This window comes from Pelodiscus sinensis, chromosome 6, assembly GCF_049634645.1.
Source record: "Pelodiscus sinensis isolate JC-2024 chromosome 6, ASM4963464v1, whole genome shotgun sequence".
Lineage (NCBI taxonomy): Eukaryota > Metazoa > Chordata > Testudines > Trionychidae > Pelodiscus > Pelodiscus sinensis.
This window is the reverse complement of record NC_134716.1, coordinates 112,346,364-112,634,721: the sequence shown is the minus strand read 5'-3', so window position 1 is coordinate 112,634,721 and position 288,358 is coordinate 112,346,364. Positions and strand designations below refer to the sequence as shown.

The 288,358-nt window shown below is 42.3% G+C and overlaps 3 protein-coding genes and 1 long non-coding RNA gene across 11 annotated transcripts; 3 read left to right on the top strand and 1 right to left on the bottom strand.

Annotated features, from left to right (window-relative positions):
- The first annotated feature begins 7,113 nt into the window (after positions 1–7,113).
- DYNAP (dynactin associated protein) lies at positions 7,114–20,054 on the top strand. Its single transcript, XM_075932646.1, has 9 exons — positions 7,114–7,614; positions 10,441–10,680; positions 12,920–13,126; positions 14,976–15,209; positions 15,771–15,924; positions 18,005–18,114; positions 18,250–18,363; positions 18,660–18,809; positions 19,699–20,054. Exons 1-9 carry the CDS (start codon positions 7,531–7,533, stop codon positions 19,831–19,833), a joined length of 1,428 nt encoding a protein of 475 aa, XP_075788761.1. The 5' UTR covers positions 7,114–7,530; the 3' UTR covers positions 19,834–20,054.
- Positions 20,055–42,268: 22,214 nt separating this feature from the next.
- Positions 42,269–50,121, top strand: LOC142829985 (uncharacterized). The gene is made up of 4 exons (XR_012904979.1): positions 42,269–42,465; positions 42,701–42,832; positions 45,378–45,463; positions 49,813–50,121. It is a non-coding gene; the product is annotated as an uncharacterized LOC142829985 (long non-coding RNA).
- A 20,908-nt stretch (positions 50,122–71,029) lies between these two features.
- Positions 71,030–249,688, top strand: RAB27B (RAB27B, member RAS oncogene family). 4 transcript variants are annotated; one of them, XM_075932644.1, is made up of 7 exons: positions 71,030–71,179; positions 71,308–71,390; positions 228,404–228,575; positions 233,272–233,357; positions 235,324–235,427; positions 237,818–237,941; positions 241,060–249,688. In XM_075932644.1, the coding sequence occupies exons 3-7, from the start codon at positions 228,423–228,425 to the stop codon at positions 241,247–241,249; spliced, it is 657 nt and encodes a 218-aa protein (XP_075788759.1). In that variant the 5' UTR covers positions 71,030–71,179; positions 71,308–71,390; positions 228,404–228,422; the 3' UTR covers positions 241,250–249,688. The 4 variants fall into 4 exon arrangements, with proteins under 4 accessions (XP_075788759.1, XP_006116659.1, XP_006116660.1 ...); XM_006116597.4 differs by lacking the exons at positions 71,030–71,179; positions 71,308–71,390 and adding an exon at positions 200,450–200,693; XM_006116598.4 differs by lacking the exons at positions 71,030–71,179; positions 71,308–71,390 and adding an exon at positions 200,731–200,842.
- A 6,338-nt stretch (positions 249,689–256,026) lies between these two features.
- On the bottom strand, positions 256,027–286,085 carry CCDC68 (coiled-coil domain containing 68). Of its 5 annotated transcripts, XM_025181416.2 has the most exons (12): positions 285,601–285,718; positions 281,397–281,582; positions 276,886–277,030; positions 276,119–276,151; positions 274,190–274,333; positions 273,454–273,579; positions 273,158–273,286; positions 267,811–267,893; positions 266,625–266,730; positions 262,302–262,385; positions 257,932–258,008; positions 256,027–256,572 (listed from the first exon to the last, which is right to left on the bottom strand). In XM_025181416.2, exons 3-12 carry the CDS (start codon positions 277,006–277,008, stop codon positions 256,509–256,511), a joined length of 969 nt encoding a protein of 322 aa, XP_025037201.2. In that variant the 5' UTR covers positions 277,009–277,030; positions 281,397–281,582; positions 285,601–285,718; the 3' UTR covers positions 256,027–256,508. The 5 variants fall into 5 exon arrangements, with proteins under 5 accessions (XP_025037201.2, XP_075788758.1, XP_014425715.2 ...); XM_075932643.1 differs by lacking the exons at positions 281,397–281,582; positions 285,601–285,718 and adding an exon at positions 285,977–286,085; XM_014570229.3 differs by lacking the exons at positions 281,397–281,582; positions 285,601–285,718 and adding an exon at positions 285,788–285,929.
- Between the last annotated feature and the right edge of the window lie 2,273 nt (positions 286,086–288,358).

The window sequence follows — 288,358 nt, the reverse complement described above, 5'->3', positions numbered from 1 at the left end:
TATCAGGGTGCGTAGACAATGCACCCTTATCTCAAAACAAGCTACGCAGTTTGAGCTAAGCAAATTGTGTAGCTTATTTTGAGTTAATTTCAAAATAGCTTGTTTCGTAATTTAGCGCTGTCTACACATGCCAAACTTCAAAATAAACTACTATTCTGAGATGTCCCTCAATCCTCGTGGAACGAGGTTTACAGGGATAGTAGAATAGTGAGCCCATTATATTTCAAAATAATGGGCTTGTTTCAAAGATGCAGAATAGCTATTTCAGGATACCGGAAGTAGCTGTCTAGATGCAGCCTCAGAGAATAGAAGTATAGAAAAGTTATAGCCATTCCCTCTACACAGTTGGAATTGCTTAGTAGCTCTTTCAAACTGGTACAATGGTACAGGATATGTAGCAGACTCATGAATTGGCTCCAAACCGTATGACCTGCATCTGCTTGCTTAAATCTGTCTGATGGTAGTAATGCCATCTGTCAGCGATTGGTAAAAAACTTGATCTCATTCAAGTTGTGTGTCCATGTTTGGAAAAAAAAAACATTTATACTTTGAAGACAAGAATTGCATGAGATGCAAACTGAGCAATCACCACATCACTAAATGTGGTTCCTCAAGGTCTGGACTAAAGTATATTGACAAGACATTTGTAGGAAGCCTCTAGAGCAGCTCTATAAGGTATACTGGTTCTGTAACTAGTCCAGTATCCTCAGTGCCTTTTTTTTGGGGGGGGAAGGTGCCGGTACTGCAGGGGAAAAGTTGTTGAGCTTTCACTGGAGGTGCTGGTACTGTATACCGGGCGGTACAGTCACAAAAAAAGCACTGAGTATCCTGGATTATCAAGCCAACATTGTATGCCTTCACAAAATTCACTGTAAATTAAACACCAGTTAAAACGTCTCCAAATGAAAATTATTTTCTAGCAAGTCATTGTCACATGTACATCACTGTGCAACAGTTTTGTGATAAACTCAAAGGTACCAATTTGAAGAACTGAAAGATACTAAAAAAATAGAATTAGTAATAGAAAAGAGATATAATAGTTTCTCCTTCTTGGCTTCCTGCATGTTAAAAATGAGTAGGTAGATGCGGATTGTGATGCTTTAAATAATACTTTATTATATGTGTTACTTTGCAAAAGGAAGTTTGGTAATTGTCATAAAATGGGAACTTCTGGTTCTGTGAATGTGTTACAAAAGTTTGGATTACACAACCGTATTGAGTAAAATGTCTAGATTTAGAATATGGGTCCAGTAAATGAGAGGACTATTCTACTGGGAAAGATTGTTTGCAAAAGTTTTAATGTATAGCAATACATTGTGGCTGTGTCTAGATTGGCAAGTTTTTCCGCAAAATCACATGATTTTGCGGAAAAACTTGCCAGTTGTCTAAACTGGCTGTTTGAATTTCCGCAAGAACACTGACGATCTCATGTAAGATCGTCAGTGTTCTTGCGGAAATACTGTGCTGCTCCCGTTCGGGCAAAAGCCCTCTTGCACAAATCATTTGCGCAAGAGGGCCAGTGTAAACAGCACTGTACTGTTTTCTGCAAAAAAGCTCCGATCGCAAAAATGGCGATGGGGGCTTTTTTGCGGAAAACCGCCTCTAGATGGGCCACGGATGCTTTTCCGCAAAAAGTGCTTTTGCGGAAAAGCATCCGTACCAATCTAGGCGTGCTTTTCCGAAAATGCTTTTAATGGAAAACTTTTCCGTTAAAAGCATTTTCGGAAAATCATGCCAATGTAGACGTAGCCTGTAAGTGCACCAATGGAAAAGCCAGATAACAATGCAGAAGACCCTACCTAGTATCTGCATTAAGACAATTTTTTATTGTTTAAGATTATACTAAAGATCTTGAGACTTAGTAGGCAATATGGTGCTATTTTTCAATAGATTAAGTGAGACAAATTAAAAACAAGGAAACTTTTTTTTACCTGATTGTTCTCAGTTTTGCAAACTCATATCTCTGCAAAGTGGATGTAAAATACTGCCATCTGGCTTTTTTTAGCATTGTAAGCCTACATTACATTTATTTAGTGTGGATATCAATGTTTTCACAAGGGTTAATGCAGGGGAAATAAATATCCTTTGACTCTGAGTTGTTTAGAAATCAGTGTACCTTTAACAGGGCACAGGGTTAGCACATCCAATTGTTACAAATTTGCAAAAAGAGCAGTAATATTTAAAACAACAATGTACAACCACTCTCCATGTGCTTGAATGGAAAATTGAGACCCTCAAAGCATTTGATATCCCAGAAAAGTTACAACAGGAGTCTTCCATAAAAATGTGCCACAGGGTCTTACACGTTCCTACAGTCAGAAATGTTACCCGTTTGGAAGCCAAAATAAACTGAACCAAACAAGTTGTTCACATCTCCACTGGATTAGCAATACATTTTATCTTTGGATAAAGACATTTTTGATCCTCTATGATCAGGGTGACAACTCATATGAACTGACTAGAATATGGGGTTACAACAACCCCTGAGAAAGGAAAGAGCAATATAATTGGCAAAGTACCTCCTTTGCATCTTGATGGGAAATTATCCTAATAAATAACCATGCTTACATAAATAATGACTTAAAAGAGAAGAATTTTTATGAGTAATTATGATGCCTCACTTGTAAAAAATAATTATGAAAAATCATTTCTGCTTCAGTCAACCTGTTTGGTAGCTCAGGATGATTGACTTTTATGGAGAAGGTTGTGTAATGATGTGTTTTCTTTCTGGTAACTAAATCACCTTAAATTAAATTTATTAAAGTAAATTCAGACACACAAGTTAGGTAAGGTAATATTTTTTATCGGGCCAAGTTTTCAAGTTACACAGAGCTTTTCTTCAGAGCTCAAAACCTTGGTTTGATAAAACTCACCTTGTCTCTTTAAAGGGTATGTCTATACTGCAAAGTTAATTCGAAATAACAGCCGTTATTTCGAATTAACTTTAATAGAGTCTATACATGCAAACCACTGTTTCGAAATTAATTTGAAATAGCGGAGCACTTAATTCGAATTTGTTAAACCTCATTCTAAGAGGAGTAATGCCAAATTCGAAATAGCTATTTCGAATTAAGTGCTGTGTAGACACTTAATTCGAAATAGGGGGCCTCCAGCCCTTCCCAGGGAGCCCTGGTGGCCACTCTGGGCACAACCAGGAAAACTTACTCTCCTCTCCCCCAGCCCCGGAGCCATTAAAGGGGTAGACCCTGGCCACAGTGATTGTGCCAGCTCCAAACCTGCCAGCCCAGAGCCAGCAGTGGCCACCGGGGCCCCTGACCCAGTGGCCCCAAAACGTAAGCCAGCAAGTCACTGGCAGCCAGCCCTCCACCACTCCCCAGGAGCAGTTTGCCAGCTCCCAGGAGCCTGACGGGCTGGAGAAGGCTGGTGCCTTCCTGGTCCAGGGTGGAGATCATGGACTTTATTCAGGTTTGGGGGGGATGTCCCCTATGTCCATGATCTCCGCACTAGATGGAGGAATGCAGCCATCTATGGCAGGATAGCTGCCAGCCTGGCCACCAAAGGCCACATGCGAACCCAGGAGCAGGTTTGCATGAAAATCAAGTTGGTCTGGAGAGACCCCCGCAACCCTGGGCCCTGAGCTTCCCCTCACTCTTCTTCCCCTTGCTTCCCACTTCCAGCTCCCTCTTCCCAGGTTTCGTCCTCTCCTCTCCCACCCTCTCTCTTCTCCTCTCCCACCTCCTTTTCCCAGTCTCCCCAGAGGTTCATCCCCCTCTCAGTTTTGTTCAATAAACTCAGTTTCTATTTTTGAAAATGTGTCTTTTGTTTGACATCAGGAAGGGGGGCTAAGGAGGGGTAAGTGGAAGGACGTGAGGGAGGAATGGGGCACGAGCTCCCAGTGGGGAGGACCGGGGTGGCTCTGAGGGGTGGATGATCTCCTGCAGGGCCTCCTGGATCCTGACAGCCCTCTGATGGAGACCCCGGATGGCAGCCTGCAGCAAGTGCAGCCGGGCTGATGGCAATGACCCCACGAGACGCACCGGCGTGCCCAGGGGCAGCTCTGGCTCCATGTGGCCGAGTGCTGTGGTGTCCCGAGTGTGGGCATTCAGGGCACTCCGAGACAGGACTGCTTTGCTGTCCCTCATCGAGGTAGACAAGCAAGCGGAGAACCCTGAGAACTGTCTGTCCGGGGTAGGGGGTAGGGTCCCTTTAAGCATAGAGCTCAGTTAGCCTCAGGCAGCAGCTTCACACACTAAGTCCTAACCTGCTGCCTTGCCGGCACTGGTTCCGGCCAGCCTTAACTTCAGTTCACTCCGTGTGGACTCGCTATTTCAAAATAGGTTTTGTGTGTAGATGTGTTCATTTAAATTAGCTTAATTCAAATTAACTATTTAGAATTACGTTAACTTGAATTAACACTGTAGTATAGAAGTACCCTTTCATATTCTAGGACTGGCTGCAGCTACAACACTGTAAGAAAAAGAAAATTGATGTGTAAAATTCAACTTTTGAAACCGTAGAATGGAATTAATACTTGGTCTATAGAAACAATATCTCTTTGACCTGCCAAAGAGGCATATTATGCATCTGTCATGCTGTTTATAAAAAAATTCCAATAGTCTGTAAGTCTTTGAAGTTGTCTACAGATAATAATGCATAACTTAAGTTTTGCAAATTATACAAAAAGTCCATATATTGAAAAAGCATTCTGAAACCAATCATGTAATTATAAAACTAAGTGAAAATGGTGTGTCAAAGCACAAGACCTAGCTTGCTATGAAACTTTCCAGCAACACCTGTCTGAAAAACAGGTGAAAAATATTGTCTGATAGAATCATTGATAGTCAAGAGTATTGGGATCAATTTAAAAATAACATTTACAGCACATGTGCTGAAACCATAGAATATTGCACTTATCAGCACTAAGACACGTTTGAAAAAAATGAGAAAATCCTAGCATTAATTCAATACAGAAGAAATGTATTGTCACTGGTAAAATGATTCCTCTAATCAGTGAAAACGTGAGGCTTTTCATCTGCTCAAAGCCAAAGTCCAAAGGAGACAATGTGACAACAAAAACAAGTGGTGGCAAGAAAAGGCTTCTGAGATGCAGGGTTTTATAGACCTAGATGATATGAGGAGACGCTTTGAAGCAACAAAAGCTATATATGGGTAAAACTCCAAAGGCCCAACTACTTACATTCGCAGGATGGCTCCACCCTCCTCGAGGACAATGCAGACATCAAACCACTCAAAGGAGTACTTTGGGATCCTACTAAACAGCTAATCCAGTCTCTGAAGACACCATTGAGTTCACTCCACGATGCTCAGCAATGAAACACCTTGCTGAGACTCCATATTTTGAGGAAGTCTGGCTTACCATCACCCAGGTAAAAATCACAAGGCACCAGCTGTGGTTTTAGAAGTTGCCAGAACAATGCTCCAGCACCAACTTTGCCAACTCCTTAATACAATCTGAACCTGGTACAAAATTCCATCTGATTTTAAGAACACTAATATTGTTACAATATCCAAGAAAGGGGACAAATGTTTGTGCAGGAACTACAGAGGTATTGCCCTCTTCTCCATTGCAGGGGAGATCCTTGCCTCTGGATCCTATTAAACTGCATCCTGCCCTTTGCCGAGAAACTTCTCCCAGAATCACAGTGTGGCTTCGGGCCATCTTCAGTCACGTTATTTCGAAATAATAGACTGCTTATTTTGAAATCTGTAATCCTGCTTTCCTTGGGAAATTAGTTATTTTGGGAGTTATTATTTTGAATGTAGACATTTCAAAATAATTTCCTAGTGGAGACATGCCCATAGATGCACTCATGTAAAACTGTGCTGGGTTGATGTGAGTTACTTGTGGAAACTTCCTTTTTTGCAGCCCACCTGTACTATGGATTTGTACACCATCAGTCTGGTTACATTGGTGCAAAAATTTAGACAAGCTTTTAATTTAAGGCTTCAGAGAAGATGCGGACTGCTCATTCATATACTAAAGAGTTAATGTGATTGGATCAGAAGGATAGTTTCTTTGGTGGCGGGGGCGGGGGCTCTAAAAATTGCAATCCATGATTGCCACTTGTTATCCTTTTGTCAGTTTTTGTTTCCCAATTAGCCAAATAGCCCGTCATAAGACGGGATTTTCAGGTCTCTCCTCCAGGTTGGTCTTCTCTCCTGAGCCTCCAGTCTCTCGCTCCATCTCTCTCTCTCTCTCTCTCTCTCCCTCCTCCTACTTCTTCCCCCTCTCTCTCAGCTCTCCTCCGCCTCCTGCCTCTCTCGCCTTCTGCCTCTCTCTCCGTCTCTTTCTTTCTCTTCTCCCTCTCCTGCCTCACTCTCCCTTTCTCTTCTCCTCCTCCTCCTGCCTCTCCCCTGCATCTCTCCCCACCTCCCTACCTCTTCCCCTTCCCCTCCCCCTTCCACCATGGCATTCGGCTGAGTGCTGGCCGCTCAGCCGGGCTGCCACGAGGAAAGGGGGCGGTGGAGTGACATACACGGCCAGGGGACGGGGCCGTGTACGTCACCGCCCCGCCCCCCTTCCCCTCTCACTGTGGCACTTGGCTGAGTGCTGCGCGCTCAGCCGGGCCACTGCGGGGGAGCCCAAACGGCCGCTTGCACCGCTGGCTCCCCCGCGGCAGCCCGGCTGAGGGGCGCAGCACTCAGCCGAGCACCAAAGCAGGAGGGGAATGGGGGCAGGGTAGTGACGTACACGGCCCCACCCCCTGGCTGTGTACGTCACCGCCCTAAACCTTCCCCTCCCGCTGTGGCACTCGGCTGAGTGCTGCGCTGCTCAGCTGGGCGGCGGCGGGGGAGCAAGCGGCGGCAAGCTGCCGTTTGGGGTCCGCGCTCCCCATGCAGCACTGCAGGAGGCAAGAGCAGCCCCCAGAGGCGAGTCTATAACACTACAGCAGCATTACAGACTCACAGACATTGGGCTACTATATATATAATGTAACTAAATAGTAATGATTCAGTAACTTTATTGTTATCAAACAGATGTCTGTTTGAAAACTGAGACAATTTTTCACTTTGCTCTAGTACAGTTGTCCACTGTTTTTCTTTTGTTTTCATTACAGTGTCTTTACCCAAAATATTTCGTCAATCATCATGGGAATGAAGACTTGCAGATAGGGCAGAAGCTTCTCTTCACTGGGAAAAGAGCAGATCATTTGCTGCTTTTGTACTGCTTTCCAGCTCACCATGACCTTGATGTTGCTGTGTGTGAGCTGCCCACTGTCAGTTCCTAGTCATCTTCAATTAACAGAACTAGTGTGTCTTTCTGCCTTGTCATTTCACAAGTTTTGTGTGAAGCAGCAATGAGTTGAATAACGTCCATCCTGAATTTGGAAATAGGCATATCTTGTGTGTGACCATTTATAAAAGGAGACTTCCTGGATTGCAACAATATTTAGTCATAAGTTCATTTTTAAATACTATTACTGTCCCTGTGCAACATAAAAATTAGTTGTTTTTTAGTTGCTCAGTTCTAGCAATATCGCACACAAATTAGAACTAACATTTTTCAGCCAGATTTTCTTTTACAAAAGCCCGTTCCAAATTCTTTGAATGGATAACACAGGATTTGAACTGAATGAAGAGAGAATACAAAGTTCCTCACAGAAAAAGGAATGGACAAAGCAAGAAATACCAGTAAGTTCCTTTTTTGCAATTATTTAGAACATCAAATAAGAATGAGGGTTGAGGCTTAATATCTTGTGTCACGATATAGTAAAATAATGTACACAAATATACCATGAAGTGAAATCTTCCTAATTCTCACTTTGCTAACTGGCAAATATAATAAGAAATTGCGGTAGCTTTGCATCACTTAACAAAGATGTGATAGTAGAAAGCTTAATTACACACACATTCAACTGATTTAACTAAATTCACTTCTAGATTGAAGTGCAAACACCAGAAATGGGTGTTTGGTTGCAGTGTAGACATACTCTAAAACTGTTGCATTTACAGGGAGTTTGTGGTTAGTACTTAGCTGCCTTCCCAGCAGCTCTAGGCTATAAATATACCAGGGTTAGCAACTCCACAGTGACCCAACTGATTTTACACATTAGGCATTTTTAGTGAGACCTAATGTGCTATAACAGTTACCATGATGACAAGTATCAGAGGGGTAGTCTGAATCTGCAAGAACAACAAGAAGTCCTGTGGCACCTTATAGACTAATAGATTTATTGGAGCATAAGCTTTCGTGGGCAAAGACCCACTTCATCAGATGCATTTGACCTGCATCTGACAAAGTGGGTCTTTGCCCACGAAAGCTTATGCTCCAATAAACCAGTTACCATGATGTTGAATATATGGGTATTTTTAATACAAGTTTAGAACTGTGGGATTGACATAGAGATACTATAAGGTAATGTGTGTTCAATGCACTGCAAATCAGAACTTCGGATGCAATATGATCTAATATTTTTTCCTCTATGATGAGGGCTCTCTGAGGATTGTTACTAATCAATATTTGAACCTAAACTATTTAATAACAGAATATGTGAATGTGTCTAAAGGAAGACAGTTGTGTAACGGAATATGGTAATATTTCACACTCTCTTTTTTGTTTTATTTTCAGTGAGAGTTGTTGCCAAACAGATTTAAGGAACATGTTACTGTTATAGGTCTGTCATGAGGTCCACTCCACTAGGGACCTCTTCCTGGCCCCTCTGGAATCAGCTCCTTTCAGGGCCATTATCCCCTTCTTCTGCTTATTGTTTATTCTATTGCCACTTTCCCTCTCTCTACATTTACCAACCCAAACTCCCTCCTTCCAGAGAGTATCTGTAGGTTACTCTCCATAGCCCCAAACACACCACCTTTCTCCCACAGAACCCATGTCTACACTAGGAAACTATTTCAAAATTACTAAATTCGACTTAAGAACTCCCGATTTAACAAATTTGAACTAGCAAATCCACTTTATGGGAAGCCTCAAAATTAGTCTGAGGCAGGTACCATTATTGTGGACACACTACTTTGACTTAGAGTCCCAGGAAGCACCGGGGAGTAATTAGGTCGAATTACTCTGTGGAATAGTTATTTTGAAATAGCAGCACCAGAGCATCCACACTTCTGCTATTTCAAAATAACTATTTCAAAATTAGCATTACTTCTGATGAAAAGCAGAAGTACAGAATTCGAATTCCTTGGCCCATTATTTCAAAATAACAGGCTTGGTAGTATGGACGCACCACTTATGAATTTGAAGTGGCGGGGAGGGTTATTTTGAAAAAAGGTCCTGGTGTAGACCAGGGCCGAGTAAACAGCCACTCCCCGAGTTATGAACACCTCCACTTATGACCATCTGCACTTACAACCAAAGCGGTCGTAAATGCAGATCCGAGTTACGAACCGCGATCCGTGCTTACGAACAGCGCGGTCACCATGTAACTCTATGGGATCCGAGTTACGAACATTTCGAGTCCGTAACCTGTTTATAACTCTGGGAGCGGCTGTATGCAAACAACTCCCCTGCAAACCTATTTTGCCCTTATCGATTCCCTGCTTCCAGCACAATTAATGGGCCTAACTGGTCACTGACTGACTACCTTGACCTTTTTCAGTATTGAGTGGGGGTGCTCGAAAATGTTGTCTATCTTATTTTGTTAAGGGCTGCAGAAGTTTAAGCAGCTGGGGTGTGAAAGATTAAACAATACAGTTTGAAAAGCAATCTGTAGGGATAGATTGCACCCTCAGCAAGTTTGTGGATGAGACACAGTTAGGGGGAGAGGTAGATATGTTGGAGGGTAGATAGGGTCCAGAGTGACCTAGACAAATTGGAGGATTGGGCCAAAAGAAATCTGATGAAGTACAACAAGGACAAGTTCAGAGTCCTGCCTTGGGATGGAAGAATCCCAAGCATTGTTACAGGATGGGGACTGACTGGCTAAGTAGCAGTTCAGCAGAAAAGGACCTGGGGATTACAGTGGATGAAAAGCTGGATATGCTTCTCAGTGTACCCTAGTAGCCAAGAAGGCTAATGTGTTCCTTGCATGCAGCAGTGCTTTTCCGGGATACCTCCGGTGTCCCAGAAAAGCGCTGCAGTCTAGACGTAGCCGGGTAGATCCCGGATCTATTCTGTAAGCCTTGATCACATGAGGAGTGTTTACATTGATAGGCACTAAAGAAAGCTCCTACATAGGAAGGAAAAGGGAGTAGAATGTGTGTAACTCATGAATCAAGTCTGTAGTATTCAGCTCTTGTGTGAAAGGCTTCTAAGATTTATTCATAGTTTCATAAACATCAAGCCTGAAAGGGGAATTAGAGCATCTAGTCTGACCTACTATATGACAGAGGTTATAAAAATGTCATGCAGTTACTCCTGTTAGTTCTGAATCCACTAACTTGTTTGACAAAAGCATATGTTCAGGAAACGTATCCAGTGTCTTGATTACACAGGTAACATTGTATTAATTGTTGTTCTGTTTGTGAACTAACAACATTGGTTTTTCAATTGTCCTGTAGGAAAGAAAGAGTCGCTGGTCGCTAATGAACATCTTTCTAATTTGTCTCTTGGCCTGCATAATCTCCACCATCGTAGGAGTGCTGATTTTCTCCTTGGTCTTCATTAATAACACTAGATTTATGACAGAGCAAAATCTTCAAAAACATGAAATAATCTCTCCAAAACCACCAATAAGAACGTCAGACAAAAAAAAAGTAGACGTCAAATTCCAGTTTCTGAATCATCTGAGTAAATCTAAGGTAGCAGTTGTTCTTCTTACAAAACAGTATTATTGTACTCAATGTAGAAGTTTAGGGCCAAATTTTCAGACTGGCTTTTTTGGGGGCGGGAAGGGTTTCTCTCCTTTTCTTCCCACAGAATTGCAGGCACAAAGAGATTTATGGGTTTTATTGAATGATAAATAATCCAAAATATTTATATCTTTTGGGCGTCTCATTATCTGCACCCACAAATAACGATAACCAGAACTATAGACGCAAAGGGAAGTCAGTTTTTGAAATGTAGCAGTGAAACTGCAAAATGTGAAACCATGTTACACATTTTTGTAAAGCTAGACTATAAATAGAAGCCAGTTAGTTGAAATTGCAAATCTTGAGAACCGAGCTAAAATGTATGGGAAATGATCATCATTTGCAGTGGATGTGTTCCTGACACACCGTGAATGGCGAAATTTGCAAATACTGGAAGCTGCAACTCTGGCCCCTGTGGTGAACTCCCTGTGGCTATTGAACTCACTTCAGGCATTAGCAGCTGCAGAGAAACTCACTACAGCTGCTGGAAGCCCCAACAGCCACGAGGAACTCACCACAGCTCAGGGGAGCCCCAAGGCACCAGAGGCCAGGAGCTTCAGTGAGTTTCCTATGGCTCCTGGCTCCCCGTCGCCCTATTAGACCAGGACAGGAGACCCCCATGAATAAGCAGAATCGTGAACCGTAGAATAAACATGAATGTAATGATCTCATTTCAGTCTCAGGCATTTTGCTGGATTTACAGCCTTGTAGTTTATGTACAAAAGAAACAGATTACTTCATAGTTTATTCTCTTCATTACTTCAGAGTTTAATTTTTCAAAATTTATTGAACTTTTTTTTTTTTTTAAGAAATTGACCCATTTTAAAAGGACTCCCTTTTTCACAGAGCCAGGTGTTAAAGGCTTTCTCTACACTGCAGGGTTTTTGTGCAAGAAACTTTTTGTGGAAGAGATCTGCAAAAACTTCTTGTGCAAAAGTGCACCCACACCTCAAAAGTGCATCGCAAAAGCAACGTGCTTTTATACAAGAGAGTGTCCACACTGCATGGACGCTCTTGCACAAGAAAGTTCTGATGGCCATTCTGCGAATGGCCATCAGAGCACCTGTGCTTTTTGTGATAGGCTCTTTTTGCGCAGGAATTCTTGTTATTCCTTGTAGAAAGAGGTATACCTACACCACAAAAAGCCCACTTTTCTGCCATTTTATTGTCCATTTTCTTGCGCAAAAACACACTTGAGGTGTGGACGCTCCTCCGGTTTTTGTGCAGAAACCCTATAGTGTAGACATAGCCAAAGTGTATAGTCTGACTCTCTTTACAAATTCTTTAAAAGTATATTTATAAGGATATTTCTGATCTTTTGCTCATGTTTATAAGGGTTTTACCTGCAAAAGAGAAAATGATTGCTGAGTCAGTGGAGAGTTAAACTGATATACAGTGCTGTCAGATACATAAATTAAAAGAACAAAAAAAAATTCTAATTTCTTTTAATTCTGATATTCCTAGGCATTAGCTGTAACTTTAGGCACTGTAAACCATATGTCCTTTTCAAGATTACAGTGTCCCTTTAATATGCTTTCCCAATGTATGGTGACTTTTTAAACTTATTTGATTTATTCTAGATGGAGTTCAAATAAATGGGAAGAAACAGTTCCTGGCACAAAGGGTTTACACTCTAAGACCCTGATCCAGGAAAACATTCTCCTCAGGAGGGCTGCTTAAAAATCTGCTTAATTTTAAGCATATACTTAAGTGCTTTCCTAAATCAGTGTTTAAAAAGACAAAACAAAGAGAAGAGGGAATAGAGGAATTGCTTAGTTTTTGAAAGCTGATACTCACTAACTGATTCTGGTGAAATCCTGGTTCTACTGAAGTCATCTTGTGTTTCTCCATTGTTTTTGTTTTTGTTTGATGCACCTAACCTAATTGTTAGCCATTAATTTTGCTTAGAATTTTGTCTTAGAACCACTGCTCATCAGTCATCGTAAACAAATGGTTTTGTAGCAATTTGATTTATGAAGGTATATGTGGACTCATCAAAATTGTACTAAAATGCACAAAGAGAGAAGCCTCACCAAGGGTGGAAGATTTCCCCAAGTTTTCCACAAATTTAATGTTTTCATAAAAAGTAATGTTCTGAAATCTTCCCTCCATATTTTTTCTTTATTTCCCCGCTGGCCATGCCTTTTTTCGATACTTGTAAAGAATAATTTATGTCTCTAATTGCCAGGTATTTCAGTTTCCTGGGGGTGATATTCAGTGGGCCAGATTTAGGTCTGATGCAAATGATTATCACAGTGAGGAGGAAATGGAATTTGGAACAAGCATCAACAATCAGAGGTCTAAGATGACGTTTGGAACATTACGGATCAAGAGCAAAGGTCTCCGAGCCCCCCACTGGCATTTTAATGCCAATGAACAGGGCTTTCTCCTAAAGGTACAACCTGATTATTCTAAAACACCTGTTGTAAATTTTTGAGGGAAGCATGATGCCAGTCTGTGGTCCTATATACAAATGTTAATAAATAATGACAGCACTATCAGTGGTTAATGTGTGTTATATTTTTATACCTTAGTGTATGAAATTATTAGGGCTATCAATTGACCTGCATTAACACCTGTGATTAACGCAGGACAGGATTAACACGTTAAAAAAATTAATGCATTAATCACATGCATTAATGCTGCACTGCCTCTAATGCGCTGCCCCTTTAAAGTGTCAAAACGGCACTTCAAAGGGGCAGCACAAGCGGAGATGGGGATCAGCTGGAGTCCCCAGCTGATCCCTGTCTCCGCTGTTGCAAAGTCCCTTTGAAGTGCTGAAGCGGACTCCATCTGATCCCTGTCTCTGCTTGCACTGCTCCTTTGAAGTGCCATGCTTGGTGCCTTAAAGGGGCAGCTTTGCATGCCTGGGGTCAACTGGGGACTCCAGCTGATCCTGGGCTCCATGCAGCACTGCCCCATTGAAATGCATCCGTGGCATTTCAAAGGGGAGTTGCACGCGATTAATTGCGGTTAAAATTTGTAATCACTTGACAGCCCTAGAAATTATAGTCTTATATGGCCTGATTTGCAGACATTCTGAATACTCCCAGCTCTGGCCAAAGTGTAACAGTTGCATTCAGTGGAAATTGTGCACATTCTGCACTTCTAAAAACTCGGTCACTTATCAGGGTGCCTGTGCATGACTTAGGTGCTTAATATTAGGCACCTAAATTTGAAAACATTTGTCTTATATCCTCTGGCTATCCATTTCTCCATCTGTAAAATAGAGATAGTAAAAGTTACATGAGATACAATACAGGTTGTGCCTCCTTGAACCAGGACTCTCTGGTCCGGCAACATCCGTTGTCTGGCAGGACCAGGGATGTTCTGGACCACAGAGCTCAGGTATAGGGAGGCAAGGCCGTGGTTGCAGGAGTGCAGTGGAGAGGGTGGCAACTCACCTGGGAGCCCCATGTGGGGTGGGAGACGCAGAGAGACGAGTGGCTCAGCAGAAAGTTCTGCACCCTATAGCCAGGAGGTAGCAGGGGTTGGCAGCAGCTGCAGAGCTCTGGCCCCAACTGCATCCAGGGAGCATCAGACCCAGCCGCAGAGCTTGGGGTCCAGCAGCAGCTGTGAAGCTTTGGCCATGGAGCTCAGTGTCCGGCAGTGGCTGCAGAGCTCCAGCCACAGATCTCAGGGGCTGACTGTGGAGCTCTGGCTATGAATCCCGGGGTCTTGCAGGGACTGCAGCTGCTAGGGAGCTCCAGCCTGGGGATCCACAGCCAGGCAGGCAGCAGCAGTGTTGGACTGGAGCCCTAGCAGGGGGCAGGAGTTCAGCACAGGCCATGTTGGGGAACCTCCCCTGGTATGGCAAATCCCCTTATTCGAGACTGGTCAGGTCCTGAGGGTGCCAGATGAGAGAGGTCCAACTTGTACAGGGGGTAGTGTGAAAATAATTAGAAACTATATCTAATTTTGAAAACAAATTCATATGTACTTTGAAGAATTGACTCTTGAATATACTTAGAATAATAACATTTTTATTATTAAATATTTAATATTTATGTCACATTCAAACTCAAAGGCGCCTTCCAACAATTTATTGCTGAATGCACTGTTCTTGATTTGGTCTCTCAAAAGCAGAGTAAGAGTGGGACTATCACCAGAGTGGCTGCCACAAGTCACATGTATACTTGAATTATTAGAATGTAACCAATATCGTTTATGAGCTGACTATGGAAAAAACTAATGTTTGCTTCTTTCTTTCATGACTAAGTTCTACTACTCTGCCTGTATTTCAGGGTAGTGCCTGGATTGGCATTGTTGATGCTGGTGGTAGCATAGTAACCACATACAATGTTACAGCAGGCCAAGTGATTTTCTTCCCTAAAAACACATTGCATTGGGTAAAGAATGTGGGAGAAGATGACTGTTTGTTCCTTTTGTTTTTCACAACACATGAAGAACTTCAAACCTTGGATGTTGATGATGTATTTTTCTCTACACCAGAAGACATAGCAGCAAGATCATTAAAGGTTTGAACAGTAGCTTACACAACCCTGTCTTGCTGAAAATAATCCCCAGAGGGTCCAACCTTGCCCCTTATCAATTTCTGGTGGATTCCCTCTTTTCCTGGGTCCCCTGTCTCCCACCTGCAAGGATGTGTATGCCCCCAGTGTAGCAGTGTCCTCTCATCCTTAGAACAAGTCCTTGTCACAGTGGGGCAAGGGTCAATGGAGACAGCATATAGGCTCACAGTATCTTCTGGATCCATGGGAATCTTAAGGTTATCCTGGTGGAAACTGCATTCCATAGGGAGGAGGCAAAACCTCCCTCCTTCATGGAACAATTTGTAACATCTACCCAGGAAAGAGAGAACTTGCATTTTGTTTTAGTTTCCAGTCTCTTTAGGATTGGAGTGAAGTATACAATCCACTTACAATATGTATAGAGCTAGGAAGTATAAGGGATAATGCATGACAGATCAGACCTTCAATATGTCTTAAAGTCAGAAGCACATTACTTGATCTAGCAGCTCTACTTTTCCTGTTTGCTTCCTGCATTTGCTAACATAACATTTATTGCATGTGTTTTAGCCTCAAGATGGAGTGCATTTCATTAGAACATTCAAGAAACAAACTGAAGATCAGGCCATTAACCTTCCACCAAACTTAGTAGAGCTCGTTCAGAATGCCAGCTATGTGCAGTCTCCAGCCAACCTAGTGTGGCAATACTTCTATAACCTCAAAGGTACAGACCTAAGAGCTTGGTGTATAAGGGTGGGGGGATGTCTCTCTGTTTTGAAGGAAGTACTTCTTCACAAAATGCACAGCCAGTCTGTGGAACTCATTGTCAGGTATGTTGTGAAAGCCAAAACTATCACTAGGGTTCAAAAAAGAATTAGATAAGTTTGTTGAGGATAGGCCCACAAATTGGTTTTAGCCAAGATGATCAGAGATGCAACCCTATGCTCCTAGTATCCCTACCCTTCTGACTGCCAGATGCTGGGACAGGACAACAGGAGGGGTCACTTCATGATTGCCCTGTTTTGTTCATTTCCTTTGAATCCCCTGGCATTTGCCAGTGTTGGAAGACTGAATACTGGGCTAGGGGGATAATTTGTCTAACTTGGTATAGCCATTCGTATGTTCTCATGCTGATAAAATGTAATAAAAATTAAATATGATAGAAAGGAGAAGTAGTAATATAATAGTCTAGAAACAATCTGTACCTTAATAAAAGAGACAGTATTGAGCCGGAATTACTAACATCGTCTTATACATAAATGATGATATACTCTCTGTAATTGCTGCTGTCTGAAGCTGTTTTACTCCATTGATTTTAGTGGTTTACTGCGAAAGGAGAATCAGTGCACCAACTTAGGTACTGTATCCATATAAGACCAGGCAGAAATTTCAAACATAAAGTTCTGTGGGGTTGTCTTTATCCTGAAGTATAACATGCCCAGTGCTACAGTGGAACCTAAGAAATAGCTAACATTTAACCCACCTGTATTTTTCATACAAGAGATAATAAATTCTCATTAAAGGGTCTGTGGCCTTTGAAATACAGGATAGGGTTGTTGAGAGGGAAGGGTATTGTGACTCCGATTTTTAGAATTTTTTGCATAGTTTGCATGTGAATTTGCAGTGAATAAGCACTATACAAACAAATACCTGATAACTCTCTTCATACTCATGAACAAATAGCACAACCTATCCAATGACTATAAACAGAGTTTAGTTGGCTGTCACAAAAATGTTAGCAAGTCACTTTTTTGTGTTAAACAATCAGCGCTATTGCCCAGGCCTATTAATGTCAAAGAGCTAATTGACATAAATGCAAGACTTGAGAAAGTAGATTTCCAGACACAACCTGTTGAGGTGGCCATGGATATTAGAAAGAAGAAGATGTAAGCCCAAATTCTCAGCTACAGGCAATGCAACTCAGAATATTTGTATGTATTGGTGATCTTGGCACTCTCTTGATTCTGAGCCATCTGTTCTTTACTCTAATTCTCTACCATAATTTAGAGCAGCCTAAATTACACCATGTCAACTTCTATGTAATATCTCAAGGGTCTATTATTTCAACTAAGAATTGGCCAGATTTCACAGACACCCCAGACATGAGTATGCACCTTCCATCGACATGGCCTTAGGATTGGCACTCACTGTGAGCTCAAATGAAAAGTAATTGTTCTGGTGGCAATGATTCCAGCTGTCCTGAATTCTGCCAGGTGTTTAATCATCAGGAGTGAAGGGTGCTCAGCATCTCCCAGGAAATGCTCTAGTATTCTACCTTGAGCATACTAAGGGTATGTCTACACTACAGGACAAGGTCGAATTAAGACACGCAACTTCAGCTACATTAATTGTGTAGCTGGAGTTAAAATACCCTAGCTCAAATTTTGACACTGTCCACACTGCAGTAAGTCAAAAGGAGCACAGTTGTCAGTAATATCAATGAATATATTGCTAGTTATTAATCTTAATCTAAAATAAAGTCTGATTTCAAATTTCTTATTATTTGTACAACTGCTGCTTGCATGTGTGAGAGTGGGGTACTATGCAAGTATAAACCACTGGTCAGTCTGTGTTATACATCCCCTACTGGTAACTGTTTCACAAAGGATAGGAGTCTGTTACTGGCTAAAGGTAGATGCTCACACTCATGCTTTTAGCATCAGATGTCACAAATTCAGTTCCTAATGAGGATCCATGATCTCAATCAACTATCAGAGTAGCTTTAGTACATCTTCAGGCAATTAATTACTAATCATATATGGGAATATTTTCTAGTAATTTGCATTTAACTGCCATTCATTCAGATTCAACAGAATTCAAACTTCCAGGAGGAGTAATTCAATGGGCTCGCTATCGCAAAAATGGAGCTGGTCTAAATGACAATGAGAAAATCTTCAGTGACTCACTGCAAAGGGTATGTATATTCAGTAGGGCATTCTAGTTGCTGAGACAAAGTAACATGCAAAGCATGTGAGTTCATCATCACTGTCAAACACAGCTAAGATGTTGCCATACGGGAGGTTGTCTGAATGTTGTGCTTACTTTCCAGCATGAAAATACTCTTACCTTAGCAACTATCAGGATATACAGCAATGGACTACGGCAACCTCATTTCCATTTCAATGCTAACGAGATGGGCTATGTCATTAGTGGCTGTGGAAAGGTAATTTGCTAACTCACATATTTCCAAAATGTATTATGTTAATCCTTTCACCAAGGCAAAGAAGTTGAAACTTTTGATGAATCCCTTTTCCCTATAAGGCGAGTTGAATAATAGTAGCTACAGTCCTCCCTTGTGGATTCCTGTCTGGTGCTCCACTGAAGCCAGTGGTTTTGTGCTAGCAGATCTTAGTGTAGAACAAGGGCCGAAATTCTTATTAATCTGATGATGACTGGGCATGTACTGTTCAGTATTTGAACATTTTCCAGCAAGGAATAACTGATGCATCTCTTGTTTAGGTGGGAATTATTGTTTCATCTAAAATTACCACTGACTTTGACATTGGCATTGGTGATGTTGTATTTTTCCCCATTGGCACACAACATTACATTAAGAGCACATGTGATGAGGATTTGCTTATGATTCTAGCATTCAGCACAGGCAACCAGGTAAGAATTCATAATGGTAAGTACTGTATAAGTAGCGGGAAAAAGAATAAATTGGGCTTATTCCCTGATTGTATAAGCATAAGATAATCACTTACCTTACACATACTAACTTTACATACTCAGTTGCTCTGATTCAGTAATCTACTTGTTGTTTTAGAATTAAAAATAATTGTTTTTTAAAGAACACAATCATTCTTAAACAGAATTTTGTCTTTGCCCAGTCCACAAAAAAAGGTGTATCTGTAAAAAGAGTTAAGACTTTAATAGCTTTGATGAAAAGTACTATGCAAATGCTAAGTTTTTTATTGTTTATGATATTTTTATGATGTGTGTGCTCATTAATCACGTGGGCTTTGTCTAGACTGGCAAGTTTTTCCGCAAAAGAAAGTGCTTTTGCGGAAAAACTTGCCAGCTGTCTACATTGGCCACTTGAATTTGCACAAGAACACTGACAATCTAGTGTAAGATTGTCAGTGTTCTTGTGCAAATACTATGCTGCTCCCATTCGGGAAAAAGCCCTCTTGCACAAATGTATTTGTGCAAGAGAGCCAGTGTAGACAGCTAAAAAGTGTTTTGCGCAAAAAAGCCCCGATGGCGAAAATGGCGATTGGGGCTTTCTTGCGCAAAACTGTGTCTAGATTGTCACGGACACTTTTCTGCAAAAAGTGCTTTTGTGCAAAAGCGTCCATGCCAATCTAGATGCTCTTTTCCGCAAATGCTTTTAATGGAAAAACTTTTCCATTAAAAGCATTTGCGGAAAATCATGCCAGTCTGGACATAGCCACGGTGTTTTACTCAATTTATTTTAATGTTCTGGACTGTTAATAGGCTTACAAAATGATCATTTAATAATTAATTATTTTTATTTGAAATACGTTATTTCCTATAGCTGCAAACCCTTGATATGGATGACTACTTCCATGCCACAGCAGATCATATTCTCGCCCAGCTATTCGTCAAGAAACAACAGGAATTTAAGAAGATCCCAAAGTTTAGTGAGGATCAGGCAATTAACCTGCCATAGCCACTAATATTGTCAAAGATAATTACATTTCACTGCCTTTTTTAAAAAAAGTATCTTACCTTTCTTGCTGTTTATCTGGGAGTGCAGTTCAGAAAAAAAAAGTAATCTCATTTTAATATTTGTATGTAGTTATTTTAGTTGGTATTTGAGACACAGTATTGTTTAAAGTATTTTGCAAGTAAAGGTGAGGCCTGCCCTTCAGATTAAATTTTTAAAATTTGCTTTGTTCCATTTATTAATTCATATACTTTGTCTCACTTTACTTTTCCCATCAAAGTACTTTAATTTACATTGCTGCACACATTCACTGTGTTTAAACTCCACACCATTCATATACAGTGTGGACATCATTCTTTGATCTCTTGATTGAAATTACTCCACAAACGCTAGTCAAACAAACAGGGCACTGGATATGGACTCAGGAGACCTGGCTTTTAATCCTGGTGCTGCCCGCAAACTGCTGTGTGACCTTCATCAAGACACTACATCTTTTTGTGCTTCTATTTCCCCTTTTTCTTCTCTGTCAGTTTAAACTATGGCTCTAAGGCACTGACTGTTTCTTACCATGTGCAGCGCCTAGCACAATGCAGTCCATTTCTCAGTTAGATGTTCTCACCTGCTACTAAAATAGAAATAGTCATCTCTGTCTGAATGCAAGTTCATTTGTTCAAGAATTCCTCTTAAATGGTAAGTGCTAGGCCTACAAAATTTGGTATGCAGCTAACCCTTCTCCTTACTTAAAGCAAGGTCAGGGTTTGGTTGTGCCAGGAGAACCGGAAGCCCCAGGAAAGGGACAGTTTTCCATAACATACAGTGGGGGGGACTGCTGTTTGGAGGAACGTGATACAACAGTGGCCACTAGAGGCAGCAAGCCCACATGGGAGACCAACCTGGGGGCAGCTGTAGCACCAAGGGAGTGGCCAGCAGGGTTGGGACTCTGCCATTTTGCCTGCCAGTAGTTCAGGTAAGAGAGGCCCCTCTGCCTGAAAAACAGCTCCCGACAGCTCCCCTGTACCAGGTCGAGCTACTGAGGGGTGGAGAATGAGAGAGCCCCATTGGCCGGCACCAAGCCAAGAAGGGGAAGAGAAAGAGGCCCTGCTGGCTCCCCGGGACAAGCCGGTGGGCGGGCTATGCAGTCCCCATGTCCTGGGCTGCCCCTGGGGGAAGCCGATGGCTACTCCCACCCCCTGCCCTGAGCCCCTCCTCATCCCCTCCTCACTCCTGCAGCCTCCCATGCCTCCTGTCCTGAGCCCCCCCCCCACATCCTCAAGGCTATGCCCTGACTCCTGCACCCCACCAATGCCAGCCCCCTGCTCTGAAAGACCTGGGTAATGCCAGGTAAGTCTCCTAAGTGATGTCTACATTACAGAGAAGATCAAAGCAGCTGCAGTCAATCTTCTGGGGTTCAAATCAGTGGGTTTAGTGAAGACACACTAATTCAAACTGAGAGGGCACTCCCGCCGATGCCGGTGGTCCTGTTCCTACGAGGTGTAGAGGAAGTCGAAGGGAGAATGTGCTCCCTTGATTTCCTGCAGTGTGGACAGCACCAAAATTCGATTTAATATACTTTGATACAAGCTATGCAATTTACATAGCTCAAGTTGTGTATCTTAATTCGAACTTATCCCCTAGCGTAGACTTAGCCCTAGTAATTAATAGTGATAGATGGCTGCTATGATATTTTTTAGAACAATTTGAAAGCTCAAACCACAAATTGATTTTGCAGGACCCCAAATTTTGAGAGGCTACAAAATTTTGCAACATTTACTGTAAATTTTCACTTGATTTTTTCCACGAGTTTTCTGTGGCCTTACTAACTACCCTATGGAGACATATAATGATGGGGTTTATATACACAATTTTTTTTGGGATGTGGATATTTCCATTCTACTTCCTTTGCCTTAGAGTCAGCCTGGCTTAAAATAGTCTCTTTTCGAAGGTATTGTGAACATATTTTGGTGTTAATCCTGTAATGACTATAAATTGAACTGTACTGTTGCCATTTACTGCATTGTAATGAAGTGATCATTGCCTTACATTATGGAGTAAGTGGAATTAACAGCCTGTGAAATGCATTTGTAGGGAAAAAAACGTGATTATCCAGTCAGCTACAGTTGTGTATAGGCAGATGAGTCTTACATGACCTTTTTTTGACTAAATAATTAGCTTATTTCCTGACTTATAGTTTTGAATCTGAGTTTAAACAAACTAATATACACAGAGCAAGTCCCCAGTTCAGCAAAAACAAACAACCAAACCCACCCCCAGGAACAATGTATGCATGTGTTCACCTTAAAGTGCATTTGTAGGTCCACTGAAAATAGCAGAATAAAGACAATGGCAAGAAAACAGGGTAGCAAACTGAGATAATTGTTAGGTAAGATCCACTAAGGGGAAAAAACTGTTCAGGACAGTTGGCAATTTTTTAAAGAGACATTATTAAAGGCAGAACAACAAACTATCCTAATAAATAGGAAAAATAGGAAGCATGATAGGAGTCCACCTGGCTTAACCAGGAAATCTTCAATGATCTGAAATTCAAAAGAGGCATGCAAGAAGCAGAAATTGGTCAAATTACAAAGGATAAATATTTTAAAAATAAAACAATCATATAGGGAGAAAATTATAAAGACTAAGGCACAAAAAATTAAACTACCTAGTGAGACAAAGGGTAACAAGAAAGCACTTTATAAATACACTAAAAACAAGAGGAAGACAAAAAACAAGGTAGGTATATTAGTGAGGAGGGAAGATAACAACAGGAAACAGCAATGGCAAAAGTGTTAAATGCCTTTTTTGTTTTGGTTTTCCCCCAAATGTTAGTAGTGATCAGACATTAATACAGTGAACATCAGCATAAAGCATAAAACAGGCCAACCTGTTACAGATGAAGAGCCAAAATAGTGGTAGATACAGCACAAAGAGCCGAGAGATAAAAGTTGTTGAGCAAAAAAAAAACCACCGCAACTTTGTCTGTCTCTTTCAGACAAACACACTGCCCCTTTAAGAACTGCGGGTGCGGGAACCACAATTTTTTCTTTGAAGAGCCGCATGTGGCTCGCGAGTCACAGGTTGGCTACCCCAGCATAAAGCATAACAATGCGAGTGTCTACACAGCCATTCCGTTATTGTGAAATAATTTTGAAATAATGGATGGCTTATTCCGAAATCTGTAAACCTCATTCTATGAGGAATAATGCCTATTCAAAAAATAGCTATTTCGAAATAAGGCATATGTAGACGTTCCACTGCTGATATTTCGAAATAGCTCCTCACGAGGGCCATTCTAAGTTATTCCTCCCCTGTGCCTCCTTGGGCTCTAAATCGAGATAGCATGTCTGCATTAAGGAAGCCTGCCTCCAACTAATTTTGAGGCTTCCCTGCAGTGTAGATGTGCTCTTTCGAATTAAGCTATTTCGGAATAACTATTCTGGAATAGCTTATTTCATAAGAACATAAAAACGGACATACTGGGTTAGACCAACTGTCCATTCAGCCCAGTATCCTGTCTACCAACAGTGGCCAATATCAGATGCCCCATAGGGAGGGAACACAACAAGTAATCCTCATGTGATCCTTCCCCTGACACACACCTCCAAGAGAAACAGTCTAGGGACACCATTTCTACACATCCTGGCTAATAGATTCATGGAGGTTAGGTCCATCAATGGCTAGCTTTCTCTTTTTTGAACCCTGTTAAAGTCCTAGCCTTCACCACATTCTCTGGCAAGGAGTTCCAGAGGCTGACTGTGCACTGAGTGAAGAAAAACGTCTTTTGTTTGTTTTAAACCTGCTGCCTATTATTTTCATTAGTTCTTATATTGTGGGAATAAGTAAATAATTTTTCCTTATTCACTTTTTTCCACACCAGTCATGATTTTATAGACCTCTATCATATCCTCCCTTAGTCTCCTCTTTTCTATGCTGAAAAGCCCATCTTTTTAATCTCTCTTCATATGGGACCCATTCCAAACCCCTAATAATTTTGGTTGCCCTTTTCTGAACCTTTTCCAATGGTAATATATGTATTTTTTGAGATGAGGTGACCACATCTGTACGCCGTATTCAACATGTGGGGGTACCATGGTTTTACAGAGAGGCAATAAGATATTTTCTGTCTTATTCTCAATCCCTTTTTTAATGATTCCTAACGTTCTGTTTGCTTTATGACTGCTGCTGCACACTGACTAGATGTTTTTGAAATAAACGTGCAGTGTAGATGTACCTCAGACAAGGTAGGTGTCTTCAAGGTGGCAAAGCCTGACAAAAACCACACTCTAGAACTCTTAAGGAACTAGTTGAAGAGATCCGCACCATTAACAATTACCTTTAAGGAATTATGGTTTATGGAAGAGATACCCAAGGACTTTGAAATGCTGACCCATCCAGGGGCATCAGCAATGGGGACCTTTTGGGCCATGTTAAACTTAATGCATGATCCTCCCCATCTGAGTGAAAAGACACATCTCTCTTCGTCAAAGCTGTAACACACTCATCATCTCTAGTGCCACAGACAGCAGGCATGGGTTACACCTAGAAAAGGGCAAACATATTAGCTATCTATGAAAAGGGGAATAAGAACAACTCAGGGAATTATAGGCCAGCCATCTTAGCTTTGGTACCTAGAAAGATAATGGAATAATTTAATAATTATGGGCATTTTCAGTTTTGGCTTTGTATCATCTGAAGTGCACATATATTGAAATAAAAAATAATTAATGCCTGTTTTCATGCCTTTTACAAATCATACAGGTATTTTTGTTTGATTTGTGTCATCAGTGTGCTGTCCCTAGGCCTATATAAAAATGAAATAGTTCTAATTACATCTAATCAAATTTTATGACAACACTTAAAAGGCACTTCTGCTTATTGAGGGCTGTTTTCAAGCCAGTTTTTTTATTCTTATTCCTAGCTGTTTCAGAAAAGCATTTCTTTCTATTCCTCTTGTACATTTTTTAGAAAAAAAAACACCTTTTAGCTCCGACTTTCAAAGAAAAATTCTTTTTTGACAGACACTGCTGGAGATACAATTAGTTCCCTGTCCTGTCATTACACAGTCTTATTTTTTGCTTGAAAGTATTCCCTTCATGGAAAAAAATCCTTGCTTGTGAGTTGCAGAAGCAACACTCTTCCTATTTAGCTCCTCAGTACAATGTTGCATGTTTTACCTGGATGAGTACTGCATCATACTCTCATACCACAAAAATAATATTCTTACGTTAGATAAAAAAATCAATCTGAGAGTTTGTCTACACTGCAGGGAAAAAGTCAAATTAAGATATGCAACTTCAGTTACGTCAATTGCATAGCTGAAGTGGAAATAGCTTAACTCGGCTTTAGGCGCTGTCTACACAAGCAGGAAGTTGAAGAAAGAACACTCTTCTTTCAACTTCCCTTACTCCTTGTGAAATGAGGGTTACAGGAGTCAGAGTAAGAAGTCCTCCAGCTTGACATATTCTGAAATAACAGCTTGCTGTGCAGACACATACTATGTTATTTCAAAATAACGCTGCTGTGTAGGCTTAACCTGAGATACTGGAGTCTCTAATCAAACCCCTACCTCCTAGAGGCAAATAGAGTAGAGCTAGCCATATTGCTATCCAAAGATTCCCATGTGCAAAGAGCTTTAGTGCAGCTTTCTGAGTGCTTTGCACTGAAGTAAATGGAACAACACCTATTTACTCCTCTAGTCAGATCTTTGGCTGTGCGTGTGTGTTCTCTCTCTGCACCATCCCAGCTCTGTGAAGACACCCGGCACAGCAGATCTTGAGTGACTCGCCCAATGACCACAAGATCCATTAAGGTAAGACAGCATCTGGACAGGTTTATTGTTGACAAAGCGTAGTAATAGCACCCAGTGGATTTTATGAGGATACTAAGAGATAGGACAATGGACACAAATCAGTGAATGGCAGGACTTTCCATTCCCCCTAAGCTGGCCAAACACACTTCCTTTGAAATTCCATTTTATACGCTGGGTCCTGTGCTTCCTGGCAGTTCTTAAGAAGCCTTAGGGGCTCACAGAGACCCTCCCACTGCCTCTCAGTGTGAGGGTTCCTCAGTTAACAAGCCCTTTTCATCATTGACCAGTCATTAGCTGGGAGGGAAAAGCCTCTTCCATGGTCCAAAAGTTCCCCTTTTCTCCCAGTGGCAGTCCACCAGACATGGGGGAGGGTTGGGCAGAACCTGGGCCCACCCACTTACTCTGGGTTCTGGCCCAGGGACCTTAGGTAGCAGCTACCAATGGGGCTCTTGCCCCATACCCACCATAGGGGAGCCTTTTCCATGAGCCACTTTCCCCAACCCTTCCCACAATACCTTCTCCCTAATGCCTTGGGAGAAACCTCTCCTGTTTTTGTCTGTCTGTCTTCCTCACCTGCAGTCCATCTCCTCTTTCACCGTCCTCACTCCTGTTTGAGAGTAAGCCTTTTATAAGGGACCAGCAGTCTCTAAGGGTACGTCTACACTACATGCCTCTGTCGGCAGAGGCATGTAGATTTGTTTATTCAGCAAAGGTAAATGAAGCCGCGATTTAAATGATCGCGGCTTCATTTACATTTACATGGCTGCCGCGCTGAGCCGACAAACAGCTGATTAGCTGTTTGTCGGCTCGCCGCTAGTCTGGACGTTCCCCCTGTCGACATCAAAGCCCTTTGTCAGCAGCCCCGGTAAACCTCATTCCACAAGGAATAACGGGGCTGCCGACAAAGGGCTTTGATATCGACAGGGGGAACGTCCAGACTAGCGGCGAGCCGACAAACAGCTAATCAGCTGTTTGTCAGCTCAGCGCGGCAGCCATGTAAATTTAAATGAAGCCGCGATCATTTAAATCGCGGCTTCATTTACCTTTGCCTACAACCCTAATCTACATGCCTCTGCCGACAGAGGCATGTAGTGTAGACACAGCCTAACTGGCTGCAGGTATTCCCATGGTCTGCTGCAGGCCAGCCCAAATGAGCTCCAGGGGCCTGCCTGACTTAATTGCTGGGGCAGCCGTCTCCAGAAGTCTATTCCAGGAACAAAAACTTGTTCACCCAACTGCCTGTAAACCTTTCCTCTATCAAACCCCTGTAACCTACAATCTTTGAACTGCCACAATGCCAGTACAAACAAGTTACCTATTGCCCTTCAGATGTGGCTAGGTGCAACCCTCTTACATGGCTAGGTGCCACCTATTACCTTGTGCATGTTGGTTGAATTAAAACATCTCTATCCATCATACTGTCATTGTAACCTTATCTTTAAGATGGGTCAGCGTGTTCCTCTTCTCTTTGGGGAATGCCTTGGTCGTGAGGTGTGCTGGTACCACTCTTCTGGACAGTGTTTCTATGTGTTCAGTGCTGAGCACTTCTTAGGAATGTGTATTTCTGCTATTTCAGCCCTGTTCATGCCAGATTCTGTGAGCAGGGCCTGCCTCTAGTTCACTGTCTGACTTTGCTTTATGTTAGTAAAGCTTTGACCACTGCTTTAGCTCAGGTCGCACACCAGGCCTCTGGCCTCACAGAAGACTTCTGCTTCAAGGCCTTAAGTCTCAGGCTTTCTTGCTACTACAACACCAGCTGAGACCAGAGTCCTCCATCTATAGGAGAGTTTGGTATGGTTGCCCCAGGTCTCGTGCTTTGGGCTGCCTCAACCATCCAATAGATGGGATGGGCCCCCATGTTAGCTGTGGTCTCCACAATGCATGCCAATTCATGGTATTTGGATTCCAAAATAGCTGCTCAAGACATGCACACCAATAATCTGTCAGCTCAGTATATGAATCCTCATAATGTAAAACACATTGACGGAGGGATTAAATTAGAACACGTCAGAACAGTTTGTTTCTCTAGGTACATATGCAGGTGTGATTTTCATTTCAGTGAGAAGTTTTTTTGCTTATCAGCGCATGAAGGATATACACCATCAAGGTATGCACACAGGTTATTTCAAATTGTTAGCAGAAGGGCAATTGGAGAACATTCTAGGGAAATGTTCAAAGTGAAATGGCGAGAGAGAGAGAGAGAGAGAGAAATTGTCACTGTTCAGTCTCAGGTCAGATTGTATTTTCCTTGAGTATCAGTTAACTAAGAAGATTATACCCTGTCTTTGTTCAGAGCTGAAAGGAGGACCTGGTGAGCTGGACTATACAGGCAGTCCCCGGGTTACGTACAAGATAGTGACTGTAGGTTTGTTCTTAAGTTGAATTTGTATGTAAGTCGGAACTGGTACATATTGTAGGGGAAACTCTAGCCAAACATTTCTCCAGAGCTCAGTTTTATTCTCCCACACCTCACTTCCCTCAGTCCTTTATTCTCAAGCTGAGGTGTCTGCTGAGAAAAGCCGCTCCACGTCTCCCTGGTCTGCGTGGAGGGGGGGGCGGGGGGGCGCTAGCTTCGCGTCTCCCTGGTCTGCTCGGGGGAAGCAGCTAGTGCGGGGTTGCCTCACCCCGTTTGTAAGTAGGGATCCGATGTAAGTCGGATCCATGTAACCCGGGGACTGCCTGTAAAGTCAAACTTTATGTGCATAGGTGCTAAAAGTTACTGCTCTGGGTTTTCTAGCCATAAAAGCTCATCAAAGAGCCACAGATAGTACCACAGGTATCAGCCATCTCTTATTGCATTAATCTGTTCTTTATAAATACTTCAGGGGACTAGGGGACTGGACAGTACTTTTTGCAGGCTGAGGTGTGCTGGAGAGGTGTGAAAGGACTGCACTGTACCTGGTTAACTCACTTCTTGTGAGTATCTTGGCAGAAGCTGGGTTTAAAGATGCATTTAGGTTAATTTAGAATGGTGGCCTGGTGAACCAGTCTGGAGAGGTCATTATAGTGTGTAGGGGCATTCTGGAAGATGGTGTGAAGACGGTTGTGGGTGAGGCAGACAAATATAGCATCAAGGCTGGCGGGATGAACTATGTTGGAACTCTCTGGTAAGGGAGGTGTGAAGTAGTAGGCAGGGAATAGAGTTAAGATGTAAGAATGTAAGGACAAGAAGACTGAGATTGATGCAGTGAAGTACAGGGAGCTAGTGAGAGGGATTCAAAGAAAGAATAGGTCATTGAATCATATCAACAGACTAAGAGGAGGACCCTGGCCAGTTGCAGGAGATGTGTTTTGTGCAAGTTATAGTCTGATAGGAGAAAGTTGCATATATCAAAATAGGAGATATGTAATTGGAAGAGAGTTTTGCTGTTGGGACAGTGAGAAAAGGACTTTGAGATATTGCACAGGAAGAAGTAAATGATTTTGAATTCTGTGAGGTTTTAGTAGTATTTAGGAGAGGGAAAAGTTAAAGATAATTAGGGCCTGATTAAAAAAGGGACTTCAGAGGCTGCATACCAGGGCCCCAGACTAGAGAGGCCCTGCAAAAAGATCTCTGGGCTGGCGAAGGTGCAGATCTTTTTGCAGAGCTCCCTTAGCCTGGAGCTGTAGTCACTAAACCTACTGTGTTCCCATTCCCACCTGAATCTCCCCCTGTGCACTTCCCTCGCACATAGGCTCCCCCCTACAGCTCCCATTGGCTGAGAATCAGAGGGCATGCACAACCTATGCTACCAAAGGAGAATTGTTCCAGGGAATCACCCCACATTCCAACTCATAACCCAGCCCTGAGCCCTTCATGCACCCTAATGCCCACCCAGACCTCCTGTACTTTGATTCCCTTATTTTTGGCTATATACCAAATCCAGGCACCCCCACAAAATCTAATCCAGAAGATTTAATCCAACCCTGAAGGTAACCACTGGATTTTTGGACTTACATGTCATGGGGTTTGATAATGACATCAACAGTGACAAGGAAAGGGGAAAAGAGAAGAAATTCTGGAGAAAAAATAGGGAGCTCAGTTTTGGTCTTGTTCAGTTTACGTTTTCCATGAGCCATCAAGGAAGAAATGTCAGCGACACACTATGAGCTCAGGATTTAGTGCAGGACTGGTTTTGTGCCTATTATTTCAAGAAGAATGATGAAACTAGAATAAATAAAAATATTCTGTCTGTGGACAATGACAGATCAAAACCACAAAGATCCATATGTGTAAGCTATTATTGCCTGATTTTGCAGTTATACTAAGGTTGATTTATACCACTCTGGTAGTGAAGTGTCAAAGTGGGTATATATGTAATGTACATCCACATTAAGACCCTTTTACACTGACAAAGCAAAACTCCCATTTAAATAATGGGAGAATGCAAAATCAGATGGTTACTGTACAGTGGCTTTAATTTCCAAACCCTGTAGTACAGTAATATAATTAATTAAAAATAGGAAATATTTTAAACAGAGAGGCAATAAGACCAACCCTTGACTTCCTTAAAAAATTATTGCATTAAAATAGTGATTGAAAAAGGAAACAGGAAATTTAGCTAAAGAGAAAGTCAGCAATGCCCCCCTCTGGTGAATGTAAATTATGGCAGAAAATATGTTTTTAAAATGTAAGTTTATTAAATATTATATAGAATATTAAATAGAAAAGACCCCAGCAGCTACAGTTAATTGTAACTAGAAGCAATAATGAGTTATTGAAATGCTAACTTCATTCAGGGTGTGTGTCATGGGATTTACTGGAAATGTATGATTCATTAAAGGTTTCAAGCCACATGAGAAGAGGAACACTGTTCCCCAATGAGTGAAAGTCACTCTCACAGAAGGGACATGTGCAGATGTTATGTGACACTTAAGGGACTGGTGATTCATGGGGCCAGTGTATAGAGGTGACATTCACCCAAAATAAATTATCTCAGGTCTTATATTAAAGAGATAAATCCTACCCTTGGTAATGTCACCATAAGACCAGGGTAACTCTGGGTGCACAATCTGACCATGTAATGGCATGAGGAAAGTCTCTACTGCAGACATTTAGAAAAGCAGTGTTGTTTGGACTTGATTAGGAGGTCTTTTAAAATAACCAACCAACCAAACTCCAGCTACTTCTGATCTAGCACTACACCAGCACCAGGGCAAGAAAGAGAGGTGTGGCATGAACCTGAACTTATGCTCAGTGTTGCAATGTCTAGATTTTGGGCACCTAGAAAATTACTGAAACAATAAAGGAATGAGCAACCCTTAGCTGGGCACCTACGCATCCTATACAACGCATGGAGAAAGATGGGTGCCTAAAAATAGAATTCACACAAGTCGGCATGCTCAGCCGCCTAAGCTAGCCAATGGGAGATGCTGAGGAAAGGGTTTTGACCTAAGCCCCACCCCTCCCAAAGAATAAGTGCCTAAGTCTAGACATGATCTAGAGCAGTGTTTCTCAACCAATGGTACGAGTACCTTTAGGGGTACTCGAGAGAAGTCTGGGGAGTACGTCAACATAACTGACATTTGGAGAAAACTGAATTTTTACAATGGTTTATTATTTTTGTACTTTTTATACCCAAAAATGTCATCGCCCGTCCGGCTACAATTAAGTTGTTTAAACAAATGTGTTGCAATGGTAGAAAAAAATTGTGTGTGTCTGAAAACTGTAGGTACTGGGGGTACTTTAATTTTTTTTTTAAAAAAATGGGTATTTTATTTTTAAAAAGGTTGAAAAACACTCTTCTAGACCAGTTTTTTGGTGTAAAAAGTACAAAAATAATAAAGCACTGTAAAACTTAAAACAAAAATTCAGTTCTCCAAATTTCAGTTGTGTTGACGTATCCCCCCCAGACTTCTCTCAAGTACCCCTGGTTGAGAAACACTGATCTAGACAATGCTTGGTACTGCCATGAGGGCAAGGAACTGGACTCGATGACTTCTCGAGGTCCCTTCCAGTTCTAGTGTTCTATGATTCTATAAGTCTGGCTGGACAAAGGTGCCCATCTTGCTAAGGACTCTCTTTCTTGCATCAGATGGCTTAGGTGCCTAAGGCATTTCTTGTGAGAATGAATTGGGTACCTGTCTCATTTCATATAAAATGGCTTGAGGGAGGAGACCAAAGCCTTTAGCCCTGTTATTAGAGTGCTCACTCAAGATGTGGAAGAGCACAATTCAGTTCTCTCACTTTCTGATGGGGAGAAAGTATTTCAGCCAGAATTCGCCACCACTCACTTGAGTGCTTTAACCACTGGGCGGAAGAGTCTCATTCTCATTCTCTCTGCCCTGGTATGTAGATTGCTCTGGGTCTTAGGTCTGTGGGGATGCAGCAGTGCACACACCTCAAGACAGAAACAGAAAGAGCCTAAGGAACTTTTACAGCACTAACTGAGCGGAGGTTTAGTGGAACCCTTTGTGGTCTGGCCCACAGAGTTAGGCCATGAAAGAATTTACTAGAGCATAGCTGTAGGAGAGAATCTGAGCACCAGCTGCAACAGCCCATCTATGATAACTCTGTCTCCAACTCTCATTCTGACAAGGGGTCAGTCTTTGATGGCAGCCTACTACCTATTTTGCCCTTCTCCCCTTTTGTAGATAGGCCAATTCCCTCTTCTTTCCATTGTGTGGGGCACTGTTGTAGATGGCAGGTGAGACCTTTTCTCTTTCCTTCCTTAGGAGGCGAAAGATGGCCCATTGGTTTGGTTGCTAGTCTGGGAATCTGGAGACACAGTTCAATAGCCTGCTCTGTCACAAGCTTCCTCCATGACCTTGGATAAGTCACTTGGTCAGTCTGTAGCTCCTTCCTTGGGTAGGTCATTGTGGCAAAAGTGGTAAGAGTCTGCCCCACCGTCTAAAAGTACTATAAGTACTAAGAAAATTCCCCCTGCTCCAGCTGTGACATCAGTAGTGGTCAGGGAGTAGAGAACAGTTATACAAGTCTCTGGAGTAGACCAGTGGTGGGAAACCTATGGTCCTAGACCCAGTGATAGGTGGGGGGCAGCACAGGGCTGGTCAATAACTCCGTTACACCCAGTGAACGAAATTCTACAGGAATGAGTTATCACAGAGCTATTATTTAGGCATTGTGTGAGTTTAGGAGCATACAGGATTTAGCAGGAGTTTTGTGGGTTGTAGTGGAGCCTAAATCTGAGATGTAGGCACCTAAACCCCAGAGTTAGATACCTATTCACAATGGTACATATGCCTCTCAGGGGTTTACACAATTAGGGCTGGGCATCAACAGGTGCCTAAAGTTATGCACATGATTAAGACCTTTTGCTGAGTTGTGGCCTTTAAGAGATGAACCCATGAGATATTAAATCAATGCCTATGAGCCTTGCTAAAGAAAAAAAAGCAACTCTACAAACTCTTAAGAACATTAGACATATAAAATTAAAGTTAATATTTAAGTATTCTGCATCAGAAAGACAGGAAGTGAGCATTTAAATATATTTTTCAACAAAAGTCCAAAAGGACTCAATTATGAGGAACTGAAGAAACTCACCTAGAAAGAATTTAGCAGGAGCAACTAACAGGCAGGCTCAAATCAAAAGGAGCATTGATTAGGTTCCCTGGAATCAGATAACTTAGCAGGATTTCCTCCAGCAGGTGGCATCAGACATCAATGAATTTAACTGATCAGTCTTGTCAGTAAAATTGCTCATAAAGGAATTGGGTTGAAACAGCCTGAAGAAGTCAAGACTGCAAAAAGTCATAGAAATAATATGAATATATTACCTCCCAGGACAGATCAAAGAGAAAAAATAGTTGGGAACACTCAAATGTTATATAGAAAATCACAGGAACCAATTTGAATCGGTGCCTCAAAGTGCTTTAGAATTCACTCTTTGAACAAAAGCCATGAGATTGGAGCTTGAAAACCACTAGAGGCTGGCAGAAAGGACTTTCACTTAATTTCTTTTCCCAATAGACAGCACTTCAGACAAGGTAGCTCCTTCCCAATCATCAGCAATAGTTCCTAGTGCCGGGATGGGCAATAATTTTTGAGGGAGGACCACACCAAGATTTTGGTAAGTGGTCAACATCTGCACTTTTCTAGGGGGGATGTGCAGGTTCTGGGACAGAGATTGGGTGCAGAAGGGAGCTCAGGGTAGGGGGTTGAGGCGCAGAAGAGAGTGTGAGCTCTGAAAGGGAGTTTGGGTGGAGGAGAGGCATCCTGTACCCAATCCCCTGCTCAAGGTGAAGCTGTGTAGTATAGACATACCCACAGTATTTCAGAATTTTGTGGAAATGCCTTCTCTGTAATTTTAACTATGGTGAAAACTTTCATTTGTATCGCCCCCCCCCCCCCCCCCCGCCGCCCCCAAAGTAAAAGTTAGAACTTGCTTTTTGGCTGCATGCATTCCCACCATTCAAGATAGTTGTACTTGTATAGAGTTCCCCTAGTTGGGAGTTGAAGACTCAGTCCTTCAAGGGTCATGCATTTTGCAAGTTCAGATTATTGTCAACAGAACTCAAAGGTTTTTAATGTGAGAAATTTGTTCGGGGTGTGGGGGGGGAGGGGCGGGGAGCGATCCAGCACCACTGAAGACACAGGGAATTTTCCTATGAAATGTCTTGGGAACAGGAATGGGGTCCATTAATTACTGGTTACACATTTATGTCAATCTGTCACCTAGCCAAACCCAACAAAACTTCCTTTTGTGCATGCTCACTATACAGTTTGCAAGCTGTTGCATTTTATACAAAGCTACTGTAGTTCTTTCAAGCCAAATAACTACACTAGTCCTCAGGAACCGCTGTGTCCATGTCCAGTTTCAAACGTCAGCTAGCTTTGCCTAATGGCCATGCGAAAACAGTGTCCTGAGAAAAAGTATGTATCTGTGTCAATATATATAGTTATGAGAAGGTTATATATTTTCCCTGCCCTCTCATAACTCAAAAGCAGTAAAAAGGAATGTGCTCATATTTAAAAAATTACAAAGAACCTTATTTTATGATCAATGTTAAAGCAGAAATTAGAGAAAATTCGTCCTAAAAATCAAGGACATAGTTTGAGTCAATATATAGAGAACTTAAAACCAAAAGATGGAAGCATGTGATGGAATGGGTGTAACTGAAACTGCGTTGCAATCTTAATCATAGTAGTTACTATGATTACTCACTGTAATGTGATGCCATTGTAATGTAAAATACCTGCAATTATGCCAAAGTTTGTCACCCCTTTTTCATAGACCTGTTATAGTCTCACATGCCTCCAGTGTAGATGTAACTAAAGATATTTAAAGTTACTGTGCTTTCAGAGTTAGCTTAAAAAAATCAGAGTTTAGCTACGGTTAGCTTAAAAAAATCAGACTAATGCTTTTTAAGATATTTCCAAAATGACTTGTCCTGAAAAGAGTAAGTTATTTTATTGGTCTCACTAAGAGAAGTGTCAGTTTTGCTTTGATAACACATTTAAAATTAAACATCCTTTGCTATGTTGTGTAAGACCAGCTGTCTAGTAATGTGTACAAAGTGCATTGAAATCTCATTCAAACACTGCTGCAATATACACTTAGCACATTAGGTACATAAGCAGCCCTTAGTAGTTCTTGCTGATTTTGCTTTAGCTGATTAGTAGGTGAATGGATAATGGCAGGTTTGCAATTTGTCAAAGAAAACAATAAAATGATTACTTTTGCACAGAAATGTCATTGAGGCTACATCTACACTGGCAGCTTCTTGTGCAAGAACTCTTTTGCGGAAGAGTTCTTGTCCAAAAACTCTTCCAGAAGAGAGCGTTTACACTGGCATGTGCTTTTGCGCAAGAGAGGTGCTTTTGCGCAAGAGCATCCATGACAGTGTAGACGTTCTCTTGCGCAAGAAAGCTCTGATGGCCATTTTAACCATACGGCTTTCTTGCGCAAGAAATTCATGTTGCCTGTCTACACTACTGGCCTCTTCTGGAAGAGCTCTTGCGCAAGAGGGCTTATTCCTGAGCAGGAGCTTCATAGTTCTTGTGCAAGAAGCACTGATTTTATACAGTAGAACGTCAGTTTACTTGCGCAAGAACACACAGCCAGTGTTGACAGGCATCAAGTTTTTGTGCAAGAGTGACCGCTTTGGCGCAAGATCGCGCCTGTGTAGACACAGCTTGACTGTTTCATGTAGCCTCAGGTGTCCTTGGCTCAGATATTATGGAGATAAGAGGCAGAATAAAACTCTGAGGGTACATCTACACAGCAGCTTTATTTCGAAATAACTTAGTCTGCGTCTACACAGCAGACAGTTATTTCGAAATAATGTTGAAATATTGTCAAGCTGGAGGACTTCTTCCTCCGACTCCTGTAACCCTCATTGTATGGGGAGTAAGGGAAGTCAGAGGAAGAGTGCTCTATTTCAAAATAAGTGCTCTATAGATATTCCATATTTCGAAATAAGGTATTTCAAAATAAGATACACAATTGACATAGCTCAGTTTGCATAGCTTATTTCGAGTTGAGCCCTGCTGTGTAGACATACCCTTTAAGATACAGTCCATGCTCCATATAATGAGCCAAGCAGTATCTGCTGGCTATAAAGCAAAACATGTAATTAGTGACTCTCTCTTTTATTTCTGCTAGGTATTTGGATAAGAATGAGATAGGCACAAGCTCACACAAAACCATTAATGCCAGTAGCATCTCCCAGCATAGGAATACTTAAAATAGGATTTTCAGATGCACTCAGCATTGGTTTACCTCTGGTCCCACTGAAGTCAAAGTAATCAGAGTTAGGCTAATGCTGAGCACTTTTGAAAGTCCCAGTCTTGGTTCACTACATAATCCTCTTTTTCCTCAAATCAAGAAAAAGGGCAAACCCTTGTTCTAAGTTGACAACAGTAATCCACTGATTCACTGGGATGAAGTGTATATTTGGACAGAAGAGGGCCTAGATTAACTAAAATTCCCATCTCAGTATGTCTACATTACAGAGTTTTTTCATAAAAATGGCCGCTTTTCTGAAAAAACTTCAATTATGTCCACATTGCAATCATGTTCTTCTGAAAGAAAATCGAAAGAACAGAGGGTTTTTTCCGACATTGGTAATCCTCTTTCGGAAAACAGCATGTGTGGATGGGGAAGAGAGTGTTCTTTTGAAAGAAGAGGAAAGAGGAAAAAGCACAGGTGCTCTGGTCCATAGTAATTACAGCTGAAATATGAGAGAGTGTCCATTCAGTGTGGACACTATCTTTTGAAAAAGCAGACTGCTTTTTCGATGACTTTGGCTGTGTAGACACTCTCTTTTGGAAGAAGTTTTTTCAGAAGATCTCTTCCGGAAAAGCTTCTTCCGAAAGAAGCCTGCAATCTAGACATAGCCTCAGAGCTTTCATATGGAAAGCAAAACCCAGAAAATCTGGGCTTCTTTCCAGTTCCCAAACTGAAAGCCTCTTCACCAAGTTACTTTTCATCTGATGCATTTCTGCTAATTTTCCCTTCAGTGAAATTTAGTTTTTGTGTATGGAGAGCAGATTTTGAATCATACAGCAGGTCAGAAAGGACATGAATATTAGGAAGTAAATTCTGCTCTTACCACTTGTTTCCAGAACTGAATTTTTACTGCTTGATATGCACTGTCAACAATCACACAATGCAGGACTAGGTGCAACCCCCCCGATAAATCCTCAGAATAAACTGCGAACAGCTGCTTAAAATCGCCCACATTCATATTTCTTCCATTTTAATTATACTTTTAAAATATAATTTATAGTGGTCCGAAGGGCAGTTAAGTCCTTGGAACACAGAGGTTATATTCTGTAAGTTGATGTGGTTGATGTACAGCACCTATAATCAGGTATTACAGTGATAAGAGCCATATTATTTCCTGAACAGTTATACTTAAATTCTGCCATGATGTGAAACTGGTATCACTATTTTAAATAACTTGATTATAAAGTTCGTATTGTGAACTGCAGATATCTAGTGAGTAGAGAATGTTGAGCAGTGTTCTATGCTGATAGCATCCCTAGTTATTGTTAGCCCTGCTCAGCATGCCTGCAACAAGAACAGAACATATTCCGCTACAGCCTATTCTATTCCCCTCTACTCTGCTATGTCTCATAGGCAGGTCACAGATCAGAAGTGACAATAACATATCCATCCGGTCATTGTCATGCTCACTGGTCTGAGATGATATTGGCAAATGAAGGTTCCTGACTGTGAGTGGGCCTTGGCCCCACAGTGGCCTCTAAAGGGTTAATAGATGGGAGGCAGCCAATTAGAGAGAGGCTGATAGAAGCAGCCAATCAGGACCTGGCACTGGCTCATATAAAAGAGCCCGGGCAGACCAGGGTCAGCTACTTCTTTGAGAATGGAGTTCCTGACAGGTAGAAGGAGCTATCACTCTGGACAGAGCAGTGCTGCTAGCTGGGATGAGGTGGATCTAGAAGGAGCTCCTGGATATCTAGTGGGATTTGCAGGCTGAGGCCCTGGAGGGAAGAGGGTGCTAGTGCCAAGAGGAAATGGCCAGACAATTGGCTGCAGTCACCACTGGGAAAGTGGCAGGACAGTTAGACTGCAATGCTTGCCCTTGGAAGAGGGAAGCATGGATCATGACATGGATGACGGGCTGCATAAGGAAGAGGAGACTGGTCCATGGAGGAATGTGATTCTAGGAGCATAAGTGACGGTGGGTGAGGCACCACCAGGATAGGGCATAATGACTGTAGCATTAATCCTCAAGGTGGCCAGCAGGAGGCACCTGCATGATGAGTGGAGCCCTGTTGCTGACACAGACTTGTGTTTTTATTGCATTGTGTGCTAAATGGTAGCCCTTTATCTGGTGTACAGTCCTGTTCCATAACATTTTTTTTTTGTACCAGGCATAATGTGAGGGATGTGATTCATTTCCTCTCTTCACTAACGTAGTGCTAGCGCAGTTATATCTTTGTTTCTTGAGTCTGTGTGGGTGCTTTTTGTTACACAGTAAACACCATATTGATTTGGTTGGCTTTTCTGTTCAGTACTTGAGGACCAAAGCAGGGTACGGACAATCTGCATTTAGCAACATGTGAGCACAACAGTATGTTCTGTGACAGCTGCCTTTTGCAGATGCTGGTGGTTAGTGCTCAGCTGGAATGTGTGTCCATACAGCTTGAATGTCAAGATCAGGGGCTACATTTTCAGAACTTCTGTACCCAGGCCAGCCAATGTGGGAGGCAGAGGGGGCAGTTGCCCTAGGGTCCAGCGATGCAACGGCCAGAGGCCTGAGCTCTTAAAATTGGGCTCTGAGGGGTGGGGGGCGGGGGCGTGACAACCACAAGGCAGTGTGGAGACCACCAGGCTGACCCAGTCCTGCCCCTTCTACCCAAAGCACCACCTCTCCTGGGAGCGTGGAGCTACTGCTCCCTCACACCTTGCCCAGGGGCTTGTGCAGGCTCTTAGCTCCCCTGTCTGTAGCAGTAACCCTTGGCTTTGAAAATCCCAATGAAGTTTTGAGCACTCAGGACTGAATGCTCATGCTCTCTGCTACATAGCCAGTTACCCCCTCTGAAAATTCCTCCCTCCTGTTATATTCTTTTTTGAAAAGTGCCATTTGGTCTTTACTTCCCATCTAAGCACTCACCATCCACAGAGATAGTGGACATTAAATTAACATCTCATCTTAAGGACAATGCTTCTGGCAATACTATATGGTCCTAATACTACCCCATCAGCATGGTTTATTTAGTCAAGTGCAAGTATGGAACTTGAATGTGTGACCTTTGAGTGCTGCCATGACAAAAACATCATTATGTACTTTCTGTATCTGCTGTGATTCATATGTAACATCACTCTAAAAACCACTTTCCATAGAGAAGGATACAATACTATTGTAACCAATTGTCAAAAAGTATCAGTTTTATGATCTCAATAAGCAGTGTATGGTTTTAGTTAGTGCGTAATAAAGACTTGCATACTTCCAGTCATTTAGTTTCGAACCTTTTGCCAGGGAGTGTGTCTAGGTATGCCATTATTAAACAATAACACATCCTCTTTTATTGCTTAAGGAAGTGAAGGTCCCAGGGGAATTTGGGCACAATTCCTTTATGCACCAAATAGCATACCATAGAAAACTGAAGGCTGCAACAAGATTAATACATATTATTATTGAAAATTTTCAAGGCATTTAATAAGTTTCTTCCATCCAGATATCATTGCTCATGCTCTATGGACAGACCGTTAAACTAGCGATGAGAGAAACACAAAGTTTAAAGGTTCCATTTTGTTTAAATATGCAACCAAAAATGGAGATGCAGTGTGTCCAAATTATGTAAGCCCCTTTTGAAAAGGAAGGAAATCTTATGTCCAATCTTGCAACACTCTATTAATGGGAATATTTTTTTTCCTTATGCAAGTAAGGGTTAGTAGGAGTGTGCCAAAGAGGGAGAGGCAGTCACGAGCTTTCTATTGCATTCTGATCCCAGTTGAGGTAGGAATTACCAGCAATATTTTAATTCTGTATTTTACCCAGGAAGAGCAAATTCCCACACAGGTTAGTAATAATAATTTTTTATTATCTAGTCAATTTAAACTCTTTTGAATCCCTAACACGTTTATTTGATTTGTCTTTAGTTTGTTTTGGTTGATGGTTCTTGTTAGTTTGCTCTTTATAATGTTCTTAAAAGTGTAAAAACTACTCATATTCCTATTTATCCATACCTTTTCAAGGAAGTTTCTTAGCTTCTCTTGGGAAGGCACATACCAATCAATGTCTAACAATTAGGACGGGGTAGAGAACTTTTTTTGGGTTGAGGACTGCTGATCCACAAAAAATCAGTTGGGGGCTTCACACAGGTGAGAAACAACTCCTCCCCCCCCCAAAAAAAATCAACCCTTCCCCCACCCCGATTAACATGGCCCCTGAATGAGGAGAAAGACACTCCTGATATTCCCCTCACACACCAGAGTTTGAGGGGGTGGGGGAGCAGGTTAGTAGACAGGGAGGTGCCAGGAGGGCTGGAGCACCAGCATGGGCTCCTATGCTGTGGGGGTTGTGTGGGGGGGAGGGCAGCTTGAGGCTGGGAGGCCTGAGATTTCCCATCCCTGAATTAGGAGATGTATTAGTCCTCATTACCTGGGCTAATCAAGAAAGTGTTTCATTCACAACTGCAGGGCTGCAAGGCACTCTTTGCTTTGGTTTTAAGATAAGCCAAGGAATCATATTGCTAATACAAGCACTTTAGAATCCATCTGGACATCAGTAATTAGCCACAATAGGTTATATTTTGGAATCACTAAATTGGAATGACAAGCTATCACTTTAAGAGGGGTTTTCCTGGTCCTGCTTTCATGCTGTGGGGATTTGTAGGCCAGCATGCCATTCTGGAGTCAGACAGTCTGGAAAAAGTAGTCCAGACTACTAAGAGCTGCATTGCACGCCTCTGCCTCAGGAAACAGCTTGCCTTGTTTTCAGGTTCTTCTTCATGTTTTTGCTCTTCATTCTAAGGAATAAAAGAGGGTTATGTTGCAACTTTCTAGCTAAAGCATTTATGTGTTTTATCTAACTTTCTTTGTGTGTATGCCTTGAACATAACATAGCTCAAAGGGGAGCATTGCACAGACATGAGATTGAGCCAGCTGAGAAATGTGTTATCCATACAATATGCTGTCACAGACACCAAATACCTCTAGAGACTTAAGTGCATACAGCTAGTAGGATGAAAGCTGGCAAGAATGGGAATGTGGCACTAAGTAGAAAACCCAGATGCAGGAACAATCATAAGACTGTAGTGTCATAGGGTATGTCTACACTACCACCCTAGTTCGAACTAGGGTGGTTAATGTAGTCATATGGAGTTGCAAATGAAGCCCGGGATTTGCACATAGTCCGCACTAGCGGACATTTAAAAATGGCGGCGCACGGCTTTATGCAAATGAAGCCCGGGAAATTCAAATCCCGGGCTTCATTTGCAACTCCGTATGACTACATTAACCACCCTAGTTTGAACTAGGGTGGTAGTGTAGACATACCCTAAGCTATTAAAGACCCGCTTGCTGCAAATAGTGTTGTGTGATATAAATAGTGTTTAGGATGGAAGGTGATTAGGGAAACCACCTTCTACTACGTTAATGGGGAAGATATTAATGAACTACCAGTTGAACCTCTCTAGTCTGGCACCATTGGAAGCTGACCAGTGCTGAACCAGAGAATTTGCTGGACCGCAGGAGGTCAATATCATCTAGCAGCATTACCAACACTTCCACTGCTTACTAGATTCTTAGAAGACATTTAGCGGTATATTACAGCTAAATAACACTAGAGCAAGGACTGGTGGCTGTAAACAAATTTTATGGAACCACAGGAAACTTGCCCACTCCCACTGTAAGTAGACATCTGGTTAACTAAAATCATGCCGGACCAGAGAGTGCCACAGTAGAGAAATTCAAACTGTAGAAGTTCATGCATAGTGCTAATTAGGCCACATACCTAACAGAGAGATTGTTTTAGAGATCTAGAGAGAAGACAATGGGCCACAGGAATGAGTTGCGCTGAGTCACTGTTGCTCTGTAGATGCAGAATTAGGATTCCATGCCCAGAAGTTTCTGGATTGTGTGTGGTAGTTTTGGGCATGCTTGATAGGCTCCTTGTAGCTGGAGTAAGACTCCACTGAGGTCTAATAGTCAGGAATGATACTTTGAGGACATGCTCAATGTTCCCTCTAACTTTTTCCATCTGTGTGTGGAATACATTTTGTCATGTGCACAAAGGCATGTGCAGATGTGCACCACAAATAGACACACATACTGCCAGCTGTGAGTGCTCTGCTAATCATCTGGGTGGCTTTGAATCTCTCATGGATGATCACCGAAGTGCTTAGCTTACAGGGAACACAGGCCACATTTCTAGCAACGGGTTGGGAAAAGCTCAGCTATAGGAGTAAAAAGCAGGTTGGTTCTGACTGCCCCTGAATCTTTTGTGGCAGGTTAATGATATTATTAACTTTCCCTGAGGGAAGCCCGGGCAGTGTTAGTTTATAGAAAGGCGAATTCTATTCCTTGAAAGTTTGACTTTAATGAAATTGTCTTAGTCTGGTGTATGAGCTCTTTTCTCATTTAAATGTGGTGATGAGGAAAGAGTCATTTGTGTTGTGCTTGTCTCAGTTTTATATTTTTCTTGTTACAGAGTTATTTATTTATACAGTTAATTAATTAGCTGAGTGATTTCCACAGTCCAGCAAAGGAGAAAGATTTGTGTGGGTTCCACTTGCAGCATAGAAGATGGAGCTGATAAACAAAGATTCTAAATGAGACCCAGGTGAACTTCATCTAAGCTTTCAAGTTATTTCTCACTGGGTTTTCTGTGGGGACTGACCTGTTTAGATCTACTTCATTTATACTTCTATATAACTCTGAAGGTAACATGTATGCATTACCAATCTAGTCATATTGTGTCTTTATAATTATAGGACTTTACAAAGTTGATAATTAAGAATTTAGTTAATTCATTTTGGTTTTTTTTTACTTGATCTTGGGGAGGTTCACCCTGTGGAATAGATACTGAAAATCCTTAATCACTGAATGCTGACTCTCTGGTGGTGTTCTATAGGAGTAGTGTTGAAATGCTAGGAAAGAGGTTTCAGTGCTTAAGTTCTAAGGGATATGCATGTCATCCCTGATCTGGTCCAACATACTTTTCAAGGAAAAAGATAAAGCCCAGAGCTATATTATCTCTTCTGGAAAGCACTATCTCCTCCTTCACAAGGAGTCCTAGAGGCAACTGTAATCAGAGCATGAGATCTACCATGGGACAGAGCAGCTGCAGAAAAATGCATCCTCCTAATGAAATTGTTTGGGAGGAATGATGCAATGGGGCTCTCCAGCAGAATACTTCCAGGGCATGATCCTAGCTCATTGAGTCACTGGCAGTAACAAGGCTAAAATCCCACTGTCATATTTGGAAATGTAGTGTTAAATACAGCAAAGATCTGGGGAGGCCATTGATATTTGGCTTCCCTATAGCCAGAAAAGTGACCTAGTCAGTATTGCAGGAATCTAGAATGCACCCCATAGATTATAAATTTCCAAGACATGTGCATTTAAATCCTCAGTGAAAAATTGAAAATGATACATTATTAATTGGGAACCTTAAACTGTGATTATTTTAAAATGGAAACAAATATTCTTCCTCTCTGCTTTCAAAACTACAGCTTATTAAGAGTCAATTTTTAGTGCAACTATTTGTTATTTGCATAACTGGATTATATTTAGTAGCAAATGCAGCATTGTGTGAAAATGTTTCTTTCATTGTTTCACCCCAGATGTCCAGTGTTTTGCTGCATACATATCACACATGTGCAGTGAGGCTGCCAGTGGAAATCAGTGGAATGCTCATGATCACAATAGGTTGTTATAATGTCCAGAGAATGATAATTGGTGGATAAATCATTTAAGTATTTTCCAGTGCTTTCCTCCCTGGTCACTTTCTGACAATTGCTTTAGCTATCTTCAGCTATGACCTTTTCAAATAAAGACATCTGATTTGTCTTTGCAAGTCTAAAATCTATGTCTTACGATTCTTTAGTTATACTTTAGTGGATGGTTTGAATAGCAGTGGGTTATCTATTCATTGGACTATAATACAATTGTTAGCTATCCTGGTACTTTTCACAAAAATGCCAGTCAAATGTAGGTCAAGAAATGTGGTTAAGAAAATGAGCACATAAAACAAGATTCATCATCTGAACCAGATTAAAGAGTCATGATTTGTTTGCATTCAATCAGAAACCCAATAAACAGACTAGCAATATTGGATTTTAAAATCTATCAGCATTCATCTTTAAAAAATGTTTTTGCTTCTTTTCAATACATTCACCATGGGAAATTCTTACAGAGTTTAATAGGTATTAAACCAATAATGTTATACAGAAATGTATAATGTTCTATTAACTTTATGCCAATGTGTTATGGAGTCCTGCAGCAGAGATGCCATTCTTAAATTCTGTAAGACCTAAATGTCCTGTAGAATAGCTATTCTTCCTCTTTAAGTTTATGTGACTGTCCCAAAAAGTGAGGCTTTTTGAGCAGTGTCCCTTTAAGATACTGTTTTAAAATTAAATCTAAGTCTAGTGAAGAAAAAAAATATTGATACTTAAATACTTAGCCCAGGTGTTCATGACATTGTACATAGAAATGCAGTGGAGATTTTGTTTCGTTTCAGTGGTGTAGATAGTTGTGATTTGTTTTCGGTGAAGTGCATATTTAAGAGTAAGAAGTCTTCCTGCTGTGGGACAGGACCATAAGTGGATTAAAGATGTCTGTTTAACAGAAGGAGAGACGTATTGAAACCATAATGGAGATTTTGCCATTCATTTCAAATGGGCCAATGATTTCACCCTAGTTTTTCTCATGGAGAATTTTTATTTATTTATCCTTTATTAAAGAGATTTGTTTTGCTCTTTGTGCATGGAAAACCATCCCTAATATACTTCATTTATTTTGTGAGGTGTGGGGGGAGGGGTGTTCATTACCTCGTGATGAAGGACAGCTTGTTCTATGCAGCCACATGTCCCTTCAGTCTGATTTTGCTTTATGTGGTACCGAATCTAGTGAGAAATTTCTCTCTCCATATTACAAGCATTTCATGGCTAGTGTTATGCTGTTGCTAAATACATCCAGATATTCATAAAGCCCTCTTTTTGCTTAGTGATAACATGGAGAAGAGATTTGCTCCATCTGCAGCAAGCCTCACCTTACTAAGAAGAACTGAATTTCTCTTTCAGCTGTGCTGGCCTCATGTCATCTACACTGGTTTTCATTGCAGCAGACATACACTAAAAGTTCCCTCATTTTTTTTCCCCAAGTGATATAGAGAAGAAATGTACTGCATAGAGAAGAAGCAGGCATTACTAAGGTCTGGGTGAGAGGGTGTGAGAAGAATACCTAAATGGTGAGTTTTGTTCAATGGTTGAACAATGTGCTCAGTCAAGGAAGATCAGTAATGGAAATTCATGTAGGACCTTTCCAAGAAGCTGATTGAAAGGGAGAATACTTACTAGATAGGTGCATATAAATTTAATAGCTAGTTATGCATATGTGTTATATTTATATATGCAGCATTTCACTTGCTGTGTGGGTCTTAGGATATTTATTAAAGAGAAAAAGTGAGGGAGATAATAGCTTGAAAGCTTGTCTCTCTCATGGTCCAATAAAAGAATAACTTCACCCACCTTGTCTCTTTTATTTATGTGGGATTCTCTTTAATTTGTAACAAAATACAGGAGATCCTTCAGTCTCTTTGCTTAGAGCACAGGATGGCATTAAGCATCAAATGTTTTATAACTGTGCTTCACCATAGAAAAAGATGCTTAATAGTTTCTCTCCCACTTTCCCTAATGCTAGAGTTAGTACCAGGAGACTTGCTTGTGGTGGCATGGAGCAGAAGGCTATAATGCAGCTGCACTCATGTACTTTTGCTATTTGTGCCTGTGATAGCTATTCTAGGCTGGAACTGCATAGAACTTTTCTTTCCTGCTGGGAAGGGCTGAGTGTTCTTGCATCTTTAGGAGAGGGGCATTATCAAAAAATCTGAGAACACAGAGATGTGGGCAGATACACATTTAAGTAGAGATCCAAAAAAACACTAAACCATGTGCTTAAAGTTGTGTTTCTAAACTGGTGCCTGGGGGAGGCATAGCTCAGCGGTTTGAGCATTGGCCTGCTAAACCCAGGGTTGTGAGTTTAATCCTTGAGGGGGCCATTTAGGGATCTGGGGCAAGTCTGTCAGGGATTGTGCTTGGTCCTGCTGTGAGGGTAGAGGGCTGGACTTGATGACCTCTCAAGGTTCCTTCCACTTTATTAGGTAGTTATATCTCCATAGAATAACTGATTTTCATAAGAAAATATGTTTATGAAATTTCACTGTATGATTATGTAAAAATATGTTTCCAAAGACTTTAGGCATAACAAAGGATTTTATATATTAGTAAGGTACTGATTTTGGTGGAGGGTTCTCTGTAAACTAGATAATCAAATAGTCAGAAGTAAAAGGGAAACTCAATTGGCCAGCTATCTGGAAGAAAAGGAATGTTGTCTTGTTAAGAGCGCTCTTCAGCATAGGGGTGAAAGGAAAATAGGGATGGAAAGAAAGGACAGGAAGACTTTAGAAGCAAGTTTTTGTCTATAGCCATGGTTTATCCACTTGCTTCTGAAGCAGTAGCCACTATAGGAGCTACTGCTAAAGCGAACTAGCCACACTCAATGGGCCAAATAGCCAATGGTTTCTTTACAGCCTAATGGTTCTTTCACAGGTTCAGTATTATGTTAATAGATCTGGCAAGCTAGGGGGCTTTCACTTGTAAGTTAACACATCCACTTGAGGGGAAGAGTCACCAGTCTGCCACCAGCAGCAGCCTATTGTGGGAGCCTTCTGGAATGGTCAGAATAGATATAGGAAGAGGGAAGTAGTTGAGTACTAAGACCCAGGGAAGACATTACCTCCTCATGCCTCTTATACCCATCACCCATGACTTAGTCCTACTTAAAAATACTTTTCTTGAGGGAGGAGAAGGTCAGTTTTTATAGGATCTCAATAGTATCAAATAGGAATCAATGCATGTAGGAAGCCCCTTACAGAGAAGTGGTGAATTTTCAGTTGAAAGTAACCGTAAGTACAAATACATTATTTCAAACTCTTAATCTCTTTGGAATTCTGACTGTGGCAGGATCAAAAAACTTTTGCCCATCTGTATTCATTATTGAACCTGCTTATTACTGTTACATGTCAATCAGATTCTTTTCCAAGTAACTGATTGCAGTCACTTTTCACTTCTTTAAAAATAGCTCTGAGTAGTAGTAATATGATGTCAAGGTAGTCATGGTACCCAGTATAGTCAAAGACAACCTCAATGGATGAAGTATATACAAAATGCATGACTCATATTAATCTGAGACTGGAGAGCCAATTCTCATTAAAGGTTAGTGGGAATATTTCAATTGCTATGAATGGGAGCTGGGCCAGATCCCCTAAGGCAGCAATCCACAATCCTTTTCATATACTCTAACTGGGTATTTGTAACAAGTTACTTTTTTTGTAACCACTTCAACCTATGTTTTAATCCATCATTGTACAAAATGGCATTACATGTGAGGGTATTACATGCTGTTCATTTTAACACAAATCCAACAAGGAGGCACCTTAAAGATTAACAAATTTAATTGGGCATAAGCTTTCATGGGCGAGAACTCACTTTGTCAATTGCAGGAAGTTGCAACTGCACTTTAGTGGATATATATATACATGTAACCCCTCCTGTTGGCTAGCCCAGTGTGAGGTTATTCAGCATAGGAGAAGCCTTGTGAGGTCTTACACCACTGTGGGAGGGTAGGCCTGAGTGAGTGTGTGTGTGTGTGTGTGTGTGTGCGCGCGCGCGCACGCGCACCTCAGACCAGACCCACTCACACAAGCCATCAGGAACAGGCTTTATTCTGTAAAAAACATAGAACAGGAAAACAGTTCAGCAGCCCCTCCTCTCAGCATGCAGCCTGTGTGCTGCTTCTAGCACAGTCCTTGCTGAGACCCTTCTGGGGGCCGAGGGCACATCCTGGCAGGAACCAGGAAGTTCTCCCAACATGCCGCAGTTTGTAGTCCACAACTTGTTGTTCCCAGGGCTGCTGCTGAAACACACTGGACCTTGGGCTACACCCACATGCACACATGAGTATGTTATGTCACTATGAGGCGGACTAGTGCTAACAAGGTCAATTCAGTCATGGTGGATGTGGCCCACTCCCAACGTTTGATAAGTGTGAAGACCAAAAAAAGGATAACTATTTTGTTTTGAGCTAGCCACTTTCACTCCCTATTCAGACCCAGTCCAATACTAGCAACTACACACCACACAACAGAAACACTAACCCAGAAATCAATCCCTGCAACAAGCCCTGTTGCCAACTCAGTCCACGTATTTGCTCAAGTGACACCATCATAGACTTAATCACAGCAGTCACATCATCAGAGGATCATTCACCTGCACATCTACTAATGTAATGTATGCTATCATGTGTCAGCAATGCCCCTCTGCCATGTATAATGTCCAAACCAGCCTGTCGCTATGCAAAAGAATAAATGGACACAAATCAGACATCAAGAATGGTAGCATTCAAAAACCAGTAGGAGGGTACTTCAGCCTCCCTGGACACTCAATAACAGACTTGAAAGTTGCTATACTTCAGCAAAAACACCTAACTTCAGCATTAAACTGCAGACCTGGAATTCATATGCAAACTTTTATATATAAAATATGTACTGTCTTGAGGGTTAGGTTAAACCCCTGACGCAAAGTGTAACAACTACCTACATTTGTAAGATGCCATTAAGCTCCTTCATGTAGTTAAAACAAAGAATCCTTCTATTTCAAAAAGGGATTAACTGGCTACAGTTTTGTGAATGTCTGTGACAGAAATAGCAGAAAGATCAGAGACTCTGAGAGAAAGCAGAAAGGAAGCTTTCAGCACATGATAGCATAAATTATATTTCTGGATGCGCAGAAATATGTTTTCTTGATCTTATAACTCACTTGGTTAGGTCCAATAATGGTATCGGCAGAGTGAATATGTGGACAAAGCTGGCAACGAGGTTTGTTGCAAGGGAAGGTACCAGAGACAGACCCATAGTCTCCTGTAGACAACCACCTAACCTCAAGATGATTCTTACCCACAACCACAGGACATACCACACTAATACCAACTCTGGTACCTGGTGTCCGTCTGCTATGTACATTGGACAAACGTCTCAGACACTTCACCAAAGGATCAATGCCCACAAAACAGATATTAGACAGGATCACAAAGAAAAAACAGTTTCTTGCTATTTCAACCAGAAAGGACATTATCTCAACGACTTGATTACCTGCATCCTGCTTCAAAGGCCTTTTAAGACTACACTTGAAAGAGAATCCTCTGAACTGTCATTCATGCTTAAGTTCAACACTTTACACTTAAGTTTGAATAAAGACTCTATCTTACCCATTACAAAGATAGCTTCCCCAATTATCACCTCTAATATCATTAGCTCACAGACAACTACCTCCCCTCCTCCCCCCACCTTCTGTTCTGAAATTTGATTTGTCCTTTTCATATGTATTCATTTTTTTAATTGTATCCTTTGGTATATATGGTTGTGACAATTTTCTTCCACTATTTGATCCAAGGAAGTGGGTCTGGCCCACGAAAGCTCATCACCTAATAAACCATCTTGTTAATCTTTAAAGTGCTGCATAGTCCTGTTTTTTGTTTCAGCTTCTTCTCAGGGCCACACTGTCAGTGCTGCTCTGGCTAAGAGATACTGGACTGAGTGCAGGTTGAAGAAGGCTTGGAACTATGAGCAAAGATTCTGTCTCCTGCTGTTGGATTTCTTCTGTGTTCAGGGAAGCAGGACATTGTACATTCTTTTTAAAATGTCATCAATTTCTCCTCTTGGTGAAAACAACCTGCCAGACCTGTACTTTGACTAACTACTTGGGTAAAATGGGTACAATACTGTAAGATTGTATGGGTATGTGGCACTTCAAGGCCTACTGTAAAGCACCTTTATAGATGAACATGAAAATAAAGCAATCAGTAATAAATAACTTCTGTGTGAACATGATGACTCCTCCAGAAGTTTGTAGGAGGGAATATATATGTATTATGTAGCCATTTGTGCCTGGGAGTAACAAGGCCTAAGGCTATCCATACGACAGGGAGCAGCCCTGGAAGAGCATCAAGCTGTGCACAGCCACTATGCCTCCTTCATTCATTGCTTACCTGGGTGGGCAGGAGGGATAAGAAGGGTGTACATAGTGGCTTTGTGCCTCCAAAACGCAATGCTCCAGCTAGGAGAGCTGTGCTGAACACAGGGGTAACGTGCTCCACCCAGCACAGATTTGACTAATCATCATCCCTCTTGGGATTCTCTAGAGCCAGCATAACAGCACATTGCCCCAAGCCCGGGGAAGATTGTAGTTCCACAGTAGCACTACATGAGGTGGCTGAAGGTCTTTTGAAGAAAATAACCGGAGCCATTTTGGCTGAGTTGAAAAGGCAGCCTTACTAATACAGCCTATAGGTGTCTTTGTTATGCTTTTCCATTGCTTTAGTCCTTCCAGGGTAAAGAGGTTGTGTTCAGGACTGTCCCAGTGCACAGTGAATGTTAATGCTGAAGAGTCAAAGTGTAACTGGAGAAAACGCCAGGAAGTGTCCTAGGTGTGCAAGCCTTTCTTGTTTCTTTAAAGATGTCTGAGAAAGGGAACAAGTGTTAGACAAAGGGCTGGGCTTGACCAGCTGAGTTTGTGCCACTAAGGCTAGGTCTACACTACAGAGTTTTTGTGCCAAAACAGCTGTTTTGGTGCAAAAACTCATGGAATGTCCACACCTCAAGCGCATTTTTGTGCAAGTGAAACAAAAGAACGGAGGGTTTTTTTTCCGGTGTAGGTATTCCTCCTTCTATGAGGAATAACTCCTTTTTGCACAAGAACTCTTGCACAAAAAGGTGAGTGTGGATGGGGAACAGGTTTTTTTTTTAACAAAAAGAGGCAATCGAAAAAACACAGGTGCCCTGGTGGCCATTCTGTAAATAGCAATCAGAGTTTCCTTTCAAGAGAACGTCCATGCAGTCTGGATGCTCTCTTTCGCAAAAGCACATCATTTTTTCTATGCGCTTTTGCAGTATGGATGCGCTCTTGTGCAAGAAGTTTTTGCAGAAGATCTCTTCCACAAAAAGCTTCTTGAGCAAGAAGCCTATAGTGTAGATGTAGCTAGAATGTGTGATGAACTGAACCCAGCTGTTTAATTCTGAGGTGTTGGAGGCAAATCAACACTTGGACTATTAGGTTTGATTTAGATAAATTTGAGCTACTAAAACTGCACCTAGCAATTTTTGGGATGTTTTACATTCTTATTCTGCTATCAGTTTAGTCGGTGGTAGCAACTTCAGGATTACCTACTCTCTCAGTGTGTGTTGAATTCTGCCATCTTTGATTAAAGCAATTGGAGCCATCCTTTAGTAGATCTAAATGTTGTAAACTGTAGGTTGAGTGAAGAAACTTAACAAAGAAAACCAATCCTTATTTTATGTTCTCCCTCTTCTCCCCCCCCCCCCAAAAAAAATTCAAGAGGTCTTAATTTCAAACTAACCCATTTTCTTTATACTAAGAGGCTGTTACTCGTTTGTGTTACGGGAGCACTTGGAGGCTTCATTCAGGGTTAGTGCTACCTCCCATGTGTTACATGCTGTCAAAACATAGAGGAAAATGTCATTCCTTATACTGAGTGCTTTACAAAATAATCTTCGGTTTTCTTCTTCCTTAGCTCTCACTGAAACCTACCAAATAAACTAAGGTTGACTGAAATTTAGTTCTTTTGCTCGTACCAGGATTGCTATCCTTCCCATTGCACAAAACCAAATGCCTTTGTCCTGTCCCTTCTTCAAGGCCCCATTCCTGATTGCTGTCTCACATTCTCAGGGAAAACAACAGCTTCTGCGCCTCACTGGACAAGATGTGGGGGGGATCCAGCCCAATGCTCCTGAAAGGGACTGGGGCCTCAGATGGAAGGTGTGGGACTAGGAGAAGCCAGGCCTCTGCACCACCTGGACTTCAGCCTTCAGAGCTGCTTGGTATAGTAGTACGGTGCTCATATGGCAATTTAAAGGTCTTGGAGCTCCCGGCCACCACAGCTGTGGCTGGGAACTCTGGGCCCCTTTGAATCACTTTTAACATGCTGGAGCAGAGGGTTGGGGTGTGGGAAAGAGGTTTGGCTCCGACTGGGGGTGCAGGCTCTGGGGCCGAGTTGTTAGGAGTGCAGAAAGGGCTCAGGACTGGGATAGGATGTGTGTGTGCTGGGCTGGCTGAGACAATGGGCTCTGGGGTGGGGCCAGGCAGAGGGATTTGGAGTGCAGCAGGGGTCTCGTGTTGTAACATGGGGCAATGAGGGGTGCAAGCTCTAAGGGAGTTTGGGTGTAGAAGGGGCTTCTGGATTGGTGCCGGGTGTGGGGTGCCATACACTGGAAGTGTGAAGTCCTGGCAGTGTTTAATGTAGCTTCCAGGGAGCATCCACCAGATCCTGGCAGTCCATAGGTACAGGGAGGCTCCATCAAAGGTGCCATTTATGGGGAGCTGGGGGTGGGCAGTAGCCCTTCTTCCTGAGTTTGAATCCCTGGATTTCATTCTTGAGGTCTGCTTAAAGCCCATGTCCTGGCTGGAGAGGCAGGTCTTAAATGCAATAAAGTTTGAGCTGCTTGTGGCTTTGCCTTTGGGGCATGGAGTTTGTTTTTGAAAGGAGGAGTCAGGGTGGTTAAGAATAAGAAAAGGCTGGGCATTCAAGCAATTGAAGGCTCATTAGATCAGCATGAAAACAATGCCGGGTACTCCACTTAAAAGATAGGGGGAAAAGAGTAGGAGTGAGTGTTGTGCTGCAGGGATATGAATTTGGGTCACGGTGTTAAAATTCTCATAAATGTTCTTGAAAAAGGGGTAAACAGTGACTAATCCAAAGCTGACAGCAAAGAGTTACAAAGGGATCTCACAAAACTGGGTGACTGGGCAACACAAGGACAGATGGAATTCGGTGTTGATAAGTGCAAAGTAATGCACATGAACAGGGGCAGATTTACAATGAAACATACTGTGCCCAGGCATGGGTCCCCCCAACGACATGGGCTCCCCAGGGCTGGTCAGTCCAGCACTGGGTCTGGCAACTCCCCCAATCCTGTGCAGGGGATGGCCGTTCTGTGGGGTGAAGCAGTCCCTCAACAGAGAGGGCTGTGGGAGGAGCAAGAGAGCCGGGAGGAACATTTGACAGATTCAGCAATATTGACAACTGAAAGTGCCTCTCTACAAAATATTATTTAAATGTCTTAATTGATTTTGTAAAGAAAAAATGTGGAAAGAAAGCTAGCTGAATTTTTTTTTCTAAATTGAATAACTTCCACTGAAGAAACTTAACTGTTGTTTTTTCCATTCATGTGTTATCTATACATTTTATTTTTACACATTTTTCATGTTGGCTTAATGCAAATACAAGATTTCATCTAGACCAGAAGTTCTCAAACTGTGCTCTGAGAATTCCATTATGGTGGACTGAGGAAAGGTTATGTTTTTTTTATAAAGCACTCTTATCCAAATCACTTTACAATAGTTAGCTAATGGTGTAAACAATATTTGGAAAGATCATTAAGAGGTCCATTGAGACCATCAGCAATTTTCAATTGGTCTGTGAAAAAAGTTAGACAACAAAACAATCAAGGAACCTCACTTTATTTTCATTTATTTCTTATTACTTATTATATAGCAGGAGGATGAAGAAAAAAGAATGAAATATGGGAGGGACAGGACGAGTCCAAGCGGGGGGCAGGACAGCAAAAATGAAGCTGACCACCGGGCCCCATTATCTCTAGATCTGCCACTGCACATGAGAAAATATAATCCTAATGATGGATAAAAAAATGATGGGGTCTAAAATAGCTATTACCACTCAAGAAAGAGTTCTTGGAATTCTTATGGATTTCCCTGAAAACATCTGTTCAATGTGCAGTGGCAGTCTAAAAACTAAAAAGCTAATAGAATATTGGGAATCGCTGGGAAAGGAATAGAGAATAAGACAAAATACTGTATTGCCTCTATGTAAAGTCATTGTATACCCACATCTTGAATACAGGATGAAGATATGGTCACCTCATCTAAAAAAAGATAGATTGTATTTGGAAAAGGTATAGAAAGGGCAACAGAAATAATTAGGGAGTTAAGGAGCAGCTTCCATATGAGGAGAGATTAACAAGACTGGGACTTTTCAGCTTGGAAAAAAAAATTACTAACGACTTGGGGGGAGATGTTAGAGGTCTAGAAAATCATGAATGGTGTGGGGAAATAGAATAAGGAAATGTTATTCATTCCTTCATTAACATAACTCAAGAAACTGACCCAATTATATTTATAGGCAACAGATTTAAAACAAACAAAATAGGTGACAGAGGATGAATCTTGATGATTGCCTCTTCTGTTTATTCTTTCTGCCACTATTGGAAGACAGGATACTGGCCTAGATGGACCTTTGGTATGGACATTCTGATGTTCTTATATAGAGCTAAAATGTTTCTGCACCCTGCTGTAACCCACTAGATCACACTCCCCTCCCAAAGATGAGAGAGAGCCCAGAAGTCCTGACAGGGTGTATTCTCCACAGAGTTAGTAACAAAGTAAGAATATACATTAACATTTTAAGACTAACCAGTGTGCCTTAAGTGACTTGCCACAAGATGTCAAAATATATCAGTGTAGAAATCTGATGAGGTTCAACAAGGATAAGTGTAGAGTCCTGCACTTGGGACAGAAGAATCCCAAGCATTGTTACAGGCTGGGGACTGACTGGCTAAGTAGCAGTTCTGGAGAAAAGGACCTGGGGATTACAGTGGATGAGAAGTTGGATATGAGTCAACTGCGTGCCCTTGTAACCAAGAAGGCTAATGGCATATTAAGTTTCATTAGGAGGAACATTGCCAGCAGATCTAGAGAAGTGATTATTCCCCTTTATTTGGCTCTGGTGAGGCCACATCTGGAGTATTGTGTCCAGTTCTGGGCCCCCATTATAGAAAGGATGTTGAGGCATTGGAGAGGGTCTAGCAGAGGGCAACCAAAATGATTAGGGGGCTGGAGCACATGACCTATGAGGAGAGGCTGAGGGATTTGGGTTTGTTTAGTCTGCAGAAGAGAAAAGTGAGGGGGGATTTGATAGCAGTCTTCAACTTCCTGAAGGGAGGTTCCAAAGAGGACAGAGAAAGGCTGTTCATTGTAGTAACGGATGGCAGAACAAGGAGCAATGGTCTCAAGTTACAGTGGGGGAGGTCTAGGTTGGATATTAGGAAAAACTATTTCACTAGAAGGGTGGTGAAGCACTGGAATAGGTTACCTAGGGAAGTGGTGGAATCTCCATCCCTAGAGGTTTTAAGTCTCAGCTTGACAAAGTCCTGGATGGGTTGATTTAGTTGGATTGGTCCTGCCTTGGGCAGGGGGCTGGACTTGATGACCTCCTGAGGGCTCTTCCAGTTCTATGATTCTCTGAGTGGGTCTAATGTGTATTTAATTTTCTTTCTGATAGGAATTAGATACAGTGCTCCTGTCAGCTAACTACTAAGCTGTCTGCCAAAAACATTGAGTTTTCCAATGCCTTACTAGCCCTTGGATAGAGGTGGTGTGTGGGAGGGCAAATGGGGTTAGGACTGCCCCCCTCCCATCTGGTGTTTGGCTTGTACTTAGCATGCTCAGTAACATTGATTAAGCCTATGTCTTGGTTTGCCCTTCTCATGCTCTCACTTTCCTTCCCTCATCACAGCATACACAAGTTGTCCCCACACCAAAATCTGAAATGGCACCCCTAGGCTCCATCCATGTGCTGTCCTTTTACCTGCAGGCACTGCCCTGCAGCTCCCATTGATCATGATTCTTGGCAAATGGGAGCTGCAGAGCTGGCACTCAGTACACTGTTTCCACCCCTAAGTGACAGTTCCAGAGTTTCCATTGGCCAGGAAGTATAACAAATGGGTGCAGTGGGGGCAGGGCCTGTAGTCTAGATGACAGTGCCCAAATGGAGCTTCCCTGTGCGTAGGGACCACAAAGTTCTTGGCAGCCATTTCCAGGAGCTGTGTGCAGCCAAGGAAGGTAGGGAACCTGCATTAGCCTTGGACCCCTACTGTGCCACCAACCAGACTTTCAGGGTGTGTCTAAACTACACCCCTCTGTCGGCAGAGGGATGTAAATTAGACACATCAAAAGTGCAAAGAAGCGGGGGTTTAAATATCCCACGCTTCATTTGCATACTGGTGGCTGCCGCTTTTTTTCAAAATGAGGAGTACAGGATCTTTTGAAACGGGGCATTTCTGTCAAAAATGCCCTGTCTAAACTGCTGGGTTTTTTTTAAAAAGCCTGTAGCCAGACAGGAACCCCCTTGTAACATCCATTTTTGCTTGCCTGGAGCATACAGGGCACACAGAGCAGAAGGCCCAGGCTGCTGTGACCGTGAATGGCTGTAAACAGAGATACTCCAATTGTTGACCAAGAGGCTGCCAAGGAGTGCCCTTGACTCAAACCCATATTGATACGAACACACATCCATCCGCGGGGGGAGGAATCTCTCGCCCAGTAAAAAATGTCTAGTGCTCACAATTTAGTTGTCTCTCTTGCAAGTGTAAATTAACTTGAAACTTGCTTGTAAGAACTGACGCCACAAAACGGACCAGTACAATTCGGCATTTTAGATAAGAAAGAGAATACGGGCCCCCAGGGGTATAAAGATAGGTTCAGCAGCGCATTTTCTCTGAGTGTCAATCTACCATCTATCTGCTGGTCGGGTTTGGTGTTTGATCTCCCGAGGTTCCAAGGGGACGCCCACCTCGTATTCGTCTTTCCTAGGAATTGAGAGACCGGCCCTGGCCTGACGCGCTGGAGTCGAGAGGCACAGAAAGGGGTAAAAATTGTACCTGGATGTGGTCCTTTGTTTAAGTATATATATACATAGACTTAGAGCTCTTTAAAGATTAAGCTGTCACTTGGTACCATTATTTCTATTTTCTATCTTTATTTTCTTTGTAACCATTTTTAAAATCTGTATTTGTTAGCATTTAAGAAATAGAGCAATAGCCATTGTAACCATATGCTTTTATAAGTCTTTTAATAAACCTGTAACTGTTTAAGTTTTAACCTGACTCCTTCAGTTGCTGTAACAGAACCAAGCACAATTTAAAAGAACTTCAGCCAGTCATAAAAGGGACAGACATAGGGAGAGCTTGGGCGTTTGGATCTGTGTCACTCCCAGGTGACAAGATCAGTTGGGGCACCTTTCCAGCCTTTCCCAGGCTGCCCGCTGCGAAGGAACTTTGTGTTCTAGCAGTTAAAATCTAAGGTGTAATAAGCTCTTCCTATATAACGGGGCGTCTGTTGGCCTGCTGGCCACCCTCTGCGGCGGGACCCCGGTCCTGGCAGTGGAGACGCAGACGTTAGACCTTTTCTCAGAAGCATACACACACACACTGCCCTGACCGTTGGCTGACAAAGCCCCATTTAAAAAAAAAAAAGCGGCGGCCGCCATTATGCAAATGAAGTGCAGGATATTTAAATCCCCGCTTCATTTGCACTTTCAATGTGTCTAATTTACATCCCTCTGACAACAGAGGGGTGTAGTTTAGACGTAGTCTCAATGGCTTGGTTGGCAGTACCAACCAGAGCTATCAAGAGTGCTTTTCAACCTGGAGTTCCTGGGCACCTGGCAACTGGGCAACTGGCAACCCTAAATTGTATGTGCATGGCGCTTCTGACCAACATTTGGAATTCACACCTTTCTTTTTCTTCTTAGAATTCAAAAATAACTGAGCTAATTTTGCCAAACCTTTTTTTAAAAAAAAAAAAAAAAAGCTCTGATGGGAGATTTAGCATAGACCAGTTCTGTCCTGAAAAAATTTGATCAGAAAACTACTATACTAAATAAGAAATAAGGTAGAATTACAGGGAATGGTGCATTTTACATTAAACTCTTGGAATTGCTGCTGTAACTTTTGCAGTACTATTGCTACTATCAATTCTAACCAACCCACCTTTATTTACAGTATATAGGTCAAATTTTCCTCAGTCCCAAGATCCACTAAATGCTTCTGTAATTTATATCACCTAGTGTAGCTAGCTCCAAAGGGACCTTATGACATCTGAGAATTGGCAAGGCAGAGCAAAACTCTTCCCGACCTCAATAGTCCCCTTCTGACCCTCAACATAACCTCCCATCACAGGCTGAGAGGCATTTGGCATAACAGCCAGATCCACTGGCTTTGTGCCAGCTGAAAACCCTGCAGACATATTGAAGGAAATTTTAGCTGAACAGCTGTGGTTAGATGCCAGCGCCACTGCACCACTGAGGCAGAAAGAGCCTTGTCTTCTGTATAAACAAATACATCACGAGTCAAATTGATCATTTGACTGTTCAAAATCTGTATCTGAAACAAAGGACAAAGGGGTTTTTTTCTCCATCAAGAGGAAAAGGATAATCTGAGTGGGGAAAAGAAATGTCTATATTTTTAGGCTAGTGACAGCAGAGGGCTGGAAAAAAATAGGAATGGTTATAAAATACTTGGCAATGTCATTCTGAAAACAAATGAGTAAGGACAAAAATCTCAGGGCCGGATTCTGTGACCCCCCCACACCTACCCTCAGTCTGTCAGTAAGAGAAATCACACATTAATTAAATTAGGTGTCTGTTTCTTTTTGGTTAATTACATGAGTCAAGTAAATGATACATATATCTGTTGTTGGGTAACAAGCATGTGACTGTAACTCATCATTATAAACTGGAATTTGAAGATCATAGCTCAAAAATTTCTGTTAGAGGCAATACTACTGCAATACTTAACACCTTGTTGTAATGACTGGGCTGGATTAATTTAACCTACTTGTAGTCTACTGATGCATGCTGAATTAGTTATGAATTCTTAGGAAAAAAAGACTAAGGTATCATGATAGATGTCCAGGGGTAATGTCTGCTCAATGTGCAATAGCATTAAGAAATGACGAGGAAAAACCAAGGAAAATACAACTGAATTTTATTTTGGTCACCTGTGCAATCCCAATGAAAGCTTTTCATGCATTGTAATTGTAACCCGAAACTTGCACTGAACAACTGCTCTTGTACTGGGCAGCCTGTGCACTCCTCATATGTGTGTGTTCATGTAATTAAATACTGTTATGATGCATATGCACAAGGGGGAAAATTAGATTGCACAACAAAACCTTAATCCTGGCATTTTCCCAACTTCTAAGTGCTTGAATTTATTGAGACAGCAATGTTCTTTTTATTTCGCATTTTTTGTATAACATTGTCATAGCCTCCAGGCAAATGTTTGGACTTCAGGTAAGGGATCCTGGCACCAGTGAGGTTTAATGGTAAAGCTCTCAGGGTATGTCTACACTACCCTCCTAGTTCGAACTAGGAGGGTAATGTATGCATACCGCACTTGCAAATGAAGCCCGGGATTTGAATTTCCCGGGCTTCATTTGCATAAGCGGGGAGCCGCCATTTTTAAAACCCCGCTGGTTCGAACCCCGTGCAGCGCGGCTACACGGGGCTCGAACTAGGTAGTTCGGACTAGGATTCTTATTCCGAACTACCGGTACACCTCGTTCCACTTGCAGAGCGGCCACACTACAAGCCCGTTTTTGTGCAAGAAAAGGTATAGCAGATCGTCAGAAGACAGAGCGTTTTGTGCAAGAGTTATTCCTCTTTCTATGATGAATAAGCCTTTTTGCGCAAGAGCTCTGGCACAAAGAGGCATGTGTCCACGGATAACAGGGGTTTCCTGTGCAAGAAACCCCTATCAGAAAAAGCACAGGTGCTCTGATGGCCATTCTGTGAATTCTGTGGATGTTCTCTTGTACAAGAACCTTTTGGGGAAGATCTCTTCCACAAAAAGTTCTTACACAAGAAGCCTGCAGTGTAGATGTAGCCTTAGAGAGGGTTAGTTTCTCACTTGGAGAGAAGTGAGTAGAGCTAGTTCAAGCATATCTTTTCCTGAATTATTCCTATTTACAGTCAGCATATAGGCTCTGTTATTGACCTATGCAAAAACGGATTATCAACCAAAGCATAAGACAGCAATTCTCAGGCAGAGATGTAGATTTAGAACTTAGGTTACGTCTACACTGCAGGCTTCTTGCGCAAGAACTGTTTTGCGCAAGAGTTCTTGTGCAAAAGGTCTTGCGCAAGAGCATGTCCACGCTGCCATGTGCTTTTGTGCAAGAGATGTGCTTTTGCGCAAGAGCATCCATGGCAGTGTGGACGCTTTCTTGAGTAAGAAAGCTCTGAAATCCCTGTTGCCTGTCCACACTGCCTTCTTGCACAAGAGCTCTTGCGCAAGAGGGCTTATTCCTCGTGGATAAAGGAATAACTCTTGTGCAAGAAGCCCTCTTTTCTGATGCCTTACTGTAAATTTACTTGTGCAAGAATGCATGTGCGGTGTAGACGCTCCGCGAGTTTTTGTGCAAGAACAGCTGTTCTTGAGCAAAAAGCCTGCAGTGTAGATGTAGCCCTGAAGTGTGGGGAAGGAAGAAAGAAGGGAGAATCCAATTGCAATCAGTGAGCCAACTATATCATACAAATACACTATGGCTACGTCCACACTGAAGGCTTTTTGCGCAAGAATGGCTGTTCTTGTGCAAAAACTTGTGAAACATCTACACTGCATGCACAAGTAAAGTTCTTGTGCAAGTAAATTTACAGTTTAGTGTCAGAAAAGAGAGCTTCTTGCACAGGAGTTACTCCTCTACCCATGAGAAATAAGCCCTCTTGTGCAAGAAGGCAGTGTGAACAAGCAACAAGGGTTTCTTGTGCAAGAAACCCCTATGGCTAAATGGCCATCAGAGCTTTCTTGTGCAAGAGAGAATCCACACTGCCATGGACACTCTTGCACAAAAGCACATCTCTTGAGCAAAAGCACATGGCCGTGTGGACACGCTCTTGTGCAAGAATTTTTGCACAAGAACTCTTGCACAAAACAGTTCTTGAGCAAGAAGCCTGCAGTATAGACATAGCATATAGATTTTGTGCTTCAGTACATGTATCTATCTATTTCTCTCTGTGTATACAAACAGCCTCGCAGGAGTAAATACCAAAGTGGGCATTCAGAATTTACAACATACCAACATTTCTCTAATACTTAAATATTTTTGCTGTTTGTTTATTTGTATGGTAAGAGAAGGGTTAACTACCTAGTTAGATCATAGAGTTCTGAAGCTAACAGAGGCATTCCATGATGTGATGCAAGAATTAGGTCAAGTTAATTGTTGATAGGATTCTAGCTTTTCTGTGCTTTCTTTATGTCATTTCATAAGTTGCACTAGCTCTGTATCTATAACAATAAACCAAATAAACCCAGATAATTTTTCTGTCTTTGAAAGCTGTACCAGATTGTCAGATGGCTGGGTGATTCAGGGACAGACTATTTGTGATCTACTCTACAATGAAAGTGCAGTAGAAAGCTAATTAGAAAAAAATAGGACAAATTCCTCCCCATGGGATTGTCTGAGAAATGGAAGTCAAGTGTACCCTTAGACAGATCCAAGCTGTGGGAGAGATGGATGCCAATTGTAAAAAGAAGAAAAAAACAAAATGAATGGCCAAGTTAAGGGAATGTTCATGCAAATGCTGCTCCGAATTGGTTGCATGGCAACTAAAAGTGGAGGAACATCTCCACAGCAACAAGGAGTAGCAACAGCTCTAGAGGTAGATGAATTGTGAGACTGACAAAGTTTTAAAGGGGAAAGAACCAATGATTGAAAACCAAATGAAACCTCCCCCAAATCCAGCCATTACCCAATAGGAACACCATTTCCAGCAACACTAGAATTGTTGCCAAAACAAATTCAGCTTGGACGGGTTAAAAGAGTGATCGCTTATGGATAGCCTCACGTCTTTGACCAGGAAACTCATGAATGAAAGGTAATGCTTTAATTTTGGCAAAACAATGACTGACAACCCTATTGATGTTACAAACAACTATCCTCCACAAAAATGACCAAGTGTATATAAGTTATATAGTAGCTTGTCGGCCTACAAGAGTGGATTATATAAGGGATCCTGAATCTCAATGACGAACCAGTGAGGTTTCTCTCCATAGACCTAATCTGGTCCCTTGCTCTACAGTTCACTTCTGGTTCTGTGCTCCTTTCCCTCCTCTTCATAGGAGAAGTCAAAGCACCTCTCAGCTCAACCCTTAGCACAGCTCCAAGAATCCTCCCACTGTTACTCCTAGCTCATTATCCAGCTTTAGATACTATTCCACCTTTCTAGCTTCCCCAGTGGGAGAGCTCCGTATGCCCAATCTTCCTCCAAAACCTCCCCAGTTCTTTCTGCACAGCCAAATATTTTTCTTCCCATGAATACTGATGAATTTATCTACACAGAGCTGTTGTGTATTATTGCCATTTTTCAGCCGAGGACCTAGAACAAATTCAGACCAAAGTTAGTAGCAATCTCCAAAAGTTCTGGCTTCAGTCACTTGTCCAAGATCTTAGAAACAGCCTCTGGCAGATGCAGAGATAGCAGCTTTTGAGGATACCACTTTGTTGCCTGAAACTTTGGATCCGGCTATTTCTTCTTATAGCTGCCTGCCTCATTCACTGCACAGACGTTCCACTTTATGGAACTATTTGCTAGGCAAATTCATTGATGCACCTCCCATTGCTTTGGAAGAAAACGCTCATTGCACAGAAAGTATGGCACTATGTGGAGATTTCACCTAACCTCTGAGAATTGGTTTTGCTCTATATACAGTAGTACCTTTGTTCTATTCCTGGCTTTTCCGGGAATGCACTGGTGGCCTTTCTCTCAGGCTCCTGATCGATCAATTTCTCAAAAATTGTTGGTTGTTTTTTCCTCCTAGATTTTTAAAGAATATGGCATATTAGAGTTTAAAGTTAACTACAACTTTATTTAAATTCTTTCTTTTGAGCCATAGTGACCTCTGCATTAGCACCTCAGCAGTGTTTGTGAATGAAGAACCTTCAGATTCTCTCCACCTCCTCCATCCTTATAACTAGAAACACAGTTTGTCAAGAGGATATAACAGCTGTATAGACAGCAGTCCACTAGTGGAAATTGGGAATCTGTGTTCTGTTTGGCCTTGGGTTTGGGGATCAGCATCTATTAGTCAATAATGGTAACAGGTTAGCCAAGTCCTTAACTCTGGCATTTTGATTGCCAAAGATAATGTGGTTAAGTGGATAAGAATAGGTTCCTTCATATTAAAACAGTAGTGTTCTATTTCTAGCTCTCAAAGTCATCTTGTGCAACCTCCTCATTTTGTTTTACAGATAAATAATGAGGTGCAGAGAAGGTTGCCTACCCCTGATTTGAGTATGAGGTTTTGGGCAATAATAAAGATTGTAAAGCATTCAGAAATATGAGCAGGAGTTATTTGAAGATGAGTCAGGTGAGCCTAGAACTCATGAGCTTGTGGACTGTAATTCAGTGCATCTTCCTTTATGAAAAAAGGTATTTACTAGGGGAAGGAAAAGGTGGGACAGTCTGGGAAGGTGCTGTATCTTGGGCACATCTTTAGCTATATAGAGGTGATAGCTACTCCATAATGCCTGCACTCCCATTACAGATTAGAACAGAGGAACACAGAGGTTGTGACTTGTTTCAGGACATTCCGGATGCTTGTGGCAAACCAAGGAATAAGAGCAACATCCCTTTATTTTCAGACCACTACTTCAATCACTTCAGTTGTTTTGAGGTTAAATTATTTTAGAGAATATTCTGCACTAGAATATTAGCCCCTTATTATGGTGATCTGTTCATTAACTGATTCTGTGTTGTTGTTTTTTCAAATATTTACTGAACAGTTTAGGCAAACCTTTTTTTAGATTACTGGTCGGTTGTGACTGCTTCACTACAGCTATTGGTTATGCAGTATGTATTTGGTCACATGACAAGGATTTTGTTTCCTGACTGGATGACTGAAATATTTTAAACAGGACAGTAATGAACATGTTTACTCATATGAACATTTGTATAAGAAAAAGATCATCGTACTAGCCATGACGACATTGGTATTTACAAATTCCTTCCCAGCAATTGTTTATAGAGCAAAGCAGCAGGACCTGAACACCAGTGATTTTATTTCTGAAAATATTCATGAGTACATTTGTTTTGAAGCTATTTGACTAACAGCAATTGGAACCCTTTCAAGCAAATCAGATATTGCACATCTCCAGCAAATCCTCTTATGGGTGTTTTCAAGTCTAAGAACTTCTGAGGCTACAATTATGTCTGCTGCTGCTGAAGGCATAGAAAAGAAAGAACCTCGCTGTAGATAAGACATACTCGTGGTAATTTTTGATTTGCTTACAAGACAATAGGCTGTATTCTGTCAGTTACACTAAAATAGTTTCATTGGACATCACTGACTTCCTGTTCTTAATTAAGAAGAAAGAAAATTCTTGAGAAGTGGGTTGGAAGGCTGAAAGGGTTAACAATAAGTAAAAAGCCAGGTAGTTTTCTGGGTCCCTGGCTCAAAAGTGTTCTGGGATGTGGTCTAAAAGTTAGAAATACTAATCCCTACTTTCAGTTACCCTCAGACTATTCTCATATGATCTTGTTCTCCTCATATTTTAGAAACTAGGTGGCTAAGGTAATGTCTATTATTGGTCCAGCTTCTACTAGTGAGGGAGATGAGCTTATGAGCTTCTTCAGGTCTGGGAAATGTACTTAAAGGGCAAGGCAGAACAGATTTTTTAGCATTACTAGTTAACACAGTCCAGGGGAATACTGATGAAAGAACCAGTTGACACATCTCTAGTCATAGATGGAAAGGAGAGAAATACATACACATTTATAATTTGTAGTTCTGACAAATATATTGATGAGAGTCTGGGGGCTTTTATACATTCAACTACTCTTGTGTTTTATTTTAATATTTTGAAAGATTTCTTGTGTATTTTATGTAGTGAGCTATCTATCTCTGGAATGGATTGTCATATTGATTGGAACAGGAGTAGAAGTGGTCAAACTTTATTTACAAATTTTAATGGAAGATAGCTTTAATGAAAACATGAAAATTTTCAAAGAAAATATGACAAAAATGAAAATTTCTTTCATAAAAATTTTCATGAGGGCCAAAGGATAGGAAGAAATAACTGTTCATCTAGAGAGACAGGAGCCATGTGTTTGTACAGTGCTGGGCGTACTGGGGATGCTTAATAAAGAAAAAACAATAATAAGAATTAACAGTAGCCCTATTCATGTCTACATTTAGGGGAAAAAATCTACAGAAATTTCTACTGCCTCTGTTTGTTTAAAAATTTCACTTACTATTCCATTTAACATGTTCTTTTTTTGGAGTAATTCAGTGTTGTTTGTGATACTGAATTCTGCCATTACAATAGTGGCTGAGTAAAGTGGGTAAAATAAAATACAGAAGCCATAAAAATTCCAGTGAGTTTAAATTGAACTCCATAGACTTTAGAGAATCAACATATCTGCGAGGGAGGAAAAAAACAATATATATTTGGGCTTGAATTCCTATGTAGATATTTGTTATCCCTGATCCCCATTTTAAAAAAACAACAGCAAACCATGGCTGGTCTTCTGATTCATTTGCAATTATTTATTTCTGTTGGTTTGTTCTAAATCACATTAGAATAAATAACACAGAGTAAAGTTTTAATGAAGGCCTTCTGGCACGCCTGTATCCACCATCTAACAGTTTACCTCCTCAGATCATCCCTGGCAGAAAGGATTTATCCTTGAGACTCATAAAATGAGTTCTGAAAATCTTAAGAGTGCACTAACTTAAATCAAAAGTCAGGTATTTTAAAATGTTTTCCTCAGAGGGACTTGCCATTTTCCCATTACACAAGCCAAACACTGTGCTCTATCATCAACATATTCTAGTACATTTTTTCAGGAACAAATTCACGCAGAGTGCTCTTAATTTAAATGATGTCAGAACATTCACTATAAGTAGTGGTGTCTCCCTTCTTGCTCAGGGTTATAAGAAAGTGTATTTGTTTGCAGAGTCAATTCAGATCCAAGCCATGAAGGCTCTATCGCATCAGAGCCAAGTGAAAAGATGGTGGAATATTTACTGCACCTCCTTCAGTGCCATGTGGATAGGAGCATGAGGGTATGTCTACACAGCAAAGTTATTTCGAAATAACAGCCATTATTTCAAAATAACTTTACTAGCATCTACACAGCCAAACCCTATTTCAAGATTAAATTGAAATAGCAGAGGTCTTATTTTGAAATTGGTAAACCTCATTCCATGAGGAATAGCGCCAATTTTGAAATGGTTACTTCGACGCACTGCTGGCCACTCTGGCCCCAACCAGGAAAACTCCTCTCCTCCCCCTCCTCCCCAGAGCCCTTAAAGGGGCAGACTCTGGCCACAGTGCCCGTGCTAGCTCTAAGCCTGCCAGCCCAGAGCCAGCAGTAGATGCACCTGACCCAGTCAGTGGCCCCAGCATGAGCTAGGCAGCCAGTGCAAGCCAGCCCGCCACCACTCCCCAGGACCAGTCTGCCAGCTCCCAGGAGTCTGCCAGGGGACGGAAAAGCAGTGAAGTAGTAAAGCTTGTGGATGATACTAAACTGTTCAAGATAGTCAAGATAGAAGCAGACTGAAGAACTTCAAAAAGATCGCACAAAACTAAGTGATTGAGCAACAAAATGGCAAATGAAGTTTAATGTGGATAAGTGTAAAGTAACGCGTTGGAAAAATAACTCCAATTATACATGTAGTATGATGGGGGCTAATTTGGCTATGACAAATCAGGAAAGAGATCTTGGAGTTATCGTGGATAGTTCTCTGAAAACGTCCACACAGTGTGCAGCGGCGGTCAAAAAGGCAAATAGGATGTTAGGAATTATTAAGAAAGGGATAGAAAATAAGACAGAGAATATCTTACTGTCCCTGTATAAAACTGTGGTACGCCCACAACTTGAATACTGTGTACAGATGTGGTTTCCTCACCTCAAAAAGATATTTTGGCCTTGGAAAGGGTTCAGAAAAGGGCAACTAAAATGATCAGGGGTTTGGAACAGGTCCCATATGAAGAGAGGCTAAAGTGACTGGGACTTTTCAGTATGGAAAAGAGGAGACTGAGGGCAGGGCTGGCCCGAGGCATGCATGCACTCTGGGAGTGTGGCACCGCCCACGGGTGTGCGGCGCCACCGGGCGCCTGATGCATGCACGGCCCTATCCCCGGGCACCTGGTGTATGCCCCTGCCTGGTCTGGCAGCCTTGTGCTGCGCCCACTTACAATGGGGCGCCCCGGGCAATAGCCCGGTCAACCCCTGATGTGGTGGTTGGGGAGGAAAGTCCCGGCGTGCAGCCTTTGGCACACGGAGGAGTTGTGGTAAATCCGCGCATCATGTGCTTTGGGCCAGCTCTGACTGAGGGTGGAATATGATAGAAGTATATAAAATCATGCGTGGTGTGGAGAGGGTGAATAAAGAAAAGTTATACATTAGTTCCCATAATATAAGGACTAGAGGACACCAAATGAAATTAATGGGTAGCAGGTTGAAAACTAATAAGCGAAAGTTCTTCACATAGCGCATAGTCAACCTGTGGAACTCCTTGCCAGAGGAGGCTGTGAAGGCTAGAACTATAACAGAGTTTAAAGAGAAGCTAGATAATTTCATGGAGGTTAGGTCCATAAAAGGCTATTACCCAGGGGGTAGGAATGGTGTCCCTGGCCTCTGTTTGTCAGAGGCTGGAGATGAATGGCATAAGACAAATCACTCGATCATAGTCTTTAGTCCACTTGGCGCTGGCCACCGTTGGCAGACAGGATACTGGGCTAGATGGACCTTTGGTCTGACCCAGTATGGCCATTCTTATGTTCACTAAATGGAGGAACGCAACCGTCTACAGGCAGATGGCTTTCAGCCTGGCCACCAAAGGCCACATGAGAACCCAGGAGCAGGTGAGAATGAAAATAAAGGAGCTGTGGTAGGCCTATGCCAAGACCACAGGGGCAGCTCCAAACCAGGGGCAGACCCAGACCTCTGCCCCTATTTTGATGCCCTGGACCGCATCCTGGGAGGCAGGACGGTCCGTGCCCCCCAGGTGGTCATTGACCCTGGGGCAGAGGGCCCTGACCAGGAAATGGAGGAGGGGCGCCAGGAGCCACAGGAGCCTGGAGGGACTGTGCAGCACACCCAGGACCCCCTTAGGCATTGCAGCGGGCCTGTCACCGATGTCATCTGAGGCTGGGGAGGCAATGACATGTGAGTGCCATCACTGTCCCATTTTGCGGGGGGAGGGTCGGAGGAGAGGGAGACCACGAACCGCACACATGGCTCTTTCTGACCATGGATCATGCAGCAACCTGTGCATGTGCTGTGCCACCCCTGAGTACGTGGCTCCAGCTGGCTGCCACACAGGGGCCTTGGCCTGTTACCCACACACGTGTATGTATCAAGGCACATGCCTCCTGACCCCGGGGTGGGACACTGCACAATACCCTCCCTCCAGAAGCCCCCTCTACACAGAGGTAGCACACATCTCCCGCCCCCTCCACCCTCACACCATATACAGCATAAGGGCATGGGTGCAGTCCCGACCAGCTCCCATTCCGAGGGATAGCAGGACATGCTGAACGTGGCCTGTGGTCAAGCAGATCAACTCCGATGCTGTGGAGACCTACCATCCTTGCCTTGAAGAGGGGGGCTGGGCTTCACCCACTGTGTCCCCAGGGATAACGGACCACTTCTCTTGTTTTTCCACAGCCGCAGCAGCTTGGAGTGCAGGGTGCACCACCCCACCCAGGATATCCTCCCGCACCCGGGCCAGCAGGCTGACCTGTAACCAGGAGGAGTACTAGCAGCAGCACCTGGGAATCCTGCAAGGCCAGCACCACACCCTGGACTACTGGGTGCATGAAGACCTGCAGCTGACGGGAGCTGCTTGCCCAGAGCCATGCCATGTGCAACCACCTGCAGATCCCGGTGCACAGATTGGTGTCTCCTGCTGCTCCAGCCCCTGCTGCCTCCCCAGCTACCTTTGTTTGTCACTGGGGAAAGTATTTTGGCTCCTTCTCCCACTCCTGCTCCCCCTCCCGCTTCTTCCTCCCCACTCTCTCAATCCTCTAGGAGCAACCCCTTCTGTAATCCTGGCCACCACGGGCAATCCTTAGTGTGGGCGGGACAGAACAAACCCTCCCAGGGAGGGGACTTTCACCACCTCCCCTCCTTTTCCTTAAGATGTAGCCCATCCCCTTCTTACACCCGCCCCTCCACCCCCGCCTCAGCACAGTTGCCGGTGAGTGGTGTACCTGCATGAGCACTGTACTGAGAGTGGATCTCCCCATGCCAAACTGGTTCACCATGGATCGGTAGCTATTTGGTGTGGAGAGCTTCTGGAGGGCGATGGCCACATGCTTGTGGAGGGGAATGGCGGGTCTCATGTTCATGTCCCATCACTGCAGAGCAGGGGCAAGCCACTCACAGAGCTCCATGAAAGTGCCCTTCTTCATCCTAAAGTTCTAGGTCCATTGTTGGTCTCCCCAGCACTCCAGGACAACATGATCCCACCAGTCGCTGCTGGTGTCCAGATGCTGGATGCGGCGGGGCACGCTGGCATCCAGGAGCTGCAGCTGCTCCTCCACATACCCCAGGGGGGTCCGGATGATGGCCTGGGGGTTGGGCTGCAGCTGGTGCTGCGAGGCAGCCTGCAGAAACTACTGCCAGGCTTGCAGAAACTGCTGCCAGGCTTGGAGCAGCACATCTAAAAGAAATACCAGAGTGCCCAGGGTCAGCTCCGGCTCCATGGTGAAGAGTGCTGTGGTGTCCCGAGTGAGGGCAATGAGAGCACACAGAGAAAAAAATGCTTTGCTGTCCTTCAGCGAGGTAGGCAAGCAAACATGGAAACCTGAGAACCGGCTGCCCAGGGAGGTCCCTTTAAGTGACAGGCCTCAGATAGCCTCAGGCAGCAGCTACACAAAGTAACTCCTGACCTGATGCCCTGCCAGAAGTGGTTTCAGCTGCCCTTAAATGCGATTCAGCATCCAATCAGCATGGATGCACTATTTCAAAATAGCAAAATGCTATTTTGAAATGCATTTTGTGTGTAGACGCCTTATTTCAAAATATCTTATTTCGAATTAACTATTTTGAAATTAGATATTTTGAAATATCACTGTAGTGTAGACGTACCTTCAGCTATTTCCTATGGAGTGAGGGATCCCAGGTGATGAGTGGTGATCCATAAGGAGTCAGGGCACCTTTCATATTATATATGAGCTTGGAGCACTTAACAGGTTCTTTTGTCCTCCTGTTTAACAAGAGCCCCAAATCCACCAGTTCTCTAGTGCGATCACAAACGCATGGAGTAGTTCTGGACACATTCCCTTTTAAGTTATGTCTAGACTGCAAGCTTCTTTCAGAAGAATCCTTTTTACATAAAAGATCCTCCCAAAAAACTTCTTCCGAAAGATAGCGTCCACACACAAAAGCGCACTGAAAAAGTGATCTGCTTTTTTTGAAAGATAGCATCCACACTGAATGGACACTGTCTCGCATTTAAGCTGTGATTACTATGGATGGCACGGCCACCAGGGCACCTGTACTTTTTCCTCTTTCCTCTTCTTCTGAAAGAACTCCCCTTTCCCTATCTACACACACCTTTTTCAGAAAAAGCTCTTTTGGAAAAAGGCTTCTTCTTTGTAGAAAGAGGATTACCAATGCCGGAAAAACCCCTCTGTTCTCTTGATTTACTTTTGGAAGAACGCAATTGTAGTGTGGACGTTTTTCCGACAATGTGGACAGCTGTTTTTCCAACAAAACTCTGTATTGTAGACATACCCTTACTCTCCTGTATCTCTCCCACTCCCTCACAGCTTGTGTAGCAGAACAGTTTGGAGCAGGCTGATGTATGGAAGATTCTCATGTACAATACTAGCACCGGGGCTGTGAAACATGAACCTATTTGAATATTACATGGAATAGAAATATCTTGGGTAGGCACTAGGACCCCACGAATGCCTATATGAAATGCTGCCTGGCAGCATGTCAGTGGCACAGAGCTTCCTTAGCTGTTACACAAGACAAGGAGCAGCATTTGGAGCATCATTTTCCTCCTGAAACCTGCAAGGTATTTGTCTACCAGTCATCATTAAGATTCTTAGATTATGAAGGCCTTCGAGCTGCTTAATTCATCCTTAATTACTGCCAGCATCTCAGTCAGTTATGTTCTTGTTACATGTTTTTATGTTTCTGTAGATCAAATGAGAGCAACAGTGCCATAAAGAAATGGGCTAGTTATTTCCAGCTAGCGAGACCTGGGAGTATTGTACACCAGAAGTGTAAGTATGTGTTTTACATCTTTATTAGGCTGCTTTATCATTGCTTATTTCTTTGGTTTACATTGCATTCCCCCTTCAGAGAGGGGAGGGAAGCCGTTGATAGGCTGATCTAGGAAGAGAGAACCTGGATCTTCTGTTTACCCATTGTGGAAAATGTACAGCAAAGACTTGAAAAATCCTAAGTACTGCGGATTTGTGCATCTTCTTCTAGCTTGTGAGATGGTCGATTTTAAGGGGCATAGCCAATTTTTTCCCCATTGTGACTTTCTTCCCTGCCTCGGTTGGAAAATAGATTTTGCTGAATGCTGTGAGCAAAGCTCACAACTGTTTTGTGTGCTCCATCCTCAGGATTGAACTATTATTGTTTTCTTAGCAATTGCTGGCGCGATACAGCATATTTTATTAACATCTTTCTTGTTTTCCAGTTTTAAATAGTCCTGTTAGATATGTCATTTATTCATTGCTAGAAGGGTATAGAAATATTCATGAATCGTAACTATGAAGCTAATGGAAGCTTCCTGCTTATGAGCTTCACACTCAAAGCTAACAATATTCAAATGTAATATTGGAAACAGATCATAGATAGTTATTCCTTTTTTGTTACAGTCAGCAAGCTATATTTGGTCTATATGTCCACTTTTTTTGGCCATTAAAAGGTTTATGATAATCTTACAGATTAAATTGCAATTTCCCTTTAACTACACTGTCTGTATACATATTACTATCACACACCTGAGATTACTCAAGGGCATACAGAGTATTGGATTCTAGTTGGAATAAAGTTTCATGAAAGAAGTTTTGACTGCAGCAGTTTGATTGGATGTGACTACTCTTTGTCAAGACACTATGCATATAAGTAAGGAGAGTAAGATTTGGTCCAATCCCAATCTATGCTAGAAACATTAACTTTGTTAAGAGCAAAAATAATTTTATTGGACTTTAGAGAAATGCAAACTGCCAATATGACTTCTAAATAGCATTGCACGCCAAAGGAGAATCAAGTTTTATAACTTTAAATTGATTGATTTATAAAAAGTTTTTAATTGTAATGGGCCAAATTCATATGTAAGACCAAGGATGTGAAAAGGCTGTAATTTATAACAACTGCTCATCATTGCTAAATTTGGGCCCAAATTTAAACAATATAAAATATATGTTTGCAGAAAGGGGTCAATTAAAGCATTCTCTGCAGAGTGAGGGGAGTGGTGGAATGTTCCATTCCATGGTAATTTCTCTAAGAGTTAGAGCACAATTTAGATGTAACCCACATAGATATGTCATCTTTTTCCAAGCAAAATTCCCATAGATCTAAGAGTAAGATGTCACAATGAGAACTGAAGATTTCTGGTTTTTTATAGTGTTACTGAGAGCCATTTTAAATACAGTGAATAGTTTCCACATGATTTGATTTAATGGCTAGATACAATTCAGATTATGTGCCATTTGGTAATAAAAGTCCATGAGCTAATATTTTCTGCAGAGAGGATGTAGTAAAGTCAGAATGAATGCTCTAGTGTAATACAGTGGAGATGCAATGAAATAATAACCTGTTCAACCTTTCATGTTTGAAATATCTGAACTCCTTGATGCTAGATAATGGATTTCACAGATTAACAAACAGGAAGAAAAAACAGACCTAGAATACTCGTTGACTATACATCATCTATATATTTCTATATTTGATAGTATATTCACTCGGAATTTCTTTATGTGCAAACACGATACACAAATGCACATTGAAGCAGCAGAAAACACCTGGCACTGATGCACAGAACCAAGACTGTTTTGGCTTCTGCACTATTATTCCATCCCCACTTTACTTAGAAAGTGTAGGTATTGCAATTAGAATTGTGCAAATAATGAATTGTTTGGTTCATTGGCAATTCTGAAAAATACAAAAGAAAATAATTGTGGGAAAAGCTGATGACAAAGTTGTTTTGTTTTTTTGCCAAGTAAACTATTTCAGGTCAAACAAGATTTATTTTAAACAAAGTGTTTCATTTCAGTGTTGATCATTTTAAAACTTTTGATTCATGTTAACATTTCTTTTCATTTTCTTAAATCATTTTAAAAATCAAACATTTTGAAGGGTTTTTTTCAAAGGATTGTTTTGAGCAAAACTATTTGGTGAAAATGACACAAATTTGCTAAATGTTTTGGTGTCATGGAATCTTTGTTTGTCACTGGGGAAAGTATTTTGGCTGAAAAATATTGCCAAGCATATTTAGGTTAGGCATTGATTAGAACCGTATAGTTTAATCTGGATCTAGATCTCCATTTCAACCCTTGGACTCCAAAAATCCAGGAATGCATGAATCCCAAGATTTGGCTTTATCTTGTTATAGCCAACACCCTAATGTAAAATTTGGATCTGGGTTCAGATTCTTACCCACTTGCCCCAGCTGCATCAAGAGTCAAGGCCTTGAGTTTTCACTTCAGCCTATGTGTATCTCATCCTATACTTACACTCACATACACACAAACTATGTTCAAAAGAACATTATTAAGGGTGCACTATCACACATTCAAAAGTTAGCACCTTCCGTGTAACTTTAATTCAACCCCTTGTGCATTATCATAATGTCTTATATTATACGTTGCCTCATTGAAAACACAGGATGGAGCTGCTCCGGAGGGAGGAGGGGCATGTCTCAGGGTTGTGCAGTGAAAGAAGCCATTGTCTAGAGCAGGAGTTCTCAACCAAGGGTCAGAGTCCCCGGGGAGGAGGGGGGAGCACAAGCAGGTTTCAGGGGGTCCCGCCAACAGGGCCAGCAATAGATTCTCTGGGACCAGGACAGAAAACTGAAGCCTTGCTGAAGTCAAAACCTGAGTAGCTTCACTTGATGGAGCCCCCTGTGGCATTTGGCTCTGGGCAACTGTGCTTCTTGCTAACCCCGACCCTGACTTTCATATGTGGAAAAACAGTTTTTATATCGGGGTGGGCAAAAAGTGGCTTGTGGGTCAGACACCCAGGGTTTGCCACTGGCGGGCCACCGGATGCTTTTTACCTGTGGACATACTGGCAAACAAAGCGTCTGGTGGCCTACCAGTGGCAAACCCTGGCGAACTATGTTTGGGCTACTGATTGCCCACCCCTGTTTTATAGCATGTTTTGAGGGAGTCTCATAAAAAGTTTGAGAATCCCCTAATATGTAGGACCCTTGTTTCGTTTACTGCAGAGGTTGAAATGTGAGCAGCGATAAGGCAGGGGACTGCACGAAGAGAAAGGATAGCCTCCTGGCTGTTTGAATGCTGACCTGGAGAACTGGATTCTATTGCTGCCTCTGCTATGGAGTTCTTGCGTGGTGCTGGGCAAATCACTTAAGCCACATTTTTTAAAGATGCTCACTATCAGTGTGTCCTTTATTTTCTGGGTGCCCAGCTTGAGACCCTGGCATCTGATGTGTGGCAGTGCTAAGTACTCACTGCTACAACTGGACTCAGTGGAAGCTGTCTTTTGGATATATAAAGTGCTATAAAAGTGCTCTAAAAATTCAGGTCCTAATGTGTCCAATGAGGTGCCCAAAGTTAGGGGATACTTTTGACCCTGATCTTTCATTGCCTCAGCACCTCATATATGAAGTAAGTTAATGCCTTCCCACACCCCATCTCTCAGGAGTGTTGTGAAAATAAATGAATGTTTGTGAACCACTCATTTGAATCGCTTGAGAGATAGTAGGGTTTTTTTATGTGAATTTATTACTCTGAAATATGCCAGATTAATACTCCCAAAGAGCCTCACTACAAATTACCCATTCCAATAACACTCACATTGCAAAATGTCATAACTTTACATACAGTGATAGCACATACAACCCAACAGAATATTATTGTTCTAAAGATCAAGAGTTTTATAATGATACCTTCCAAAGTATCCTTTTTACAAAACGTATCATAATTATATCACTGTGGTATGTATGGGGTTACCAAAGTATTTCTGTGAGGTACAATGTTTCACAATCAGGCCTCCAAAACAGAGATGTCAACATCTAGCTACAACTAAATCCTCTAGAACAGTAAGGTAGTATTCATCTGCCATTTATTTCTAGTCCTTCATGTTTTCCTTCGCTGATGATGACAAACACAATTTCCAGAGTACTTTTCTTTGTATATGAGATTAGAATCTGAGTGCCAGCTCAGGAAAACATGTAAACATGGTCTTAACTTTTGTCATGTACTGAAATCTCAAAGGATATATGCAGATGCTTAAAATTAAGCACGTGCTTAAATGCTGTCCTTAATAGAGATTTCCTCCTGACAATGGGTGAAAATTTCAGATCAAACTATGTCAATTTATATGAAACTAGAGAACTTTGCTACAAATATCACTGACAATGTGTTTGGGAAATTAGTCAGGATAAGCACTAGATGTTTTAGTGTTCAAGCAAAAGTGGGGAGCAGTATTAAAAAAACCTTCAACAACAAGGAGGAAGAGAGTGATAACACTCTTGTCACCCTTATATTTGCAAGATGTTCTGATGTTGTGATTGTGGGGTCTAAGGACCTAGGTAGGCAAAAGGGGAAAGCATGTTCCCATTGAAATCAATGGGATTTTTTGCCTTCGAGGAGGCCAGGATTTTACCTACTGCCTGAACTTCCTCAATTAATGTTCCCATCACTTATTTATAGGCTCTGATAATAAGATACTACTATTGTTTTGAAAGGAAACACACTCTAAGCAATTTAAACATATCCATTTTTTCCCATAAGATTCACAAAAATAGTACTGCCTTTCCCTTAGGAACAAAAAACAAGTCAAACCTATAACTGGGAGCCATGAAACTGCCCTTTAGTAGTAACAGTTCTTTAGTGGGTTTTATGGATAAGATCTCATTTTTAATGGAAATGATGATTGTTTTTAATGGTAACTTTTATCATTAAGTACAGTTTGCAGGAGGGAAGATTTATTTAAAAAAAAATATATATGTAATAACGAAAGTTATCTTCCTGCAAAATGTATTTAATGAGAAAAATTATCATATAAAATACCACTAAGCTAAAAGCACATGAGTATGAGAAATCATACTTTACAATCTAGCTCCTTAACAAAAAAATATCCATGTGTTTGGTTACATAAATCCCTTTAGTTTCAGGGGGACTACATAACAGGCTTGTGAATTGAGTTAGGACTATTCCCCCATGTCTGCATTCTTAAATTAGTATTCAGGCATAGAGACCCACAGTGCAATAACTTAGCTGATGTTAATTTTAGTTTATTCTCCCATTCCCCAGAATAAAATAATTACCACTGAGATGGCTTTATCACTTAACACCAGAGTTCATTTTTGCTGGAGACACAAAGCTGCTTTAATAATCCACATTCGTCTGTGTTTTTTTTCTCGGACACTTGACAGAGATAGCTAACAGATATACCTAGGCTATGTCTAGACTTCCCCCTCTTGTTCAAGAAAATATGCAAATGAGGCAAAGTGGTGAATATCTCCATGCCTCATTTGCATACTTAATGAACTGCTATTTTTGCACAAGGGGCTTTTGTGCAAGAGCCATTGTGCCTAAAAAAGCGGCAGAATGGCTCTCGAACAAGAGGGGTTTTGTGCAAAAAGGAGCTGTATAGACAGCTCCTTTTTGCACAAAAGCCCCTTGCGCAAAATGGCGGCTCATTAAGTATGCAAATGAGGTGCGGCGATATTCACTGCTTCGCCTCATTTGCATATATTCTTGCACAAGAGGGGGAAGTTTAGGCATAGCCCTAGTGTATAACTAGTATTAGATGCTCCAGGGGGTAGCTGAGTTAGTCTGTACAGGATAAACTTAAAAAAGCAACAAATAGTCTGGTAGCACTTTATAGACTAACAGGACATGTAGATGGTATCATGAGCTTTCGTGGGCACAGCCCACGAAAGCTCATACCACCATCTACATGTCCTGTTAGTCTATAAAGTGCTACCAGACTATTTGTTGCTTTTTAAAGTTTATTTAATATTAGATGGTATGGGCCAGATTCTGATCTTACGTAAATTGGATACATCCAAAGTACTTTCAGTTTGACCATCACACCCTGCTACACAGTCTTAAACATTTTTTAGAATTTGTCCTGAGCTTATTCTGCCCATTTCATATGGATTTAGATTCTCAAACTGTTTACAAGCTCTCATGTGCTTGTGTTTATGCACACACATTCTTGAAACCATTTTTGACAGAATGTGGCTACCCTTTGACAGGAAATAGAATTTATAATTTAGCTGGACAGATTAAACTTAATGAGAAGGCTGTCACTTGAATGGGGTGCTCAGAGTTGCTGTAGTTGCTTGGTAAAAATATAGTTTGGCATTAATTGTCTTGTCTATCACAATGAAAGGTGATACAAATTGCTTTCAGAATGCTGCTCTGTGCCATGTCTCATCTGTGCACACACTGTAGCATCCAGGAGTTACCAATCCCTCTTGGCTGAGAGTGTTTGCTATTCTGCTGATTTTCCTTTGCCAAGCCATTCTGGAAACACAGAAGTTCAAGCTGTTCAGATCGGAACTTAAATATGAGTGGCTTTCTGAATGAATGTTATTATGACCGGTGTGGCAATTATGGGGCCAGCCAAGGTTGTTCCTGGCTCAGTGCTTGTACATATACATACTGATGTGCTCATGGTTTATATGGTCACATGGACAGTGAAGCCACAATCTTGCATGTTGCTAATACTCTGAATTTTATTTTAAGGTTGGGTTAGAGGTGATGATGGGTCAGCTGAAAATGTTCAGTCATGGTCACCACATGTGAACTCAGAACTGTAGCATCTAAATGTATACAGTTAGAAACTCCTTCCCTCACTTAAGGCTGAGATACAGAAATCAACTTTCTTGACAGTGTGGCTGCCGACTCTCATCAAATTGGGTTCAGTGATGTTTTCTTGCTGGCTGGGGGCAGGTGGGAGAAATTCACAGACATCAAAGTCATATCTTCCTTGGAGAAGGCTGTTTATTAGTGAACACAACTAATTCAGAACATCTGGCTTGTTCTGGAAGCTATTATTAAAGGCACTTGCACTGTCTACATCTTTGGGTTTTCCTTTCTGAAAGGAAGGCAGACCTCAGACATCGGTTATGTATTGTGACAGGGTCAAGCTGGAGGAATACAGCAGATAGAGAGAAAGGCAGCTCTAAGGCAGCAACAGCCCTGGACAATCAGGAGCAAAGGAGATAGGGCTGCTGTAAATCAATCAGAGCAAGCTGATATCACCTGAGGCTGCTGGTGCAGCCTTTAAAAGGAAGCCCTCCTTGCAGGGAGGGAGGGGAGAGAGAAAGACTGGCCTGAGAGATAGAAAGTGGGGGGTGAGGAGCCCCAAACAGGGTGTTTAAGACTTTCCTTCTCCTTGCAGCCTGAGAGCCCAGCTGGGAGCGGGAAAGGATGATTTTTGCTGCCCAGGCTAACCCTGGGCCCCAATGCCTTTGTGGCTGAGAGGCTAGAGCTTGAACCCTGGTACAGGTTAATAACATAGGATTGAAACTTTTAGAGGAAGGACTGGGCAGGGTACTGGGACCCAGGAGGGGGGGTTACCCTGCCACAGTATTTAAAAGATGTTAATATTTTTGATAATACAGTTTGAGTCTTAGGTTAGTTTGGGTCACTAATCGTCCATTTTCACTGGAAGGCCCCAACTGTTCTACCCAGTTCCAGTGATGCATAATAACAATAAATCTGTTTTTAACAGGGTAATTAACTTGGGTTTTTGGCTGCTTTGAATGACTGGAGCAGCACAATCAGCCAGAAAAGTACTGGTGAATCTCATCCATATAGGTCTGTAATTTAAAAACCACATAATTAGGAAACTCGGGTACACTTACCTTTGTACAAAATATGCAATCATCTCACATAAAAGGGTTCTTCAAAATGGAACCAAGGGCTACGTGTTCCCCAGTTAGCTAATTTTGAGGAGTCGTTTATGTGACATGCTCAATAATAGATTCTCTATATTTAAGGGAAAAACTGCTATTCATGCTATTTATAAAACATGGCCTCATACTCAACTCTCACAAATACTCTAGTCATTACATTAAGGAAACCCAATCATTCTGCTCCGTGTTAATTCAGAAATGGCTATTTTGTAAAACTGTAATCTCGCCAGTATACCAAGCAGGTCTTTGTCATTCACCCACATTACTGGCGCTTCATTGTTGTGGACAAGCAGTAAATTGCTTCAGCTGCGTGCTTGGAGCATTAAGTCTCCATGTCATTTTCATCCATCTCTTGTCTTCTATCCTCTGGAATCTCTCCTTGCTGCCACTAGCACTCTTCATCTGTCAAATCCTCCACTGAGGGCTTGCTGGCATCCATGCTACCAAAATCTGTTAAGTTGTTCTTACTCACAAAGAAGGCTTATGCAGTTAAAATCCACCATTTAGCTGTGCAGTTGTTCAGTTGCTTTGTAGAGTAAAAAAGAGGTGGCTAGATGGCAAGGGAGATTGGCAGAGAGATGAGATGGTGAGAGATAATGGAGGGAAGAATCTCCTTCTTTTCACATGAAAACTAATATTCCTTCCCTGCTGTTGCTGTTTCTCACTGGGTTGCAGTTGAGGATACCGAATTCAGTACAAACTGCTGAGAAATAGGGCAGACTCACCCCAAACTTCCGGCTATTCTATCATTAGCTTATACCAAACCAGTAAACTTCTGTCTCACCACTAGATAACAAGAAGCCAAAAAATGCATATTCAGTAGGGATTTCTCCCCTCTTCCTTATTTGTATTTCCTTCCCTTACTAATGTTAAGGAGTCCATTTATAGGTTAGTACTGGGGATGTAAAATCCCATTTAAAAAACTAACCATTTCAAAAGTTAACTGTTTCACCCCAGCTGGGCCCATGTAGTTACTAAAGTATTCCTCCTTAGATCTCCGGTGCTTCCATTTTCTTTTCAAGACTCTAACATGTTAACATACCTTTAATTGGTCTTTCACATAGTGAATTTCTCCAGCAGGAAGTCAGTATCTGTGTGATCTAAAAAGCAGAAGGCCAAATGATATGACAGGTGGGCCAAATCAAAATGTTTAGGGCTTTGGTGGGGGGTCAAAATTCAAACATGAATCCAGGTCCAGATTTTGCAAATAGCTCTTGTTTTTATAATGAACTGAACTGAAAGTGCTGTTCTGTCTAACTTCACATTGGGGTGTTCAAAATTCAGATCTAGACCTTCTTTCAGTGGGAACATGTAACAGTTCAAGTTCATCTTTAATATACAGCATATCAAAATCAAAAGGCCTACTTGCATGATATGAAACTGGTTATGTCACTCTTCTCTCATCCCAGTGGAGCTCTGTGACAGCCTCATTGAAATTCTCAAAGTCCATCAGCAACTTGAGGAATAATGTCCTGAAATAGGTCTGAACGCTTATGTAAAATTATCATTTTTATTGGGTTGATTCTGCCAGCATGAAAAAAAGAGAGGAGATGAGTAATCCAGGTCTCCAATTCTAAAGGAAATTGGGTCAACAGCAGCTCAAAATGAAAGTCCTACTCTGCCTATTAAATCAGGAATAATAAGAATCACAACGTAATAAAAGAAGTTGACCAACCATGAAGCACCCTAGAAAAATGCTATGTGTGACTGAATTGTTTGTGGGCAATAATCCAAGCTATTGTGGTCATGAGAACCATTTTTTGTTCTTGTTGGATTGTGAGCTGGAATGCAAGACCTGCATTATCCTAGAATCTAGGACCTAGGTGCTTGGGGCAGACCTGCATTCCAAAGATCTCCTCTATCCTGCAGGAAAGGAATGTAACCATTGCAGTAACTCAGTGGCATACACCTGGCAAGCAAGAAAATCCTCTACAAGAGCAGTGGAATTTTAACACTCCAGGTTCCTTAAGGATTTATGTTGTTTTGTATTCAGAGCAGGGAGGAAGCCCCTAATGGTTAAGACAATCCCTTCAAATTGTCAGCATTTTATTCAGCAGCACAGATATTTCTTTCCTATTTTGTTCTGCCAGTAAAGGCCAAATTATTATTTTCCTATTGCTAAGCAGAAGGAATTTTTGTGAACAGCTTAATGTTTTTGTGGGCTCCTGTAACTAGTACAGATTTTTAACTGAAGAGCAGAAAAGCAATGCTAAGAAACCAAGCAATACGATTGGTAAGCTTGAAACCAACCCTATACAGAGCATTTGACATTGGTTACTTTTAAAGTGGTAAGAAGTTCTTTACCAAAACTCCTTGCTTCTGTATAACAGGATCACTACCACCATTCTGATTCCTTCTGTTACGATGCCAGCCTTACTCTTGCTACAGCTCCTTGTCTCCCCTCCCTGGACAATGATACAGATTTTAGCAACTTGGTCTCCTTCCAAGCTTGTTCCTCTTTAATGCTGCTCCAGCTCCCCACTGACTCCTCACTGCACAAATCTTTTCTGCACAAATCTCAAGTCCATTCCTGGCCTCCCACTGTCACCCTCCCGGCGACTTGTTGCTTGCTAACCCTTCTGGCTGCAATCCTCTCAGGTCCTTGTGTAGTGCCCAGCAGCAGAATATAAAATGAGTGGAAGCAAGAAAGGAATGACATTATGCGTGGTTATAGAAGTTCTGCTTGACTGATTGTAGAGGTAGTTAGATCCTGGAGAAATGCTTTTTGTTATTGGTGATGTAATTCTTTTGGGAAATTGTGCATACAGTAAAGTCTGTGTCCCATCTTGGAGCCAAGCCAATTCCACTGAAATCAGTTTTGTCTCAGGTTCCTGCTGGGCTGCTGGCTGGGAGCCATTTACTTAAACGCCTCCCAGCCACAGCCTGCCTTTGGCACCCCCTCCCTGCCCAATTACCTGCCCCATGTCACCACCCAAAGCCTCCATATCTCCTCTCCCCCCCCCCTCCAGGTCACAACTTCCTCCCAGATCCTGCATCCCCTCTTAGAGTCCCTTCCCCAGGCCAGAATCTTCTCCTACATCCATACCCCCTCTTAGGCCCTCCCCCTCCCCCAGGTAACAACCCCCTCCTTCACTCAAACTCCTCAGACTCCACACCCCTTTCTGCATCCCAGTCCTCTATCCAAAACTCCCTTCTGCACCCCATGCACAATCCCAGACTCTGTGCCCCCTTCATAGAAGTGCGGCCCTTGACTACTTATGAAAATCTTGGAGTAGCTCCCCATCAAAAACTATTGCCCACCCTTAGTCTAGCCCCAAACATTGAGTGGTCCATTTATCAATATGTAACTCATACTGAGGCCAATTCTCAGCTAGTGCAAATGGACACATCTTTAAAGTTGTCTCAATGAAATTAGTGGAAATACATTGGCTTACACCATCTGAGAATCTGTCTGTATGAGATAAAAAAATCAAGCTGTTACTTGAGCACTTGTGGAGGATTGCAGGAAGTTTGGAAGGTCCACACATGAGTGTTGCACCTGGTCTTATGGATTTCAGGTAATTGAACATATTTTACTGGTGTCTGATATCATACTAGAGCAGGGTTACTCAACACGTGGGCTGCATGCAGCCCACAGCCTGTTTGTTTGCGACCCATAGTGCAGTTTGGGTTTACGCGGGGCTCAACATATGGCCCATAGGTGGGATACTTTGAACATGGCCTCCACTGGGAACATACTGGTGTGGTATCTCCCAGGCAGGGTGAGCACTGAAAGACGTACGTGGATGGGCTGGCTGGAACAGACGGGTGCAGGGTGTTGGCATTTCTAGTCCCCTGGGAAGGAGGTGCCGAGAGCACTGGGGCATTGTGGGAAGTGCTGGCTGCTTAGCCTTATGGGCAGAGCCTGAGAGGTGCTGACTGGCCACGTTTGGGTCCAGCGCCGCAGCTTAAGGCTTAATCTTTGTATTCATGCCCATCAGTGTGAAAGAAGCTATTTGCGTATATTTGCATATATATTTACATGTATATGCAACCATACTTAAGTTGTGACCCTCGGCATGCGCTGTGAGTATCATTGTGGCACCAAGTATCATTGTGGCTACTCAACTTCCAAAGTTGAGCATATGGGCACTGCATATTCATTTTGGTTAACAAAAAGAAAGCATCTTAGCTTACTGAAGTTTGCTGGGATTTTGCAAGTACTGTGATGTCTGAGGTTTACGGGGCTTTTATAAGGAGATGATTATGACACACATTCTACCCTACTGAGGTAATGATGGTTATTAAATGGAACTGAAATCACAGTGGAACTGTGGCACTACTGAGGTCATAACCACTGAGGCTACTGAAGGACATCCATAGAGAATGATCACTTTATAGTAAACTAATAGTGTGCCTCAAAGTCCATAGTTCTGCAGCTTCCATACATCTTAAGTCTTCTCCTCCCTCCCCCCCCAAAAAAGTAGCTAAAGTGACTATCGGCTTATTTTTATAAGGTTCATCATCTATCCTTAATGCTTCTAGATTTGGATTTCAATAGAAAGGGATATGAATAGGCAATCAATTCAAATTGTATAAAATGTGAACCATTAGTTATTCCTGACTGTCTGTCCCCTTACTTTTCCTTTTTAAGAAAGATACTACAGCCAATCTTCTATAGCAATGTTCCAAATGTAATAGTAGCATTTTTTTTTCAAAATATAAGATTTTGAGACAATTCTATAGTACTTTCCAACAAGCATCAAGGTTGTGCTATTTATTGCCAGTTTTATGCTTTGAATTCTTTAATTTAGGAAATCCCACTGATGTCCCAATGAGTTTTTAATTTGTATTGGGACTGAGCCTGAAGACTTGCAGACCTGAAATAATAATATAATGTGTTGAGCCTTTTTGTTTCTCTAAATGTTGGTTAGCTTGCCCCTAAACTTGTTGACAGAGTGTGATAATATTTTTTTTAAAGAAAGCTTAAATGCCACAATAACACCTATGGGGATTTTTTTTAACATGGCATGTGTTTTAAATTGCAGTGTTTAGACTTAAACTCAAGTTTACTATAATTTCTGAGGAACAGAAGGTGGAAATTGTGAATTGTGGTGGAGGACAATATGTTATTGTTCCTATTTGTGTTATTAGCACATTTTCTATTGCTCTGAGTTCCTGCTCAGTTCCAATTTAAACAAACTCGTTTTGTAACTCACCTGTGCAAGAGATTAGATAATTAGATATTTTACAGTTTGCTGAGTTTATACATCTAAAACACCACATGAAAGTCTCTTGATTAAGCCATTTCTTTTAAAGGGATAGCAGTTGGTAAGAACCATATTTAAATCAAACATTTCCTTTTCTGATTAGGAATTAGATTATTAGCATTCCTTTTAGGAATATATTTTGAATATTGAGCATTTCTTTTGGTTTAGATTTAAAAAAACATGCAATTTACTTTTCATCATTCGTCTTATTTGTTTAACTGAGCATCAGTAATTTCCAGTGCCTTTTTCTATGCTGTTTCCATGGTTGAAAGAATCTCCTTTTCACATGAAAACTAATATTCCTTCCTTCCTGTTGATGTTGCTCAGTAGGTCACAGCTGAAGATACTGAATTCAGGGCAAACTGCTGAGAAATAGGGCAGACTCATCCTGGCTATTCTGTCAGTAGCTTATATCAAGCCAGTAAACTTCTGTCTCACCACTGGATAACAAGAAGCCAACAAATGCAATCTCTATAGACATCCAGCCTTTGGCTCACCACCCAGACACTGGGCTCTATGATGAATAGTTACTGAAAATCAATTTAGTCAAAGAGAGCATCCTTCTAATCTCAAGCAACCAGCAACCAGGTCATATACATACAAATATTGTAGTGTTGGAGTAGGCTATAGTCTGTAAACTCTCTCCTGTAACTTCCAAAAGATAAAAGGTCCTTAGTCCATCATTCAAAATCCTCCCTATAGTTGTAAACTTACAGGCCAGAAAATTAGGGCAGGAGAGACAAAACAGAGATCATCCGCCACTCCTGGAAATAGCCTTGCTTCATCCTCTTTGAACCTCCTCTCCTCCCCCATCCCCTTACACACTTCAGCAAGAAGCATGTAGTGTAGACTTAGCCTAAGTGAGGCCTCACCGGTGCCAAACAGAGGGGACTAATCCCTTCCCTTCTGCTGGTAGGGCTCCTAGTAACAGCAGCCCAATATGCTGTTAGCCTTCTTGGCAACAAGGGTATATTGTTGTCTCCTATCCAGTTTTTCATCTACTGTATTTCTCAGGTCCTTTTCAGAAGAACTGCAACTTATCCAGCCAGCCCCCAGCTGTATCAGTGCATTGGATTCTTCTGTCCGAAGTGCAGGGCTCTGCTCTTGTCCTTGTTGAACCTCATCAGATTTCTTTTGGCCCAATCCTCCAATTTTCTAGGTTACTCTGGGCCCTATCCCTTCCAGCGTTCTTTATCTCTCTCTCCCCGCTCCCTCCAGCTTAGTGGCATCCGCAAACTTGGTGAGATGCAATCCATCCCATCAGCCACATCATCAATGAAGAATTTGAACAAAACTGGCCCAGCACTGACCTATGGGGCATTCTGCTTGATACCAGCTGCCAGCTACACATTGAGCCACTTATCACTATTGACTGAGCCTGACAATCTAGCCAGCTTTCTATCTATTCTATAATGCATTCATCCAAGCCATACTTCTTTAACTTGCTGGCAATAATACTGTGGGAGACCATATCAACATCTTTGCTAAAGTCAAGGTATCTAAAAGGGTGTCACAAGGAGAAGGGAGAAAAATTATTCTTCCTGGCCTCTGAGGATAGAACAAGAAGCAATGGGCTTAAACTGCAGCAAGAGAGGTTTAGGTTGGATATTAGGAAAAAGTTCCTAACTGTCAGGGTGGTTAAACACTGGAATAAATTGCCTAGGGGGGTTGTGGAATCCCCATCTCTGGAGATATTTAAGAGTAGGTTAGATAAATGTCTATCAGGAATGATCTGGACACTACTGGGTCTTGCCATGAGGCCAGGGGACTGGACCCGATGACCTCTCGAGGTCCCTTCCACTCCTAGTATTCTATGATTCTAAGGCAATGGTCTCCAACCTTTTTACACCCAAGATCACTTTTTAAGTCTCAGAACAGGCAAAGATCTACTGCCCCGCCCCTTCCTTGAAGCCCTGCCTACATTACATGAGGCAATCTAATGCACTGCACTGGTGCGCAGTTCAGAGAGGGCTCAAGAGCTACTCTTGGAGCCCCTGAGATCTACCGGTAGATCGCGATCTACTGGTTGGTGACCACGGTTCTAAGGTATAGCACATCAACTGGCTCCCTGGATATGGGGAAAGTGGTGATCTCATAATAGAATGCAATTAGGTTGGTCAGGCATGATTTGCCCTTGGTGAATCCCAGTCACCTTCTTGATCACTTTTCTCTCCTTCAAATGTTTCAAAACGGGTTCCTTGGGAATATCTACCATGATTTTTCCAGGGACCGAGGTGAAGCTGACCAATCTGTGGCGAGGAGTCCTGTGGCACCCTGTAGACTAACTGAAGTGTGGGAGCATAAGCTTTCGTGGGCAAAGACCCACTTCGTCAGATGCAATCTGTACTGACCAATCTGTAGTTCCCTGGATCCTCCTTTTTTCCTTTTTTTAAAGATGGGCCCTACATTTGCTTTTTTTTCCAATCATGCAGGACGTCCCGTCCCCCCCCAGTTGCCATGAATTTTCAAGGATAATAGCCAATGACTCTGCAATCGCATTAGCTAACTCTCCCAGAATCTTCAGATTCATTAAATCTGGCCCCATGGACCTGCTTTTCTAAATAGTTCTTACCCTGTTCTTACACTACTGAAGGTTGCTAATCAACTTCCTATCCTGAGTGTATTAGTCTGGAAACTGACCTTGTCTGTGAAGATGGAGGCAAAAAAGCATTTTTCCACATCATCTGTCACTAGGTTGCTTTCCCGGTTCAGGAAGGGCCCCACACTGTCCCTGACCACCACCTTCTTGCTACCATACCTGTAGAAACCCTTCTTGTTATCCTTCACAGCGCTTGCTAGCTACAACTCCAATTGTGCATTGGCCTTCCTGATCACACTTGTGTATGCTCAAGTTATGTTTTTATACTCCTATCTAAGTCATCTGTTCACATTTCCACTTCTTGTAGGCTTCCTTTTTGTGTTTAAGCTCACCAAAGATTTATCTGTTAAGCCAAGCAGATCTCCTTCCATATTTGCTATTCTTTCTGCACATTTGGATGGTTTGTTTCTGCACCCTCAAAAAGGCTTCTCTAAAATACAATCTATTCAGCAAGATCTCCTTAAAGCTGAGTTTCTTCTATGGCCTATTGTTAAAGAGAAGTGTCCTTAATGGGCCAGTAACATGTAACTGTCTAGCCTTAACGTAAATCTTATCTGGTGAGTATTGCCTCAGAATACAACATGGCTGCATCTAGACTGGCATGATTTTGCGGAAATACTTTTAACGAAAAAGTTTTTCCGTTAAAAGTATTTCCGCAAAAGCGCGTCTAGATTGGCAAGGCTGCTTTTGCGCAAAAAGTGCTTTTGCGCAAAAGCATCCGTGGCCAGTCTAGATGCAATGTTGTGCAAGAAAGCCCCGATCGCCATTTTAGCCATCAGGGCTTTTTTGCGCAAAACAATTCTTCCCTGCCTCTAAATCGAATTAGGTGGTAAACCTCATTCCACGAGGAATACCACCTAATTCGATTTAGAGCTTTATTCCGGAATCCCGTTTCACTGCCACATGTAGACGCGGGCAGTTACTTCGGGCTAGTCAATTTGTTAAATGGCCAACAGCCAGGAACATGCAAATCAAGTACAGGATATTTAAATCCTGGGCTTGATTTGCAATTCCGGTCGCCCTCATTCGTCTCCCTAGATCTATCTAGGGGGCAAGTGTAGACGTACCCTATGTGTGCCATATGAGTAAGATCAAAAGGGAGACTGTCCCTTGTGTTACTAATCAGATGCTAGGCAGTCACACTTCCTGGCTGTCATGCACAAACACACTGCTCAACAGTGTGCGTTTCAAATCCTGCAGGGATCAAGCCAAAAAAAAAGATGACTTTTTCAGTTTCAGTTTACAGCTTGAATCTTGGAGTTAAAGTACCTTGCATTCTCTCTTTATTTATTTTTTTAAACTCTGTTGTGTTTATTGCCTCAGACACTTTAAAATACAGTTTTTATTTCTCTATCAGTTTTATTTCATTCTGTTTTAGAATTAGAGAGATGGATGATAACCTATTGAGTCATACTGTAAATCCTCCTCTTCCTTCCCCCACCGGTGCTCAACTGTTCTTTAACAGTACATTTGCCAATATTTCATTTAGTCTAATTTTTAAATGACCTCCACAATGAGGCTTTCATTGTTTTGCTCTTGTCTTTACCCAGATTCCTCTGTCTCCTTGGAGTCCTATCCCCCTGCAGTTCCTTTCCTGGGTGTAGTATAATTCTAATATGGGTACTTGTACATGATTACCATATTCTATCACTCACCCCATGCAGGCTGCAGCTGCACTTGCCCAGTTGACAGGAAACTGAAAGCATAGCTAGGTCAAAGCGGAACCACTAGATTGATTAACATCAGAGGTGGCTTGCTTGTTAGCCCAGCAGCTGCAGAGGATCAGCGACTGTGCAGTGCATATGTCTGTGGATTCTCTGTTTCTCTAGGCTTGCCCCATGTCAGCCTTGACCCTGCCTTCCCTGATTCCGTGTCACCTGGTTCTTCCCGAGGTTCCTGGTTCTGCTTCTATCTCAACAATTGGCTCTGGCATTTGGATGCTTCAGTTTCTGACCTTTGGCTCAGACCCCCAGCTCAGACTCTTTTTTAACCTTGAGCTCTGCTATTTGAACTGTGACCAGTAGACCTGATTCATGCTGACTCCCAGGCCTGACAGCACACAGCCTGGTTTCCTGATAGTTATTCTTCAGAATGGTGGGATTTGTAACTGACGTCTTCACGTAGATATGTATCTGGTACTGGAGTGCCCGAAAGAAAGGACTTGATACAAAGTTCATCATAATCAGCAGGAGTTTCTTCAGTTATATTCCAGGATTGTCCTCATTAGTGACTCTCAGTAAGAAAAAACATTAGCTTGTTTGTCAGTGAAGTAAAGCCAAACACTGTATAGGCCATTATAAGCCATAGTGATTTTTTGTGTCGGTGGTTTGTGTCTTTCCATATCACATTTAAAGGTTGAACCTTTCTAATCTGGCACTCTCTGGACCTGACTGGTGCCGAACCAGAGAAGTTGCTAGATCACGGGGAGCCTGCCTCCAAAAGTTTCCTATGGGAACTTTCCACATAGTTCCTCCAACATGAGGATGTGTTGTGAAAAGAGCTCCTTTAGCGTTATTAGAACTTAGTGATTCTTTTACATTGTATGAAATAATGGTCTTTGGATGTTAATAAACCCAAAATATTTCTTCTGTTGACCATGAACGTGTGATTTTCAATATAAGACATGTGAATCAGTGAAGACAAGTGAGTGATATATAGTTGTTTGACTGCCAAAAAATTCCCTTTTGGCAACCTAGGAAAAAAGCAATAATGTATTAACTCATAAAGGATCTTTTCTAATGATGGTAGGGATTTCATCTCTGTGCCTATTAGTTCTCTCTCCTGTGCATAAAATATAATTAAAGGTGGTGGGTGGATGTTTAAAATATCTTCAATGTCTATTTTAACACTTAAGAAAATGCCCCCCCCTAGTAAAAATTATCTCCTGCAATAATCAATATATACTGTCTGCTGGTTTAGTCCTGTAGTTAATACATTCTGGGTTTTGATTAATATTTGAACAATACACATCCCCTGTTTGGTTCTAGGAAGCTACATTTCACAGTGCCATATCAGTACTCATTCTGTGTTCTTCTAGGTATTGGACTTAAAATCAACCAAGAATGTGCATGTGGACATATATTATGACCATCATGAAATTTAAAAAATTGTGATTAATTGCACTGTTAAATTAAAATGGTATTTTATTATTAATATTTTGGAATGTTTTCTATATTTTCAAATATATAGATTTCAATTATAACAGAATACAATGTGCTCACTTTATATTTTTATTATAATTTTATTATAAATATTCGCACTGTAAAAAACAAAAAATATATTTTTCAGTTTATCTCAAACAAGAACTGTAGTGCAATCTCTTTATTGTGAAAGTTGAACTTACAAATATAGAATTGTGCAACAAAAACCCTACTTGCATTCAAACATAAAACAATGTAAAATTTTAGACCTTACTAGTCCACTCAATCCTACTTCTTGTTCAACCAGTCACTCAGACAAACATGTCTGGTTACAATTTGCAGAAGATAATGCTGCCTACTTGCCAGAAAGTGAAATTAGGCATTCACATGGTACTGTTGTAGCTGGCATTGCAAGCTATTTATATGACAGATGAGCTAAAGATTCATATGTTCCTTCATGTTTCACCACCATTCCAGAAGATGTGTCTATACTGATAATGGGTTGGACTTGAATAACAATCCAAATGCATATTCATTTTAATCACCTGAATCAGAAGCTACCAGTAGAAGGTAGATTTTTTTGGGAGTGATTCAGGTTCTGTAGTTTCCACATCAGAGTGTTGCTCTTTAAAGACTTCTGAAAGCACATTCCATACCTTGTCCCTCTTAGATTTTGCATAGCACTTCAGATTCTTAAATCTTGGTCCAATGCTGTAGCTATTTTTAGACAGCTCACATTGGTACCTTCTTTGCATTTTGTCAAATCTGCTGTGAAAGTGTTCTTAAGTCATCACCAAGAATGCTATAACATGAAATATATGGCAAAAGGTGGGTGCAACAGAGCCGGAGACATACAATTCTCTGTCACAAAGTTAAGTAATGCACTATTTTTTTAAAGAGCATCATCCACAGGGAAGTATATCCTCCTGAATGGGGGCCAAAAGCAGGAAGGCGCATACAAATGTTTCCTATCTGGAAGTAAATACCTTGCAATGCTGGTTAGGGTTACCAGATGGCTTAATAAAACCCACTGGACACACTTGATCTCAGATGGGGAAGGGACAGGGGGACCAGCCGGGAGGGGAACGGGGCTGTACAGGAGGAGGTCGGGGCGAGCGGGGCTGGCCAGGAGAGATCGGAGCAGGGAGAAGAGGGAGAACCGGCTGGTGGGAAGCAGGGCTGGACATGAGGGGATCAGGGGGAGCGGGGCTGGCCGGGAGAGATGGGGTACGGGGAGAGAACCAGCCAGCGGGAAGCAGGTCTGGCCCGGAGGTGGTCGGGGGGACCGGGGCTGGCCAGGGAAGAACTGGCTGGCGGGGAGCGGGGCTGGCCAGGGGAGAACCTGTTGGCGGGGAGCGGGGCTGGCCGAGGGGGAGTGAGGGGAGAGAATTGGCCGGCGGGGAGTGGGACTGGCCCGGGTAGATGCAGATCCCAGGGTGCTGCCTGTCCCACACACAGTCCCAGCGAAGCACGAGTGAGTCCGGCCCTGGAGATTCCATCCCGCCACTGCTCCCTCCCCCGTCCCTCCCCCCTTCTCTCTACTGCGTAATTGCGTACTGTCTGCCTGGTAGACACGCTCACACTGCGTGAGCATGTGTACCAGCCAGGCAGTACGCAACTACATACTGATACTCATAATAACTAAAACTTACTTAAATAGAAAATACCGAACATTTATATGTCCAGTGTTTTCTCAATTTATTTCCCAGACAGAAACCTCAAATACCAGACTGTCCAATCAAAACTGGACACCTGGCAACCCTAATGCTGGTTACAAAAGTGCCTTGTGAAAATGTGTTCTCGCTTTCTGGTGACATTGTAAATAAGAAGCAAGTTGCACTAACTCTAGTAAATTTAAACAAACTTGTTTGTCTTAGGCATTGACAGAACAAGAAGTAGGACTGAATAGACTTGTAGACTGTATAAAGTTTTACATTGTTTTCATGTTGAGTGCAGTTAGGTAATAAAAAAAATCTATATTTGTAAATGAATTTTTTATGATGAAGAGATTGCTCTTCAGCACTTGTATGATGTGAACTGAAAAATACTATTGCTTTTGTTCATAATGTCACAGTGCATAAATTTGTAAGCACTGTACATGTTGTATTTTGAGTTGTAATTGAAATCAATATTGAAAATGTAGGAAAAAATCCATAGCTTTAAATGTCAATTGGTATTCTATTGTATAACATTGTGATTAACTGACTAATTTTTTGAGAGAGTTAATTGATTAATCCACAGCCCTGAGATATATGTACACACATACTATACACACCAAATGGGGAGGAGTTGCATACCCTTTGGAAGACAGGATTAGAGTTCAAAATCTCAAGATCTTGACAAGCTGACAAGCTTCTACATATTCTGAAATAACTGGGATGAAATTCAGTAAGGACAAATGCAAAGTGCTATAATGAGGACAAAATAATCAATTGAACAAGTACAAAATGAGAAATAACAGCCCAGGAAAGAGTACTACAGAAAAGGATCTGGGAGGGTTAGTTGATCACAAACTAAACATAAGTCAAAAGTATAATACTGTTCAAAACAACAACAACAACAGATGAAAGACAACATTCCGGGATGTATTAGCTATAGTGTTGTAAGCAAGTGACAAGAAAAAATTTCTGCACTCTGCTCAGTACTAATATGGCTTCAGCTGGCACATTGTATACAGTTCTGGATACCACACTTTGTGAAGATGTTAACAAGTTGAAGAAAGCCCAAAAGAGAGCAACAAAAATGATTGAAGATCTAAAAAACATTACCTACAAGGGAAGATTGAAAAATTGTTTGTCTGGATTGAGGGGAAGGGAGAACATGATGTCAGGTTTCAAGTACATGAAAGATTATTACAAGAAGCAGCGTGAAAACTAGTTCTCTGTATCATTTGAGGTCAAGAGGATGTAAAGGGTTTAAATTGCAGCAAGGGAGATTTAGATTAAACTTTTGGAAAAATGTTAACTGTACAGGCAGTGAAGCACTCAGATAACCCAGGGAACATGAACAGGTGAGACCTCCCAGATCTAGCACCCTTGGGACATTACCAGTCCTGAACGAGGGAGTTTGCCAGACTAGGGGAAGTCAATTCTTGCTCTTTGCTGGCAGCCTCCAGGCTCTCCCAAGAGGCCATCAGGTTCCCCTCCTAGCTGCTGGCCCTGGTCACCAGTCCCGGCAACACTCCTGACATTGGTCCCAGCTGCTGGTCCTAGCCTCAGTTCCAGCTGCACTCCTGGCCCTGGTCACCAGTCTTGGCTAACTCCCAGCCCTACTCCCGATCCCAACTGTGCTCCTGGCCCTGGCCACTGGCCACTCTGCCACTGGACTCCTGGTTGGCTGCCAGCCATTGGGCCTCTCTGGTCCAGTAATATCCATGGTCCTGCTGGATTACGGATGTTGCCAGACCACAGAGTCCTGGATAAGAGAGGTCCTACTTGTAGAATCGCTATATCTGGAGGTTTTTAAAGAGCAGATTCAACAAATACCTTTCATGCAGAGGTCTTAACTAGATCTTTCAAGGTCCCTTCCAGTCATACAATTCTATGATATAGAGATGTGTATGTATACACACACATTATAAAGTGCTGTGAAATCTTATAAATATTTAATTTCAATTAACTGGTGAATATGTATATAAAGAACATCATGTGGTTACAATGCCATATGTATAAATGATATATAGCGGGAAGGAGTTACTGATATCTCTTGTGGAGTTTTTATAGACTACTCAAAGTTCCTGAAGGAGATGATTCATATAATTCCTGCTAATTTAGGATTATAGGGTTTGTTGCAAAGTCCATCAGCATGTATCAAATATTTTAATGGGTTGAACAACTACAAATTAATATAACCTCCTGAATAGGCTTCATTACAAACCTTATAAAGTCTGTGAAACCTGCGCATAGTTTAACAATTCTTTCTGGAATGTGGAGAGATTTCAGAGCTGTTTGCAAAACTAATGTAGGAGCGTGTGCAGGTGTACAATTCTATAGTCCATCTCAGGCTTGACTGTCTAGGGCAGGCTTGGGCAAAACAGCCTCTGCTGGCTGAATCTGTCCTACCAAGCTATTGGATCTGGCTTGCAGACACAACAGGGAACCTTAGGCAGACTCCCTGCCTGCCCAGCCTCCTGCAAGCCACTCAGAAAAGTATCTGCTGGGCCGTTTGTGTTTCATAAACTGTGAGCAGGGGGAAAGGGAGAGTGGTGCTTCACATGCTACTCCTGCCTCCAGCACAATCCCATTGGCCAGTTTCTGGCCAATGGGAGTTGCTTGTTTCAAGAATAAGCAGTGCGCAAAGCACTACTTTCCCCTTCCCTCAGGCAGGCCCAGACTTAGGGCAAGGGAAGCAAGGCCAGCTGTTCGCTTGCTGCCCTGGCTGGGAGCCATCCGGCATGCGGTGCAACCAATCACAACATGCTGCTTTGGGCCCTGCAAACTCTTTGGCTGGGCCTGCCCTCAGGCTCTTATTCACAGACCCACATGGCCCCTGCAGCCTGTTCAGAGGCAGGGCTGGCTCCTGCCTGGGAAACATGCTGGGCTGCTGGCTGGAAGTCTCACAGGTAAATCTCCCAGCTAGAGTCTGCCTCTGGCATTCTAGCCCTCCCCCTTTACTCCACATAACCCAAACCCTCTGCCTCCTGAGCCCATACCCCCTCCCAGACTCTGCCCCCCAGTTCCCTGTCCCAGATCACAATTTCCTCTTCCCCTAGGTAACAACCCAAATCCCTGTGTACCAGTCCCCTGCCCTAGGTAACAACCACCTCCTTCCCTAAGTCACAAGCCAGACCCCTGCACCCCAATCCTGTGTCCCAGATCACAACTGTCTCCTTCACCCAAACTCCCATACCTCACAGGCCCTCCTGCATGACAATCCTTCACCCCAATCTCCCTTCTGCACCCAACCTCCATCCCAGACGTAGTACCTCCTCCATTAATACCATGGAAGAGTGTGGCCCTCAACCACTTTCCAAAATCTTGGTGTGGCCTCCCGTCAAAAATTATTGCCCACCTCTGATCTAGGGTGTGTAAAATCCTTAGTGCAGTTTTGTCAGTCTTTTTAAAGTTCTTGAAAACAAAATACAGATTTCCCCCACCACCACCTCCAATTTAACTGTGTTAGAGCTATTGCTAGCTCATACTTTATTAATAGCATAATGTCTGACAAACTTCATAAAGTATGAAGAAGATACTATAGGAGATTAACAATTGTAAATAAAAATTAAAGTTTACTAAATTCTCACAGACTTTGCAAAGTTCTAGAAAGCATTAATGATCTATATTTAGTTGCTTCTGATGTAGCAAGTATTTAAAATATGTTTCACAGTGATTGACACTGAATAGGAAACATTTATTACACCCATTATAGTATCCCATATACCACAATGAGATCCTACTCTAGGTTAAGTACAAACTGTGGTATCTCAGATATACCATTAACTGCCAGTCATTTATTTTATTATTGATATGTTGTTGGCAAAAATGTCTTATGCTGTGATCTAAATTCTATATAATTTTTTAACAGTGCTGGTGATAGGATATTAGGGTGCAGACATGCTGTGAAACTGAGTGGATATTCCTAAGTTCCTTCACATATTAAAAAGTTTATGACAATGGGGAGTAAGACCCTAGGCTGATGGAGGCAAATGGGGTGGAGACAGAACACAGGGGCAGGAGAGCTAGGGCAGAAGGCAGATGGGGGGCAGAAGGTGCAGTTTATCTGCTTTCTACCTATAGGGCAACCTCTTGGGCTTACCCAGCGGCTGCTGGGTTGCCACTGCCAGGACAGAACAGGCATTCCAGTCTCTTGGCCCAGGTTGAGGCCTATGTGCTTGGGTGGTGGGGTGAAAGTAGGGCCTCTAGCCCTGCCCCTTCTACCCATACAGGAGCTAAGCCACTCCTCCCCCCAGAACCATGGGGAGGTGGAGGTGGAGGCCCCCACCTCCTTGGGCCCGGAGCACGAGAATGGAGGAGGGTGCATGGCCTCCACCTCCTCCGTCCCAGAGCATGGGGAGGGCAGGAGCTCAGGAGCAGCAATACTCTGCCCTAGTACACTTCCACATTCTGGCGCAGAGTGTGAGCAAGGCCAGGCTGGCGCTCTGGAAAGCCTGTGCCTTCACCCTCCTAGCATATCAGCCGCCCATGCCTGTGTCAATGTTGTTATTGTGGTGTTACACTCAGTGTATGCCACATGCATCCTCCTGACACACATTAATAATTTCTTAGTTTCAATTTAGTGCTGTTTCAAAAAGGACTAGATCAAAACACATGAAGGAACTGTTAATGCATGTCAGGGTACACATAGACAGTCTGCACGGTGGCAGGCTAATGTTCATCACACCCCACCTTGTTAGGAATCTGCTACCTTAGCCAGTTTCCCCACCCCAAGCAGTTGCTTCACTTGCTTAGGGTGACCTCTGTGTACAATATGCTTGAAAAAGCACCACACAAATGCTCCAAGACTGTTGGGGAAGGGGTTATTGCTTCCTGTTCCCCATTTTGCTCCCCAGAGTGCCAGACTTAGGCACAAGCTAAGTATGCTACAGTTGAGGGCCTCTATGTACAGCATGTCTGAATCCAGCCCTGCTGCCGAGCTTGTGTGAAATGGTCTCTGTCAAGTTGGTAGAGGAAAGGTGTACACCTTGCAAAATTACCGTTCTTGTGGGCAATGGGCACTAATTTGCCCCCTTGTTGGCAGACTCAGCACGGTGTCCCAAATCTGAAGGCTTAATTCTTCAGGCTTTTACCTCTCACTGCACCTCATTTGCTGGAAAATAAAAGAACAGGTGATAGGTCCTAACCGGGTTTACAGCATTCTGCTGTCACAGAGTAAATATTTAGAGGGTAGAAAAAATTAGACCAGTGTAATTTCTTTGACCTCTAATAGCCAGTCTATGATGAAACACATGTTTGAGTTCTAAGAGATGTTATTCTTTGGATGGTCAGACTTGCTATGGGATAAGTTAGCCAGACACATTTTTATTTCAGAAAAATTGTAAAAGCCTTTGTTGGAAGAAAAGGCATGTTAGCCAATAAATAGTTATCCACCGGCATTTGTGTATGATTTGTGTTTACTTAAATGTATTACTAAATTAAACACAATAACTAACGCTTGTTGAATGACATTTTTTGTTTTGTTTTGTTTAATTGGCAATTCTGAAAAATGAAAAAAATATTTTAGGTCAAACCCGAAACAAATTTTTGACCAGAACTAAAACATTTAGGTTCAATTTGAATTACTTTTTTAATGTTTAAAATACTATTAAAGGACATTTAGAAGTGAGTTTTAAAAAATCAAAATATTTTGATTTTTGGAATATTTTTAGGGATTTTTCAACTAATACAATTTGGCAAAATTGAGATAAATTTGTGAAATGTTTTGGTGTTGCTGAATCTGCAATTTTCAAAGAAAAGAATTAAGCTACTATTATTTCCAGCTTTAGTTGTCACCTAGTTTAGATTTCATTTGCATAGCCAGAATATTACAGTGGAGAGTGTTACATCAATTAAGTTACCCTATAAAGGAATTCTTCATGGTGATAGAGCTGGATGGGGGTGTCAAATTCTCATAATTTATTGGCATTAAACACTTAGATTGACAGATTAAAATATAGAGTGTTATGGCAGTTTGTATATTGAGGATAGATTCTTGGTCATTGAGTTTTGTGTCTTGCTGAAATCTGTGATAACTGTGACCTTTGTTTTTCAAACACATGCCTTTTCCTAGTTATATCGTGATAGTTGATCTTTGCCATAATTTAATATACCAGGTTGTTTGGGGGCACTCCTGAGAGGGTCAAATCAAGGCGAATTGCTTAGAACCAGGGCTACTTACAGTCCAAGACTGGGGTCCTCGCTACAAGGCACCAAACCAGTCACACAAGGCACTTCAGCTGCCTCCCTAACCATCAAGAAATCCCACAAGCAACTGCCTTAGGTAATGTCTATACTGCACTGCTCTTTCGGGATACTGGAGGTATCCCAAAATAGCTACTCCACATCTACTCAAGCGGCCCGTTATTTCAAAATATTTTTTGAAATAACGGGCATGCTATTTCACCATCCTGGTAAACCTCATTGCACAAGAGATAAGAGATTTTATTTCAAAACACACCAAATTTCAAAATAAGTTATTTCGAAATAGATTCAAAATAAGATACGCAATTTGCATAGCACAAATTGCATATCTAATTTTGAATTTAAGGTGCTGTCTAGACACACCCTTAGACACTCCAGCTTTACCTGTGCCACAGTCAGCACCACACTTTACACAGGTGAGAGACTATAAAACCAATCTTACCTACTCTGAACAGGTTCTCCCGGTCCCAAAGGATCAGCCACAATCCCAGGTCAATTTATACCTTGGATCTTACTCAAAAGAGTACACTGTGCCAATTCTTCAAAAATGAAAATCTAAAGCTTTATTATTTAAAAAAAAAGAAAAGGTTGAGAGTAGGATTGTTAAAGAAAGCACATTACATACATCAGTCACCAAGTTCTCGATGCAGGCTCTTAGCAGAGATGTAACAAATGGCCAGCTTAAGTCTCTGGTGTACATCCTATGTTGAGATGGGTCAATGAATTGTTCCCTCTGTCCATAGCAAGGATGCTTCTGAAGTCAAGAGCAGGATTGAAGGCAAAATGAAGGCACCCTCAGGATACTTTTATAAACTTGCCCATTGGAAAGGAAATCCATTGTTCTCCTGGGTGCTGGTGCCTCCCAAAATGGAGCTGATGTCCTTTTTTGGCAAGAAGCCATGGGGTATCCAGATGTAACCTCAGGCAAGGGGCCATTGCATGCTCCTCAGGTATGAATTGGCAACTCTTAAGAGCCATTGTCCATACAGCTTTAAGCATCCGTCCCTCACAGTAGAAAACATTTAAAATATACATATAAAGCCCATATTCATAACTTTACACACCCAGATCACACAAGTACATGAGTAACGCAGACAGAAGTGCCATAGCATAAGCTTTCATCTGACACCTCACATGGCACATCTTACACAGAATTTGGGGCAAACACACACTGGTGGGAGCAAGCAGACCACTGCTGAACACACTAAAATCCAATAATGAGAGTCAGTGTTAGGATCTACATTACTGTTTGCTTACTTTCAACTACTATAAAATATGGTTGGTTTATAGATAGATATTTATAGATGTGATTCATAGCAAGTTTTCATTGAACTAAAATGAGTCCAGTCTTTCTAGCAGAGCCACACCCACTTATTTAAAGAAAGAAAAAAAAAACCGATTCTGCACCATTAGACTGTATAGCGGCTTGCCGTTGCATTTCCTCTGGAGAACTGCCAATTCCTTGTTTTATGTAAGTTGATAAGAGTACAGTAGGTTTTCCACGAATCATTGAATCAGTGTGTGTTTTTTAAATCTTGTAAATGCCCCTAAATGCTATTGGCCTTCTTTTAACAGTTTAGTTTGTAATACAGAGAAACGAATTAAGTGGATGGCTGCATTTTTGTTTCATTTATGACACAGAGGCATTACAGAATACACTCAGATTATTCTAAAATATGACTTCATGTTCTGTTTTCTCAATTATACACTATTTTATATAAATAAAAAGGTGGGGGGAAAAAGGGTAGTCCAAGCATTATGGGAGTTTTTTGTGTGGACCATTCTATAGCATAGCAGCTACACCCTGATAAACATACATGGGAACATGCCTGGTATTTTCAGCAGCCCAGCATTTGCATGCACAGCAAATGAACATGCCTGGCATGTTTATTTCTGAACATGCATGCAGGGAACTCAAGCACGGCAGGTGTATGCTCCATTGATACACCTGCTTGATACAATTGGAAATAGACAAGAATTAAAACGGGGCGGGAAGGCCTTGTTTGGACACAGACTGGCTAACCTTGTGAGGAGGGCTTTAAACTAGGTTTGTCGGGGGCAGGTGAGCAAAGCCCACAGGTAAGTGCTGAATGTGCGGGACTGGGAGATGGGTTGGAAATGGGGGGGACTACGGCCTATAATGGCAAGGAGAAAGGAGGGTCAGGGCACAACAGGGAGGCAAGATCAAATCAGTATCTTAGATGCCTATATACAAATGCGAGAAGTATGGGTAATAAGCAGGAAGAACTGGAATTGCTAACCAATAAATACAACTATGATATCATTGGTATTACAGAAACCTGGTGGGATGGGACGCATGATTGGAATATTGGTATGGAAGGGTACGGCTTGCTCAGGAAGGACAGACAGGGAAAAAAGGGAGGAGGGGTTGCCTTGTATATTAAAAATGTACACACTTGGACTGAAGTGGAGATGAATGTAGGAGATAGCTGTGTAGAGAGTCTCTGGGTTAAGCTAAAAGGGGTAAAAAACGAAGGTGATATCATGCTAGGAGTCTACTACAGGCCACCTAGCCAGGTGGAAGAGGTGGATGAGGCCTTTTTTAAACAATTAACAAAACTATCCAAAGCCCAAGATTTGGTGGTGATGGGAGACTTCAACTATCCAGACATATGTTGGGAAACTAACACAGCGAGGCACAGGCTATCCAATAAGTTTCTGGACTGCATTGGAGACAACTTTCTGTTTCAGAAGGTTGAAAAAGCTACCAGAGGAGAAGCTGTTCTGGATTTGGTTTTAACAAATAGGGAGGAACTAGTTGAGAACTTGAAAGTGGAAGACAGTATAGGGGACAGTGATCACGAAATAAAAGAGTTCATGATCTTAAGGAAAGGTAGAAGGGAGACCAGCACAATTGAGGTTATGGATTTCAGGAAGGCAGATTTTGATAAGCTCAGAGAACTTGTAGGTAAGGTCCCATGGGAAGCAAGACTGAAGGGAAAAACAACTGAGGAGAGTTGGAAGTATTTCAAAGGGACGTTGTTAAGGGCCCAAAAGCAAACAATTCCGCTGTGTAGGAAAGATAGAAAATATGGCAAAAGACCAGCTTGGCTTAACAAGGAGATCTTGCATGATCTCAAAATAAAAAAGGAGTCATATAAAAAATGGAAACTAGGACAACTAACAAAGGATGAATATAGGCAAGCAACACGGGAATGCAGGGGCAAGATTAGAAAGGCAAAGGCACAAAATGAGATCAAACTAGCTACAGGCATAAAGGGAAACAAGAAGACCTTTTATAAATACATTAAAAGCAAGAGGAAGACCAAGGACAGGGTAGGCCCACTGCTTAGCGAGGAGGGAGAAGCAGTAACAGGGAACTTGGAAATGGCGGAGATGCTCAATGACTTCTTTGTTTCGGTCTTCACCGAGAAGTCTGGAGGTGTGCCTAACGTAGTGAATACAAGCAGAGAGAGGGTAAGTTTAGAAGATAGGATACACAAAGAACAAGTTAAAAATCACTTAGGAAAGTTAGATGTCAGCAAGTCACCAGGTCCTGATGAAATGCATCCCAGGATACTCAAGGAGCTGATAGAGGAGGTATCTGAGCCTTTAGCTATGATCTTTGAAAAATCATGGCAGACAGGGGAGATTCCAGAAGACTGGAAAAGGGCAAATATTGTGCCCATCTATAAAAAGGGGAATAAGAACAACCCAGGAAATTATAGACCAGTCAGTTTAACGTCTGCCCCAGGGAAGATAATGGAGCAGATAATTAAGGAAATCATATGCAAACACTTGGAAAGTAATAAAGTGATAGGGAATAGCCAGCATGGGTTTGTGAAGAACAAGTCATGCCAAACTAATCTGATAGCTTTCTTTGATAAGATAACGAGCCTTGTGGATAAGGGAGAAGCGGTGGATGTCATATACCTAGACTTTAGTAAGGCATTTGATACGGTCTCGCATGATATTCTTATTGATAAACTAGGCAAATATAACTTAGATAGGGCCACGATAAGGTGGGTGCATAATTGGCTGGATAACCGTAGTCAGAGAGTTGTTGTTAACGGTTCTAAATCCTGCTGGAAAGGGATAACAAGTGGAGTTCCTCAAGGGTCTGTTTTGGGACCCGTACTATTCAATATCTTCATCAATGATGTAGATATTGGGATAGAGAGTACTCTTATTAAGTTTGCAGATGATACCAAACTGGGTGGGGTTGCGACTTCTTTGGAGGATAGGGACATAATTCAAAATGACCTTAGCAAGTTAGAGAAATGGTCAGAGGTAAACAGGATGAGGTTTAATAAAGAGAAATGCAAAGTGCTCCACTTAGGAAGGAACAATCAGTTCCATACATACAAGATGGGAAGCGACTGTCTAGGAAGGAGCATGGCGGAAAGGGATCTAGGGGTCATAGTGGACCACAAGTTGAATATGAGTCAGCAGTGTGATGCTGTTGCAAAAAAAGCAAATATGATTCTAGGTTGTATCAACAGGTGTGTTGTAAGCAAAACTCGTGAAGTCATTCTGCCACTCTACTCTGCACTAGTTAGGCCTCAGCTGGAGTACTGTGTCCAGTTCTGGGCGCCACATTTCAAGAAAGATGTGGAGAAATTGGAAAGGGTACAGAGAAGAGCGACAAGAATGATTAAAGGTCTAGAGAACATGACCTATGAAGCCAGGCTTCATGAACTGGGCTTGTTTAGTTTGGAAAAAAGAAGATTAAGGGGGGACATGATAGCGGTTTTCAAATATCTAAAAGGGTGTCACAAGGAGGAAGGCGAAAATTTGTTCCTCTTGGTTTCTGAGGACAGGACAAGGAGTAATGGGCTTAAAGTGCAGCAGGGGAGGTTTAGATTGGACATTAGGAAAAAATTCCTAACTGTCAGGGTGGTCAAATATTGGAATAAATTGCCAAGGGAGGTGGTGGAATCTCCCTCTCTGGAGATATTTAAGAACAGGTTAGATAGACATCTGTCAGGGATGGTGTAGACGGAGCTTGATCCTGCCTAGAGGGCGGGGGGCTGGACTCGATGACCTCTCAAGGTCCCTTCCAGTCCTATTATTCTATGATTCTATGAAAACCTAAAATTTTCTGGTCATTTAACTTAGGAGCTCTCTTTCTCTTCCCAGTGCAGCTGCTGGCTGCAACTTAGGAACTTTTCACTCCTACATTGTTCATTTTGTGCTACACTCCCCAGGAGATGACTGGAGACAGAAATCTCTATTTCCCCTCAGGCTGAGTCTTTATCTTCATGAGTCTTTGGAGCAATGATGTGATTTGGTTGCTGACTAGGCTGTTGCAATAGATGGGGATCCAAAATGAAATAAAAGCCAATACTATTTCTACCAGCCTGAGAACGATATTTTATTCACTAGGGAATGCATTTTTCCCTTCAGTTTTTGACCAACCTATTTCCATATCTGAGTATCTCTAGTGGGTGTATAAAGAATCATATTGAAGATTCAGTATGGAAGATATAGTGCACATGTTTCTGTTTTAGAGCAGAATGTGTTTGTTTTATGTGAGGGTACTTCTGTGGTTGGAAGAAGGAGGCTGTTTGATACTGTTCATCTCAGTTCTTTCAAAGATATTTTCCCCAGAGCATTCAGTGCTCCTATGGGGCCAGTCAGGGCCCCTGGGTCCTGTTAATTGCCTGGACTCCTGCGCAAGTGTCTTCTACCCTCACCCCTCCGTTGGCCGGCCAGGAGGGATCTAACCATTGCTCTCAGTATGTCAGCTAAACACTTAAGAGATGGCAAGGAAATTCATATTACTAGCAGAGTAGAGGCAGGCTAAGATTTGCCCAGGCAAAGCAGTATAGGCAGTCCCCGAGTTACGCGGATCCGACTTATGTCGGATCCGCAGTTACGAACGGGGCCCGTCTCCCTGGTCTCCAGCAGACCAGGGAGAGGAAGCAAAGCGGCAGAGCACGCGGGCAGCTGTCCGCGTGCTTCTTGGCTTTGCTCTGCTTTGCTCCCCGTCTCCCTGGTCTGCAGACCAGGGGGACGGGGAGCAAAGCGGCGGAACACGCAGGCAGCGGACAGCCCAGACACGTCTCAGCTGTCCGCTGCCCGCGTGCTCCGCGGCTTTGCTCTGCTTTGCTCCCCGTCTCCCTGGTCTGCAGACCAGGGGGACGGGGAGCAAAGCCGCGGAGCACGCGAGTAGCGGACAGCCCAGACACGTCTGGGCTGTCCACTGCCCGCATGTGCCGTGGCTTTGCTCTGCTTTGCTCCCCGTCTACCTAGTCTACAGACCAGGGGGACGGGGAGCAAAGCCACAGAACACGCGGGCAGCGGACAGCCCAGACACATCTGGGCTGTCCGCTGCCCGCGTGCTCCGCGGCTTTGCTCTGCTTTGCTCCCCGTCTCCCTGGTCTGCAGACCAGGGGGATGGGGAGCAAAGCGGTGGAACATGCGGGCAGTGGACAGCCCAGACGTGTCTCGGCTGTCCGCTGCCCGCGTGCTCCGCGGCTTTGCTCTGCTTTGCTCCCCATCTCCCTGGTCTGCAGACCAGGGGGATGGGGAGCAAAGCAGAGCAAAGCCATGGAGCCTGAGGGCAGCAGGACAGCCATGGCGCGTGTGGGCTGTCCCGCTACCCCCGTGCTCCACGGCTTTGCTCTGGACGCCTGTGGTACAGCAGCTGGGGCGCTGCCTGTTGGTCCCGTAGCGCCGCTCTGGATGCTACTGGACCAACCCGGCAGCACCCCAGCTGCTCTTCCCCAGGCATCCTGATTCAGCCACTGCTGGTCAGTTTCAGCACCGGCTGAATCAGGACGCCTGGGGCAGAGCAGCTTGGGTGCTGCTGGGTTGGTCCAGTAGTGCCGAGGAGCGGCGGCACTACTGGACCAACCCAGCAGCACCCCAGCTGCTCTGCTCCAGGCGTCCCCAAGTCAGCCGCTGCTGAAACTGACCAGTGGCTGACTACAGGAAGCCTCTGCCCGGGGCTTCCTGGAATCAGCCGCTGATCAGTTTCAGCAGCAGCTGACTTGGGGATGCCTGGGGTTCTTAAGTTGAATCTGTATGTAAGTCAGAACTGGCGTCCAGATTCAGCCACTGTTGAAACTGATCAGTTTCAGCAGCGGCTGAATCTGGACGCCAGTTCCGACTTACATACAGATTCAATTTAAGAACAAACCTACAGTTCCTATCTTGTACATAACCCGGGGACTGCCTGTACAGACTTGCTTAGAGTAGGTATCACTGTTTACAGGACAAGGAGTTATCTTGGAGAAGGAAATTTCTGCTTGTGGCAATACCAAAGAATGCTTATTGTTGAGGTGCCTCTGGTGAATTTGTTCAGGATTGTATGGGTTACATCTGCAGCAGAGCTTGGAGTGGCAGGCCAGCACATTAAACGTGTCTGTGTTGCATCCAAATGCATACAAAGTTAGAGCTCCCTGTAAAGGAGGATAATTCAGTGTCCTATGTGTCAAATTCTCTGTGTTTATTCCTTTGTTCAGGATCACATGTATGGGCACAGAAGGTCACTATTAGCGAATAATATTGGCATTTGGCTCACAGGTTTGCTTCTGACCCTCAGCAGATGGATGGAGAGGCATATCAGGGCTGGGCTTTGGGAATCTTGTATTTGTTTTGGTCAGTTACTTATTTCCAGTCAGAAGACGGGTAGCAGGATTGAAGACAAGCTGTGTTGGGGTACCAGGGAGTCAGGGCCAGGCACCAGGTTATAGTCAACAGGCAAATAGTGGCATCGAGGACAAACAAATGTCAGCAGCTGGAATTAGGTCTGAAGGCAGGCAGTCTGCATCATTGCTCAGACAACTCCCCGTGCACTAGATTGTATGCCCCCTGCAGAACTTGTTTAGAGAAGATCCTGGCAGTCCAATTCTGGAATAAAAAGCGGGGGTACCCGTTACAAATACTCCCTTGATTAATCATGTGATAGTCTACACAGGGGCATAATGCTCTGTCCTTTTCCCCACATGTACCAAAGGACCAATGTCCCTGCTTTTTTTGAGATTTTCCTGGATATACACTCATAATGCCTTTAGCTCTGTTTCAGCCCTAGTGTATATCTGTCCATGGGGCACTTTTGTCCTGAGTTCTAGGTCTATTGTACAGTTGTCCCTGCATGGGAGGTAACAAATCTGCATTTTTTTCTTTTGAAACACATTTAGCTAACCTCAGCCCCTCCAACAAGTCCTGAGACTCTCGTCTGTCCTTGCTCCTTCTGGTTAGTTCCCACCATCTGACTTGTGAGTGGATATGAAGGAATGAATTGGTAAATATCTAGAAATGCAGCGGGGAATGGAGGTAAGCAGCCAAGTGAATTGCTGGCGCCTCCTAGGAGGTTCTTGTTACAAAAGGGAAGCGGTAATTGTATAAAATGGATTGGAAAAGGATTTCAAGTGTAGCATCCCTTAGGGGGCCTGAGGAAGTGGGGGTTGAGTCTTCTACATCAGGTGAAGTGGAGAGCCAACCCCTCTTTCTTTCCTAACCCCTTTCCTTAATCCTCATGAAAGGGATGGGTGTCAGGGTCCCAGAAAGGGGATGCCTGGGACTACGTGGGGAATTATGTAGGAATGATTAAGGAAATGATAATGACCTGCACTGCACAATTTATTGCCAGGTAAAGTTGCTGCCTATAGAAACCACACACATTTCCTGCTTTCTGTCTTCTAGCATGACTGGGCAATAGTCCCTACAGTAAAGCTCCTCGTTCATATCCTGGTCTAGAAAAATAGTTAAGCAAATGCCCTATGCCCATTGCTATTGAAGGCATCACTTAAGCATATGCTTAACTATAAGGACATATGTAAATCCCATTGCCTTCAGAAACAATGGGCTTAAACTTGAGGGATGTGCTTATGTGCTATCCTGAATAGGGATGTCTTCTTCTATTGGGATTCCAATTACAGTACTTCCTTTTTAATCAACTTTGTGTAATCAGAATTGCTCACTGAGAGGTTTTGTTTAGTTGCAAGGCCTTTTGGTCTGAAATAGTTAAAAATCTACACAAAAATGATTTCTTGTTTTGGCTACAATAAACCTTTTCCTAAATTATAAATCAAATACAAATCTTAAATTCAGTTATTTCATACTACTAAAAACTGTTAGTTCCCTTTAAAATTCTAGGCATTCAGATGACAGACCAAAATATTTTGCAGATAATTAAATACATGCATGGACTAGTGCAATTTAACCATATTTATATTGTGCTGAACTGACACTGTATTATGTTTTAACTGCATGTTACTGTTGGTTATTACCAGGCAGCTACTTCATAGGACATGTTAATTATGCCCAATAATGAGTTAATTGCATCCTTTCATGGTTAAATTGGGGAGCAGTGAATAGGAGAAAGAAGGCAATTTTACATCTGTATATTGCATTGGTAAGAACAATACTGCAATACTGCAACCAGTTCTGATGTTGGTAGTTTTTAAAGGACATTGAAAAAGTAGAGAGGATGCAGAAGAGATCCATAAAAATGATTTGAGGGTTGGAGAAAATGCTGTCTAGTGAGAGAATTAAAGAGATCAATCTATTTAGCTTGTCGAAAAGAAGATCAAAAGGGTGTGTAAGTACCTGTATGGGAAGAAAATACTGACTACCACTGATCTAGCAGAGAAAGGCATAAAAAGAACCAATGGTTGGAAATCAAAACCAGACAAGTTCAAATTGGAAAGAGAGCACAGATTTTTAACAGTAACTGTGTAACCACTGCAACAGACTACCAAGGGAAGTGATAGATTCTTCATCCCTTCATGTCAAACGAAGTCTGGGTGTTTTTTGGAAGATATGCTTTAGACAAACTCAAATACAGTAATTGAATTCAGTGCAAGGGGAATTGGGTTACATTCTATAATCTATGCTATATAGGAAGTCAGATGATATGCTCCAATGGTAGCTTCTGTCTTTGTAATCTATTAATGTTGAGCAACAAGGGCTCATTCAATTTAATGACATATCAGAAATCTAGCACTTGATTCTCATTTATTAAGACCCTTTTAGTCTTCTCGGATGGTGTAAATTGATCTCAAGGTGGAAGGAAAGGATCCCTGGATGAAAATCAGGCCCATAAACTATGGGCACATCTTCACTTGCTGCATCAGAGATCGACATTCTGGTGTTTGATTTAGTGGGTGTAGAATAGACCTGTAAATCGAACCTTGAGGACAGACAGCTCCAGCCAGCACTTGTACTCACAGTCACAAGGAGTAAAGGAAGTCAATGGGAGCATTTGCTTCTGTCAGCCTCCTGTTGTGAGGACATTTCCAAGCTCAGGTTAAGATAAGCAGACTCCAGTTATATATTCTACATAGCTGGAGTTGCGTACCTTAAGTTGACCTTCCAGGTTTAGTGTAGACCTGGCTTATATGTCAGTCAGTGATTACGTTAAAATACTGTGAGCCAAATTCTGCCATCCTTGCTGAGGAAAAAACTGCCAATGGTGATAGTTGTTTTCCCTTTGTGATTACTCAATAGAGACAGCAGGGTTACACTTAGTACAGTGGTTTTCAAACTTTTTTCTCGTGACCCAGCTGAAGAAAATTTTTGATGCCTGTGACAACATAATTTGCTTAGAGTGTGGGCTCCTGAGCGGAACTGAGGATGAGAGCTTTGGGATGTAGAAGGGGGCTCTGGCTTTGGGGTGTCAGAGGTGTGGCAGGAGGGGATTACCTTGAGCGGTTCCCGGTCAGCGGGACAGCGGTACTAAGGTGGGCTTCCTGCCTCTCCTGCACTGTGGACCATGCTGTGCCCCAGAAGCAACCAGAAGCAGGTTCCCCGCCAATGGAGTGTGTAGCTAGTGCTCAGGGCAGGGGCATGCATGCCCATCCTCTCCCACCTAGGAGCAAGGCCTGTTGCTGGCTACTTCTGGGGTATAGGTCAGTCTGTGGTACCAGCCAGGCAGGTATCTAGATAACTGGCTGGTCACCCTTCAGCAATGAGACCCAGTGCCCGACATTCCATGACCCAGTACTGGGTTGTGACTTGTAATCTGAAAACCACTGGCATAGTATAGGGACATAGTTTTACATTTTAATTGAACAGAAGCAAAGACCTACAGTGCTCTACTTTCCATCAAGTATCACAGCGCACTATAAAGTGGTTTAGGAAAAAAAGGAGCTATCTGAATATTTAATAAGGATTCCAATCTGCTTTCATATCATATAGCAGGATAACTTCCCTGTTACCCTTCCAGCTGAAACATATAACTTCATACACTCTAGGTCTCAGGCACTGCAGTAGTACCCTCTCTCAGGCCTGGGTGGCTATTTATTTAATTAAACTTTGGGCTTGTTCATGCTCCCATTAAAGTTCTTGATAGGATTTCCATTTCTTTCTGTGGGATCAGGCTCCATAGCCCCCATTGGTCAGGAACCATGTGGCACAGGGGCAGCACAAGGAGCTTCCTTGCACCTATGGGCCTCAGGGCTCTGGAGCTGCTTCCAGGAATGATGCAGAGCCACACAACTAGGGAGTCTACCTTAGCCTTGGCGTTCCTCTATACCGCCAAATGGACATTTAATGGCCTGGTCAGTGGTGCTGACCTGAGCCATCACGGTCCCTTTTTGGCCACATGCTCCACCCAGAAACTGGATGCCTGTGTAACCCATGCACTTAATAGGGCTGTCCCTTCAAGAGACCCTTATGGGGGGAGGTAGAAGTGAGTTAAGTGTTACTGTTGCTGGGCAGATTTAGCACTCTACTCAGAAGCTTCTGGAGGTGGGTCCAATAGTTGGGGTCAGACTTCATGAGCAAGCAGGCAGGGCAGATCCTTTGGTAAGGGCTGTGTGAGCTGGAGGAAGCTAAGCCAGGATCAGAGAACTGCTGCTCCTCACTCTGCAGCACTTAGCAGCGGGTAGTGGTGGTGTTAACCTTCTACTGGGGATCACGGGCAATGCTCCTTAGAGCTCGGAGAACCTGGGAGGGGAAATAACTTCTATGTTAATTGTTTACTTTAAATGCTGTTTTGATTTTAGTCAGACTGTTCTAGTTCACTTTCTCAGTCCATGTGATTTTTCCAGCTCCTCTGTAAATGTGCAATGGGGAAAAGAGTCATTTCTGTTTTGTTGTTCTCAGGTTTTTTGTATTTTCTTGTAATAGGGTTTCTTTAAGTCTGTGAGCTAACTGACTAGTTAAATCAGTGAGCTGCCGGCCTAGCACTGACCATAGCAGAGGAAAAATCTGCCTGGACTCCAGCCGAGGATTCCCTACAAGCAAGTAGAGAGAGACTTCAGACTCAGCATATGGTGCAGAGTTGATATCAGAGGCACAAACTGAGACTTTGGTGAACTAAATCTAAGCTCTTGGGAACCTCTCGGTCTTTTCCTACTATGTTTGTGTGGACTGAACTGTTCACCGTTCACTTTTAGTTTTCTCTTTACTTATGTTTAGTGGAATTATAGACTTTATTTGTGGATTGTAAAATAGTTGTGTTCTGTTGTAAGATAGAAATATTAGAATATTTGTTTCTTCATAAAATTGTATAAAGTTATTTAATTTAAATTCATTATGTTAGTTTCTTTTGGAACTTGAATGTAGGGAGGCTAACTCTGGCAATCCTTGCTGAAATTCCTAACAGACTAAACTCTGGGTCTCCAGTACTGCAGTGGAAGTGGGGGTTTCTTTAGACACTGGAGAAAGGCAGTGATGTCTGGCCCACTCCAGGTTACACCTGGAAACCCTCATTGGTCTCATGGTGTTCAGGTTTTCTGTGGCAACTATCTGCACACAAACAGAATACACATGTAGTCAGACATCTAACAATATCCATCAATAGCCTAGAGACTGTTAGTTCTTAGATGTAAGGTCTGTAGCAGAAATATTTTCATGCAAGCTTTCAAATTAAGACAACTCACTCGCATTGAAAAACTTGCAGATATATCCACTACGCCTGCAAATTTTGTCTGTGCAAACAAGCACAGTCTATGAAATATAGTAATTGGACATGCCTGATTTGTGTACATAAGTGCAACTTGGATCTGATCACACAGCAGGTGAAAGCATACCTCCAGCCATTTGAAAATGAATGTAGGAATGATTTGTATCATTCCTACACCCTCTTTTTCAAAAAACCAGCCAAACTAGTAGCTACAGAGGCAACAGTTCCATAATGAGTCAAGCTGATGTGAGACACTTGGACTAATGCAATAAGCAGTGAAAAGATTTTTCAATGTTCTTTTCATTTAAAATGTTTCATAGTTCAGTTCAGTGGCAATAAATTACTCTTTATATTCTTATTGTATTTCGCTGTATCAGACTAAAATTAAGGTCCCAGCATACTCTTCAATTCAATATATGTAGCTATTCCCATTTAAAAATCTGTGCATGTATGTCTAGACTACATGGCTCCATCGACGGAGCCATGTAAACTAGTTTACCCGGCATAGTCAAGCGGGGATTTAAATAATCCCCACTTCATTAAAATAAAAATGGCCGACGTGCTGTGCCGACGATCAGCTGTTCCGGCACAGCGTGGCAGCCTAGATGCGGTGCAGTCGACAAAGGCAGTCGTTTCACGAGGCATACCGGAGTGGTTGACAAAGGCTTCCTTTGTCGACCGTGCCGCATCTAGACTGCCGTGCTGTACCGGATCAGCTGATCGTCGGCACAGTGCAGCGACCATTTTTATTTTAATGAAGTGGGGATTATTTAAATCCCCTTTTCTTTCATTATGCCGAGTAAACTAGTTTACATGGCTCCGTCGACGGAGCCATATAGTCTACATGATGAATTTCTGCTACAGTCCTTTTAGCTCCATGAAAACTAACACTTTAATCACCCCGACATCTGTTGGGAAACCAATATGGCAGTACACAGGCAATCCAGGAAGTTTTTGGAGAATGTTGGGGATAACTTCTTGACACAAATGCTGAAGGATCCAACCAGGTGCTGTGCACAGCTTGACCTTCTGCTCACAAACAGGGAGGGACTAATAGGGGAAGAGGAGGTGGGTGACAACCTGGGAAGCAGTGATCATGAGATGGTAGATTTCAGGATCCTGACCAAAGGAAGAAAAGAGAGTAATAAAATGTACACCTTGGACTTCAAAAAACCAGATTCTGACTCCCTCAGGGTATGTCTACACTACAGCACTAATTCAAACTAACTTAGTTTGAATTAGTTAATTCGAACTAAGCTAATTCGAATTAGTGCATCTAGACTTAAAAACTAGTTCGAATTAGCGTTTTGCTAATTCGAACTAGCATGTCCACACTGAGTGGACCCTGAACTGAGGTTAAGGATGGATGGAAGCAGTGCCGGCAGGGCATCAGATTAGGATTTAGAGTGTAGAGCTGCTGCCTCAGGCTAGCCGAGGGCTGTGCTTAAAGGGACCCGACCCCCACCCCGGACAGACAGTTCTCAGGGGTTCCCCGCTTGCAAAGCAGTCCTGGCTTGGAGTGCCCTGAGTGCCCACACTCGGCACATCACAGCACTCGGCCATCAGCCCGGCTGCACTTGCCGCAGGCTGCCATCCGGAGGGGGGGTCAATCAAGGGGCTTCAGGAGAGTTTCCACCCCGAGGAGCCCGCAGACCCAGCCCAGTCCTCCCCATTGGGGGCTCGTACCCCATTCCTCCCTCACCTCCTTCCACTTACCCCTTCCTAGCCCCCCTTCCTGATGTTCAAAATAAAGGACACGTGTGTTCAAAAACAGAAACTCTCTTTATTGAACAAAACTCGGGGAGACTGGGAAAAGAAGGTGGGAGAGGGGAAGAGAGAGGGTGGGAGAGAGGAGGGCAACTAAAATGATCAGGGGTTGGGAACAGGTCCCATATGAAGAGAGGCTAAAGAGACTGGGACTTTCCAGCTTAGAAAAGAGGAGACTGAGGGGGGATATGATAGAGGTCTATAAAAGCATGAGTGGTGTGGAGAGGGTGCATAAAGAAAAGTTCTTCATTAGTTCCCATAATAGAAAGACTAGAGGACACCAAATGAAATGAATGGGTAGCAGGCTTCAAACTAACAACAGAAAGTTCTTCACAAAGCAAAGAGTCAACCTGTGGAACTCCTTTCTGCAGGAGGCTGTGAAGGCTAGAACTATAACAGAGTTTAAAGAGAAGTGAGATAAAGTCATGGAGGTTGGATCCATGGAGTGCTATTAGCCAGGGGGTAGGAATGGTGTCCCTGGCCTCTGTTTGTGGAAGGCTGGAGATGGATGGCACGAGACAAATGGCTTGGTCATTATCTTCGGTCCATCCCCTCCAGGGTATCTAGTGTTGGCCGCTGTCGGCAGACAGGCTACTGGACTAGATGGACCTTTGGTCTGACCCAGTATGGCCATTCTAAGCTCAGGGCTCAGGGTCGGAGGTCTCAGTGGACCACCTGGATTTTCATGCCAACCTGCTCCTGGGTGGCCAGGCTGGCAGCTATCCTGCCATAGACGGCCACTTTCCTGTGCCTAGTGCGGAGGTCGTGGATGAGGTCCACGATGTCTGTACTAGACCAGGCGGGCGCCCGCCTCTTGCCCAGAGTGGCCACCAGGGAAAGCTGGGGAGGGCTAGCCTCCCACTAGTTTGAATTAAGTGGCTACACAGCCCTTAATTCGAACTAGTTAATTCGAACTAGGCGTTAGTCCTCGTAGAATGAGGTTTACCTAGTTCGAATTAAGCGCACCGCTAGTTCGAACTAGCGGTTTGCATGTGTAGCGCCTATCAAAGTTAATTCGAACTAACGTCTGTTAGTTCGAATTAACTTTGTAGTGTAGACATACCCTCAGAGATCTGATGGGCAGAATCCCCTGGGATGCTAACATGAAGGGGAAAGGAGTCCAGGACAGCTGGCAGTATTTTAAAGAAGCCTTATTTAAGGCACAGAAGGAAACCATCCCGACGTATAGCAAGAGAGGCAAACATGGTAGGAGACCGGATTGGCTTACAGGAGAAATCCTTAGTGAACTTAAGCACAAAAAGGAAGCTTACAAAAAATGGAAACTTGGATAAATACCCAGAGAGGGGTTTAAATGTATAGCTGAAGAATGTCGAGGGGAAGGCGAAAGCATCAATGGAATTGCAACTGGCTAAGGATGTGAAGGATAACAAGAAAGGTTTCTACAGGCATGTTAACAAGAAGAAGGTGATCAGAGAGGGTGTGCAGCCCCTACTGGATGAAGGAGGTAATCTAGTGACAGATGATGTGGGGAAAGCTGAAGTACTCAATGCTTATTTTGCCTCTGTATTCACGGACAAGGTCGGCTCCTGGACTTCTGCGCTAAGTGATGCAAGATGAGATGAAGATGGACAGCCCGTGGTGGGTAAAGAACAGGTTAGGAACTATTTAGAAATGCTAAACGTACACAAATCCATGGGTCCGGACTTAATGCATCCGAGGGTACTGAGGGAGTTGGCAAATGTCATTAAGGAGCCTTTGGCCATTATCTTTGAAAAGTCGTGGAGATCGGGAGAAATCCCGGATGATTGGAAAAAGGCAAATGTAGTGTCCATCTTCAAAAAAGGGAAGAAGGACGATCCAGGGAACTATAGGCCGGTTAGTCTTACCTCGGTTCCTGGAAAAATCATGGAAGGGATGCTTAAGGAATCCATTTTGAGGCACTTGGAAGAGAGGAAAGTGATTAGGAATAGTCAGCATGTATTCACAAAGGGCAAGTCGTGCCTGACCAATCTGATTAGCTTCTATGATGAGGTAACAGGCTCTGTGGACGCGGGAAAGTCAGTGGATGTGATATACCTTGACTTTAGCAAGGCTTTTGATACTGTCTCCCACAATATTCTTGCCAGCAAGTTAAGGGAATGTGGCTTGGATAAATAGATGGTAAGATGGATAGAATGATGGCTAGAAGGCCAGGCCCAGCGGGTAGTGATCAACGGCTCGATGTCAGGATGGCGGTCGGTTTCTAGCAGAGTGCCCCAAGGTTCGGTTCTAGGACCGGTTTTGTTCAATATCTTTATTAATGGTCCGGATGAGGGGATGAATTGCAGCCTCAGCAAGTTTGCGGATGACATTAAGCTAGGGGGAGAGGTAGATACGCTTGAGGGCAGAGATAGGGTCCAGAGTGACTTAGACAAATTGGAGGACTGGGCCACAAGAAATCTAATGAGGTTCAACAAGGACAAGTGTAGAGTCCTGCACTTGAGATGGAAGAATCCCAAGCATAATTACAAGCTGGGGACCAACCAGTTAAGTAGTAGTTCTGCAGAAAAGGATTTAGGGATTACAGTGGATGAGAAGCTGGATATGAGTCAACAGTGTGCCCTTGTAGCCAAGAAGGCTAATGGCATATTAGGCTGCATTAAGAGAAGCCTTGCCAGCAGATCCAGAGATGTCATTATTTCCCTTTATTCGGCTTTGGTGAGGCCACATCTGGAGTATTGTGTCCAGTTCTGGGCCCCCCTCTACAAAAAGGAGCTGGACACATTGGAGAGGGTCCAGTGAAGGGCAACCAAAATGATTAGGGGGCTGGAGCATATGACTTATGAGGAGAGGCTGAGAGACTTGGGTCTGTTTAGTCTGCAGAAGCGAAGAGTGAGGGGGGATTTGATAGTAGCCTTCAACTTCCTGAAAGGAGGTTCCAAAGAGGATGGAGAGAGGCTGTTCTCAGTAGTGACAGATGACAGAGCAAGGAGCAATGGTCTCAAGTTGTGGTGGGAGAGATCTAGGTTGGATATTAGGAAAAACTATTTCACTAGGAGGGTAGTGAAGCACTGGAATGGGTTACCTAGGGAAGTAGTGGAGTCTCCATCCCTAGAGGTGTTTAAGTCTCAGCTTGACAAAGCCCTGGCTGGGTTGATTTAGTTGGAATTGGTCCTGCCTAGAGCAGGGGGCTGGACTTGATGACCTTCTGAAGTCTCTTCCAGCTCTATGGTTCTATGATTCTACTTTCTAGGCTATTGTTTATGGATTTTGTTAGATGTTTGACTATATGTGTATTCTGTCTGTGTGCTAGCCCAGCTTTGCGCAGATAGTTGGCACAGCAAACTATTTAAGAAATGAGCAAAAGGCACAGCACAGTGAGGAGTCTGATAGATTATGGTCTCCTAATTATTATTTCATGCCTTTACACATTCAAGGAATGGAAAAGGAAAGCTAAATACATTCTCTGTACTGCACTTATACCTAACTAATCCTCATGATACTTTGTGAATTAGAGAAATAAGTGTAGCTATCTTCATTTTACATATTGGGAACCTGAGGCAGAGAAGTGAAGTTATTCACCTCAAGCCACAAATGGATGAGCTGTAAGAATTGGGTTTATTAGGTTCCAGATTTTCAGTGCTATGCTCATACCATTTCAACACACCAACTGATTTCATAAAGGTATTTAGACTCTTTCTTAATATTTCCTGTGTTCTTAAAACAAAACTATAAAGCATTGCAGGTAGTTATTTTGGAACTCTCTTAGGATACATGTACACTGCACCACTATTTCAGGATTCCAGGGGAGGGAAAGCTCAGTGGTTTAAGCATTGGCCTGCTAAACCCAAGGTTATAAGCTCAATCTCTGAGGGGGCCATTTAAAGATCTGGGGTAAAATCTGTCAGGGATGGTACTTGGTTCTTCTGTGAAGGCAGAGGACTGGACTTGAGGACCTTTCAGGGTCCCTTGCAGCTCTATGAGATAGGAATAGCTACCCTGTGTCTACACAAGCAGCCAGTTATTTCAAAATATTTTTTAAAGTAACGGGTGCACTATTTCGGCATCCTGGTAACTCTCGTTCCACAAGGGTTAAGGGATGTCTCAAAATAGCATGTTATTTCAAAATTTGGCACTGTGTAGATGCGCCAAATTTCAAAATAAGCTGTTTTGAAATAGATTCGAAATAAAATATGCAATTTGCGTCGCACAAAGGGTGCTGTGTAGATGCACCCTTGATAAACAAACTTCCTCTTCAGTTAGAGAAATGGCCCCATTCGACAGTTCTTGTGCCTAAATATACTTTTGGAGGCCATCCTCCCACTGAAATGGGTCAGCTTTTGATAGTCACCCACAGTATTCTTGCCAGCAAGTTAAAGAAGTATGGACTGGATAAATGGACTGCAAGGTAGATAGAAAGCTGGCTAGATCATCAGGCTCAACGGGTAGTGATCAATGGTTCTGTCGGGTTGGCTATTAGTATTAAGTGGCGTGCCCCACGGGTTGGTTCTGAGGCCTGTTTTGTTCAACATTTTATTAATGACCTGGATGAGGGGATGGATTGCACCCTCAGCAAGTTCATAGATGACTCTAACTATGGGGATAGGTAGATACCCTTGAGGGTAAAGATAGGGTCCAGAGTGACCTAGACAAATTGGAAGATTGAATCAAAAGAAATCTGAGGTTTGACAAGGACAAGTGCAGAGTTTTGCACTTGGGATGGAAGAATCCCAAGTACTGTTACGGGCTGGGGACTGACTGGCTAAGCAACAGTTTGGCAGAAAAGGACCTGGGGATTACAGTGGATGAGAAGCTAGATAGGAGTCAGCACTGTGCCCTTGAAGCTAAGAAGACTAATGGCATACTGAGGTGCATTAGAAGGAGTATTGCCAGCAGATCTAGGGAAGTGATTATTGTGATTATTCCCTTTTATTTGACACTGGTGAGGCCACATCTGCAGTATTGCATCCAATTCTGGGCTAACCATTACAGAGAGAATGCGGATGCATTGGAGAAAGTCCAGTGGAGGGCAGCAAAAATGACTAGGAGGCTGGAGCACATAATTTATGAGGAGAGGCTATGGGGATTAGGCTTATTTAGTCTACAGAAGAGAAGAGTGAGGGAGGATTTGATAGCAGCCTTCAACAACTGAAAGAGGGATCCAAAGAGGATGGAGAGAGGCTGTTCTCAGTGATGACAAATGACAAAAGTAGGACCAATGGTCTCAACTTGTACTGGGAGAGGTCTAGATTGGATATTAGGAAAAACTATTTCACTAGGAGGGTGGTGAAGCACTGGAATGGGTTACCGAGGGCGTTGGTGGAATCTCCATTCCTATAGATTTTAAGTCCCAGCTTGACCAAGCCTTGGGTGGGATGATTTCGTTTAGAATGGTCCTGTTTTGGGCAGGGGGTTGGACTCCATGACCTCCTGAGGTCTCTTCCAAACATATGATTCTCTGTGTTCATAAGAAACCCTATGCTAGTTATGCATGAACAACAAATATTTTTGCAGAATAGACAGAATTGCTGGCTATTTATTTCATGTGTCTGGCATTCAATGTATTGAAGGCTTGCCCTAAACCAAATGGCACCCCTTGCATTGGTTAAACTTCTGAGTACCATATTTTTTATTGTATTTGTGGCCCATTTCATAGTACTTTGCTTTGCCGAACCACATCAGTACATTCTCAAGACCTTCCTTGCCATATAGTCTGTCAGTTTGTTTGGAGTTGTTTTGCTTCAGTAATGGTCCATAACTAACTACTTGACATGGGTGCTCATGCATGACATCACATTTCCTAAGGCTTTCTACAAAACCAAGGAAATTACCGTTATGCTCAGCAAACAATTTGTCCAACAAGCCCTGGAAAGCCAAATCATTTTTTTCAAGGAAGAGGGTAATTGAGATCAGATGCTCAAACACGTTGCTCCAATTTTGGGTTTCTTCATGAATAACACATTGTTTTTCTGCATCTATGCATTTACTCAGCTTGAGCCTCGACTGAGCCTCCACCCATTTAGAGTAAGCCATAAAATGGCCGGCTGACTTTTCATGTTGCTTCAGAGCATCAGTTAAATTATGCCTGTAATTGTACCCAGAAAGCACAAGGAATGACATGGCATTTTTGTCATATTTTTCACAGTGTGACTTTGAAAAGTGTCACCTCTGCTATTTGCTGATGATATACTCAGTTTTGCCTGGCCCATTCAAAACTGTATGATCAATATTGGCAGAGTTTAAGATCACCAGTCATAAAGGAGGATCAGCTATAGTGATTTGTGGTGTGCAATTTTCCCACTGATGTTTCTGTCATCATGAAAGGCTGATTCTTCTTTACTGTTTCTCTCTTTTTTATGTAAGCCAGATTTTTCTTTATCATTACTCTCCTTTCTATGCAAAACACATCCTTCCTTATCATCACTTTCCTTTATGCCACCGGGAAAACTCAATGATACTCTATCACTTTCCTCACATTTCCACTCCTTATCTTCAGGTAAATCTGCTAATTCCTTAGTAATGGGACTTCCATCATTTAACTTTGCCCCTCAATTTCTTCTGCCATGGGATGATTGCTATTGCCTAAAGCCCAGTCTATGTTGTTCTGTTTCAGATATTTTCCCTTTGCTGCAAACTAGATTGCAGTTAGGCTTTTTGCTTCCTATACGGTTCTTAAGGGCATCTTTTATTTTCTGTGTGAGAAAAAAGACAGCATTAGGGAGAGCAAAAATCTTATGTTCCACAGTCTTAGAAAGTCATCAAACATTACAAGTTAAGTATGACAAAAGAAGTAACAGTATTTATTTTATATTGTTGCACAGATAGGGTTTCAGTAGATATCCCTGGCATTAAATACATCCTTAATTAGTTGCTATGTACACTCTTCAGGGCTTAAAAAACAAGTACACTTTCACAATTACACAATAAAACAGGGTTCGCAGTATTGCCACTGGGCTCTCACTTCACTTGTGTTTGTTCTTATATCTCACTGAGGGTACATTTACACAGCAGTGTTATTTTGGAATAACTGATGTTATTCCGAAATAACATAGGGAACGTGTACACTTGCTCCCTAGTTTGAGCTAGGGATGCAAATGTAGGCGACCAAAATTGCTAATGATGCAGTGATTTAAATATCCCGCACTTCATTAGCATGATCTCACCAGCACATTACTCTGCTCAACAGCTGATTCGAACCTGGAAGTGCGTATCGGGACGCATTAGTGTGGAGCTACTGCCTCAGGCTAGCCGAGGGCTGTGCTTAAAGGGAACCGACCCCCACCCCGGACAGACAGTCCTCAGGGTTCCCCCCTTGCTTGTCTACCTCAATGAGGGACAGCAAAGCAGTCCTGACTTGGAGTGCCCTGAGTGCCCAACTCGGCACATCACAGCACTTGGCCATCAGCCCAGCTGCACTTGGCGCAGGCTGCCATCCAGGTGGGTCAATCAGGGGTTGTCAGGATCCAGGAGGCCCTGCAGGAGAGCTTCCACCCCGAGGAGCCCACAGAGCATGGTGCCATGGGATGATTGCTATTGCCTAAAGCCCAGTCTATGTTGTTCTGTTTCAGATATTTTCCCTTTGCTGCAAATTAGATTGCAGAGTGGCCACCAGGGAAAGCTGGGGAGGGCTAGCCTCCCACTAGTTCAAATTAAGTGGCTACACGGTCTTTAATTCGAACTAGTTAATTCGAACTAGGCATTAGTCCTCGTAGAATGAGGTTTACCTAGTTCGAATTAAGCGCACCGCTAGTTCGAATTAAGTTCGAACTAGCGGTTTGCCTGTGTAGCGCCTATGAAAGTTAATTTGAACTAACGGCTGTTAGTTCGAATTAACTTTGTAATGTAGACATACCCAGGGTCTCCTTATCTCAAAAATATATTTTGGCCTTCGAAAGGGTTCAGAAAAGGGCAACTACAATGATTAGGGGTTTGGAACAGGTCCCATATGAAGAGAGGCTATAGAGACTGGGACTTTTCAGTTTAGAAAAGAGGAGACTTAGGGTGGATATGATAGAGATCTATAAAAGCATGAGTGGTGTGGAGAGGGTGCATAAAGAAAAGTTCTTAATTAGTTCCCATAATAGAAGGACTAGAGGACACCAAATGAAATGAATGGACATCAGGTTTAAAACTAATAAGCGAAAGTTCTTCTTCACACAGCACATAGTCAACCTGTGGAACTCCTTGCTATAGGAGGCTGTGAAGTCTAGAACTATAACAGATTTTAAAGAGAAGTTAGGTAAATTCATGGAGGTTGGGTCCATGGAGTACTATTAGCCAGGGGGTAGGAACGGTGTCCCTGGCCTTTGTTTGTGGAAGGCTGGAGATGGATGGCATGAGAAAATTACTTGGTTATTGTCTTCTGTCCATCCCCTCCGGGGTACCTGGTGTTGGCCGCTGTCGGCAGACAGGCTACTGGGCTAGATGGACCTTTGGGCTGACCCAGTATGGCCATTCTTATGTTCTAAGCTCTGGGTCGGGGGTCTCACTGGACCAACTTAATTTTCATGCAAACCTGCTCCTGGGTTCGCATGTGGCCTTTGGTGGCCAGGCTGGTAGCTATCCTGCCCTAGAAGGCCGCATTCCTGTGCCTAGTGCGGAGGTCGTGGACGTTGGAGGCCTCCCTCCAAACCTCAATGAGGTCCACGATCTCCGCACTGGACCAGGCGGGCGCCCGCCTCTTGCTGCCCTGGGAAGGCTCCTGGGAGCCGCCAGCCTGGTCCTGGGAAGAGGTGTCGGGCTGGGTGGCAGCGGGTGGCTGGCTCATGGCGCGCCAGGTGCAGGATCTGCTGGCTGGCATGAGCACTGTAGCCATACTGTGCCCCTTTAAGGGCTCTGGGGCCGGGAGGGGGGCAGAAAAGTTTCCCTGGTTTGGCCCAGAATGGCCATCAGGACAAGCTGGGAAGGGCTAGCCTCCAACTAGTTCAAATTAAGTGGCTACACAGCCCTTAATTCGAACTACTTAATTCGAGCTAAGCATTAGTCCTCTTAGAATGAGGTTTACCTAGTTCGAATTAAGCGCTCCGCTAGTTCGAATTAAGTTCAAACTGGCGGTTTGCATGTATAGACGTTATGAAAGTTAATTCGAACTAATGGCTGTTAGTTCGAATTAACTTTGTGGTGTAGACATACCCTCAGGGTGTATGGTTGGCTGCTCCACATGTGCTGCCCCTTGTAGTTCACTAATGTCCACGATATGCTGCCAGTGTGCGATATGAGGCCTAGAGTGTGGGATGGGTTGGAGGAAGGTCAAATGAGTACAAGAAGGTCAAATGAGTACAAAACTATTTTGTCTTGATTGTTCCATTCTTTATTTTCTTCCTCTTTTTTTCTCTCCAGCCCATTCTATCCATCTACTTACCATTCACCACATTGTATTTCCTTTTACTATCTCCTTTCTCTTCTCTTTGAAACCTCTTTTTCTCTGATTCTTTATCTTTCACATTTAGACCATCTTATACTGTTCACTCACTACTTTCTCTGCTTCATTTTCTTTCTTCTTATTCATTCTTATAGTCTCCTTCTTTGTTTGGTCTCTGCATGTGGACTTTTTTCCTTTTGATCCCTTCTCGTGTTCCACTGTCTCACCATGTTCCTGCCCATCTTTATTAATTCAACACCTTGTCTATTTAATTTATGGTACCATTTTGAAATATGATCATATACTATCTTTTCCTCGGGGTCTATGCCTCATTCAGTTTATTGCATGAATGGTTGTGTAGTGAGTGTGGCTGTGGTCTGTAGAACCTCGCCTTGTTTGCTGAAGAGGTTAGGAGGTGTATCATTAATGAGGGGGGAAACTACAGGAAGTAAATGGAAGTGTCTGGGTGCTGAGTAGTTTTGAATATCAGGTTATTTATTTCTGGGTCTAAATACAGGCTTATGAGCCTAACTTTAGAAATCAGGTTTTTTTTTTAAATTGAATGTTACTCCCAGCAATAACAGTGACATTAAACCCCTGTAGCGAGTTTATATTGCTTCTCCCTGATCTACGTCTGGGAATCAATAATATCTTGGCTGGGAAGATTAAAAGGTGGCTTAGGGCACAAAAATTCATGGTGATCAGCTTAGTATAAAAACCTGGACAGATTTGATTAGATTGATCTTCCCTAGGTGTTGGCGTGTGTGATTATGTGCTTTTTCATCATATCTAATAAGTGGACTTAGCCCCACTCCCTAAAGACAAATACAGTTAATCCCATTTATTAGTCATTTGAGGTGAGTTGAAACAACACTGGGAAAGGAGTTAGCAATTATGTAAACTATTAACGAGTAAACATGCTAGAAATGGGAAATAATCATCACTGTGGAAAGCAATAAGAAGATTGTACAAGAATATAAATTACCTGCCATTTGTGCACAGGGAGGCATACGAGCACACAGTGAAAGTATGTGAACAAAGATCAAGTAAGATAATATTAATAATAAAGACTACACTGGCTGAGAAGACAAATCAAACCTGTTATGAATATGTATATGTATGAAAAGTTAAATGAGAGAAGCTATAAAGACCTTAACTCTTAAGGGAATATGACATATATTTGGTAATATCACATGTAAGACTGCTGTGAACCAGAACTGCTGCTTTTCTTCAGACTTCACCAGTGAGACCAAGGGAGAGATACTAGAAATGGGGATACTTATAATTGGAACAAAGGAAAGATGAGAAGAATTCAGAAAGCTGAATTTCAGAATCATTAAAATGACTGCACCGAAAGTACCCACACTCCTTACTCAGGTTGGGTTCTCATTCAAGTCAGTAGATGAGGAGTGCAGGGTTGGGCTCAGATTATTTAAAAAACCTACAAAAAACAGTTGCTGAAAAGCAGACAGATATCTAAAGATATTAAAATAGATAATATCACACCTATCCATATGGGGAGTGACTCAAGCCATGGACTAGGAACAACTAGGAATAATTAGGTATATTAGAAAGGTAATTAACATTCAGAAAGGATATTTAACAGGAGAGACCAGGACCACACAATAGCAGTTTTAACCATCTAATTAGTTCTCTGAGGAGGCGACAATGAGAGCTATCAAGATAAAGATCCAGTGTCTGGAAGCTAAAACTAGACAAATTCAGACTGTTAACATTTTTCATTTTATGTCCAGTGAGAGTAATTAGCTATTAGAACCACGTACCAGGATTTCTAGTGTATTTTTGATCACTCAGGGTATGTCTACACTACAGTGCTATTTCAAATTAACTTATTTTGAATTAGTTAATTCGAATTAAGCTAATTTGAAGTAACACATCTAGACACAAAAACTAATTCGAAATAGTGCGTCTATATTGAGTGGACCCTGAATCGAAGGTAAGGCTGGCTGGAACCAGTGCCTGCAGGGCATCAGGGTCAGACTTAGTGTGTGGGGCTGCTGCCTCAGGCTATCCGAGGTCTGTGCTTAAAGGGACCTGACCCCTCATCCCGGACAGACAGTTCTCAGGTTTCTCTGCTTGCTGATTTACCTCGCTGAGGGACAGCAAAGCATTTGTGTCTCAGAGTGCTCTGCTTTCCCTCACTCGGGACACCACAGCACTCTGCAGCATGGAACCAGACTTGTCCCTGGGCACACCGGTGCATCTCACGGAGTTGTTGCCATCAGCTTGGCTGCACTTGTTGCAGGCTGCCATCCGGGAGGTCCATCGGGGGGCTGTCAGGATCCAGGAGGCCCTGCGGGAGAACGTCCACCCAAGGAGCCCTCAGAGCCATCCCGGTCCTCCCCACCGGAGGCTCGTGCCCCATTCCTCCTTCATGTCCTTCCACTTACCCCTCCCTAGCCCTCCTTCCTGATGTCAAATAAAATACATGTTTTTTCATAAACATGAACTATCTTTATTTAACAAAACTGGGGAGGGGGAATGAAACTCTGGGGAGACTGGGGAAAGAAGGTGGGAGAGAGAGTGGGAGAAGGGAGGGGGAAAGCTGGGAGGAGGGAGCTGGAAGGGGGAAGCAAGAGAAAGGGGGAGGGGAAGTTCAGGGGTGGGGATCTTGTTGGGCCACATGTCTCCCAGCACGGTGGGTGTGGGTGCGGGGGCCTCGGCGTCCCCAGGGTGGATCAGGAGGAGGGTGTGGAGGTTGAGGTGGGGGGTGTGGAGATTGAGGAGGAGGTTGAGGAGGGAGAGGTGGGAGGGGGGCAGGAGTGAGAAGAGGAATAGTAGCTGGGGGGTCAGCAGGTGCTGGGGCGGCACGCTCTGCAGCAGGGTCTATAGGTGTGAGCACATGGCACGGTCCTGGGCAAGCTGCTCCCGGTGGGGCTGCAGGTCCTGCACCCAGGTTGGATGGTGCGGTGCAGAGCTCGCAGGGCCCCCAGGTGCTGTTCCTGGTACCCCTGCCACATGCTGGTGGTCCGGAGGAACCCTCAGGTGCAGGAGCATGTCCCAGGCTGGGTGGTGCACCCTGCACGTGCAGCTGGTGTGGCTGTGGAGAGAGAAGGGGAGTGGTCATTTCTCCCTGGGGACGCAGTGGATGATGCCCAGCGCCCCCTGTGAGGTGCGGATAACTGTGCCTGCACCATCAAAGCCAACTTGCTTGCACAGAGGCTATGGTCGGGATGTCTGGCTCTCCCTGGGAGTGGCAGCTGCCCCAAGACTGCACCCATGCCCCTGTGCTGTGTATAGTGCGGCCAAGGCGGGGGGGAGATGTTCCCTGCCTCTGTGTAGAGGAGGCATGTGAAGGGAAGGCGTCCTGCTGGGTCCTGCCCTAGGGTCGGGAGTATGTCAGGTCTCTTCACACACGCATGTGCCTATTGGGCCATGGCCCCTGGATGTCACGCAGCTGGAGCCACCTGCCCAAGGGTGGCATGGCATGTGCTCGCATGTGCACAGGTGGCTGTGTGATCCGTGGGAGACACGGCCCACATGCGCATGGTCCCTGGTCTCCCTCCCCGCCTCCCCCCCAGGTAGGGGACAGTGCTGGCACTTACCTGGTATGGGCTCCCTAAACGACCCTGCCGACTCCAGTGCCGGGGCAGCTGGTGGTGGCTCCTCTGCGGCGCCCGGGTCAGGGTGCTCAGCTCCTGGCTCGCTGACTCCCAGGCTGGCTGGCTCTGCCCCCCAGGATTCGGTCGAGGGCAGGTGTAAGGGATCACTCGCATCTGGGTCCCCTGTTACCCCGCTACACCCCTTCGTGAATATCCGTAGTTATCAGGTTTATTGAGTTTTCCCGCTTCCCAAATCGCTCAAAGAGGATAATCGCTCTTCCTCCGCCGGCTCGGGGCTTGGAGAAAAGAGGAGGGGGGAGAGCTAGGGAAGGGGGTTCGGGCCCACCCTCACTCCGAACCCCGACCCAGGGCTCTAAGGTCAGGACTCATGTCCCTACCTAGTGGAGGGGGTCAGAACACCTAAACTCCCCCGCTCTCGGGGTCCACGCCCCAGCCCTGGGCCGCTACTTCCTTAGTGCCTGCCCTCGGTTAACCAGAGGACCTAGGGTTGAAACTCACCCAGGGTCTCCGGATCACTGGCCACAATTGTCTCCGACCCCGGCCTCCAGCTCCCAGTAGATCCTCCCCCTTTCCCTCTTGCTCAGGGCCCCCTTTTAAATTACCCTCCGGGCCCCGGGTGATGACACCCCCCCTGACGTCATCCCCGGGCGTCTTGCTCCGACCCCCGGGGTTGACGTCCTCCCCGACATCATTTCCCCGCGTCGCCTCCGGGCCGCGGGGGGATGACATCACCAGGGACGTCATTCCGGCATGCCCCTGGGCCCCATTGGGATGCCTCCCTGAGCCGCCGCTCGTTAGGAGCGCCACCGCCCCCCACTCGGGGCTCTCCACAGTGCTCTGCCTCCGTGCCACAAAACTTTCGCCTTCATGTCTCGGCGGAGACGCGGATGTTTCAGGGGGGGGCGGGGCCGCCCCACCACAGCGGGGAAGTAGGGACAGGTGACAGCCCCTGCTGCGGCGCTGCCCCTGGTGGCCCTGGCATATGCCTGCAACAGCTCCTTCACTTTTAGGCGCACCTGCTCCTGGGTGTGCCTGTGGCCTTTCTTGGCCATGGTGGCCGCTATGCGGCCGTAGACGGCCGCGTTCCTCCATCTAGTGCGGAGATCATGGACGTTGGGGGCCTTCCCCCAAACCTCAATGAGGTCCATGATCTCCGCCCTAGTCCATGAGGGTGCGTGCCATCTATGGCCCCTGACTGGCCTTCTGGGTGCTAGGGGACTGGGCGGGGGACGGCTGACTGCCATTGTGCGGCCACTGGCTGAGGTTCTGCAGCTGCTGGCAGGCCTGGCTCTCGCACGTGTCCAGTGGCCAGACTCTACCCCTTTAAGGGCCCCGGGGCTGGGGGAGAGAAGAGTTTTCCTGGTTGTGCCCAGAGTGGCCACCAGGGGAAACTGGGAAGGGCTGGAGGCCCCCTAATTCGAAATAAGTGTCTACACAGCATTTATTTTGAATTAGCTATTTCAAATTTGGTGTTATTCCTCGTAGAATGAGGTTTACCAAATTCGAAATAAGTGCTCCACTATTTCGAATTTACTTCGAAATAGCGGTTTGGCTGTGTAGATGCTATTAAAGTTAATTTGAAATAACGGCTGTTATTTCGAATTAACTTTGTAGTGTAGACATACCCTGAATCAATCTATCAATGCATGCTAGATCCATGTATGGCTGACCATAAACATCTGCCATTTTTGGCTTACATATTTGAGGACACCTCATTACTTAGGGAATCTCCCTGTACCCACTTGCCCTTCTCCCAAAAAATTAAAAAAGAATAAAATAGGTTCTTGAGTCTTTTCCTAACTGAGAATAGCTTGGTGAATAATTTCTCCAAATAATTCTGGGGCTTGTTCACAAGAAGCTTGTTAAAAATATTTGAGATTTTAAATTCAAGTAAAACTGTCAAGTGCTCAGCCAGTTGTTCAATTTTTTTTTGCTATACTGTGATCATTTTGCGACCTGATCTTCCAATGTTCACGTATTGAATTTATTTCTGACACCTACACTGAATCACATGTCCAGTTCCCAGAAACATGGGAGTTTTGAGAGGGAGTTCTCTAGGTGTAGGAGGAACTAATACAAGACCCTTGAGGGAAGAGGCTGTCTGTAGTGTGTGTTTGTGTTTGGGGGTTTCTTGCTGTGTGCTGAGCTTGTGTTTGTTTATCTGTGTGTGTGTTCCCCCCCCTTCCTCTCCAAGAAGTGTGTGCTGTGACTGGCAGCTGGAAGCTGTGAACTTGTAATCAAGGTTTGAAATCTAGAAGCCTCTGCTCATTGGTTGAGCCTTAATCAGGGGGTGGTGCTATCAGGGCTTTATAAAGCAATGAGTCAGTGACCAGGGAGCTTACATACAGTGAGTTTTCAGAGGGAGTTTGGAAAGGGAGTGGGAAGGGGGTAAGGTACACTGGCCATTCTTTAAAACATTTACACTAAACCATAATCAAAACTTCCTGAGCTCAGCTTGGCCTTCAGAGGTTGATTGCATCATAGGCAAGGCTTTGAGCTGGGATTAGCCCCAGCCTTATACCAAAGGCAACCATAGTGAATGCAGAGAGCAGCCAACAGGTGAGTTTGTCAGGGAAACGTCCCACAGGAGCTCAGGAGGCATTTAAAAACATCTTAGGAATCTCTCAGCGGGAAGGCAGGTATGGATAGTGATAGGTCTGCTGTTGTTACCTGCACAACATGTGCCATATTCAGGGCTCGACAATCACGGCGAAAACCACTGACCAGCCCCACACTGCATGCGCGAACCGCCAGTGAACGGGACGACCGGCTGAAATCTGCTCACCACGGGTGAGTAGATAAGCAGATAGAAGGGATTTCATCTGCACTAAGTGCAAGCTGATCTCCATTTGGAAGAAAAAATTAGAGGACTTGAGGCCCAACTATCAACCCTACGTTCCGTCAGAGAGGATGAAGACTTCCTCGATAGAAGGCAGCATTTAATCCTGCAGGCACAGCAGGCTGAAGAGCCAGCGAGGGCAGTACAGGACAAGGAAGAGAACTAGCAGCATATAACCTCGAGAAGAAGAAGGCCAACTCAGGTATCCCCCATTCCTGTAGAGGTAAGTAACCGCTTTCAGGCTCTCTCCACAGGCACTGAGGTAGAGAATGCTTTGGCAGACACCTCCAGGGAAGAAATCAGAAGGGAACACCATCTACCAGAAGGCATGGAATGCGTAATCCTAGGAATGGGGGTTCCATGACCACCACCCACCATCTGGGTCTTTACTCCCAAGGACAAAATGCTTCCTTTGCACCCCCACCTCCAAGTTCCCCTGTACCTGTTCCTCTCTCCACCTCTTTCCCCCTTTCTGCCTGGGTCTCCTCCCTTTTACCTGCATCCCCGGGTCTGGCGGGTGACGTCACACTCCCCTCCGTCCTTGCCCCCTCCCCTCTGAGAGTCTCCTGGGGCCCATCTGACATCATGCCCCCTGTGAGTGTGACGTCATCCCTCTCTGACGTGTCTGCGACTTCTTGCCAGGCCCGCGCTCCCCGCACGGCCCCTCCCCCTTCCGCACTCGGGGCTTCTGAAGCCAGCCCCGCCACTTCTCGCTCACTGCGGGTGCCGGTGTCTTTGGCCTCCTGGCCCTCCCTCAGCCCGGGACAGTGGCGGGGTTGCTTCACCCCGCCATAGCAAGTAAAAAACTTTTTTTCATTATTACTTTCATTATTTACTTTCTCCACACTAGTCATGATTTTATAGACCTCTATCATATCTCTAATCCCCCTTAGTCTTCTCTTTTCTAAACTAAAAATCCAGGTCTTATTAATTTCTCCTCGTATGGCAGCTGTTCCATACCCCCTAATCATCTTTGTTGCCCTTTTCTGAATTTTTCCTGGACCTTACAAAAATGCAGGCCTAATTACCATCTTGTAGATAATTGCTTTTCAATTTGATAGACATTCTCCTATTGCAGATTACTCCACACATTTCTCCCTGTTTAGTCCATGCCTTTCCTGTTCTTACTAATTTTTGTTTTAGTTCACCAGTGTCCTATAGCAGTGTTTCTGAAAGTGGGCTGATGGCTATGTCACTTCCTGTGACTTCCCTTGACTGGAAATGGCAAACTGGAACCAATTGGAGCCATGAGAATTTGTGTCTGCAGAGCCATTGGATGAAGAAGCCAGAGCATCCTGTTAGCACCTTTCTCAAAGGAGGGCCGTGGGCCCACTTTGAGAAACACCATCCTAAGGTATCAAACTTGAACTTCTGTGCCTTTGGCTGGCCGTTTTTACTTACAGGCTCGCCTTCCTGCAAAGTCTACAGAGCATATGTGGTTTTTCTTTCTGCTTGTGATGGAATACAACTGCCCTGCAATATGCAGCGAGGGGTTAATGCCAGACTGTGGGCTGAGTATAAAAAGAAGCAGCTCAACTCAGTCTGCCCTGACTGGGGAGAAGAGAGGTCATGTGTTGCAAACTTATGCCTAGAAGCTGTCAGAGCCCCACAGAGCAGAGTCCAGGCCCAGCCAGACACAGGTGAATACGCAGCTGCCCACAGCTGTAAGGGGAAGGAATCATTGGCAGGGACCCAATGGAATAGAAAGGGCCCAGACTCCTCTACCCTAGCTGCCATTCCACTCCCTCTTTTAGCCACTAGGTTACATTGACCTGCACAGAAACAATCCCATTGATTTTGGCCATTAGGTCATACTGCCCTGTGCTGAAAGGTAATCCTATTTTCTCTGGCCACTAGGCTGAACTACCCAGAGAAGAGGGGCAATCCTTAGGATCCTGGCCATTAGGCTATACCACTGTGCACTAAATGGTGGTCCCATTGACTGTGGCCAGTAGGCCATGCTGCCCTATTGACTCTGGTCACTGGACAACACTGCCTTGCATAGAAGGGCAGCCCTGTTGACTTGAGCAATTGGACCACACTACTCTGGACAGAAAGGCAGCCGTATTGATCCTGGTAATTAAAAAGCCTTATTTCAGCATCAGTCATTAGTTCATACTGCTCTGTACTAAAGGGCAACTCTATTGACTCTGGCCATTAAGCCATGCTAACCTGCATCTAAAGACAGCCCTACTGTCTTTGACTTTTTGGCTTCTCTGCCCAGAGAAAAATGTTATTGGAGCTTGGCTGTGGGACCATAGCACCCAAAATTGGTGAGTGGGTATATACTGCTGATTTTCATGCCATTTCTTCCCAATGCAGTCTTCTTCCACTTCTTCTATGTTCTTTTCCATGAGCATTATGCCATCCGCCTGAACAAAAGGAGATGTATTGCTAGGCCTTGATGTAGTCCAATGCAGACCAGAAATTGCTAAGTTTCTGCATATGGCTGCAATTGTGGTAACAGCACCATTGGGCATGTCCTAGGTGAGTCTACAATAATTTTCAGCTGTCTGTTTCATTCTCATAGACCACCATATTACTTCTATTGGTATGTGGTCATAAGCCGTCTCCAAAGTGATGACTATATGCAGAGTTGTCCTCATTGTTCTATATTTTTGATAAGCAACCTTTATGCAAATTGTTGACTTGTCTGGCATAAATCCAAACTTATTGACATGAACCTTTATTCTCTTTGTAGTCTGTTTTCAATAACTTTCTCTCAGCTCTTCATCATGTGGCTCATGAGTTTAGTCATGTGGTAGCTATTACAGCCTTTGTGTCTTGAATGGGTAGAACTGAATGTAACTGCATTTTGGACATTCATTCCTGTTGTAATGCATAGAAAGGTTTATTAAACTGATATTGTAAAACATCCCAGAAAGATATTGTGCAGTTTTCAAATAGAAAAAAAGGGTATTGTTTATTTTTATAATGTCAAGAATCTGTCTGCAGACAACTCAAAAGGCAGGAGATATTTCTATAACAGCAATTTGAAATTTGTAGCTTGTACTTTTCTGTGTTCTTATCCAATCAAGCAGCTACTTGATTAACTTTGAGCTGTTTGTTCAATGATTTTAAACCCCTTCCCAAGGTTTTTCAGCAAGCATTTAATTTTAGGTGCTGCAAGGTAATTCAGACAGCTCTCTCCTCTTGCTATACAATACTAATTTAAAATATTACATAGAAACACTGAAAATATTGTCATGTACCTTCTATATGGTTTGGGGTTTTATATTGTGTGCTTTATTGGACACCACTCACAGCCTTGTGATAAATATATAATTTTTCATTTTTGTTTTGCTTAGAAAGCCTTTCTTTGATTAGCTTAAACTATGTAGCTTGCCATCACAGTTTAAATGCCTCATCAACATTTGTGTGCTTATTAATTGACTCAGAAGATGTAGGGCATAAACTGAACAGCAAGTTTTAAATAATTAAGTTGCTGCTAATCCTGAAGAAATGTCAGAAAGTCCCCAAGTAATGTCACCTTATATCTGCTTTCTTGCGGACCAGGTAATCAAAGAGATCCTTTTCATTGGAATTAAATGACTTTGTGATGCCATCTATAGAATCATTCTTGAGGGTGTGGGGCAGTGAAAGGAAGGGGAAAAAGAGGACTGATTAGAAGAAAAAACCATGGGATTGGAATGTGGTGCTTTAATTTCTCTTATGAAAGTGGTTAGAGTGGCCAAAAGTAGTTAAAAGTATTTGTAGTGTGTATAGAATAGAATAAAAGTCTGTTCTATTAATAATGGAAAGAAGAACATTCCAAACACTTCAGACAACTTCCTTTATGTGTTCCATTGTGGGCAATCAAATTTCACCTTTAGCAGGCAGTAGAAAGGAAAGATGGGCTTGTGGTTAAGTCATTGGACTGTGACTCTAGAGAAGACTTTGATTTAACTCTCAACTCTACTACAGACTTTGTTTGAAGGATGTCATTAGTCCAGTCTCCTGTGTGGAATTAGGTCCAAGTATACCTAGATCATCCCTGACAGGTGATTGTCTAACTTGTTCCTAAAAACCTCCAGTGATGGGGATTCTATAATCACCTTTGAGAGGCTCTTCTAGTGCTTAGTATGCTTATAGTTAAAAAAAATTTTAGTGTTATTTACCCCAAAGCTCCCTTGCTTCACACCTCTCCTCCTAGCCTTCAGTGGACATATAGAACAATTCATCACCATTGTCTTTTTAAGAGCCCTTAACATTGTGAAAGACCTGCAAGGCTCACCATTCTTTATTCTTCTTTTCTTAAGACTAAACATGCCCAGTATTTTTAACCTTTCCTCACAGATCAGGTTTTCTAAACCTTTGATCATTTTTGTTGTCCTACTTTGGACAGTCCAATTCATCTTTCTTCAAGAGTGGCACCCAGAACTGGAAACAGTACTCCATCTGAGTTTTCACAAGCGTGGAGTGGAGAAGGACAAGTATGTCCTGTGTCTTATATACAAAATTCTATCCTGTTAATAAACCCTTAAATGATATTTGACTTTCTTGGAACTGTATCATGTTGTTGACTTCTATTCAATTTATGAGTCACTGTAACCCCATATGCCTTTTAACCTGTGTTACTGCCTAGCCAGCTATTCCCTATTTTATGTTTGTGCATTTGATTTTTCCTTCTTTAGTATAGTACCTTGCACTTTTGTTATTGACTTTGTCTAATTCAGCTCAGTTCTCCAATTTGTCAAGGGTTTTTCATTCAAATTATTTATTTCAAAGTGCTAGAAACCCATCCCAATTTGGTGTGATCTGAAAACTTTATAAAACTCTTCACTCCATTATCCAAATCATAACTGAAAATATTTACTAGTATCTGATGTAGGACAGATACCTGCAGAATCCCATTAGGTATGGCCCCCAGTCTGACAGTGAACCATTGACAACTACTGTTTGAATACTGTTTTTCAATCAGTTTTGCACCCATGTAATATTGATTTAATCTAGATCACATGTTGTTTGCATGATTATGAGAATGTCATGTACCACTGTGTCAAAAGCCTCACTAAAATCAAGATATATCATGTCTACAGCTTTCTCACATCCACTAATAACCTTGTCAAAGAAGAAATTAGGTTGGTTTGGCATTATTTTGATTTTCACAAATCTATTTTGTCTATTATTTATAAAGCATTAATCTCTGTGGCTCAGTTGCCTGTCTCTAAAATGGTGGTGACACTTTCCCACCTCAGCAGGGTATTCTGAAATGCACAGAAACCACGGTGATGAAGACCAGATATGCAGATAGAACAGAGGAGTAGCTTGTTGGAAGTCAATAGGAATACTCGCAATAGGAAGCACTATGTTCACTATGTCTATAGTACTAAATGCTAAATTATTCCCATCTCTGGATTTCACAGGAGGTCCCATCTTCAACCGTGTCCATCTGCAAAGTTCTAAGCTCTCCAGAACAGACACTGCCTTTATTTGTTTACAGTGCCAATCATATTGCTGGTACTAGATTGAATTATGATTGCTGTAATTCTGGTTATTACAATTAATTAAAATATAAAAATATAAAAATAACAGTAATGAGAAATTGGAAAATTTCACAAAAGGTATATTTTGGATTACATATAAAATAAGAATTTGGTGAAAAGAATAACAGATTCCCTCTGAGATACATGTAGTAAGAAAAGAAATAGACATCTCTAAGAAAAATTAGATGGCAAAGCTTCCCTGATGTTTAAATAAGCACATTGAGAATACATGTTGGCTACATCTACACTGGCACCCTTTTCCGGAAATGCTTAAAACGGAGCAGTTTTCCATTATAAGTATTTCCAGAAAAAGCGCGTCTACATTGGCAGGATGCTTTTCCGGAAAAGCACTTTTTCCGGAAAAACGTCCGTGCCACTGTAGACGCGCTTTTCTGCAAAAAAGCCCCGATCGTCATTTTCACGATCGTGGCTTTTTTGCAGAAAAGAAATCTGTGCTGTCTACACTGGCCCTTTTCCGGAACAGTTTTCCGGAAAAGGACTTTTGCCCAAACGGGAGCAGCATAGTTTTTCCAGAAAAGCACTGATGATTTTGCAATAGATCGTCAGTGCTTTTCCAGAAATTCAAGGGGCCAGTGTAGACAGCTGGCAAGTTATTCCAGAAAAGCAGCTGATTTTCCGGAATAAGTGGCCAGTGTGGACACAGCCGTTGGGAACAAACAGAATGTATATTTCCCTGAAGAAATATTGTCAAGACTTTAGTTACTTTACAGGTATTCAAGAAATTATTGCCAGAAGAATCAGCAAATATCCCCGAAGTAAGTACAGTCCATATTAGTATTCCAATGAAACTCTTGGGGAAACGTCTACACTGGTGCTTTCAGTGCAAGGCTGTAGCAAAAAGAATCATAGAACACTAGAACTGGAAGGGACCTCGACAGGTCATTGAGTCCAGTTCCCTGCCTTCATGGCAGGACCAAGCACTGTCTAGATAAGGGGTGAACAAAAAGGACTCTGTGGGCCGGATTCAGCATGCTTAGTGGGTTGATCTGGCCCACAGAGGCCCTGCCATTCCCCTGCCCCCAGGCCAATTAGGGCTGGGGAGTAGGGGCAAGTGGATGAACTTTCCTCCACCCTGCCAGGAGCATGCGGCGCTTGCATGCTCCTGGCATTGCAGGAGGAGACTTTGCACGTTCTCCTGCCCCCATGCCTTGACTGGACTGGAGGGCAGAAGGGGGAGTGCGCAGAGTCTCCTCCCAGTGCTGGGGCATGGGTGACTGGGGGAACATCTGGAAGGGGGCAAAGTCTTCACGTGCTCCCCCATTCCCAGACCAATCATAGTCTATAGGTGGGGAAACAGGGAAGAATCCTGGCCCACCCCTTCCGCTTGAGGCCCCGCCTCTTCTGGTGCGGCCTGGGGCCACTTCAAAAATTTCTGAAGTGACCCCTGGTAAAAAAATTATTGCCCACCCCTGGTCTAGATCATCCCTGAAACTTGTCTGTCTAACATGCTCTTAAATATCTCCAGTGATGGAGATTCCACAATCCCCCTAGGCAATTTATTCCAATGTTTAACCACCCTGGCAGAAAGGAAGTTTTTCCTGATGTCCAACCTAAACCACCCTTGCTTGCAGTTTTTTTGCAACTGTTGACTCACATTTAGCTTGTGATCTACTATGACCCCCAGATCCCTTTATGCAATACTCTTTTCTAGGCACTCATTTCCCATTTTGTATGCAAGCAATTTATTGGTCCTTCCTAAATGGAGTACCTTGCATTTGTCCTAATTGAATTTCATCCTGTTTACTTCTGACCATTTCTCCAGTTTGTTCAGAACATTTTGCATTGTCATCCTGTCCTCCAAAGCACTTGAAGTCCCTGTTTGATATTGTCCATACATTTTAAGTGTAATTTCTATGCTATTATCTAAATCATTGTTAAAGATATTGAACCGAACCAGTACCCAGACTGATCCCTACAAGACCCACTCAATATGCCCTTCCAGCTTAACCATGAACCTGAGAACTATTCTCTGGGAATGATTTTCCAACCAGTTATGCATTCACTTGATACAATCTCCATATACATTGTAGTTCCCTAGTTTGTTTGAGATCACGATAGACAGTATCAAAAGCATTACTAATGTCAAGATATTCCATTATCTACTGCTCCCCATGCACAAGGGTTGTCAAAGAAAGCTATTAGGTTGGTTTGACATGATTTGTTCTTGACAAATCCATGCTGACTGCCACTTATCACCTTGCTTTTAGTTTGCAACTGGATTACTTAATTATTTTCACCATTATCTCTTACCTTGATCTGAAGTTAAGATGACTGGTCTGTAATTCCATGGCATGTTCTTATTCCCCTTTTCCTAGACTGGCACTGTATTTACCTTTTTCCAGTCCTATACAATCTCTCATCTTTCAAGAATTTTTAACTTGTTCTTTTCCTATTTTAGCCTCTAGTACTACCTCATTTTCACTGGCACTCACGATGTTAGATGTCCAATCACTACTAACTTTTTTGGTAAAACTAAATTAAAAAAGCATTTAGCCCTTGTGCTATTTCTACATTTTCTTTTATTGCTCTCCCCCCATCCTCCCACACACACTGAGTAATGGGCCTGCCCTGTGCTTGAAGTTTCTTTTTCTTTTAACGTATTTATAGAAAGATTTCTTGTTACCTTTTATGCCTCTAGCTAGTTTAGTCTCCTTTTGTGCCTTGGCCTTTTTATTATTGTCCCTACACACTTGGGCTACGTCTACATTGGCCCCTTCTCCGGAAGAGGCATGTTAATTTCCAACTTCAGAATAGGGAAATCTGCGGGGGATTTAAATATCCCCCGCGGGATTTAAACAAACATGGCCGCCGCTTATTTTCCGGCTTGGGGAAAAGCTGGAAAAAAGCGTCTAGACTGGCACGATCCTCCGGAATAAAGCCCTTTTCCGGAGGATCTCTTATTCCTACTTTCAAAGTAACTATATTGGAATAAAAGTAGGAATAAGAGATCCTCCGGAAAAGCGCTTTATTCCGGAGGATCGTGCCAGTCTAGACGCTTTTTTCCGGCTTTTCCCCAAGCCGGAAAAAAAGCGGCGGCCATGTTTATTTAAATCCCGCAGGGGATATTTAAATCCCCCGCGGATTTCCCTATTCTGAAGTTGGAAATTAACATGCCTCTTCCGGAGAAGGGGCCAATGTAGACATAGCCATGTGGTTTTTGTTTATATTCATTCTTTATAATTTGACCAAGTTTCCATTTTTTGTAGGACTCTTTCTTGAGTTTCTGATCATTGAAGATCACCTGACTAAGTCAGAGTGGTTTCTTCCATAGTTCCCATCTTTCCAACGCAGTAAAATAGTTTACTCTTGTGCCCTTAATAATCTCTCCTTGAAAAACTGCCAACTCTTCTGAACTGTTTTCCCCTAACACTTTCTTCTCATAGGATCTTATCTACCAGCTTCAGGTAACACAAGAAACTGGGCTCAGTGCTGGGGAAACTAGATATCCTATGACCTGTGTAAATGGATTACAAATAATATCAGAATAAATGTTCGAGTAGGTAACCTTTGATGTTCATTTTGCACTGATGTAAATGGCTAGATGATGTGAAAGGCCATGGAAAAGCTGGTCCAAAGTAAACACATTTGCCAATAAAACAAAAGGAGACTGTTTAATTTTTATTCCAATATAGTTACAAGAGTAATTTTATTTCACTTAAAATTCAGTGTAGCACTTAGATCAAATCAGATTACATTATCATGTAATTGTAATCTGTGTAAAGTATACAAGAAAGCTCTCACTGAATTCCTTACAGCCTAGAACTTACTTTAAAATACAATTTGCATATGGAAAATACTTTTCAATCCTTTCATCTGACAAATACACAGAGGTTATTTTAGGTTGTATTTACGTCAGTGGCATCCCTTTTCAAAAGGAAAAAATGAAAACGTTATTTTTGAGTAAATTCCTATCATTTAAAGGAAGGATGCTGTCACTGTATATTTAATTATAACTGGAACCGAGAGCCCTTCCATCTGCTCAACATGTTAACATTTTGCTTGTAGTTAAAATTACCTTTAAACTACCCCACTTCCCGCTACGTATGTAGTCACTTTGGTGAGAAGAAATAGAAGTGTGTATCTTTTTTTCCCCTTTAATGCAGTTGTTTGAGAAGCTTCTCATTAAATTAGGATTCACAGATGCCAGTTACAAGGGGTTCATGGAAAGCCAGGTTAAGAGACGGAGGGGATGATTTTCTTTGTGTGGTTTTGCCAGTTTTTCTCCTGACAGAAGTCAAGTTTCATCAGCAAATCGTGCTCTTTGGTTGTGGTTTGTGGGGCAAATGTAGTTCCTAGTGCATTTTTATTCAGCAATGGCATTCTTCTCCGAGCAATTAAAGAATGAAACTGTGACGGGGTGGGGTCACAGATGACCCCTTGGGGTGCCACCCGGGGTGCTGACAGGGCCCCTGCCACTCGCCTTCTGGCTCTCTGGGGCTCCTCACTGCCCAGTCCTGCTGGGCCAGCTCCGCTGGTCTCTCCCAGCCAAGGCCCCGAGCTGAGCTCCCTGCCCCCACCGAGAAGCAGTACAGACACTGAAACACTTCAGGTCCAAGGAGAGTACAGTTTAGGGCCCAGCCTCCTGAGAGAGCACTCCCCAGATGGGATCAGACCCCAAAGAATTAGGTAAGCCCCCTTTAACAATGAAAGAGGGAATGTGCATGCTGGTTATCTCCCCCCCCCCCCCCATAACAATCATTTACACTGGGCTTGATAGAAAATAATAAAAATGGTTTTATCAAGTTGAAGCAGTAGGATTTAAGAAGTAATAAGTGAAGACAGGCAGAGCAAAGTAGGTTACAAATCAAAAGAAACAAAACCACTTGGCTAATTCTACATTGAAACCTCAGTACAAACTTAACCAAACTCACCCTAAAACCTTTTTTCCAGCTGCCCCTCCAAACCAGGGCTTTCTTCCACAGCCTGGGGTCCCAGGCCCCTTCCTTCAGGTGCAGCCCAGCCAAAAGACCCAGGCCTCTCCTTTCCTATTCCTTTTGCTAAGGAGTTGAGGCCACTCCCTACCAACCACTACTCAGACATAAGGACAAAAGATTATTTAACTGTGGCTCATCTAGAAGTTGCAGGCAACACCCTCCATGTCTCCCATTCACACATTTGAAACTCACAAAGTATTCCCCACTCCATGTGCCTCATTTTACACACACAAATGATATGCACAACAGAGTAAGATAAACAGAACCAGCAGATCATGACATGAAGATCGATGGGTTACATGAAATAATTTGCTCAAACCCCCTTTGAGTTATGTATATTCATGTCCATGAGTCCATCTCATAAAGCATAGGGGACGGGGGGTTCCATCACAGAAACCTTCCCCCAAAGCAATGTAGTAGCCATAGTAATCCTAGTATATTGCCAGACTGGGTATGTCTGCACAACTTCTGGAGTGAGTGTCACAGCCCGGACAGGACATATTTGCATTAGCAGGATTTGGGCTAGTGCTCTAAAAATATATTTGAGTCAGAGCTCAGGCTCTGAAGCCCATTCTCCACCCGAGGCTTAAGAACCAAAGCTGCAACCTGAGCTAGAACATCCACATTGCTATTTTTAGCCCACACGCACAAGCCCTGCTAACACAAGTATGTCCATCTGGGCTGCCATATTTGCTCCCAGCAGCTGTGTAGATGTACCCGAAACAAGAGGGCCTGCTGCATCTCTGCAGTGAAGGTCATGTACTGGCACTATTGTACTCAGTGGCCTCTTTACTGCTGAAATGTTGAATTCTCTCACCATTCAGTGCAGCAGTGGGCAATAATTTTCACAGGAGGGCCAATTTAATGAATTTTGGTACATGATCATGGGCCAGCTCCACTCCAGAAGGGGTGGGGTTAGGGAAGAAGGAGCGGGGCTAGGGACTAGTCTCCTCCCAGAGTTGTCTGGGGCCAGAGGCTTTGAATTAAAAACACAGCAAAGGGCTCATGGCTCCCAGACCTGCCACTACCGTGTTGCTTGGCAGCTGTCTGGGGTAACTGCAGCTATTTAATAGGCTCACAGTTCCAGTCCCTGCTGGGGTAGCACCACGACTGAGAACCATGAGTCATTTAAATAGGATCTTACTTCCTGAGCCACTGCCTAGAAATTCAATGGCACGGGCAGCAGGATATAAATAGAAAGTGGCCAGATGCAGTCCATGGGCCAGATCAAAGTGTTGGGTGGGCCAGATCTGGCCCCTGGGCTGCATCTTTCCCAGCCCTGATTTAATGGCTACCTTGCAGAAGAGGAATGCTTATTACTGACTCCGTTAGTTTATTGTGAAAACAGGAGAGTTTGATGGCCAAATAGATACAAATAATTATTTGTTTGTGTGTTAAATGAAACTACCTGCTCCTTTGGTGATGAAATCAAGTGACACCGCAAATGTTAATAAGAACAAAGGAATACATTCAAAATGAGGAAGTATCATAGAATCACAGAGCAGGAAAGAAACTCAAGATGTCATCAAATCCTGTCCTATGCACTTATGGAAGGATCTGGCACTATTTAGACTACCCATGACAGGTGTTTGTGTAATCTGCTCTCTCACAACCTCCGTAGGCAGTTTGTTACAACTTAACCTCCCTGAAAGTTAAGAAAATTTTCCTAATGGCCAACCAGAACCTCTCTTGCTGCAATTTATGCCCATTCCTCTTGTCCTAGGAGAATAATTTTTCTCACTTCTCTTTGTAACAACCTTTTAGGCACTTGAAACTATCATCATGTCCCCTCTGTTTTTTCCAACTAAACAACCCCAACTCTTTCAATTTTCCTTCATAGGCCATGTTTTCGAGACCTTTCATCATTTTTGTTGCTCCTCTCTAGACCTTTTAATGTTACCTTTTTAGTTCATCAGCCTAAAGAGGAACTGGAAAGATATAATAGCCAATGATACAGGTTAAGGGAGAAAGATTTGCCTTGATTACCACTTAGGAACATGTAGAGAAATTGATTATTCATTTATCTGCTTCAGAAACCGTACATGGGAGCCATAATAAAGCTATTCTAGTAAATGACCATATTGTTAAGAGCTCTGTAATCTGGAAGTCATTTGCAATGCACAACAGTAATTTTATTGGCCAAAACATTTATGAACAATTTCTCAGATTCTTATGTGGAACAGAAGGCATTTTCTACATTAACTATACAGTATACATATACAGCTGTATTTCTTTTATAAGCAGTATCCAAAACATACTGCCCATCCTCACCAAGTTTATTTCTAAACATTACTGTATAGAAGCAGGTTTTGAGATTGCACAGAGTAAGCATCCGTAAAACAGATTAGTGGGGATTTGGGAATGTTTGAGAGAGATTAGGCTAACCTAAGACACCAGACAATCTTATTTTAACATTCTGAAGTCTTAAAAGAGAAAGCGCTTTCTTTTGTTTTTCTTCTGTCTTTTGGAAGGGGCCTATTATAAATGTGGTATGAGGCCTGTGCTTACACACAACTGATAAACAAATAATAGGTTTTATCTCTACATGTCTCATGCAATGTTTAGAAAATCCTCCCAGCAGGTTTTAATAGTTCTTCACAAGGAAGGAAATAGCTGATGCCAGAATTGAGACTGTTTAGCTTCTCTCTCTTAGGAGGAGGTATAGCAATTAGATCCTTGAAATGGGAAATCGGCAGGAGCTTCTGATGTATTGACACTTAGAAACTTAATGAATCTTTAGACAGACCTCTGAAAAACGGCATAATTCCTTGCTGGGGAGAACACTGTCCATAGCTGCATGCTCTCCTTTTTTAATATAAATGAAAAACAGAGAGAGGAGCCATTTCCAGCATCTGAAGGTCTGCAGTTGCATACGTGCATGTAAACAAAACAGTAATTAATAAACTCAATACATTTGTGAAACAGGGCTCGGCGGTGTGGGGGACAGAACTTTCAATCTTCCTTAAAAAAAATCCTCTAACCCGTGAATTGTTGAAATAAGACCTGCTATCCTGGGGTGATGAATGACTGTATGTAAAGCTGTGAAAAGAATATGAAAGTAGAAATCACCAAATAGCCTTCAGGACATGGCCATTTTAGTTACTATGCATGCATCTGAATGCACCACCAAAAACTTCAGATGACTGTATGTCAGCTTTCCATAGAGTAAATGAGGAGTACATTTTGCTATTTCCCATCTTAACCGCATAGAAGCCCAGCTGTTATATATGGCACGCCACAGGAGTAGCTTAATCAACAACTATTATTACTATTATTTTTACTATTGTTGTTCTATCATTAGAAATTACTACTAAATAGGAGCTGTATAGCATTTTGGACACAGCTCAACAGACTCCTTAGAAAATAGGGCAATGCTACATGCACAGCTTTAAATATTTTATGCAGCAACAATAAATTATTGCTCAGAAGTTGGAAGTAGCGCAAGAAAATACACTTACACTTTTGGTTAGATTTATGGTAGGTCAGAGTCTGTTTTGTAATGGCTATGTTTTAATACTAACTGATTACTTATTTTGATTAATATCAAATCTCCTATTCGAGGAAAATAAATTAACTAGAAAAAAGTTAAATTAAAACTAACAGCATTTTAACATTTAACTTATTTCAGTCTAAGAATTTTGAAAAAAATAACCTGTTATTTACTTCACCCTTCTGATATTAAATGACCCAGCACAAATGACAGCATGTTAGCCGTGTTCATTACATACCACAAAAATGATAATGTTGGCAGTGTCATCCACTATGCCAGGATGATTTGATACTTTTGCTTCAACAAGAAGAGGGCATGAGGAAGCAGTGTCATGTTAGAGGATAGAGCCAGTACTGGGGGAGCTAGGAAGTGGCTCAGTTTGCATGTGGTTCATTGCTCTGCATGCTGAACAAAATAAGGCATGAGAGGCTATGGAAAATTAACAGATAGTTTTGAATACGTAGGTTTATTATACACTAGGATCTATGACTATTTTGCATTAATTTGGATGTTATGTCTTGGTATATTTTTTCTGTGCATATATAATTTGCTACATTTCTATATAAAACATATGAAGAAATATGACTAATTATGTAAACTTATTATAAATAAGTGTGATATTCTAATTCTAGCCCTTTGAAATCACTGGAAAGTCTGATTTAATAGGCTTTGGGTCAGGCCCCCCCTAGTTAGGATAATACAACGAGCCTGAACAAATGTTTTACTCCTTTGCATGTGGGCTCCAGGCTACCTTTTAAAAGGCCTCAAGCAGGTCTCCTCCTTTGCAGGTACATATCACGATGTTCTAAATACATTTATTGATATTCTTTTTATTTATTGTTATCCCTTTCGACCTGAACAGTTACCCAGGATTCAGGATGTGTGTGTTTCTTTTGGAGGAGAAAATAAAGATGGCATTGCTTTCATGTAATGCTGTTTGTTTAAGGAGTATACACAAAGTCCTGTTTCCCTGAACACAACAGGAATCAAACCACTCACAGTTCCAAGCCTCTTTTTTTAGCCAGCACTTTATCCAAAGCTCCCTCTGTTTTTTCTTAGTGTAATGCTACAAACACTTCTCTGGCAGTCTTTGGGTTTCCTTTATGCCTTCTCTGTGTATTTCTATGGTATTTCTACTGTTTTTCTTTTTCATAAATACACAACTTCAATCAAATCAATCCTCTGGCCCCTTGTTTGTTACTATGGAACTCCTTGATTAGCAGCAGCCAGATTTCCATGTAGGCTAGTTCATGGATGGTGGTTTTCCATTGTTACAGCTCTCACTAAACAAAGGGTCATTTAATTGTTTCCTCATTTAACCTATTTAGAAGTTGAGCATCCTATCCAACAGCTTCAATGAGGTGAGGTGACTGATTGCACCTACCCTGCAATGTAACAGTAGGCTACGTCTAGACTGGCCCCTATTACAAAATAGCCATGCTAATTTCCAACTTTGGAATAGGGAAATCCGCGGGGGATTTAAATATCCCCCGCGGGATTTAAATAAACATGGCCACCGCTTTTTTTCCAGCTTGGGGAAAAGCCGGAAAAAAGCATCTAGACTGGCGCGATCCTCTGGAATAAAGCCCTTTTCCGGAGGATCTCTTATTCCTACTTTCAAAGGAATAAAAGTAGGAATAAGAGATCCTCCGGAAAAGGGCTTTATTCCGGAGGATCGTGCCAGTCTAGATGCTTTTTTCTGGCTTTTCCCCAAGCCGGAAAAAAAGCGGTGGACATGTTTATTTAAATCCCGCGGGGGATATTTAAATCCCCCATGGATTTCCTTATTCCAAAGTTGGAAATTAGCATGGCTATTTTGTAATAGGGGCCAGTCTAGACATTGCCGTACTGTCTTGTAGTGGTCAAGCTTTGGAATTTCAGGCCTGAGCAAAATCAAACTATAAAGTATAACACATTACATTTATTGCATTATATTGTATTGGCAAAGGCAATTGCAACTTCAAATTAATGATTGTTTTCTTTATCATACTAAATATAACAATGCTAGTAGTATTTTACACTTTAACATGGGTGAAATTGTTTTTTTTATTTCTTGGTTGTCTGCTTTTGTACTCTTTTACCTTTCAGTATAAGAGACCCATCCAGAATCCACTGAATTCAGTGCAAAGACTACCATTGACTGTAGCAGCTCTCGTCATGTGTTCATATGACTTGGTTTCCAGATTTGGGAGTATTATAATGAAATAGTTTGTGCATGTGTGTATTTTACTGCTTAAAAGAAATTCATTCTTATTGGTTGGTACTGAAGCTAAGATACACCTTATTCAAAGTATCAGCCAAATGTTTGACTTGAATAAGTTCTGGATAGGGCCCAGTATGAGCAGGAACAATGCTAAGAGTAACATCTAAATAGCTGGAGAACTGTTTGTTAGATGTTTGGCTGCACGTGTGTGTTTTCCCTGTGTGCTGCCCTAACTCTGCACAGGCATGCAGCACAGCAGGCCTTGAGTGAACTATCCAATGCTCACAAGGTCCATTAAAGCACAAAGGCATCAAGCCAGGTTTATTGTCGACAAAGTAACAGCACCTGGACAAGTATTCAAAGACATGGATGCCTGTGACAATGGACACAGCTTTAGGTTGTCTGTTACAAAAAACTGCTGTTACGTTGGTTAAGCTCTGGAAAAATTACTTAGGAAGACTGGTAGGCAGAGGAATTTCTATCATTACTTAGGAATTTCTATCATTGGACAATTTTAAGGATAGTTTAGAGAAACATTTGTCAGGGATGGTCTAGATGGTGCTTGATCCTGCCATGAATTTAGGGGACTGAACTAGATGACATCTTAAGGTCTCTTCCAGTCCTCCACATCTGTGATTCTATATACATATGGACCTCCAAAACTGATCAATGAGGTAGTATGATATTGAGTTGTATGTCAAGGACTGAGCTTCCCAGACAGAGTATCAGGATAGAGTACTGTGAAGTTTGTTTTGTATAGCAGCTGGCAGACTTAGCTAATCACACAGGCAAACTACACAGGTGCCTAGGTCCCAAATTCCTGGGGGGGCCCAAAATGGCTATTTTAACTATGAAGATTTATGTGCGTGACAAAAAAACTTCACTCACTTGTATCTGTGGCATTGTGACGTGGTGCATGGGATTGCAATGCCACTAAAATTTGACCTGATTATCCTTCCATCATAACCCTCCACCCTCACATGTTTCATTTTTGAATATAGCTTCAGGAGACGTTAGACCATATATATTTTTGTCCTAAAATAAAAGTTTTGTTTTAACACTAGAGCTAAACTGATCATATAGAAATTCTTTCTGCTTAGTTACATATGGTACTGTTTGTTTCCATTATAAGTCATCTTCTCCATAGGAGATTTTCACTTGGTTAATTGCACTGGACAAGCCAATGATGTCAGGCTGGCTTTCAGATGGTCTTGCTGTTCATTTTCTTCTACTTGATATTGTGGTATTGTAATCTCAAACACATTATACCTACAGATATCCTGATTGGCAATCTGTAGGGCTTTACATTTCTTCATACTAGACCACTGGTAGAGATACCTTCAGGCTCTTTCAATAGATGTTATCTTGCAGGTGACCGACTGAATGGACCACTTCCAGATAATCCTTATTTGGATTGAACATGAATGAGTATGCTATAAATGAGAGTGCAACGGAGTAGACTCACCAATCCGGTGCCTTCAGCTGGTTGACTTGGGGAATTAGCTCATTGTTGTTGGACTCCTTTCTCCAGCTGGTATCTCCCTGTGCTGTTCTTTCATGACAGCATCCTCTTCAGGACACTGCCCGGGGAGAGCGGGGTGTTGTTTACTCCACTCCAGGGTCCTCCCTACTCCCTGTGATCCACAGTTCTTTCTCCCAGGGAACACCCAGTTCCCCAGCACCCCCCTTGCCTCTGTGACCCATTGCCAGTCTTCCTCTTGCCCCTGCCTCTGGGGCAGACTACAATCTGTACTGGCCACTCATCACTGGCAAAGGGTGTGTGGATCTGGTGCCTCTGCCTACCAGGCTGTCTCTCATAGCCTCCGAGGCTTCAGGCCTTACAGCCCGGGGCTTACTTGTCCAGACCCTCCCCAGACAACCATGGCTGCCTCTCGCAGCCCCTAGTAGTTTCAGGCCTTACAGCCTGGGGCTTACTTGGCCAAAGCCTCCCCAGCCCTGCTCTATTTCCAGGAAGCCTCTCGATTCTCTGGCACTCAGGTCCCTACTGCTCTCCAGCCAGAGCAGCAGTCAGGTCTCTCTTTCTCCAGGAGTCCCTCTTATATAGCCCCCAGCTGGGCCCTCATTAGCCAAGCTGCCTCAGCTGGGCTTCACTCTTCCCTTACTCTTCACTCTCAGCCCCTTAAAGGGCCAGTGCAGGGCAAACGCCCTGTCACAGAGAGATACAAGGAACATCATAGGTTGCTATTTTTAAAAATAACATGAGTCATGGTTAGGATGCACTATTGCAGATCCCAAATTTTTAACTACACCGTTTTATATTTTTAAAACTGTGTTAAACATTTAGGTCTCCCTCTTGTATGTCTTTCAATACATTTTGGACAATACATATTTAAAAGTCGCTAATTATTTACAAAATCTGGAATCTTCCCCAGTACTAAAAACTTGTGAAGAGCTAACAGCATCTAACACACATTCACCATAATCAGAACAAATGATCTTTCTCCATATACTGATTCCTTTCTTGTTTGTTATTTGTACAGGTTGCACCTCTAAAATCTGGGACTCTCTGGTTCAGCAACATCTGTGAACAGGAAGGACCATGGATATTGCTGGACCAGGGAGCCCTGGCTGAACAGGTTCAGGGCCTGGGCTGGTGGTGAGGAGCACAGCCCCGGCAGAAGCCGGGCTTGCATGGCGGGGAAATGAGCTCCCACTGGGGCTGGTGGCAGGAAGCACAGCCCTGGTGGCAGTGGAGCCAGCAAAACGGAAGCTGCCAGAGTAGTCCTTATCCGGCCAGCATAACAGGGAGCATAGCCCCACACAGTCCAGAGGTAGCGGGGATGGTGCCCGTGAGCACAGCCTGAACTGGAGCCTGGGAGCACAGTCTGGGCTGGCAGTGAGAGAACCCCCCCCCCAGTTGGAGTCAGCATGCTGGGAGTTTAGCCCTAGCCCCAGGTGGGAAGTGCAGCCCCAGCAGGGTTGGAAGCAGCCCTGCAGCAGGGAGCTGGGTGCACCTTTCCTGGTCCTGAAAACTGTCGTTTGGAACTGCTCAGGTCCCCAGCTTGCCAGACCAGGGAGGTCCCACCTGTATTCTATTGGTTAATTTTATTTTAGATCCCTAAGTAACCATGCTATGTAATGTGTACTATAAACTGTTAACCTCTCTTAAATTGCTAAGCCTTGTATTTCTTGCCATACTAGATTAATCACCTTACCGGCTTCTCTTTGAAGATAAGATCAACGTGGGGAAGGGGAGGGTAGTTACCGTACTCAAAGGGGTTGGATTATAAATTCCTGATTCAGAATCCTTTTCAAAATAAAACTCACCGAAGTAATGAAAAGTTTTGGACCAGGTCCTGAGTGCTTTGAAAGTGCTGGATGTCATAGTCACAAAGTCATTTCAGTTATGATCACATGTATATCATGTAAAATCTTAAATTATGTAAAATCTTAAAAAGTCAGACCTAACTTTGGGAAGGAGGGGAGTTGCAATATTTTCACTGCCAACACTGATGTCAACAGGGAACGTGCTTGAATATGTGTAGTGTTGCTGGCAATCGAACATCTAACACCAACCATTTACATGTAAGGATAATGTACTGTTACAGTGTGAAATCCTTAAACAGTGGATTTCAGAAAAATTGTATTTTTCTTCACTTTTGTGGGGCCTCTTTCAACTTAAATATCTACATTCTCTAGACTGCACTGTCTCATCTTAGGGAAACCTGAGGAAAGTAACAGCTATATAAATCTGGGGGTGTAATGAACTACAGTCAACACAAATTAGCTATTAATCATATGGAACTTGTGAATGCTCAACTCCCCTTATGAACAATGAACAATTCAAACCTTGAATGCTTCTCAGTCTTGCTGTATGACACATTCTCCAGTACTGTGGCACAGTAAACCAGAAAATGTAGAGGCAGCAAAGCTTTTTCACATGATTGTTCTTTCTGAAAGCTTTAACTTGGTGTTTGCTATTCAGATTAGCAATATTCCTTTCAGACTTGTTCTTCAGGCTTGTCAGTCATAACCACAGGAATGATTTTTTTAACCTGCAATATTTTTTTAACCTTTTAACTGGAGCTAAGAATTTTTGTATTAAATATGATACCTGCTTCCTGTTTTCAAGAATGATATTGAAGCCCAGGGTGAATGAAAAATACAGACATATAGTTGCTACCATAACTGCACCAGTAAATGCAGGTATCTGTTGCCATTGAAATACCAGGACTTTGAAATTTGGTCTTTATTTGTGTGTGTGTGTGTGTGTGTGTGTGTGTGTAGGAGAGAGAGAGTGCTTATTAAAATGCCCTAAGATTATAAGGGCCATATTCCGTTGTCCTACTCACATTTAGAATTGCCTCCTTCCCTACTTTTCAATATGATTAAATGGTAGCAGAATTCATTCTTAAGAGTGTAGAACAATTTTTTTTATACACAGACATAAGGCAAAATTAGTAACCACTGGAATTCAGTGTATCTTACATATTTTTTATATATGGGCAGTGACTGTGTTTTATTATACTGTGGTCTGGATACATAATTATTATAATCAGTTACAATAGCTGACTTCAAATACTTGGCAAAAACACAGGTTTATCTCAATATGGCTATGTCTACACTATGAGTTTTGCCGTAAGAGCCTATGCAAATGAAGCACAGATAAGCATTTTCTCGTACTTCATTTGCATACTCTCTTCTGATCCATTTTTGTGCTAGGGGTTTTTGCGCAAAAACAAGCAGTGTGGACGTTTCCTTTTTGTGCAAAACCCCCTTTTTGCGCAAGATCGGTATACCTCCTTTTTTGAGGCATGCCGCGCTTCATTTGCATAGGCTCTTGCGGCAAAACTCCTAGTGTAGATGTAGCCTATTTGTATTATTTCCTATACTTCCTTTCACTTGCCATAAGGAATATTGCAGAGTATGCGGAGACCTTTGTAATTATCTACAGCTACTTATGTGTTTAAACACAATTTACTTCCACCTTTCTGTTGAGCAAGAATCTTGAAATTTGGTACACTCATTAATTATGGGCCTCTGAGAGGAGAAAAGAATCTCAAAGTGAAATCTGACATATCCATTAGAAATCAGCAATAGGCCATCAGTCATTTTTTTACAAGACTTCATGCATTCAAGTTATTTTTTGTCATTGTTAATGTTACCCATAACATTTACATTGAGAAAACTATTTAAAAATCTTCTGTTAATGTACGTCTACACAGCAGGGCAAAACTGAAATTAAGCTACGCAACTTCAGCTACATCAATTGCATAGCTTATGTTGAAATAGCTTAACTTGGCTTTAGGTGCTGTCTACTCAGCAGTAAGTTGAAGGAAGAACACTTTTCCTTCGACTTTCCTTACTCCTCGTAAAATGAGGGTTTACAGGAGTCGGAGTAAGAAGTCCTCCAGCTTGACATTATTTTGAAATAAAGGCTTGTGGTGTAGACACATACCAGATTATTTTGAAATAACATTAGTTACTCTGAAATAACACTGTTGTGCCTCCTAGCATGCTTATGCCATCAATCATTACAGTTTGCTCTTTGGTAGTTGTGTGTTTGTTTAATTGTGGGCTATTAGTCATATGGCCAATATTACTACTGCCCCAACACTAAAATAGCCTGTGTTCTTGTGATATTAATATAGCCCATCTTACAGCTTTGCACTGTTTTCAAGGACAGTGACTATCCTGGTCCTAAAGTATGCATGCTACTGCTTTATGTAAGAATTATGCACACACCTACTGATTTACCTCATTCAGCTTTTATGCCTTTCCATTTTTTAGACTATATATTCTTTGATACATTTTATAAATCTCTGTACAGCATTTAGACCCAGTGAGGCTCTTAGTTGATGGAGTCCTCAACACAGATATTATGTAATAAATTCCATTTTTACCATACATTAAGAAATGAAATTGCAAGCAGTATTACTCAAAGGCTGGAAATCTTCATATTTATGAATAAATGGCTCCAAGAAACCCCTCCCTTTACTGACTACCATCTGGTCTCTTTGATTAAACGTAAGTGGCATCTCAAAAATTTAGCAAGGGTCAGCAAGTTAACCACAGGGTAGCTAATGATTTTAAGTTCATTATCCATTTATTGTGTGGTATTATGGTTAATCAATATTATATTACAAATATTCATTGTATGTTAGAGTTATGTTGTAGGATCATAAAAGTACAAGATTGATCAGCATTTAGAGGAACCAAGTATAACACAAGAATAAGAATAGCTGGAGGCTTGCGAGATTTTAGCTAAGCTATTTTAGACCTTCGAGACAAGAAATGATGACATAATGTAACCTACACACTTGGGCTATGTCTACACGGCAGGCTCTTTGCACAAGAACTTTTTGCACAAGAGTTCTCGAGCAAAAAGTTCTTGTGCAAGAGCACATCCACACTGCCATGTGCTTTTGTGCAAGAGATGTGCATTTGTGCAAGAGCATCCACGGCAGTGTGGACACTCTCTTGTATAAGAAAGCTCTGATGGCCATTTTAGCCATACATGCCTGTCCACGCATGCCTTTTTGCACAAGAGCTCTTGCGCAAAAAGGCATATGCCTCATAGAGAGAGGAATAACTCTTGTGCAAAAAGCCCTGTGTTCTTACACTTTACTGAACTTTTTCTTGCACAAGAACAGGCTTGTAGTGTGGACACTCCATACATTTTTGCGTAAAAACTCAGTGCTAATGAGAATGAAAGGAACTTACACAGCCTATAGAAAATTGGGGTCTCTTAAGTTTCCAGAGAATGCAGATAAATAAGAGAAAAGAGGGATGACTCTTTTATGGGTATGCGCAGAATGTAAGTATAGAGGGATTCATGTAATACAAAGGGAATGCCCAGAATGATAAAACTGAGCTCCCAATATTAATGTGGGAAGCATGCTGTGTCCCATTTGCCTCCAGACACTTTTCTGTGCAAGGTATAGGGGTAATGTAGCCAATAGCTTTGTCGATTCCTTGACACTCTCTGCCCATTTAACTCATGGGGTACACATTCCCTGATCTTCCTCTTATGGCTGAGGCTGTAAACCAAGTAGATTTATGCAGGCCCATGGGGGGGGGGGGAGGGGTTGGGGGTGTGTGTGTGTCTTACCTGCCCAAATAGATTTTCTGCATTGTTTAAGTGATTTTCCCAAACCACACACAATTATGGTTTGGGAAATAGCTTTTGAATAGTTTGGCTGCCTGTCCAGATAACCCATCCCCAACATAGGTGGAATTAATTCCATTCATCTTGCTGGCCGTTGAGCTTTCCCAGAGGGAAGGGGGCCAGAACATTACAATATTTTTAGATGATGATTCTTTGTGCCAGCCATTATTCCCTGCCATTGTATCAATATGCACATCCTGTTTTTTATGCTTGTCTTTGTTTGATGTATCATTATAATGCCTTCCACTGCATGGCCACAAAACCACTCAGCCCCCAGTTTTCATCATTTTCTTAAGCTTGATTTACTGCCATAAGGGAGGAAAAAGTACACAATCCCCTCTACCTTCCAGTTTCTTGTAAGAATATGTCTTTAATCTAAACCAAGTAGACTCTCTCTTGCCCTTTGTTTTATTAACCCCGCTTGACTCATGATCTGAGCAGAATAGCTGGAGTTTAAATATTGACTAATATTAAACTATACAGTATTTATTTTTAGGTGGTTCAACAAACCAATGCACTTGTCAGAGTATACTGGGTAAAGTTCAGAAGTATGCAGTCGTCTTAGTCTTTATTAATTCAAGGAGGGAGAAGGGAAAAGTTAGGGCCCAAAATCCTCAGCAGAGTAAACTTGGAGAGGCTTATGTATTCTATTTTGAAAGAAGTGCAGGTAGGTAGCAGATGGTGTGAAAAGTTGTGCATATTGATACAATGGCAGGAAATAATGATACAATGTGACAGGGTGTGGTCACAGAAGACTCCTTGGGGGTGTTTCCCAGAATGCTGACACAGCCACTGACACTCATCCTTTTGTTCTCTGGGCCTTCTCATCACTCTGTCCTGGGCCAGCTCAGCTGATCGGCAGATCGGGGCAGCCATTTAAATTTAAATGAAGCCGCGATTATTTTAATCGCGGCTTCATTTCCCTCTGCCGATCTGGCTAATCTACATGCCTCCGTCGACGGAGGCATGTAGTCTAGACACACCCATTGTGTAGACAGTGCCAAATTTCAAAATAAACCGCTACTCCGAAAGTCCCTTAACCATCATGGAAAGAGGGTTACAGGGACATCGGAATAGCAAGCCCATTATTTCAAAATCTATTTCAAAATAATGGGCTAGTTTAAAAGATTCTGTAATAGTACCATTGTCTATACGTACCCTAATTTACTGAAGCAAAATTAAATACTTCTTAGAGATGCAGGAATAACAATTTCTTTTCTTTTTTCTTTTCTTTTTTTCTTTTCTGAAATGAATATTTTGGGTTGACTCAAAAACAAAATTTCAACATTTTTGGTGAATTCAAAAGTTGAAGGTTGCTTTGTTTCAGCAGAATAATGCTCATTTAAAGGAGGGTTTATTTAAATTAAATTAAATTAAATTAAATTTCAAAGCAAAGTTATTTTGAACCAAGAATCAAAATGTTTCCCTTAGAAATGTCAATGAAATGTTTTGAGTTTTTCAGATTTTTTTAAACAAACGATTCAGCAAACCCCATACAAATTCACAAAATATTTCAGTGTTGCCAAATCTTCATTATTTTCAGAAGAAACGTTTCAGCTGAAAAATATTGCCCCATGCCAACTCACCTAAGTGTAATTCTCATTCAAATCAGGCTATGTCTATATTGTAGGTTATTTTTGGAAAAATTTGCAAACGGCAATTTGCATACCCTTTTCCGATTCTTTTTTCAGAAGAGGCTTTTCTGGCATTTGACCTATCTACATGGGGCCAAATGTGGGAAAATCCTCCTTTTGGAAGAGCCCTTATTCCTCATAAAAATGAGGAATACAGGGCTTCCAAAAGAGCACACCTGCTTTTTCGGAAACTGATCTGAAAAAGAAGATGCGTTCCCTGGACTGGAAATACTATGTAGTGTAGACATAGCCTCAGTCAAGAATTTATGCCTGTGTGAAAGCCCAGGAAGTTTTGCGTCAATGTTTTCAGTGAATGTTAAAAGGAAAAACTTCAGTGAAATGTTTTCTGGTTGAAACATTGGACTTGAATGTATACTTTATAGAATACAAAATAATAATGAAATGAGAATTTGAAACTATATATTTTTTTAAAAACACAGTGGGATAAAGATTTAGTCACATGACTCCCCAGGATGCAACAGCCAGTGTAGCTCTTTAAGGATATCTGAGTTAATATTTTCTGAAGTTTTGATTATATTGATGACACACATTATTTTTTTAATGTTAACCTGAGCTAATGCTGTCCAAAATAATGATCTCCATTGGAAATACTGCTGTTTGGTTTGTACTTAAATATGACATATGAGAAGCCAGCAAGAAATGTGTGTGAAATTAAATCTCTGTACTACCCCAGATAAGCATGTTTCAATTATGAATTTTGATCCTATTATCCATCTCTCTTCTGAGATGCTGTCTGGTTTCTAAAGAATTCCTGTTTTATCTTCACTTACAAAGTTATTCCCAATAGCCTATTTCATACAATAGTTTAAATGAACTATTATGTACATGCAAATCAGATTAGTAAGGATCTAACTAAGTATTCAGATAAAAGTTCCTAGAAGGAAACCTAAACATGTTTCAGCATATTGTGGCTGGGAAGCACAAGAATGTAGCCTGTCTATTCACTGGAAGCCAGTTAGTGAGTTTTATTTTCTCTCTTGCATTATAAAAAAAATCTTTAATGTTTCTCTCCCAAATAATGGCAGATTGACAGCCCCTGAGATAGAAGGCTTATGGTATTTATCTACAGAGCAGCACTGGTGGTAACACTGCAAACATCCTTGGCCAACCTGTACGCTTTAGTCATGCTCTGGAGAAACCCCATATTTGGATCAAGTGGGTATGATGGTTCTTGGCTTCACTGGGCACTCTTAAAACTCGACTGCAGAAAACACTCAAAAGTGCACTGCAGGGAACAGCCCTCTTTGGCAGAGAGATCGACTTACCTAGAAAAAAAACATTTTCTATGGTTTTTAACTTAACAGGTGTGGCTTAAAGGGTAATATTTTGTTCAGTGGTAAACTGTGCTCCTATAGTATGATAAATCTGAAATCATAATGAGAAAGATTCCAAAGGTCAGTGGCTACTGCAGTTTTATATGCACCTTATAAATGAAACACCCTAAAATAAACTACATATATAGAATCATAGAACTAAATGATTGGAAACGATCTCAAGAGGTCATGTAGTCCAGTCCTTCACTCAAGGCAGGATTAAGGCCAGGTCTACACTAATGGGAAAGGTCAAATCAAGATACGCAACTTCAGCTACATTAATTACATATCTGGAGTCGACGTACTTTGATTTTGAGTTTCCCTGCTGTCTCCACAGCTTACTCCTCGAGGGGGAACAGGAGTACTGACCGCCAACAGTGTTCTCAGAGTTCAACTTGGTGGATCATACTCCGAAAGATTGATCATGGCTGTGTCAATCTTCAGTTGAGTGAAGACATGGCCTAAGTATTATCTAGACCACTCTGACAGGGGTTTGTCTAAACTGCTCTTTTAAAAAATCTCCAAAGATGGAGATTCCAGTCTCCCTAGACAATTTATTCCAGTTCTTATCTACCCTGACAATTAGCAAGTTTTTCCTAATGTCCAACCTAAACCTCCCTTGCTGCAATTTAAGCCCATTGCTTCTTGTTCTATCCTCAGAGGGTAACAAAAGCAATTTTTCTCCCTTAGCCTTGTAACAATCATTTGTGTGCCCTCTGAGTCTTCTCTTCTCCAGATTAAATAAAGCCACTTTTTCAGTCTTCCCTTATAGGTCATATTTTCTGGACCTTGAATAAATCTTATCACTCTTCTCTGGACTGCCTCAAATTTGTCCACCTCTTTCCTGAAATTTGGTACCCAGAAGTGGACACAGTACTTTAGTTGAGGCCTAGTCAGTGCACAGTAGAGTGGAAAAGTTACTTTTCATACTTTGCTTACAACATTCCAACTAATACTTCCTAGAATGATGTTTGCTTTTTGTACAACAGTGTTATACCATTGACTCCTACTAAGCTTGTGAAATATTTAGCATACACATGCTCTTAGTCGTATTAGGAATACTCACTTTAACTATCAGAAGCATTCATGTTAAATTTGTTCTACTTTATATATATATTTATATATGTGTTCTATCCAAGCACACCAATGGGTGGGTGGGTGGGGGAGGCAGTAGCTGCCCTGGGGCCCAGAGATTTAAAAGGGCCTTAGCTCTGGGCCCTTTAAATTGCCACTGAAACCCCATGTGGGATGGTCTAGGTGGTGCTGAGGGCTGGCTAGTGGAGGCAAAACTCAGTCCAGGAAGTGATGAGGGCTGACTGCCTCTAGCCCCACCCCTCGTGGCAATTTGTTGCTAAGGCAACATATTCCACCAAATTCTGGGATATTTCATGCTGATTTTGTTTGACAACTCTGGTAATGAGGTTAATTTAAAAATTTAGTCTGGTGTGTCACTAGATCCGTTTTAGAAGAACATGCTGGTGACTTGCTTATTAGATAATTTGCAGTACAAGACTGTGAACAGTGGTACTTTAAAAATGAATGGCTTTAACCATAATCCTTTTGTGCTATTATTATGTTTTAGGGGCACTGAAAGACATTTCATTAAGAGTGCAGCAAGAAGTGCACATTAAATATTTTACCTCTAAACCTGCCTCTAAAGCACCTAGCTGATTATTGGTGCTATAAAATAGAGAGATGCAGGATGTTTTGTTTTTCCATTTGGGATAAATTATACTGGGCTTCTTGAAAAAGCATGTTGTGTAAAAACTGATAAAGCTGGCTAGGAAATACAATTTCCATTCTGTGAAAAATGAAGTTTTTTGGGGAAAATGTTCATCCCAAATTAGGGTAAAAATCCAAATAATTAATTTTTTTACAGTAGTGAAATCTCATAAGATTCTGGGAACTGAGGATCTCAGGGAGATGGGTAGGCTGGGAGGAATCCAGATAATTGTTCTTGTTTTGCACAGAAAGTTTAAATGGAATGGAGAGGCTGCTGAGCAATATTTTGAATCTGTTGAATCAGCATTTTCTCATGGGGGGGGGGGGGGGGGGAATTCCATCCTCTTCTCACACTTGTCCTCATAGTGTAACAACCTTCCAAAGAAAGCTCCACTGTTCATATGGCCTTAACTCACTTAGGTGTTCTACTGGAAACATCCGCTTCCTCATTTCTTCTTTAGGAGTTGCTAAATGTCCTGTTTTCCTGTTCCTAAACTGCACCTTGTTGGGAGCCAGTTGTCTTTGACTCCATTCCAGAAGCTCTTTTTCAGGATTCTAGAGCCTATCTGATGCTCGTCCCACGTTCTTCTAGAGATGTTGGAACTTCAACAATGCACAGTATACTTGAAGATCATGCATTGACACAGCATACCAAGACTGTACAGCTCATAGAGGAGCCTGCCACCCATCTATTGCTACCAAAGATAGAGAACAAACCCACTTCCCTCTTTCTAGAATTTGTTAATGGAGTAACAATTAGACCTTTGAAGTCACACCCAAAGATTATTTTATACAATATGCAAATGTGGGGAAACAGGAAGAAGAGCTATAAGTCACATGTGTAAAAAACGAAGTGTGCAAGGGAAAGAAGAGGTTCTGAATCAGGATTGTTCTATTTTCCCAAAATTATCAGTAAGGGTGTCAGTAAGGAAGCTAGCTACAGTGAAACACATACATCGATGTATATTAGTTGGGGAAAAGATGAGAGAAAATATAAGGGAAATCAATTCTAGGAGGTAAGACATGGCTTTCTAAAATACACACTGACACTGTCCATATTTACTAGTTCTCTCTGTAGTCTGGGGACTGCTGTCACTTTGAAAGACACAGGGAAACCAGGGCAGTGAATGTCCAACAGTATGCAAATCAAACACATTTCTAGAGTTGGCAGACACAGAGTTTAAGGGCAGTTATATTGTCATTTTATTGTAGAACAGTACCTTAATGTGTGCTGTCTAGACATAGCCCAAAGAAACAGGCAGAGTCCATAACTGTGTTAGGAAAGTCTGCTGAAAATTAAGTCATTAAACAAAAGTCTGTTCAAGTGGATAAGATGGAAAGGTTATATTCATAGCCACCCTATTGACAGAGGTAACAGACAACCATGGCGTAAAAGAAATTTAAACTGTAGCTGGATATGCTTTTCTCCTCATACGGATGTTCCTTTGTTTTGTTTTGTGCTTTATTTAATAACTTCCTCCCCAACACTTTATACTCAGTGTCTGAGGAAGACATAGAGTAATATGTTTACAGCACTTTTCTTCTAAAAGCACTGAAGTTGAGTAGGAGGCAGAAATTGCTTACAGTACTACAGATGAGGGATGTTCACTTTTTCTGTGTTTTAATTCTGCAAACTATTCCCAATGGCTTTTCTTTTGCACAGTCAACACTACTTCAGTATCGGTGCGCAGAAGAGATTCCCTCCCTTTAAAATACAGGGTGCGCTGCAACTCTTACTTAAATCTTGAAGCTTCTACACTGTACCCAGTGGAAATAAGATGCATCCACATCAATACTACATTTTCAGGAAACTTTTGAGTCCTACTGTAACTGAAAACTGGGATCCTCAGGCCTTCAGCTGACTCCAGGATCTGATGTTTTAAGGAAAAACACAAAATGTCATGGGGCTGGTAATAAAATCCAAAGAGTTAGCAACAATGTTAAGGACAATGGCAGTCCATGGGGTGCAAATAGCCCTAACTGGGGTAGGTAGAGTGGAAGGAGCTTTGGCTTTCCCCCACTGCATTGACTCACATATCTGGCTCAGTATGCCAGGGGAGCAGGTGTCACTACCATGAGCACCAGGTAGCAGAGGAAGGGAATTAATCCTCCTGAATTACATTCCACTACTGCCCCAGCATCCCCTGGTGCAATGCAGGTCCACACAACCTCAACTCAAAACTTAGCTTTTAGTTTACTACATGGTTTTAAAAAGAAGAGCCCTGCAATATCCTCTTCACTCCCATCAAGTGGGGTTATAAATGCAGGCAACCATGATTTTATACAATTTTTTTCTGGGTAAATTATAGTGCTTCTTAAAAGGGAATAAAAAAGTCCAGAAGGTGTAATATTGTAAGAGATTTAAAATGAACTGCAGAGACATTCTAGCATAGCTGTTCATGCAAACATATATAATCTATGCTGAGCTAATTAAAAGGAATTCTTTCTGAATAAACGGCTAATATATAATTTATAATCATCACATTGTTCATTGGCCATCTACAATATCAATGTTGTCCAAACTAGTTTTATGTAACTGAGAGATGCTTTTCTTGCTTCAATAGTAGTTATACTTTTGGAGATGGGCCCCAAATTATCCCTGAGCAGGAGTTTTGTTTTTAAATCCGTGTCCATTACAAAGTAATATTCTAAATCAGATTTGCATGAATAGTCCTGTAAGCTGATAAAACACATTCAGTTACAAAGTTACACGTAACTAAGCCTAACATGACTAAGCCTTATTCATTTTTATTTCCATGTCATGGTAGGCCCGAGGCCACAACACAAAAAGGAAGTTTCCATTTAATAGAATAATTTCAAAATTCCATTCCTTAGAGGAAAGCTGTACAAGTGGAGTTAGAGAAATTGAATGAGCTGTCACTTTCATTGATTGACCTGGCCAGGGGAGAAGACAGGACTATCGGGCCCCTGAGCAATGTGGGGAGGAGAGAAGTGGCTCCACTTGCCTGGAAGGGGTGGGCCCTCAGGCGGAAGGGGTGGGGCTGGAACAGCCAGTCCCCAGTGCTGCACAGATGGCACAGTGCCCCGCCATCAGCCCTTAGAGCCAGGTGAAGCATGCAGTATAGGGCTCTTGCAACATGCTGTGCTGAACTCCCATGGTGATTCTAAAGGGCCCAGGGCTCCATTTGTTGTGCCAGGCCTTAGGGCAACCCTATCTCTCCCCCTCCCCTACACACACACACACATTGGAGGGCCTGAACCTTGCCATTTTAAGACACGTAGCATTCATGGACTAGGCTAAGAGGTAAGGTTGCAGCTGTCCAGGGTCATATTTCTTTTTCTAGTTTGGGCAGTGCAGGACTTGGTCTTCTGTTAAGACATCTCTTTAATCCCTTCCTTTTTAATCAGATGCATTCATATGGTTGAGTAGAAACACATTGATTTGAGTATGGCTGCTTGAGTATTAAATGGCACCAATATTTTGGGCAGAGTTGGTCAAATCATTAGAGAAAAAACAGATTCTCAAATATATTCTTCAATAAACAACTTGAATTTGATTCATTCCTATTCATAGGGTCATCCTATTCATTATTTGCAAGCAAATTGATATTGAGGGGACTCATTAAGATATTTGCAAAATCCAACAATTTTAGAATCCCTACCAGAAGTATTTTGTTTGTTGTTTGTCATTAATTTTTTTCTTGTGTTAAATCCCATCAGGGATCAGAATTAATACCATGTGACTAATCACTCTTGAAACAACAAATAGTGAAAGAGGGCAAATCACAAACAACCTATCATTTGAAAGTGTGTCCAAACTTCTTGCTGAACGCTAACCAATACAGAATTTTTGATTTGGCAAATACTAACATTTATCCTTGCTAGTATCCTCCTCCTTAGCATAAGCACTATGTGCCCGAGGTGGCTCATCATCAGGATTCATGACGAAATTTGGTTCTGATGGTTTCCTGGCCCGGCCGGGTACCAATGGGGAGTGTGACATGAACATTGATCCATGCCCTTCTTTCTAGTATTGAGATTAGATTCTAATCTCATTTATATCAGAGCCAATCTGAAGTGGCTCCATAGTAGCTAATGGGTATATACTGCTTTGATGGGTGTAACAGAGCATAATCAAAAAGAATACAACGTGACTTTCAGTTCTGTGGCTGTTTAGCAAAACCATCTGGCTAATTCTAAATTTAGCCCTAGATGTCCATAAATTACTGAGACACTTACAGAGCCATCTTTACAACTGTTTTGTTCAGAAGAGAATGTGCTTTAATAGCCCTGAGAGAAGACAGGTGATGAGGGGAGAAATAAGTAGACACAAGAAGCTATTAACTACAATTTCTTCTGCCCAAAATAAATAGAAATGGGCCAGAATCAATCCTACTAACCCTCAGGAGATACAGTGCAAAGTGCCCTTTGTCCCCATTGTATAGGACAGGGGTAGGAAACCTAAAGTCAGGAGGCCAGATACGGCCCCAGCTTCCCTGTATTCAGCCCCCATGTCTCAGGGCTCCCCCCCAGCAATGGGGAGCCCACATTGGCACTCCAGACCCCTCACTGTCTTCCTGTGGGACTGGAGCACACAAAATCTACTAGCCTGGGCCCTCCTAGGCACTGGTGTGCGAGGAGAATGTGGGGAGTGTATTTCTTCTTCTCAATCGGGGGCCACATCAGTGAGGGTTTGTTTGGGCTATTTTGCTTCTCATTTATATTCAGCCCCTGACTGATTTTTCTGTGGGTTAGAGACCCCAAGCCCCCCAAAAGTTCCCCATCCCTGCTGTAAGAGATTTGATTATGTATGAACTGGAGGGTCATTGTGGGCTAGCGTAAGACACCGTCTTCTCAGAGTGTTTCATATATTTATTGCACTGTAAATTAAAATGGGAGTTTTCTAGACTTAAATAGGACTTTGTAAATGATTCAAGTTAGGCTTGTGCTGTACTGATCTCATTAACACCAAACAGATGGCCCATAGAACTTCAAATTATGAAGCTCTAAAAAGAACAGCAGAAACCAGGAGGCTGGAGGCAGAGTTGGCTTAAAGAATGTCGTGGACCAAAGTGTGGGCAGCCTTGCCTAATGGTTGGAATAAGGTGACCTGGCCTAGAGGCCTGATTCCACATCAGATACCAACTTACTAAGCCCAGGCAGTGAGCCAGAGTCAGGGCCAAGAACTAAAAGCCAAGAGTCAGAGCCAAGTCAGTAACTGAACACCAAGTCTAGGCAGCAATTAGGCGCCAAGAGTCAAGGGCAAGTAGTAGGAGACCAGGCACTGAAATAACCAGGAGGAAGCTAGACACAGGAAGTTAGTCCAAAGATACACTTACAGGCATGGAATGCTCTTGGACATCTAAACACTTAAGCCTGCTGCATGATTTAAGAATGTGGCTGCTGGAAGCTACAGCCAATCAAAAGGCCAGGTTCATTAGCTGAATCAGCTGAGTGCAAAGAGCCAGATTTTCTACTATGAGTTCCTGGCAAAGAGATTGCTCCTTAAAATCACCAGCAACTTTACCATCTTCATGATGTGGATCTTTAGAAAAAATGGGAGGGGGTTAGGAATGATTTAAGGAGGAGATGCTGGGGTCTTGATGATAGGATTGGGAAGTTGTAAGGTCAGAGTATGAAGGTCAGAGAGGGAGAAGGAGCCCAAAGGACACTGAGGTTGTTCTTGCTGGAGGGAAGGAAATGTGGGGCGAATCCAATAAGAAATAAAATCTGATATTTTAGGATGGTTAGTATGAGGCATTGTAAGGATCTGAGAATAAGGAGGAGAAACTAGTAGGAGATGGAAGACAAGTAGAGGAATTGTGTTTCAATCAATAGCGAGAAAGACATTCTTAGCAACTACACTTTAGATAGATTGTAGGAGAAGGAAATGGATGTCAAAAACTAGAGATGAGGAGAGTGCGTTAAATGAGGTGGAAGGAATACACAGCTGTTTTAGGCATTGGTGCCTTTCATATACTGTGGGAAAATAACTGTCTGAGCTTTATAACAGTCTGGAGGAGGAGTTGAAGTTTAGGGTGATCCTGGGGTTATGAGTCTGAGTGATGATGGTACCCAAGCTGTCAGAAAGGTAAGAAATAGAGAGGGTTTAGAATGAGTATAGCTTGGGCTGAGTGTAGCCTAAACTGGCAGCAGGAGATTCAGGATAACATGTCAGGTGTTTGCAGGCCTGGACAGAAGGAAACAGGAGAAGTGTGGTGAGATAAATATATAAGTCATGAGCATAGAGATCATAACATTGTCTCTCTGAATGGAAAATGGAGAAGGTGCTACATAATCCTGTTTTTTGTTTCACCTCTTTCAAGAGAGGGATGCAAATAAAGACATTCGAAATTGCAAATGAAGCCGGGATTTAAATATCCCGCGCTTCATTTGCACAATCGCATTATGCCGCTATTTCGAAATAGCACTATTTTGAAATAACAGACGCTGTTAAGATGCAGTTATTTCGAGAGAAAACCCTTCTCTTGAAATAACTGGTAAACCTCATTGTATGTGGAATAAGGGTTATTTTGAGAGAAGGGTTTTCTCTCAAAATAAACGGGTCTTAACAACATCTGTTATTTCGAAATAGCGCCTTAATGTGATTATGCAAATGAAGTGCGGGATATTTAAATTTTTATTGGTTGTGGAACAATTTTGGTTTGATGAGGCAGGGACAGTCTGTCAAAGTGTGACATTCTCTCTCTCCCTTCCAAACTTGAATTACAGCATTTGAATATTGTACATTAGTAAATTAATTCAGAAAACACACAAAAAAATGTTGTAAAGAGAACAGCTTGTTCTTGATTTTTCAGAGGGAAGGTTGACTCTAATGTCTTGAAGTATGTATTATACCCTAAGACCCGATATATGTATAATAGGCCATTATTGCTGGAAAGCTGGATTCAGGGTCTTTAGGCAGTATTTCTCAGTGTCTGAGTTGCTTTCCCTGTTATAACTGATGAAAGTTTGATATGGATAATACTTCTGCTCTGGTGCACCCTATAGCTTATCCACAGGCATTTCAGTTACACTGTGGATGGCTTCCTATGCATGCTGAGCTTTTGAGTATGCTGGAGTTCTGATGTTAGGATTTTTTGTTGCTTATTAAAGGTCAGTCACTATCTCTACAGCTACCTAAGCTGGAGAAGCCACTTCCTATTCCAAGGAGGTACTTTTTCACTCAAGAGAAGCTGCATAATACTAATTGCTGCCTTAAAAGTCTGCATAAGTCTGACACCTTCCAGAGTGAGAAATTGAGCCCTCCAAGACTGACATGTTTACAGAGAGTTACCAGGGAATATGTCTCCCTGTGATGGGCCATTCCAGCTGGAGGCTGTGTCTATACTAAAATTAGACACTTCGAATTGAAAATGAAGCCAGGATTTAAATTTCCCACACTTCATTTGCATAATGGCAGCCGCGGTTTTTTCTAAAAGGGGATTTTTGAAAGAAAAACGGCTGTTTAGACGGGGATTTTCGAAAATAAAACCCTTTTTCAAAAGATCCTATACTCCTCAAAAAATGAGGTTTACAGGATCTTTCTAAAAAGGGTTTTATTTTCAAAAGATCCCCATCTAAACAGCCATTTTTCTTTCAAAAAGCCTCTTTTTGAAAAAAAAACCATGGCTGCCATTATGCAAATGAAGCACGGGAAATTTAAATCCCGGCTTCATTTTCAATTTCAAAGTGTCTAATTTACATCCCTTTTTCGAGAAAAGGAACGTAGTCTAGACACTGCCGAAGAGAGCTGTTACCTCATTCTGGATAGCTGATAATGTTTCAAGGCTCAGTTGTCTAGCCTTGTTGAATTCCAGGACTTTCAATGAAAAACCATGAGAGACAGGTGCTAACAATCTCAACGATATAGAGACAAAAGAGGAACATTATAACAGGCAGCCAATCACCCTGCCGATGAATAAAGACAAAAGGCTGCTTCAGTAGAACACAGAATGGGAAAGGCACTTGCGATTCATTCACATCTTGGGGTGCAGAGATCTTCTCATAAAAAATTGGATCATGGTTTCTCTGAAGCCAGCCAGCTCGGTAACAGATTGAACTTTGGTGAGAAAACCTATTTTATTGGTAAGTAATTACCCAGGTTTGCATTTATGACTTTGTTTCACATTGTAGCCATGTGTTTATATGGCTTATATTTTTTTATAAGTGCTCTATGGTTAACAGGAGGCTTTAAGGTAAAATTAGTAAATTGGAGAACAGGATCAGGGATTTCTATGAATAACCAGCATAAATTGGATATCACAAAGGGACTTGGGAACTGGTGTGCACCTGTTGCTTGACTGCAGGGTAAGAAAAAGGCTGGCATAGCCCAGAGGAAGGTGATGTTAGGTGACACCCAGGTACCACAGGTTAGAATCCCTCTTGCTGGAGGTAGACAGTAATGAAAAGACTCACAGTCTTGGATGCCCTGAGAACTGTCACAGAGAGGCTGGTGAGTAAGTCCATCCCACACTCACCTGGGAGCGGGGGGCTTCTTTCCTGTAGTGCTGGCTCTGCATATTGACCTTAACATGATGGATGGGTATCAGACTAAACTTAATGAGTGATGCTGCAGCGTGGTGAACAGGTCTGCTGAAAATCAGTGGAATGTGCTCTATGATGAGTCCTGAGTCAAGAAGAAATTGCATTCTTAAGTCTGGTTAGCTAATTTGCATTGCATTCAAACTTCGTGTTGAGGGGCGCGCAGGCCCCACCACGCTACCCATCCTGTGCCCAAATACCCTATCTACCGTGCTCCCTATCACACCTCCCTCCCGCCCCGAGTCCAGCAGGGTTGGTCCGTTTAAAATTGCCCACTCCTGTGTGGTGCCGGGCTGGCGAGGAGAGGTTGGGGGGCTCGGGCCCACCCTCACTCCAAGCCCCGACCCAGGGCCCTAAGGACTGGGGCTCGGTGCCCCAGTTCCGGTCGGTGGGGGGAAAGCTCCACCCAGCAACACACTAACTCTCCGGGTTCAATACCCTGCCCTGGGTCGCTTCCTACCTCCGCTGCCGAGTCGCTGTGACGGCCTTGTCTGGAGGCCTCCTTAGGGACGGCTTGTGATGCCTCCGCCAGGCCTCCCGGCAGTTGTCTCCCTCCGGCTCCGCCAATCTCCGCTCCTCGGGGTCCATGCCTGTGCGCCGGTCAGCCCTCCTGGGCTCTCTGTACCTCGGTCTCCTCCCCCCGTCGCTGGTGGCGGCACTCCATTTAACCATCCCGCCACCGCTACGTCTCATGAGTCGGGGGTGGGGACCTCCCCCGTTGCTTGCTCCGCCCCCTCCGAGGGTGCGCCTGCACCGCCACGTGTCGCGGCGGTTTGCCGGCTCCGCGGCTTCCCTGCCCCACCGGGGCCGGGGATGCTTGGACAGTCTCTGCCCGCCCGCATCCTGGGGCCCTCCCTTGCATGCGGCGGAGCAAGCCACGCAGGGCCGGAGCCAGCGCGGGACCGCCACTTCTCCCCAACATGCCGGGGACGGCGCTGGGCTCGTGCGGGGTGGGGGTGCTGCCCCGTCACACTTGGGTTAAAATAGCAATGAAGACATAACATCCTGGGTTTTAGCGTGGGTTAGCAGCGTGCATTATAACCAACAGGTGAGCCTGGGGTTGAACTCTAGTTGTTAACCTGAGTTAAAACTGGAGTTATGTCTTCATTGCTGTCAACCTGGATTAGTTAATATGGGCTAGATAACCTGAGTTATGAATACGTCTTTTACTTACTTCGATGGTTTTGAAAACCTTACCCTCCATCACTCAAGTAAATAATTGCTAATCTCTCTTTTCTGTTTTAATTTTTTCATATATTAATCAAAGTTATACAAACTTCATAATCTTTTCATGTACACAGAACATTTTATTTGTCTTGTAATGTAATATCAAAATCCCATACACTCCATAGGTAGAGTCCAGACAGCTATGACAAACCAACCAACCATAATATATTGGCGGGCACAATTGTAAATTTTACTTTTTTCCCCCTATTGTTTACTGGCACATCCTTGCTTAAAATTGACTTATTCATTATCCTTTAAGCTTTCTGTTTAGTTTAATCTTCCTCAAAGTTCATACCTAAGCTATAGGTGAAGAATATAATTGTGCTGAAGCAAAGTTATAAATGATTTTGGTTGAGGCTTAATCCTATTTTCATTAATTTCATTTAACCATCTCTAGGTACCAGGGTCATTTTGGAATGATGGGAGTACTATTAGATTACCATATGTCAAGTCATTTAGATCTGTGTCAGTCCTGAAGTGGTCTGTACTGTCAAGAGATTCATTGTTTACGTTCAGGGATGTTAGAGACATTTGGCATTTTATTTTAACTTTGGTTTGATGTACAACAGGTAGGTTTATCAGAGGATTGTCTGGTAACGACCCCATCATAGAGCTTGCTGTTAATGCATGCAGACATACTTTTCAGCAAGTGGGTATAGAAGAGATCTCTTGCTTTTTTGCCAATAGAGCGATGTGGGGCAGGATAATGAAAAGTATGCAAACCCCTCCCCCTCCACACACACACCTGAATAAAAGGCAAGTGCAAAGAATGGAAGTTCTTCATTAACACTGTTTGGCTTACACTCTGCACTTAGCTACTTTTATTCTGTGTTGTGGAACAGAAGGCTTTCTAGGTCCTGTGGGGCAGAGTCCACAGCATTCAATTTGACATTCCCACTAATTCTGTGATTTAACATTTAATGAGTTTCATTTAAAAGCTTACTCAAGCACTGCTCTTACTTTAAAAAAAACAAACAAACAAAAAAAACAAAAAAAAAACCCCACAACATAGAGCTTGCCAGGCCCATTACTTAGAAAACATCAGCAGACTATTTTTAAGCATTTACAGGTTTTGCTCTAGTTTTAAGGAAGCCAGCTGTCCATCTTTATTAAAAGGCCACTTTCTATAAATTTTAATCAAGATCACTTCATCTAAATGGTCCCCTTATGCTAAATGTTTACAGATTTTTATATTTTTATTTGAGCCTGATCACTTATCCCCCCTCTCCCACGCAGTGTCCCTTATGTTCTGTGTTGTGCTTTTAGATAAAGCTGGAAAATAGATTCTCGGCCTGACTAGTTACACTTACTTAAAATTTCATCACTGAAGAGGGATGCAGTGATGCTTATTTGACATTCACAAAATGACCTTTTTCTATTTAATTGCAACATTCTGAAAGAAAGAGTTGTAGGGTCCTGTCTTTGCAAGATGATAAGAGCTCCAGGAAATAATCAGTGTGCTGCCATTGTGACCCCAGAGGTTGTAAGTTTGCATGCATAAATTGGGGATTTGTGCATGCAAAAGGTTCTGTTTTTTGCACACATTATTGTGCAATCTCTCTGGGAAGGATTTGAGGAATCAAAGGGCTATAGTGTAGACTTGGCGATAGCTTCTCTCTTACCTCTTACACTTTTTTTTTTAAGTTTCCTCTTGGTTAGGAGTTACTTTGGCTCCACAAGAAAGATTTGTTTCTGGATAAGGCACAGGATTGAGACACAAGAGATTCTTACCCTCCCTCCACTCTTTACAAAATGCATGGACAGGAATTATATTTCTCTCCCATCATTTTGAGCATGTCACTGCCTATCCTCTTTGAATCTGTCCATGGGATTCTGTGGTTAAATTGAACTATAGCAAGCTATTTTCTATTTGATAATACTTATGTAGGGCCAGTCATTCAAGGTTCACTTCATAAACTTTGATTAAGCTGCACAGCCCCACTGTGGGGAAGACATGATCTTCATTTTAAAGTTTGAGGCACTGGGCAGTGAAGTCATTTGGGTGCAGGGTGGGACTAGAACCCAGGAATCCTGAATGCCCCTGCTGTAATCATAATGAGTAAAATTTTCAAAAGCACTGAAGTGTGCATATGATTGACTCAGCAGCCTAAGTCACTGAAGAGTTTTGAAAATTAAATGATAAATCCTATCCCCAGGAGCTCATTCTGCTCATTCTTCCTGCCTCTCCAACATAAAACACTCACTGAATTTTGCTTGACTTATGAAGGAGTCATCTTCACAGGAATTAGCCCATCAATTGTATAGCTCTTTGGCTACATACTTGTGGATTATTAGTTACAAGGAAACTGTCCTAGTTTATATTCCCAGAATATTTATCCACTTAAAGGCAGTAAATTGCAATGCACAAATCCAGAAGGGGCTAAAGTATGCATTTTAATCAAGATTTTTACATCAAACTGAAAATTCTGGGAAAAGCAGTGGTGGCACAAGAATCAAGAACAGGTTCCTATACACCATATATATCAAAGTTATAGTGAATAATGTATTTATTTGTCTTACTGCAGAGCTGGAAACATCACTGCTCTAATGGAACATAGTGTACAGTGTAATCTAGATGCTGCTGAAAATCAACAAGTGATCCTTTTAAACTATTCCAAGCTAAACTATTTGTTCACTGGTGTCTGATCATGTAAATTCTAGTAATTATATTATGTCATGTCCTATGCCTCTGGGATTTAAATCTATAAAAATATTCTGTCTGTGTCAGCTAAGACTACACAAAATTTCCTGGAAGACAACTGTGCTCAGAGTCACTTTGTTAATCATCATTCCCCCCTGGTATCTCACCATGGTGTACTAGGGACTTACCACACACAGAAGAGGGAGTGATTCGTACCTCAGGTGACTCACAGACAGGTAAACAAAGAGACAACAGGGGGAGCAATAAATAAAAGGAACAAATAAATCATACTCAAGTTATTTGACCATCATGACAGTATCCGTTAGCAAGGTTCTTATGGGCACCAGAGGTGAGCTAAAAAGGCAATGACAGCTAAGGAGAATTCAGTAGGAGGAGCAGAGTCATTCATTCACATGGTTGTAAAAATGCACTTAAATCCAACCCGAGAAGCCTCCAAAAAAATCATCTTTTAAAAAATGTCACGTTCTTTTCTCTTTGACAGTGCCTGCTGATCTCTTTGGCTGCAGTAGTTTGCCTGTCCATTCTGAAAGTGCAGCATCACTATAACTGAAGTTCTTTATCTGATATGTTTTTGTCAAATTGGTCTCCAGTTGTGCTGTGAGTAATCTTTGCTGCTTGACAATGGGATAATCTTAGATTGGTTTCTGCAGGCACTAGCATGGACTAGAGCAATGATCTGCAACCTTTTAAAGCACAAGATCACTTTTTCAATTTAAGTCAGTCCAGGATCTACTTCAAACCCAAGTACCTCTGCTCAACCCCTTCTCTGAGGCCCCACCCTCTACACTCTGTGAAGATGGGGTACAGGGGAAGGGAACAGAATGACATCAGTGCCCCTTTGCCTGTCTCCCCCACTCTGCACAACCAGCAGGAGACTCCCAGGGGGCAGCTCTGAGGCTCTGGGCAGGAGCAGCAGGGCAATGGGAGGAGGGGCAGCTGAAGTGCTGGCATTTGATAGCCTTCCAGCCAAACCAGTCAGGATCACCTGTCAGAGGCTCCAAGATCTACTGGTAGATCCTGATCTACTGGTTGGTGACCATTGGACTAGAGACAGACTTCTGAAATTAGTCTATATTTCCTTCCCATCAGGTAGGTCTTAATAAATCCAGGCGTCAAAACATCAGACAAACTATTCTCCAAGCACAGCAGAGTCACATTTCACAAATAATACCAATTCCTTTTCCTTCTTTTCTATTTTTCAAGACACTTAGCTAATATTAAATAATTAAACTTTAGAAAGCCCCTACAAATTATGTAAGGAATACTAGATGATCTTTTACTAAGACCATCCCTGACAGGTGTTTGTCTAACCTGCTCTTAAAAATCTCCAGTGATGGATATTGCACAACCCCTCAGGTAGTTTATTTCAGGGCTTAACCACCCTGGCCATTAGGAAGTTTTTTCCTAATGTCCCATCATAACCACCCTTTCCGCAGTCAATATTTTCATTCTTCAAGAAGTGTGTGGATGCACATAAGCCAGCGGACATAGTAGTGTTCCTAATGTGAATTACTATACAGGAATACCACATGTCCTCTGTCATCTTTAATGAATTGGGGTATTATTAATATTTATAAAGGTTACATTAATCATATGTGGGCTTACACTCATTTTGGTGTGAATAATATAACATAACATATGATGGCTATGTCTATACTGGCGCGATTTTGCGCCAGAGCTATGCAAATGAGGCTAAGCGTGGAATATTGCTGAGCCTCATTTGCATACCTAATGAGCCACCATTTTTGCGGAAGAGGCTCTTGCACAAGAAGGAGCTGTCTACACTGCCCCTTCTTGTGCAAGAAAAACCCTCTTGCACAATGCCGTTATTCCTGAAAATAATCAGCGTACCAGCATTGCGCAAGAGGGTTTTTCTTGCGCAAAAAGGGGCAGTGTAGACAGCTCCTTCTTGCGCAAGAGCCTCTTCTGCAAATATGGCAGCTCATTAGATATGCAAATGAGGCTCAGCAATATTCCATGCTTAGCCATAGCCATGCATTTTTTGATGTATGCGCAATCGCGCTGAATAGGTTGATACTGTTTAAACATGTTTGCATATTATTTTACCTACGTGCCTTTTATCATGACTTTTTTAATGTGCCCTGAATTTTCAGAGCTACAGAACATGAAGAGGCTGAACCTAAAAAAGCAAGGAATGGGAGGCACCACAAAATTAATAGCCTGTCATAAATGTCAAACTCATTCAGCGCATGTAGCTATGTATAAATTCAGAGATTCAAAGTCCAGAAGGGACCACTCTGTGATCATCTAGCCTGAGCTCCTATAAAACACAGGCCATAGGTTGTTTAGAAAGAAAAACCCTTTTTCAAAAGATCCTGTACTCCTCAAAAAATGAGGTTTACAGGATCTTTCGAAAAAGGGTTTTTCTTTCAAAAGAGCCATGTCTATACAGCAGTTTGACTTTTGAAATACCCTTTTTGAAAGAACACGCAGCCACCATTATGCAAATGAAGCATAGGAAATTCAAATCCCAGCTTCGTTTGCAATTTCAGTCTGTCTTATTTACATCCCTCTTTCGAAAGAGGGATGTAGTTTAGATATGCCCTTGGATTGTGCATATGGTCTACCCTGAAGTCTTTCTAGTTTGGGTGGAGTCAGGGCATTCTTAGTAGAGGATCCCAGCTGTATGACCTCTTTTATATACATGCTTTGTAGTTGTTGGCGTGGCTCATGCAGATTCTTTCTTGACTATTTTGGCTTCCTGTTTTCATCAGCTTTTCCTCAGACTTTTGTCCTTATTTGTTTCTTTTTTTGAGTGGCTAATTTCTGAGTGATGTCTCAGTGTTATTTTCCCTTAAAGCTCATGCAGCATATCAGATGGCTTTGATGCACACTTTTCATAACTGTAAAATAAATGTGAGAAGTTGCCATGACAGTCATTCTGCTTCATTTACATACACCTGCACATATTTTTAACATAGGAAGGGGAATTCATTTCTCATTGAAAAGACTGATTTCATTGCTTGCAATTGGGCTGCTGCCTTTCATGTTTTTCATGATGCTACACCTGGTTCATTTATTTAAGCGTGCAGCTTCTTTTGCCATGTCAAAGTCTTTCAGAAGTTGGCATTTGCATTTTCATTTCCTGTCAGAGACCAATTTATGGGCAGTCACACCGAGGGGTTGGAGCAGGAGTCAGTCACTAGGAATAAAAAGCCCAGGGTTTGAGCTGGAGAAGTGACATTAGAATCAGAGCTGGGTTATATGGAGAAAAGCAGGAGTTCTGAGACACGCACAACCTGCTTCTCCTGCTGGTGGTCTTATGAGCTGGTCTGCTGGTTCTTCCTACCAAAAAAGGCAGCTTACTACAGGCCAGCTACACGCATTAGCTGCCCTATTGCACGAAAACTCACAGGTCTCTGGATATTTTTCATTCTTGCATATTTGAATAATCTCAGAGAAATGAATATGCAAATGACTATAGACACCTGTAAAGTTGTGACTTATTATAGCTGCATCTCCTGCCGGTGTCCTCAGGAATTAGCTCTTCAGCTTGGAGCACCTTCTGCCAGCTGCTGTCTCTTGCACTGTCCCTTCCTACTTACGGTGCCCTCTCCTCCCAGAACTACCCTACAGCAATGCCCCTGCTCTCCGGGATCCTCCCCTCCTAAGGCACTCCAGCCCTTATATATACCTTGCCTCAATGACCCACTCAGGGGCAAACTGCAGTGTGAAATGGCCACTCATCATTGGCAAAAGGGTAGACCTGCTGCTGCTCTTGCTGCCTCCCTGCAGCCCTAGAACCCCCAGGCCTTGCCTCAGGTTTGTAGCCTCCTCAGCTCTGCCTGCCTCTCCCTGCTCAAGACACCGCTGTAGCTTCCCTGGCAGCTAGGTCCCTGCCAATCCACAGCTGGAGCAAGAATATGAGCTCTCCTCTCCAGGAGCTCCTATTTGTACATCCCCAACTTGGCCCTAATTGGCTGCTAAATATGCAACTTCTTGCTCCTTAGCCTTCGCCCTCGCTCAGAACTGAATTTAGCCCTTTTTATTCCAGTGCAGAGCAGCTGTCCCATCACATCACCCTAAAACCATTTAATCCTCAATCTTTCATAGTTTCCTAAGACATTTTGTTTTGGCTATTAGAAGTAAACTCTGCTTCTCCTTTCTTCTTTTAGATGTAACAACAAAGTATTCAACCTGGAGGCTGTGTCTACATTGGCATGACCTTGTGCAAACACTCTTTAATGCAAGAGTTCTTGCATTAAAGTATTTGCACAAGAGAGCGTCTACACTGGCATGTGCCTTTGCACAAGAGAGCATCCGTGCCAGTGTAGACACTCAATTGCGCAAGAAAGCTCCGATGGCCATTTTAGCCATAGGGCTTTCTTGCACAAGAAATTCATGTTGTCTGTCTACTCTGGCCTCTTGTGCAAGAACAGTTAGGCAAGAGGGCTTATTCCTGAGCAGGAGCATCATAGTTCTTGTGTAAGAAGCACTGATTTCACACCTTAGAACGTCAGTGTTCTTGCCAAGAACTCCCCAGTGTAGCCAGGCAGCACGTTTTTTTGCAAAAGCAGCCGCTTTGGCACAAGATCACGCCAATGTAGACACAGCCAGAAAGTATAGCCTCCTTTCATTTTTTAATCCTTTTTAATTAGCTGTTTCCTGCATTGATGGATTTTCCTGTCTCCGAACACCTGCTGCCTTGAATCACTCCTGTATGTAGTACCATATAGTAGTGGTTCTCAACCAGGAGCTTATGCATAGCCCATGCAAACTAGAATTTCATATAGACAACAACTTGCTCATACTGCTCTATGTCCTATACACTAAAATGTAAGCACAATATTTATATTCCAATTGATATATTTTATAATTCTATGGTAAAATGGGAAAGTTAGCAATTTTTCAGTAACAGTGTGCTATGACACTTTTGTATTTTTATGTCTGATTTTGTAAGTAAGTAGTTTTTAAGTGAGCTGAAACTTTGGGATACACAAGGCAAATGAGGTACCTGACAGAGGGACAGTCATCTGGAAAGGTTGGGGGCCACTGCCATACATACACACACATCCCTCTTCCAAGATGGAGGTGGAAATTTCCGGACTGATAAAATCTGCAGCTTGTTTAGTAGAAGCGGTTTGGGCTAAATGGCTGAATAAATGTTGTGCCTATGGTTAATGGTGAGCATCGTTATTTTCATTTGGAACTTGCAGGAGCAAAGGAGAGCCACTTTCCAGATCTGTCTTTCAGGATGAGGGAAAGGCAAGTAAGAGCAGCAGAGTACAGTTGGGTAATCAGGAAGCCAGAAGTGGAAATTTCCTTCACTCCAAATAGCAGAGGGACTTTGACTTTTTCTACTCCACATATATGACAAGGAAAATGACAGTTATGCATAAATTATGGGATAGGGTTACTGGAATGGAAACAGAGGGTATGTCTACACTACAACGTTAATTCGAACTAACTTAGTTCGGATTAGTTAATTCAAACTAAGCTAATTCGAACTAACGGATCTAGACTAAAAAACTAGTTCGAATTAGCGTTTTGCTAATTCGAACTAGCATGTCCACATTAAGTGGACCCTGAACCAGGCTTAAGGATGGCCGGAAGCAGTGCCAGCAGAGCATCAGAGGAGGACTTAGAGCGTGGAGATGCTGTCTCAGGCTAGCCGAGGGCTGCGCTTAAAGGGTCCTGAGAACCACCCCGGACAGACAGTTCTCGGGGATGCCCTGCTTACAAAGCAGTCCTGGCTTGGAGTGCCCGGAGTACCCACACTGGGCACATCACAGCACTCGGCTATCAGACCGGCTGCACTTGCCGCAGGCTGCCATCTGGGGAGAGCGGGCAATCGGGGGGCTGCAGGAGAGGTTCCACCCCAAAAGCCCGCAGAGCCAGCCCAGTCCTCCCCATCGGGGGCTCGTGCCCCATTCCTCCCTCACCTCCTTCCACTTACCCTTCCCTAGCCCCTTTTCTTGATGTACAAAATAAAGGACAATTGTGTTCAAAAATGGAATCTGTCTTTATTGAACAAAACTGGGGGAGACTGGGAAAAGGAGGTGGGAGAGGGGAAGAGAGAGGCTGGGAGAGGGGAGGGCAACTAAAATATCAGGGGTTGGGAACAGGTCCCATATGAAGAGAGGCTAAAGAGACTGGGACTTTGCATCTTAGAAAAGAGGAGATGGAGGGGGGACAGGATAGAGGTCTCTAAAAGCAGGAGTTGGGTGGAGAGGGTGCATACAGAAAAATTCTTCATTAGTTCCCATAAAGAAGGACTAGAGGACACCAAAGGAAAGGAATGGGTAGCAGGCTTCAAACTAGTAACAGAAAGTTGTTCTTCACAAAGCAAAGAGTCAACCTGTGGAACTCCTTGCTGCAGGAGGCTGTGAAGGCTAGAACTAGAACAGAGTTTAAAGGGAAGTGAGATCAAGTCATGGAGGTTGGGTCCATGGAGTGCTATTAGCCAGGGGGTAAGAGTGGTGTCCCTGCCCAAGGTTTGTGGAAGGCTGGAGAGGGATGGCACGAGACAAATGGCTTGGTCACTGTCTTTGGTCCATCTCCTTCAGGGTCCCTAGGGTTGGCCGCTGCCAGAAGACAGGCTACTGGGCTAGATGGACCTTTGGTCTGACCCAGGACGGCCATTGTAAGCTCAGGGCTCAGGGTCGGGGGTCTCAGTGGACCCCCTTGATTTTCATGCACACCTGCTCCTGGGTGGCCAAGCTGGCAGCTCTCCTGCCCTAGCCGGCCACTTTCCTGTGCCTAGTGCAGAGATCGTGGACGAGGTCCACGATGTCTGCACTAGCCCAGGTGGGTGCCCGCCTCTTGCGGTCCCAGGAAGAGGGGGAGGGCTGGGGGGCATCGGGTGGGTGGCTCGATCCGTGCCAGGTACAGGGTCTGCTGGCTGGGTGCTGGCAGGCTTGCACCTGGCACGGGCACCGTAGCCAGCCCGTACCCCTTTAAGGGGGCCGGGAGGGGAGCAGACGAGTTTCCCTGGTGTTGGCCAGAGTGGCCACCAGGGAAACCTGGGGAGGGCTAGCCTCCCACTAGTTCAAATTAAGGGTCTTCCCAGCCCTTAATTCGAACTAGTAAATTTGAACTAGGGTTAATCCTCGTGGAATGAGGATTACCTAGTTCGAACTAAGCGCTCCGTTAGTTCAAATTAAATTCGAACTAACGGAGCGCTAGTGTAGCGCCTATGAAAGTTAGTTCGAACTAACGTCCGTTAGTTCGAACTATCTTTGTAGTGTAGACATACCCAGAGTGGGTGAGTAGAGTTCAGCTCAATCCACCAGGTGTGCTGAAGAGTGAATGAGCAACAGGATCTATCTCAGCTACATGTACCAGCTAGTGAAGCACCTACTATGCACTCACCCTGCTGTTCATTTGAGGGACCTGACTACTGTGCACATACCTAGCAACCCACGGTGGGCTTGTGGACTAGTGATACTGGATGGTAAATATAATTTCCAGAGTTGTATGGCAACAGAAATAGTGCAGGTTAAGGCTGCATTAGCAAAGGCAGCAGTCATAGACTAGGGAAGTAGCAGTTCCCTTTCATAAGGCTCTGGTGTCACCCCACATGGACTATTGTCTTCATTGAAGGGCACTGCTGAGCAAGAATAAGTTTGATAATGTAAGGAGAGAGATCAGGAATGAGCAACAAAATAATTAGACGGAGGGAAGGACTGTATAGTAGGAAAGATTTTCCATTAAAAGTATATAACTTGGCTAAGCAGTTACCAAGGGGTACATGATCATCTTCAAATATATGAGGACATTGAGGCTGTGGGAGAATTATTTAGCGTGGTAAGGGACATTGTGATATAACATGGAAGTAATATCAACTGAATAGCATAAAAATTCCTGATAGTGCTATGACAAAATTCACCTGAGAAGTGTTTCAAACCTCATTACCTGGGTACTAATCCTAGGTTGAAAACCCAGTGAAATATGTTTTAGGGAACTGTGGTCATTGACTCTCAGGAGAGGAATGCATTGGTCTATTATGCCTGTTCCTCCTTTGAATCCTGGTTCTATGAACTGAAAGAGATCCCTCAACCAGTGTCAAAATACAGTAATGCTGCATTCCTCTGGAAAGTATAATCCTCACCGTATTACTGGCATGCTTTGACAAATTATAATTATCCCTTCCCTACCACAAGGACAATGATAGCAAAATCCTCCTTTTCCCTCTTGGCTTGGCATAGCTAAATTTTTGAAAGCACTTTGAAATTACAGTGTACATCTATGTACAGAGACTGCAAGTATTTATAGCTGTTCTCTGCACCTTTCTTGAGGTGGCTGAGTATAGCCGAGAAACAAAATTTTTCATGTTTGGATAAAGAAGAATATTAGCCTTCATTTTACTGTGCTTACTATCTGTAGCTATCTTTCTATAGCAAAAGCAGAGGCTCTGATACATCAGTTCTGAATCTGGACAGTTAACAATAAATTACACTTATTGCTTGTTTTTTTTGTTCATATGAACCACCAAGCAATTTCCTCTGTAACTATTGCCTGCCTCCACACACCCAAACAAAAGAACTGTTGATTATTAATAATGATTACTTATTGCATTAAGGCAATGCCTTAAGCTCCAGTCAGGAATTTGAGTTCTGTAAGCTCTCAAAGCACTAGAATAGCTCTGATAGTTGTATTGTAAAACCAGACATAATAATAATAATAAATTGAGCCAAAGCACTTCATTAGTTAATTAGTTTAAATGGTTAATTCTACAGAATTAGCTGACTTTTTGGCTCAAGCAATGGATCTTACCATATGCATGAAAACAGCTTCAGAAATACAATGCTGATACTGAATTTTCTACTTCTATAGCATTGATTTTGCCAATTAAAAGATTTTTAAAGATGAAGTTTGTGGAATCAATACAAATATGATTTAGGGATCAATGAGAACAGAGTTTAATTCAGTGTGCCATTACCAGAGAGAGATTTTTCTGCAAAATTTAGAACCTGTGTATTCATGGGTGACAGAGGCATGTTCCCAAGTTTATAAAACCATTGCCTTGCAAGTGGGTAGCATGTAATCTAGGAAGGAAAGCTATCTAAACAAACTTTTAAAGGCATTAAAAAGGAGCCTACATATCAAGAAAGCACTTCTGAGTAGAGAAAAGACTCCTGTCACAATAAGTATCTTTCTTATAAACCAAATATTGAATGGCATCATTTGACATATCAAAGTTTATATGTTTCTCTTTTCCTCAGTCTAGAAGATTGATTAACATTCCTTTTGCAGCGATACATCAGAGCACAGGGAGATACCTATTTGATAATTTAGTCTTGACCAAAATGAATTTATTGGCCTGAATACACCACAGGGTCCAAAGACTGTCTATAAATCTTACACTACTGTAAAATATTGGTTCCTCTCTGCTCTAGTAGTAGTGGCTCCCCTAGTAAGAGTCAGTAAAAGAAGGTGCCCGATACCAGCAGTAAGTTTTATCTCTAGAATAAATTGCTGGTTCCCACGCATATGTATGCTAAAGATAGTCAAGACAGTTCATCTCTGGGCATAGATTATGCAGTCTGGTGGATTCTAAAACAAAACCAACTTTTATCTTTTGTTATTGCAAGAGAATGCATAATAGTTGGTATAATTGGTGGAGAGGGAAAGCTTTGTTTGAAAAATCACATTTCAATTTTTTATACACATTGGCTTTGTCTACATTGGTAAGATATTTTGCAAAAGCAGACGCTTTTGCGCAAAATCTTGCCGCCTGTCTACACTGCCCACGAATATTTGCGCAAGAACACTGACGTTGTAATGTACAAAATCAGTGCTTCTTGCACAAATACTCTGACGCTCCCGCTCAGGGATAAGCCCTCTTGCGCAAGAGGCCAGTGTAGACAGGCAACGTTAATTTCTTGCGCAAGAAAGCCCAATGGCTAAAATGGCCATTGGAGTTTTCTTGCACAAGAGAGCGTCTACACTGGCACGGATGCTTTTGCGCAAAAGCATATGTCAGTGTAGACACTCTTTTGAGCAAAAACTCTTAATAGAAAAACTTTTCCATTAAAAGTATTTGCGCAAAATCATGCCAGTATAGACGCAGCCATTATGATTTATATTCCCTATTATGCAACCCTTATTTTGATCTTTAGGTGCAAACCCCCTTTGCTTCCTCATACGTTCTTTCCTGTAACTCTCTATTAAGTAATGTAGCTCAAAGCATTTAATGACAATAGGGTAATGATTGGGTTTCTGACTGGAGGGTCTTAAAAATTACAAAGCATAGTAATCCTTACTTTGCAGCACTAACTTTTGCTATGATTGATTTTTAGATCAATTTTCAAGTAAGCTAATTGTTTGTATGTTATTGTGCTAGTGACTAGAAGCATCAATCATGGAGTAGATCTGCATTGTGCTAGGTGCTGTACAAAGAGAAAACAGGTATAGCACCTTCCTCCTTAAACACTTAAATAGAAATTTGTTGAAACTTTAGCATGTCTGTCTAGACATCATTTATTTTTCAGTTTTTATCATTGACGTATCCTCTGTGTCAAATCACTCATTAATAATTCATATCTTAATTATGTATTGCAATATACTGTATTAAAATATATTTAATTCTTAGTAATAGATTAGTAACTACTAATTTATAATTTGTTAGTTTGTACAAGACACTGTATAAAACAGATAGCATGAGACAGCCCCATGTCTGAAATCCTTACGGTATGATTTGAGGCACAAGTAATAAATTAAAGGAAATAAGTAGAATGAGGATAATGAAAACAAGATTGTATGGTTACACTGATAACCAGGTTCCTCGTGGCCCCCTTCCTTCAAAGATCTGATTATCTGATTCCTGTTTGCTTCCTTTCTTCTAGATAATAAAATACTGTCCCAAACTCTCCTTCCTGTAGAAAATGTTGGTAGGCACAATTCATAGATTACAAAGCCAAAAGGGACCATGTGATCTTCTAGTCCAATCTCCTATACAACAAACCCTAGAACTTCTCTGTTGTGGCTTATGTAGTTAGGTTCTGTAATAGTGTTGCTTGTATACAGACCTGGCCGAAGAGTTTGTGGGGCCCAAGGCAGCGTGGTGTGGTTGGCTGCACCGAGTGGCCGGACGGCTCCCAGCCAGGGCAGCAAGCGAGTAGCTGGGCGGACAGGCACCGAGCAGGTCAGGGCCCTGAAGGCGCAGGGCCCAAGGCAACTGCCTTGCTCACCTTGCCCTAAGGCTGGACCTGCTTGTATAGATATGTAGACGGAGTTGGCAACAGGGTTTGTTACAAAAATAGGCTCTTGGTTGAGTGTTTGTGTGGTGTGGTAATGTGTGGTGTGTGGCTGATGGTATTTGCTTCAGGTTGTGGGGCTGTCTGTAGGTGAGGACTGGCCTGTCTCCCAAGGTCTGTGAGAATGAGGGATCATTTTCCAGGATAGGTATAAGATTGCCAATGATGCGCTGGAGGAGTTTAATCTGGGGACTGTAGGTGATGACCATTGTTATTCTGTTATTTTCCTTGTTGTGCCTGTTGTGAAGTAGGTGACTTCTGGGTATTCCTCTGGCTCTGTCAATCTGTTTCCTCACTTTCCCCAGGTAGATATTTAAATTTTAAGAATGCCTGTTAAAGATCTTTTAGGTGTTTGTCTCTCTCTATCTCTGGTATTGGAGCAGATCGGTTGGACCTTAGGGTTTTGCTGTAGACAATGGATCATGTGATGTGTCCTGGATGGAAGCTAGAGGCATGTAGGTCAGTGTTCAGGAAGTGGATCTCTTGTGCAGATTGTTCCAGGCTGAGGTTGGTAGTGGGTGAAAATTGTTGAAATCCTTGTGGAATTCTTCAAGGGTCTCCTTCCTGTGGGTCCATATTAGGGAAGTTAAAAATCATATATTAGGGTAACCGTGTAATCACTGAAAATCTCAGCTTTATACTGCAGAGCCCACAGTGAAGCATCCGGAGCAGAGTGGGCAGCCCAGCTCTGCCATGGAATTATGCAGTGTGACCACGAGCATGCCAATTTGTCTGTCTATGCCTCAGTGTACTTTTTATAGAAAGCGGGATATAATAATTGGTGAGATTTAGTTCACTAATGTTGTAGCAATGGAGTGGGCAGCAGTATGATTCCTCCCATCATTCCATTGGGAGCTCAGTTACTCTGGCTTGTCATTCAGATAGCTTTCCCTCGTAAGAGTGGATTTGCTTGGAATGTGTTTTAGTTGTCACAGAGATTAAAAGTACATACAGCATGGGAAAAGGTAAATGTTGCCATGAAGACTTGTAGGAGAGACAGTGCCATTTGGTCACTGCTTCTGCTGTCTGCATGTTTTATATCTGTAATTTTCTGGGTGTTTTCATTTCAACTTCAATAAAAAAATGTTTGATATCTGAATTAAATTGCTGATTTAATACCTATTTCTGCTACTCTGCCCTGTACTTTTTATCAGCAGTAACTTAATTAAATTGCAAGAGAGAAGTTGTGAAAATGCAGCTATCACATAGGATTTCTTTCTGAAGTCTTTTCCATCTATTCTTTTGAAATGAAACTGAGAGTACATCTACACAGTAGCGCTATTTCAGAATAACTGACATTATTTCAAAATAACTAAATACGTGTCTGCATAGCAAGCCATTATTTTGAAATAATGCTTGCTATGCAGACACGTATTTTGTTATTTTGAAATAATGTCAAGATGAAGGACTCCTTACTCTTACTCCTGTAACCCTCATTTTACGAAGTCAAAGGAAGAGTGTTCTTTCCTTGACTTCCTATTGTGTAGACAGTGCAAAAAGCTATTAAGCTATTTCAACTTCAGCTACATAATTCACATAGCTGAAGTTGCATATCTTAATTAGACTTTTGCCCTGGTTTGTAGACATGCCCTCAGGTTCAGATGAGCCTTGAGGGTTATTGCTACATTGTCACTTGTACAGATGGGTGAAATATTTTACCATAACTTTTTTGTGAAAAATGCAGATTCAGTAACCCCAGAACATATTGGGAATGTGTGTCAGTTTCACTGAATATTTTCAGTTAAATAAAAACACCTGAAAAAAATCCAAAAAATCTCAACATTTTTAAATGAAGCATTTCAGTTTTTCACTTCAAATCTGCTTTTCATTTCATTTAAAAATTCCTTTTGATTGTATTTAAAAACAAACAAAAATATTAATAATGCTTCAAAATAAACTGTAACGCTTTGTTTCAACTCAAATGAATAATTTTATTTGTGCCAAAATGATGATTTTCATCTTTTTGATAAGATGGAAGTTTCAAAAAAAATTCACTTTGTTTTGACCTGAAAAAATGTGAGTGTGTGTGCGACTTTTTTCTTCTGAATGTTCAGTGAACTTAACAATGCATTAGTTTCATAGCTGTAATCACTCGTATTAGTAATCTTGGTATATGCTCTGTGTACTTTATCATTCAGAAGTTTACAGTCTCATAGTACCTGCCTGTTCATGCAGAAGATGTTAGACCACAGAAACAAACAAACAAAAGCTAGAGACGAACAAACAGAATCACACATACCAAAAATTTCAAGTCAGTGAGAGAGAAAGATGTGAATCAAATTCATACTTGTGTCACTCTGCTGACCTCAGCGGAATGATACCACGTATGATTTTGGCTCATTGTCTTTATCACCTGGCATCCTCAGAATTCATTTGTTCTCAGTGCATAGTGCAGAGATGCACTTTGCTCAGAGCAGTCTCTTCATTTTAGGATACGTCTACACTGTACAGCTTTTAGCAACAAAGCTGTGTCGACATTGCCTTGTTACAAAAAGTCAGCATGCGTGAATGATGTTTGTCAACACTTTTGTCAACAACATAACAACATACTTCCACCCCCTATGATGGAGTTTCGTGTTGTCGATAGGCACTCCTGCTGACAAAGCAGCATTCACACTTTCACTTGGCACAGCAAAACATTTTAATTCATTGGCGTGAGAGAGAGTGTGTGTACATTCAAGAGCATATTGATTGTCTAGTTTTAACATGTGTCCACATTGAAGAGCATAGTTATTGTCTGGTTTCCCCACATAGTGGTTATTGGGACACTGAGTGCCCTAGATGATATGTATTACAGGCAGTCCCCGGGTTACATGGATCCGACTTACATCGGATCCCTACTTACAAATGGGGTGAGTCAACCCTGCACTAGCTGCTTCCCCCCAGCAGACCAGGGAGACACGGAGCGGCTTTTCTCAGCAGACACCTCAGCTTGAGAATAAAGGACTGAGGGAAGTGAGGTGTGGGAGAATAAAACTGAGCTCTGGAGAAATGTTTGGCTAGAGTTTCCCCTACAATATGTACCAGTTCCGACTTACATACAAATTCAACTTAAGAACAAACCTACAGTCCCTATCTTGTACGTAACCCGGGGACTGCCTGTACATGCTGTGATAAGCATGTGTAGGACCCATGGATCTCTCATGGTGTGTAGTAGAGGGGGTGGATCATTTTGAAGAAGTTTTGTCAGTGTATAAATGGACTGAAATGATGACTGCTAAATGTCCTGGCATCATACTGGGTGTGTTAAACTGATCTATGCTTGCCTAACTTTGTACAACTGTGGATGCCCTCAGGCAGCTTCCTGAAAATGAGATCATGAGGCTACTCCAGTGTGCCCATACAAAGTAATCATAATATAAAGAAAAGGTGGCGTATAAAGAGAAATCCAAAGAGGACAGGGAAACAATGACTCAAAATGTACAGTATCCATTGTTACACCCTTCTCTAAGCTCACATTTTTAGCGCTATAAGGCTCACAGGAACACATGGCTAAATCAAGAGAATTCAGCAGTGGTACCGTCGCCCTAGTGTGCAGTTATTTTCCTTGAAGATGGACTAGCAAGGGTGTGAGCACCCTGTAGCTCTCTGAGTATGCCTCTGAGCCTAGAAATAGAAAAAAAACATGGTGCATTTATGAAACTGCTTGCAAGATATTGAGTGAGGAATTCCAGTCCCAGAGCAGGAATAGAAGCATGTTCCACTTGGCTCTTTAAAAGCATCCAGGTACTCTGGGACAAAGAAAACGAAACAGTTTGATCCCAATGTGGGACTGGACAGGGAGAGAGGAGAATATGCTAACTTTTCAGCAAGAGAATAATAGATTTTATGCCTTGTTTAGAACAGTCTTATCCTAAGTCTGAGAGAAACATTCAAGGGGAGTGGAAACAATGAAAAGGGAATGCAGGGAAACTGGATAAGATGCTGAGTAGGTATGGGGTATATCATTGTGGCTGGATTAGTTTTCAGTCTGAAATATTAGTCACTGTCTATGCTATCCTTTTGGGGTGTAGCTGAGAGGAGGAAGAAAGGGTAAGACATGACTTACTTGTATGGTATTTGATATACTTTTATTTCTAGCAAAGGTCAGTGTGCAAGAACTCATTTTTTTAAATAACAGACCTACTAGAGCCTAGTATATGATCTCACAAACACACACACACACACACACACACACACACACACACACACACACACACACACACACTAGAGCCTAGTATATGATCACACACACACACGTCTTTTCACCCCATAAGGACTAGCTTGGAAAAGAAGGGAAAATGGTGGCTCTGTGCATGTGAATCATCAACAGTGAATCATTGACAGTCAATGAGTTAACACTGTTGGTATCTTAACTTTCTTCATCAGATGCCACAGTCAGTTGCCTACTTAACTGAGCGGATAAGTCACGCCTTCTTTCCAGCCATGGGGCCTCATTCTGCAATCACTTTCTCCAGTGCAAAGTGAGAGTAACACTGTGTGGGTACAGGAGGCTCCCGCTTTACGATGGCCAGATTTACGACCCCCCCGCACTTACGACCTTTTCCGTAAGTGCAGAAGGAGCCAAAATCTCCCAACTTATGTCCTTGGCCCCGCATTTATGATGGCGTACGACGCCTTTCATAAATGTGGGCTCGAGTTACGACGCCCCCCGACTTGTGACATTATCCCCAGAGCCGATCGCATCGCAAGTCAGAGGCAGCCTATATACTTACAAAACAACAAATAGCCTAGCAGCACCTTAAAGATTCACAAAACATGTAGATGGTATCATGAGCTTTCGTGGGCACAACCCACTTCTTCAAATGAAACTGTGTAGGTATAACAGGGATCTTCTAGCGTGTAGTAGCTGTCACAAGCTTCTCTGACTCTTTATATATGCAGAAGCTGGGAGTAATGCAGTTAGCCCCCCAGTACTAGTGCTGCTCATTGGAATATCAAATCCCAGACCTCCTTTCAAAATTCATAGGAAAATGGCAGAAACTTGTCAAGAAGATTTCTACTATTTTGGTTCAGTTGTTGTTTCCATAATCTGTACCCATGTGACCGAGAGTGGGAAGAGGAAATAGCTGAGTCCCAAATTCTGATTTTGGCATCCAGATATTACTGTGAATGAACAGAAGCTGTTATGTTTGGAAAAGTTCATGCAGCAGAGCTGTCAGATCAGAGGTGCAGCTTTTGGGGGATATTCATTTTTGTTGGTCAGTCTGTTACACTTCTTTTTAATCCCAATACATCAGGTGCTCCCCATAGGTTGGCGCCCTGGGCAGCTGCCCGGCTAGCCCCCCCCCTTAATCCGGCCCTGCTGGTAAGTGGTTCCACACATTTCTATTGCACCCCTTGTAGATGTGACATTGAAGGCACATCCTGCCTCAGATTACAAGGTTTATCAGTCAGTCCAGGGCAGGTCAGTTTGTGTCATTCAATCAGTGGCAGTCCTTACAAGGTTAAACAATAACCAAATCAGAATCTGGCTGCTTGGCCTTCAGACAGAAAAGGTGCCTAGTTGCAGTGCTTTAAGTTCAAGTCCTGATCTGGCCCAGGAGTTCAGGGTTAGCACCGAGGAGCTCCTTCTTTCCTTGGTTTCACCCAACACTACTCTCAAGTAGGTAAGCCATCTTAATTGGCCTGCTGCCTCTCTGTGGATTCATGTCACCTCCTGTCTAGCCCTCTGGTGGGCTAAATCTTTCTGGTAGTCCAGCTTGAGCAGTTTTCCAAAGCCCAGAATATTGGCATCTGTACCAGGGGGCTGAGACTGCCTGATAGATCTTGTAACCATATGTCTGATGTGACTACATTTGGAAAATCATGAATAGTTGTAGTTTCACAATATAGAAACCAGAAACTTGAAAAAAACAGGGGAAGGGAGGGTCAGACGGACAGAAACACACAGAGATATGCACACAAGAGTAAAAAAAAGTCACATAGATAGTAGAGGATGATCTGAGGAAGCTAAATTTACACACATTATCATCCCACACAGTACTTGACATTTAAGAGACTGAAGGCACTAAACCTATAGAAAGATTTCCACAAGGCATGATTAGAGTATGCTCTAAAGAAAAGAAAGGAATTATTCACTGGCACAAGAAAGAAGAAGAAAGAAATAGTTTGAGAGTAAAGAAGGAACTCTTTTATCTAGATTTACAGTAAGAGCAAAGAGGCTGTGTCAGAACTTGAGATTTTTCTGATAAAACAAGACACCATTGGTGCTGATGTCCAAGAACTAGTTGGAAAATATCTCCCTGGGAAGTTAGTGAGCATGACTCTGGTAGCCACCTTGGGACAAGATCCCCATGCCTCAATTCAATACTGTCAAATACAACACTGAAATCAGACTGGGTCACCTATGGGTGAGTATTGTTAAAGATAGGTATTTGAATTATAAGAATGTGTTTAGTTTTTAGACTTTTTGTAAGGTGCTACATGCAGGATTGCGGGAAGGAGGGAGCTCAGGTTGCCATGGGCCCATCACATTATTGCCTTAAGGGTGAGTGACAGAGGGAGGGAGTGAAGAGGAGCGAGTAGGAGATGGAGGTGGGGCTTCAGAGGAAAAGAGGGAGGGGCAGAGTCTCAGGGGAAAGGCAGAGCTGGAGGGGAGAGGCCCATCAACACCAGGCAGACTAGAGTGGTACATTACAGAGATAAAAGATTTTGTTGTCTACTTGCTCCCAATGAAGACGAGTCATGCAAATGCTGCTTTATGATTACTTGGCATAAGCAAAAGATCCCTAGTTCTTAGCCCAAGTTAACCCTTCAGGATATATAGAGCATGCTTATTACAGAAGTGTCTTTTACTTTTTGAAACTTAAGTTTGGAACTCATTTGTGTGTATATATGTTTACCTGCTTTAGCTTTATACATAACTCTCTTATTTCCTTTTCTATGTAGTAAATCGTTGTTTTTAATGTGAACTCTTAAGAGCAATTGACCTGGGGTAAATAATTGGTCCCTTTGGACTGGAAATAACATGAATATTCCTGAAAAAACTTAAAAAACAATGAAGAGTCTAGCAGCACCGTAAAGACTAACAAAACATGTAGATGGTATCATGAGATTTCATGGGTAGAACCCACTGCTCAGAGGAACTGAACAATGTTGTGATACTTGGTGTAAGAGACCATGTATCACAAAAGTGAGTTTACCTGTATGGCAAGAGAGATCGAAGTACCTCTGGGGGACTGTCTGTGACTCCATATTAAAGTTGTTTTAGTGCTTATGGGCTACGTCTACACTGGCCCCTTTTTCGGAAGGGGCATGCTAATTTTGAAAGTGGGAATAGGGAAATCCATGGGGGATATTTAAATATCCCCCGCGGATTTAAATAAACATGTCCGCCGCTTTTTTTCCGGCTTGGGGAAAAGCCGGAAAAAAAGCGTCTAGACTGGCCCGATCCTCCGGAATAAAGCCCTACTTCAAATTCCTACTTATTCCTACTTCAAATAGGGCTTCAAATAGGGCTTCAAATAGGGCTTTATTCCGGAGGATCGGGCCAGTCTAGACGCTTTTTTTCCGGCTTTTCCCCAAGCCGGAAAAAAAGCGGCGGACATGTTTATTTAAATCCGCGGGGGATATTTAAATCCCCCACGGATTTCCCTATTCCCACTTTCAAAATTAGCATGCCCCTTCCGAAAAAGGGGCCAGTGTAGACGTAGCCATGGAGTTTACACTTCATAACCGGTTAGTGAAATCCAAGTATCATACTCAGAACCAATTTGGCATTCATGCCATGGTTCTTGACCATCTGGCCTGAGGTAGGTACTTGTGCTCTTGAGCCACTTCAGTCATATGGGAAACTTACCTGATTGTTTTGTTAATGTTCTTACTACCTGTTAAGCCTTTTAATCTGAAGTGCTACAGGCCATTGTGTGTCAAAAGTTTGCAACTCTCCCACTGCCTTACAGATTCTGTGCTGTGATTTGTTTCTTTTTGGCCAAATCTCCTCCCTCTTTCTACTCACCTTTCCAGCAGCCTTCTTCTGCCATTGTAGCTTGTACTAGGCCTAGGGCCATGTCTATAACACATCTCTGCCCCATCCATATACAGTAGCTCTACATTCCTCTCTCATTTTTATGAGGCTCCCAGGTGGACTGCCTTTTCTATTCCCTCACTAACACTCCTAATTGCTTCATCAACCTCTTTTCCACAGACTTTTTTTCTATATCTGATTCCTCACATTTAGCTCGCAATTTTCCCCATCATTAGAACTTTTCTGGCTGCTATGATGTACCTAATTTTCCATGAATATTGAAAAGGGATCAATAGGTGATTTAAGTATTTACTACTAGGCTTCTTGTTGAGAGTGAAATCAATACTCATTACGTCCAATTCATAAATACAGGACCTCCACCATATGAATATGCTGGGGAGTAGTTTGGTCTTTTTGTAGAAGTGTTGACAGGTAGGACAAAATTGCCTATTATATTTTGTCACACATTACACTGTAGTCCTTGCTCACAGCAAACGATTATCTAGACTGAGTTAACAACATTATCTCACAGCAGTTTCACAGAATTAGTCATAAATCTATTTAGAGGTTCTTTTAGAGAAAGTGATGATTTTATGACAATCTTGATTAATCTTAACAATGAGTGAAGAGTTTCTCTTGCTCACAACTCTATATACTAAATAGTATTTTCCACTGAGCAGCAACATTTATTTAAAAAAACTCTATTTCTACGTATTAGAGATTTAATCTTGTTTAGAGCATTTTAGGTTTTTGTGCCATCAAAAGTGAGAGTAATTGGGCGCAAAGGAGGGATTCATCATGCTTTTACAGTTAAAAGGTATCTATCTGTGTGACATTTCCCAGGGTACAATCTGAACTATTGAGCCATGTCCCCTCAATTCTCCAACCTGGAGAACCCTTTATATTGCTTTGCTGTTAAAGTAGCCACTCCTGGCCTGTTCACACACAGCATGCAAAATCACACAACTAAATGACATAATGACATGAGTGCTTCTAGTAAGCCACTCCTGACTTATATTGTGGAGTAACACAAACAAACTCTCAGTCCCAAATTTATCCCCAGAAATGTGCTTCTTTTACTGCCCAATACTCTTCTGGACAATACTAGTCTACTGTTTCCGAAAGTTTTGATCTTTCCATTGGGAAAACAAAACAAAATCTCCCAGGCTCTCCAGGATTTCCAGCTCCCTTGCAACCATTGTTCCCTGTAAGCTGGGCACTTGTGTGGCCATTCAAGAGTGATTTGAATGCAATCCAGCTGATTAGTAGAGCACCCACAGCTAGGTATTTGTTTCTATTGGTGGTGCATATGCCTCAGTACACATAAAAATTATTCTGCACATGGATGGAAAAATCCACACATGGATGGAAAAGATTAGAGGGAACGTAGATGGCAACCTCCTTGGTGTATCCCCACTTAAATAACAGTGTTGGACAAAATGTTCAAATCTGAGTGCCTAAGTCAGGCACCTGTGATGAAGTATAGAAGTAGCTGGTAAATAAGGGATTGTTAGATTTGTGACTGTTACATGACTGATCTGGGCTGAATTACAAAAGGATGGGGAAGATGGTAAAAAGAGGCTATCAAAGACATTAGCTATAGAAGATATGCATTAGTCAAACACAAGTTTTGGGCTCAGTAAGAGGAGGAACTGGATGAAACTCTATAGTCTGTATGCCTGGATGATTGATGATTGTTTCTACTCTAACAATCTATGAATCATAGGGTAATGCTGTGTCCTCTCTTCTCAATGCTGGCAAGGCTTTGGGTAATTATCTCCCACTAGCTTGAGTTGATTGGTTCTGGTTTTGTGTTTGGGTATGTCTACATTGCATTCCTCTTTCGAGAGAGAAATGCAAATGCACCTGAGTGAAATTGCAAATTTAAGGGCGGATTTAAATTTCCCACGCTTCATTTGCATAATCGCATCTGGGCGCTATTTTGAAATACCCTATTTTGAAAAAGGTGGTCTTTTTTTCAGAGCTGCTGGGTGCCCCTAGCTTACACTGAAGTTAATGTAAGCAGCGGTCTCTGAAAATCAGACCATGTTGCTTTACATGCTGAACTTTAATAACTCAAGTTTTGGTCCTAACTTCTAAGTGTCTTCATTTCCCCTTTAAGGACAGTATTATTTGCCACCATTGCAGCATTGAGATAATTAGGTAATGGACTTGATTCTCCATGGCCTTACTCCTTGTGTAGTCATCTACTCCAGTAAAACATGTATGTAAATTATGTAAACTATCAATTCAGAAAGATATTGTAGGAGTAGGGCAGCCAAGCAGGAAATACTCTTCTGCGGTGGCTAGTGTGTGTCTTGGAGGGGACTGAAGGGCCCATATAAAGTGGTAATCATCCTTGTTTTCCTTGAGAGCTGTGAAAGAAGAGATCAGATCAGAGCTGCATGGGTGTAGGAGCTCTCAGCATTAACTCTGCAACTGGTGTGTGTGTGTTTGTGTGCTTAAAGGGGCAACACCCTCTCCCCTTAGAGAGTACCTTTGGGGCGCACTATTCCAAACCATTGCTCTGGGCATGCCTATAAAGGCCTCAAAGGGGATGCTGGTGCGGATTTACAAAACAGCATTCAAGGTGGATGCATGTACATTGCACAAGTATTAATGACACCAAAAGGGTGCAAGCTGGTGGTGAATGGGGACCCAAATGTGTTCCAAGTAACATAAGTGCCTAGCGCCTGTAGACAGTGCTGCTGACTAGGGGAGAAAATGGGGGAGGAGGGCAAGACAAAGAGGGCAGCTGCCCTGTGGTCTGGCATTTTAAAAGGGCCCAGGGCTCCTAGCTGCTGCAGCTGCTACCTCAACCATAGCAGCGGCCAGAGCCCCATGCCCTTGAAATCACTGCTGAAGTCCTGTGTGGCACTGAAGGGCTGGCTTGGGCAAGCTAGCCTCAGCTCCACCCCTTCTGCCTGAGGCCCCATCCTTTCTGGGGGAACAGAGCTAAGCCCTCTCCCACCCTGCCAAGGAGCCCAGCAAGTCTCTCCTCAGCCCTGCCAGTAGGTAAATGATGTAACATTTGAAATACGATATACTATACTTTGCGAAGATTTTGAACATTTCTCAGGTGTGATAACAAAGTTGCTTCATGGAACCTTTTTTGGTTCTGCATAATTAATCAAAACTGCCTTTATTACAGCAAAGTTCCTAACACATTACACAGCATACACTAGTTCTCATGGCAGTTGCTAGGGTCTGATGATATATTATTCAGTTTCTTTCTCTTTTACTCTGTCTTAATTAACTCAATGGTTTAATCATTAAAAAGTCTCTAATTATGACAGGTACCAATCTGTCTGTAGGCAAAGTTACAAGAAGTCTTGTTTAAATTTGGCAGTGAATAAATATGGGTGATTATTTCTGATGGTATTTGTTGGCTCATATTCTCCATCTGCAAGTATCAGGACAGTCACTGATTTAGTCATGAAAATGTTTATGAATGTCAAATAGTAGCCCAAATGTTTATTCAAAAATGTTTCCTGGCAATGCATTACTAGGGCTGGTTGCAAATTTTACATTTAAACTTTTTTCTGTTGAAAACTTAGGTTTTCTACTAAATGTAAATTTGTCTGGGAAGTGGCTATTTTTCTAAAAGAATGGCTTTTCATTTGAAAATTAAAACACAACCAGTGAGGTGACCATTTTTTGGTTTTTGGCAGCTTTTGGATAAAAAAATTTGGTTTCCAAAAATGTGGCCTATCTAATGTGACTGCTACCCAGAACTGCTGCATTCATCCTAATGTATATTTTCTAATTCAAATAAATCTTGTTTTCAGATAATTGGTCTTCAAATAATGATTGCGAGTGAGGAATTCTTTGTTTCTTCATGTGTTTATTTTTACAGTGTCCTGAAATGTGTTAAATGCTTTACAGGACAAAGAGACTCAGTTCTTGCCTCAAGGTTCTAACAAATGAATTTGAGAGGGGATGAGACGAGGGCACATAGGAAACTATAAGTCATAGGCTAGCATGGTTGAGGACATAAGTTACATCCAGGAGATTATGTCATCACTCAGTATTTAGAGATGTACACTTCCTCCCTGAGGGCAGCTTCACACGATTTACAGATTGGAGGTTCGTCCACGGCGCCCAGATGAACTGCATTCCACTGAACAGGCACTGTCCACCACAGGAACTGGAACAAGTAAATGCAGGAGTGAAGCTATGCCAGCAAGACACTACCCCATATCCTGCATAGTTGCAAGCCCCACTCCAGAGCCTGGCATCTGCTACAAAGTGCCATCCAGAATTGCCTGGGCAGAGCTATCCTGACATCCATGAGGAAGGTGGCCATTACCTGTTTCTGCTTACTCCCTCTGGGGCATCTGGTATTGGCCACTGTCAGCAGACAGGTTACTGGACTTGATGGACCTTAGGTCTGACTGAGTATTGCTGTTCTTATGTTCTTATGAACGCTGCTGTCCCTGGAATGGACAGCCAACTGCAGCTGGACATCGTCATCCTTAATGAGGACAGGAAGAAGATGTTCATGGTGGACATCAGAGTGCTTTTCAAAAACAGGATCCTGGCCTTCTGAGATACTTGATCTTGAAAGCTGTAGAAGTACCGTCTTTTAGCATATATAACCTGTGGGTTATACACATTTTTACAAATCCCGCTCCCCACCCCATGAGCTATACAGGCCCACAGGGTATACAAGTTTATTTTTACTTGCCTGCACTGTGCTTTCCGTTCCCCCTGCCCAGAGGAGCATGGGTTGAGCCTGGCTGCAGCTGTGTGGAGCCTGGGCGTGAGTGCAGCTCCCCTCCTGCAGGCCAGCCAGCTCGCCTGCACTGCGCTCTATGTTCCCCCCGCCTGGAGGAGGGTGGGTTGCGCCTGGCTGTGGCTGTGTGCAGCCTGGGCGTGAGTGCGGCTCCCCTCCTGCAAGCCGGCCAGTTCACCTGTGCTGTGCTCTATGTTTCCCCTACTGGCAGCAGGTTGGCTACCTAACAGAAGATACAGTTTATCCTGGTATGTGCAATTACCTTAAATTAGCATATATAACCTGCGGGTTATACAGGTCCGCGGTTATCCAAAACATTTTTACACATTCGGGATAAACTGCAGGTTATGCACTGGTGTGGGTTATATACGCTAATTTACAGTACATCCCTCTGACTGACATCTTGAAAGCTAGAGACTACAAAAGTCAACCCCGCATGCTGATTGTCAGAGCTCTGAGTGCATGGGATCCTAGTAACAAGTGAGTTCTGAGTGAATACAGAGTCAAACACTGCTATACTCAGCTGATGCAGCAGCTCATGGTGCTGGATACCAGCAAGTGCTTGAAGGATATCTACATAGAACATATCATCAGACATCAGGAGAGAAAGAGGAGTGCCAATGAAAATCACAGTCAGGAAGGGACTCAAATACTACTTGATTGTATTTTCCAATGGACAACCTGATTTACCAAGGGACAATCTCCACTTATTGATATATCTGCTTGCCTCAACCAACTCTCCATAAAATTTTCAATGAGTAATGCACTCCAATATTTGATTCAAAGATCTAAATCGTACTGTTAAATGTATGCAGCTACATTTGGGTTGTTGCTGATTGTGTACTGTACGCATCATATGACCTTTAAGCAAAACTTTTATTTGCAGAGCATGACACCCAGTTGTACCAAGTTTTTTAACATTAGCTTTAATATGTTTTTTAAAAACATATGAAGGTAGAGAAATGGCTGCAAACAGTTCTTAGAGAGAAAGAAACATGCTTCAGTCAGCAGTTTCCTGGAGGCATTCATTCAAATATGTGGGTACTGGAAGAGGAGGTATGAAAATGTGTTTGTCTTTTAGTGTGGTGTAATTTAACAGTTGCTGCAAATATCCTGTTTAGAGGGATGATAAATTCAGACTGAAAGCTCTCTTCTAAGAGAAGATTAATTCAAGAAAAGACACCTATTTTTATTTTTACTGTAGTCATTTTAGTAGTTGTTTAGTTACTGCTATGTACAGTATAATATTTTTCTGTATCTGGAAAGAACAGGGTCCATACACATTTCCTGCTCTTACAAATAATGCTTAATTTTAATTAGCAGAGTCACTGGCAGGAAACCAAGGTCCTTGAGAGACACTCCTTTTGTCTAAGGGCCCCAAAGAAGATAGAAGATATGGCCTGATATATCTACTCTTAGCCAATTCAAACTAAAAGGGAAAAGTTATCCAGAAATTAAGAACTTTTTAAAGAGGGTACATGTCTCTAAAGCAGGGGTGGGGAACCTACAGTGCTGCAAGCCAGAAGCCCTGAGCCTTGGAACCCCCCACTGTGGGGGCAAACAATGAGTCTTGGCACCCCATTCCAGTCGGGCTGGAGCATCGTGTGTGCCAAGTTAAGTGTGGAGCCAGGTCTACACTAGAGGAGAAAATCTATGTAAGATATGCAATTCCAGACATGACAATTGTGTAGCAGGAGTTGACATATCTTACATCAACTTTTCTGGGGTAGCCCCACAGCAAAGCTTAATGGAAGAAACTCTCCCATTGACTTCCTTACTCTTCGCAACTGTGAGGAGTTTCAGGGCTGAAGGGGGCTCCCTCAGTGTTTGATTTAGTGGGTCTTTACCAGACCCACTAAATCGAACCCCAAAAGATCGATTGTTGGAACATTGATCCTCTGGTAAGTATAGACAAGGCCTGTGTGAGAGCTGGGTTTCTGTGTCTAACTTCTACCTTAGGAGTATTGGAAGCAGCTGAATAGCGTAGGGTTTTTTTGTTGTGTTTTTTGCTTGTGTGTGGTCTCTTACTAATTTTTCTGTTTTTCTGTGCGTCAGTGGTCCCTGACCAAAAAAAAAGTCCCCTCCCACCCTAAAGTCCAATATAAATGGACTCCCACCCTAAAGTCCAATATAAATGGAACAAGTAATTTGCAAAGTCATTAAGTCTAGATGTGGCAGAACTGAAGTTAAGTCAGCATGGTGAATCTTAAGCCACTTTGGAGGATGCTTGAAGAGATCATAGAGTCTGTTCAGAGGCAGGGACCCTTAGAGAGATGTTTGCCAACAGAGTTTGATTTCATCTGCTCATAACCACTGGTTGTTACTGGATTAATGAAGACCATAGAGGAAACAGTACCAGAGGGAAGAATGAGGTCTGCCACATTGAATGGAAGTGAACAGCCAAATTTGAATACCCCCAATACCATTTACACAGAACTGTAATGGGCTGGTAATCACTCAGTCCTGGTCACTAGGGTGGGCATTTTGACTAGTTGCCCACAAGGGCTATACAAAGTTATTTGTAGCTATTTCATTTGTGCATGGGTCTCTGGATCCACTCATGTACAAAAAAACCCAACAAAGTCAGCAGGGGTCCTGCACATTCAAACTGCATCCTAGAATCAGCTATCACAGTATTGTTTGTGCTTCCTACTCCAGCACGAGTGCTCAATTATTTCTCTAGACATTCCCTAACAATGCACTGAAATCCTGCCCCAATCCAATCCAATCCAATGCTACAACCTGCCCCCCTCTCTTTGCTCCACTGCAGGCGAGAGCCTCACCTTCCAGCAGAGACATTTTGTTTCTGTAGCCACATCCCATATCTTTACAAAACAATAGCAGCTGCTCCGCACCATTTACCATGTAAATCTATTCAGACCCCCTCGCCAAGATCGACCAGGCCTGGGACATAAAGAATAAATGAAGCCTCTCTGGGTATGTCTACACTGCAGCAGGGAGGTGCAATTCCCAGCATGGGAAAACAGACTCTTGCTAACTTTGCTCAAAGTAGCGTACTAAAAAGAACAGTATGGATGTTAACAGCATGATTGGCAGCTCAGGTTAGCTTCCTGAATTGAGGCTTGGAGGAAAGGCAAGCTTGGACTTGTGAGGCTAGGTCCATCCATCTCAGCCTCACATTGCCCCCTACAGCCCTGCTCCAAGCTCAAGGCTACCCTTTGACTATGCCCTATTTCCCTCAACTCTGAGCATTTCATTACCCTCTTTTTCCATTGCATTTCTCTCTCATCTCTTTTCTTTCACATTGTCATTGGTTGGGTCATAGATACCCTAGGAAACTGTCACCTGGGCTATGTCTAGATTGCATTCCTCTCTTGAAAGAGGAATGCAAATGAAGCAGATCAAAAATTCAGATGAAGCGTGGATTTACAAATCTCACACTTCATTTGCATAATCACGTCTGAGTGCTTTTTCGAAAAGTTTTTTTTTGAAAAAAACTCTGCAGTCTAGACGGGGTTCTTTTGGGGGAAAAAACCCTTTTTCAAAAGAACCCATACATCTCATTCTTTCAGGAGTCTGGGTTCTTTTGAAATTTTTTTCAAAAGAACCCTGTCTACACTGCAGAGGTTTGTTTGTTTGTTTGTTTGTTTTTGAAAAACCCTTTTTTGAAAAAGCGCTCGGACACAATTATGCAAATGAAGCATGAGTTTGTAAATCCACGCTTCATTTGAATTTTAGATCTGCTTTATTTGCATTCCTCTTTTGAGAGAGGAATGCAGTCTAGATGAGCCCTTGATGGACTGATCATACCTCTGAACCTGCCTACTTGCCCCCTCCCCCTGCCCTGCTGAGCCAGAAGCTCTGGTGTTCCCTAGCAAAGGTACAGAACTGGGGTTACAACCCACATCAGAGCAATTGAGATCATACACTGAGATCAGCTCAGCTCTGGGAAGACTCAGTCACAGGGACTTGACATAGCCCCGAGATGCACAAAACCAATGGGATCAGAACCTCAGATAAATCCCTCTTACTCTGCATAAAGTTTATACAGAGCAGACTCATAAGTTATTCACCCTCTCTGTCAATGGACTTTACCTAAACTCTATCTATTAGGAACTAGGATAACATGCACATGAGGGACAAATTATCCCACATCTACCTATTACCATGTTTCTTGTCTCTTCCTCTGAAGCAACTTATGTTGACAACTGCCAGAGGCAGGCTACTGGGCTAGATGGACCAACAGTCTGATCCAATATGGCAATTCTTCTTTCCCACTGTTTTTGTTTCTTTGAAGGCCAGGAGGGGATGGTAGAATCTAAGAGACCTCAAAGAATAAAACACCAAAAGACCTTTATAGACATAAAAAATATGCCATAGATAACACTCATTCACTGTGAAGTCCAGCATTGTAAATAGAAAAAGCAAAAAGGCAAAATTCTAGTACATCTTCAGTACTAGTGCAGACCAATTTCACCATTGGGCGCATTAATGGACAAACATCAACAAATACCAATAGAGTTTTTCATGGGCAAGTCAGCAGTTAGTTGGCAGTTAGTTATGTGATCTGCCACATACCTTTGAATTATATGTACAATCCTCATCACTTTTGCTAGGTATTTATACTATGCCCATCACCATGCTGTCTGAGCTCCTGATCCATTCTGAGCTCTGAACCCAAACCAAAGATAATATAGACAATTATGTTAGTCTATGGAAGGCTACAGCTTTATCAACAAATTCCAGGAAAACTATAACTCTTAAAAAGTGAAGATTTTTTCATGAAAGCCCAGAGATACAATTATTTCCTTTTATGTATAAAGTACAAACATAAATAAACAAACAAAGTAAGAGAGAGAGAGAGAGAGAGAGAGAGAGAGAGAATCATAACGCTTATTTCTTATTTACTGTTATTGGTTTTCCTTTCCCATAGCTCTGTCTCTCTCTCCTCCTTGTGTTTTTATTTTTTAAATTGGAAACTAACTTTGCCTGGGGTCTCATATGTATCAGTTAGTAGTTGTGTGATGCAAATTTCTTCATCTCACCACCAAACTTCCATGCACAGCATTGCATAAAATACTGATCTACAATACATTTCCCTATATGAGTCCTGGGCTGCTTCATGAGTGGACTAAGTTAATTTTCAGCTGTGCTAGGAGATGGATTTGAACCCAGGCCTCAGAAGTTGAAAAATTAACGTGCCTGGTATTAATGCATAGTGTAAACCAGACTCCCCAATCTCCCTTCCTCTTTTGCTGTTATCCTGTTTCCCAGTGTTTGTCACATACCGTAGTTTTTGGCCACACCACACTGTAACAACTTTATAGCACGGCCTAAAGCAGAATATACTCAGAGGTTTAATGAGTAGAAGAGACCACTGCGATAATGTAATAGTTCCTCAGGACACCCTGCCTTGTTCTGAATGCAATAGTTAATACGTTGATTGATAATAATATAGTGAGGCTAAATAGGGACCTCTTATCTATGCCCTAACTAATGATCTTGATAGTGACTTAGTGGGACAGTATTCCATAAGAATATGCTTTATCCTCCCATATTGACTAGTTTGGAAAGTTAAGCAATGCTTTAAAGCAGTGTTTCTTAAACTTTTTAAGACCGAGGAACAACACAGCGCCAAATTTTGAAATAAAACCCTATTCTGAAACACCCCTTACAGGGACATCAGGTTTACAGGGACATTGGAATAGTGAGCCCGAAATAATGGGCTTACTGTGAAGACACAAGGATAGCTATTTCAGGATACTCTGGTATCCTAAAATAGCATTGCAGTATAGATGTACCCTTAGTAAATAACAATCTGTGTCCCAAAAATCTTATAATCTAAAAGACTGCTATTCCCTAATGGTTTCAGAGACTGATAAGCAGTAGACAAATGAGTGAAATATTTAGGGAAGTGCTTTGTTTTGAATCATCAGCCCTTACTCCTGATGTTCCAGAAATACACCTGTATTACAGAATCCTGCTGCCTACACTCTCCTGAGACATTACAGATCAGTGTTGGAAACCCAGACATGAAAGCTGAGTCTCTCTCAACCTGAGACTAACCATAAAGCTGTGTTGTTTGAGACTAAGGTGTAAGATGTTCTTTTCTGTTTGCATTCTGTCTTATTTCCTTCTAGGATACCACAAAGAACAGGTCAAAGACTTGTGTTTACACGAAGGCCAACTTTTTTTGGGAATCTAAATGAGCTGGAAAAGGGGCTAAACAGTGAGGTGGCAAAACTTCCAGACGATATAAAATTACTCAAGATGGTTAAGTCCAAAGCAGACCACAAAGAATTACAAAACAATCTCACTAAACTGGATGACTAGGCAACAAAATGGCAGATGAAATTCGATGTTGGTAAATGAAAAGTAATGCACATTGGAAAACACAATCCCAACTATACATACAAAATGATGGGGGTCTTAAGTTAGTTGTTACCACTCAGGGATGAGACCTTGGAATCGTTGTGGATATAGATTTAAGAAAAGTTTGTTTAAGTTTCTATAAAATGTTAGGAACCAACCATTAGGGATGGGAAAGATAAGACAATATCATAATAGCACTATATAAATCCATGGTATACCCACACTTTGAATACTGCATGAATCCTATCTCCAAGAAAGATATATTAGAAATGGAACAGGTACAGAGATAGGCAACAAAAACGATTAAGGCTATGAAACATTTTCCATATGTAACATTGACAGGCTGACCCAAACATGGGACTGCTGTAGAGCATGAGTCCCTACAGTTTGAGATAAAAGCTTTCAGCTAATGCTTTAAAGCAAACTCATTCTTTCTCTCTGAAATGGTCTAAATGCCCCTACCTGAGACAGTCCACCACACCCAAAAGGCTTGAATTGTTCATCTTGAAAACAAAAAGAAATGACTAAGAGGGTGTAATATAGAGGTGTAAATATCATGACTAGTGGAGAGAGGGAATAAGGAAGTATTATTTGCCCCTTCCCATAACACAAAAACTGGGAGTCACACATTGTATCTAATCAATGAAATAAGAATTCACCTTTTGCTCTTCTATTATGGACCTTTTGACTGTATTCCTTTTAATGGGCATATAACAGCCCAGGAAAAATGTTTTTTTAACTTTACAGTGGCCATTTGAACACCAGCTATGCATATCTCTCAACTTTACTACATTTGGAGAAAAATTACTTATTTTGACCCCAAAATTACCAACAATGCAGACAAATTTGGTACCCCCTTTCTTTTATTATTTAAACTTATTTAAATTAGACAAAGAGTTAGGGACCAGAGGTTATAGGAAGCATCATTAACACTAGAAAGGGGGAGGGGAGGGAGGGTGTCTCCTGGCATTTTAAGGTTTTCTGTTTGAGTAATTTTTGGTGGCCCTTGGGTCTTTGTCACACACCATGTCCCATATTTGGCCTTTGGTGGGCTCAGAGGTCTGGTGATAAAGGAGCAATGCAACAAAGGTATAGCTACATAGAAACAATGGTGGAAAACAACATGGAATATTACAAACATAAAAAAGGTAACCCTGAATGAATCGGTGCAAAAACACCATACAAAAGTATACTAAGTGGTACCTCTATCTAAATTAGGAAAAACTTAAAAAACAACAAATAGACTAGTAGCACCTTAAAGACTAACAAAACCATCTACATGTTTTGTTAGTCTTTCAGGTGCTACTAGTCTATTTGTTGATTTTTAAGTTTTTCCTATTACAGACTATCTCGGCTTCCCCTCTAAAGCTATCTAAATTAGGTTAGTCAGTGGAACCGCCAATATGCTAAAAAGGGACTTACACTGCTGTAGGTAACCTGCAGCAGCTGATCACATTTGATGAAGCCTGACATTGCTGTCACACAGCTGTTAGAACCCAAAGCAGGGCAGAGCCTTTAACAAAGGGCAGAGTGTGTATTTAGCAGTTAGTGCCTGCTGTTGAGTCACAAGCAAGATTTGCCTGGGGGTTAGTGCCTTACATCCGTGTACAGACGCTCAGGGCACGCCTCTTTCTCATACAAGCCTTGTCAAGCTAGTCTCCCAAAGGTGGTGCTAAAACAGCCCTCTGCTGTCCTGACAGCTGCAGGAACCACATAATCGCTCAGACTATCCGGGTAAGTTGTTTGGCGTGCGCTTTTAAACCTTTCCAAGGAAAACTGGGTTGTTGGGGAAGGGGGGGGGGGGGGTCGCTTAGGAGGAGTTAAATGCGGGACGGAAAAGCAAACATCGGTCCCTGAAATCCGACACCAAAGTTCTCAGGCTGGTGAGTGTGGCAGGCAGGGGAGAAAGTGGCTGTGTGTTATTGCTGGAATGTATTCACACCCAGCTAGCGTGTTCATAACTGCTCCCTAACTGCGTGGAAAGGAAGTTAGCAATGCAGGTATGGAGCGCTGGGCCTAAAATGGCAAATATCTGTCTTGAATTTCTGTGCTTCTTCTCTCCTTTTGGTCATTCCAGATTACATTGCAAGGCATGCCGATTTGTATGCCAGTTGGAATACGTCCTCAGTGCAGGTTGCCTGAAAACTGGTGGTTGGTCCCTCTGCTTAATATTTGTATATCAAAAAGCTGGGTTTTTTTTTTTTTGTTTTCAAAGCATCCAGGTGTCAATACTTCCATTTTATTGCTATTAGAAATTTCACATGTGCTTTCTGGGGAGCTCTAAGGTAAATAGAGAGGCTGGCACAATATTTTTTTCCATTCTTTAAACTTTCTTTATGAACTTAGTTGTGATGTTTTTTCTTGCCACTTTGCCCCACTTTATTTCACTTTTGTATAAGATTTTAAAAATAACAGCATTCTTCTATTTTCTGAATGCTGATCAGGTTCTGCTCTATTTAATAAGAGGTTACTGGTAATGTTCTCTGAAGCATTCTTACTGTGTTTCATTTCCAGTTTTAGATAAAAGAATTTGGTGATGATAGACAGTAGTTTTTTCACAGTATCTAAGCTGCTTGTAGTGAAGTTTTATAGCGCTATAAAATCTGGGAAAATCTCTGTCTTGTTGGTAGGATCGTATGACGTGTAAATGGAGTAGAACTAGTCTCCCTGGTTATGAAGTTATTTAAAATGTAGGACAGTTAAGGGCAAGGTCTGCTGATGATAGTCCAGTTTTACATCAGATTTAGCTGGAAGATGCCAGTGGATTTATAATTTTTATATTGACATACAAGGGAGCAGAAACCTGCATCTAGTTTGTAATTGCTAGGTTTTGTGTCTAAAATGTGAGCTGTTCAATTTGTGCCTTGCACACTACAATGGACACTGTCTCCCATTCCTGCATTCTAAAACCTTGCTCTGTCCCCATGTTGTCTCTGGAATAAACCCCTGCTGCTGAACTGTGAATATATTAAGAGGTTTTCCTGGGGAGCTGAGAATTCCTTGCAATCAATAGCAACTTGCTTCACAATAATGGAAAGGTTATATTGATCCTGCTGCGCTGCTGGGCTATTTGAGCTTCACCATTACTGCTCATGAAGGGACAATGAAGACTTTCAACAGCAACTGGCTTATTCTGCTCTCCTAGATGTCAGTAAATGGACAAAGTCAAAGCTGACACATACAAAATGTTTTGTTCCCCCTACTCCCATTTTTTCCCCTCAATTAGCTTTTGAAATAAAAAGCCCACACTTTCGTAATCCACTTAGAATAATCTTAGCGTGTTTGGGGGTGTTACTGTGGATGCACTAATCTCTTTGGTAGATGGGAGTGGAAGGTCATAATCTTAGTGTGGGATGGTCAGGATTGAGTGTTATGGGGTTTTAGTAAGGGATGTTGGATCAGTCTGAATGTTTGGATCAAATCTCTCTTCTAGAGGCAGGAGTGGACATGTTCATATATGTCTAAATCAGTTAAATATCATGCCAGCTGTCCACTCTACTGAAAATCTGTTCTTGAGGAAGGAGCTATGTGAAACTGATAAGTGATCTCTAGAGAATTCTTCCCTGTTTCAGTCTCAGCTGGCTCACAAGGAGCAAAATAGCCAGGAGTATAGGATGAGGTGAAAATCCACCTTGGCAAGTCAGCCATGTCACTTTGAACTGGCATTTTAACACTGTTGTAGGTTGGTAGCTTTTAATTAAAAATGCGTGATCTAGGATATATTGAATCTGTCTATATAGATGGATAAATTTGTGGGATGTTTTGAATGGCTCAATTTATATTGAAGCAGCTGACCTCTAAAAGCCACCCCTGCCCCCCTCAAAAAAAGGATGCTTGCATCTTTTTAAGAAGCAATTTCCTGTTCTGCTGAGATGAAACCTGTAACATTTACTTGGAGAGACTCAGAGTCCTTCTGAATCAGGGGCAAGAAAGAGTATAGCTACCAAACTGGAACACAGTACTTTGATTTAGCAACAAATAGTCGGGTAGCACTTTATAGACTAACAAAACATGTAAATGATATCATGAACTTTCATGGGTACAACCCACTTCAGATGACTGGAGTGTTGGAAGTCCAGATCATAGGATAAATAAGGGAAGGAGCGAGGGGAGGGGGGAGAAGGAACAAAAATTGAAGGGGAGGAAGAAAAAAAGACAGAGTAGATAAGCTTCAGAGGGATAGCCAAGTGAGTGTGTAACAGGGAAAACTTCAACAACAAACAGTCTGCTGCATCTTAAAGACTGAGTAGTTATAGAGGTTGATAAGAACTAATGGTTCTTATTAGCCTCATAACTACTCCATCTTTAAGGTGCTACTAGACTGTTTGTTGTTTGAGGTTTTTCCTGTTACACACTCACCTCTGAAGCTTTTGATTTAACAGTTATTCCAGAATAGCTATTTTGAATAACTCCCGCTATACCCATAAAATACGAAATACTGCTGTCATTAATGTTTCTACTCTCCCATCACTGGGAGAACGAGTGAGGCTGAAACATGGTGTGATATGTACAGGAAAATCAGCCAATCTAGAAGTAAAATACACTGCTGTTTGTTAGCAATTTAGCTAATCCAGAAATATTACTGCCCCAATGCATCAATTTAGAGAGTGTTTTATGCACTTGCAGCCAGTACAAAACCTGTTTAGTCTTTTCAATGGTGACGAACTAGAATGTCCAGATATAACCTTGTTCTGCAGGCTATTTTCTGACTGTGTGTGAAGGTGTAGAATGAGCTCATTTATTTTATATCCCTCCCAAATTCAATGTTACAAGGTCTTTTAAACTAATTTTGTACATCAGTCTATGGAGACGAAAAGCATTCACTCAAGGGTAAAATAAATCACATGCTTTCAGGCATGTGGAAAGAAAGGGCTGGACTCTGGAACTATGCCCATTTACAACAGGAAAGGATCTTCACCCAAACATTTGTAATTCTTGATCCAGACTTTTTTAAAAACAAGACCATTTTCCCAAGTCACAAACACTCAAGTGAGCAAAAATGGTAAATGTCACTGTACTGCAATGCTCTCAAAATTCAAAGGTTGTGCGTGAATCCTCCAGAACCCAGTCTTGGTAACATTTTGCATACAAAGCTACCAAGTCCAGTTCAGCAGTGATGTTGAGATAAGTGATAGCTCTCAGGGGAGTGCATTTGTGGTGTTTCTCTGAAGGCAAACATTATAATGCACCTGCTGACACATCTGTATCAGGGTGTAGCAGTCCATTTAGAATGCCTTCATAAACCCTCCCTTAGTATACCTTGAAACTCTGAGGGTGGACATTCCAGGACACGCCATATGCTTGCTTCCAGAGTACATGAATTGAGGTGTAGATATTGCTGTTTAGCAAATGGAATGATTAAGAACTGCTAGTAAAAAATATTGCCCCTGAGAGATTACAATTATACCCTATATGGTGCATCATATGCTTTTGAACAACCATTATTTCTATGCTATTAATGTGGCCTTTGGACAGAGAGTGAAATTGATTCCAGATGCAAGAATCTCTACCGTTTTAGTGTGTTGAACCATTAAATTTTTGAGCTCACTCAGTGAATACACAAACAGCTATGTTTTGGTCTCAGATTTGCCATAGAGAATACACACTGTGCTCTGTCTCATGGAGACTTTTTTGTGTTGATTTCTTTTTGGACTTTCCCCCTGGCAATCTAATACAGCCATTTTGCACTATGTACATGGAAACTTAATGCAATAGCATTCACTTCAGTGAATTTATAACAAAGATCAGTTTGGCCCTCAGTGTGAAGAAGAGCTTGAGTCTGATTTGCTTCTCAATGTCCTCTATCCCTTTGAATATAGCTTGGTATCCTCATATTGTAGTGCAAATAATCTTCAAAGTGTCTTTATTTTAACTAATGGTCAGCAATACAATCCTGTCTCCTCATGCTGTGGCTGAAACCACAGCTAATTCAGAATGTAGTAAGTGATTTGTTGGAGGAGCGATAGTCCATTATGTATTGTTCTGTAAACTTGTTAATCTTATAGAGTTCACATAGGAAACTACATATTCTGTGCCAAAAGAGTGTCTGAGATATTGGCTTCATTTAAACCTTAAGGAACTGCCTAGTTCCCAAATATTTGATAATGATCAAGTGGCTGTGTCACAAGGGTTCCGGCGAAGAGGTAGATGTGAGGAAGGGTTTGGCAGTACAGAGCTGGAGCCAAATTGCTTATCTTCCCTGAGACAGGCCCTGACTCACTTCACCTCCCTGCAGTCAGAACCTTCACTGATCTCAAATTTGCCTGTCCCAAGGAACTTGTATCTCCACCCTCAGGCTGGCAATTAGCTGAGTGAGACCAGAAATGGGTGTTTCTGGAGGTCAGAGAGAGAGCAACTGGATGTAAACTTTAAGAGCCTGGTTTTCTTCTCATTGATATTAGTATATCTCTCTGGTAGGTTTGCTGAAGTTATGAATTTGAGGGGTGTACAATTGGCAAAAGTGAAAATGAGGCACAGGATCTGCTTGGCAGCAGGTTGGAGACGGGGTGTGGTATGGAGTTCGTGCTCTTCTGCACTGGAGAAAGATGGTGAATGTGTTAAGGATCATTTCTAGAATGATATGCTGAAAGTTGAATCTTCACTGCCTCTGTGTAGCTTGCTAAGAAGGTGCTTTTCTCTCTAAGCACTATAACAGTTAAGCATTCTAGTATAGTCATTTTGTGTCTTCAGAATGGAATATGTTCCAATTCGTAAGAATTTTACACTGACTAATCAAACTGCTTTAATATTCCTGTGGGTCTCCCAAGGAATGGAGAAATAATTGACTACTGTATTTCAAGAGTGATGCTTTAAAGCTAGAAAAGACATGAATGCTTTAGAGTTCACTCATTACTAATGTGCCACTGCCAATAAGAAACCTTCTTTGTGTGCAGTTTTAAGTCATGCTAAATGGGAGAAGATTATTTTGCAAACCAAAATAATTTTGATCTCTATTGTACATTTGTATTTAAACAGAACAATACAGGAAATGTAAATCAACCTGAAGAAATTGTGGGGGAGGGACATCAATTATTAACATGATTTATCTTAGTTATTAATATTCTTATTTGTTTGTGGTAGCACCTACAATGTACTAGGTGTTTTCCAAACATCAAAAAATGTTTCTTACCCCACAGAACTTATAGCCTGAAATGAAGGACCCAATTTTCAGTTATTCTAAGGCCTTTTATTGCCTTTCTGGTAACATAAAGGCTTTGTCTACATTACAAGGTTTTTGCAGAAGAAGCCTTTTGCGCAAAAGCTTCTTGTGCAAAAGTGTATCCAGACTTCAAAGTTCATCGCAAAAGCATCCACATTGCATGGACATTCTTGTGCAAGAAAGCTCTGATGGCCATTCACAGAATGGCCGTCAGAGCACCTGTGCTTTTTCCGATAGGAGTTTCTTGCACAAGAAACCCCTACGGAGCGTCCACACCTGCCTTTTTGCTCAAAAGCTGTAGCACAAAAAGGAATTATTCCTCATGGGTAGAGGAATAACTCTACTGGCAAAAGCCTTTTCTGTCTTTTTTTTTTTTTTTTTTCCCCCTTGTGCAAAAGCGCACTTGAGGTGTGGGTGCTCTGCCAGTTTTGCGTAAAAATGGCCTTGTAGTGTATACGTAGCCTCGGGGCCTTGGCATGGATCTAAACCAGCGGTTCCCAACCTTTTCACTAGTGTGGACCTGCAATTACCTCCCCAACCATTCGCAGACTCCCATCAAAGCCAATTCTAGTCGCAATTCTAGTAGTCAGTGGAGTATTTTCTCACTTTTCATTTATTTATGTCTGTTTGATTAGACGTTCCACTTGTGGATGCTTCACTCTGCTCATCAGTCTCCTTTCTCTTCAGCGAGCCTGATTTCAGCCACAGATGCATGTGGAATGTATGGTTAACGTTTGTATGCTTCTAACTGTCGCAATCGTTTCATCACAGAAAGACACCACAACATACTTTCTGGGACAGTAATTAATAACATTATTGGAAGATATTTAATTTAAAAATTGATGTAGAACTAACATAAGAATGTTGCATTGACCTTGCTCCCAACCTCCATATGGGATCAGATCGAGGACATGGTCAATGTACTAAGACCATTTCCAGCTTCCCCAGATGCCATGCAAAGCAGAGCATGAATTGGAGTAATCCTGAGGTTCTTCTAATTTACATAACAGCCTGGATGGAGTCCCTGCCTAGGTCCCAAATATTGAAAGTGAGTTTTTGTAGTTTCCTTTTCCCCTTTCTTTCTCTGCCCTAAGCTCAAGAATGGAGGAACTGAAAATCCGGCCAAAAAGTAGGGGGGAAGAATTACAGGAAGTCCCCAGTTTACAAAGGGATTGTTCCAAAAGTTCATTTGTAGGTCAGATGTTCAGAACCGGGAATGTATTTTCACATACCAACAAAATTATAAATGGTAGTTAGGCTAGCCCACAAAACCCTATCTAACCCATTATATAGCTGAAATACTGTACAATTTGCAATGAAAAAGTAGAAAGGGGTGGGTGGGTAGGAGTGTGTCTGTGTTTTATTATTATTATTATTATTATTATTATTATTATTATTATTTTTAACATTCAGTGCTGGTGCCTGAAGCTCCTCTCTGCCTGCAGGCTCTGTACTGGCCCAATGGCCATCCTCGGCCACTGCCCCTCCCCCAGGTTGTATCCAGCCTCCCACTCACTAGGAGGTGGTGAGCAGCGCCAGAGGACTCTGGAGGAGCAGGGGGCAGCCTTGCACCTACAGAGAAGCAACTGTTTGCCCTTCGAGGAACTGCTTCTCTCTGGCTTCTGGCTGTGCAACCACCCTCTGCTCCTGAGTCCTCCGGCCAGCACTTGTACTGTTTGTTACCACTTATGCATCTTGCCTGCTCCTCTGAGGCTGCAGGTGAGCTTTTGTTTGTAAGCTGGATGTTCGTAACTCAGGGAGTGCCAGTGTAACGTATCAGTGCAATGGGTCAAGCTGGCAGTTGGCCTTGGCTTGGTAGTACAATATTTCTGCAACAGAAGGCTGTTTTGTTAATCTGTAATCTATTTTATTTTTAAGAATTGCAGCCAAAAATTCAAATATTACTATAGATTTTCAGGAGGCACTCCAAATTCAGGCCAGGGTGACAAATGACAACTCCAAAATGAGTGGTTACTTAATTCATCTCCAATTGCCCACAGCCAAACAACACAATAAAATTTATACACAGTATTTCTAAGAATTATCTTGCTTCCGTGCTTAAAAAATTATAGACCATCCCTGAGACTGATGCCAACATTTATTTGTCTGAGTGATCAGAATTGTGACATTACCTAGAAAAAAAATGGCTGCCTACGTGTTGTGGCTAGAGCCCTGTGCGGATACAAAATTTGTATCCATAGCTGCAAAAATGAGCTTCAGATAACTAGAGCCCTGCAAATATCTGCGGGTTATGGAATAGGAGTGTCAATTGGAAGCAACTCCTTTAAAATCAATGGCATTACACCTGTGTAAAATTGGTATGAGTAAGATTAGAACCACATACAAGAAATATAATTCAGCAATGAAGCTGAGCGTCTTGAAAACGTGTATTTTAGCAGCTTGTTGTATGGATGTGAGACATGAGTGATAATGAAAGATTCGAAGAGAAGGATATTGGCGTTCAAGAGGAGTTGTTATAGAAAGATCCTGAGAATAGGATGAATGTAGACGGTCACCAACAAGGAATTATATAGGAAGATACAGCTGAAAGAGAACCTACTGCAAAAGGTTGTACAATGGAAGTTACAGCTATTTGGGTATATCTGCAGAATGAACAACGAGCAAAAAGTTAAGACCCTGGTATTTGGCATAATGGATAGTCCGAATAGGAGAGGTAGACCCCACAGAGAATGGATAGATGGTACAGTAGATTGACGTGGAGCTAGTCTACGGAAACTAAGACACTACCGCACTGGACAGGGAAAGATGGAAGGAAATTGTGAGGGAGGCATCGGACATGAATGGGCGTTGAGCCCATGGTGGTGGTTGATGATGAATAGAGTGATTCTTAAAATGAAAATTTTGTTATCCTTTATATTCCCTAAACCAAATGTCAATATGCTTTCCAATTCCTCTCCCCCCCCCCCCCCCACCTTTATTTGTTTTTTGTTTGTTCGGTTTTGTTTTGTTTTGGAACTAGGTAGTAATTAAGGTAAACAGGTCTAGAAAACTTTCACAAACACCTTCTCGCTCAAGCCTGCCTAGAGCAATTGGTCCTGCCTAGAGCAGGGGGCTGGACTTGATGACCTTCTGAGGTCTCTTCCAGTTCTTTGATTCTATGATAAGCCTATTAAGCAGGTGAACAAGGACACTTCCAAAACCTTACCAACTCTGCACACCTGTGGATGTTTAACTTCCATTACTGGATATTCTTCCCTTCCGTTCTAGTCATTTCTGTCTATTTCCAGTCCAAATATATCTCTTTTCAGTCAGTTCTGCCTCCCTACTCAATCAAATCAGTTCTTCTAAATCAATAATTATTTCCTTCTCAGCTACCATGTAATGCTACTCAATTTATTTGGAGCTCTGATTATGCTGTTGATGCCTGGGTTGGTTGGTTGGTTTTGTTTTCCCCCGGGCACACACAAAGGCCTTGATATGTCAGATTTCCAGTGTGGGCCTTTCCCCTGCTTCATCTCTCAGCTGGAACAGCTTCTGCTCATGTTCCTCACTTCCTTTTTCTAAAAGTAGGAACATAAGCAGATAAAAATATCTAAATAGCATGGACCAAATTGGAACCTCAAATAGCTAGGAGAAATTCCTATTGAAGTCAAAAGGAACTGTGCACAAATGCTGTATATGTACAAGAGGTAGCTTTTTGGCCATGACTGGACAGCACAATGTAGTCTGACACTGAAGGGATCTATTCCAGTCTAAAATATAGTGATTCTGCATTTAGAATTCTGGTATGAAGTCCTAGTTTCTTATGTATAGAATTCACTATTTATCCCTAGACATGTAACAGAGGTCAACATATTTTATTTCCATTGGTTGAGCACAATGTGGTCAGTAACCAGAGATGTTTCAAATGCAGAATTACCAGATGATGGGGGAGGGGGAGAATGTCTAAATAACAAAAGCTTCCAAAACCTGAAAACCCTTCCACTGCCAAAGATGCTCTTTCACATACTAAACTTGTTCCCACCTGCTGCACGAAATTCACATTTTTGTCGGTGTCACTGCTGCAATTAGGAAGAAGTAAAACCGGACTGTGATTCAAAGTTTGTTTGGATCCATCTTGCTTTCACAAGACATGCCAGTTTCAGACCTGAAATTTTCCAATTTAATGAAGGCTTGTGGTCCAAATCGCAACGTCCCATTTGCCAAATGTCAATGCCAGTGTGGGCTCTTGTGCACTTCAAAGCCACAGTTCCCTCATGGAGACTGGGATCAGTGAGGGACTCCCTGGGATCAATGGGAGACTCCCCGGTTGACCCCGGGTTCCATGCAGCATTTCAGCAGAACGCGGGATCAGCTGGGGACTCCACTTTGGGGTTTCAAAGTGGCAGCGATGCACAGCTGAGCCAGGAATCAGCTGTGCAGTGCGGTGCTGCCGCTTTAAAGTACTTCTTCTCTCCTCCCCTTCCCTCACCCCTTGGCTGCCTTTATCTGATAGAGACAGCAAGCGGGGGTGGGGGGGGGGGGTTAACTAGTCCTATTGGCTATTTGATAAACACTTGCTTAGTCAACTAGTCCTTAACATCCTTAGTAGGAAGTGCTTGTTTCAGCTGCCCTTTCCGTGGTCTCTGGTAGAATGGTTTCTACAGGTATCTCCCCAGAACTGAACAAATTTGGGGCAACACGTGCTATGGAATGTTCTTTCTGATTGGCTAGCTGGACCCAGCCTCATGGGAGGGGTGGTATAGAGGAAACTGCTTTAGGTGCATGCACACCTGGTTGTATGGCCTTGACAAGCACTTTGGGTGTGGTGGAGGGACAAGCAGGGTGGGGTGGTAGCTGTTTGTGCAGTGCAGCATGAACGGAGGGAAATGCGTTCACACCCTTTGCACACATTCTCCCGCATACGGACCTGGTGAAGCCCAGTGTTTTCCTGCTGCACTCTTGGCCAGGGTTTGCTAGACACAGATGGATCTAGCAGCTTGTGCAGTGTTGTTGAGGAAGAAATGGAGTCTCTCAGAACTGCACAGACCCAGAAGTGCCGATAAAGGATCAACAGGTTTTAAAAATGCCAAACCAGGAAACTTATAATGCAGGGGGAGAGGAGCAGGTAGCTAGAGAATGTATACATGATCAGGCATTAACAACTGGAAAAAGTAGAGACTGGGCTGGGGAAGGGATGAGCTGAATCCTCAAGCCCTCAGATATACTTCTCTCCTGTTATAAAACCAAACTCACTTCCTCCCATTCCCCTACTTGCCAAACCCCTACTTCACCAGCCTCTTTGGCCTCCATTACAAGCTTCAAGCCCTGTCTACCTTCATTGGTCTTGTTGCTGCTGATGTGCATGCATGTAGTGAGGCTACAGTGTGATGGATTGTAGGGTAAGTCAGTGGACCTGTGACTGACAGAGATAGGCCCCAAATAGATGAAGTATGGTCTGGGACTGTTAAGACATAATATTGGGAGATGGTTTGATAGGCCAGGAGCAGATGAGGAGAAGGTGGCCAAAACATTGAAACTGAGGGAGGTGGGGAGGAAAGGGCTGCTGATAGGACAAGCCAGGACACTGAAATATACAAGACAATGGGGTGAACCTGGAGCACTAAGCACTACTGAATAGAAAATAATAATTGATAACCGTGCCACTCTCAGGTCTCACTGTGAGGATGGGGAGCAGTCGAATCCCTACCTTGGTGGATCACTAGGCCTGTATTCAGTTCTTTATTCCTACCTCTGTACTTTAGCGCTTCCAAAACACTGTTTAAGAAAATTAAAAAAACAAAACAGGCCTTAAGATTTTTTTTTGGGGGTGGGGGGGTAATGAAATTGATTTATACTTTGAGCTGGTTCCTAGGTTAGTATAAAACTAGTTCCTTGTACTTATTCTAGCTGAAGATCTGCCCCCCAAAAGTGTTTAATTTCAATAACCAATTCTAGGAGTTTGAGTGTATTCCTTTTATCTGTCTGTAACCCTTGATTACAGCCAGGCACTAATTTTACTGGAAGAGGTGGGAAGATTATAACAACAAAACAGAAGTTGGCAAATGTTCAGGTTTGGATTCTTTACTTTAAAACAAAAGTTTTGAATTACCGTATTTTTCTCGGCTGTCTGTTTTTGTTGTCAGCATTCCTTTAAAATGTGGTATAACCAGTGTGCTCAGACTTAATCACAGGATTTTGTCTTGACAAAGAAGTCCTATAGCGAGCTATATGGTAGATTTCAGATTTAAAATCATGGTTATGGTCAGACAATGAAATACTGCATATACATATATCAGCTATAACAAAGGAAGTCTAACCCAGTTCCTGTCTTTCAGAAAACTTCACTAGCTCTTAAGATTGAACAGAATTGCTACTTTTTCCTGGCACTCTGGCAGATAAGTACCAAAATTAAGAGTAGTTTTCACTTCGATAGCAAGGGATTTCAAGGTTTTGATTAGCAATCAAGTTACCAGTGAGTGAAAAGCAACTTCAATGGTATTTTGAAAGGCTTCCATTGACTTCACAGTGAGTTGGATTCATCTCATGAGGCAAAATCACATCTACACTAGGTCTAATTACTCCTTGCTGGGTTTTTTTTATTTTTTTTATTTTTTTTATTGTTTAGTCCTTACACAGCGTTTAGTCTTAGACGATATAGGACTGCCTGTGAAGTAGTAGGATTCTGAGTCCCTTCCCTCCTTTTTGTTTTCCTCTCAATAATATTTACAAAATTCTGTCCTTCCTTCCTTCCTTCCTTCTTTCTGCAGTATGGACGCAAAACTAGAAATACTTACCACTTTTCAGTAGCCGTTTGCTTCTGATATTGACACATCCTAGCATTTCTATATTTTTATTGTTGGTAATCAGTTACACTAGTCAATCAGTCACGTGACAGAATGGATTGCCTATTGGAAGCAGGCATACACTGGATGACTGAAACTCAGATCTCAATCATATACTTACCGAACAGGTTTTTTTGAAACAGAGAATTGATATGGTCCTTTGGGGTATAACTAATCCTTTGCTATGCACTCATTTTGGAACTTTTTATTCCATGCTGATTTCTAAATAACCTTAAGAAACAATCCACTATTTTCTTCTTTCAGTTTCTATACTGTTTGTTTAATGGAATAGTTACTTTTCAGTACTAATCAGACTTTCTTTGCATGAGAGGTGCATATATGACTGTGTGAATGTAAAGTGAGGGAACCAGTGCTACATGGAACTTTAGTCTAGGGGAATTGGGGAAGGAATTTGGTGTTGCTTCAACACTATTTAAGGCTGGCTGAGGTTGTAAAGAAGACTGTTTATAAGCAAGGGTTTAAGAAGCTACAGGTATGTGGTTGAGAAACACTGCTTTGCTTGGGTGATTCAGAAATCATTTTGTAGTACATTATGAATGACCTTTAGAATAAAAGTGGATTTGAATGGGTAACTTGCATTTTTTCCTTGTTTTTAACTGATACATTTAAAAGTGATGTTTGTAGTTTTGTTAACATGTCTGAATTTAGAGCCAAATCTTGGTTGTCTTACTTGCATTAATAGAGCCTTGTGGGGCTCTCGCATGAGTAATATGACCAAGATTTGAATGTTCAGATCTGCTGGATTCTTTTCAGGTCTTGTGTATTCTTATTGTATGAATTCTAAAATAATGAACTGACCCTTGTATATATTGGCATGCGTTGTTGAAAGACACTAATACAGGTTGTATTTTTAGTGACTAGCTTTTGGTTATTAGTGAGTTGTCAAAGTGTAGTCAAACTTTTGAATGTTGATAGCATGTAATGTTAAAGGGACACTTTCAACTGAATGTGTATATACATTTATATATGTTTTATAAATAAAATTTTGGCATATTAATCCAGAAGGAGTGAGAATTCTATGCACCTGACCCTAAAAAGCTTTTCATGTGCACAGACTTAAATGCTGCACCCTTGAAATCAACATGTGCTGAGTTTCTGCCTGAAAGGTCCTCACTGTTCCCAAATGAACCAGACTTACTGCTTTGTACTATTTTTGTCTTTTGAGCTTGAAAAATGACAAGAGATTCATTTCACTTTCATATTGGAAGGCACTGGAATGGAGTTGACATATTAGGATGCTCCATATAGAGAGTGTGTGTGGTTTAGGGGTCTTTTTTCTGGTTTTCTTCTTTATGTGGTGGGGGGGGAGGGGGGGGAGAGAAGGGCCCTGATGACTAAGTGGAACTCCAGGGATTTGAGTATTCCTTCAGAAAGGATGAAGATATGATCTCACATGACCACCTTATCAATAAACTAGGGAAATACAACCTAGATGAGGCTACTATAAGGTGGGTGCAGAACTGGCTGGATAACTGTTCTCATGGAGTAGTTATTAATGGTTCCCAGTCATGTTGGAAGGACACAACAAATGGTGTTGCACAGGGGTCTGTTTTGGGATTGGGTTCTATTCAATATCTTCATAAATGATTTAGACATTGGTACAGAGAGTATGCTCATTAAGTTTGCAGATGACACCAAGCTGGGAGGGAAGTTGCAAGTTTTGGAGGATAGGGTCATAATTCAAAATGACCTGGACAAACTGCAGAAATGGTCTGAGGTAAATAGGATGAAGTTTAATACGGACAAATGCAAAGTACTCCACCAAGAAAAGAATGATCAGTTTCACACACAGAATGGGAAACGACTGTCTAGGAAGGAGTATTACTGAAAGGGATTTAGGAGTCCTAGTGGACCACAAGCTAAATGAGTCAACAGTGTGATACTGTTGCAAAAAAAAGCAAACATGATTCTGGGATGCATTAATAAGAGTGTTGTGAGCAAGACATGATATGTCATTCTGCTCTACTCTGTGCTGATTGGGCTTCAGTTGGAGTATTGTGTCCAGTTCTGGGCACCACATTTCAAAAAAGAAGTGAAAAATTGGAGAAGGTCCAGAGAAGAGCAACAAACATGATTAAAGGTCTAGAAAACATGAGGTATGAGGGAAGACTGAAGGAATTGGGCTTCTTTTGTTTAGAAAAGAGAAACCTGAGAGGGGACATGCTAGCAGTTTTCAAGTATCTAAAATGGTGTTATGAGGAAGATGGAGGAAAATTTTTCTCCTTGGCCTCTGGAGTGTGGTAGGGGCTCCAGGCTTAGCCCAGGGCAGAGGGCTGAGGTCCCAGATTGGTTTCAGGCTGTAAGCTGTGGGAAGGAGTTTAGGTGCAGGGAGGTAGACCAGTGGAGTTAAGTCAGGCTGAGTCCTGCCCTGGCCCTGCACCAGTCCTGAAAGCAGCTGGCATGTACAGCAATAGCTTCTTGGTGCCATGTGCTGCACCTCATCTACCGGCACTGAGCCTACAGTTTCCACTGGCCCTAGACCAGAGCCTGCTCCTCAACTCCGTACTCCAGTCAGGTGACAGTGAGTGAGGAAGGGGATGCAGTGAGCAAGGTGAGGCCTTGGAGAAGGGGTGGAGCAGGGGCAGGGCCTCAAAGAAGAGACAGGAAGGAAGTGGGGCAAGGGTATTTGGGTTTGAGGTAGATCTTACATTGCACTTAAATTGAAAAAGTGATCGGTGATTAAAAAGATTGGAGATCACTGATCTAGACAGTACTTGGTCCTGTCATGAGGATGGGACTTGATGCTCTGTTGAGGTCCCTTCCAGTTCTAGTATTCTATGATTCTAAGATGGTGATTCATCAAAAGTTTTTGTTTTTAATAGTTTTTTGGGGGGTGGGATGATCTTCTGTTTCCTTTTTGGCTGTACAATTCCAGTTGATGTACTATGATTGGTGGAAAAAAGTTTTGTCATGAGTCCCTGTTGCTCACTATTCTGTCTAGTTATTCCCCATTTCAGGAAGCAGGCCCAAGGCTATCCAGGAGTAACTCAGACTCTTGACATGTGGATTCTGCACCCTCATTCTGATCTGCAACTGTGATTTCACCCTCCCTCTCTTACTGGGAAAACATGCTTCCAAACAGGAGCAGAGAACTTGGGAGTGGGGCGGGGGAGAGGAGAGTCAATGTATTCTAAAGTTCAGGTTTCTACATTTGCTGCTCAAAACTGTCTGGAAACTCCACTCTAGACACTGGGGACTCAGACCATTTGAATGATGTTATGGGACAATCCTAATAACCTAGCAAACGAGCGTCAACAACTATTAAGGCAGTATAGGTGTGTCTAGACTACAGGGTTTTTTTTTTTTTTTTAAAGCAGCCTTTTTTTCGAAAAAAACTTCCCCTGCATCAAAAGAACACGGCAGCTGTCTAGAAAGTAAATCAAAAGAATGTGGCAGGTTTTTTTTATGGTGAAAAACCTCGTTTTACAAGGAATAACACCTTTTTTCGAAAGTGCTCTTTTGAAAAAAGATGCTATGTAATGCAAACTGTGCTTTTTCGAAACTGAGCATCCAGACTGCCTGGGTACTCTTTTGAAAAAGCAGCTTGGGAAAGGAAAGAGGGGGAGGAGGGGGTTGTATGGCTTTTACTGTGGCTTACCGTCACTGGGTGGCTGAACAAAAAAATCGGTCATGTAGCACTTTAAAGACTAACAAGATGTTTTATTAGGTGATGAGCTTTCGTGGGGCAGACCCACTTCAGATCATATTCTGAAAGTGAATAGGCATGACCATTATGCAACAGATGTAATTATTCTTAATTATATCAAAGGCAAAGAATTGGGCCACCTCTTACTTTGAGGGACAATAGAATCATTAATGAACTTTCTGACAGTTGGTAGTACTTGCCTTGTTAAGTCTTTTAAAGCTCTACATGGTACCAGGTCACGTTGTTTAAACAATGTAGTTTTATTCTAGGAAGTAGGGTACCAGATTCAATACCCTGGCATTGCATATTGTATTTTCATGACAGTGGCACCTATGTTGCCCAGCAGGATTGAAGCTACTTATTGTACAAAGGCATGTAAGACTTTTCCTTTGGTAAATAGCTTAGTCTGAAATGGGTAACACTGGAAAGGATGGGCTACAGCTTACAAGTGTTGGCTGGCAGAGATAGTATTACTTTGGGGAGGTGGGGAAAAAACTGTATAAAACAGCCAAAGTTATTGAAGGGATGAGAAGAGCAGGGTGGAAAAGGTGGTGAGACGTATAGGGCCTGGGACAATTACATTAAAAACCAGAGCTGCAGCTTTCATTTTGTTTGATCTCAAACTGAAAAAAGGTAGAATTTCAAATACTGCCAAATCCTTGTAACATTTTTGGCTACCTTCCCAAACCTAGACATAGTGTTTGATCACAAACTGACTCTCTTTATTTGTTTTATGGTTGGTTTGTTTAAATCTTGAAATGAATAGGGAATCTGACCCCCTTCACCTAAATTGTATAGTTTGATTCAACTTAGTTTCCAATTTTCTATAGAGCATTGGGCTCAGAAAACATTAGCATACATGAATTAATCAAGATGCCAGTTTGTCACACTGAAGAAAGTAAAATGCACGACTAACAGGAAATGTTAACTGCATTGAAACAGATATTTGAAAGGCAGTTAGCTCCGTGTACTCTGCTTCAGAGTTACAATGATGGATCAGTGCATGAAAGCCGCAAATACCCTCCCAGTTGGAATTTTATTACCCAGGCTCCAGAACATTCAATTGACTTTAGTTGAAGCAGTATCCTCTATGCACCATAAGTAATCACGATTCCAGGCAACTACTCTGGAAGATCTGCTGACGAGTGACAGATTTTCAATTATCTGCCACACTATATAGTAAGAGGAATATTAGCTAAAGATAGAGGGGAAAAGTCAGTAATCAAGATGGGAGAGAATGATAGGTTAAAAGAAAGCCTTAGCTGTCTGCAGGAAAAAAAAAGCGCTCTGATTTCTTCCCTCCCTCTGCACCTTCAATAAGACCTAGTCTTTGTGGGGCTTGGCTGGGAGGAGGGAAGATTAAAAGAAGAATGTCAAAAATGATACCTACATCCCTCCTTGGATATTGGTCTGACAGGAGGATTTTGGAGAGAAAGGTGGGGGGTCAGTTTTGAGGCATATTTAACTTTTTTTTTTTTTTTTTTTTTTTTTTAATTGACAGTATACCATCTGGGAGGAGATATCAGGGTGACAGTCTGAGATAAGGAATTGGCTAGACAGAAATTACTCGATAAGAAGTTGATTCATCTATACATAGGTGTTAGTAGAAAGCTAAACAGGATGTAAGGAAAGTGGTTTATGAACCACTGGGGGTGAGGAAAAGTGGACAACGTCTCAGTTATTTGAGGAGGGAAAGGGCAATTAGAGAAATGTTAGGAAAGCCAGAAGAGCATGGTCTGATACACGTTTCATTAGAAGAACAGGATACGCAAGATACCTCTGTCAGCCATCATTTACAACGCCCCTTATTTCGAGATAACAAGTGGAGTGTCCACACTACCAAGCCCATTATTTCAAAATAATGGGCTGGTTGCTTTGAAATCTGTACTCCTGCTTTCCGTGAGGAATAATGCTTACTTTGAAAAAAAATAACATTAGTGTGGATGCTTAGCTGCTTCTGTTTTGCAATAATTGGCCTCCAGAGGCCTCGCACAACTGCACTTGTGGCTGCTCTGGCCACACCTGCCAGCCCCACTGCCAAGTTTTTAAAGGACAAGGCTGCAGGAGAAGGGCTTGTGGTACCAGGATAGCCTTGCCAGCCCCAAGCCACACCACAACCGCATAAGAGCCAGGGCTGACCCCAGCGCTCCCTCTGAACCCCCCACAGCTTCCAGCATGCCTTCGCTGCAAGTGGCCAGGCATGCAAGTGAGCTCTGGCCTGGACTAGTGCAGAGATCCTGAATCACATTGAGGTCTGGGGTGAGGAGACCAACCTCCAGGGTCTCCACACCAGAAGGCACAACTCGGATGTGTACAGCCGGATGGCCGCCAGCCTGGCCATGAAGGGGCACATGCAGACCCTCAGCTAGGACAGCATGAAAATTAAGGACCAGGCCAGGGAGCAAAATGGATGGTCTGGGATGGCGCCACACATGTGCTGGTACTATCACCAGCTCGATGCTATATTGTCCGGGGGGCCAGTCACCTCCCCCCTCTCCCCCTATCATCGTCGAATCCGCCAGGACATGCCCGGCATCAGCCTCCACAAGCGTGGGGTTGTGGAGTAGGAGGAGCAGGCAACCATGCCCGCCATCCAGGAGCTGCTTCTCACCCCAGAGCCAGTTCTCCTCCCCCGGAGGATGTCTCTCAGGCATCAGACAAACCTGAGGAAGCACTTCAGGTCAGTTCTATAACTCCCTATATACACGCGGGGGCATGCAGCAGGCTGCAAGGTGCTACACACTCCTCTCTTGGCCTACTTGGCCTGGAGGTCTCACAGCAGCCTGTGCTCGTGTATGCACAAGGAGTGCCAGTCTGGAGCGCTCAGCCCCATGACCCTTTGACTCAGGAACCCCAAATTCCTTCTCACAAGGTTCCTGAAGAGGCCTGTCTTATTCCAGCCTCTGTAGTGGGACACCTTAGCAGTGATTTGGCATGGAAAGTAGTGGTGGTGCACATGGCCCTGGGGCATGCCTGCACTCAGTCAAGTGTAATGATGCGACGGAGACTGCTCCCCTGCATGGAGAGGGGAGGAAGAGGACTGGGGAAAGAACCTCGAAAGAGGGAAGGGGTTGAGGGCCAGCCACGAGCGTGGTGCATCCCCCGCCTCCCACGCCATCCTCCTGATTCCACGGGATCCACTGGAGGAAATGCACCCAGGAAGATCTGCTGGAGGAGCAGATCGACTACCACCAGTCTCTCATCTGAGGGCTCAATGACATGTGCCGGGAGGAGCACTGGGCTGACTGGGAGCAGTGGAAGACTGCCTGGAACTAGCTGTCAAGCCAGCACAAGTACATGTACTCCTCCCTCACCTCGGTGATGGAGCGCATGGCCTCATGCATGGAGCAGGCCACCAGCCACCTCCCCATCCTCGTGTCTTCCCGATCACCTTCCCCAGGGACCCCCAGGACCTCCGACCATTGGGCAGTGGGACCTCAAGGGCAACCAAAGCCTCCCGATCACCCGGAGGCAGGTGCCAGTCCCAGCCCCATTCCTGAGCTACCCTCCTACCCCCTTCCCCTTTCCTGGTTCTTTCCCCAGTTCCTCCCCTGATTTATATTCTCCAAATGAAAACACTTGTTTGTTTAAAACCCTCCCTCCCAAAAAAACAGGCTTTTTAAATTTGCTCTGCGAGGGATGGGGGAAGGAAGGACACAAGGCAATGCAGGGTGTCCCACGCGGGGGTAGGCAGTGGAAGAGTGACATGTGAGATGCGGCTGTAGAGAGGCGCTCCTGAAAGCATGCATCTTAGCTTGCCTGACCAAGCATCCACAGGAAGTGTCCGCCATCCTGGAGTTCTAAGTCCAAGGCAGGCTCCAATCAGTGTAGACATGCTATTTCAATTTAGTTATTTCAAGAGTTATTTTGATTTTACTTATTTTGAAATTATTTCCTAGTTCAGAGAAGGAGTCGCAGTGAATCTTGTTGATCTCTTCTCGTGTGAGTAAAAGAGAAGGGGAACAGGATTAGGAGGGAATTAGCAAGTAAGTGAACATTCGGCTGCGTTAGTTACATGGCTCTCATAGCCATGGGTTTTAAATGCTGCAGTTGTGATACTAGAACGGTGCTACTGGCATTACTGTAATGAGCTCAGTGAGGTTGAAATGCTGTGATTCTTGTACCATTCTTTGTAATAGACCAAAAAAATTCCATTCTGCTGTAATAGAGGTGTACCATACTCATTTATCACAAGTCAGGGAGATATGTCTGAATCGTGATTACCGAGTTATAAGTTCAAACCTCTTCCAAGTTACTCATGAATTACCAGTGGAAGCCTACTGGCAATTACTTCTCTCTAAATACTATTCAACAAAAAAACTCATTTTCTGATGCTGTGTTTTTTTTTTTTTTTTTTTTTTTTTTTTAAAGTTCAGGGGAAAACAAGTCATTCAGGTGCACCATTTAATACAGGTGACCTTCTGTGTCATCTGGCATTGCTTTTGGGGTCATAAAATTATTGGCTGTCAACTTTAAAAAAGACCTTTCCCCATATGAACCATTTCATAGGTTGATTTATACTGGATAATATCAAAATACAAACCATGTACATTGCTTGTTCTGAGTGCACTCAAGATAAATGGATGGTAGCAGTGCACTTGTGGTTGTGTGCTAAATCTTCTTGTTAGGACTAGAGCTATTGCACATTTTTTTTCTTGTGCTCTTGCAGCACCTGTGTCTTCAATCAATACAGCTTCTAGTGTACTTATTAGTAGACTTCCTGAATGGGGATGACTTGTTAGTAGTGGTCTTCCATATTCATTAATGTCAGTAGACTCATTAACTTATTATTGGCTGAACCTCCAAAATCCAGGATTCTCTGGTCCAGCAACATCCGTGACCCAGCAGGACCACAGATATTCTTGGATCAGAGAGCCCTGGCATCTGGGAGTGTGAACCCCATCCATAGGGAGCTCTGGCGAGCCCAGTCCCCAGCAAGGATCCATGGTCGGGTGGGGGAAGAGAGGGGCCACAGAGGCTGGGGAGCTCTCTCTCCGGGGAGCCCCGGTCAGGCAGGGCAGCAACAGGACTGGCGAGCCCAGTCCCTGGTGGGGATCCCTGGTCGAGTGCGGGGAGAAGCGGAGCCATAGAGGTTGGGGAGCTCTGTTCTGGGGAGCTCCAGCAGGCCAGAGCCCAAGTTCGAGCCCTGAGGCTGGAGCCCAATGGCAGTGGGGCCGGAGCAGAGCCAACTGCAGGGAGGGGGAGCGTCCTGGGAGTGGGGATGTAAGTGACTAGTCAACTAACTAATAAGTAAATGCTTATCAAATAGTTGAGTAGGAACTCAACTAGTCACTCCCCTTTTTTTTCCCCCCCCTCCTTGATGCCTCAGAGAGAGGCAGCAAGGCGGAGGAGTAGGAGCTGGTGCTGGGGGGAGCCAGCTTAAGAGCTGGTTTTCCCTCTAGCACCGCCTCGGCACGGGAGGCAGAGGGGAAACGGCGTGAGCGGGGATTGAAACGCTCCTGCTGGTCCCGACTTCTGCTCCTCTCCCATTGAAATGTACAAGAGCTGCCTGAGGCTCTTATACATTTCAAAGGAAGAGGCCCAGAGAGAAACCTGTGCCAGCTTCTGTCCCTGCTGACGCAGGTTCCACTGCCTCTCTCCCTTTGAAATTTACAGGAGCTGTCTGTGGCTTCTGTACATTTCAAAGGGAAAGAGGCAGCGGGATAGTGAGCGCCCCAGCCTTTATCAACTAATCGATGGAAATTCCATCAACTATTCAGTTAGTTGATTAATCAAAATTTAACAGCCCTACCTGGGAGGCCAGAGGCAGGAGCCCCCATGTCCAGCAAATTCTCTCATTTGGGACCGGTCAGTTCCCGAGGATATCGGACAAGGAAGGTCCAACCTGTACCAAATTAACAACTTTGTGTGGAAAAGCATCTGTCCAACAGCTGTAAAGCCAGTGCATTCTGATGAACGTAGTAGTGGTGGTGATAGGTTATAGTTCCATCCCTGTACATTTTAACCATTCACTTTGTACTCTGAAACCTTTCAATTTGATAGAGAAGTTTAAAACACAGCAACATGAAACTGGGGACTAATGCTTAGTTCACACGTTATGATAAGGGAACTAGAGATGGTGAACCATCAATGGCCACTCCCAAGAACCCTTTTCTTTGCTTCATCTAATGGGTGTCACAAGACATTATGGCTGTAAAGTAGAGGACTGGAGGCCATGTAATTCTGCTTCATGTTTTGAAGCACTAGAATGATCCAGTGAATTTTCTGCCTTTTCTCTGCCATGTACAGCACAAAGGAGAACGCAAGCTGTCTGTGACTAGTCCGTCACAAAAGCCAATGTGCTACACATTTTAAAATGCTTTTGATCTTTCCCAAGTCAGAAGATGCCATATAGCCTCTTGCAGTTGCTGGGGCTGCTGCGTATTTGTCAGAGCACGTATGTAAGTGAAACTGTATTATATTCAAGAAGCTTTCTCAGCCATGCAGATAACAAATCAAATTTTAGGTTGGACAAAATTTGTTATTGAAACCAAGCTGGCATGCACTTACTCCTGTGCCAAGGAGGATAGACTCCGTTATTGGAATTACAGTGGTGCAAATAGGAGTTTCCGAGAGCAGAATTGACCCAGAGAAGCCAGCTCAGGTGCCATGGTGATGTACACAAGAATTTGAATAAAATAGAATCTTTTCTACACAAAGGATTCTCTAGACCCTGTTCATAAGTCTGCAAAAGCTTTTATGTATTAAGATTGAGGGGCAGTGTGAAATAGCTTTTACATACATAGTTTTGTTTCATCTTATGATCTCAAAGCATTTTACAAAACTAGACTATCTGTTATATTTTTTTAAAAGTGTTTAAGCATCTTCAGTTGACAAGCCCTTATTTTCAAAATTTTTTAAAAAAATCATGACTGCATTGTAGGGAAGTTAAATTTAGTTTAATCAACTAGGCAATGGATTTTTCCATTGATTAGTTGATAAGCAAGGGTGCTGCAGCAGGCTAACCCCACTGCAGCTCTGCCTTTTAAATGCATTAGGAGCCTTTTGGCTCTTAATGCATTAAAAAAGCTGAAGCACAGCAGGAGGGACCCAGCACGAGCTGGGACAGCAGACTGGCTTGTGCAGGGTTTCTCCCCCCCCCCCCCCCCCACTGCTCTTTTTACTTTTAAATGTATTAAGAGCCAGTAGGCTCTTAATACATTTAAAAAGCAGAGGTGCAGTGCCCAGGCCCTGCTACCTCCCTTCCCTCCCCCCCCCCCCCCCCCAGAGATGGTACTGGGGAGGGGCGGAGTGGAGGGGGAGCCGGATATTAAGCCAGCTGTTCCTCTACAACCGACTTCTGTTTCCCTGTCCCTTGCCGCCTCTGATAGAGACAGTAAGTGGGGAGGTGACTAGTCGACTATCCACTAAGCTTTTGCTTATTGGATAGTCAACCAGTAACTTACATCCGTACCGCATTGCGTTTACTACAAAACTGAGAATAAAACACCTAGGATAAATGAATTATATGGACCTATTTATGTGTGTGTTTAGAGAGGTTAACAGAGTTCAGCACAGGGAGTCAGAAGTGAGACTGTGTTTTTATTTTAGATTGTAACAAGATTTTCAGGGCCTCATGACGACTCCTACTCCCCCCACTTGTCTTCTGGGTCCCCTTGGGGAGGTTGTGACCTTAGAGTTGATGAACGCTTACAGACTCCTTTAGTATTTAAAGCACCAGGGAAGCTAACATAACTCATCCTGTACAGAGCTTGGAATGAAACAACTGAATTTCACTTCACTCCTGATTTCCCTGATAAACTATGGTGCCTCAAATTTGTAACTGTTCCTCATTTGAAGATCTTGGTTTTTAATTTTGTCAGACTGGGGACAATAGCCAGCATCTAAACTTTGTAAGTGCTTCTTTAGAAAAACTGATGCAAAAATGTCGTTTCTTTAGCTGTCAGGCATATGCTAGAGTAGCATTGACCTATTAAGAGATCACTGCCTGGGTGCAATCTGGACTTGTATTCGGCAAGTCAACCACAACAGAGGGCTACTGAGGACCTCATTTGGTTAGAACTACTGTTAAGAACCATGATCATCTCTTTCCCAAACCAGCAGGAACCATGACTACTGATAAATGACCATTCATCTTTGTATGCTATTCTTATGCTTTTCTGCGCCATATCTTTCTGATCTGGACCTGCTGTGGTCATTCCTCAGTGTAGAAAGACATTAAACCTCATAGCGTGTACCTGCATTGCTCACGCAGGAACCAGTATTACCAGATGCTGCCTCTTTCCCTATTGCTGAAGGGAATGATTGCTGGTATTGACAATGCCATTTAGCATAAGGAAAGCAAAGAATTGACTAAAAGTGGCAGGGAGAAAAAGAATGAAGTAACTAACATACCTCCAAGTTCTGGTCAACATGGTCCAGCAACTGAAATTGCTGCAAATTAAGCAGAAGGGCATGTGCTGCCCTTTAAGTAATTAGCCTTAAGGACAATTTACCAAGGGGCAGGGTGGATTCTCCATCACTGGCCACTTTTTAAATGAAAACTGGATTTTCTCTTTTTTCCCCCCCCCCCCCCCCTCTACTGTAGGAATTATTTTTGGGATGTTCTATGTAGGGATGTAATAGTGAAGCTGATCAACCGATAAGCAAAAGATTATTGACTTAATGCTATAGACTACATGCATTTCTCTCCTCCTGGCCTCTCTGCCAGTAAACTTTTTAGCAGGCTGGCCAGCAGCCTGGATCAGTCCTGGCTCATGCCAGGTCTAGGAGCTCAAACCTCCTTCCCCTGAACAGAGGCTGCTGCCATCCGGTGCTGATACCTCTGTATCAGAAGCAGCAGCATGGGGGACAGGTAGGCAGTCTGCAAGGGGAGCTTGGTTTTTAAACTGTCTCTGCTCGCAGACCAGATCCTGCCTGGCAACCCATGATGCTGCCTCTGAAACTGAGGCAGCAGTGCAGAGTGGCAGGGGCCGCTCAGGAGCGGGGCTGGATTGCACAGGCTGCCAGCCCCACCCAGGGGACTATAGAATAATCAAGTAACCGATAAGAATTCATGAGGTTACTCGATTATTCGATTAACCAATATTTAACATCTCCAGTTCTCTGCTGTTATACAGATGATTGGACTAGGTAATCACAATGGTCCCTTCTGTGCATGGAATCCTTGAAAGAAAGAGGGGAATCAGTGAGCTTCTGTGAATAGTTGGGGGGGGGGGATTGTACATGTGTGTTTCTTTCTAAGAATACAAAGGTGCCTACATTTGTATTAATCAGATTCCAAGTCTGTATTTGAGGATTGGTCTCTTTCTAGAACTAAAGATGTACAAAGCTAGCCCTTTGGAGGTATGCTATACCACTTTCATGGTAATTACTGACCTATTTCACTCTGTTATGGTTTAATAGAATAATATTTTTATGGGGGGGATGTATCCCAGCAAATACTGATTAGGGTGGCTGAATGGCAGAGGGGAGAAGCGAAATAAAATATGCATTTAATGGATGGGGCTTCAGAGCCATCCTTTCCTTTTTCTTTTCTTTCTGTTTAAGCTGTATCTGGGTTCCCCTGAGTAAATTCTGCCAACCTACACAGCAGAGTCTTTGCAAAGTAACAGGATTAGACAGCTGTTGTGTGGGGCAAGGGAAGTCCTTCAGAAGTGTTACTATTGCAGCTATTTAGGTCTAAGAACATATGCTCACTGCAAGCAAAAGAGGTCTGGCAGATCTTGTCCATTGTTTCTCACTGCATGAGACTCACATGAGTCAGGCTAGCACAAATTTAATGATTTACATATTCGTAGTAGAGATGTCTGATCATGCAGCCTTGCACTGATGTGGTCCATTTGCTCTCTTTAGAGATAGAAATAGACTTTTATAAATGGGAGCGGGGGGTTTTGTTCTTTTGTTAACATTACCTGTTAGAATTGTGAATTACCTGTGAGAACGAGTGAATTATTTTTATTTTAAATTTGTTTGGGGACTGGACACAGACCCACGACACACAAAAAATCCGCAAAACATTTAATTTACTTTGAACCAAAATCTTGTTCTTAATTTTTTCCCCTTCAGGTCTATTCAAAATGAAGTATTCACAAATTTTTACTGTAAAACAGTTCAGGTTTTACATGTTGGTTTGGTTTGATTTTTAGGGTGCTGCTTTAATTTTTAGGTTGGCCAAATTCCAAACTAGAATGTCACTTTGAAATGAAATATTTTGACACTTTTTAATTCCTCTTTTTTTTTTTTTTTTTTTTTTTTTTTTAAATCAGCCAAAACTATTTGGTGAATTCAGTGCAATTCCAAGCAACACTTGGTTGATCTAATCTATGTTTTTAAACTTAAAAACCCACCTCTAATAGGTACTATTGTAAATCCACCTGAGACTTTGTCCATCTAACCATGCCAAATACTAACCTTGGCTTTAGACCTGTTCTTATAATCAGCCATTTACTCAAACTTATTTTAGGAAAACTTTAATCGTGGAGTAGCAAAATATACCACCATGTATGTAAGTCTAATACTGAGTGTGTCAGTTGAAATCAGAGATGGAGTCTTTCCTGTTGACTGTTTCCTTTTACTCTTGAAAAAAATACTTTCTTTTTCCATATTGGAACATGAAGGTAAATTAGTTTTTTAAACTAAGATGGATTGCCCCACACACTCTCCCCTGAAGCATCTGTAGAACAGGCTATACAACTTGTACACTACAGATGAGGTTACAAAGCCATTTGTTGGAATAATTCCACAATCCACAGGAATGTTTCATTATACCCTGTAAAACCTACGCCATAACAACAAATCATCAGTGCCATTTTTCCTGTTTCCCAAATATATTCTATATCCGGTGGAAAAGACTTACAATGTGAGTTTCACTTTACTACAGTGTTGACTTTTAAACAGTGAAGATCTTAGCAGATGGAAGTTTCTTCATTGTGAACAATTAATTACTAGGATTACTATAGTCTATGGAATTACAGGAACTTAAAGAACATGCAACTACATCTGCATTAGTTTCTCTTTTTAAAAAATCACAATAAAATGATGAGTAGGTTATGTCCTGGAGTTTTGGTGTGATCCTGGGGTACCTTCTGGTGCCCCCTATTCACTCTCTCTCTCTCTCTCTCTCTCTCTCTGGCACTTAACAGTTTAGTCTCTTGTGGGCTGTGATATTTTGGTGGTTGAGTTTAGTGGGTGGGTGGTAGGTAAGAGTAGCAGTCTGTAATGTTCAGGAGCTCAGACTAGCTCTGGTAGTCCTTTTGGCCTTAAATTCTGACTATTGAGGTGTTTGAAAGTATAATTGAAATCTTTATTCCAGCCTCTATCAACTCACAAGACTTACCAATTAGACCAGACTTGGCCATGCCTAAAGCTTTGAAACTAGCATTTGAGTTCTCATGTTACATGAGCTAAAACAAATCTTAAAAGTAAAGCATTCTTCCTTGGTCTATTCTCTTCCATTGTAAACTTTTTAAGCAGACAATCTTGAGTACAGACAATAGCAATTAATTCAGTCAAATGAACAAAAATTGTTTTAAATTGAATTGTTGGCATATTTGACTGAATCCAGTTATACTTTTGGTCTTAAAGAATTAGCCAGCTTCATAGAGAGGTCCATCAGTGGCAATTGGCCAAGATGGTCAGGGATACAGCCCCATGTTCTATAAGTCTCTAATTCTTCTGACTGTTAGAAGGTGGGACTAGATGACAGAGGATGGATCAGTCAAAATTGCCCTATTCTGTTCATTCCCTCTGAAGAATTTGGCATTGACCTCCTGTCAGAGACCAGATACTGGGGTAGTTGGCTCATTGGTCAGACTCAGTCTGTCTGTTTTGGTGTTCATCATTTTTAAACCAGTTGTTCCTCTCTCTGCAGGTTCATAAAGATCAGCACTATGACTGATGGGGACTATGATTATCTGATCAAACTCCTGGCCCTGGGGGATTCTGGGGTTGGGAAGACAACATTCCTTTACAGATACACGGACAACAAATTTAACCCAAAATTCATCACAACAGTAGGAATAGACTTTCGGGAAAAACGTGTGGTAAGTTTCTCAAATCTTCCATGTCTGTGCTTTTTCCTGTTTGCAACAGGGCTGAGATCATGCTTTATATAAATATATACAATTCCTCTTACTGAAAGGTTTAAGGTTTGTTGAGACTACTTCTCTTAAGTTTGACCGGACTCAAGCTAGAAACCCTCATGTGCCCACCCCCCCCCAGCACTTGCGGAAACGTTGGCACACCATGAGGGAGGGGTGAAAGTGGCATGGGTCCCCCTGGGGATGCGCGCAGACACAGCCGGGAAACATAAAGGGCAAGGCCAGGGACACCTCTCTCCCTTCCCCCTCTCCACCCCCCCCCTTCAAATCTCTGAGCCGGGGCAGGCGAGGCCCCCTCCAGCAGTTCCTCCGTGTCAGACCAACCAGATTGGGCTGAAAAGTAGCTCTCCCCTCCCCCTAGCCTAGGCACCTCTGCTTGAATCATCCTGGCCTGGGCAGGGCCTTCCTTCTGCCTGGCTCAACCAAGGCTGCAGCTTTCTCCTCCCTCTGTGACCAGCACTGAAGTAGAGAAAAGGGGGAGAGAGTCACCCTCCATTTGCCAATGTGAACTCCTTCCCTCCCCTCCCCCCCCCCCTCCTGCAAACTCCTTGGCCAAGGGTGCCCGCTCCGGCTAGAGGGGTCACCAGTAAGCGCAAGGCAGGCGGAGAGTTGACCAAAGGCACCTGGCTCGCAGCGTGGTCCCAGGCTGCCCCTTTCACGGCTCTAGATCCTTCTGTGCAACCTGCCCCGCACAGTCCGCAGAGAGCGGCTCGCCCACCAGGGCTGTAGCGCTCCGGCGCCGCTGCTGTTCTCAAAGCCCATGGTGCACCCCCTTGCACGTTGGGCTGCACTGGCTGGTGCCAGTCAGAGGAGCGCGAACTATCCCCGGGTGCCAGAGTCTGCTTCATGGATGGGAAGCTCCCTCAGGCATTTCCCGCTCCGCTGCCGCTGGGTGCTGGATAGCGGCAGTTGCACCACTCCAGTCGCCTTCTCGGTGTGTAGCCAGGGCTCCAGCCGGGGCCTCCCTGCCGTGACATCCCCTCATGCTAACTAGAGGGTGCACTTTTCTCCCTGGTTCCGAGGGGAGGCAGTCCCAGAACCGTGATGACATGGCGCCTCAGCCAATCATGGTGAGGCTACGAGCGGGACTTGCTGCACGCACCCCGCCTGCCGAGGGTGGCTCGCTGCTGGTCCATCGAGCGCTCCCCCTCCCCTCCCATTGCCTTGGACGGCCACAAGGAGGCCCGCATCGGGTGGTAAGGGCTAGGAGTTCTCTGGCCAGTGTGTCTCAGGGTTGGCCGGAATGCCACCCCTGGCAATGTGCCGCCCCAAGCACGTGCTTGGTTTGCTGGTGCCTAGAGCCGGCACTTGGCAGGCGCGCACAAGTGCCTCGGCGGGTGCCATGGCGCCCGCGGACACTGCATTGGGGACCACTGCTATAGCACAAACTAGTCACTACCTTGACTCACTTTAGTAATGAGGCTGTGATTTGAACCAGCCTTATATCTCTGTAGGTGGCCCTTTCAAGCTACAGTTCTACTCTTATAGTACAGTGTGAGCTAGCTTGAACTGGGGCATATTGGTTCCTTAATATTAAATAAGATGATTATCTTCTGTACTGTCAACCTGATTCCTTTCATGGGTTCTGGGACTGCCTCCCCTCGGAACCAGGGAGAAAAGTGCACCCTCTAGTTAGCATGAGGGGACGTCACGGCAGGGAGGCCCCGGCTGGAGCGCTGGCTACGCACCGCTCCAGTCGCCTTCCCGGTGTAACTGCCGCTACTCCTGTACCCTACTCCTAGTTCTACAACTGATTTGCTGTGTCTACATTGCACACTTACTTTAAAATAACTCATGTTATTTTGAAATAACAGAATGCACATCTACACAGCAAGCCCGTTATTTTGAAATAATTTCAAAATAACGGGCTTCTAACGCCAACTTCTGTAATGCTGATTTCACAAGGAGTAAGGGAAGTTGAAGGAAGAGTGTGTGATCAGTGTCTGTGTCAGTGCTAAAACCAGGGAGGTACATTCTTTAAAATTTGCAATGCTAAAAGTATTAAGGAGGCAATCCTAGGAATTTTAGAAGAAGAAAGATAAATGTATGCTTCCTATGAGAAGGCATATTGCGGTTGCAATCTCACAAATGATTGTCCTCCTTTTAAGAGTATTGAGGCCACAAAATAAAAGCCCTTTTGTATACAAGCAAAAAACTCTGTGGCTTACTGGGTGATGTATTTATTTAAAAAAACAAAAAAAACCTCCAACTCCTGCTTATTGCCTATTACTAAATCTGTAAATTCAGTTTTTAAACGAATTAGAACTGTTAATTAAAGAGGCTATTAAAACTGACCAGCCTCACTGTGGTTTGCAGCTAGTTTAGTGTGTTTTGAAGTTCCATATTTGTTGACATCCACTGATAAATAAAAAGCTACCATTGCTAACTGTTGGCAGTACACAATAAAATTGGGTTCGTTCTTATTTGTGCACTTCAATCATATATTGATCCCTTATTCCTTGTGGCATAAGGTACTATCCAGAATGAGTCCCACTATGGAGTAAGCTACTATGCAAGAAGAATAAGAGTATCAAATTCTGATCATGTGTATATCTACATACAAATATGCACAGAAGTAACTCATTATTTTATTTCAGTGCAAGTTTGTGCATAGACAGTCCTCGATCAATACGTCCACAGTGAAAGCTGAAGTATTACACTTCATTCTCCCAGAGTTTTGTTAGCTTTACAGCGCCAACCAGAGTAAAGCGCTTATTTATCTGGGCTGGTGAAATAAGCAGAAATTATTATTCTGAACACACAGATGACACAGATCTCTGAAATAAGCTGCCATTTTTGCACATTTTCTTTTACAGTAAATTAACCTTCATGTTAAGATCAAAATGGATCACTGTGACATCTAGTCTAACCTGTATAACAGGCCATGGGGCATCCTGAATTCCATTTCAAACTAGAGCGATGGTGGGTAACTTGCGGTCCAGCCCACTGGAGCTCCACCTGCAACCTCCTGGCTTCCTGCTTTTCCCACACGCCTCTTTTGCACTGGGGCACCAGAACTCTGCACTTCCTATGCCTCCCTTCCACCATCTCTCAAAGCGCATGAATCGCCTGACTTACGCTCCATCCCTGCTCCTCCCTCTTCCTCCAAGAGCTGGAATGCTAAGAGTCAACTGTTTCGAATAAAAGGGGGAGGAGCAAGTGAGGGAATTCAGACATGGGGGCCACAAGCTTCAGAGGCAACCCACTGAGATGGAGGGCCACTTGTGGTCCACTCACTATTCGTGATTGCTCATCCCCTGAACATATGGCTTGGCATACATATAGAGAACTCATTCAAAAGGGCTTCCCGAAAGCTTAACTCCAAATTCGAATAGGCTTATCCTGACATGGAAACTGAAGTTTATTTTGTTTGGGATGGGAAAGTTGTGCTCCAGTTGGAGTCTTATTGGCCTTCAGAGTCTTCCTTTTTAGGTCTGTCTGACCGAATCCTTTTTCAGTGAGGCACTTACTAAAAAGTTAAATGTAATGTGTCATTTATGTGTAGTTCTAGTCTTAAAGCCAATTTGTAGAAATAAATGTAGGTTCCATGTCTGTGTGGCTACATCTACATACAATGTGATTGCTTACAAGCGATTGTTTTAGTGTCTTGGCTCTTCTTTACCTGCTGAACCTACAAACTTAAGCTGGATTTAGTGACAAGCCACGTTGTACTAATTGTTTTTCAGGTATAATCACCAGTAATGGCAGTTTTGGTGGCGATATTCTGCCCTCGGTGTCGTGTTGTCAATCTTGCTGCCCTCCATGAGTTACAAATATGTCACTAAGCACATAATCTGTTCTGAAGAACTTGATGGTGTGGGTTGATGCATAGGGTTCTAGTTAGGTTTTTGTACGATAATCATCAACATGGTTACCTACCATGAAGGAAATAAGTGCCATATGATAAAGGACTACATGCAAATTGTTTTATTGGTTGTGCATGCATATATTTTAACTCAAAGGCTATATAAAAATGACTTTGCAGACACTGTTTCTGAACATTCTGATGCTGAATCAGTAAAGCTACCCTAGACAACAGAAATAGACCTTATGTGCTTGCCTTAATGTCTCTTGTTGTATCACTTAATTGAAAATAAATGTAGTGACCATTGAAAACAGACGCGGCAAAGGGGCACAATGCTTTCTATGTGCAAAATATTTTGTAGTGCCACTTAATAAACATAGCCAATAACTGTCTAACACTATTTTTTTTAAATGCCTGTTTCTTTGAGTAGCAAGGTTCATTTCGCCAACCTGTTGTAACTGTTCACAAGAACACACAAATTAAATTGAGATGGTCATTTCAGCACTTTCATATACTGAGATGAGCAGAATCAGTGTCTAAATAAGAGTATTAAATACGCACCAGTCCCCTTCAGAAGACAGTATTGTCTTGGGTTTTGAAATATTGTTTGCCAGAGGCCCTTTGAAGTGGAATATTAGTGAATGTGAATTTCTGGAGCAGGAATAAGCTATTGTTGATAACATCCCAACTTATTCTCTGTTTTTGTTCTTGAATGTGTTTTCAGTTCAGCACTGTGTGGAAATTTTTAGTAATGGTAAAGACATTCATAAGCTAAGCAAAAGACTGTATAGTCAATAAAAAAGCAGTCTTCTGATTCTGCTCTGTATTTGTTAGATATACAATAGCAGAGGACCAAATGGATCTTCAGGAAAAGCCTTTAAGGTTCATCTACAGCTCTGGGACACCGCTGGGCAGGAAAGGTAATGCAAAGACTTCAGTATCTTATATGCAGTTATTCAGAATCCAGTGCAACTTTCTAAAATTTAAACCTCCTATTCAAGTGAGTTAGGGAAAATCACTGACCTTCTTATACAGACTTTGGTTGTCACAGCAAGTAAAAACTTACCACATGCTCAGGAAGGATGCTTTTAAATTGTTGCTGCTTTGCTGTGATCATACTGAATAAATTTCTTTTGTATTGTACTAGAGCAGCAGTAAAGTTCGTGGTGGTTTGCTAGCATACAGTATATGGTTGGACTTATTCTTGAGTAAATACTGACTGTGCCAACACACAGAAATGTGTGCGTTGGGGGAGGGGAGAAATCTGTCTTATAGCAGGAAATAGTGTTGAGACACTGAGCTGGGAAACAGCAGTCTAAGTTCATTAACGGGAATATGAAAGCATTGCAGGAAAAAATGCTTACTGCAAAATGGAGTGGAGAGGAGAAGAGAACAAAATCAGACCAGTAGTAAACAAGAGCAGCTGCATTGTCTGTGCCTTTTTTGTCACCTTTTTGTGTGGCTTCTGTGTGCCTGGAAAGACTAATTTTGGCTTGAACCACCATGATTCCATGCTCCTATTTCAAGTCTTCCTGAAGACACAGGCTCTGTATATCCTAGTCATCCCTGAGCGAAGTCCATAATGTCTGGCAAACAAGGAACTGGACTCGTATCATAGCTCAAGCACTCTGCCACACACCCATCCAGTCTGAGTTGTCTAAATTATAAATCCCTCAAGATAGAGGTTCTGTTTTTGTGTTTTTTGTATACAGTGACCATACTTACTATGGTGCTATGTTAATATTCATCTACTAAAACACCTATTTTTGTTTGAGTCTATCCCATTATCTCTTTGATAGCTACATTTAGCCATCCCGTATAAAAATTCTTCAAAAGAGAACTTGTGAGGCTTTCCAATGACAAGAATGTGGTTGCTTCTGTAGCTGCAGTTCGTTTTAATTTTGAGGCATGTGCTCTTGGGTATCTTATCTACCACATCTGCTACTGACAGATGTGCCGGATTATGTGGTGGCTTTTGTGGTGGTAAATCCTCATGTACACAAGACAGAGCATTGAACTCCATTTTGTAGTTCTCTAGCTCTGTATGAAAGTATTTCTCATTAAGAAACTGGCTTGTAGTTCTGTGCCAGAAAATTGAGGCTGTGTTTTGACTTCTGGGTCCATTGCTTTGTGGAGAACCTGCAAAATGTCATTTGTGAATACAGTCTAACATCAGTTTGAGCTCAGCTTGTAAACTACAGATAAATCAAGGCCTCGCTAGATGAAACTAGCCCACCTCTCAACTAAGGTCTTTTTTCTAAACAGTGATTAAATGGCCAGAGAATTTTTTCATATCCATCATATTAGGTGGTGGTTACCCATCATGTAACAGTTTCCTTGCAATATTCTCTTCCTGTGGTCATTATTTGAATGATTTCTGCCCCAATGATTAGGGGTGCACTCAGTGCATCTGTATCGTGATTAAATAAGCAACATACTAATTTTTAGGCTAGTCCAAAGGACAGAGAATTTGAATTAATGGAGTTGTCATTGACCACATACATTCTTGAACATCTAGGCATCCTCTGGTAAATTACATGAATTCTGTTTTGATAAATAACTCATGATGGCTATACTGAATCTAGCCAAAAGGATGCCACAGGCTTTTTGACCATTATGAGAACATTTGGTTGATAAACTGGGCTACTTGTCTGGGTTTGATATATATATTTTCTAAATGGTCTCTTGCAAAAGAGATTTGGTAAAATGCGTGGTGTGGGTTTTTTTGTTTGGGGTGGTTCTTTTTTTTTTTTTTTTTTTTTTTGGTCTCTTGAAGTATTACTACTTTTTTTTTTTCCCCCCCTTCAATACACTTGCATTAGAAAATGATTACCTAGTAATTTCAGAGGTCCGTCTGTTAACAGAACTGCTTATTTGTTCCTTCAGATTTCGAAGTCTTACCACAGCATTTTTCAGAGATGCCATGGGCTTTTTATTAATGTTTGATCTCACCAGTCAACAGAGCTTCTTAAATGTCAGAAACTGGATGAGTAAGTAAAAGAAAACAGCTTGCATGTATCTGATAGCTAGAAGCTTTTTGTATTCTCGAGGTTACTGCATATTGTCCCCTTTATATACATTTCAAACACTAGTCCTCTGTTTTCAAGTCACACCTACCCAAGCCCCTGGGATCATGAACCACCTGGCTTGGGTAGGTGAGCTCTGAAGTCCAAGCTCTGGAAAATGTACATGGACTTGTTAACGTTCAGAGCCTTCTGCAAAATACTTTTTATCCCTCTAGCCTTTTATCCCTCTAGCCTTTTCTAGGTTGGGTTGGTGTTTATATGGAGGGGTTTGTGGTGGTCAGTTTTGGGGATTGTAAAACAAAATCAGTCAAAGTATATACGTGCTTATGTACTGATCATGGATGGTTACATTTTGATGATCACTATTTGGGCTGTGTTGCATTATCCTGATTTTATTACTTGTATTTTTATCTTCGGGTATTTATCTGTCTTTGATACTGTACTGTGCCTAAGGTTAATCAGGCTTTTAAAGACAGTCTGCCAAATAAAAGAAAGATACTTCAATAGTCTTTTGCTTTGCATTTGGCGTAACCTATTAAGAAATCTAGTTCCATCAGCATCCAAGAGGCAGCAGTGTATGCTGACTAGAATAAATTTCGGAGAGGTGACACTAAGGACATGTCTACACAGCAGGGCTAAAGTTGAATTAAGCTACACAACTTCAGCTATGTCAATTGCATAGCTTAAGTTGAAATAGCTTAACTTGGCTTTTGGTGCGGCCTACACTGCAGGAAGTCCAAGGGAAAACACACTTCCTTTGACATCCCTTACTCCTCATGAAATGATGGTTACCATGAGTCAGAGAAGAAGTCCTCAAACTCGACATTATTTCAGCATTATTTAGAAATAAAGGCCTACAGTGTAGATGCGCACTGTTATTTCAGAATAATGCTGCTGTGTAGATATACTGTAAAGGAGTTCAGGCTTCTGTTCCAAGAGATATTGTTTTAGTTGTGACCATGATCATGCCATTGAACTTTGGTGCTTCATTTCCCCCCCCCCCCATCCCTAAAATGGGATATTCTTGGAAGTTTTAATAATGTTGAAGTTTGAGGCTTCTGAAAGGCAGTGTTAGTGCAGTGCATGTTTATAACTCCTAACGATTGACTATATTTATTCTGAATCTTAACAATAAACCTGCCACTTAATTCTGTATTTTGAATATGGTTACTTCTTGCATCTTCTGCCAGTTGACCTCTGACTTCAGAAAGACCAGGATTTAGACATTGAATTGAAGGGCTTTTTTGCAAGGCAAGAATATCTGATGCAGAAACATGTGAAGTAACCTGAAGAGAGGGTTAAAATGAAATTGCTAGCATGAATCATCATGATTTAAAATAACTGTTAAAATCAGGGTGTATACTTATTCTTGTCCGGTACACTGTGGATAAGCTATTATACTGAAGAAAAAAACAACATACAAAAGATAACTAGATTTCATTTCAGATTCTCCATAATTAGGACTTGCTGTTAGTTGGCTAACAAACTTCTGCTTAAACTTAAACAACAAATAGTCTTCTAGCACCTTGGAGACTAACAAAAAATGTAGATGGTATCATGAGCTTTCGTGGACACAACCCACTTCTTCAGATTAACAAGCAGAAGTGTTTCGTTGGGAGTATACAAACAAGCCAGTACAAGAAGAACACTGTACAGGGCAATGTGGGAATACAGATAAATCCCTTCGCAGCAAGCTAAAGCTTTATTTAACAGAAATAACAAAAGCCATGCTCCGACTTGATTTCACTGTTGGTTACTAAAATGTTAATGCATTAGACTCTAGCTACTTCATTTATTCCTTTGCATCACCCCTCCTCTGAAATTCTTCCACATTCGTATGTCTTCTGCACTTCTCATCACTTCTTAGCTCAAAATTGGGGTAAGCATAAGGAAATTACTTAAATATTTTGTTTAAAACACCTGGAATAAAATTGCCTAGCTCCACTGATTCAGTGAATCTACGTAGTTCTATCCCAAGTGAAGATTAGGCTTCAAATATCTAAACAATTGCTTGCAAAAAGCATTTGGATTTGCCTTTATTTCTATGATCTCCTAATGGGTTTCTTTGAATAAGCAAAATTGTACTAATATCTACTCATAGACTGAAGCTCTATATGTAAACACCTCTTGCTAGGTTGTATGGAGGGAAAATAAATAATTTACTGGAAATAAATTCCTAATTGCATCTGTTCCATTTTCCTCTATAGAAAAATCATTTTAATGAGCCAATGCATTATGAAAAGTCCATATGGTACAAAAAAATTGGTCTTCCCAATATTGGCCCTTAAAAGTATTGAAATGCCCTTAACCCCTAGGTTTGTCTTTTTTTTTTTTTTTTTTTTTTTTTTTTTAAGGTCAACTGCAAGCCAATGCATATTGTGAGAATCCTGATATAGTATTACTTGGTAACAAGGCTGACTTATCAGATCAGAGGGAAGTCAATGAGAGACAAGCAAGAGACCTTGCAGATAAATATGGGTAAGTGACTTTGTGATAGAAAATCATTTTAGCTAATCTCTGTCAATGTAATTTGGCTTTATTAACCTAAATTGCAAGCATGGAGCTTTGAATTTTGGGGAACCAGTTAAATTGATTAGCATATTTGCAAATCTCTATAGAAATTACTCTGGCATGCAAATCTTCAGTGCTGTCCACCTTGCCATACTGTGAAATTAGTGGGCCATGTGTTTCAAAGTGTGACAAGTTTGATAGTGTAGAAGGTGAAAATGTTATACGGTATTGATCCTTAAGCAAAATATAATTACTATAGAGCTACATTCTAATTCAGCTGGTCAGTACTGAGACAAATTACGGTGAGTTTTAGAGTATACGAAGGTCTGCCTGGCTAGAGACTGGTAACATGCTCTATCATGTCTGCATCTACTGGCCACAAGACCTTACAAGCAGAGGATTTTCAGTAGACAGAGTAATGCACTGATGATCTCAACTCCTCCTTCTGTAGTATACAATTCCAAATCCTGCCCTGTACACTTTTAAAATGAGCAATGCCTGATACAACAAATACCCTCTTCTAATTACAATTTGTTTAGATATATGGGGATTCATCGTATGAACATCTAACAAAACTTACTCTTATGTTTGAATTACCTATTAGAACTAGTGTTTATTTTATGAGCTTAGCTCATTAAATTTATAGAGTTTAAAAAAAAGCATCATTCTCCTCTACCCCTCACCAATCTTATTTGCTAGGACAAGGGTTTAATGTAATAGGAATCTGTGCCAAGAAAAGCTGAGGCTACCACAAGCATTCAGCCAAAATATTCATATTTAGATATCAGAAGTAGAAAACCTAAGAATTGTTCTTAATAGTTTAATAAATAAAGTAACTACATTCACTTGCATAAGAGTATTTGGGGGAGATCCGTGAGGTTGTAACAAAGATTTGAGGGATCAAAAGAGAAGTCACTGGAGCAAATGGATGACTTTGACTTTTGCTTTGCCTAACAAGAACTAAGAGGCATTTTTCTGAATTCTAGGTTGGCATTTAAGGATGAGGAGGCTAAGGTGTGAACTTAAACAGGCAATCTCTCCCTGGCATTAGTGGTGATTTCAAAAGGACTGACAAATAGTGAATGTTGTACTTGATTTTATTTTTTAAAGCATTGTTCATATTTAGGATCAGTATTGCTTACTATACAACCAGTGAAACTGGTTGACACTAATCAAAAGCAGTAGAATTGTAAAATCTCTAGAACCTAATGCAATGCAGCCTGGCTTCTGTAAAGAAACTGTCTCATATCTATAAAGATTCTACATTTGTCCACAAAGCAGTGAAGAACCAGTTGAACTGAAACTTTTTTTTTTTTCAAAATGGCTGTTTTTGGGAAAATGGCTGTTTTTCTGACAGAACTCTGTAGTGTAAACATACCCTCAGTGGGAACTGCTGCTTTCTTTTGCTGTTTGATGGCTGATGCACAATCCTAGCATGAATAAAGAATGAGATGAAAGCAGTACTGAAACTATACATAAATGAGCTGTGTGACTCCACATCACAGAACTGTATTCCATTCTGTTCACTCATCTCAAAAAGGAAACGGAGTTTGAATTGGACACCAATGATCAGAAACATGGAAACACTTCCATGTGACGAGACACAACTTTTCTCTGAAAAGGTTAGATAGGAGAGTACCCTGAAGAGCTGTAGTGGGCAATCTGCAGCCCAACAGGATAATCTGATCTGCAGGTGTAGTTAGTCAGGAGGGGGTCAGGATGTACTGCTGCAGTGTCCTCACAGGTCTCTGGCTCTGATGGATGATTGTTGATGATGATGATAACCAGAAGTGTGCTCAGTTGTGTGTCCCATGTTGACATGTGCACTTATTCTCCACCACAGACTCCGAGAGCCCCCAAAGACCACAAATTGGATAAGGATTGAAGATGCCAGGCTAGGTTATTGTTAAGCGAAGCTCAGTAATAGTTGTCAGTAGACTCTCTACTGAACCACAATACATATACAATTCATAACAATGGAATGACTCAATGGAAAATTTCCATTGCCCCTTAGGTCATCCAAAGACTGTCTCTTTCTCCCCCTCCCCCCGCCTCCCCCTCCGCCCTCCCCAAAGAAACCACAATATATACAGATACTAACAACTTACATGTCAGGTTGCCACCCTCTGACGTTGTCAGTTTACTGCCCTTTGACACTACTTGGATATCACCCTGTACCTGGTGGTTTGATTAATTCATCTCTCCATCATGCTGTCCTTTTAGACCCTTTCCTGAACCTGGGTCTGGGTCTGGGTCGTCTCTCTTTTTTTTTTTTTTTTTTAATGAGCTGGTGGTACCGTGTGTTATCCACAGCTACTAGTGGCTGTGGCTTTCTGTTCTTGGCCAATGGGAACAGAAAGGCACTTAGAGGTGAAGGGGCTTCTGGGCTGGGATGGCTGCTACTTTCCACAGCAATCTATGTTTTTGGCCAGTAGGAGCTGTGAAAAATGATATCCAAAAATGCTTCTGTTGGAATAGACCACAGGTCTACATTTGTATGGCATTTTCCACGTTCCTGGAGAGTTATTGTAGATGTTGTCTTTACTTTTCCACCTGGTGACATAAAATGGACTGTCTGTGAAATACTGCCCTTCTGAAGCCTGTAAATCCGCGTTGCCAAATATTAGGGAGTGCGACTCTAGAAATATAACTGAAAATACTCTTTTATCCACTAAATAAGTGATGTTCAATGCAGCTCTGCTTCCTGTTCCAACTCTCTGTGAGCAGGTATTACATTTCTTCCTTAGTGAACCATGGAAAAAGTAAGCTTTTTATTAAGGCCTGTTTCTTTCCGCTATAGTTTAAGTGCTGCCATTCTGGTTTAAAGCCAGAACCTCCAAGTTAATTAAACTGATCAGTTTGTCCAAGATGCAGTGCTTGCCTTAATATATTTTGTTAAGATCTGGGGTTTTATTCAGCCCACTAAAGGCAGCAAAAGCCAGCCAGATTTGAATTCCTATTCCCCAACAATAAAGTTGTTCAAGGATATTTTGATTCTGAGTTAGCTCAGGTGTTCAGTTCTCATTTTTAAACCCTTTCTAATGGGCCTTTCTCCTCTTCTCTTCCCCCATATCCAACATATCAGCATACCCTACTTTGAAACAAGTGCGGCCACTGGGCAAAATGTGGATAAAGCTGTGGAAACGCTCCTGGACTTGATAATGAAGCGCATGGAACAGTGTGTTGACAAGACACAAGTATCTGATACAGCCAATGGAGGAAGCTCGGGCAAGCTAGATTCAGCAAAACCAGAGGAGAAAAGGTGTGCCTGCTAGATTTCACCTCTAAACTGTGAGAACCAATACGAATATTTGATCTGAAAAAATTGCTACTCTACCACTAAATTCAAACCTGGCCATGCACAGTAAGAAAGTTGTCTTGTTTGGGTTTATGTTCTTCTCCGAAGAAGAGCTTTCAGAGAAGCTTCTGTGCTGGAACAAGTATTCCTGTTATGGTGCCATGGAAGATTTAAAAAAGCTTTCATCCTTATCCTAATGCAATCAGGCTAGAAAATGTCGGAGTGATGTTCCCTCCTTCCTTGGAAGGAGCAAAACTTGTTTGTATGTGGGGGTAAATAATTAAATTGGATATTGTGAGAACTAAAAGGGGGCATTTTGTAGGTCTCTCCTATGTCTTAATTGTATCTTGCTTCTTTATACTACTTTTTATTTACATTGGAGACCATGCATCTGCTAAAGAGGAGATACAAGTAAAGAGTTATGTGATATATGAAGAATAACCTTACTTCTTGCTCCAAGCAAGTAGTGGTGTGAAGCTCTCTTGACTGGCTGAATTACTAATAAGCTAATGTATGAGGAGAAAAGGGTGGAGGCTGCTATTTAAAAATAGAACCAGGGCAACATGCAACATTATTTGTTTGATGGGTGAGGGTATAGAGAGAAGATGCTTTAATTTGCAGAACTATAAGAAAAGTGGCAAATCTTGATGTTTAAGGTCAGCAGAATTCATGTCATGGAGTGTCTTGCAGATTTCACCATCTGCAAAAGCACACTTTGCTAGTCAGAATAATTCCGTATTCAACACCAGAAAAAGGCAGAGTTCATCAGATAGGATGTGCAAGGGGAATTATGAAAATGGTGTCGCAAGCTAAAAGTTGCAAAAATTGTATAGCACTTATTCTCTAAAGTTAGTCAGTAGTTGACAGGGAACTTGCCACCTGCCGTGGTTTTGTGATGTCGCCAGTATGCTTTGCTTTCAAATGAGCACAACTTTCTCTCATACAAAATAGACTAGAGTGCAACCCCCCGCTGTCCCCATGAAATACTTCGAGTGAGGATTTGGAATTCCAACATACAAATGTAGTTTAACACTAGATATAAATGTATTCTATGGAGCCTATAGAGGTGGGATGTTTGGCAGGTAACGAGAAGACGCCACCAGATACATTAAAACAAAGCAGGAAGGTGGTAAATAAACCTCTTAAGTGCTCTACATATATGAGAGAGAGAGAATGAGATTTTTATTACAGCAGCATATGTATCTCATCACTGGCTTCTCCATTTGAAAACAAAGAATACAAGGAAATATGTGATGTTTCCTTATATTAAGTAGGTAAGGGTTTATCAGTATGTTCAAAGAACTCCATGAATTTGTACTTTCAGACAATTTTTTTAAAAATCACTCCAGGGAAAATATTTCACAAAAGAGCTCAGCAAAACTTAATTGGTTGGGAGGTGGAAAGAGGAAATGATGGAAGGGAGGCAGACTTCTGTTGTTTTCAAATTAAACACATGTGAGACTTTCTATATTTGGAGCACTGTGATTCTGAATTAATTGAACTTACTAGTTTGTGGACTATCTGAATAATTTTTTATTAATTAAAAAAACATTGAGGGTTTACCAGCTGGTTTGTTAGTGCTGTCCCATTATTTCAATGATGATTACTGAAAAATTTGTCCTGTAGAAGGGCTATGGTATAGTAGTTTGTGTAGGGTTTTGTATAGCCACTATAAACAAACAGGAGAGAAAAATCCAGTTTTTCCAAGTGTCTAAAGAGACCCTGTACTTCAAGTTCTAAAATACCTGCTGCCCTTTTGTGACCCATACAAAAACATGTTACGTATGAACTTCAGTGAATGCAAGAGAGCCACAGTTATTATTGGTAGCTATTACCTAGGCCAAAAATATAAAACATTGAAGTAGTCTGTCTCAAACTTCAAATACAGTCCCAGGAAATGGAGTTTCTCTTCCTTTTAAATACTAAACATTACTCTGATTATCTTTGGGGCTGCTCAGAGCAGATTGATTGAAATGTAGTTACAAATATTAACAGTGTGTTTAAGTCCTCCTAATTGAGGATTTCCTGCCTCATTTTTTTTGTTCATATTCCTAATCAAGTGGAACCAGTACTTATTTTGTAGTATGTTTTTTCACCATTCAAACAGGGTGAGGAACCTTGTTCAAAATACCTCGTTCATTTACTTTCAGTATGAATTAATTTCCTAAAGTGACATAAGTTTATTATTAGATTCCACTAGGACTAAACATTATCAGCTATTACTAGCCTAGCCGAAGAGTGAGACAGGGAGACTGTTGCATGCAAAGCTGTGAAGAGATCCTATCCCAAATTACAAAGCTGCCTAAAAATGCAAAAGTCCATCACAATTTTAACACCTTCCCTCGATAGGAGAACATGGCTTTTGCCCTCATGCTAAGTAGATTGGTCTATAACAGGACCTTACCCTCCACATTTAACTCCAATGCCTAATAATTCACAAGAGAGAGAGAACAGTTTCAGAATGGGTGTTCCTACTACATTTAACTCTTTTTTTTTTTTTTTTTTAATGTGTAACACAGCTTGCAAGTGGGGTTTCAGTAGGCAGTAAGTATGGTATAATTTCTGTTTCCTTAATGTATTACTCCTCCAAAAAGCTCAAATCAATAACTTAAAATACTTTATGATGGTAGAAAAACACTGATAATTACAAATTGAAGTGGATGGGCTCTTGGCCAACAAACCGTAGTAAGGAGGGCAGGAGAGAACAGTGAATCTATCTTATCACCTTATAGATACACTACTCTGCAAAACTTCGTGTTCAACTTTTTAAAAAATAAACTCCAATCAGCTACTTTGTAGACCTCCTAGATTAATCTTCCTCACAAGAAACTAACTTTAACACATACTCATTTCTTTGGCCTCTTCAAGCTTGCATCAGTTTTCCCAAAGCTTTCTTGTTCCTCCAAGCTACTGTTTTTAGGATCACATTCTAGTGGAGAGAAGGCTGCTGTAGTAGCCTTTTGGACTTGATCCTAAGTCCACAGCAGGTGTAATCCCCATTCACCTCCGAGGGTGATTTGAGATGCTGAGCAGCTCATTTGGATCATGCCTTTGTGGCAGTGAAGATGTCTCTAGCTCTGCAAGAGGTGGAAGTGTGAAAGGTTTCCTGCATGAAGTAGTTTACAGATTTCTCATGGGAGTTGCCCTGATAGTAAAAGGACACTGTTTAAGCTGCCCTGAAATGTTTATCCTGAGAGCAGTGTGCTACACTCTTGGAATGCGTGTATGCAGTGGAACTCTAGTGACGTCTTAACCTATTGCCCTATCGCCTTCCTTTAACCACTCCCTGTAAGAAAAGGATGGCGTGAAGCATTTTTCTCCCATTTTACATTAACAGGAGGTTCACTGTACACACATACAACTATATAATTTTTCCATAACTGGTCACTTATTGAGCTGACAATATCAAGTGACACGACTGGATGTGACTAATTGTTCGTGTACCTGTTAGTTTCCAATTTCCACATTGCAGCTGAGATGTGGCTAGGACAGTTCATTTTCTGTACAGATGTGGTAATGGACGTGGAGAGTGCTCAATCCCTTGCCTAGGGTTGTCAGGTGTCTGGCTTTTGACTGGAATGCCTGGTCAAAAAAGGACCCTGGCATATCTGGCCATCACTGACCAGGCTATTAAAAGCCCCACTATAATGGGGCTGATAGGCTCCCTATCTGGCTCCATGTGCTCCACAGAAGTGGCAACATGTCCCTCAGCTCCTAGCTGGAGGGATGGCCACAGGGGAGTCCTGTGCTTCCCCTTTTCTGTTCTGAGTGCTGGTTCCCATTATCCAGAAGCCCATTGCCACGCTCCAAATCCCTTGATCCCAGTCTGGAGCCCCCTCTTCCTTTCCAAACCATTCCTGGCCCCCATGCCAAAACCTGCACCCCCAGTGAAGCCCTAACCCTCTCCTGTACCACAGCCCTCTACCCCAGGCTCCTTCCGGCACACTAACCCCTCATTTTTGGCCCTACCATGAAGCATGCACCCTCAGCCCAGAGCCTGTACTTCCCCAACTCCCTGTCTCAGCTCTGACCCTCTCCCACACTCTGAACCCCTCATCTCTGGCCCCGTGAATGAGGGTGGGGGAGAGCAAGTGATGGAGGAAGGGGAATGGAGTGAGTGGGGGTGGAGCCTTGGTCAAGGGTGGGGCAGGAGTGTGTCCTTGGAAGGGGGCGGAGACGGGGCAAGTTGTGTGTAGTTAGAAAATTGGCAACCTTATTCTTGCTATGATGTCCTATTTGCCAGTTTACATATCTAGGTTTACCTTCTGAACAGAGGGTAGCAGCTGCAAAACATCTCTTTATACCAATAATCTTTAGAGCACTGCACTTGAGTATAGTCTTTCCTTCCAACACCCCAAAGACTACATGAGCCTAAAACAAATTCATTTTTCTGTACCATTTCCAGCAAGAAGTGACCACACTCTCATTTTCAAGTAATCTAGATTCAGCATTTCAATTTTTGCTATTGCATAAGTTTTGTGTGATATATTGAGCTTTTGGGGTGGGTGTGTGTGTGTACAAACACAACCTAGCTACATGCTAGTCAACTATCCCAAGGGCACTGGAATAATAACTCCTACAGTTATACATGTGTATACAAAAGTACTTAATATGTAGTGTAAACCTTCTGCTCCTGCCAACCTTGTTTTTAAATTTAGTTCACACATGGAGCCTTGTGTCCTGCTGGCTTATGTATCTTCTCTTACAAATGTGCATGGTCCTCCAAATTTCCCCTCCTTAATCTCCTTGTTGCAGCTCTTCTAGGCAGTGCTCATTTCTGAGTTTGGCTTACGCATTGTACCACATAACTGCAAACTTGAGCATGGTAGTTCCTTAAGCTGTGACATGCAGCGCCTAAAATGACAATACTCCTAAACCTAATTAATGCTGATTTTCAGTGACTCTTGCTGGGTTTAATGTGCTGTTTTTCTTGAGGGTTTGTTTGTTTGTTTTTTGTTTTCTTGACTCAACTGTCTAAGGTTTATTGTTGCTTTTATAAAAAGCCTCCAGGCTTTGCACAAATCAAAGGCCTGTAGATTTTTGTCTTTCATTAATCATCTTATCTCCTTCCATGCTCAATTAACTTTTGATCTGCTGTAGGGTCAGAATCGTTTCTTAATTCCAGGTACAAAACCATTATTTCTTCCTGATCTACAAGTATTTTGTCTGGCTAATCTCAAGCATGAATGTAAAAATGGGACCATATAATAAAAATGTATTTTCCTGTAACTTTCACCCCAACCTTCAGTTCTATCTGAGGTGGAAGAGTGGGTAACAAATACCAGGGCAGATAGGTGCAGACACTTGTGTTAGTTATTGTTTTAAATTTCTGAAATAAGGAGTGCTCTGCTGTATAGACTGCCATCCTCAGAGCCCACAGAACTCACACAGGAAACTTTTTTGACAAGTTTTCCTTCCCAGGTGTGCCCCAAAGCTGAAAATCCTTAGCTAAAACTGATCTTTGCCTCCTGATTCTCAATTTCCACATCCTTTATTTGTTCTAAATTAGTCTTATTTTCTACTCTAGCCTAAATTTTAAGGGTGTTTCAAATGCATCTGTGGAAAAACAAAGTCATGCTGATACAGTGGCACTTGATTAAAAAACTTTTCAAATTTGGAAACCATTTCTGCAGTGAGTTTACACTGGCCATATTTACATTGCTCTAAAATGATATATCAGCCACTTTGGAGAACAAAATCTTCTTAAACTTTTACTGTTTCCTATGTAGTCTTAAAGTCACTCATAGAGGATGTCTCGTATCTTAAGTACTGGAGACTAAACATGGGCCAGTATACCACGTAAATCTCAAAAGTTCAAAGGCTCAAGAAAGGTGCATGTGATGCAAACATTCTCTTTGTGGGTTGATTCTGTCTGAGATGACTCCCAGATTATAGTCCTGCCAGAAAATGTTCTCCAGCTCAGTGAAATGCTTAAGAACATGCAAAAGTGCTTCATTGAGCTGGAGAACATTTTCTTTCAGGATGATAATCTGGGACTAATCTTAGAAGCAGGAGCTAGAACAGCCTTATAGGGAGAGAAGTAATACTGCCAGAGTAGAATAACTGTAGTCCGAGTAACCCTTAAAAATGCAACTGTATAGAAAATAATTTTTTTAAGTGACAGAAGCTTGTAAACAGGCTTTACTGTAACCATCCAGTGATTTGAAAAACTATTAAATCAGCAATTGGGGAAGGCTAAAAGTATTTTTTTCATTCTTACCTTAAAAATTGGTTGCAGCCTTAAACATGATTTCTACTGATGGCTAGGTAGAGTAGAACTAGTTACCTGTTTGGGTGGAAGCAGCAATGCCAATCCTGATCTGTTCTGGGATTAAACTCTTACTCAAGGTGACAGCAAAACCACATTGAACTTAAAATACTTTTCTGCATTTTTGAGGTTTATATACTTTTTATCATTATGAAACCTAATATTAGCCTCCCATTTTGCCTGTAAAATACATCAATCGGCCTAATTTTCTATACTAAATGTTTCATTTTTATTCCTGATCTTTCCTCCCAAAATTAGAATGAAAAACAAACCACCTTAATTCTTTACTCTGGGCAGTTTTACTGCAGTGGTCACTCTCAATTTATGTAAGCCCCACATCCGAACTTCCTTGTTTGTTTGGGTTTTTCCTCTTTTTAGATCATATCCTTTTATATATAAAAGCAGGGCTGGGCAAAATACAGCCAGGGACCTGGATCCGGCCTGTAGACTGCCCTGCCAGGACACTCAGAAATGCAGCAGCTGCGTTTTAAAGTGCAGTCCCTGAAGCAATCTGATCTTCAGGGAGGAGGCGACTGTGTGATCCCTCAGCCCAATCCTCAGATCCCATAGGCTGGAAACAGGCCAATCTCTCAGCTTCTATTGGCCTGGGGGCTGGGGGCAGCACAAGCCTCTTTCCCTTCCCAGAACTGAGAGCCACATGGAAGGAACAAGCCTGCAGTTTGAAGTGATCTGGGGCTACAGCAGGCAGGGAGCCCAGCCTGCCACGAGGGTGCTGCAGGGCTGCTGGTTTAGGTAAACGCCCCCCAGTCAGAGCCTCTGGTACCCCGCCCCTCCTGCACCCCAACTCTCTCCCCCAGGTCACCATCCAAACCCTCTGCACCCTCCTGCCCCAAGTCACAACTCCCTCCCAGACTCTGTACCCCCTCCTGCACTCCTCTCCAGGCCAGAATCCTCTCCTGCACCCAAACACCCTCAAGACCCTGTACCCCAATCCCTTGTCCAAGGTCACCACCCAAACCCTCTGCAGTCTGCACTCCCTTCTCCCAGGTCACAATTCCCTCCCAGACTTTGCACCTCCTCCTCGAGCCCCTCCCCCAGGCCAGAATCCTTTCCTGCACCCCTACTCCCTCCCTGACCCTACACCCCAATCCTCTGACTTGGGTCACAACTAGGATTGCCAGATGGTTTCAGGAAATAATACCAAACCAAAAAAAAATAAAATAAAAAAAGACCCCGAGAGGAGTTAAGCAAAAAAAAAAAAAACCCCAAACTAAAAAAAAAACCACCAAACAAACCAGCATGGCCCCTTTAAAAAACATGTGGTGAGGCTAAGCCCTAGGGTTGCCAGGCTGCCTCCATATTGAGCTGGACAGCCTGGGATTTTCATCTCCTGGCCGGGAAAAAAATCAGAAAGTACCGGACATTTTAGGTGTCTGGTATTTTCTGAATTTTTTTTACCGGACAGGAAACGAAAATACCGAACTGTCTGGTTCAATACCGGATACCTGGCAACCCTAGTCACAACCCTCTTTCACCCAAACTCCCTCTCAGACCTCACACTGTCTCTTGTACCCCAGTTCCTTGCCCCGTGCACCCTTCTGCATCCAACCTCCACCCTGGACCCCTGCATCTCCTCCACAGAAAAGTGCAACCCTTAACCACTTTTCAAAATCTTGGCGTGGCCACCCACCAGAAATTATTGCCCATCCCTGTATAAAAGGATACTGTTATCTTTGCAAATGTATTGGGTCTCCAAAGATATACTTGAGTTCCTAATAGTTTAAATAAATCTTGCCTACATACCTATATAAAATTCCTTGTGTATGGTACCATAGCTGCTGAAGGCAAGAAAGCACTTTTCTGGAGTGTGAAATAAAGACTGTCTCTTTAAAAAATATGAAAAGGAATGTAGATGCTCCATTTTTCTTGTGGGTCAAAGGTTCCTCTTCAGCTGTTTCCAAATTGCAACAACCAGATAGATGAGACTGATGTTGAATATACTGTACCAAAAATCCACAATTAATTCACTTCTTACAACTTAAAGAGCAACTGCCATTTGCTAACATTTTGTAAAATCTGCTGCCTTAGAAATATTTTGTGAAGGATAAATCTAGGTTGAAACTTTGAATATGTAAAAAGTTATCAAATATTTGTTTAGACTTTAGGTGACCCTTGGCCACATGACTACTTTAATAAAATATATTTAATAGAGATATTTTGATACCTGCTTGATAGCAACTATTTCAAAACCTGTTTCACTCAAAGTGGAGAGTTCATCTCCTAAAATTAATCCTGTAAGGCTTACAAATAAATCCCTTGATCAGTATCCTGCCTCTAGGGACAAATATCCAGCTTAAACTGGACTTCCAGTATTAACCAAGCCTAGCTGTGAACTAAAGTTTAAGACACTTGCTTTCTTTGATGGAGCTAATTGTGTCAGTGGTGTCTGTAGTTGGACTGGAAACAACTTAGCAACCAATACTGTAGCCCAGGAACAAAACATGAGACAGATACCAGGCCCCATTCTGATTTGACTCAAAATGCCATTTTTACACAGCTGTAATGCCAAATATGTGTATCTGAATCAAATAAGACCATGCTTGCAGTATCCTTTTGGGTGTATTTTCAACAGGAAACTCAGTTTCCATAGCTGCTTTCCTCTCCTCAATAGCATCTAAAACATCTACTCTACACTGCTCCCTTCATACATGGAGCAGTTTTTGGACAGGAGACCAGGCAATCAGCTGAGAACCATTCCTCTGGATGCTGGACAGATCTGTTTTTAGGCCTCCCCACTCCCCCCCCTTCTATATTCTCTAGTTCAGGGAAATACAGACGATGACTCTTCATTGTGTGCTTTTTCACATGGGAACTTAAAAATCACATTATTTGGAAGCCTCCTTGCTCAATAGGGCTTTTAATGTACATACTGTATACTCAGATAACAATTGTATCTTACTGGACCCTTATTTATGGATATTAAATTGTTCTATGATTTTTTTTGTTGTTGTTGAAGGTAACCAGCTGATGACACGCTAACAATGTTTCTGTTACCTTTTAAATGTTATGTTACCTTAAGCATGTTTTCTGTTTTGTCTTTGCAACAGATCTGTAAGCGTTATGCCTAGTGCTATGAATGTGATTTTTAAACTCTTGAACATAATATTTTTATTATATATGCCCCTTGATGGACTGTGGTGCCTGCATAACACTATATTTTGTTGTACCAACTACTGGTGGCTTCAAACTATATTGTCAAATGATTCTCTGGTGTCTGGATTTGTACAATTATGGTCAAGGAATGTAATCCTGTGATTAAATTTCTGCACTGTTATTTTCACAATAAAAATGCATTTTTAATCTGTTGTGGTGGTGGGGCTGGTGGAGGGAGAAAATAATAAAGCGTCTCTATAACTGTCCAAGCTGGCTAGTGCTTTGCACCAAACAATTCCAAGTTTAGAGTGACTGACCAAGTGGACAGAAAAAGGAACAATTCAATATTTACTAGCTGTTTCCATGTAGCAGATCCTAATTTAACTCCAACAGTTAGACCAGATCAAGTTCCTCTGTCTGTGCATTGTTAGGGACAATGCAAATGATTGTCACTATAGAGCCTGCCCCATTTTGAAACAACGTGTTGTGGCATTGCAGGTATGCTTAATAACAGTATACCCTCTGGAGAGTTCAGATTGCCAGGTCCTTTTTCTAAGCAAACATTTTCCTCTTGAGTGGACTAGCCATTTACTAAATGAAAAAGGAGCCACAGGCTGAGTCCTCCAAGGGGATGGAAACTAGCTTAGAATTTGGTCAAATAATTATAAGGTACAGACACGCAGGGGATGCTGCTTTAAGCTTTATTTGAATACATCTGTTTACTAATAGAAGTATACACTTCAATCACAATCTCTTTTAGAAAAAATCATAGAATACTAGGACTGGAAGGGCCCTCAAGAGGTCATTGAGTCCAATCCCCTGCCCCCATGGCAGGGCCAAATACTGTCTAGACCATCCCTGATAGATTTATCTAACCTACTCTTAAATATCTCCACAGATGGAGATTCCACAGCCTCCCTAGGCAATTTATTCCAGTGTTTGACTACCCTGACCGTTAAGAACTTTTTCCTAATGTCCAACCTAAACCTCCCTTGCTGCAGTTTAAGCCCATTGCTTCTTGTTCTATCCTCAGAGGCCAAGATGAACAAGTTTTCTCCCTCCTCCTTATGACACCCTTTTAGATACCTGAAAATGGCTATCATGTCCCCCCAATGGGAAATGGAAGAGAAAATGCTACCTGATTGACATGTAGTGGGCAGAGCAAGTAGTGGGATGTGGTTTACAATGCTAGCATTCATGCAAAGAGTCAACTTTTTTTTCCCCCTAAACTAAGCCTGTTCAAACATTTAATCATCCTCAGCACTGTAAGCCACTGTATGAATTAATTACCAGACTAGCCACAAGGTAAACTTCATTTGCACCTTACAGTGGGCTAATTCTAAAGTGACAAACTACTTGAATGCGGAGTCTGCTCTCAGTTCTGCATGGAGTTAATAAAGTGATATTTCACTGGCTCCTACATTTAATTTGAGTTTCTAATCATTTATAAGTCCGTAGTGCATCCAGCACTAAATGATCAGGTTGAAGTTAATTTTCAAGGTATATGACTAAAGGGTGGGTTTTCCCCCAAAAGTGACTATGGGACATTCCACTCAAATAGCAACACCCACCTGGCTACGTCTAGACTGGCATGATTTTCTGGAAATGCTTTTAACGGAAAAGTTTTCCATTAAAAGCATTTGCGGAAAAGAGCATCTAGATTGGCACGGACGCTTTTCCGCAAAAGCACTTTTTGCGGAAAAGCGTCCGTGCCAATCTAGATGCGCTTTTCTGCAAAAAAGCCATGATTGCCATTTTCGCGATCGGGGCTTTATTGCGCAAAACAAATCTGAGTTGTCTACACTGGCCCTTTTGCACAAAAGCTTTGCACAAAAGGATTTTTGCCCAAATGGGAGCAGCATAGTATTTCCGCAAGAAGCACTGATTTCAGACAGTAGGAACTCAGTGTTCTTGTGGAAATTCAAGTGGCCAGTGTAGACAGCTGGCAGGTTCTGCTTTTGTGGAAAAACTTACCAGTCTAGACACAGCCAATGAGTGTATTTTTCCCCTCTACCAGATTAGAGTTGCCTGGAGCAATAATACTATAAAGACTGAAATAAAGAGCTTGTACTGGACAATTTATTTTCTGTAATACAAGAGGTAGCTAGAGTAGGAAAACAGTATTTTATAGCCTTCTGAGCAGTCACAGCCCTGCCTTCCACAAGGGATGGTAATCTGAGCTGTGCCACAGTTTTCCCATTAATACAATGCTTTATAACATGGCCTGTAGCCCAGGAAATGACCTTGTCTTCATCTTGGCGTTAAATGTTGAAGGCTACACTGCAGCAATATCTTGCTGTATTTCTGAGGATTTATCTGCACTTCAGATTGTTGGCCTAATTTATGTTGCTTGGGGGGTATAAATAAACTCTCTGGCTGAAGTAAAGTCATAACAGCTGTGGAAGGGCACTATGGCAGTAGGAGAGCATCTCCTGTCAATCTAGCTACCACCTCTCACAAAAGTGGTTTTATAATGCCATGGGGAGAATACCACTGTAGCGCTTCTGTAACCCACAGACCTTCCACATCTAATGGCACTGAGACCACTTAGAGAATGAGCTTGCTCTACAGCCTCACTTTCTAATAGCCAGGTGGCTTTTAGCTCATGCACTAAACTCCATTAATCCCAAGCTCAGTTCTGCCCACAGATGCCTGGGGTCTGTCAGAGTTACACTTCCAGTGCAGACTAATCCCTGAGTTTGTGCTTCTCTGTTATACTACAGCATTCTAATCAACAGCTGAGAGACTGTCAACCACCCAACAATCCACTGCCGATTACCATGTATCAGTTGCTTAAATTTGTATCCTGTATGTACCACAACTCTTCAGCTCCTCTGCTGAAATTCTACTGCCTTATAAATTAGGTCTGGAAATAATATCCCTTAATTCTTCCACACTGAGTAACAAGAATGAAGCCTTCCCCTTGTCATATTTGGACTAAATATCAGGAAAATCAGCTCCTTGCAGAAAGTACAAGTGCCAAAATTCATATAAAGACATCCAGGCCAAATGTAATTTAGGTATAAGTTAGTCTCTGCACTGTTTTCTGCTGGCTTGCCCCATAATATACATTCCTCATGCTGCATAAAATTAGCCTATCAGTACAAGTTGATTAAAGATTTTTTTAAATATTACAATACAATTTGCAGTGATCATATAGCAAAGTTAATATTTTGTTGTCCCCTTCCTTTAAATATATGGGTTTCTAATAATTTTCTTTAAGGTTGTATACTGCATCCAGCATTAGTATAAGCAACTTCTCCCATGTGAAAATCAACAAGTTGACCAGCTGCTTCAGGGCTGTCAAACTACCCTATCATACTTCCAATTACAACATGATGAAGAGCTGTGAGGGAGTACACAGGTGCACTGCCTCAGAGCATCTAGGTCAGTAGTTTCAATTAGGGATGTTAAGTAGCAGTTAATTAGCTAATGAAGTAGTCGAATTTCCATCGACTACTCAGTTAGTCATGGGGGGTACTCGCTACCCCCATTGTGGCTCTGCGGTTTAAATATAGTAAGAGGCCACCAGGCTCTTTCTACATTTAAAATGCAGAGCCGTAGCAGGGTTAGCTCCTGGCTCACACTGGCTCTGGGACCACTGCAGCTCTGCCTCCCCCCACACATTGTGGAGACGGTGCCGGGGGGAACCAGCTTTTAAGCCAGCTTCCTCCAGCAACTGCTCCTGCTTTCTCCCCGACTTGCTGCCTCCAATACAGAGGCAGTAAGGGGAAGAGCAAGTAGTGACTTGACTACCCCATAAGTCTAAACTTATTGGGTAGTCGACTACTCAAGTAGTTTCTTCCATCCCTAGTTTGAATTTAGTCAGTGTGGTAGTGGATTCTGGTCACTGCCCACTAAGGCTACATCTACACTGCAAAACTATTTCAGGATATCGGAGTATCCCAAAATAGCTATCCTGCATCCTAACAGCAAGCCCATTATTTTGGGCTCACTATTCCAATGTCCCTTGTGGCAGGATCCTTGCCCTGCGACCCCTTCTTCAACCACAAATCACTCGGAGATCCTCTATTGTGGAATCACCTGTGTCTTTTCATTGCTTGTGCCAACTTCCCACCACCTTCTATTTACAGAGTTTGGTTTTCCCAGCAGTTAACTTAGCTACCTTCTCCTTCTGGATGGGGCGCGCGCACACACACTCAGCCACTCTCTGGCTCCTTCCCCTCTGACTGCCTAAATTAGCCCTCTGGCGAATGAGGCCCACAGCTGCTTCTATTAGACCTTTAGGCATGGGCTTGCTCAGCTGGCTGTAATTGGCCTTTTCAGCCAGGCTGTAGTGGCAGAGCTCTGTCTTAGCCAGCAGTCAAACCCTGTAAACCTCATTCAACAAAGAGCAAGGGACATTTCGGAATAGTGCTTTATTTCAAAATAGTATTGAAATAAGATATGCAATTTGCATAGCTCAAATTGCGCATCTTATTTTGAGTTATGGTGCAGTGTAGACACACCCTAACAGCAAATATGAAAGTAGCTCAGTTCTGTTACAGGTCCTAGGATGTTTATTCCCTCCCAAACAACAGCCAGGGAGACTCACTCAGGAGTGAAAGGGTACAGAAACAATTACTCTGGCTCCTTACAGTAGTAGCTTAGTTAAGACTTAGTGGCAGGCTCTAGAAAGAAAGTTCACTTTGGAAAAGCTTCAAAATACAAACAAACAGCTGGATTACAACATTCTGACAAGTCAGGTAAGAATTTTAAACTACATATGGTTATTGCAAAACTTAAAACAACTGATTTATTTTCCTAGACAGATGATGATAAAGTGCCATAGAAAGTAAGCTTTTACTTTGCCTAAAACTATTTAGAGCAGTCATGAGGCTTTTCCCAAAGTCTGAGAATGCTGCAAACATGCATAGAATGTCATCATCTGTACGACCATTAGAAGAACCTATCCAATGCTTGTATAAAAACCAAAATAACCTATACTGTATTAAGAACATAAGAATGGCCGTACTGGGTCAGACCAAAGGTCCATCTAGCTCAGTATCCTGTCTGCCGACAGTGGCCAGCACCAGGTGCCCCAGATAGGGTGGACAGAAGACAATGATCAAGCGATTTGTCTCCTGCCATCCCTCTCCAGCCTCTGACAAACAGAGGCCATTTATCCCCTGGCTAATAGCCTTTTATGGACCTAAGCTCCATGAAATTATCTAGCTTCTCTTTAAACTATATTATAGTCCTAGCCTTCACAGCCTCCTCTGGCAAGGAGTTCCACAGGTTGACTACACGCTGTGTGAAGAAGAACTTTCTTTTATTAGTTTTTACATTCTGACAGCTACACATCCCTCGTTGACACACATACTATAGCTTTTAGAAAAGACAAGTTTAAAAACTAACATGGAAAGTTTGAAAAGATTAAATATAATTTATTAAACAGCCCTTTACAATTAACTTCTCAATTTTAAAAAGTTCTTAATTTATATTATCATATTGTCTTAACTTGACAAACACCACAGTCTCTTTTACATATAATTATGAACATTTTAGATTGAATATGTTTGAGGTATCTCGTGGCCCATAAAATGCTTGTTGAAGATGAACTCTTTCATAGGTGAAAAGATGTTACAATAACATATATTGCAACATCCCTAGGATGCTGCTCTAAATTGGCTATACATTAAAGACCATAATGTCTTCAGTTCTCGCATTAAATCCAGATTTATTTAGTGAATCTTCTTTCATCCAAGCACGATTCCTGGTTGCCAACCCTGTCAAGTGTTATATTGCTGTGTTATAACAAGGTATATAAAAGGGCTGAATGGAGGGTCATTAGCAGAGACAAACAGAGCTTCTTTATGAGGAAGCTGGAAACAGACATCAGTGATGGACTCATCTACCCATTTTGCTTCCGTAGCCTAGCTAGCAGTGCATAAGGAGACACTCCATCAAACCTGGAACTAAAAAAGAGAAGATAATTACCAGCCAGAATATGAAGCATGCCAAAATGAAACAAATTTAGTATAGAGAACTAGACATTTCTACTGTACTCAGACACTAGTGTGAAATATCTGTCCTCATCCTCATTCTTCCCCTTACAGTCTCTCATGAGAGACTTAGATCATGGCTGCCTTTCCTCTGTGGTAATGACTCCCCTCTCCAGAGCCCACCAATGCTGATCCTTGGGTGAACAATTCGCTTCCTCTAATGGAATTGTTGATCCCACTCAAGACCTAAGGGTTTTCTGAAAGAGTCTTATGCTCTTCTTGCATAAGAAAAACCCTCTTGCGCAATGCCACTATGCCGATTATTTCCCAGAATAACGACATTGCGCAAGAGGGGTTTTCTTGCGCAAAAAGGGTCAGTGTAGACCGCTCCTTCTGGCACAAGAGCTTCTTTTGCAAAAATGGTGGCTCATTAGGTATGCAAATGAGGCCCAGCGATATTCCACGCTTAGCCTCATTTGCATATTTCTTGTGCAAGAAGCTACAAGTGTAGACATAGCCTTAATGTTTTTCTTTCCTTTTTTTTGTGAATGTGTAATTTTATCTCCCAATGAATACCACACATCATTAAAGTAGCATTAATGGAAATGGCAATCCTCTACTGTAAGAGGTTTTTACAGTTGAAATGGTGAGACTAATCCCAATCTAATACTAATCACAGTATTCTGCATCTTCTTTATCAATTACTAAAAGCTAGTTTTCATATTTAGTGTTGATCTGACTTACAATTTTGTGCAGATGCTAACTAGTTGGTGCAGCTATATGATTTTAACTGCACAAGCGTTTCAGCTGTAATGTTTGTCCTATTTACTCTCCAGACTGAAGGCACTCCTATTTGCAAGTCAGAATACAACACGAGATTTAGGAAGAATGAAGCACCATTGATGGATTTATTTCCCAGTGGGACAATTAAGATCCCTGTTCTTTAGAATGCTGATTACTTAACTTCTCTCATACGCGGAGGTTTTGGTTTATTTTTCTATAAAAACACTACAGTATAAAAAAAACCATGACCATCTCCAACAAGACCAAAATAGAATGATTCAAGCAATTTGGAATAAGTTTGATATTAACAACACACAGCACCCATTAATAATTCAATATGATTTGTTATGCTTAACATCTGCAGTGTAAGGGATAGAACTGAAAACTCTGGTAATCTGAAGAAGTGGGCTGTGCCCACGAGCCACATGTTTTATTAGTCTATAAAGTGCTACCAGGCCATTTGTTGTTTTTTAAGTGTATCCTATACAGACTAATTCAGCTACCCCCTGAAGCTTCAGATATATGGTAATAACTTCAAATGAATCTTACATTGTTGAGACGCCTTTTGAAACTTTCATCGTGGGTTGGCCAGACCAGAATTCCACCTTGAATTTAAGTTCTTTTTTCTGCAATTGAGACACTAAAATTAATTGCATTTCTACCAACATTTTATTCACATTTAAGGAAGTCAAAAATACAGTTTGTGGGTGAGCGCTCAGCTGGCATAAATCAATACATGAACTGAAGCATGTCCAATTAGTACATTGACTTCAACAGAGCTACTCAGTTCACACCATTTTAGGATTTGGCCATTTGGGGCATCCAGAATGTCAGTACAGTTTGCAGGCACTAAGGGATATCATGCAGTCACTTTTGAAAATCTTGGCATGCTGACCAGTCCTCAAAAACTGAAGAAATTTCAGGTTCCTGCACCCAGCATTATTGTCAATGTTTGTCTCTTGCTCTATTGAAAGAAAATTCCACATAGCTATTTTGACTTTTGAGAGTATTTTTGTTAGTTGAAAAGTATGATTGAACATTCTCCATCAAATCTGTTTTTACGATAGAAAAAGAAGGTTTTGACTACACTATTTTTTATGCACAGGTTGAACCTCTCTAATCTGGCACCCTTGAGATCTGACCGGTGCCAAACCAGAATTTGCTGGACCCATGAGGAGTCAATATTGTACAGCAGCATTACCAAAACTTCCACTGCTTTTTGGGCTCTTAGAAGACATTTATGGGTAAATTAGAGCTAAACAACAGCACAGAAAACTGAGAGCCAGGACTGATGGCTGTAAACAAAATTTACCGGACAGTAGGAAACATAGCCACACCCAAGATAAATGGACATTCAGCAAATGAAAATCATGCCAGACCACAGATGTTGCCAGATAAGAGAGTGCCATACTAGAGAGGTTCAACCTAAAGTCATTTATTTATCCAATTAAAAAAAAAGTGCCTCCCTTGTTTTGGCTCTTCTGCTGCAGTGCCTCAAGCTCCCAGTCTCTTTGAGGCCTGGATGCTTCAGCTATTCAATGTCTCACATGAAGCATTGGTTTCCCCTTCTAATCTATCTGAAAAGTGGCAATAATATCCTTTGATCTGTCTTGTTTATTTAGATTGAGATCCATCCACTGTATGTAAGGACAGGGATGGCCTTATATACAGTATCTAGCTGGGATGCTGTAAAATTGATTAGCCTCTACAAGTCATTTTGAAGATGTGTAGTTCTATATAATGAGAATTATAATTAATATAACAAATATATGTTTTACTGTATATGGATGTATTGCATATAATCCCCCACAATACTTGAATTCGAATGAATTCACTGGATTTGCTATGACTGAAATTGAGATTCTGAATAGCAGAAAAGCATTTTATTTGTGATACAGTTAATGTACTAATGTTAATGTAAATTCCAGGATTATAGACTAGTGTTTACAATGGGATGTCAGGAACTATATTGCTGCAATTCTTCATTATACAAGATTCTTATAAACTATAAAATGCTGCCAAAACTCTACACAAAAACAAACAACAATATTGCTACTGATTACTATGTAGAATTGACAAGATACTAGTTTCTATGCAATCCTGGAAAAAAATATATATAATGAACTTTTAAAAAAGAATCTTTCTAAAAGTGCACCAAAAAGTGAAAAATAAAGTTTTAAGCTAGCAATTTAAGAGAAATATTGGATGGCTAAGTACGATTCAAGCTAGTTACTAATTGTTAGCTATCCAATCTTTGTCCTAAATTGCCAGCTTAAAATTTTATTTTTGACTTTTTGGTGCACTTTTTTTATTATTTTTAGTCTTTTGGTGCGCTTTTAGAAAGATTGTCTTTTTTAAAAGTTTATAATTTTTGTCTTTTTGGTCTTAAATCTAGTGTGTTTCAAGTAATAAAAACTCCAAGGTTCATTTTGATATGCTTCTATATTTTGAGCTAGATTTTTTACAAAATGTTTTTGCACTAAGTATTTACATTTGTAATGAAAAATAGTTGTGTGTAAGGCAACGATAAAGTAATGGAGGTGATTGATCAATTGTTTTGTTGGTGAAAAGGAGGAAGGCTTTGAAGATGCTGTAATTCTTCTAAGGTGTCTTTATGACAAACATTGTCGCCCATTAATTTGTTTGGATCGATTTTGTCGATCTCTACACCTAAAGAACGTACTCGAGTGAGAGGCACAAATGGTTGAGCTGGTGCAGAGTATTGAGAGCTAAGGTTCACAACTACTCTTTCTACCGTGGTCCCTTGTAATTTGTGGACACTGATAGCATAAGCGTGGATGATTGGAAGCATTCACCGCTCCACCAAGCAGTATCCAAAATTTGGTTGAAACTGACATGTGATTGGCTCGATGATGTGCTTTCTGACATTGCTTTTGAATTCAATTTCAACTTTAGGGATATTGGTTTAGTGAATTTTGTTGCAGCAGAAGTAGGGCTATATTATATTGATGATGGTGCCAATTTTGCCATTGACTACACCTTTTGCTTGGTCAACATTGTACTGAAGTATAACTTTAGCACCCAGATGCATTCCAATTCTCTTTGGAATGCCTGCCATTCAATTACGGTAATCTTTGGGGGCTAGCTTGATAAAGCGATGAGGAGTCCTGTGGCACCTTATAGACTAACTGAAGTGTAGGAGCATAAGCTTTCGTGGGCAAAGACCCACTTCGTCAGATGCATGCATCTGACGAAGTGGGTCTTTGCCCACGAAAGCTTATGCTCCTACACTTCAGTTAGTCTATAAGGTGCCACAGGACTCCTCATCGCTTTTGCAGATTCAGACTAACACGGCTACCCCTCTGATAGCTTGATAAAGGTTAGGCACTCGTCTTCTCTGCTCAATGAGCATATCTTGCACTGTGATTGTGAACATTTGGCAGTTTGCATGGTCTAAACTGGACAAAACTTGATTATTGTGATCATCTACCACTTTACAAGTCAGCATGATTCTCAAACTTTTCTGGGTGAAAAGTCGCCTTGTTGTTTGCTTTCCTCACATTTACGCAGCAAAATATGTAGTTGTTCTCGTGGGAGTTTTTCCTCTGGAAGATTATTTAAAATGTCGATAAATGTTGTATGCCCTCACTGTCACATGTTTTCAGTCAATTCACAAAAGCGAAAGAGGCACCAGAGATGCACAGCAGGTCTAACTAAAACAGGTTGCTTATAAATGGGACTGGCTGATATTGATGGAAGTTGAAGGAGATCACCGAAGAGCAAGATGTTCAAGCCTCCAGCTGTTCCCAGAGTGGCTGGTCTTATACATACCACCCTGTGCTCCCCAGGTAAATTCTCTATCCCCTAAGGCACTCCAGAACTTTGCAGAAGCCTTTCTAACTCTTGCAATACAAATACAATGCACACCCATATGTTTGTATATGTATATGCATGTACGTCTGAAAACTGAAAATCCCATAACAGACAGACAAATGGTGGCCATTTAATAGAAAGATTGTCTAATAATAATAATAATAATAAGGGATAATTATGTTGAAAGAATGCACAGTTCTTCACTATAGCCTAATGGTTTCCAAACTACCAAGCCTTAGTATTTCCTCAGAAGCTGAAAGTGAGCAAGAGGCGTTAGAAAAGCCAAATATGCACATTTTGATAGGACCAATGCTGAGAATATTTACACACGTACTTCACTTCATGTGGGTGCAAGGTTTGCTGTGTAGGTGTTTGTAGGATCAGGGCCTCGATTATATTCTTACTGTTACAATTTTCATTCAGGCATTCATTTCATATCTGCAGCCTCCTCCTCTCTAGTCATTCCCAAATACACATTGCTTCCCTTCAGTCCCTATGAAATGCAAAACCCACTTCCAGCCTGTGACCTACAAAGAATTAACATTAAGCAGAAGGGTGGCTGAGGAAAGGGGGTACAAAAAAGTGATTATTCTTTCTTCTCTCACCTTAATATCTTTACACATTGATTGTGTTCTCAGGTGGTGCTCTTTGGGGTAGGCACATATTTGGAAAGTGCCTGGCAGGTAGTGCAAGTAATAATTTTTAAACAGAAACTAGCAGTTTTGACGTTTTTCCTTCCAAACTTACCAGTCCTGTATATGAATAGAAATAGTTCTAGGGATATATGAAGTGAAAGACCCCAAAAGCATTCCAGATTTGATGAAATGTACTGTTTTACTCAGTAGCAGAGCTTGATCTTTGATAGTGCTTTTGAAAAACTCACCTGCACTATACTAAATATTCCCACTTCTCTGTCCATAGAAAAAAGTTTAAAGAATCTTACTGTACCATACAGTTGGCTGTAGAAGATATAAATTTCTTGATGAGTACTTAGTCAAGAAAAAAAAGACTCAAAACTATGCAGATTTTAAATAGTTTTGGGCTCACAATTGTAGAATTTGTTAGGATATCACCTTTCCCTTTACCTGAGCTTCAAGCACATTTATCTTTTCTTCCATAATCTTAATTTGTTTATCTTGGTTTTGTAGTTCGCTGTTCAGTTCTTCGATCTAAGAGTTAGAAAGTAAAGTTAGCAATGGTTTTCCAATCTTGTACAGGTTGAACCTCTCTAGACTGGAACCCTCAGGACCTGACCGGTTCCAAATGAGAGAATTTTCTGGACCACGGGAAGTCAGTATTATCTCGCAGCATTACCAACACTTTCCCTGCTTACTGTGCTCTTAGAAGACATTTAGGGGTAAATTAGAGCTAAATAACAGCACAGAACACTGAGAGCAAAGACTGGTGGCTGTAAACAAACTTTATGGGATCACGGGAAATTTGTCACACCCATGAAAAGTGGACATCTAGCTAACTAAAATCATTCTGGGCGACGGATGTGTCTGGATGAGAGAGTTCTGGATTAAAGACATTCAACCTAGAATATATTAGATACACTTTAAATAGAGGGGAAATAAGCATGGGGATTAAGAAAGTAAATATAGTCTGAACTTTTAAACTAGGTTCAACGGGGACAGGTGACCAAAGCCTACAGGTAAGTGAAGAACATGGAAACCTGGAAGATGGGTTGGAAATGGGAGGGAGTGTGGGCTATACTAGTAGAGAGAAAGAAGGGACAAGGCAGAATTGGGAGGCAAGATCAAATCAGGATCTTAGATGCTTATATACAAATGCAAGAAATATGGATAATAAGCAGGAAGAACTAGAAGTGCTAATAAATAAATACAACTATGACATTGTTGGCATCACAGAGACTCGGTGGGATAATACACACGATTGGAATATCGGTATAGAAGGGTACAGCTTACTCAGGAAGGACAGGCGGGGATAAAAGGGAGAAGGTGTTGCCTTATATATTAAAAATGAACACTCTTGGACTGAGGTAGAGATGGACATAGGAGACGGACGTGCTGAGAGTCTCTGCGTTAGGCTAAAAGGGGTAAAAAACAAGGGTGATGTCATGCTAGGGGTCTACTACAGGCCACCTACCCAGGCGGAAGAGGTGGATGAGACTTTTTTTAAACAACCAACAAAATTATCCAAAGCACAGGATTTGGTGGTGATGGGGTATTTGAACTATCCAGATGTATGTTGGGAAACTAACACAGCGGGACAGACTATCCAAGTTCTTGGACTGTATTGAAGACAACTTTTTATTTCAGAAGGTTGAAAAAGCTAGTAGGGGGGGAATCTGTTCTAGATTTGATTTTATCAAATAGGGAGGAACTGGTTGAGAATTTGAAAGTGGAAGGCACCTTAGGTGAAAGTGATCATGAAATCATAAAGTTCATGATTCTAAGGTATGGTAGAAGGTTGAACAGCAAATTAGAGACAATGGATTTCAGGAAGGCAGATTTTGGTAAGTTCAGAGATCTGGTAGGTAAGGTCCCATGGGAAGCAAGACGGAGGGGGAAAACAACTGAAGAGGGTTAGCAGTTTTTCAAAAGGACATTATTAAGGGCCCAAAAGCAAGCTATTCCACTGCATAGGAAAGATAGAAAATATGGCAAAAGACCACCTTGGATCAACCAGGAGATCTTGCATGATCTAAGAATAAAAAAGGAGTCATATAAAAAATGGAAACTAGGACAAATTACAAAGGATGAATATAGGCAAACAATACAGAAATGCAGGGGCAAGATTAGAAAGGCACAAAACGAGCTCAAACTAGCTACAGGCATAAAGGGAAACAAGAAGATATTCTATAAATATATTAGAAGCAAGAGGAAGACAAAGGACAGGGTAGGCCCATTGCTCAGTGAGGAGGGAGAAACAGTAACAGGAAACTTAGAAATGGCAGAGATGCTTAATGACTTCTTTGTTTCGGTCTTCACCGAGAAGTCTGATGAAGGAATGCCTAACTTAGTGAATGCTAGTAGGAAGGGGGTAGGTTTAGAAGATAAAATACAAAAAGAACAAGTAAAAAAAACACTTAGAAAAGTTAGATGTCTGCAACTCACCAGGGCCTGATGAAATGCATTCTAGAATACTCAAGGAGCTGATAGAGGAGGTATCTAAGCCTTTAGCTATCATCTTTGCAAAATCATGGAAGACAGGAGAGATTCCAGAAGACTGGAAAAGGGCAAATATAGTGCAATCTATAAAAAGGGAAATAAGAACAACTCAGGAAATTACAGACCAGTCCGTTTAACTTCTGTGCCAGGAAAGATAATGGAGCAAGTAATTAAGAAAATCATCTGCAAACACTTGGAAGATAATAAGGTGATAGGGAACAGCCAGCATAGATTTGTAAAGAACAAATCATGTCAAACCAATCTGATAGCTTTCTTTGATAGGATAACGAGTCTTGTGGATAAGGGAGAAGCGGTGGACGTGGTATACCTACACTTTAGTAAGGCATTTGATACGGTCTTGCATGATATTCTTATCAATAAACCAGGCAAATACAACTTAGATGGGGCTACTATAAGGTGGGTGCATAACTGGCTGGATAACTGTTCTCAGAGAGTAGTTATACCTTTCCAGCAGGATTGTGAACCGTTAATAACAAGTGGGGTTATAGAAGAGAAACCTGAGAGGGGACATGCTAGCAGTTTTCAAGTATCTAAAATAGTGTTATAAGGAGGATGGAGAAAAACATTTCTCCTTGGCTTCTGGGAGGGGCTCCAGGCTTAGCCCAGGGAAGAGGACTGAGATCCCAGAGTGGTTTCAGGGTGTAAGCTGTGGGAAGGAGTTTAAGTGCAGGGTGGTAGACCAGTGGAGCTAAGTCAGGCTTACTCTTGCCCTGGCCCTGCACCACTCCTGAAAGCAACTGGCACGTATAGTAATGGTTCCTTGTCGCCATATGCTGCCCCTCATCTACCAGCACTGAGCCTACAGCTTCCACTGCCCCAAGACCAGAGCCTGCTCCTCAACTCCATACCCCAGTCTGGTGAAAGTGAGTGAGGAAGGGGATGAAGTGAGCAGGGTGAGGCCTTGGAGAAGGAATGGAGCAGGGGCATGTATCTAAAAGGGTGTCACAAAGAGGCCTGTGAGGATAGAACAAAAAGCAATGGGCTTAAACTGCAGTAAGGGAGGTTTAGGTTGAACATTAGGAAAATGTTCCTAACTGTCAGGGTGGTTAAACTTTGGAATAAATTGCCTAGCGAGGTTGTGGAATATCTGTGGAGATATTAAGAGTAGGTTAGATAAATGTCTATCAGGGATGGCCTAGTCAGTACTGGGTCCTGCCATGAGGGCAGGGAACTGGACTTGATGACCTCTTGAGGTCCCTTCTAGTCCTGGTATTCTATGAAGTCTAAATGATAAAGAAAATGCTCTAGAGAAAGTGTGATGACATGGCTGGCTGTCTTAAAAAAAAAACAAAGAATGAAGTCACACTTCCACTTAGGGTAACACATTTGCCTTCTTCATTCGTAAAACACACATCTATTCCCCACTTGAAGCTTTCTTGGGCTAAACTATCTAAGGCTGATGAGAGATGCTTGAATCTTATGAGAATTCACAAAATGTGAATTACATTTTGCACAAATAGTTTAGCTGAGCTCAAAATAATACTTATGAAAACAGCTCATATTAGTTCCCTCTTTAAAAGAAATGTCAAGTCATAAATGGCTTCAAATTTTGTTCCCACTTTATCTGGGACCAAATATTTTGCTTCACTAGGATTACACCTGGCAAGCAGGATTTGAGCCTCTAGTGAGACAGTTTATAGATTTCTAGACACCTGTTTATTTTATTGAATGTTACACAGTGTCAAACTGCAGCAACAAAGCATTATTAGAAATTCAATGTTCCCCATAAAAAGGCAGATCATTTTGTGAAACATACACTTGTATTCATTGCTGCCTCTGCAGCAGTAGCTACTCAAACTCTATTTCGGAAGCTACATTAAGCCATGTCCCAGTGATTGAGTATCCATGGTCTGTCACACTCCACATATTAGGGATATTCCTAAAGTACCTTAAATTGGTTGGGGATTCAGCAGCTCCTGATGTAGTCCCTATGGTAAAGGCCTATTTTCTTATGCTACCTGGGCAGCTACTTCAAGCCTTCCATCACACTTGCAGGAAACAAAACCCTTCCTTCCTCCCTTGAAGCATTCTATTTCAAACTGTCACCCTGGGTGATAGAATTTCCATTCCCACCATTTTAATGTTATGTCACTTTTCCATTATATATAAAATATTACATAAAATCTATTTCAAACTGTTGATACATGTCCTGAGATGGAGACATAAATAATAAACTTCACAAAATGAGGGAAGCACTAAAACAAGTGTCTTATGTTTGTTCCCTGAACACTAAGAGCACTTGATTAATCTGACCTCTTGTATCGCACTGCGTAGGCTTTGATGCTGCATCTGGATCACATGTTGCAAGTGAGAAATCTGCTCTCGTAGAGTGGAAATCTCCATCAGAAGATCAAGATAGCTGGTGAGGAAGACAAATTACCGGTAACTTTTTCAACTGTTATTGAAGGTATATATTATTCTCATAGGACCTAATAAATGGCCTGACTTACGTTCTCTAAGACAAGAATATACAAACTAGCTATCCAACCACTAATCTTTTGGTTTTGGCCAAAGTTGTATTTATATATGAATTATAAATATAGGCATTAAGCTTCCTTTAGTGACCATTTCCATGGGATTCCAACTCATTGTTTCAGCTTCGACTCATCAGCTGTACGTGTACTAATTTAATTCATGGTTAATAAACGTAATCAGATATAAAGAGGGAAAAGTTGTAATTGATTTCTTATATTATCTGTAATGACTATATTAAATTATAGGAAAAATGGCTCCATTCATGCTTCATACTGGAAGAATAAAGTTTGAGCATAATATAGTGGAGTAATTCTTCAAGAGTGCATCATGGAAGACAGTGTACCACTACTTTGGCAGTATAGCATGGGTACGTCTACACAGCCTTGGCAATAAGTCTCCCAGCCTGGACTAACAGATTTGGGTTTGAGCTAGCTACATTGACAGTGCTTTGAAATTGCAACTTTGGCTGGAGCTCAGGTTTTGAGCTAGGGAGGAAGGTAGGCTTCAGAGGAAATTGCACTGTATTTAAGACAGAAAATTAATAAAACGTACTGTTTGTGAGAGGCCCCCCAGAAGCATTAAGATATTAATGTTGTTTAACAGGATGGGGGCTGAGATGGATAGAATGGTTTCCTCTCTGAAGGCCAATCTGTAATTTGTTTTTATTCAGATTTCCTGTTAATTGAACTAAGGGTTTTTCCAGAGTAAGGACAGCAAGATCTGATTGTGTGCCTTCACATGTTATAGTAGCAGTATTTATTCTCTAAATAAACCCAGATCTGGAAAACCTACTGATCATGCCACAGGAAAGCTTAATATTTTACTTTAAAATGTAAAGACAGTGAGGGCATTAGGCCTAATACCACGTATATACACCCTACTTGGAAGAACTTAGCCAAGTTATTGTTAGGTACGTCACTTGAAATAATCCTGTTGAACAGAAAAAGCATTTCTTCATGCTCACCTCTTAGTATCTTCAGAATCTGATGATATCTCCAGAAGCTTCTCTTCACATGATTGCTTTTTTCCTATTAATGTTTTCTTTTCCTTGGGAATAATGAAATAGTGATAATGTGCATATACAAAAAATATTTGAAATGATTAACTATTTTTTCTATTACTATCCAAAAAACATATAAAGCCACCAGATATTTGTCAGCCGTACATACAGATACACCCTCCCTCACCGTGTGAAGATCAGAAGCATCTGCCATCATTCTGAATTTGGGTCAGAAAAGGCAGATTTACCAGGGAGCAGCTGTGTACAGCCCTTCCCTGAGTTGCGAATGGTCGAGTTACAACCGTTCACATTTACGACCAAAGTTCCCATGGAGCAGTTGTAAAGGCGATCCCCGAGTTACGAACACAACCCGCGCTTAAGAACAGCGCAGTTGCTATGTAACTCAATGGGGTCCGAGTTACGAACAAATTGAGTTACAACCAAGTGTTTGGTCCGTAACTCGTTTGTAACTCGGGGAGAGGCTGTATTGATTTACAGTGAAAAATTTGTAACTGTAAATCTTATTTTTTTAAAATAGGAAAGCTTGCCAGAAAAAAAGATTAGCTTATTGACTGTGTTCAAAGACACTTTCTGTTCCAGGAACTATACTAAAAGGGCAGTGGTTCTTTGCATTGCAAAAATGGATCCAAAGGTCAAGAGATTTCTAGTTAAATCAATTTTAATCCTCTTAAGTTACAAATTTTGGTAACCCACATCTAACTATTTAGTGACCCAAGTATAATAATCCTTAGTTGTAAATGTAAAGAGTACACTAATACATAATGCCATCCCATGATGGATCATCTTAGCCTATAGGGGTGAAATCCTGACCTTAATGAAGTCAAAGACTTTTACAAATGACTTCAATAAGGCAAACTCTTTTTAGGAGTAAGAGATCTGAGTCAGACAAGGTTTATATGTTGATGTGTTAACCTTTGGAGCTGAGTGTAAGGACTCCTAGCTGTGGTGCATGTAGCCATGAAAATGGAGATTTCTGTATTCTACCCACAGAACCTTTCCTCAGCCAGTTCCACAGTGAAACAACAGTCTAGTTTGCATTACAACGCTGCACATGCACAGTGCTCAGACCCACTGATGGGAATTCTGGGCGGCAGGACAGCACAATCAATGAGGGCCCTTGCCCCCTCCCTCAGACAAAGCCACAAGGTACACCCTCCCCCGCCGCCCATGCCAAGAGAAACCATGAGCACCACCCATCAGGCACAGGATTCCCTGATTGGTCACAGCTCCAACCTCCACCTGTCCAGCGGTGCCCTTAACTTGTCCAGAGGATGCCTGCAGTTCCATCCCCCACCTGCCCAGAGGAGCCTCATGTCAGCTGGAGCGGCACCTTCCCTCCCTTCCCCAGACCCATCATATGGTATTTAATAGAATCAAAGGACTGGAAGGGATGGAAAGGTCATCAAGTCCCATCCTCTGCACTCATGGCAGGTCCAAGCACCATCTAGATTATCCCATCTAGATTATCCCTGTCTGTCTAACCTGCTTTTAAAAACAGCGGCGGATATAAGGCAGGGCGAGTGGGGCGGCTGTCCCGGGCCCCGCGCCAGCCCTGCTCGCCCTGCTGTATATCTGCCGCTGCTGCCCTTACCTACTGGAGCTGCCTCCGCCGCTGCCCTTCGCTGCAGGTCCACGAGCAGCTCCGTTAGCCCGTGGTATGCGTGTGGCGGCGGCTCGTTGCCATGGAGGCTAAGGGGGACACCTGCCCATGGTGTCCGGGTATCCCGCTGCTCTACCCTCCTGCCCCACCCAGAGAGAGGCTGGGGGTGGCACGGTCTTTCCCCCAGAGGGAGCCCAGATCTCTTTCCCACCGTGCCCGGGGGCAGAGCGACCCGCCCGCCAGGGAGACCCTGTCTCCTCCCGCCGGTCCCCACCTCCCCCCACTCGTGGGCGCAGCACGATCCAGCTCCACAGACAGTGCCCCCCCCCCACACACACACACAAACACACACGTCCCTGGGAGCAGGGGGAGTTGCCAGCTGCCCCGCCCAGCCAGGAGCTTTTTGAGAGGCTGGAATGGTAATTTTGGCCTGTCTGATGAGTCAGACACCCCTGCCCGCTGGTCCTCCCTATGGCCCATCTGTGCGCCATCCTCCACATAGCCACACCCTGCCTGCCCCCCAAATCCCAGCACCCAAACACTGCCTGTCCCCCCCCAAATCCCAACGCCTAATGCTGCCTGGCCCCCCAAGTCCCAACAGCCATATGCTGCCTCTCCCCAACGCTGCCTGCCCCCCAAGCCCCAACACCCACACGCTCCCTGCGCCACCCCCCCCCAGTCTCAACACCCACACTCCACCTGGTACCCGCAAGTCCCAATGCTGCCTGGCTGCGGAACAACCAATGCTGCTTGGCAAATACCAGCCATGGGCAGCAAAGAGAATCTACTGTGAGCCAGGAGCATTTTGTAGGTCTTTTGATTATATCGATTGAAAACGACCTGTGTAAAGAAATGGACTTTACTGACATAATTGAAGAATGTGCTACCAAAAGAGCTAGACAGCTATAATAGACTAAATACAAATGAAAATTTTTAATTATTAATGCAGAATTTTGTTTAAGAATGAATTACAATATAATTAAAATAAAAAATATCCAACTAAATTAAATTTCTATCAAATTTACCCAATTCACATTTAATATGAAAAATAGCCTTCAATTTGTGCATTTGACACCTTTTTTCTATTTTGTCTCCAAAGGGGGGCCCCCGCGAAATTGTGCTGCCCTGGGCACCGCAAAACTCTCATCTGCCCCTGTTTAAACATCTCCAATGATGGAGATTCCACAACCTCTGTAGACTTAAAAAAAACCTCAGAAATAACACTTTATAGAATTTCTTAGTGTCCAAACTAGTGAGTTGTGTCACAGGATGTTTAACATGGAGAAGCTAACACTTAACCATTTGTAACAGAAACCAATCAGAAAATTGGCTTCAACATAAGTTTCCCTGAAACAAGTCCAGACGCCCATAAGCCTGGGATCAGAGAAGGTGAACAAACAAAAACAGTTTGGTTTGCATTCCAAAACAGGAAAATAATTCTCAAACTGACTGAATGTAAAATCTGAAAAAAAAGGAGAAATCAGAAGTTCAGAGTAAAGTACAGTCAAAGAATACACCATGAAGTAAGTAACCCAGAAAGGACAGGGTCAGTGTATCACATGATGGTGTCTCTTATTGTTAAATTAAACAGATAGGCTTTATGGAGAACTGGCAAAAATCAGCCTATTACTGGATTATAGCTGTGTTTGAAATTTCATCATTTGAGAAATTAAAAACATTCTTTAACACCACACTTTTTTCTTCTTCGGCTTAATACATTTGTTTTCTTCTACAAAATCCCCCTCCCAGATAGAGACTAAAAGAAAATTCAGAATATCAGGAAACCCACTTGTAAAATATATGGAGACACTGGTGCTGATCCAGCAAGAGTAAGAAAAACTACACATACTGCCACCCTATTAAATTACATGGCAGCAGTCACTGAGGAATGAGCTCTCTCACCCAGTTATTTCCAGTCACTCAGTATTGTTGGGAGAATACTCCAGTGCTACTGAACTTTTCTGCTTCCCCATCACAGGTTATAGTTGAGCTGTGGTAGGAGCATATCAGAGTTTGGCACAACTGTTGTGAAAGCACATTGCCCCCAATGTGATATTCTCACACAGTTGTATAAGCGACATGTAAGCTTGCTGTATTCTTAACTCCTCCAGAACAGACTAAATTTTTTACTACAATTGGAAAGTTATTCTCTAACCCCGTGGTCCCCAACACGGTGCCCGCGGGCGCCATGGCACCCGCGGGGGCATTTCAATGCGCCCGCCAGGTGCTCGGGGCTGGCCTGGCCCCGGGCACATGGCGCACGGGCGCTTGCGGGGGGAGCGCGCTTGGCGGGGGGAGCGCCGGGCGCGCGGCACTCGGCGGGAGGGGGCGGGGGCGAGCGCCGGCCCCGGGCACGCGGCGGGGGGGAGCGCTGGCCCCGGGCGTGCGGCGCTCGGCGGGGGGAGCGCCGGCCCCGGGCGCGCGGCTGGGGGGGGCCCGCCCCCGGTCACGCGGTTGGCGGGGGCCCGCCCCCGGGCGCGCAAGTGTCCCCGCCCCCTGGCGCCCGGCGGGCAAGTGTCCCCGCCCCCTGGCGCCCGGCGGGCAAATGGCCACGCCCCCTGGCGCCCGACAACCTCAAAAGGTTGGGGACCACTGCTCTAACCCTCACTGCTGCTAAATCAACTAAGAACTTGGGAAGCATTTGGGGAAGAAAAATGCACTACAAAAGGGAGGAAATAGCTTGTTGTTATGCACTGTACTTTGACAATACAAGAACAGTACCTGAAGATGTTTCCTCGTAGAGTGCGTCTACACTGCACCGTTTTTCCAGAATAACGGATGTTATTCTGAAAAATACTAGCATCCACACAGCAATTGCATTATTTTGAAAGATAATCAAAATAACAGAGTTTTTTTCCGATGCTGGTAAACCTCATTCCATAAGGAATAATGCCTTTTCCGAAAAAGCTCTTTCGGAAGGAGGTGTGTGTGGATGTTCCACTGCTGCTATATCAAAACAACTCCTCTCCAGGGCCATTCTGAAGTTATTCCTCCCCAGTGCCTTCTGAGGCTCTAAATTGAGATAGCGTGTCCACATTAGGGGAGCCTGCCTTAGACTAATTTTGAGGCTTTTGTGTAGTATATCTTCCAGAATAGCTTTTTCCAAAATAAACTTGTATAGGTATACCCTTAGAAACCAGGATATTTCAAGTCTCGGAAATTAATTGCAGTTAGGTTAAGTAAGTTAACTGAGTTTTTAATATAACTGAAAGAAAAAAAAACCAGACCTCTCATTTCAGTTACAAATTACATTTAAAAGGACCGATGCTCACCTGATGTAAATTGAGGTAGCCTCATTGAAATCAAAGGGGACGCTTATACTAGTTGAGGATCTTGTTCAAAAAATTTTCAAAGTAACGGAACTCTTTTTTTATAGGTAGATTGCTTAGAATACCCTTCACACTGTGTTCTATTACTCAAGAGGTAGGAGTTAATACAATGGAAATTCATGTTTACTGTAGTTTCAAAGAGCTTTACACTTTTACTAACAGGACATGTTCTAGATCAAGAGGAATATACAAGTGAGCAAGGAATGTCCCAATGGCTATTAGCCTGCAAGGCCAGGCCTCAGTACTGTGCAAATAAAAAAAAAACACCTAATAGCCTCATAGTCAGTGATCATGATCCTTGCATAGGGAAGACTCCTATAGCCTATCCAGGAACTGCATAGCTGGGCTCTTACGAGCATACCTCTTCCATTCGTTGCAGTAGTTTCTCCATGTCTGCAATCCGGCTGTACTTTTCTTCAAGTCTTTGAGTTACACAATTGACATTTCCCAGATTTTGTTTGAATTTTTGTTCTTGTTCAAGTTTGTAGGCCTGTGGTTAGAGGGGAAAAAAAGGGGGTGGAGAATGAAGATGATTTCCATTTTAGCAAAACCATTTTGCTGCTATTCTTCAGTATGTTGTTAGTCCCACAACTGACCACAGACGTATTCCTATATACTCCAAAGTTTGCCTTTTTCACACATAGGAGAGTGCTGTACCTGCATCAGCTGTTTATCATTTTCATGCTTTTTCTTAAGTGCTTCTGACCGACTGTAGTAATTCTCATATAGATTTTTTGAGGCATGTCTGAGAGACTGTGCACCTGCTTCTCTTGTTGCATCCAGCTGGAAAAGGCATTTACAATAGGATTAATAACTTATGTCATGCTTTAAGAGCTTGATGTAGAAATCACGTAGCACAAAAATGATGCAGTTGCTATCCTGTTTGAACATCTGTTAGCATCAATTATTGCAGTGGCAGAAGAAAACCCTACAAGCTGATTAAAAGAATATGGCAAATAACATTTAAATTCTAATTTTTTAATAAAGGGTGCAGATTTGCTCTGTGATACAACAGCCCTTCCTCACCTGAGATGAAGGTTGAAAGTTTTCTTTGACTAATACATTTCTGACTGGTTACAAGTATACCTACTCTGGACCACTGGCTGAGCCAGGAGCCACTGCAAGAAAATGCATGGTCAAGAGCACAATTCAACAAGCAGTAGTTCCCAGAATGAATTCTACCATCATCTACTTACAAAAAATCTATTTCGTACTAATAAGAAAACCTGATGAGACTCTGCAAGGTTAGTGCACTAGTTACAGAGGGCAAAACCACAATGAACTATTGCTTTCTTGTTGCTACTGGGATGGAATTTTAATCCAGGTAAAACTGCATCTTCTCTTAGGCTGAAAAGCTGATATATGCGTTAGAGAAGGCTAAAATGGAATGCACCTTGATCTTTAGCATTTCATTCTCCTTGTTGATAAGCAAGAGCTGCTGGTCAATATCTTTCAGCTTTCCCATGGTTAGATTGTGGCTGGAGTTAAGTGCATCCTTTTCAGCCTCCAAACCATTTCTGGGCACTCGGAAAGGCTGCTAAAATAAATAAACAGGAAAATAATTTGTAAAACAGACAAGCTTTGGCAGACTGGGTTCATGAAGTTAACTCTGTACTCCTCTATCTACCTATCTCAGGCCCCCACCCTGCCATGAACTCTATGCACCCAAACCTGATGAAGGTCATTACATGGGCTGAAGTAATTACAGAGCAACAGTCACCACAGCTTCCAGGTAATGACTAATTCCCCACCTTCAATATTAAATAAAACAGTGTCCTATTTGTGCAGCTCTCCAGGGTTTTACATTTGAAAGCATTAGCATGTCATTACCAATAAATCACTGCTTTTGATTCTCCGGAGTGTTACTTCGTGCATGAGATTAATTAACATTTAGAATATTGCAGCATATGGCATATTATAGCATTGGGACTGGCAGCAATGCCCATTACGAAGGTTGCTGACACGTCCCATTACAAAGCCCTCTTAGTTGCTTATGCTTGCCATATTTTAACCATTTGGACTAAACTTTTTTTGTGCCAGGTGTTTCCTTCAGGGTATTTTTGGAATGCTTCTGTCCAGATAGTTCAACCATTTCAGAATGATGCTAGAGAAAGCCCCTGCTTTGGAGCACAGACTGGAACTTTGGCTACAGGGTGCCCTGTTTGCCTGTGTGGTGCCTTTTGATATTCCTGGTAATACTCAAAGTTTGATCAAGTTTATAAGTCTTTAAATCAGGATAAAGGAACCTCTTTTTGGTTCCGGTGCCTCTGACCCATAGTTTGGGGCCCACACACAAATGAGGAAAAAAAACCCCCACTGCCTTGGCCAACAAGTGAGGAGAAAATTAAAGAGATGCTCACCTCACTCATACAGCTCAGGATGCCAGGGTCCCCCCCCCCCCCCCCCAAGGCCAAAGCAACTCTTCTGGAGGCCTAGGCTAGTAGATTTGTGGGACCCCTCTAGGCTGGGCTTCAGTGTGCTGGAGAGCTATTGGGGAGTGGCTGAGGATGCGGGTGAGGGATCTGGGCAGGAGGTAGGGTGCAGGAGAGGACTATAGGGGTCAGGGAGCGTCCTGGGTGGGAGGTAGGGTGCAGGAGGAGACAGGAAATTGGGGTGCTTACCTGGTGCAGCACTTATTTGATGGGGAGGGCACAGATGGCGCCACACTGCCATGCCCCTCTCTCATTGGCCGCAATTCCTAGCCAATGGGAGTGATGGGGGTGGAGACTGCAGGCAGGCACGGGCATAGAGCCAATTTCTCCCCCTCCCTCCTGCCAGGCACGAGCTTCCTCCCCTCCCACCAGACAGAGGATTTAGGTCTAGCTTCCCACTGCTCACACTCCAGCCATGCAGGAGGGTGCCAAGGCTCAGAGACTTGCTGCGGTGTTAGAGCGCTACTGCCAGCCCTGCTGCATAGGGGAAGCCCCAAGCCTCGCTGTGAGCCAGATCAAGGCAAGCCAGGAGCTGGATCTGGCCTGCAGGCTGTAAATTCCCCTCCCTGCTTTAAACAATCTCAGTTTTCTCATGCACTGTAGAAATATTAGATCTGGCTAAAATCGCCAACATTCCATCCTCATTGAGCATGCTCCAGCCCCTCTCAAACTCCTTGTGCCAATAAAACCAAGCATGATCTCAGGACAGACTGGCGGGAGTTTAGAATGTGAAGAGGCGGGGGTGGGGAGTTAGAGGTACTGAAGGTAGGGAGTGGTGGTGAGAGCCAAAAGGGAGAAAGTGATTGGCTGTGCAGAAAGACTGGGACCAACAGCTGGTGACAGTCTGATTTGTCATTTGCAATTCTGTTGTTTGCTGCTTCTTTCCATACCTGATTTTGAATCTTTGTTAACGTGGATTGGATCTGCAGGAGAAGATTAGAAATAGGTCACAAAGCTATTTTTATTTAAGATTATTTCTTCCTGTCAATCTGCCTGGTTAGTTATTACAAGATGTTCTCTTAAAGTCAGCAGCGATGCAGAAAAGGTGCTTTTTGAACTCCATCACCATTGTGCTCTTTTGCTTGGCTATGAGAAATAAGCCATCAGTTCTTAACCAGCTAAACCTTGTTGTTCAAGAAATCACTGATACAGAAATGGATGCATGGAATTTAAGCTATTAGTATGCTGATCCGAATGCTATTTTCTTTGTCCCAGAAGAGGGCCTATGTTATAAGTCTCTCATAAGGTTAAAAAATTCATCCCTTCCTTGGGCATTGCATCATGAATATGACTTAGATCATGGAGTGCTTGAAAACTTTTGATTAAAAATTCTGAGAGTGATCTTCTGACAAGCATTTGATCTATTCCCTAATACGACTAGTTATGAAGACAGGTGTACATATTGCAATTAAATCCTTGTCTCAAACTTTTGGGTTCAACTCCATTATAATAGTATGAGGCCAGAAAGAATTTAAGGAACAGTGAACTGTGACCTTCCCCAGTAAGTCAACACACACTTGTTTAGGTTGGAAAATTTAGACTGTGCAGGATTCACATTTTTTTAAATTTCTTACTTGCAATGAGTTGTATTGCAATAGGCTGTGCTCTCTTCAGGATCAGAGGACAAGAATAATAAAAATAATAAAAAGAACTGTACCTTTTTAATGTATTCTGTTTCTTCAATGATTTGGGCACAAGAGGATCCATAAAGTACATAATTTCCTTCTTTCTCTTGGTCATCTTCTGTTACATGTTCCGTTACCCTCAGGGTGGTAGTCATTATGTATGCGTGCTCTGTATAGCTGGGACAAAAATATATGGCCTTTTATTTATCCACATATCCATAGAGAATGAATTTAGTTTTGTATGTGCATCTACCCGTCTATTGCATCACTAACAATATATACAGTAGACACGTATTATACAGTAAAATGACTTTAAGAAGGCAGCTGAAAAATATGACCTTGTGCATAATCCTGATATTCTAAAGGCCCTCTCAAATCTTCAAAAAGGAGTTCCCACCCTCCAAATTTACTTACAGAGTCCCCTTTCCAATTGTTGCAACTGAATATACATTCAAATGAGCTGCAGCATACCAGAAGTCAGTAATTTTTTATCGGCAATTAAATAATTTTAGTTTACGTATTTGCTTTTCAAAAGTATTGTTCCACCTGTCACTTCATTCCAGACCCTATACCTGATCATATCCAATGTTATACAAGTTCCTGTCTATGTCATCTTACCCAGACTGAGTAGTTGCATTGATTTCACCAAGATGAAGTAGAACAAATTCCACTGAAATTAAAAGAACTATTCACCCTGCAAGACAACTGCTCATTTTGAATAAGAGTGGCAAGACAGGACTCCGGTTTATAGCATTCCACCACATTTGGCTTTTCACTGACATAAACTAAAACACTTTTTTCTAACGCACAGGAAAGCTGGCTTCACACACCAAGAATAAGATCCGGACCTGCTTTCAGTTATGTTTCGGTGGTACAATGGTGACATCCAGTGTTAGTTGCATTAATCTCAAGTGAACATGTATTTCTACATACACCAGGGCTGTGTCTAGGCTGGCATGATTTTCCGGAAATGCTTTTAACGGAAAAGTTTTCTGTTAAAAGCATTTTCGGAACAGAGCATCTAGATTGGCACGGACGCTTTTCCGCAAAAAGTGCTTTTGCGGAAAAGCGTCCGTGCCAATCTAGATGCGCTTTTCTGCAAAAAAGCCATGATTGCCATTTCGCGATCGGGGCTTTATTGCGCAAAACAAATCTGAGCTGTCTACACTGGCCCTTTTGCGCAAAAGGGACTTTTGCCCGAATGGGAGCAGCATAGTATTTCCGCAAAAAGTACTGATTTCTTACAGTAGGAAGTCAGTGCTTTTGCAGAAATTCAAGCGGACAGTGTAAACAGCTGGCAAGTTTTCTGGAAAAGCAGTTGATTTTCCGGAAAAACTGGCCAGTCTAGACACAGCCCAGATCTCAGAAAATATGCATCTATTGCACTCTATTTGCCATATATAGAATCAGGTTAAGGTATATATTTTTAAAAGTCAGGTTGTCAAATGTCTGAAATTAAATTAACAATTATCATCACAACAATAAGATTGAATTGTACTGTGCAATGTTTTATTCAGGTTTAAAATATTAGTGGAGGAAGAGGAAGCCATAGATAGTTAGAATTTACTAAAGTTTTCAGCTTGTTCTGTGGTGGAGTGGATTGTACTTTTAAAATCTTATTTAAAATATGATCATTTAAGCACAGAATGTCAATTTAATAAGAACTTATAGTTGCTTCCATTTAAGTCAGTGACAACAACCTGATTCCTGTGCTACACGAGGCTTTGGCATAGAGCATCAGCACTTATTTATTCATCCTAGACTGAAATTATTGCCTTACTAAACAGGAAGTACCATCAAGTCAGCACATTTAATTAAGGGCTCTCATAAAACCCAATTAGCCCATTTGAAACTCTTAACACTGTAATAAATGAGAGATGTCACCAACACCACAAGCAGCATGGACAAGGCTTGCATATTTTCCTAAATGAAACATCAACAACTCACCCCAGCTACAGATGTTTTAAGTTCTACAGACTTCAAGCACACATCTCTGGTAGAAAACAAAATGAAGAGACGTGGCAATGTCTTTTAACATATGAGCTTTAAGTGCTCTTTACAAATATTTAAGAGTGAAGTTTTTAAAAAGTTTACAAATTTAGCAATTTCAACTCACTCTCTTGCCAAAAGTCAAAGTAATTTGTAAACAAAGTAATTTGTAAACAAAGAACTCACCGTGACCAGGTCACAAATTCCCCCTGCTGACCCAAAAGTTGGGATCAGAGACAAACATTGCCCTGAAAAATCAAGGGATCTGGACTGTTTGGACAGGAGTCAGGGAGTGAGTCACAAAACTGAGGAGTCCTTAATAAAAAAGACCCACCAGTAGCCCCTTTTTTTTATAAATCAAGATCTCCAACATCTCTGCTAACCATCACTGCAACAGTACTACAGGGTGGAAGATAATTATTCAGACAGATGGGTTATAACCACTTGATTGCTTTAGACCAGAAGAACAGCATAGAATTTCATTTGGAGGCTACTAAGCAGTCAGTGAAGATCATGGCAAGAGACAACACTTTGTAGCAAAAATGTATATTTTAGTATTGGTTAGTATTGGTTATTAGATTATAAGTATGGTGCATAATGATTTCATGTATAATGACTTGCTTATAAGTTCTGTATGCTTCTATTTTTCTGTGTGATTTCATGATTAGATGTTCACTGTAAGCCCTTGTTCCCTGTTAGCATTACAAATTAAGTTGTACCTCATGTCTGCATCACAAACTAAGTTGTGTCTTCTAATAACTATTAATCTTGTCTGAAATTGCACAACTGTGTGGTGTGAGTGGAGGATGTGTGTAAGTGTGACAGCCATCACAGATGCCCAGGTGATCAAGAAAAAGTGGAAATGTTGAAGATAATGAAGAAACATGCTTTGTGTCTTGAGGATGAATTAAATTAACAGCACTGATAACACTGGAGAAAGGCAGAGAACCCCCCCATCACCGCCACCCAAGAGGGAAAGACAACAATGGAAAGCCTGACAATCCCATCAAGGATAACTCCCACAACTTAAACCTCTCTAACACATTATCAACAATCTACAATCTATTCTGGAAAATTACCCCTCACTCTCAGGGTATGTCTAGACTACATGGCTCCGTCGACGGAGCCATGTAGGTTTGTTTTTTTGGCAAAGGCAAATGAAGCCGCAATTTAAATTTACATATTTTACATTAAATTTACATTTAAATTTACATGGCTGCCGCGCTGAGCCGACAAACAGCTGATCAGCTGTTTGTCCGCTCAGCGTGCTAGTCTGAACGCTCCCCTGCCGACATCAAAGCCCTTTGTCGGCAGCCCCGGTAAACCTCATCCCACGAGGAATAACGGGGCTGCCGACAAAGGGCTTTGATGTCGGCAGGGGAGCGTCCAGACTAGCGCGCTGAGCGGACAAACAGCTGATCAGCTGTTTGTCGGCTCAGCGCGGCAGCCATGTAAATTTAAATGAAGCCGCGATCATTTAAATTGCGGCTTCATTTGCCTTTTGCCTTGCCTATCGATGGAGCCATGTAGTCTAGACACAGCCTCACAGGCCTTGGGGGAAAGGCCAATCCTCGCCTACAGACAACCTCCTAACCTCAAACAAATTATTTTCAGTAATCATGCAGCACACCTGCATCATAATCATTCAGGAACTCACCCTTGCAAACATCCCCAGTGCCAACTCTGTTCACACATATCATCACTGGACCCAGCCACATCAGAGGCTCATTTTACTGCACATCCACTAAAGTGATTTATGCCATCAAATGCCAGCAATGCCCCTCTGCCATGTATATTGGCCAAACTCAACAGTCTACAGGAAAGAATTAATAGACACAAATCAGCTATATGAAAAGAAATCACCATTTAAACCCGTTGGAAAACAATTTAATCTGCCTGGGTATCCATCCCCTATTTATTTTGGAATTGGACTCTTAATACTCCATTCATCTGAAGAAGTGGGCTGTACCCAAGAAAGCTCATGATACCATCTGCATATTTTGTTAGTCTTTAAGGTACTGCTAGACCAGGGGTAGCCAACCCATTTAACAAAGAGAGCCAAAACAGTGGAGGAAACAATGCAAAGAACCATACAAGAATTGTTGAGCGAAAAAAAGAAGCCAGCCCCCCCCCCCCCAGAATTATCAAGAAAAATAAGGAGGCTGCCCCTTTTAGAACAAGCTTAGGCTTTTTGGCCATATCAGGCTCCCCTTGACGGCCGCCATCGTGGGCGCCATTTTGAATCAGCGCCCCGAAGAGCACAGGAGAACCGGAGTCGGGCCATTTGGGAGGATACAGGAGTGGCTTCGCAAGCCACACTTTTGAGGGAGAGGAGCCGCATCCAGCTCGCGAGCCATGGGTTGGCCACCTCTGTGCTACATTATTCATTGTTTTTTAAGTTTTTTCAGTTACAGACTAACTCAACTACCCCTCTGAAACTTCTGGAAAACACAGATTAACACCTTTTAAGGATGGATAATTGAAGCATGACACTCAGAGATAAAGAGCAAGCTGATGCCCTTGCCATATGTAAAAAAGGCTGATAGACCATTACCTGCAAAGTGATCCTTCTTTGTTAGGAAACAGAAGTAAAAAAACAGAATGCCTATCACCTTGCTCCAAGCAGGAAATAATTTTCAACAGAAGGACTGAAATTATGCTTTAAAAACCACAAAAACAAAAAACCAGGGACAAACAGCAAGACACTCCTTTTTCTCTCTGCCCATCACATTCTCTGCACCTGAAAAGACAAATGAAGCAACCACTGGACTCTGGAGAAGGGCCTGGCATAAAGAGTTTGGTCAGCAAGACCACTGGAAGCACATGGTGATAAAACGTTGCAAGACACCTGTAAGGAGTATCTTTATTTTTCTTATAAACATTTCTTGACATTTATGCCTCATTACTTAAATTCACTGGATCCCAGCTGACCCCAGGGTCAGTGAGGCACTGCTGCTTTGAAATGCCAGGTGGAGCCCGGGATCAGCTGCGGACTCCCCAGCTGACCCTGGACTCTTGAGTGGCATTTCAAAGCAGCAGCGCCACTTGGAGCCCAGGATCAGACAAGGATCAGCCACCCCTGGTCTAGCTGACTCTTGGCTGCACATAGGCTTACCAGCTATGAAATGTACAAGAGTCCCCAGCAGGGGCTCTTGTGCATTTCAAAAAGAAAGCGCAGCATGGAGCCTAGGGCCAGCGCGGGAATCTGAGTCCCCCACTGACCCCAGGATCCATGCAGGCACTTCCGCTTTGAAATGCACAAGAGCCCCCAGTGAGAAATCCTATCAACTACTCGAATAGTAAATTAATCGCTTGTTAACATCCTAAGTTGAAGTGTCCAGGTAATTCCATTTGAGGTAACAAATTATATACTTATTATTCCCTTAAAGGAAAAACAGACTGAATGTATTTGTACTGTTCAGGAGAGGTCCTGGCAGTACAGGACATATACTTCTAGGGGAAAATCTGAGATGGGAGTTTGGATCGCCTTATGATAATCTTCATGCCTGGTAAGAGTCAAAGTGTGGCTGGCCTACTTGTGAAATTGCCACTTGTGAAGTACATTACATTTTCTCTGTCAGCTTTGCAGCTGCCAGATGTGACAATCTGGGAAACATCTGTGTTATAGTTTGTGAATAAGGTGCATGAATGACTTACTACAGAATTAGATCCAAAGGGTTGGTAGGGGAACCAAACAGAAAGGCAACAAAATGGCCCAAGATAAAGAGGATCCTAACACTCAAACTCTACCACCAGGTTTAATTACAGCATGGTGAAGCAATTCCATGGCCCCAATCCTGGCAACAAGAGCTGTTTTGCCAAAGCTGAGAAGCGAGCTCAATGGAAACACTAAATCATTGCATGTCCCTGGAGTGAAAGGGTATAAAGGAGCCAAAATAAGGCAAATAAAGAAGTGACAGCCAGAGACCCAGTTACAGAATGGGTGAACTGCAGTGCAAGGTACAGCAAAGCCCAGCCTGTGACTTAATAGTCCACTTGAGAAGGACTAAAAGGGTGTGTCTAGACTACATGCCTCCATCGACGGGAAATGAAGCCGCGATTAAAATAATCACGGCTTCATTTAAATTTAAATGGCTGCCCCGCTCTGCCGATCAGCTGTTTGTCGGCAGATCGGGGCAGTCTGGACGCGACGCGCCGACAAAGAAGCCTTTCTTGATTGGCACAGGTAAACCTGGTTTCACGAGGCATACCTGTGCCGATCAAGAAAGGCTTCTTTGTCGGCGCGTCGCGTCCAGACTGCCCCGATCTGCCGACAAACAGCCGATCGGCAGAGCGGGGCAGCCATTTAAATTTAAATGAAGCCGCGATTATTTTAATCGCGGCTTCATTTCCCTCTGCCGATCTGGCTAATCTACATGCCTCCGTCGACGGAGGCATGTAGTCTAGACACACCCAAAGAGTCCAAAGCACCATTCGCCCTATAAGCATGACAATGAGCTATAAACAGCTTTTCAGAATAGGTCCCACTGAAGTTTACCTATTTTGCTTCATAGTTTGATTATCCTTTTCACATTCTGCTATTAACTGCTTATTGAAATCTCTCTTACATGACTAGCTTTAGAGTCTAGGGGCTGTCTGCTTTGTAGTTATTTTAAATGGCAGCAATGAATTTGATTATCCAAATTGGATCATTCAGAGTTAATCTTTAGACAACCAGCATGACACAGACACTTTTTCCCCTTGGTTGTAAACTTTTTTTCAGTACAGAATACATCTCAATGCTACAGGTTAGAATTGGGTGATAACTGCAACACAGTTCTCAAACATTCATTTCAACTATGAGTAGCTATTTAAGTCAATTATATCCAGTATACATTTAATTGCCTTTTAATTGTGATTCATTAACATCTTCAGAAAGTTTATAGGGGTATTTTGTTCTCATGAATGTTTCAGCAAGTTTGTTTGAATCCTGTATTTACATGTGAACACTGCTATTTGTGCTCCTGTTTTTACATGTGACAGAGGCAGCAAGGGGAGTGGGAAGTGACTAGAGCTTATGCTTATCGGATAGTCAACTAGTCGCTTACATCCCTAATACAAATATTTACTCTGTCTTTGCGTGCAATAAGGATGTTTATAGTCACAGAGAGCAAAGTTCCTCATATCAAAAGGCAATTATCTGTCTTACCTGTAACTACAAGAAATGACACAGTAACAAGCTCTGAAATAAATCTTTATATTAAGTAAAGATTATGAAAAAAGCTAAAATAACAGTTATGGCTGAGATGTTTATTTCAGATTTTTTGAAGTTATCAGTTTAGTTCCTTCAGTAGAAATAACTTGAATGAGGCATTTACTTTTACTGTTAAGCACACGTGGTATTTTCCCCTACAGGGTTCTAAGTGCCTGAAAATAAAGAATTATAATAAAAGTATCATCAGCCCTAGATACAGCAGCAAAACATAATTATAACTGTCAAGGTTCCTCTCACTCTCCAGAGCTTGTAAATGTCCTGGACATCACCACTGATGGACTTGGCTCACAATTGCATGAGGCTCCTCTGACTTTTATCTCTATTGAGATTGTTGGAGAGAAGATACACAGCTGAATTAGGCTCTGATACGGTAAAGCTTTATGCACATACTTAGGTTTACATACTCTGAATAATGCCACTGACATCTATGAGTAAAGCTAAGCACATATGTAAATCTTTGCAGGACTGATGCCCTAGTTTGTACATCTCAGTAATCCTCATGCTAAGGAAATCACCATTAGGCAACACTTCATTGCTAGAGATGCACTGCAAACATAGTGGGTGTGTCTAGACTGGCAAGATTTTGCGCAAAAACTTGCCAGCTGTCTACACTGGCCGCTTGAATTTGCGCAAGAGCACTGACTTTGTAATGTACAAATCTGAGCTGTCTGCACTGGCCCTTTTGCGTAAAAGGGACTTTTGCCTGAATGGGAGCAGAGTAGTATTTCCGCAAGTAGCACTGATTTCTTACAGTAGGAAGTCAGTGCTTTTGCGGAAATTCAAGCGGCCAGTGTAGACAACTGGCAAGTTTTTCCGGAAAAGCAGCTGATTTTCTGGAAAAACTGGCCAGTCTAGACACAGCCTAAGCCTATATCTCCACCACAGTGTTATTTCAGAATACACTACAAGCCTTTATTTCAAAATAATGTCAAACTGGGCGACTTCTTACCCTGACTCCTGTGACTCATTTCACAGGAGTGTAAGGGAAGTTGACTTCCTGCTGTATAGACGGTGCCTAAGGCCGAGTTAAGCTTTTTCGGACTTCAGCCACACAGTTGACGTGGCTGAAGTTGCCTAGCTTAATTCGACTTTAGCGCTGCTGCGTGGAGGGGAAAAAATCAAACACTCCTCGCTCTCCGTCTCCACCACCAAGAGCTGCTAAATCTCCCAACAGAGCCATGCTGGTAACCAGTCTCACCCACTGCAAGTCTCCCCTGTAAGCACCCGCAGCATCCCTGCCAAGGAGTGGGCAGACCCTTTTCCTTTCTGACACTTGTGCTAGTCGCTGGCATCCACGCCAGAGGCTTCGCATCCCACGGGAGGGGAAGGGAAGTCAGCCTCCACCCTGGAGAGCCGGCATAAACATCAGCAGCTCCCACACCTGCGCACTGAAGGCCTCCAGGGATCAGTCCCGGGACTGGGAGAGGCAGCTGCTGCCTTTTGACCTGGGGCAGGAAGGGGCGAGCAGCCCCCGTGCAGGGGAACAAGTCGCCCTGAAATGCCCCTGTCTGCTCCCCAGCTGGCTGAGCGCGCGGCTCCTTACCCGCTCAGCCGCCGGCTCCCCTCGGCTCGGGGCAGGCGCTCTCCGCTCCCTTGCTCCTCTCCGGGCACTGAAGTCCGGGCAGGATGCAGCCCGGAGCTGGCCCCTCCCTGCTCCCCGCCCTCGCTGCGCGAAGCTGGGAGCAGGCGTACAGCGCCCCGCGGGGCTGATCGCACCGAGACCTTCTTACCTTACTTCCGCCGCTTCTCCCGGGGTCAGAACTTCCCATTCCCCCCAAACCTTTGGGGAACGCTTGGGTGCGCTCCGATTCCATAAATTTCCCCTTCTCCCCACTCCCAAGGCTCCTGCCATCCCAATGCTGCAGGCAAGTCTGAGGAATTTCAGAGCGCCTCTTCCCAGGCGATAGAGAAGCTCGCACCCAGCAATAAGATCCTATAAACTGCTCCTCTGCGTTTCTCTCTCTCTCTCAGATCCTCCCAATGTGCCCTTAACTCGTGCCTATGGGAGACTGCTCACGACGGGTGCTCTGGCCTCAATTCCTTCAGGAATGTAGAGCCAGACGCTCCTGTAAGGTATTTACACTCCAATTTTCCATTGATCGCAAATACCTGTGAGGGTGTGGGCCTTAAAAGACCCAGAAGGGATAAAAATGAAAGGAATAGTGAGAAGAGAAAATGAGCCAGACAAGATAGTAGGTAAAAATAGGAGGGAGGAGAAAGGCTTGGTCAGAGAAACATCTTGAAGAAGCAGGGGTGCAGAGAGAAACGTTAAAATTGAAATGAGGCTGGGAAAGTTGGACAGACATACTTTAAGAGAAACAGGGATGTAAAATAATGCTGTATAGATGGGAGGCAAAATGGAGACTGGGAAGAAGAAAATAAGAGAAGGGCTGTGTCTAGACTGGCCAGTTTTTCCAGAAAATCAGCCGCTTTTCCTGAAAAACTTGCCAGCTGTCTACACTGGCCGCTTGAATTTCTGCAAAAGCACTGACCATCTCATGTAAGATTGTCAGTGTTTTTGCGGAAATACTATGCTTCTCCCGTTCGGGCAAAAGTCCTTTTGCACAAAACTTTTGCGCAAAAGGGCCAGTGTAGACAGTTCAGATTCGTTTTCCGCAAAAAAGCCCCGATCGTGAAAATGGTGATTGGGGCTTTTTTGCGGAAAAGAGCGTCTAGATTGGCAAGGACGCTTTTCTGCAAAAAGTGCTTTTGCGGAAAAGCGTCCGTGCCAATCTAGACACTCTGTTCCGAAAATGCTTTTAACAGAAAACTTTTCCGTTAAAAACATTTCCGGAAAATCATGCCAGTCTAGACATAGCCAAGTTGTTTAATGGCCTCTTTTCATGGGTGCCGGAAGTAGGGAAGTGGGGGGGTAGGGGGGGAAGGTGCTGCAGCGTGCCATGTTTTGAAATTATTTCTATCATAGGCAGGGTTTACAGTTTTGTTCCATGGCTTTCAGCCTCAGCAACCCCACTGTACAAATTGTTTCAGCACAACTGCATCTTTGAATCTGTCAGAATTCTACTTTTTTTTCTAGCACATGCAACAAAATCTGCGATTTCCAGCTTAAATGCTATATAAGAGCCCATCAGTTGCACACCACCTGTGATTTTACTCAAATGGTCCCAGTAAAATGGAGCATGTCTGTATCTGTTTGCATGATCAAAACCCCAGTGATTAGAATCATTCATGTTGCTAATAATGCCAGTACTGGGTAAAGATGTATTTTTAAACAGGAAGCAGGGAGCTGCCTTCCTGATAGAAATTTATGATGGTTGTAACATACTTTTGTTTTTAACAGGTGTATGAGTGGATATAAAAGGCTTGTCTGACTAATTTTTAATAAAAACATGTCTTGGATATGTGCCCTCTTTCTTTACGCAGTTGTGGTTTGGTTTTTTCTTTTGTAGCTTTCGGTCTGCACCACTCCCTTCTCTCCTCCTAGGCACAGAGGCTGAGTTCCACCACAGAGAGAAACCGTGCCCAGTTCCCTTTTGTGTTTGGCATGTAAATACAGGAAAGGCAGGGCAGTTTCAAAGTCTATTGTCACTGAGTTAACCAGGTGAGAGTGTAACAGCAGTGAGAAAAACCACTGGTTTTTAAATATTCAACTCTTCCCCTTTCCAAGATTATCTATTGGCAAATATAATGGTGGGCAGGGCGATTTATTTTTCACTAACAGCAATCCTACAGCTCTGGAGTGACAAATAGTCTTATTTTGTTAACATTGCTTTGTCAAGCATATATAAATAATTGAAGAAGAATAATCAAGATGCAGTGCATTTCTAGGGAATGTATTTAAAATATTTTTACCCCAAATCTATATTTAAAATATTTGAGGTGGCTGACAAAATTTTAAAAACACAATATATATATATATATACAGGCAGTCCCCGAGTTACGCGGATCCGACTTATGTCGGATCCACAGTTACGAACGGGGCCGTTCCTCTCCCTTGTCTCCAGCAGACCAGGGAGAGGAAGCAAAGCGGCGGAACACGTGGGCAGCGGACAGGGCTGTCCGCTGCCCACGCGCTCCGAGGCTTGCTCTGCTTTGCCCCCCCCCCCGTCCCCCTGGTCTGCAGACCAGGGGGACGGGGGATGGGGCAAAGCAGAGCCAAGCTGCGGAGCGCCCGGCCAGCTGACAGCCCAGACGAGTCTGGGCTGTCAGCTGATCGCGCGCTCCGCGGCTTGGCTCTGCTTGGCTCTGCTTTGCCCCCCCCCCCGTCCCCCTGGTCTGCAGACCAGGGGCACGGGGGGGGGGGGTAAAGCAGAGCCAAGCCGCGGAGCGCGCGGTCAGCT

Bases quoted from the DNA above. Each gene is read 5' to 3' on its own strand.
- RAB27B (XM_075932644.1), top strand. From the start codon at position 228,423: ATGACTGATGGGGACTATGATTATCTGATCAAACTCCTGGCCCTGGGG. The intron at 228,576-233,271 runs GTAAGTTTCTCA...TGTATTTGTTAG, and splicing joins ACTTTCGGGAAAAACGTGTG to ATATACAATAGCAGAGGACC. The intron at 237,942-241,059 runs GTAAGTGACTTT...CCAACATATCAG, and splicing joins GACCTTGCAGATAAATATGG to CATACCCTACTTTGAAACAA.
- CCDC68 (XM_014570229.3), bottom strand. From the start codon at position 285,909: ATGGCAGGAGCCTTGGGAGTGGGGAGAAGGGGAAATTTATGGAATCGG. The intron at 277,031-285,787 runs GTAAGAAGGTCT...TTTTTGTCCCAG, and splicing joins GGAGAAGCGGCGGAAGTAAG to CTATACAGAGCACGCATACA. The intron at 274,334-276,118 runs GTATGGAAAGAA...TATTTATTTTAG, and splicing joins TAACAAAGATTCAAAATCAG to CAGCCTTTCCGAGTGCCCAG.
- DYNAP (XM_075932646.1), top strand. From the start codon at position 7,531: ATGGATAACACAGGATTTGAACTGAATGAAGAGAGAATACAAAGTTCC. The intron at 13,127-14,975 runs GTACAACCTGAT...CCTGTATTTCAG, and splicing joins AACAGGGCTTTCTCCTAAAG to GGTAGTGCCTGGATTGGCAT. The intron at 18,115-18,249 runs GTATGTATATTC...CTTACTTTCCAG, and splicing joins TCAGTGACTCACTGCAAAGG to CATGAAAATACTCTTACCTT.